The sequence below is a fragment of the Lutra lutra genome, chromosome 7 (assembly GCF_902655055.1).
Source record: "Lutra lutra chromosome 7, mLutLut1.2, whole genome shotgun sequence".
NCBI classification, from domain to species: Eukaryota; Metazoa; Chordata; class Mammalia; order Carnivora; family Mustelidae; genus Lutra; species Lutra lutra.
This window is the reverse complement of record NC_062284.1, coordinates 117,061,371-117,306,541: the sequence shown is the minus strand read 5'-3', so window position 1 is coordinate 117,306,541 and position 245,171 is coordinate 117,061,371. Positions and strand designations below refer to the sequence as shown.

Below are 245,171 nucleotides of genomic sequence, written 5' to 3'. Positions count from 1 at the left end.
ATGACTTAATCCCTGAAATCACATGAGTCCCTAATGCCTCACCTCCCACTACCCCCACCACATATTGTTGACCTTCAGGATTAATTGTTATTCCCTAAATTGCCGTATTTGCACTACTGTTCCCCTTACCTATTTTATGAGTCATCAGTTGACAAATGCATGTTCATTCAGCTGAAGTATCACCTCTTCTGGAAGGTGAACCTTCATAACACCCATCCCAGAGTGAATTAGGTACCCTACCTCAGCTCTCCCACCACCCCCCATCCATATCTCTGTCATGACTCCTACACACTCATTTCAATTGTCAGCTTCTTTTCCCTCTTCCTACTAACCTCATCCTATGTGAGTTACCAATGACAGGAATTATGACAACCTGAGCACCTAGCATAGCACCTGCCACATAGAAGGCCCTCAAATATCTGTGGAATGAATGAGAAAAAAAATTTTTTAAAGAATATGAACTCTTAGACCACTCATAAAAAAATTTCACAATATAGGGATGCCTGGGTGGCTCAGTTGGTTAAGCAGCTGCCTTCAGCTCAGGTCATGATCCCAGCGTCCTGGGATCGAGTCCCACATCGGGCTCCTTGCTTGGCAGGGAGCCTGCTTCTCCCTCTGCTTCTGCCTGCCACTCTTCCTGTGCTCCCTCTAGCTCCTCTCTCTCTGACAAATAAATAAATAAAATCTTTAAAAAAAATTTTTTTTCACAATATAAATAGTCATATGGATCGAAAGGGGTAACAGATTTCTGCTTCCCCCAAAATCTCTTCCTTCTCATTTTCTGCCTTAAAAAACAGAAGACTATGGGGCGCGTGGGTGGCTCACTTGGTTAAGCAACTGCCTTCAGCTCAGGTCATGATCCTAGAGTCCTAGGATCAAGTCCTGCATTGGACTCCCTGCTCAGCAGGGAGTCTGTTCTCCCACTGACCTCTCTTCTCTCATGCTCTCTCTGTCTCAGATAAATAAATAAAATCTTTAAAAAAAAGCCTATATGTAGGTATTCATTCATTCATTCATGTGCGTGTGCAACTCACATTCTTGAGTTCCCATGGTGTACCAGGAACAACCCTGAGCACTTGCCTCAGGGGAGAAGTGACATTTCAGCAGAGCCATGAAGGATCACCATTCATTCCTTTTCCAGAACATAAAGCTAAATTACTTTTCCATCCCCCTTATACATGTGGCCAGTTCTCACTGATGGAATTTGAGCAGAGGTAAAATTTCACCTCTGGGTCTAGGCAATTAAGAACTGATAAGCTTCTTCTCCACTCTCTCCTTCTTCCCATTCCTTGGCTACCTGAGACCATTGCTAAAGCTGAAAAAGCAACCAGATGGAAGACCAGGTCCCTGACTGACTTCAAAGAGCAAGGCTCACCCCACCACCCACTACTCTTGACTGGATTATAATGTATATGAAAAATAAAATTTATGGTATGAACTACTAACATTTGGGGAATCCCCCCCCCCCCAGCGGGTAGCTTTACATACCCTGATTAACACTGTCATAAATGGTGGCATATAGATTAAGACACTAGAAAATTGTTGTCTTTTGCTCTAGACTTTGCATAGGAGACTTGGAACATGAAACTTTATCATAAGTGTTAAGGTCATAGAGACATTAAGTTTGTCCCAAGTGGACAAATATCTCTATGGCTACACAGCTCTATGTGCTCTCTCTCAGGTGGCCACCAGATCAGAATGTTGACATCTGGGGGCACCTGGGTGGTTCAGTTGGTTAAGCATCTGCCTTCAGCTCAGGTCATGATCTCAGGGTCCTGGGATTGAAACCTGCATTAGGCTCCTTACTCAGCAGGGAGTCTGCTTCTGCCTCTCCCTCTGACCCTCCCTCTGTTCATGTGCACACTATCTCAAATAAATAAATAAAATCTTAAAAAAAAGAAAGAATGCTGACATCTTGACCTGAAAGCTAGTATAGAATCAGATTCATGATATCATCTTCATCATCTTTATCAGCCCTTGTGAATCTCTTACATGCACTTTGAAGAATTTCCCTAAGTGAGCTGCAGGAGGTCCAGCATCCCTCAAAGTGGAGTACAGAGCTGACTCTTGGACAACATGGGTTTGAATTGCACGGATCCACTTATACATGAATTTTTTATAGTGCAGTGTTGTAAATGTGTTCTCTCTTCTTTGTGATTTTTAGTAACACTTTTTTTCTCCAGCTTACTTTATTATAAGAATAGAGCATATAATACATGTAACATACAAAATATGTGTTAATTGACTATTTATGTTATTAGTAAAGCTTCCAGTCAACAGTAGGCTATTAGTAGTTAAGTTCTGGGGGTGTCAAAAGTTATACCCAGCTCTATGCTCAAGGGGTCAGCATCCCTAACCTTGCCTTGTTCAAGGGTCAACTGTTTGTTGAGAAATATAAGATAGGAGTGAGAAGATAAGCTCTGAAGGCTCTTGAATATCTCATTAGGGAGGTCGTATACTAATCTGGACACATACTGAATAAACGGGACTCTAGCAGTGGGGTGAATTTCTTCCTTTTTCTTTTCCTCCTCCTGTCATCTTTTCTCCTGGGTAACCAGGACCCACTAAAGCTAAGGTGTCAGTGGGAAAATGGCTGATCATAGATGCTCCACCAAGATATCCAGCATGATGGAGGCCTCTTTTCTCAGTGTCCTTGCCCCAGAACCCTTCCCCAACACATTGCCATCCTCCTCCTCCAGACCCCATTAATCAATGAAACTTCTTAGCATTAAAAGGCTGACAAGTTTCATGGAAGCCTAAATGAAAAATATTCAGCCCCTAGGACAAAGGAAGGTTATAAAGGTTATAAAAGAGGAAAGGAAAAAAGAGAGGGTTTAGAAAAAAAGAGGATTTTCTATCAACTACAGCATCAACTCACCTCAATGGGAAGCTGGGCCAAAAAGGATGAAAGACAGGTTGGGCACATCATGTGGACTTGCCTCAGGATTTCAGAGCAAATGTCCCCAGACTCACTGAATAAAGCAGAGAGACATTTAAATCCCTTCCTGTGAACCCTGCATGGGTTGGAAGCAATGATTCACACCTGAAATAAATGGCTTTGCATTCTTCTGGACTCCAAGTACAATGGCTTAAACTGTGTCAGTTTGCTTAAGCTGGAACTACATTTTCCAAAATCTCTTTCTCTCTGTGGTTCTATGTTAGACTGACCAAAAGAGGAATTTGGACAAGATTTGGAAGGTTCAAATGAAAGAGAGACTTTATTCACTGTAGGTGGGAATGCAAGTTGGTGCAGCCACTTTGGAAAAGAGTGTGGAGATTCCTTAAGAAATTAAAAATAGGGGCGCCTGGGTGGCTCAGTAGGTTAAGCCGCTGCCTTCGGCTCAGGTCATGATCTCAGGGTCCTGGGATCGAGTCCTGCGTCGGTCTCTCTGCTCAGCGGGGAGCCTGCTTCCCTCTCTCTCTCTGCCTGCCTCTCCGTCTACTTGTGATCTCTCTCTGTCAAATAAATAAATAAAATCTTTAAAAAAAAAAAAAGAAAGAAATTAAAAATAGAGCTACCCTATGACCCTGCAATTGCACTATTGGGTATTTGCCCCAAAGATACACATGTAGTGAAAGGAAGGGCTGTATGTACCCCAATGTTCATGGCAGTAATGGCCATAGTCGCCAAACTGTGGAAAGAGCCAGCATGACCTTCAACAGACCAATGGATAAAGAAGATACGGTCCATACATACAATGGAGTATTATGCCTCCATCAGAAAGGATGAAACCAACTTTTGTATCAACATGGATGGGACTGGAGGAGATTATGCTGAGTGAAATGAATCAAGCAGAGTCAGTTATCATGTGGCTTTACCTACTTGTGGAACATAAGGAATAACATGGAGGACATTAGGAGAAGGAAAGGAAAAGTGAATTGGGGGAAATCAGAGGGGGAGATGAACCACAAGAGACTGTGGACTCTGAGAAACAAACTGAGGGTTTTGGAGGGGAAGGGGGTAGGGGGATGGGTGAGCCTGGCAGTGGGTATTAAGGAGGGCACGTATTACATGGAGCACTGGGTGTGGTGCATAATCAATGAATCTTGGAACACTGAAAAAATAAAATTAAATTTAAAAGATAAAAATTAAAAAATAAAAATCCATAGTATTTATCAAAATTTACATCTACTATATGAGTATCATTCAGGAAATCTGATATTTAAAGAAAGTTAGAGGCAGTTATGCTTATTAAAAAGAATAACAATTGGCACTTCAAAAAAAAAAGGAAAGATTCACATGATTAAATGGCAAAAAAATAGAGATGCTGTCAGGTTCTAGATTGTCCTTGCTGCCCATGTCTCTCTCTTCTTCCTAACCACTGGCCCTGCTCATTACCTAGTCCCAGGCCCACATCCAAAGCTTGGCTGAGGACCTACAGAGCTGACAGCTGTCTGAAGGCTTTTCCACAGCTCTTCTGTGGATTCTACTTAAGTGGCCAGGTGTACCCAGCTTTCTAGATGCATTGCGAGTTCTGACCCTCTTAGTTCACCTACACTAGGGCCTCTTGGGGGCAGTTTAGACTTTGATCCTTCAATCTCACTTCCAGACCTTTATATCCCCCATTTCTCCCACAGTTCTCTAAGATCTTACTCTTATATTCGTAATACTCTAATGGTTCTGCTTCCCTGATGAAGTCTTCTGGTTCGCCATGCACGTGCTTAGCTGCCCAACAGGAAGATTACATGGATTGTACCTTTCTTCCCTTCCCCTATGAAAGACAAAGTGCTGGTGTTTTATATATATATGACTATAAATATTTGGGTAAAATTACACACCAGTAGATGTCTCCCCAAGAAAGGGTAGTTATTTAGTTGCCCCCTGGCTTCATAGGATGACTCTACCATAGTATGGAAACTGCCTCTTCACTTCTCAAGCTTAGAAACTTGCTCTTTTCGCCTTTAGCGTTCTAAGTTAAACTCTGTTGAAGAAGAAGTCTCAGTAAAGCTCACTAGGGATTGAGCTAGACAATAGGGTCTATTAATATTTATAGGGCCTGTCTCTGCATATAACATGGGGAATAAAATTGTTGTAGGTTGTGACATTTCTATCTTATAGTCCAAACACTACATCCTGCAGAAATAACCACATGGGATGCTGAGTGATCATCAGAAGGTTGTCTAGGGTGGAAAGTGGAACCAAAATTAAAGGAGTTAGGAGAAATAGTGAGTGATTCATAGCACCAAGTTATGATAGCCATCATCAATACTACAGAACAGACTGGCCTGTCACAGTTGTAGACAAGCTGTGTGGTTTCACTCACCAAGGGTACAGTCCTACTCCTAGATCTCTCTGTGGTAGATTAGAGTCTTGGGCCCCAGTTCTTCACCCCTTACTGTACCCATCCTCTTTGCCATGACTTTGAATTTCCTTCCACTCAAGGAGTAGAATGTATTTCCTTACCCTTTGATTATGGGTTCAGTCATTTGACTTGCTTCAGCCAATAAGGTGATACAGAACTAAGAGTGTGAAAGTTCTGAGCTTAGCTGAAGAGGCCTCACATGATTCTGCCTGTCCTTTTGTGCTTCTGCCAATGCCATGAGAAGATTTTTGTCTGAGCCAGCCAGCTTATCCAAAGAGGATGAGAGACATGGAGCAGTCATTCCAGATAAGCCAGACTGGATGAGGTAATCCCCAGCTGACCAGCAGACACATGAGAAATAATAGATTATCATCATTTTATGTCATGGCATATGGGGACTGTTACCCAGTAATAGTTTCCTGACATACCCTCCAACTGTGATTTTCTGTGGTGAGGTGGACAAAGAGCTCCTACCCCATTGTGGTCCCTGAGTTCCAGACCAGCATGCCCAGGACCCCCTCTCAAGTCACTTGCAGGCACTAATTGGGCCAATGGTAAGTAAGAGGATTTAGCCTCACACCCTCAGTAAAATTCTGTTTGACATTTTCTATCCTTTTGGTCAGACATAAAATCTGAATATTTTTCACAGCAGAAAAAAAGAAAGATTTAAAAACTCTTCAGAAGAGTATGTCTGAATATGAGTGGTTGTTTACAAATGCAACTCAAACTCACTATCTGAAATAAAATTTGAAGGCTATCATTTGTGATTTTTGTTTTCATCAGAGTTTTAGGAAAAGTCATCCGCCCAGCAAAATCCCCAGGCAGTTTAGGATGCCAAGACTTTCTTTCCTTCTCTTTAAAATTGCTCCAAGTCCATAAGGAAAATTCATGAATAAATGTGGTTGGCAGATGAACCACATAGCCAAAGATGTATTCTTAATGACAATTGCATCTTAATTTGTTAGTTTGACGTATGCATTGATCTTTATATAAATTAGAGGCATTGGTTGGAAGGGGAGAGGTCTTCAAAATATTTTGGAGTAGTTTTTTTTAAGACATTCTTTCTTTCCCCATGATTCCCTGCTTTTCGCTAGCTTCCCCCGCCCCTTTAGTTTATGAGGGGATGGATGAAGTTGGGATATTTTTTGAGGAAATATGGGAGGTCTGCAATCCATTTCCTACTCGATGTGAGCTTCATTTACCAGAAGGAAAAAGAAAAACAACAAGGCAAACACACTTCCAGCAAAACTGGACAGCAGCTCCATGGACTGGCTTTTAAAGAGCTATTGTATCACTCTGTGAGGTGACAACACTCCAGGGACAGGACGGGGTCTGTGAGGGCCAGTGAAGCATACTCTTCCATTCCTAAAAAACATCCCCTCAGGAAACAATTTGGCGTTTCCTGCAAAACATGAACTTGCTTGGCAGTCTGACCAACTCATCACCCCTGTTCATCTCATACTGCATGCCTGATTAATAACAGTAAATAGTCTGAGAACACAGTGAATAGAACTTCAATAGGAAAAGGGGGAAAGGGGAGAAAATACCACCACCTGGGTGGCTCAGTGGGTTAAGCCTCTGCCTTCAGCTCAGGTCATGATCTCAGGATCCTGGGATTGAGCCCCCTCATCGGGCTCTCTGCTCGGCGGGGAGCCTGCTTCCCCCCTCCCTGCCTCTCTGCCTACTTGTGATCTTTCTTTGTCAAATAAATAAATAAAATTTAAAAAATAAAAAAACACTTGGCATTACTGAGAACAGGGTTAAAAATTACTTCCCTCCTCCCATCCAAATACATTTGGAGTGATAACAGCAGCCATTCTCTGCAGACCTATCATACACCAAGCACTGTGTAATGGTATATATACATATTTATTTCTAATTCTTGCAACAACCCTGCAGAGTGGGGATTATTGTCTAAACCTTATAAATAAGTGACTTTTCCAAGATCACAAGGAAATGATGAAGAAATCAGGATTTGACCCCAAGGCTATGTGTGACTCTAAAGGTCCTTTTATTAAATCACAGTCTTGGTCAGCAAACTGGGAAGTCCAGACATAGGAGTTGCATTTACATAAATTCAATTCATTACTTAAGGTTCATTGAAATCGCCATGTCCTCTATGAATTCTTGACTTGTTCTAGATGGAGCTCCAATGATTACAAGAAATAGAAACCCAATCAAATAAATTCAAGTAAAAGGCAGAGCATGGTATTTTGGTCAAGGAGACAAAAGGAACACAGTTTGTCAGGAATCTCAACCAATGAGCCCCAGGAAGAAGAGGACCCAAGGTAGACCAGATACCCCTCGGTCCCTAATCTTCTGGAAACTGCTTCTTTCTGCATACCTGTACATCCCAAACCTCCTCTTGGAGTCTCTAATCTCTCAGAGCAAGAGTCTGCATCCAGTTCCACAATGGCTGCCTTGAGGCCAGCTCTGCTAGAACTTTGAGCTCAGGGCCCACAACCCAAAGGAAGTAACTGCATGTCCCTTTCCAGATTCCAGCCATATGTAGCCTCAGCTCGGATTTTCCACCCACAAGGCCCAGGTTGCTGGCCCATCTTCCTCAGCTTGCAGCTGGGCACCCCTGGGTCAGATGTTGATCTTGGCCCAGTCAGAGGCAGGGGGGGGGGGTAAGGGAGGATCACATGATTTGCTACTGCACTGTCTAGGGTGGGAAGCACCCTGAAATCCAGGAAGTGCACTCCCTGTTTCTTTACGGCTGGTTTATGCACCTGCTTTAACACTCAACTTTAACTTGCCTCCTCTTGCTCCCCAAATGCCTTTATCTTCTAGGCTCCTAGAGAACCACACCTTATCTTTATGTTGCAATACCTAGGGGAGTACTAAGAACACAGTGGACACTTAAACATTGTTTGCTGTGTTAGAGTTCATCATGGGGTAGGACAGATGACCAAGAAGAATGTCTTTATTCTTTTCCTTGCCCACAGAAAGACCAACAGAACTAGAAAGAGAATATACAACATGATCACAAGTCTTTAACCTCACTATCTTAGCTTCAGGCTAGCAGAGAAGAAGAGGAATTTGACCCTGAGCACACAGACTATCTAGAAGTCCTTCTAATACTCACTTAAAGCAGCATCCAGGCCAATAGCTCTCAACCTAGAATAATGCTTCCATGTACTATATCCTTGCTCTGATTCCATCCCTTTATCACCCATTCAGAGAAATCTACTACAATTAAAATAAATGACTCTTCTGCTACTAGAGTGGTAAGTTTGATTCTGCACCAATTTGCAAAAAGAGAAAGAACAAAAAGTAAATACTTTCAAAACCTTGGTATTCAATTACTAGTAACAAATTATTGGAAGCCAGGCTACAATTGGCATTGTAATTGAAAGCTGTTAATGTGGGACATTCTGCTGCCAGTCACTGAGATGACACTAACTGTATCATTGAGGATATTGTGGCCACAAGTAACCAAGAAACCCAACTGAAAGGGTCATAAAAATAAAGAAATGTATTAACTTGTGTGGTAGCTTAAATCACGTACATAATTCTTGGACATTCCTTTCATCAAAGGTTGGGCTCTACATCCTCTCTCTTTTTTGTAGGCCAACCATAGTGACTGGTTGACCAAGAGAGCACTATGGAAATTACAGAATGTGGAAATAAGGAAATAGGACCTAACAAGCCATACAATTTCTATGTGGCTGTCTTTGGGCGCTTGCTCTTGGAATCCAGCCACCATGCTCTGAGGAAGCTGCCGCAGTTTGTGGGGAGACCCACAGGGAGAGGCCCACACAAAAAGAACCAAGGGCCAAGACCCTCAGATCCGAAGAAGCCATCTTGGAATTGGGTCCTTCAGTCCCTAGTCAAGCAGTCCTAGCTAACGCATTGTGGAGCAAAGACAAGCCTTCCCCACTGACCACTGCCCCCATAGCATTCAGAAGCTAAATAATGATCAAATGCTATTGATTTAAGCCTCTACATCTTGGAAGGGCTAAACTGAAAGGAAGTGCAAAGGAAGGTGGGTCTCCAGAGTCATCACTTTAGCAACCCCATTGTGTATTGTTGAATGTTTCCCTTCCTTTTGCTCTGTTCTAGATTGCATAAGCTTTATTCTAAATCCAGTTCTCCTGTTTGTAGAAGGGCTTCCAGGGACAATCAGACCTTCTTTCTTCAATTGAGGTGAGGTGAGGGGGATGGAATGAATTCCCCCAAACTTCTCTTAAGAGATCAACTTTTCCAGATGCTGGCAAATGCCTCTTCCTATCTCTTTGGCCAGAACTGGGTCACATTCTCATTCTTGAACCAGTGACTGGCATAGAGGATGAGATAACATTTTGACTAAACAGGCTGACCCCTTAAGTTAAGATCAACTCCCCAAACCATACTGTTGCTACTTATGGGATAGAATGGATGTTGAGAAAATCACTTTGCTGATCTAAGACTTCTGAAAAGAGGGTGTGGTGCATGGGAAAACCCTTGGTTGTGGCCAACCCCAGATATGATAACTAAGAAAAGATTGACAGGATTGGGACTATCCTGAGGAAGCTACACAAGACCTAGCTTTGTATAGATCATGAAGGACTTGAAGTCTACTTTCTAAATCCATTGACTCAGAACCTTTCCTTTGTCTCCTTTCCTGGCATCTCCCATTTTTTATCACCTATCTCCCCTTTATCAGCCATATGCATATTTATACCTACTCTCTGGCAAAGAATGGCTCAGCAGAAAAAAAAAATGCACTATTCAATTTCTGGTAACTTTATTCCAATTTCCCTCAGAAGAATAGCCCCCCCTGAATAGGCAGGGGTTGGTTTCACTGTTTTTCCTATTTTTCCTGATATAATAATTAGGGCTTTGTGGCTTAGGCAGATTATTTCTCCCTGCATCTATCTATTCAAGTGAAAAGTGAAAAGAGTAGTCAGAAGATTGATAACCTTTCTAGTTCCAAGAGTTTCTGCATTCTCAAAAGAATGAAACTGGACCATTTCCTTACACCATACACAAAATTAGACTCAAAATGGATGAAAGACCTCAATGTGAGACAGAAATCCATCAAAAGGAGAACACAGGCAGCAACCTCTTCGACCTTGGTCACAGCAACTTCTTCCTAGAAACATCTCCAAAGACAAGGGAAGCAAGGGCAAAAATGAACTATTGGGACTTCATCAAGATCAAAGGCTTTTGCACAGCAAAGGAAACAGTCAACAAAACCAAAAGACAACCAACAGAATGGGAGAAGATATTTGCAAATGACATATCAGAAAAAGGGCTAGTATCCAAAATACAAAGAACATATCCAACTCAACACCCAAAGAACAAATAATCCAATCAAGAAGTGGGTAGAAGGCATGAACAGACATTTCTGCAAAGAAGACATCCAGATGGCCAACAGACACATGACAAAGTGCTCCACGTCACTTGGCTTCAGGGAAATACAAATCAAAACCACAATGAGATACCACCTCACAACAGTCAGAATGGCTAAAATTAACAAGTCAGGAAATGACAGATGCTGGCAAGGATGTGGAGAAAGGGGAACCCTCCTACACTGTTGGTGGGAATGCAAACTGGTGCAGCCACTCTGGAAAACAGCATGGAGATTCCTCTAAAAGTTGAAAATAGAGACACCCTATGACCCAGTGATCACACTACTGGGTATTTACCCTAAAGATATAAATGTAGTGATCTGAAGGGGCACGTGCACCCGAATGTTTATAGCAGCAATGTCCACAATAGCCAAACTATGGAAAGAACCCAGATGTCCCTAAACAGATCAATGAATAAAGAAGATGTGGTATATATATACAATGGAATACTATGTGGCCATCGAAAAAAAAGAAATCCTGCCATTTGCAACAATGTGGATGGAACTAGAGAAACTACGCTAAGCAAAATAAGTCAATTAGAGAAAGAAAATTATCATATGATCTCTTTGATATGAGGAATTTGAGAGGCAGGGAGGGGGGCCATGGGGGGTAGGGAGGGAAAAAATGAAACAAGATGGGATTGGGGAGGGAGACAAACCATAAGAGACAGACTCTTTTTTTTTTTTTAAAGATTTTATTTTTATTTATTTATTTGACAGAGAGAGATCACAAGTAGAGAGGCAGGCAGAGAGAGAGAGAGAGAGAGAGGAGGAAGCAGGCTTCCTGCCGAGCAGAGAGCCCGATGCGGGACTCGATCCCAGGACCCCGAGATCATGACCTGAGCCGAAGGCAGCGGCTTAACCCACTGAGCCACCCAGGCGCCCCCATAAGAGACTCTTAATCTCAGGAAACAAACTGAGAGTTGCTAGAGGGTGTGGGGGGAGGGATGGGGTGGCTGGGCGATGGACATTGGGGAGGGTATATGCTATGGTGAGTGCTGTGAAGTGTGTAAGACTGATGATTCACAGACCTGTACCCCTGAAACAATAAATTATATATTAATTAAAAAAATAATAATCAAAAACTAAAAAAAAATTTCTGCGTTCTGCCTCCTATCTTCTCCAAGATGGCCATCGTCATGCCTGAAAATCAAATGTTATTTTGTGGCAGTCATGCTCTATGTTCTTCTTTAGAGTCACCATCACCCTGTCTTTAGTTTGCTTTCACCGATCTGGGCCATCTCCAAATTCTGCCTTCCTTCTTCACGTCCAGGACTGATAAAATGTAATGAAGATTCCTTAACTATTCTACATGGAGTATTTCCTGCTCATTCCTGTTGGCGTTGTGCTGACTCCATTAAACACAGTACAATGTTGGGATGGTGTTCAGAAAATATTTAATTTCCCAAAATTGAACAGGGTATTTCTTGGGGAAAAAATACATGTGTGAGTTAAATTTCAGGTGCTCAAAATAGACATCTATTTATAGTCTGATCATAAGAACCACACTGTCCTCTACTTCAAATGTGTACTTCTAGAAGTGGCTGCTAGATTTTCCCAGGATGTCACCCTCCAATCAGAGTTCACTGGCTCATGAGAAGGCACCTGACCCAAGGAATGTCCATCAAAATCTTTCTCTAGAACTGTTTTTTCCAAACTATAACCAGGAAAGAACAGTCAGCTCTCTTTTTAGTGATGGAAGAACTTTTGGTGGACATATCTCCAAGGGAGAAGTCAACATACAGTAAAAGACAATAAAGTAGATATTCCAAGAGAAATAAAGATGGTGTAAGAGGTTCCAAAGGCACTAGATTTTTTTTTTTTTTTTTGCTCCATTCAGTCCAAACAAGATGCATCCTGTTTTTTCCACTGTTCTGGTACATAAGCCACACTGGTTATAAACCCACAAATTATATATTTTGTCTAAGTTAACACATGTTTAGTTTCTGTCACTCGAACACAAGACAGTGTGAATTCTCAAAAAAACTAGGTCCTTACAAGATTCTTTAGAGCTGGGTCATTGGCTTTTTCATTTGATAATGATTTGCATACATTTTCATTTGCTTTGCATGCTCCCCCTCAGTATTGGTTTAAGGCATAGGGTACTGGAAAAAAGCATGGGATTTAGAGACAGAAGACCTGACTTTAAATTATGGCTTTCATACTTTTTTGTGGCAGTGCGAGGACCTCCCTGAGCCTCAATCTCTTTCCTGCAAAATGGAAATAAAAATAGTCTTTGCCAGGGGCGCCTGGGTGGCTCAGTGGGTTAAAGCGTCTGCCTTTGGCTTAGGTCATGATCCCAGGGTCCTGGGAGCGAACCCCTCAACAGGAAGCCTGCTTCCTCCTCTCCCTCTGCCTGCCTCTCTGCCTACTTGTGATCTCTGTCTGTCAAATAAATAAATAAAATCTTTTTGAAAAAAAAAAACCACACTTTAAAAAAAATAGTCTTTGCCTTAGCAATCTCTCAGGGTCATTATTATGATCAAAATAAGAAAATGGGAAGGGACCGGCCATATTCATCTTTGCATTCCTAATGTCTTCCATAAAGCATGGAACAGGGGCATAGATACTGAACAAATCTTCAATGAGTGAAAGAAAAAACATTAAAGCATTCTGTACATTAAAGCACTATTTAGGTGTGAATTAAAATGATTAAGACCATTTCACAATAGCGGAGTATATGTATAAAGATTTCTGTTGGCAGGTTAAGTTGATCTTTGGGCTGAATGACAAATTTGTAACTTCCTATAAGCTTTCTATAAACCAGATGTAAAGTGAATGGAATTTGTGTCCAGTATCCCTCTATTCTCTTTGGTTGTTCTCCCTCTGTTTGGTCCAGACAGTGTGTGTCAAAGAGTCTATGGCCCCAAGTTCTAAAAGCGGTCAGTGCTTGGGAGCTGCTAGATGCTGTTGCAGAAACATCAAGATGCCGATGATGGCAAAGAAAGTGATTATTAAAATGATCCAAGGTCCTTTCACTTATGATTAGCACATGAACTGAACTCTTCCTTTGAAGCATCAACACAGCTAAGGCTCCTACAAAACTCTCAGGATGGAAATTGCCCATTTGTGTCTCTTTTTTCCCTTCCTAAATGCCTACTGTAAAATTATATAAGGAAGACCTGAGGATGTAAGAAGCACCATTGCTGGGGTGCCTGGGTGGCTCAGTGGGTTAAGCCTCTGCGTTCGGCTTGGGTCATGATCTCAGGGTCCAGGGATTGAGCCCCGCATCGGGCTCTCTGCTCAGCAGGGAGCCTGCTTCTCCTTCTCTCTCTCTGCCTGCCTCTCTGCCTACTTGTGATCTCTCTCTGTCAAATAAATAAATAAAATCTTAAAAAAAAAAAAAGAAGAAGAAGCACCATTGCCTGGGGCCATTCAATGTAGGGCAAAGAGATCTTAGTTTTCGGGTCTCATTGAACACTCAATGGTTCAATAAGTTAGTTGCAGGTACTAGGTGCCTGTAACTGAAAGCTCCCAACCCTTAACATTGTACAGTAGGTGAACAACCTCTGGATACAATAGTAAGTGTATCCTGTTGGGATAAAAATGTTTTGTCCTGGGGCACCAGGGTGGCTCAGTGGGTTAAGCCTCTGCCTTCGGCTCAGATCATGATCTCAGCGTCCTGGGATCGAGCCCCACATTGGGCTCTCTGCTCAGCAGGGAGCCTACTTCCCTCCCCCCTCTCTCTGCCTGCCTCTCTGCTTACTCGTGATCTCTCTCTCTCTCTCTCTCTGTGAAATAAATAATTACAATCTTTTAAAAAAAATGTTTTATCCCACTAACTTTGACTTCTTCCATTTATAAGGGAAAATTTATCTTTGGCCAAATTTCCTCCAGCAAAGATTGTTAAAAAAAAAAATACATTCCTGTGGGTTTTAGATATTTTTTTTAAATCCCCACCAATAAATCACTAACTTAATGTTAATCATTTGAAATAAGTTATCTCCCACTTTTCTTACATTAATAGACATAATGTTACAAGTGTCCTTTAACCTCTGTTGTACTAATGAGAAGTACAGAAGAAACTTGCTTGACATATTTAAGGAGCAGTGAGAGGTCCAGTGCAACTGGAGTAAGAGAAAGAGAGGGAGAAGGGGGAACCAGGGACAGAGAAGCATAAGGTAGGGTTCAGGGTAAAAGAGATAGCATGGGCCATCGTAAAGACTCTTGCCTTTATTCTGAATAGGCTGAGAAGTCATTGGAAGGTTTGGAGTAGAGGAATGGCATGAACAGTTTTAACTTTTATTTAGGTACTCCAGCTATTGGGTTGAAAGGGGATGGCAAGGAGCAAGGGCAAAGCTGGAGGCAGAGAGACTGGCTAGCCACCCGGCTATAATGGAGGCAAGGGAGGAGGGTGGCTGTGAAGGTGATGGTTGTGAGAGTTGCAGGATACAACACGAGCAAAGACACAGCATAGTGATGGGCACAGTCAGTCCCCAGTGGATGAGGAATATTATCAGTATGATGGCATTCTGAACCCCAAGACTCATCAATAAATGGTTGGCTGATCAAATGGCAGACCTAGCTGTGTGATTGTAAGGCAGAGTTGAGGTCAGGATTAGAAAAGGAACTTCTTGAACATTCCTACATAGATCAGCCAAAATGAACTGAAATTGAGTCAAAACTAAAGAGTTTATGCTTCTCCTCCTTGAACTGTCTGCTTGGATCATGTGAAGAATGATACACACACACACACACACACACACACACAGGTACATACATACATGCACACACATTGAAAACCCTGTGATCAAAAAGGTTGTTGAAATGTTACAGTTGCCCAGAATCCAGCCTGGCCTAGCAGCACTGATAGATATTAAAAATCACTTCTACACTCTTACATTTTTTGGTTTAACAAGCACAAGAGGCCATGAACTCCAATATCTGAAGCAAACGTGTTAAACATCTGGGATCTGGCGTAAGTTTCTCCTGTGGGATGCATTGTTTGTGCAAACTTTTATTGAATAAAAAAAAAAGTAAGGACTGAGTTTCAAAATATTCGTGTAACCTAGTAAGAATATTTCTCTGCAACCAAAGTCAAAACACAGAGCTCTTCAAACCATTGAATAAACTTAATTTAAAATCAGGCTAGAAATCAGTTCTTAAAACAGAGAGTGTCTAACTGGAATCAAGCTTACAATCCTGTGCTCTCACGCTAACAAGAAAATGGCTTGTCTAAATTAAGTGGATTTTTCCAGGCTAATGGCTGAGGCTCACAACCACTCTCAAAAAGGCATGGCAAGTCTGTCACTTAAACACAGTTGATCTTGGGCAATTTACTTCACCCCTGGCTTCGGTTCTCCTTATTTCCTATTTTTAAAAAAATTGGTAAAAACAATACTGCCCCACAGGTCTTAGAAATTTGTAGGCATGAAAAAAATAGAATACTAAGGGTGACACAACTTTTAAAGCTCTCTAAAAATAGACACATAGAAGAGGACATATATAGAGGGAGGATGAAGAAGTAGAATTAAGAAATTGTTATTAGAATATGGGAGAGATCAAACCAGCTGAACAAAACTCTGAAAGAAGAAAAGCTAAGGGAAGCCTTCTGGAATGTTCCTCAAGGATGGGATAACCTCTCATATTCTCTGTCTCCTCAAATTGCCCAAGGCAGCATTTCCTCACTGACAGATGGACAAGTCCCTCTGATTTCTACTGCCCATACTGAGCATTCTAAGGATGAGTGCAGGTAAAGAAGCCTACCCTCAAAGTGCCTGGCAGGCTGAAGAAGAGGAAGTAGAAAAGAAGTAGTTCTCCCAACAGGGGACTAGGGGTGACTCTTGCAATCTACATCTCCCTTCTGAGAGGGGCTGCCAGGCCTTACAAAGTATTTTCATGCAGCTGGGCATCAGAAGGCGTTTGGCCTGAGTGGTGGGCTAGGGGCTGAGTTTAAGAGTTGGAGTTTTGCATCATAGGGTGAGATGGATTTGGAGTTTGAGGACTTCAGGGGCAGAAAGGATGCAGAGACAGGTTGAGCATGGAAGAGGAAGGCAGTGAAACAGCAGGAACAGAGATCTAAAATATGTATTCCTCTCTGTCTCATCTTCCTTCTCAAATCCTCAGTAAAGCTGACTACACACCCAAATGAAAATGGTGTTGTGTTAGCTTCCCATGGGTGCTGTAGCAAAGGACCACAAACTTGGCTGAAAACAACAGAAATTTATTCTCTCACATTTCTGGAGGCTCGAAGTCCAAAATCAATGTGTCAGCAGAGCCAAGCTCCCTCCAACGGCTCTAGAGAAGAGCCCTTTCTTGCCCCTTCCAGTTTCTGGCTCCTAGAAATCCTCAGTGCTTTTTGGCCTGGTGGCCACATCATTCAAGCTCTGCTTCACCTTCGCATGCTCTTCCTTCTCTCTCTGTATCTTTATAACTTTTTTTCCTGTAAGAACATCAGTCATTGGCTCTAGGGCTCACCTTATTCCATTATGACCTCATCTTAACTTGATTAATTACATATCCAAAGACCTTATCTGAAAATTAAGTTTACATTTTGATGTTCCAGGTGGGCATGAATGGTGGGGGAAGGGATACACTGTTCAATCCACCAAAGTGTTGTTTCATCTTGTTTTTGTGGAAATCAAGCAAGAGGCAGAGTTTTATGTCAGGGTCAACTTGGCAAGGGACTGGGTTGGTAGTGAAAGGGCCTGTGAACCAAGAGATTTCAAGAGAAGTTCAGTGTTTGAGTCAGAATTGATCATGAAAATAAAAGCCCCTCAGCCTCCCATGGGAATTTCAGAAATCAGGAATGGATGTGGAATTCCATAGGGCATGGAAAGAGGAGTTCAAGGCAATATTATCTACATCTTGTAGACCAAGGAGACCACAGCTGTCTTTTGGTTTACCAATAAAACAAACACACCTGTGAAAGGAGAAAACAGAGAGGTAGAAAAGAAGGAAGAACAAAAGCAAAAAAAGGTAGGGAGATGAGTAAGAAAAACAGATGGGTCTTTGAAGGACAACCAAGGAGAAAGAAGCATAAGCTCCTTAGAGTCAGGGTTAAGGATCCAGCACAAGACCTGGTATATAAAAAATGCTCAAGATATGTTTGAGGAAGAAAGAAAAGGAGAGAGGGTAGAAGGAGGGAAGGAGAGAGAATGAGGGAGGAGGGTGGGATGGATGCAGAGAAAGAGGGAGAAGTAGGGGAGAGGACTCATGGCAGGCTTCATGCACCATCACCAAACATTGCCTCTGCCATCACCCAGAGCTGTCCATACAGTAGCTGCCTAGTCATGATCCTACATTAACTCTGAAGACCAGAGTGCCACATAGGAAGACTTTCTACCTCTTTCTTCTTCTTCTCTACTTCCATATTCCACCCAAGGCTTCTGAACTCTTTCCTATCCTGGTGATGCATATTCTATCTCAGCTCTAGTCAGAGCTGCACACTTCTGGCCTCCATGTGGTCTCTGCAGTCCCTCCCAGTGTCAGAATTTACCTTATTGACTCTCACGAAAGGACATGAAAGTATCCTCAATTAGTGAATGTCCTTCAACACAAAAAGACAAGGAGAGCCTTGTGGATTAAACAAACAGCTTTCAGATTACTTGAGATACTAGCAGTGAAGATGGTTTTAGGAAGGAGAAAAGAGCTAGAGCAGGAATCAAGGAACCAACATGCCCATCTACCACCACATCAAAGGGGCTAGTCCATCCCCTAGCCCCACCTCAGATCCTTCATTGTAAAGACAGTAATTGGACCTAGTGACATAATTTCTAAATTATTTCAGACCTATACAGTCTCTATGGGGCATTATCAATAAAATTCAATAAAACTACCTCCCTGGTACATCCAGCAGGTTTTGGAAGAGTGGAAATGTTGCTAGAAATCATATTCCTAGTTTGTAGAAAGTGAAGATGATTTTGGGGTTCCAGGGTGGCTCAGTGGATTAAGTGTCTGACTCTTGATTTTGGCTCAGGTCATGATCTCAGGTCCTGGGATCCAGCCCTGTGTCAGGCTCCTCCCTCAATGAGGGGGTCTGCTTGAAATTCTCTCTCTCCTTTCTCTCCTGTCAACCCCACCCTCCACCACCCTCTCGTGTGTGCATGCTCTCTCTCAAATACATAAATAAATCTTTTTTAAAAAGTGAAGATGATTTCAAGTCTGAAATGAAATGGAAATTGCTAAGGGTGTGCTGAAACAAATGGGGCCAGTCCAGTCCTCCAAATTCCAGGAACTGTTTATAAACTGAGTCGCGGCTCAGGCAAATGGCTTAGATACTTAGAATATTTGAGGTGAAGAAAGGCATGAGCAATTGCTGCTTGTTGGATGATAGAGAAGAGAAGCACCAAGCATTTCCACATGCGTCATCTTATTTCTCAAAACAAAGAGGAGGCAGCATTATTTCCATTTAACAGATGAGGAAAGTGAAGTTCCTAAACCTGAGCAACTTACTCCAGGTCACAGGCTGGTAAGTGGCAGAATCGGAACCCAAATCCAGCTCTGTTCTGCTCCAGTCCCAGTGGATCTCCTGCCTCACCAGACTGACACAATTACCCCCAGGTGTCTGAATTTTAAAGAGCAAAATTCTTATAAAGGACCTGAGTCATGTCCAGCTCACTGTTCTGTCCTCTGTCATAAAGAATGCAGACATGCTTTGAATTGAAAGTGATGGTTACCTGGCCAGGGGCCAGAGCAAAGGGGTGTGAGAGCAGGGATTTTTTTGTCGTTGTTAAGATTTTATTTATTTGAGAGAGAGAGTGAGAAAGCAGGAGAGGGGGAAAGTTAGGGGGAGAAGCAGACTCCCTGCTGAGCAGGGAGCCTGATGCAGGACTCAATTCCAGGACTCTGGGATCATGACCTGAGCCGAAGGCATTGGCTCAACCAGCTGAGCCACCCGGGCATTGGAGCAGGGATTCTTAACCAGGTCAAAGCCAGGAGCAGAGTAGAAGCTGGATAAAAATTTGTTGAGAAGTTGAGTTGGAGCACCTCGGTGGCTCAGTCAGTTAAGCATCTGCCTTCGGCTCAGGTCATGATCTCAGGGTCCTGGGATCAAGCCCTGCACCAGGCTCCCCATTCAGCAGTGTGTCTACTTGTTCCTCTGCCCCTCACCCTGTTCATGTTTGCATCCTCTCTCTCTCTCTCAAATAATTAAAATCCTTTTTAAAAAAGGAGTTGAGTAAATACAGGATTCAGGTTTAAAATTTCCCATAGGTCACAAAAGAAGGATTTCAGTCTCCCAGAAGCCACGTAACTTGCCCTAAGTCAAGAGAACCTAGAAGAGTTCTCTCTTTTTTCCAGAAAGAGCTTGGAAAAAAACAAGGATGTCTAGACTTCCAGACGAGAGCTCTTCCCACCACATTACCAGAACTCCTTAGGCCAAAGGGAATTTTTCCTATACATCTAATTTAATGCAGTATATTTTAGGGAAAAATGAAAGCTAACCTCCAGCCAAGAACATTTATTTGCCTAATGGGTTAACTAGAAAATGACTCTGCGGCTTCAGGAAGCTACTAGGTGGCATGGTTAGTGTAATTTTCAGTTTTCATATTGGGTTATGAGTCACTTGTTTATCTTCACATTCTTTCCTCATATGTGCTATGTGCAGACCACAGTCACTGAGGATAGGCACCCCATCACTCACTCAAGGAAGTGACAGGCTCTCTGTGAGTGGATGACTGAACCTATTTGATCATCGAGGTCAAAGACTATATCCTCGGGTTTCTTGTCCCCAAGGGACCACCCACTCCACGTCCCAAGGGCTCCTTCTCAGAAGGACCCCCAGAGCTCAGTTCCCCGGCACCAACTTCTCTCTTTCCACACACACACTTCTGACCATCTTCAGAATACCTCCAGCTAGAAGTCTTAACGTCATCTCAAGTTCTGTCCAAGGTATCCATGTCATTGAGACCTGTGCATTTATTCTACTGTATGTAAATTGTACTTCAACAAAAAAAAAAAGAAAGAAAAGAAAAGAAAAGAAAAGAAAAGAAAAGAAAGAAAGAAAGAAAGAAAGAAAGAAAGAAAGAAAGAAAGAAAGAAAGAAAGAAAATAAAGAAGCAGGCTTAAAATGGAATTCATCCTCCCCCACTACCAACACTACTCCTCCTGAAGTATCCTTTAACCTGATTCCAGGGTTCCCTTAGCCTCCACGCCCAGTACGTCACCAAGACCTATGGATTCCATCTACTTTAATTCTCTTGAATTTTCCCCCCTTTCCCCCTTTTCCTCCATTTTCTCTTGCCAGTTTCCAGGCTCACGTTCACTCACATGACACTGACTACCCACTTTGTGCCAGGCACCGTGCCAGCCCTTCAGTCTATAATAATGAACAGTGTGTCATGTCCTGAAGGAGTTTGCAGTTTAGATCTCAGTGTGGTAATCACAACCTTGGAGAGGCAGGTCATGCAGAAGGGGTGATTCGGGGTCCACAGGAGGAGGGGGCAGGAGGGCAGGGCAGCTGGAGTGTCAGGCGTAGGACTGGGAAGCTCCTAGAGGAACTGACCACTGAGGGGAATGTTGATAGATGAACAGGTATCTGCCCGGTAGGTAAAGAGAAGAAATGTCAAAGCGGACAGCTCTAGCAAGGACATCTGGAGAGAATATATAAGCCTTTCAGTTTGGGGGTGGGCGGGAATTTGTTTCTGAATTGGTTATAGAAGAGGGGCAAGCAGTAGGAGTTGGAGCTGGAGAAGCAGGCAGGGACCAGACCATGGAAGGCTGGGTCAACCACAGTTGCATGTTCAACCTTAACCCCTGGGCAGAGTGGAAGTCAGTAAAGAGTTTCAAACAAGAAATTAGTCAGCTTCACTCTTTAGGAAGATCAGGGTAGAGTTAATGATCTCCCGTGTGAACAACTGCCACAATTTTCTTGGCTTCTGTCTCTCCCATCTCCATACGCCATTTCCAAAATGATCTTCCGACAAACGAGACCAGGTGCCTTCCCTAATTAAAGAGCAAAACCAAGGGAAACAAAGCCCTACCACAGCTCCCCACTGCAAACCACAGCAATGCCCAAACTCTAAAGAAAATTGTTCCAGGAGATGGTGACAGTTGTTCTAGCAGGGGAAACATAGCCCTTGCAAATAGGTTTAATGAACTTTGATACAAAATTAAACGTGCTTCCTTTTTATTGCAGGACTTCTCAGAGTCTCTAATTTTCTAATGTCAATTATGAATCTTTAAAGAGGAGATTCAGATTCCCCAGTTTATGAAGCAAGTGAACTCTTCCGTCTGAGAGCCTTGCTCAGCACCTCCCCAGACTAATGTTCTCTGAGGTGCTGGCCTTTACACCAAAGTGCAGACTCAATTAGATGACAAGGGACATAAATAAACTGGCCTCAACTTCCATCACCCCCTGCCATACACACGTCCTTTCATCCTCTGCTCTGACCACACAGGTCTGCTCAGAGTCCTTCCCTTCCTATGCTTGAGGAATTCTTGGTCATTCCTTAAGGCATAGCCAAATATCAACTCCACTGTGAAAAACTGGTATATGGATGACAGTTGCCGGGACATACAAAAGACTCCAAAGACTAAAGGACCTGGGGCAAATAATACATTATATGTTAATAAAATAATTAATTTTAAAAAAAGACTAAAGGCCACTGCCCATAAAACCACACTATGTTTCTTAAATTCCACATGTGAGTGAAGAGGCAAAATAGATGAGCATAGGGGAAGGGAAGGAAAAATAAGATGAAAAGAGAGAGGGAAGCAAACCATAAGAGACTCTTTAAAAAAATTTTTTTTTAATTTATTTTATTTGAGAAAGAGAGAGGGGGAGAACATGAGCCAAGGGGAGAGGCAGAGGGACAAAGAGAAGCAGAATCCCCACTGAGCAGGGAGACTGACCTGGGGCTCCATCCCAGGACCCTGGGATCATTACCTGAACCGAAGGCAGACGCTTAACCGACTGAGCCACCCAGGCGCCCCTAAGAGACTTTTAACTCTAGGGGACAAACAGGATTGCTGGAGGGGAGGGGGTGGAGGGATGGGGTAACTGGGTGATGGACCTAAGGAGGGCACGTGATGTCATGAACACTGGGTATTATGTGCAACTGGGTGAATCATTAAAGTTTACCTCTGAAAATTTTAAAAAATAATAAAATAAAAATATAGAAACAAACAAAAAAAGCCACGCTATGTGCCATTTTGGGATAGATTACATTCCGTAATCTATGAATCTGTGAGGAGTGCTAGACTACATTTTACAAAGAAAGGGGAGGGCAGTTGCCTGGAAACTGTGCTCTATTCTGTATTTAAAGGAAGTCTGGTTTTTCCCAGGCTCTCTGCTCCAGATTACATGAAGAATCTAGGCACCATGTCCAGCCACTAGATGCCAAAGAGACAAAGAGAGGGCTAGAAAGATTTTTTTTTTTTTAATGTATTTGTGGGAGTGAGTGGGAGATAGCCTAGCTCCTGGACAGGGGATGTTGGAATGAAGGAAACTGATCCTAGAAGGCACAGCCTGGAGATCAGAAGGAACCCTGAGAAGGTATTGTCATGAAGAACAACCACAGGAAGCCCAGGTTGGATCACCAGATGAAGATACTTTCTTTTTTGTGCAGCGACAGCAGGAGAAGAAGGAGAAGAAGAAGGAAGAAGAAGAAGAAAGAAGAAGAAGAAGAAAAAGAAAGGAGGAGGAGGAGAAGAAGAAAACACCAAGTCCTGGCTCTATTCAGGAAGGGGTGTTCTGGAGCCTGGGGAGAAGCTCTGGGTGCTGGGAAGAGAAGACAAGAGGAGCTGAGAGAGCTGTACTTTGCCCCTCAGGCCCCGATGGGCTATCACTGGATGGGACCTAGCCTTGACCCCCCCCCCTTTCCGACTTTGAGATGGAGATCCGAGGATGGGGGTGGAGGGACGAGTCAGAGAAGGGAAAAGGAGAAAGAAGAGAGGACAGGGAACAAGTGGGAAGAGAGCGGAAGGGTAAAGAACTCCTGCCCCTGAGCCCATGACATCGCTCAGAAGAACAGCAAGGAAGTGGGATTGAACCTCCGGAGCAAGAAGGAAGCCACCAGCTCCATGTCCACACTCCCACCCTTTCCCTCCCACCTCAGCCTTCAGCAGGTTGCTAAAGAGCTGAGTGAAACCCAGTGAAAATTAAGAAGGAGAGCAGCCTTGAAGCAGTTTCCCAAGATGCAGGGAATGCCTTGAAGAATACAGTATTTATTAGGTGAGTATCAGCAGAGCATTGGCTTAGAATTAGCTGGAAGGAGCGACCGCCTCTTCTCTGTGGCCTGCCCCAATAGAGATGGTGCTCCAAATGAGGCAACCCACTCCTTTTTGTGCGCCTTATTGCCCCCAAATCCTTACAGTATCCCTGGGAGCTCTTCACCACCCACTTGTGAGAAGTCCTGACTTGTATGAAGAGAAATGATGCCGTGGAATTTTTAAAAACCCTTATGGAGGGGCCCTAAGAAGATAATCCATTCCAAAGCCCCAACAGGGAAAAAAGCAGGAAGGGGGTCTAGCTCTCCCCAAATATGCATAAATTCTCAGCTGAAAAGATCCTCAGGATGAACCACGCTTTTCCTGGAAGAAGCAGATAATGATTTTAAGAGTGTCTCTGCACACTGAAATTCAGCAGTGTTATTGGAGCGGGCGTGGGTCTGCTTTTCAGAAAGACTAGCAAGATGCTGTGTGGCAATGCCAGGCTTGGGGTGGAGATCTCCGTGGGGTATTTTTCAGTGTGGAGCCAGACAAAAAATAAAACAAACCCAAACGTAAGACTACAGGTTAAAGAGCTGAGTTATTTGCCAATGCCCCTGCCTGGCATCACAATCATGATAGCTTTTTGGGTAACATTTTTAAGAGCAGAGGATGTTCTGTTTCACAAGCATGATGGCAAGCCATGCTCCTCTTTACAGATAAGTTACAAATGGTTCATGATGTGGGAAACACAGGCAGAAGAAAAATTATTAAACTTCCTTACCACCTACAGCCCATTGATAAGCCCTTGAAACAGGCAAAATGACCTTCCTTGTGGGACTCAACCGCCTTGATGTTAGTTAATACTTTGCTAAGGGCAAAAGGCAATCCTAGCCCGACCCCGGCCCCCAATCCTGTAAGTCAACTTTCACCTATAAAAATTCCTTTGGAAATTTCCTTTCTCTCTAACCCCCCCCCCCAAGCATAAGGCTCACCGATAAACATCTGAAGGATCTCATGACCAAGGTTTTATTAGATGGTAATAAACGAAACCTTGCTTCCAAAATTCCTTAGAGACTTAAGTCCTCCCTAACTCCCTCCCAGCTTGAAAGTATATAATGGGCCACTCCTCATGACCCCGGGGCAGCTCTTTCTGCCCAGGGGTTCTGTCCCAAGACTTTAATAAAATCACCTTTTTGCATCACAGACATCTCAAGGATTCTTTCTTGGCCATCAGTGTGGAACCCTAACGTCTTTCCTCCATCAGTTTGTACACTGAGACAGAGAAGAACTCAAGGCACTTGTTTTAGAGTTTTTAAAGCAGAGTTATTACCTTGTGGCACAAGGCAGTTCTGCAACATCAGATGCATTCTGTAGAAGGGTGGACAGCAAGAATTAGAAAAAAGTCTAGGTTGAAACAAAAACAATCCTCTCCAAACAAAAACTACTTTTTAAAAAAGATTTTATTTATTTATTCAACAGAGAGAGATCATAAGTAGGCAGAGTGGCAGGCAGAGAGAGGGGGAAGCAGGTTCCCCGCCAAGCAGAGAGCCTGATTTGGGGCTCAATCCCAGGACCCTAAGATCATGACCTGAGCCGAAGGCAGAGGCTTAACCCCCTGAGCCACCCAGGCGCCCCAACAAAAACTACTTTTACATGATATCAAGCTATCCGATGACTCTCTGGCCCTAAATCAGGCATAATTAATGAATTATTCTGAATAAATTGGCATCATGATGACCTTGGTGTTTGCATCTATGTACAATTTACCCCAAACTTTATTGTACATTATTGCTCAAGAATATCCCAAATTCTGGGGCTCCTGGGTGGTTCAGTAGGTTGGGCGTCTGCCTTCAGCTCTGGTCATGATCCCAGGGTCCTGGGTTGGGATCCTCTCTCTCTCTTTCTCTGCCCCTCCCCACTGCCTGTTTTCTCCACCTCTCTCTAATAAATACATAAAATCTTTCACAAAAAAAAAAAAAAAAGAATATCCCAAATTCCTGAAAAAAAAAAAAAAAAGTTCTGTTAGTCAATGCCTATGAACATATAATTCCCCTCTATGAGAAGACACCAATAATGGCAACTTAGTAGATCATTCCCAGGTTGAAACCTGTTATCTCACCCCTATGGTTTATTACACTCATGGCTGTCGGCAAAGATTCACCATGAGGAAGCATTAGCAAATCAAAGATTCTGTGATAAATCTTGCCTCTCTGTGCCTTTGCCCTGAGGACTCTAGGGTTTTTGTTTTTCCTTCAACCTTTCCATTGCACACAGATTCAAATTGGTCATGTTAAATAAAGGCACTAGGAAATCTGAAAACAAAAATATCAATAAGAAGGAAAACTCTATTTGTTTGTGGTTGATGAGTTTCAGCCTGCTGCAAAATAATGATGAGCTTTAACAAATGTTTGCACTTTTTTTCCTTGTCTAGAAAAGAAAACATTGCATTTCAAAGTACTAAGTGTGCTGGGGCACCTGGATGGCTCAGTAGTGTAAGCATCTACCTTCGGCTAAGGTCCTGATCCCAGGAGTCCTGGCCTGGGGTCCCAGGACTGAGCCCCTGCATTGGGCTCCCCGCTCAGCACAGAGTCTGCTTCTCCCTCTGCCACTCACCTTGCTTGTGCTCACTCTCTCTCTCAAATAAGTAAATAAAATCTCAAAAAACAAAAACAAAGTACAAAGTGTCTCGAGGCGCCTGGGTGGCTTAGTCATTTGTCTGACACTTGATTTCGGCTCAGATTGTGATCTCAGGGTCTTGAGAGCAAGACTTGGGTCACGCTGCAGGCTCAGCCCCTGAGTCTGCCTAAGATTCTCTTTCTTCCTCTCCCCCCACCCCATGCTCTAAGTCAGCAAGTAAATAAATAAATAAAATCTTTTAAAAAAAAGTTCTCAAAGTATGAAGTGTACCAAAAAGAAAGAAAATGTTCACCTAACATTGACTTTGTTTTCTTTCAATGCATTTCATAATTGTAAGCAGAGGCATCTTATACTAAATTTCAAATAGGTATCTCTAGATGTTCGTAAGAGTTTCTGTTGTATGAAATAGATAGGTCTTAATAATGATGACAATGTGACCAAAATCACTTTGTTCACAATGCTAAAAGGCACTTATCGCATGGTATTTCAGTTTGGTCTCACCGGCTACGTAAACCATTTGGAAAACGGTCTTATCCATAGACTGTATCTCTCTTGTTCATCTCTATGAGGCCAGAAACTGGCTGAACCAAAGTTGGGTGGTGGTTGCTCAGCCAGAGCACGTCCCCCTTGAAAGACAAAACCCTTCTGCAAACAGGGCTTCACGCATTGAGAGTGGGGTAGAGGATGGATACCTGCCCCTTTGTCATGCTGTCTCTCTCTGGGCTCATGGCTCGCCCGCTGAAGAATGTATGCACATTACAGTAAACAATCAGGCCACAAAACAATGTTTATACCACTGAAAATGAAGTAATCAGACCTACTTAAATGTTCTCACCATCTGTAAAAATAACACCCTAAGGGCCAAGACAGTTACCTAAAAAAATTTCTAAGTCCATTACCCTGGCCTGAGAGGCAACAGGTAGGCGGATTCCATGCCAATTAGAAAATGTTATGATTGGCACACCCCTGTGAAACTCTAAAATTGCAGTGTAATGGGAATGCTGGCTGCCATCCCCCAAGTACATTTCAAGGAATCACAAAGCTTTAGCCTGAGAGGCAGCTGAATGAAAGTTTTCATCCATGGAGAACCCAGAAGATTAGGAGGTAACACAAGGACTTTGGAGGTGTCCCAGCTCTTAATCCAGTGCCCCTTCTACCAGAGAACCCTTCATTCTTCAGGACCTGATGGAGCAGTCGGGTTTATATGACGGGCTTTCAGCCCAGCTTGGGGAGGAGGCAAAGCTGCCAAGCCCCGGCTCCAAGAGCCCAGGTATCTGAGCCCAAAGGAACCGCCAGCCCCAGACTCCGGGGAGGCTCGAGGCTGGGACTCAGAGAGCAAGCTTAGCCCCAGTCTTGTGAAAATACGATTTCCCAAGGAGTCCTGGGAGCCTCTATACCTGTTTCCCAAATGTTCTGGGTTTGGCCTTACGATATACGCTTTGTCCCAGGGCGTTTTTCCCTTAATTTTTTTAGGCCCCAGAGTATTTTAAGGTAAATTGATCCCACATGCTTCTGATTCATTTACACTGAACTCATCAGACCATGTTTGGAAAGAGCGATCTGAGGTCCAAGAAACCCTTTGAGCCTGCGTTTATGAGTCTCTCCGTGCGTTTTTTCCCTTAGAAGCAGGAAGCCACATTTTGACATGGGCAAATAAAAAGCGAGCCCGAGAGACTCAGGTCTGGTTCCAAATGTGGCACCTCTGAAACCGATGGGTCCTCAAATCACCAAGACACAGCCTCCCTTCCTTCCATTCCTGACATTAAAGGAAACCTTACCCTTGTGCGGGGTTGAACTGAAGTCAGAAATTCAGAGCTGCCCGGTGCCAAGCTCACATAAACCATCACCATTCCAGAACTGCACACCGATCCCTGACGCCCAAGCCTTCCACGCGAAGGGAGCCCCAGGCTCACAGCCACTTCCTGCTCTTCACTCTGCGGAGAGCTGGGCTGGGGCCCCCGGAGCTGCCAAGCTTATAGGAAACTGTCCTTACCCTTCCAAGCTACGAAGCCGAGGCATTCTGAGCCATTTGTTGTTGATGTTGTTAATAACATCCCTTGAAACTTGACCGCCCGATGGGAAGTGGCTTGGATGTGCTTCACTGTAGTTAGAGAAAAAAGAATCACAGCCGACAACAAAGTCAGGTGTGTGGTACGGGTGCGAGAAATGCCGTCTGGGCGCAAGGGAGCCAAGATGCTCTTCCCCGCCCTTGAAGACCCAGCCGTGGTGGGTCCAGGTGAAGTCAACTTGCACTGTTGACTCTTGTTGCTCCTGCCTGGGGTTCTGAGTAGTGAAGGAAATCCAGAGTCCCTGGTCAGAAAAAGGATGACGAACCCTGCATATAACTGAAAAGATGCTGAGGGCAAGGTGACCACGTCGGGGTCACATTTGTCCCCCCCCCAACCTTGCGTTACAGGGTTTATAACCATGTACTCTGAACTCTAGCTATTTACCAGAATTTGTAAAAGTCCCAAGGCCTGGGCCCAACCAAAAACCAACTAATTTAGAATCTCCGGGGGCAAAGCCCAAGAAATCGGTTTTTTTTTTTTTTTTTTTTTTTTTTTTTCCTTAGAAGCTCCACGAGTTATCCTTCTATGCTGTCAGGGTTGAGGACCACTGATTCAAAGTAACATGAATACACTTGTGTTCTGGAAAGGTACCTGGAAATAATCTACACGCCCAGAGGGATCGTTAGTTGTTTTCTATTGGGATGAAAGAGGATTCAGGTTGATGCTAGCTCCTACCCTCCCCCACTGCCATTCCCCTGCCCCGCCCCCAACTCGCCTTCACAGGCCTGGATCAACCTCTCCAGTGAGTGTTCGAGCCAGTGCACAATAAACAGGTTTCAAGAGAACTAGAACCAATCCCAAATGCTTAATCATCCACGATAGTCAAAGTGAACCAAACACAAGATCTCTTCAAATATTTAATCAGTTTAGAGACCTTTGCTTTCCAACCCAGTTGGGTAAAAATTCTAGAGACAAGATCAAGATCAAGATCAAGACTAGATCAAGGGGTCCTCGAAGAAAACACCAGGGTAAAATGGAAAGGAGACTGGGTTTGGGAAGTCAGAACATTACATGTGTCTTAAGGCCTTTTTAAGGAATCCTACCACTTTTTTTTAAAGTACTCAAAATGCACAGGAAGGGATTAAACAGTTATACAAATTTAAGGACAACGAAAACTTCTTTGATGGCTGAAAATGCCACACATGATTTTGAAATAGACTCTTTAAAACCCTTAGATCCTGCTGGGGTTTCTTTCCGTAGCCTTCTCTGTGGATACAAGAAGCAAACTAGCTACAGCCAGGGGCCCGGTGAGCTCTGGGGGCCTTGGCAAAGAAGCGATCAGCGAGGGACAGAAAGAAGGCTTGGAAGAGGTGACAGGAAGCTGTTCACAGTCTTTGAACATGGACTCAGACCCCAGCGAGCCTAATCTATTTCCTTCAAAAAATATGGAAAGAAACTGAAGGCCTTGGAAAATCACCGTCGATCTCAGGTCAGCGTGCCAATAATACTTTCCAATAACTGCGTCGTAAGAACTGGGGGAAGCATGTCCTTCAGAGTGATGGGTCTACCGTGATACGGGCGGCATCAGGACATCGGGGCCGACTCCTCGGAGACGGTCAGCAAGAAAAGCATAACATCTGTCCCACTTGACTCTCCCTCTCGTTTCTTCTCTTCTCCTGTCCCTTGGTGCTACTGAGAGGCAGTGTCAGCGGCCCCACAGCCTGGGGCTCAGAACGGATACTGGGACACGTATATCCGCAGTCGGATCACGGAGCTGCCCCTGAAGTTGATGACGGTGTTGACAGTGATCATTTCCAAGTCCAGTTGTATGTCCCGGGGCCCTTTGATGGGGCGTGTCATCACCAGGGTGGCACTGATGGGACCCGTTTGCTGTGGAGGACAGAACCAGGGTAATAGTTAGATAAGGCCTGGCTGACGTAAGGGGGCAGGTGAGCGGGACCCCAGAAGCGGTCAAACAACATGGGAGAAGGTTGGGGAAAGCTGTCGGTTTGGCAGTGGGACTGGGGGGCTCTCGTGCAATCACCAAAGCAGAGGGCCAGGTGGTCCGGCAGCAGCTCACCTCTGCAGGCCCACCCAGGGCTCTCCCTGTACAGCACTGGGTCAAACTGGAGCCCCTTGGTGCTGCCCTCTTCCCTTGGCTTTGCCCACGTCCCACCTGGCTTTTTCCTGCTAACCCTCCAGGACCCCTCCAAACTGTCACTCCCTCAGAGGACCCTTCTCCATGTCCCCCAGCCTAATTCAGGTCATCCTGGGACCCTCTGCCACTGTGCCCAGTCCACCCTAGGGTGGAAAGTGCTCAGCACCGTGCATCACCGTCTGCACTAACTGGTCTACGTCGCAGGTCTAAGTCCCTACCGGACCGTGAGCTGTGTAAGAGCTAGGACTAGGATCAGATATTTCAACGCTGTCCTCCCCCAGAACCCCACCTGGTGCCCGGCACACAGTAGGAGCTCATTAAATATTCTCTTGAATGAAATAATCAGGAATTGACAGAACTAACTGCGCGGTGCCATAGGGCTGTCACTCCCTTGCTCTGGGGCTCAGCTCTCCAGTGAGGGTTTGTTACCAGATCAGGAATTCTCAAGCAAATAGCCTCCAAAGCACCTAGGACATTTTTTCCTAAACTAACAATTCCAGGGACCCATTCCAAGATTTTCTGCTCAGTGGACGTTTGGAAGATGCCGGGGAGAGAATAAATTGTTTACAGGCCTCCGGGTGGTTCTGACAAGCAGCCTCTGCGGGAGCTCCCATTAGACACCCTGTGGGACCCTCCAGCCTCACCACCCTGTGACCCTAGTGCTAGGACCCTAATGATTTCATGTGAGCTCTTCTCTTCCACTGAATCTTGCTCTAAGACTTTTGAGAAGCTCAGCAGGGAGCCTGCTTCTCCCTCTGCCTGCCGTTCCCCCTGCTTGTATGTGCGCTCTCTCTGACAAATAAACACACAAAACCTTAAAAAAAAAAAAAAAAATGAGAGGTGTTGATCTAGAAGCACAAGACCCAATCTGGGGATGCTGGCTGTCGTACTAAAGGTACGTCTCATTATTTCCCCGTTTTCTGAATAAGCAAACCAGGGCACAGTGAGGTTAAGCCTCTACCTAGGAACACCTGCCTAGTAGGTGCAGAGCTGCTGTCTGACCCCCAATCCCAGGCCTTTCCCACTGCACAGCAATTATCAGAAGAGATTGCTGTGTGTTTTACTTCTTCTCCCTAGCACTGTCCTTCAGGAGAGATGCTCATGGTCTGTGCCGTGGCCAGAGAGTGGGCTCCTGAAGAGGACATAGTATGAGAGAATAAGGAGATGTTGCATGACTATCACTTTCTAGAAGCTGCAGAGCCCAGCACAGGGCCCAGAAACTGAAAGCACCAGGCTTGCAAAATCAAGAAACCTGGCTTGCTGAAAGCCACAGCAAGTGTTTTATCTGTCTCCATAAAGGGAGGACTCCCCATAAAGATCCAACATCCCCAAGAGCTGCCACCAATATGACAAGGGCGGGGCAGACAGGTAGGTGCTGGCCAGGCACTGGGACCTCCCCCGTTCCCTGGGCTATCAATGGTCTGACACCCATGCAATTTCCTCTTGGCATCCGCACCCTCTGCTCCCGTCAGCACCGGCGCAATTGGCACCTCCTTACATAGGCTCACTCGGACTTCCTTGTCAACTCTTGCAAAACCTCAGAGTACCAGGCCAGCCTTTCAGAAAGGACAGCCACACAGGGAAATGCCCACGGCATTTACATATACAAATACCTCCCCAGTGTTCACTGTTTGCATGAACAAAGGCCACAGGTTGAGGACCTAGAGCTGTGGGCAGCCCTCGGGAGGGAGAACTGCAGAACCCAAGGTCTAGGAGGGGACTGGGCTCTGGAACGACTGGGAACTTCCAAGTCGTTCACTTGGGCTTTCCTGGTAGAGGGGTCAGAGGGTCACTGCCTCTCCCACTTGGAAGGAACCCTGGGGTCACCGGGTCTGAGGTCCACCAGGGCCAGTTCTGCAGCAGCCTGAGAAAGGCCTGCCCACAAGCCCACGGGAGGACTCAAGCAGCTGTCAGGGAAGCTGAGGACAGCCATCTCCACTACTCATTAGGCTTCCAGGGCTTAGTCAGGGCATTGACGAAGGAAGCCTCCTGAAACCCCAGGTCTTTGGCAGCCTTCACAGTCACTAGTGCAAAGTGATGCTGATGAAGGCAGGGGCAGTTCTGATCCCCGGCATTTGGCTATGACCTTTCCTACATCTCTTATTTAATCCTCATGACCCTACAATATAAGTAGGTTAAGTACACTATAGAAGGTCACCAAAGTAGCCTATGACACTGCAGTGTCTGACCGCGCCCCACCCCCCCTCCAATCCTGGTGTAAATACTACCCTCTGTGATAAGGTCTCAGGACCTCCCCATCTCCTGACCTTTCCACCGCACCGGCTTTACGGAGGAATCCCCACTTCACACTGTAAATGTTTGCCTGGTTGTGCGTCCCCACCGGAGTGGCTCCTCAGGGGCAGAGGCCACATCCTGTTTGTTCCTGGATTCTCAGTGCGTGACTCAAAGTCACATAGGACATGCTGCTGAATTTATGTTCGTGCCGGAAGAAGGGACGAGTGTGGCCGACCGCAGCGACAGCAGGTGGCCAATGCCCACCGGATGTGCGTCTTCTCGGCCTCACTCTCACGCACGCTCGGGTCGTTCTGAATCAACCTGCGGGACGGCCCTGTCTGACTCAAGCAAGCAAGTCAGCCTCCCGTGCACCTGCCACCCCATTCACACGTGTCACGGAGGAAACGTGCTCTGGCCCAGTCTGAACTTCATGGCCATGCTCCTTCTTCTGGCCCTAACTGTGTCCCCCAGGCACCTGGCCAAGGCCAGTCACCAGTCCTCTGTCGAGGGCTCCGAGTGAGACTGGCTGCCCACAGTGTTCGAGAAAGGGGCAGGTGGGTGTGCACGCATGTACACGTGCCTATATGTGCCCGTGGGCATGTGTGGTTTGCCTGCCATGTGCTTGTAACACACTCAGCGAATCTTGGGGCGGGGGGAAGCCTGAATGGCCCTCAAGCCCCCCCACCCCCCATGATGCTCCAGTCCCGTGGGCAGTGCTGCCAACAGCTCCACGGCCCAGGAACTCATGGCCTCCTGACAACAGAAGCAGCATCTGCCACACCCAATACAACACTATAGGGGTGGGGGGAGCGGGGGACACCTGGGTGGCTGTGGGTTCAGCATCTGACTCTTGGTTTCAGCTCAGGTCATAATCTCAGAGTCATGAGCTCGAGCCCCACATTGGTCTCCGTGCTCAATGGGGAGTCTGCTTGAGATTCTCTCTCCCTCTGCCCCTCCCCCACTTGCGCTCACACACGTTCTCTAAATAAATAAGTCAATGAATACAATATTAATAAAAAGAAACATTATCAATACAAACTAACACTTATTGAACACTTTCTACTATTACTAGATGTTAAAGTAGACTTTTCTGGTTATCTCAACTTCTGATGAATCCCAAAGATAGAAGAGGAGGGGGAAATACCCCCACATCCTAAAGGGAAATGTAAGAGCACGTGTGGATTTTGATACCCACCCGCCTGGTTGCGAATCCCGCTCTGGTGCTCCCTAACTATGAGACTGTGGGCAAGTTCCTCAGCCTCTCTGGGCATTGATGCTCACATCTGTAAGTTGGGATGGTTGCACAGGCCCTATGTCCTAGGATGTTGGAAGGATGAAAGGTGTGATATATGGGAAGGAGTTGGTGCCATGCAGGGCGTGTGTCGAGCTCTAGATAGGATTTGCTGCTGCTGCTGTTTGGAAAGTTCCTGTAGCCATTATCCATGGCTGGCAAAGCAGCCACCAGCCCAATCTGTTTCTCCCGTTCTCACCACCATGCTGCCTTAACCTACTGGCCTGCACCTCAAGCCGGAGGGGGTTTCAAGAGAACCGTTCTGGGATGTGGGTTCTCTGGTATTTAAGAGTGCGGACAGCAGAGCCTGACTCTCTCCTGGAGAGGTCGACATGTGACAGCCCAGATACCTGGAACCATGGTGGGGTGAGGGGCTGCTGGGGGCTGCCTGTTGGTGTACCTGCCTGCTGAGGCATTACCGTCCCATAGAAAGTCTGGGGGAGGCATGGCACCAGAGAGAGGGTGGGAAGGTGTGGGGTGGCAAGTGGCCATCGAGGACCCCGATTGCCAACACCACAGAAGGCAAAGTGCAAAGTGTTCAGGGAACTCTCCAGAGAATCCACAAAGTATCCCTAGAAAGAAGAGGCTGCCGTGTGTTTTATCTCTCCCTAGCACAGCCCTTTAGGACACACGCTCACGGGTCTCTGTTCCAGGGACCACACTAAGGTCTGCTTACAATGGCAACGAGCCAGCAAGACACCGTCCCCCTAATGCTCCCCTCCCATCATCTGCAACACCCCCTGCACCCTCAGCCCTGGAGAAGGAGCCAGAGGCAGCACTGTCAGTGGGGGGAGGGGAAGAGGAAGCTGGCACAGAGGCCTACCACCCCTCCACCCCTGCCCCACTCCTGAGCAGGGGAAGGGGGGAAACTTTACACTGAGTGAGAGACAGGTTTCCACTGAAACTAGCTCGGACTTGATATGGGAGAAAGAGACGATTCAGCAGTAACTCAAAACACCTGCCAGTCTCGCTGGATTAATCTAGATGGCGCCCAGGTGTGCACAGGTTTGGAGCCAGAAAGTGAGAAAAAGATCGCTGATGTTTCACCTCTGCCGAATCCTACAGGCCTAATAGAAACAGCCGCCCTGTATTCCAGGTACTGGGCTGAGTAGATGATCCCATCTAATCCTGAAGTAAGTACTATCCCCTCTTTGCAGATGTGGAAACTGAGGCCCAAAGAGGTTAGATAATGTGCCTGAGGTCACAGAGCTGGTGAGTTGTGGAAGGCTAGTGAAGCGGGTCAGCCTGGTTTCGGCACCCACAGAAAACAACTATGGGTGTCCCCTGACGATGGAACTGCAGCTTGGACAGACGGGAGTGTGGAATGCCTCCTTGTCCAGCATATTTCTCCCTGTCTTCCTGCCCCCACAGCCATGGCTGCACAGGGCCCCCCCTGCAGAGCCTGTTTTCTCTTCCCGGGCATAGCCAGAAAGAGAAACCAGGAGCCACCTCCCTGTCCTCAAGTTCCTTCAGCCTTGGAGTCCTGACCGCCTCTTCTGAATAAATACTAAAGAATGAGGGCCCTTCCCAATGTCCTGAGAAGAGGGCACAAGCATACAGCTCAGCTTTGTGAGTTTCAAGGGTCCCCCAGGGACTGGGACTATGTGAGTCTGAGAGGAAGCCTCCAGGAAGGGTCCTCCCTCCTGCCCCCTCCACCTGTAGGACAATCTGCTTCCCCCGAATCACTGAGTACCTCTTACAAGTCAGCTACATGCTAGGGTTTTAGCAGGTGCTATTCTAGTGAGTAAATTCTTGTCCTGGCAAGGTCACCTTCTAAGGATCTTTTTTTCTGCTTGGGGAAAAAAGGTAAGAGGCAAGAGGTCTCACTGATGGTATTTTAAATCCCCCAAACGGGCATCTTTGTGCCCTATGGTTGGGATCTGCTGTGTCTATAGAAACGGGAGAGGCCAAACTGGAGAATGCCAGAGGGCTAGGCTTATGCTCCCAAGGGCAGCAAGGCTGCCTCGGCTCACGGGATATGGGTTCCTGCTGGACAGAGGAGAAAAGACAGACATAAATACAGCTCTATCCTTCTCCTATTACAGAAGCTCCTCTACCTTTAACTCCCTCCATCTTCCCCCAAAGCCTTTGGCCCTACTGCACTGGTCTACAGAAGTTGGGTCTCATGGACCAGGTTATTACATGGGACAAGGTCCTGTTAGGGTCTTGCCATAGTACGCATACAGGCAAGTTGCCAGCCCCTGGGACCTTTTCTAATCTGTCCTAACGGCTGCTTCTGAGACTTCTCTACTTTTAGACCATCCCAGGCCCAGAGGGAAGGACTGGAAGATTTTGCCAGCAGGCAGGGAGAGAGAGGTGGAGACCTGAGACATGCCCACTTCAAAGTGGAGAAGCTTCCATGAGTCTATAGATTCCCAAAATGCCCCTGGAGGACCGCATGCTGTATTTGTTAGAAATGCAGATTCCTGGGTAGAGGGGGCTGAAACGTGGCCCCCAGAGATCTCAGGCCCTGTAAATAGATCCCCAGAACCCCTAAATATTACTTTATAAGAAAAAGGGATCTCAGCCTGGGATTAAGCGAAGGATCTTGGCTCAGGGAGATTACTCTGGATTCTCTGTGCAGGCCCTCAATCCAGTCACACAGGAGACAGGGAGAGACTGGGAGGCTTGACACACACAGAACCGGGGGCAGTGGAACCGCTGAGGCAGACACTAAAGGGACACGGCCCCTAGTCAAGAAATGCAGGCCAGGCCGCCGCCAAGAACAGAAGGAAGTGAGGAACGGCCTCTCCCCTAGAGCTCTGGAGGGAACAGGACTCTGGGACGTCTCGGTTTCAGCTCAGTGAATGTGAGTCCAGGCTCTTGGCTCCTAGAACCGTGCGAAAATAAGTGTCTGTTGTCTTAAGCCACGAAGTTGTGGTAACTTGTCACAGCAACCACAGGAAACCGATACACTAGGCCTCAACCACCGTCTTCTGTAAGAGCTTCTCCAGAGAGGAGGCTCTGGAATCTGGTCTTTGGAGAAGTGCCCCGATTCACACTGAAACGTGAAAAACCTCGCTCGGAAGAGGTGCGTCCCCCCTAGGGTGGCAGGAGGGAAGCTCTGTAACGTAGGGGCACAGGGTCCGTGTGTGGAATTTACAAAGAGGTGAACGTATTTGAGGACATGTGTTCTAATGTGTGTTCCTGATACAGATAAGGCAGTGTGATCCAGTCAAACTTCTACGATAACAGAAATGTTCTTTATCTGAGCTAATACAGCAGCCACAGGCGACTACCCAGCCCTTGAAATGTGGCTAGTGCCACGGAAGAACCTAATTTTTCATTTCATTTCATTTTAATTCATTTAAATTTAAAAGAGCCACCATGTCCGACTTTGTTGGACAGCTTCTGTGAGGCAAGCCTTTACATTTGCTGCGATGAAGTGGCACAAGGGCAGTGTTTTGTTCACTAACCCTAGTCTCGGTTTCTGGAAGCGTGCAGTAGGCAATAAATATTTGTCAAATGAGCAGATGGATAACAGGATGTGGGAGTGCCTCCTCCAGGCAGGACAGAGGATTGTACCTCAGCCTAACTTCTCATGATGCAGACAATGAGGATCCAGAGGCTCATAAAAGAGAAGCAGTTTTCACAAGGCTGCCCAGAAAGTCACAGGAATCAGAACCTCGAAGTCCTGACTCCCACCCGCTTCCCTCTTCTCCCTTCACACTCACCCCTCCCAGCTGCTCTCAGACCTGTTTCCAGAAGCCCAGTGGGGGGTTAACAACATGAGCCTTGTTAAAGACGGTGACCAGCCCCTCTTACCCGCATATAGAATTCTCTGCCCTCGTTCCCAGACTTGATCTGGAAAATGTAATAAGCCCCAGGGTAGCGGGTCGTGGCTTGCATTTGGAAGATGTCAGCAGGAACGGAGCGTCCTGACACCACATCCATATCCCGGTACAGGATGGTAAAGGGCTGGTCTCTGCAGCCAGGATTCTCAGCGGGACACATGCAGCGGCTGTTGGGAAGGGAAATCATGCGAGAATGCGATAAGTCTTTTCCAGATGTTCTTTGTACCTACCTCCTCCCTTAAAACACTGAAAAGGAGGCCCCCTGAATATAATATCTGAATAATATAACATCTGAATGTTATAACTGTAGGTCCTCTCTGTACCTGGGTCTCGTCTACAAACTCACCAGGAGGCAGGTGAGCTCTCTGTTTCCTAGATAATGGCCTATTCTGACCACTCAGATATTCCTGCTACTAGAGGGTAAGCCTCAGATGTCTGGTCTGAAGAATGCCGGCACCTTCTCTGATGCCCTTTATATTTTAATGTATTTATTTGGCAAAAGGCATTGCTGGTCATGTCACCCTTTACTTCCCCAGATGTACATACTCATGAAGAAATTCTAAAAGTGAGAAATCACATGAGATGGACAGGAACTCGGTGGCCCGTGGACATTCTGTGGAGAGCATCCCTTCATCTTTTTGTTTGATAAACGAGAGCTTAGAACTCACTAAACTCACTATAAGACACAATGTTAGACCCTTGGAATTACAAGGATCAATAAGATCCTGACCTCAAATAGTTCCTGTTCTCATGGGAGAAATAAATAATGGACACAAATATCTTTACTAGTAACAGCATTTCATAACATGAAACCATTGACTCCCTTTTCCAAGAAAGCCCTGTTGTAGAGGCCACTTGATGTCTCCCTAACCACCTCAATCTCTCACGTCATCCCTGAGACTCCCCCTAGGGGTCAGAGTTCACAACAGGACTAGGACGACTGTAGGTGCGTTGCCTTGATGGGCAGAACTGGGCGTCGGCCTTGTCTTGTTTCTGGGGCTTTCCAGAAACTTCTGCTCTCTCTTCAAAACATTGGTTGGTTCTATCTCCAGAATACAGTCCAGGTCCAACCACCCTTCACCATCCCCTTTATCACAACGTTGTTGTTCAGGCCACCGTCAGGTCTCTCCTGGACCTCTAGGATGGCCTTCCAATAGGTCCCTCCCCGTTCAAGCCATTACATGGCAGCCAGAGCGCCCGTCGTCAAAAAAGCAGACTCTGCCTCCATCCTGCTTTAAGATTCTTCAATGGCCAACCCTTGCAATGTGAGTAAAAACTAAACACCACTTCAGCCTCTAAGACCCAGGGGACTTGGCTTCCGTCAGTTTCCCTCCGATCACTGCCCTCTTCACTCACTAGGCGGCAGCAATTGGACTCCCTCCATTCCCTAAAGATACCCAGCCTTCCACCACCTTGTAACCTTGGCCCACGCTTTTTCCTCTCCTCTCCCACTCTGCCACCATTGACTCATTTTCCCGTCCCAGCCCAAATGCCATTTCCTCAGAGGAGCTTCTGGACTCCCCAGTCTATACCAAGTCCAACCTACATTTTCCTTCTATAAATTCCCATTCCTCTGGCTCATAGCCCCTATGCCAATCTAGGATTATCTTTTCATTCACAGGCCAATTTGCTTAACCTCTTTCTCCTCCTCTATCATGAGGGAAAAAAAAAAAAAAAAAAAAAAAAAACCATGGTGCCCGGCACAGGCGTCTGCCACGTACCAGGAGCTGGATGAACACTTGATCAAGGAACCATTAAAATAATTTTGAAAGTTTTGTTTTTTTCAGGGCTGATCAAAATAGCCAAGCCAAAATGTCCCTGGTGCCCAAATGGCCCCTTGGAATGTCACGTGTCCCACAGACAAGACTTGCTTCCTAAATTAAGAAGCCTGGAGGCGGGCCTGATGATGGAGGGCAGCTGAAGAGACTCACAAACAGCTAGGGGCGGGGGCACCGCAGCTAAGATCTGAAAGACAGGCCGATCTGTCTACGCGGCGGCGGGAGGGATGCCTTCCATATGGCAGAAGCGGGTGCGCGAAAGTCGGGAGGCTGGATGCTCCAGGGCGTGGGTAAAGGTGAGGGTAAGTCCCGTTTGGGTTGGCAAGAGCACAGGACACATGGACAAGGGCACAGGCTGGAAGGGGGTGGCTGGAGTCAGGAGGAATGGGTCCTGGAGGCAGGCAGCTTTCAGCAGTATGCCACCAATGTCGCCAGCCACACTAGCTCAGTGCCTTGAACCGGGTCAGTCCCTGGCCACAGACAAGGGCGGTCCTGAGGCTCCCAGGGAGAACTGGCAATGGGAGCAGGGAGAGCGGCTGACTCTGCGCTCTGCCCCAAAGGGCCCTGGAACCAGAAGCCGAAGGGTTGCTCGAAGCACAGCTCATAGCACCAAGGGAAGCTGTCTGCAATGATGGACCCTCCGCCTGCCTCGGCTTCATCCTTTTACCAGATTTTGTTCAGAGCAGGAAGCACCCTGGTAGGCCACAAACGGCTCTTAGATGCTGCATTCCTTTCTAGAGGACAAGACGGATGGGTCTGATTCATCCCTTTATCTCCAGGGCAAGGAATGGGTGTTGCTCAGAGAGGTAAAGGTGGCATTACAAGAAGGGAGGGCAGATGTACCTCTGCGTGTGGGGGCGAGGGGTAGCCAACAGGCCAGGCTGGGCACTGTCCTCTCCGCCACCCCGGCAGCCTCCTGAACCAGACCCCTCCCTCATGTGCCCATTTCTCAAATGACTTACTTATCGCTGATCCGAAGATAAGGCTCCTCGCAGCGGATGGGGTCAATGCACTTGAAGCCCCCCTGCAAATTGTAGCAAGTCTGCTGCAGATTACACGTGTGGTTTCCGTGCTCACACTCATTGATATCTGAAATGCAGGGTAGGTAAGAGGCTGAACCAGGACGGTGCTTCCCAGGTGCTGGCCCCGGGCCAGGTATGTGTGTGTGGTGGGGAGGCATGGGGAGGGGGGTGCAGCTGGGTCTTTACTACACAACTACACTTCCACTGTGACAGCTACCGGCCACAGATGGCTACTGAGCATGGGAAATGTGGCCAGTGCAAGGTGAGATGTGCTGTGCATGGAAAAGACACACAGACCTTGCCCATGTGGTACAAAACAAGAATGCCGCATCTTATCAACAGTTTTTACATGGAGTACAAGTTGGAATGATAATATTGCAGAAGTATTACATGAAAAAAAATTCTGAAAATTAATTTCACCTCTTTCTTTTTTACTTCTATAGGGTTCCTATTTAGCAGCTAACTTTATATTTCTATTGTCCAGCACTCCCACAGAGAATTCTTGCTTGGTGTTCAGGTAAGGTAGGTTCAAGGAGCTGGAATAGGTCAGTGGCTCAGTTCCCAGCCTCTCCACTGGCACCGGTGGGTAGACCATGGGAGTGGGAATCAGCCCAAGCTGCCGATCTGGAGGAGACGTACCCCCTTCACAGCCTGGGGTCCTGATTCTCTGAGGCACACAGCAGTCAGACGTGTGAGTCTCTCTGGCATCTGCTCTCTGGGGAGTCAGTAGAGAAACACTAACTAGACTACCTTCCCAGAGCCCTGAGAAAGCCTGGCGCAAGGTCCATGAGTGGGGCTAGGCCATAGGAAGCCTTGGTTGAGTCTGGAGCATTCCTCTGAGAGGTCAGGGAAGCTGGACAGATCACCTCTACCTGGGGAACTCAGGACAGAAGAGAGAGTAGCCATGTCCTTGCTGAGGCCAAAGTATGGGTCACAAGACAGGAAGGCCAAACATCATGGCCAGAGCCTGCCCCTCTGGGAGCCACTGGAACCCACTTCTGCCTTCATCCCTGCCACTTTCCCCAGGTGAAGACGTCCAGGTGACCCCCTGAGCCAGCCCACACCTCACACGTTCCCCAGCCAGGCTCCCCTGGACAGCCTTACCCTGGCAGCTTCGGTTGTCGTCCAGCAGAATGTAGCCAGGGGGACAGGAGCAGAAGTATGTGCCGGGCTGATTCACACACTCATGTTGGCAGAGGAACTCAGAGAAGCTGCACTCATCCATGTCTGGGGGAGACAAGTCACACCTGCTGCTTATAATCAGACCACCCGGGGGCTTAGTGTTTTTCTCCTCCAACTCCCACACCCTCCTGACACATATGATGGTACATTTGTGGCTACAAAGTTGCCGTCTTACTTCTCGCACACTCGGGTGACAGGGAGCTCACTACCTAATGAGGACACCTACTGACTTTTGGACAGCTCTCATTGCTGGAGCTGAAATCTGTCTCCACCAAACTTCCCACATGACTACCTTCGGCTCAGCTACATCATCCGCTCATTACAGACTCATTTTGCCCAGCAGGTGAATGTACCTTCCACTTCCAGGGGCAGGATTCGTTTGCCCACTGGAGTTTTCTGGGTGCAGAGCGCTTCTCCAAAACCCAAAAAAACATTCCCTGGCCCCAGTCTTCTGAAAGGGCAACTCTACCAGTGCCAGTGCCCCTCTAATCACCCGAAAGTTGAGAAACAATGTTATTTCTAAAGTCACAACTGAAAGGGACATATCCAGGAGGCCAGGGGACGTCCATTAGATTAAAATGTCTTTGTGTCCAAAAATCTCCCTAAAAGAGAAAATTCTGGAGCGGCCCCGGGTGAGCGAGCATAATATCCCTGGGTGGCCCACCAGCCTCAGGAGGCCACTGGGACCTGGGAAACTGGAGCTGGGCCACCCTCCGACTGCAGAGGTGGGGACGTGAAGGCAGAGCCACTGACCACGTTGGCTGTGACAGCTGATGCAGAGGCCGGCTCGGAAGAGCCAACTCTTCGTCGCACACAGAGTTTGGCAACCGAGCCCCTGTTTGAGCCTCATTTGAGAGGCGCGCCAAAGAAAACATGTTTTTCTTTCATTTATTGTTTCCCGAAAACTTGCTTTCACTAGTTTCCCCATGTGACATGTCCTCGGGTTGTTCTCTCGCTCACAGACCATGGGGGGCTGGGAGCACCCGGGGAGAGTGTCAGCACAAATAAGGCGGCTTTGCCACCACTGGCTCATTCTGCATGTGACACGCCCAACGCCTCTCCCATCAGGGAAGGAGAAACTCCTTCCCATCTCTCCCACGGGTCTCCAGGCAAGGGGTTCGGGGCCAGCAGAACCGGGATGCTGATGCGAAAAGTCAAAGCATACTCAGTGAGGCAAGATCTGCTTCTGACAGCTCCCCTCCCCCTCCCCCAGGACCTTGTAGGGTCCCAGGGCTCTGGCCCCAGCCCATCAACAGAGAGTGTCCCCCTGGATCGCTGTTATGTTTGTAGATTCTGGTCCATGCCTCTGGTACAAGCAATAATAAAAACCTGTAGCTCCCGAGCGTTTGTAATGTATCAAGGGCTGGGTTAAATGTTTCATATGCCTCACTGCATTTTTTTTTTAAGATCTTATTTTTAAGTTTTTTTAAGTAATCTCTACACCCAGTATAGGGCTCAAACACATAACCCCAAGATCAAGAGTCGCACGCTCCACCGACTGAGCCAGCCGGGCGCCCCAGGCCTCATCTGACTTAATCCTTGCCTCAGCCCTCTGAAGGAAGCACTATTACTAGCTATGCTTTACAGAGGAAAAATTGAGGCTTACAGAGGTTAGGTAACCCAACTAAGTTCACAGATAACGAGTAAGCAGGAAAGCTGGGATTTGAAGCCAGCCAGCCAGCCAGCCTCCAGATCCTATGACCCATCAACCCGATGCTGTAATGTCTCCCAGAGCAATTATGCTCAGGACTTAAAGGGCTCTGAGTTTGGGGGGCATCCCCTGAGCAGGACTGGCCCTGGGGAGATGGCAGGACCCATCTCCACCCTCCACCCACCTCCCCCTCCTATTAGGGAGGGTCCCTAATAGGCCAGGGGTCACTCTATGTCTTAGAAAAGTGGGCACCATGGCGAACGTGGAGAAGATGGCGATTTCGGATAAAGTGAGTCAACTGGAAAGCATTGCCAAACCACCAAAGATGTAAAATCTCTGAAAAGCCAAAAGTCTTTTGCACTCACACCTAGAGAAAGTCAACTAACATGGAACGGCACCTAGGTACACCAGCTTTTTTCTTCTTTATGACCACCCTGTTGACTTGGCCAAGGAAAGAGCTAGAATCTGAACCTGGCTCTATCTGGTTCTAGTCACCCTCCTATCCTACCTCTGCAAATGGTCAGTAAACACCCATGGATGTGCACGGACCTCTGCAGAAACAAACGATCCCATCTCATAATGCTCAACGTTCCCCCTCTTGGTCCCTTGGCCCAGATTTCCCAAGGAGTGCCATGGGAGGACCTGAAATCTAGGAATAAAGTAGCTTTTCATGCCTGAAGGTATTTTATTAGCTTCTGGGACTGACATTTAATCCATCTAAACTCTCTACAACGGCCTACTTGGGCCTCTGGCTCTCTGGGCCCCAGGGAGAGGTGCTCAATTGTTCAGAGAACTCTGTCCCCAGAACACCCCCGTTCTCCGTGAAGCTACCAGACAAGTCTCATTCATGACCTGGGTCAGTTCCTGTCACAGTGAAACCCAGGATTAAGAAACTTTCCATTCAGCAGGATAAAAAGATTTTCATGCTCTAGGGTATGGTTCGCTTATTTTGAAAAATACAGTGAAGCATCATTAATTTGGACCGTGCTAACTCACAACCACTCAGGATGCCAAAAGTGGATGGAATGGAGTTTCCTTTAATCCAGTATTTACAAAAAAAAAAAACAAGGAAAGAAGGGAAAGAAGGAAGAATGGAAGAAAGAATGAGCTGTACATGGCTCTGTGAAGGATTCTATAGGGATTTATAGGAGTAAAATGCCATCCCTGTTCTCAAGAGTTTGTGTTTACAAGTTCCCTGTAACAGGGTTTAATAAGAAAATTATAATAGAGTTCTCAAGAAATTACTGGCAGAGAATCATAGCTTCTCAGTCTTGGAAGGAATTTATAAAAGGCCAACAAAGCCACCATGTTACGTTCTCACAAATTATTAAGAGTTAATTCAACGTTCAATCATTCACTCACTGCTTTGAGAACTATTGATGGTGTGCGCGCTACGTGCCAGTCCTGGAACCAGGAACTGATTATTTGTAGAGATTTTAGAAGTTCACAAAGTATTTTCACTTACCCATATGATCTCACTCATTCAGTACCCCCGCCAACACTGCCCTGTGAGATATGCTATTATACCAAAGTCACTTCTCTCTACAAGTACTGTCAGTGCTGGGCAAGGACAGATAATTCAAACCAACACACAGAATTGGGCAACTCCTTTCCCTCTTCAAGCCCCTGTCAGACCCTAAAGGCAGCTCTGTTGGTTTTTGCATTAGGCATCAAATGACAAGGGAGGGGACTCTACTCCACCTTTCGGGAAATGACTCATCTCTGCTTTGTGTGGCTGTGACCCCACCATGAGGGGAAATGTCCCAAACTGGGGATGTCTGGGAAAGCAGAGGAAACACCTGTGAAGGAAGCCCTTGTCCTCCACACCATCCCCCCAACCCTTCCACCCCCTAGGACTGATAGAAGTCTCCAAATGCCAAAGCCCATTACCACTGCAACGAACACCATCATCCTCAAGTTCATATCCTGGGTCACAGCGGCAGATGAAGGAGCCGTAGGTGTTGACACAGGTTTGCACGCAGGGGTTCTCAGTGGCACACTCATTCACGTCTAGGGAAAGCGAAAGCGCATCATTGACCATTCTCACAACAGAACATCCCCACTGATGAGGCAGAAAATGCACTGCAACAAAATCTACAGGTACCAGACCAGATTCACAGGCGCCAACGACCTCCACCCAGGACTTCCCAGATCTAGAGCTCAGACCCCAGAGTCCTCCATTCACATGTCCTTCCTTGCTCACAAGTTGGGCAAGGAAGAAACAACACACATCATATCCATGTGGACACAGGTACACACATACCCTCCTAGCACTGGTCCCCAAGGCTCACCCCACAGAAACTTCCAGGCAACATCTGCTCATTCCCACCATCTCACGCATTCTATCACTGATTACCTCTTCCCTCACCGCTGCTGGCTTTGAAGTTTCAGGTAAACAACTAAATAACCATGACTATTCTAATAATAACTCTCTTCATTATTGCTATGGACTGAATTGTGTCCTTCCCCCAAAATTCCTATGTTGGAGCCCTAACCGCCAACGTGACTGGATTTGGAGATGGGGCCTTTGGGAGGTAATTAAGGTTAAATGAGGTCATACAGGTGGGGCCCTCATGATGGGATTAGTGCCCTTATAAGAATGGACAGCAGAGAGGTTGCTCCCTCTGTCTTATGAGCAAATGCTGAGAAGGTGGCCATCTGCAGGCCAGGAAGGGAGCCCTCACAAGCACCCCACCTTGCCAGCATCTTGATCTCAGATTTCTTGCCTCAAGAACTAGGAGAAAATAACTTTCTGTGGTTTAAGGCCCTTAATGTGGTATTTTGTCACAGCCGCCTGAACTAAGACAATTACTCATAAATATCACCACCCATTATTCCAGAAGGATCTCATAGTTACTGAATCCTTACAAGGACCACTGCCCTGTGTTACAAGTTCAGTGGGTTAAGGAGAGGACCACAAAGGGGCACAGGGAAACTTTTAGATAGTGGAATATTTCATCATCTTGAGTATGGTGATGGCTACACGGGGGTATCCAGATGGCAAAGTTTATGAAATAATGTGCCTTTAATAGTGCAGTTTATTAGGGTGCCTGGGTGGCTCAGTGGGTTAAAGCCTCTGCCTTCAGCTCAGGTCATGATCTCAGGGTCCTGGGATTGAGCCCCGCATCGGGCTCTCTGCTCAGCAGGGAGCCTGCTTCCCTTCCTCTCTCTCTCTGCCTGCCTCTCTGCCTACTTGGGATCTCTGTCAAATAAATAAATAATATTGTACATCAATGATACATTGATAATTTTAAGGCTGTTTGAACGTTGGGAGATGTGCCCAAGTCCCCAAGCTAACAAGAGCACAGTTGGAACTGAAACATGAGTCAGGGGTCTTTCCATAATACCCGTGAATTATTTACTCTGCCCAGTTCATCAGGATGAGGGAAGGGGAAGGAAGGAGCCCCTTTCTCCTCTGACATTGGCTGACGAATTGTAAGCACACCCTCTCCTGAGCCCCATGTGCCAATGACCAAAGTTTCAGCTGAGAGAATTCCCCTTCAAAGTCCAGGTAAACCTCTTAAGGCTCTGAATAGAGATTTGAGTGTTTTCCAAGTGAAAAGCCTTCCCAAGGAACAGCTTGAGAAGCTTTTCTTTACAGAGAGGGCTAATCCCATGCCTACACACCTCCTGCTGCCTTAGAGCTGTGGGGGAGGGGGCCAGGGGGGAACAGGACTCTGCAGGGAAGGTGCAGCGAGGCACAAATCCCCCCAACAGAGCTTGGAGGCTCTACACCCCAGAAGCCAGGAAACGCCATGGCAGGGGGCCTCTGAGTCAAGTGCAGGCAGGACAGGACAGCACCACTGGGGATTAGGGCTGGTGCCCTTGACTTCCGGCCACATGTTGACCACACGGGGATGAGGGAGCTCCGGTCCTGCTGTCTTGCAGCTCTCAGCTATCACTGCAGAGCAACACTTCTCCCTGGGGCCTCTGCCCCCTGGGATCCATACAGCCCAGGTGCCCTTCTGAATCTAGTGGTTGCAGGCCAAGCCCTGCTCCAACCTGCCCACCAGGAAGGCTGGAGCCTTGGCTCTCTCAGCTCTGCCACCCCCTGGCTGTGTGACTCTGGCCATGTTGCTTAACACCTCTGAGCTTTGATTTCCTCCTCTGCAGAGCCAGGCGACAGCCCTACCTATCTCCTCCGGCTATCGCTCAGGGTTCAGTGAGGTTAACAGATGGGGCAATGCTTCCAAGAGCACAAAACACCCTTCCTTGCATGAGGCGTGAGGATTACCAAAGCTCAGTGGAGATTGTAGCCCTTGCTACACCCATGGACCCGGCTAAGGCAGTCTCCTCGTGGCTGGGTGCCCGTGTCTGGGCCTTAGCGTGCTGCTGGACTTGGCACTGCCCCTTGGCTCACTTGCTCCCCGTCACAGGTCTGTCCCCAAGAGGCCTGAAGGACACCGGGGCCTTTGGGCCCCGCTGTGCACAACTATTTCCCAAGAGGTGCTGGAGGCGCCCTGCCAGTCTCTGGGTGGAAGCCCGGGCTGGCACTTCCAACCCCTGGCCTACGCCCCGAGAAGCCTGCCTCTGCCCTACGTCACTTCTCCCAACAAGCAGCAAGGGAGCCAGGGTCCTGCTGCCTGCTCCATGGAGACGGAAGGGCCCCTGTTCTAGCAGCTCCCTCAACCCCCAGGCCCAGCCTCCGCTCTCCAAAGAAAATTACCTCTCCAGGCAAGAGGAACGCAGTTGAGACTTCTTGGAACAATTAGCAGAGCCAGCTTTGGAGGAAAGACTTACAAAGAATCCAGGATCAGACCCTTTCACTGATGCCTTCCTGTTTACCCAATGATTTAGATCCGATTAAGCTAATGGAAACATAATATCCTCCAACCAGCTGGCTCGCAGCCGGCCCGCCAGACCTCAAATGGTGTGACAAGGAAATGGGCCTTGCAGAACCTGGTGGCCGACTCCAAACAAAGACCTCATTCTGAGTCTCGGGCGCCCTACCTCCACCCAGGACGGAGCAGCTGCCAGGGCTGGAGGCCTGGGTGGGGGCCGGGGATGGGCAGGCCTTGCATGAATTCCTTGAGCCTTGAGCCCCCATGCACTTCCCGAGCAGAAGAAACCCTCGGGTGGAGACTGCAGGAGGGATATAGCTTGCTTTACTCACGTAAAATTATTTGAAGTGATCACGTAAAACTCAGAAAATGCCTTTGTTTCGGGGCACTGGGGGTCTGGGGCTCAGTCAGTTAGTTGAGCATCCAACTCTTGGTTTTAGCTCAGAGCATGATCTCAGGGTGGTGAGATCGAGCCCCACGTCAGGCTCTGAGTCAGGCTCTACGCTGGGTGTGGAGCCTGCTTGAGATTCTCTCCTCTCCATCTGCCCCTCTTCCCTCTGCTCACTTCCTCTCTCAAAAAAGGGGGGGTGTCTTTATTTCACTCTGCTTTTGTGGGGAATGCTGACCACCCCCCTCAAGCATCAGACACTGAACTCAGACTATAGGAAATGCATGAACATTTCCGATTAGCCCACAAAGCTGGCAAGGCTACTTATGGAAAGTAGACACACAGAGAGAAGCAAATCCATGAAACCATAAGCCCTAGCTGATGCATGACTGTGGTTCTCCTCTCAGCGGTACTCAGAGCACTTTCTGAGATGTTTCCCATAACCTTCGGTTTGGACTTCAGGTTTCTGTAAGCAGCGGGGATGGGCACACGGTGACAGGGAGCAGGACGCTATAACCACGTCAACCATCAGACTCCAGAGAAGACAGCATCTAGTGCTTCTCAACAGGTTCAAGGGATCGTTGGCATCACATACCTTGGCAAGACCTTCCATCCTCGTTGAGGGTAAAACCAGGGTTGCAGGTGCAAGAGTAGGATCCAGGAACATTCGCGCAAAGTTGCTGGCAATAGCCATAGCGACATTCATCAATGTCTGGAAAGAGAAACGCCAGCAAGGTGAGATATTTCTTCCCAATCACCAGGGCCGTGCCTAGCATCTAGACCACCCATCACTTTCGGAGCAGGACCAGGAAAGGAAGGGGAACTAAAGAGAAGACAGTACCGACTGAGCATCCGGCATGGGGATACCCCCCGGAGTCTAAGGTTCAATCCACCTACAACCCTTCCTGACCCACGTCAGTCCCATGAACACCTGCACCTGCCTGGAAAGTTCTAGAAGAAGTGTCTGCTTCAACTGGGACGTGGCACAGATAGCCTCCAAGATTTTATCCAACTTCAATACTCCATGCTAAGATTTATCCAACATCAAAAATCCATTCTAAGATTCTGTAGAAATGTCACACAGCCCTGGGAAGGGACAAGTTGGCTTAAAGTGTAAGAGGAATCCACAGCCTTGCTCCAACAGGCTCCTCGCCAGCTCCGTTAACTATGATCTGTCGAGCGCTCAGGAACAAGGGCAAGTGTAGGTCAGGACAAGCAGGGCAACACGGCAGTCTGGAGACCTATGATCCAGTAACACAAGGATGCCAGAGATCGCATCTGCACCAGAGCAGACATAAAACTCTGGATAAAATGCCTCCCCCAAGCCATGGCTGGCCCTTCCCGAGCAAGTGGCTCTGTGGCTGAATGAAGCCTTTCAGCAGAGCGGGCAGTATGCCCTCCCTGCTAACATGTACCCGTCAATGGGGAGCCTGATGTCATTGGGAAAGCACTTCCCAATACCCCCAAGTTAATGGGCTGATGGGCAAGAGAATTCACTCCTCTGGGACAGGGTGCCTTGAATGAAGCCTAGAGATAGAGACCCCAGACTTCCCCTCTATGACTGCCTGTTGTGACCAGTTGATCTCACTGTACCTGTAACTGGTCCTTATCTTATCCCCAAACTCCGCCAGATGTTCCCTCCCCAGTATCCCAGTTCCTTGGAACCAGCGCCCAGCCTGGGCTCTGGAGACTGGTTCCGAGTCTGTCTCTGTGCCTGGTTTCTACCACCCACTACCAGAAAGGACCCCACCTCCACCTTAGCTATGGTGGCTCAGAGGTTGTGCCCTGCCCCTGTGAGTCTGTCTTCTCTCTGAGCAGCAGCTCCTTCTAACCCGGCCCATCCCACTGCCCACTGAGCGTTCTGCAGTTCCCTCTGGGAAAGCACAGTGGCTTGTGCGGTTGCTGATCCTGACCTTTCCCAGGGTGCCGCTGGGCCCGTCACCGAGGCCAGGGAGGCAGCGCTGGGAGTGGGGGTAGGAGGGCCTCCTCCACCTAGGGGGGTCCTTGAGGGAAAGGCAGCCCCCCGGCCCTCATTTTTCTGCAAAAGCAATGCCTCCCAAGGTGTACCAAAGGGGTGGAAGATGGTGATGGGATTTGTGCTTTGAAAGGGAAAGAAGAATTCGGTCAGGAGAAGGCATGAGTTCAGCCACAATTAGGAAAGGTCTCCACTTTGGGTGTGAAGTGGGAGCGGGCTGAGCATGTGGCACCAGGTCAGGCTTCCAGGAGGATCCCTCCCAAAGCGTCAAGCCCTGTGGTAGAGACCAGCCCTCCCAAGGAGAGAAATGTCCCCGTTGCTGGCCCCCCTCAGATCGGGAAGTGTTGCCCAGCCCCAAAGTCTTTACAATGGAGCCTGTGTCCCTCTCACCTGATCCTCTCTAGCGCCCCCTGGTGGTGGGAAAAACCTGGACTGACCTAGAGGAGCCAGATTTTAGACCCCACTCACTCTTTGTTCAAAATGTTCCCCTCTTTGAGTCTCAGTTTCCAACTCTATAAAAGTTGGATGACATAGTATCTAACATCCCTTCCAGCTCTGAGAGCCGACATATTAAGTTGCCGTACAAATAACTCACTCACACTGATCTGCTTATGTTCAAATCAGTGGCATCAAATTTTCCACAATAGCTGAGGTTCGTTAAAATGCACAGCGACCATCGTATTCACAAATGTCCCCATGTGCAGCCAGCTCCCCGGTGCACGCCTGGAAAGGAGAACCAAGCCAAGTCTAGTCTGGCTTATCAGGCCCTAAAGATGCTTCAGACAGGGCTCTAGAGCGGACTGGCACTCAAGTCTTAATCAAGGGAGTCTTAGAAAAAAGAACGTTTTTTCCTTCTTCTTTTTCTTTCTTTCCTTTTTTTTTTTTTTTTGTTTCCATGATGTTGTTTGGGTTTGTTTCTCCGCTCCTCCAGGACTGATTTTCAGGCACAAGAACAGGGTCTTAGAGAACTTGAGCTGGTAAGGCTTTTCCAAGAAAACACAGCATAGAAATCACACCCTAGAAATAGAATTCAAGTGACAGCTAGAGATTGCTATGAATTCATTTACTTGGCAAAACCAAAACCAGAGGGGAAGAAAGGCAAATAACCCTCCAGTAAAAATAAACAGAGAGATCATATAGCGAATGCCAACTGCAAGGGTGAAATTCTCAATTGGTGATGACTGACTCCTTTGGAATAAAAAGACCACAGCTAGTGGGGTGGGTAATGGGAGGAGGCGTTAGAATCTACTGACCCACAGTTGAGACTTGGGACATTTCTGTGACTAAGAAAGTGGTCCCTTTTCTTAACATGATTTCTCACCAAGACGGAATAATCCTCACCTCTATCACTTTCCGCCTTGGATATAAACTTCCCAGAGGCAGGAAGTAGGTCTAGGTGAAATCAAATACAAGCCCTTAAAACTTATATTCAAACACTCTAACCAGGACATTGACGGTGATGGTCTCGACTGATTTAAAGGAACAGTGCAGGCTCCACTGCCTTCTACATCTCTCCCCCGACAAAGAAAAGCCCAAAGCCCTGAAGCCACCCCTTATGCCCCCATTTCACAATACCCCTGGCAACTATGAACTTCCAAGAGTCTCTGCAAGCCCAGCAAGCTGTTACCTAAGCACTGGCCTTCCAGAAGCCAGTAGCCATCGGTGCAGGAGCAGGTATACCCTCCTTCCGTGTTGATGCAAATCTGGGTCGGGTTGCACTGGTGAGAATCCGTTCCACACTCGTCCACATCTGTAACACAGACATAGTCCAGAGACTGTCACCTGTATTAATCCAGAGCCCTGGAGCCACCAAGGGTGCCAGCTTCTTGCTTGTCCTGGGAAGGAGGTGATAATGTCTCCAGGCTACATCCAAGGAGATGGATGCATCTCCCTGATGGATACCCCTAGGAGACACTGACCTTTTTGGAGACCTGGTCTTCTCCCCCAGAAATCCACAAAAGAAAATCCACAAAAGAAGAGAACACACATCCTGGGGGAGTCTACTGACATCCCATCCACCACTTTCTAAAAGCAGGTCACCTTGATAATAACCAGGACTTGATTTAGAAACAATACGTCTTTGGCGTATTCATGCACGTGTTAAACTGGGGTTTATTGTGTACCTGTCGAAGAAACACCTCTGAGAACATAACAGAAGAAAAATAAACATCTCCTGCCAAAGGGAGCTAGGAGTGAAGCCGCTTGATTGTAGCCATCCATGAGAACCCTTCAGTCTGGGGTGCCTGCACCTTCCCGAAGCTCCACGGAGCCCTGCAGCCTTCCCCCCGCTCCACTCTGGAGCTCCTGGGACTGATCTCTTCCTGCCCTCTGCTCAGCACTGGGGCTCTCGGCATGGCTGCCTGCGCATGGCTGGCTGTCTGGCAGTGTGCAGCTTCCTATGTCCAAGTCGATCCCCTCCCCCTAATCAAGATCTTCGGAGCATAGAGACCAAGCTATACGCGTGGCCACATTCGCCAAGACATCTGGTTTGCACCCTCAGCACTCAGAATTGTTTCAAGGGAAGCAAATTCTTCTGCCCTTTCTCCCCACGCTGCATCCTATAACAACCTCCCGACACCACGCCCTCACTTCCACCTGGAGGAGGGGACTTTCCCTAAACATTCATCTATTAACTCGCCGCATGGGATCCATCAAACATCCCGGATCCCATGCCAGTGCCTCTCCTCGTCAGCCTCCCCTTCCTGTCTTTACCTTAGCAGAGCACCTGCCTTTTGCTCCTCTCACTCCTGCACTGGGGGCTCCCTTAGCTACATCTTCTCCCTGCCTCCTCCAAAGGACCACACGCAACTGGAAGTAACACTGAAAGCCCCTCACCCAGCACGTGGAGCGTGCATGCGCGGTACACACAAGTCACGTGTACAAGCCGCGTGCATACATACCTGCAAACGTAGTCTGCGCATCGTGTGTGTATGTGGTCTGCACGTATTGTGTGCACGGGTCGTGTGTATTTAGGACACGGCACAGATGTCACCATATTTATTCTCACAAAGCCTGCGAGGGGGACTCATAACCTCCATCTTACAGATGGGAGAACTGTGCTGATAGCGTGAATAGTACCGAGCCAAGAGCTGAGCCCAGACCTCCCTGCCCACCTGACTCCACGCCCCTCTGTGCAGGAATGGCAGAGGTCACATCACCAAGGCAGGTTCAGGTGATACCACCATGGTCACCACCCCCCTGAACACGTCAATACCAACGATACCCATCCATCCACAGCCCGACCCCAAATGATCAGATGTCTGGGCATCTCGGGAAACCAGTCTTCAGGCCTCTAACATGCAGCTTCCAAGAACCTAGCTCCCAGGTGGTGCAGCCTTCGATCTACCCTGACACGCTGACGATGTGCAGTCTTCGTGGCAGAAACCCAGCCTGTTCTTGGCTGCAAGAGCTCCTGCCCCTGCCCTTGGCCTCCCTTCCACCCTCAGTGCTGCCCACCCAGCAAAGCCTCCCAGGGGAACCAGTGAATAATGTTTGGCCACCAGCCACTCATGCTCCAATCCCTATCGAAGACTAGGATAATAAATACTGCCACTATCGGCCAGGGCATGGTTACATTTTTCCGGCCAGGAGTGATAGATGGCAACTATACCCTGGGAACAACAGCGCCTTTGGAATGTGTACACTTTTTCCTGCCTTGAGGGGTTTAAAGGGTGAGAGAGACCCCAGGGGAGAAGAGCCATTAGACTTGGTGATAGCAAGTTCCCAAGACTCTTGTGTTTGTATAACTTTTGACATACACAATGGGCTGGCGGACTCCTGTGGGGAGAAACCAACCCGAGCCAGTGGACCAGACGGGGCTCCCAGGGGCGTGCGGGGCCTGAGAGGGCACAGGCGTGCGTGCACACACATGGGCATGTGCAAAACAGCCAAGCCTAGAAACTACATCTGGAAAGTGCAGTTTTTAAAGGACTCCACCACCTTTACTGAATTAAAGAATTAACTTGATCCAATGGCATTTCTGTCGACAAATGGATTGTCATGATATACATATTTTTTTGAGAACCCTGTGAGTCCCTGGAATTTTGCCGAGGGTGTGTCTCACCTTCATATCCTGAAAACATACCTGGTGGGACTCTGTGTCCATAGCAAACGTTCAACAGTTTTTTATTGAATGAATGAAGGAACCCATGACCATCAGACATGAATGCCTTCAAGGCCCCCAGACAGGTTTCCCGAGCCCACGTGCTGGCAAAACCGTTTTGGTGTATGGACTTTAAAAGCAACCCATGACCAACCCCCCTGAAAACCACCATGAGCTTACAAACCTGGTGGAGCAGAAGCTAGAATGTTCTTCTCACCCTGGGGTTCCACCAGGGCTGGAAGACTCATCACACCTCCCAGCTCCCAGCTGAACTGCTTACATTAACTACATTTGACTTAAATAACAGAAAGAAAAATATATCGAACCACTCCAAGGACATTCTTTGGCAAAGGGTCCTTTTCTGCATCGGTGGAAAAGTACAAGTTACAGCAACCTGAGTAAGTGTCATTATCCTCGTGTGTAAACCGCCTCTGCTATTTCCTTTCCCAAGTGATACTTAGGAAGAGTCTCCCAAGAAAGAATGCTCAGTTCATTCAGTCCTTTATTTATGGCTTCAGTCATCCTTTAGGTTCTACTGTGGCTGTGTGTGTGTGTGTGTGTGTGTATGTGTATCCTCCCAAACTTCCAGGCCACTTGGGAGAGCTGGCCTCCAGCAGAGCCCTCCAGTCATGTCACTCCCAGACTGAGGATTTCCTTAGAGTCCTCTATTCCCCCCCCTGTCTCGCTCCTGGGAGCTGTTGCCTTGGTCAGTTGCCCTGGCCAGCTGCCCTGGCACCCAGACGATTCCACTAGGGCATCTGTGGCTCGTCTCTCACCAGGTGGGGCAACATTTGTCCACTCTTCACGTGGCCAGTGCCCCTGGCAACTGGAGAAGAGAGCTCGCTCCCATCTCCAGAACCTGCTGGCAGATGGAAGCCCAGGCCTGCACCTGTCCAGGAAGAGACTGTCCTCTGCGCTGAGTGGCACAGCCCTGCTGACCTTTGCGGCTTGGTCTGAGCCGTCACCTCTTCTGTTAGATGTCCCCAAAGCGACCCTCGATGGAAACGTTCTCAATCTGAAACAACTGCTCGCTCCAGGAAGTCATCAAGATCAGTCATGTCCCTGCCATCCTCTCAGGAGGCCACTGGCCAGACTGGGCTCCCAGGCCGCAGGACAGCAGCCCACGTATTAGGGATACTCGATTAGGATTTCATACCAATGGCTCTGTCTCACGTGCCCAGCCAGACGAAAGCTTCACGTGGGCAGGTGCTCTCAGACGGTGTGAATGAAGGATGTCCATCAAGACCAGCTGGGATCTCTCAGGGGCAGCAGATAGAGGAGGTGGGCTCACGACATGAGAAGGCAACTTCCCAACAACCCAACAAACACAACAACAACACAACAAATGGACCCTTTCAGGCTGACTCGAGAGACACCTTGGGGAGGGACCATAATCTTTGTGCTGGCTCGCAGGTTCTCCTATAAAGATCTCTATTGGCGGGCGCCTGGGTGGCTCAGTCGGTTAAGTGGCTGCCTTCAGCTCAGGTCATGATCCCAGGGTCCTGGGATCGAGTCCTGCACTGGGCTCCCTGCTCAGCGGGAAGCCTGCTTCTCCCTCTCCCTCTGCCTGCTGTTCTGCCTACTTGTGCTCTCTATCTCTCTGTCAAATAAATAAATAAAATCTTTAAAAAGATCTCTATTGGAAAACATAACAGACCAAAGGTACTGCCATAAATAGGCATAAATCAGTTTGAATATAAATAATATGCATATGTATGCCAGCTCTTTATCATATCTGAATTTACATATCACACCCAAAGATGGATTTACACATCCACATTTATTTCTGAAAGTTAAAGGGAAAATACTTAAACGGTTTTCATAGCACACGTTCCAGCTGAAATTAAAGACTCTTTAAAAGCTGTAAAACAAAGCAAAACAAAAACCAATGATCCGTCCATGCCCATGGGAAGAACATTGCCTAAGCCCTTCTGCCTGCACCAAAGCCTAAGAGGAAAAAAGACCAAAGGGTCAAGACCTCCCCAGAAAGGGTTAGTGGGTAAAATGAATGAATGAATGAATGAATGAATGAATGAATGAATAAATAACTTTGGGGGCAAGAAGAGATGGGTGTGAATCCAGGCTCCTGTACTTGGTAACTAAGTATTACTGAGCAAGTTCATTAAGGTTCCTGGACCCTCTCCAGGTGTTCAGCTAAAGAGAGCTACTAAATAGAGTTCCTAAGTTAACATGTACACAGGTCCTCTAGCCGCCACCCGGCACACCATAGGTGTCCCGAAAATTTTAGTTCCCTACCCCAAATGAGGTGCTATTTCTAACAGCTGTGAGAAGTAGGGGACCCATGGCCTCTGCCCCCGCTGGCTTTGTTCTGGGATTCACTAAAGACACCCAGAAGACACCACCGGGGCTCAGGGGGCCGTAAGCACGGTTAGCTCTTCCGGAGCCAGAGCCAGGAACTTCTCCCCTGGGAGTGGTAGACACGTGGCAAGAGATGGCAACAAGTCTCAGTTTCCGCCTCTTCACTTTGGCGTTCATGGGTCCATCTACGATTCCATAACTGCAGACGTCTGGTGACCTAGGAGTACGTGTGTCTGACCGAATTCCAGAGCCAAATACAATCAACCTTGACCCCACCTATGACTCTTCCCTCTTTCTGTGTCTTCTGCTCTCCAGCACTGTGAGCAAACAAGGGGTCATCCTCGTGTACCCGTGTGCACAAGCTCAGAGGAATGTCTCTGTTCTTGTGCGAGAATGGCCATCAGCCAAAGGGAAACATTCTCACTGGGTGACACTGGGAGAAAACGTCCAAAAGTATTTGGAAGGCGACACCTTTCCAAAGGCCTTTTTTGGAAATGGCAAAATCATTTCCTTGGTAGTAAATTTTTACCCAGTGAAACAATATGTTTTCCCAGCCCATTTTTGTTCCTTCCTTGCTCAAGCTAATGGGGCTTGATAAGAAAGAAGAAAGTAACAATGGCACATTCCTATGCCTCCAACTGAAGCCAGTTTCAGGCCTGCTGCTGGGCTGAGTCAGTGCCATTTTTCAGTGAGACAAGCCCAGCCAAGGCTGGAAGTTACACAGGACCTACTTCCCAAACACCTGCTTAATTAAAGACCTCAGCGTTTGAGAACTCACTTGTTGAAATCCCAGGACATCTGCACTCCATGTGTCTGGTGGGTCCTGGGCAATAGAAGCCAGATCTTTCTGTGTTTACAACGCTTTTCTCAATGCTTGATATTAAGCTTAGAATACAAAGCTTGTTCATACTGCGTCTCTAATTAGGCAACAAACATGTGGTCCATTTTTCCAAACAACAACAACAAGAAAAATCCTTTCCTCTTGGAGGAAACCAGCTGGAATGCAGGTTTCCACCTCTCTGTGGGTTCTATTTTTCTATCCGTAAAGTGAGAGTTTGGAGGAGAATTCTGGAAGGCCCCTTCTAGCTATGACCTTCTACAGAAACAAACTATGCAACTAATGGAGATCACATTGTTTGGTCTTGGGTAATTATTTTCATCAGAGTGCTTGGTAAACATCAGCTGACTTTAGCTGCTTTCAAAATGGGCAGAGAATTGGCCAAGCCCATTCAACTTCTGCCAACGTATGAACGGTCACTGCAGTTGTCGGGGGTGGGGGCAAGGAAGGGATGGCACATATCTTCCTTCTTGAGTGTCAGGCATCAAACTGTTCCAATAGCAAGGAGCCAAAGCTGCTCATGGCCAGTCTAGATATGGTATTTTTTTTTCTGAAGGGCACAAAGCATCAGTTATTACCATGATTGTAAACCAAGCAAATGTGGAGCTCAAATTAGATTTCCATTTACTGAGATTTGTGCCATTTGTCTATCAACAGAGAATGATTTTTGAACCTATACAAGCCAGTGGTTCCCAAACCTAGCTACCCAAGAGAATTGCCTGACTCAATCAGAATGTCTGGGGTTGAGGCTTGGAAAGCTGTTTAAAGTTAGCTGCATGATTCCAGTGCAAAACCATATCTGGAACTCGCTGTGCCAGACCAATACTTCTCACACTTAAATGTGCATATGCATCAGTGGGGAACTCGCTGAGGTCCAGGGTCCAGTTTGGTAGATTCTGCACTGCTGACAAGCTCCTGTGACCCAGGGGCCACACTCTGCATGGCAAGGGGCTAGATTATCGTGGTATTTGGTTCTGTATCCATGCAACCTGCTCAGAGTTTCAGAGGCTGTTCAAGGGAGACCAGGAGAGAATTGAAATTCAAATATCAAGCCAAAGATTCCTAACTGGATATTCCTCTACGATCCAATCCACGGGTTACTGTGTACTATTAGGATTTTTAGAGTCTTCTTAAACAAGTTTGCAGCTTAGTCTGAACCAGACGGAAGGCTCTCCTGGTCTATAGCAACAGCCTTGGGTGAGAGCATTGTGTGCCTTCAGAAGCCCTCCCCCACTTTAGTTGATTTCTACGAGTAAACTCAGTTCCCCAGACATTAACGAAGCTCTTAGAAATACTGCTCCAAAGGGATGACCAAAAGTGCAAAAGATTCCAATTAGAAGAAAGGACAGTGTCTTTCCTCTGATGCAGATGATCCCTTTTCCCCAAGCAAGGGCCTACAGCCCTTGAATCTTAAAATCTTCCCTGCATCTGCCCCACAGTCTCCTCTCCCTTGTCCCCTCTGAGCTTATTCCTGTCCCACATCTGACTTCCTTGTCACCCTCAGTGCCACAGTTCTGTGATCTCCTTGTCCCTGATCGTCTTCCAATGCCATGGTTAAGGGCTTCACTGTTTCCTAGTAGCCCGGGCTAGAAACCTTGTGCATTCTTCAGTCCTTTCCCCAATTCCTTATTCTCACACAGTTCTCCTTCTGGAAATCTTGCAAATTCCCCCTTTATTGTATCTCCCCCAGAGACTCCAAGGCTTCACAGTCTTTTCTCCAAATGATTGAAATAACCTTGTTACTGGTCTGCCAGCTGCCAGTCTCTCCCCCTCGCAGCAAACTAAACACAACTTCCAGAACCATCCAAGACATAAAAATGATCGTGTGGCTCTCCTCTTCCAAATATTACAGCCCCCTCCTTAGAAATGTCATAGCTTTCTTTTGGCACCTCAGCAACCTAGCACATCAAGCCTACCTTCCTACTCAAACATGTGCTAAGCACATCTAGCTTTATAGCCCTTCAGACTGGAATGACGTCATTGGCTGCGGATGACCCATCTCCCTCCCCCAAACTGAGAGTTTCTTGCAAGCCAGAAATGAGTCTTATTCACATCTGTATCTTAGGCTCCTAACACAGTGCCTGGCAGGATGGAGAGAGTATGGAAATAACTTATATTTGAATGAAGCTCCTTCATTCTTGGAATTTTCTGAAAGCAAGAGGGTACGTGTGTCAGGCCACAGGGTATCGGAGGAAACCAGTTCAATCATCCATTCCTTTTGAGGCCTGTATCTCTTTCCCATGGGTTCAAGGCTATCTGGCAGACAGCTCCAACTCCAGTAGAGTCTCAAGCCTCAGCCTGTCATGCCTGGGGCTTTATTCCCATCCCAGCCTTTGCCCAGGGTTGATTCAAGAGTGTCTTCAACCTCCAAAGGCTTTGATGCAAGATGTGCTTGGCCTGATGGAATAAGGTATATTTCCTCTCTTCTCCTAGATTGCTGAATGTCCAGTCAAGGACAAAGTGTATTTTCAACAGTCACTAGAAGGAGGAACATCAGAAGAGGGAAAAGCTACACCTTCGTTCTGGCCTGAAAATGGGCTCCAATGGGACCTCTGAGGGTACAACTAGGAAATCCAATCCATTTTTCATGCTCAGGACAAAACCCTCAGCCTGGTGCTGCCTGAGAGAATGCCCAGGTGTGCAAACTCACCCCAGGGAATCAGCCTTTCATCAGCAACACACACTCCCAGCCAGATCACTCCCAGAACCTGATAACAAAATCTGCATGTGTTTTGTTCCCCACACCTGAGCTCAAAAACCCTGCCACCACTTCTGACTCCATCCACTGTGCGTGTCACTGACCTTCTGCATTTGCTTTCTTATCTGTGAAACTGGGCCACTACACCTGTGCACCTAGTGCTTGCCAGCCAGTGGGGAAGACTGCCGTGGAAGAGAAACAAATGTGTGAAGGGCGTTGCAGAGAGCTATGAGAACAAAGGACTGGGAATGTCCCAAATCTGGGAGGGCAGGGCAGGTCTTGACATTGAACAATGATGTAGAGGAATTATTCCTTCACATACACCTAGTCTGGAACCCTAGAACAAGGGAGGAAAGTGACAGATGGCTTTTTCAACATAACAAGCTATAAGCGATTCACCAGCAGTTGATTAAGAACCTAGATATTTCATCCTGAGAGCAACCTACTATGTCTCCTCTCCTACCCCTAACCTGTTCCCATCTCTAGCAGACAACCCCAGCACACCAGAGGACAACTGTCAAGGCTACAACCCAAGAAGAAGTGAAACCTCAAGACATAGGAGGAAGAGGAGAGAAGAATGGAGAGACCAAAGGGGTTGGGGACAGGACACTAGGGATGTTGTCTCTTGGCAGAAGGGGGGCCACATGTCCTGAGAGCCTAGAATTGAAGGCCCCACCCCAAACAGCCCAGGGCTGAAATTGCCACAGCTGCTCTCCACCGCCCTTTGGCCTTGGTAAGAGTTGGATTCTATCACTTGAGCCTAAAACAAATATTTGAATGAATTCAGCACTTTTCCAAATTGCGTGTTTACCCAGTCCACAGAATAGAGGCTGTCCTCTTATATCCACCCTTCTGCAGTCCCTAGCAAATCCCCGGATTTCTCCAGTGTAGAAGGCAGGGAGAGGAAGGAGCTACACGTGGGGCCAACCAACAGACTGACCTGCCAGACCACTCTGGCACCCCCCCCCCAATAAAGAGCAAAGTGTCCAAGTCACAGTGGCAATAAAAAGCTAAACAGGATTCATGCATGCCACATCTATTCACCATGAACCCATCCTGCTGTAGGTACTAGGGATTCAAAGATAAATGACACCTGGGTCATGTCTGTTTATAGTGTGGTAGGATCCAGATAAGGGACCAGATAATTCCAATTAAGTATGGTAAGTGTCATGCTGGAGCAAAGAATGGGGTCACTTCCAAGAGGAACAGGCTCTCTGGGGCTGAAGATACTTGGGTGGATCTAGACAGATGATGTGGCAGAGACTGCCACAATTGGATACTGTCCTCCAATATCCATTCTTCCAACTAAAGACTGTATTTTTTTCAGCTTCCCTTATCGGGAAGTGGGACTATGTGACTAAAGTCTGGTCAACAAAACATAAATAAAAATAATGTATCCCAACATCTGAGTCATACTTTAAATAATGAGTGTGTGGTCCCCTTGTCACTTCTCTCCTCCCTCTGGCTGGAATGTAGGTTTGATGGTAAGAGCCAGACCAGCCATCTTGGATCCAGAAATAAGACAGAGCCACATGCTGAGTTTGGCCAAGCCACTCTACCAGCCCTGAACTACCTGCCTCTGGACTGTACTATAAGGGAAGATTTAAATTCTCTTTTATCTAAACTAGTGTGTGGAAGGTCTTTTTGCTATAGCAGCTTAGCTTGTACCCTAATACAAATGAAGAGGAGTTAGTCAGAAGAAGGTGGGCTCCCTGTGGCCTTGCCCTCCTAAACTTGAAGCGTGGATCCATACTGGCCCAGAGTTCCTCTGCAAGCCTTCCTAGATAAACCCAAAGGAACTATTAAAGGGGAAACAAACAATGTCCAAAGTGAGTAGGAGGAAAGAAATAATGAAGATCAGAGCAGAAAGAAATGGAGGCTAAAAAAAAAAAAATAGAAAATATCAATGAACTAAAAGCTTGATTCTTGGAAAAGATAAACAAAAGTGACAAACCTTTAGCTAGACTCACTAAGAAAAGAGAGAGGACTCAAATAAATAAAATCAGAAAAGAAAAAGGGGGAAGTTATAACTGATACCAAAGAAATACAAAAGGTCATAAGAGACTACTATGAAAAATTATACATCAACAAGTTGGACAACCTAGAAGAAATAGATAAAATCCTAGAAATATGAAATCTTCCAGGACTGAATCATGAAGAAATAGAAAATCTGGATAGACTGAAATTAACAAGGAGATTGAGTCAGTAATCTAAAACCTCCTGACAAACAAAAGTCCAAGACCAGATGACTTCACTGGTAAATTCTACCAAACATTCAAAGAAGATTTAATACCAACCCTTCTCTAACTCTTCTAAAAAACTGAAGAGGAGGGATCACTTCCAAACTCATTTTATGAGGCCAGCATTAACCTGATACCAAACCCAGACAAGAACACCGCACAAAAAGATTACAGGTCAATATCCCTGATGAACATACATGCAAAAATCCCAACAAAATATTAACAAATTGAATTCAACAATACATTAGAAGATCATAGTCCATGATCACATGGGATTTATTCCAGGGGTGCAAAGGTGTTCCAACATTTGCAGATTAATCAGTCAACATTATTAATGTGATATACCACATTAATAAAATGAAGAACAAAAGTCATATGGCCATAAAATTCAACATTCATTACGATAAAAACTCTCAACAAAGCAGGTATAGAAGGAATGTAACATAATAAACATAGTAAGTAAAAGCCATATATGATAAACCCACATAAAACACATCACATCCAATGGTAAAAATCTGAATGTTTTTCCTCTGAGATCAGGAATAAGAAAAGGATGCACTCTCACCACTTTTATTCAACAGAGTATTGGAAGTCCTAGCCAAAGCAATTAGGCAAGAAAAAGAAATAAAATGCACCCAAATGGCAAAAGAAAAAGTAAAATTGTCACTACTTGGAGACATGGTTTTATATATAGAAAACCTCAAAGGGGCACCTGGGTGGCTCAGTGGGTTAAGCCTCTGCTTCAGCTCAGGTCATGATCCCAGTGTCCTGGGATCAAGCCCCGCATTGGGCTCTCTGCTCCACAGGGGGCCTGCCTCCACCTCTCTCTCTGCCTGCCTCTTTGCCTACTTGTGATCTCTGTCTGTCAAATAAATAAATAAAATCTTTAAAAAAAAAAAAAGAAAAGAAAAAGAAAACCGCAAAGACTTCACCAAAAAATTGTTAGAACTAATAAACAGGGATGCCTGAGTGGCTCAGTCAGTTGGGGATCCAACTCTTGATTTCACCTCAGGTCATGATCTGGGGAATATGGGATCAAGCCCCACAATGGATTCCACACCCAGCATGGAGTCTGCTTGAGATTCTCTCTCTTCCTCTCCCTCTCCCCCACCTCATGTTCTCCATAAATACATACAAACATACATAAAATTTTTCTTAAAAAAAGAATAAACAAATTCAGTAAATTTGCAGAATGCATTATCAATATATAAAAATCTGTTGCATTTTTATACACTAACAATAAACTAGCTGAACAGGAAATTAAGAAAACAATCCCACTTTCAATTTCATCAAAAAGAATAAAATAATGGGGAATAAATTTAACCAAGGAGGTAAAAGACCTGTACCCTGAAATCTACAAGACACTAATGAAAGAGACTGAAGAAGGTACAAATAAATGGAAAGATATTCTATTTCATTGATTGGAAGAATTAATATAGTTCAAATTTCCATATCACCCAAAGCAATCTATAGGTTCATTGTAATCCCAATCAAAACCCTGACTGCACTTTTCACAGAAATAGAACAAACAATCCTAAAATTTGTGTGGAACCCCAAAGGATCCTGAATAACCAAAGCAATTTTGAGAAAGAAGAACAAAGCTAGAGGCATCACATCCCTGGTTTAACTATATTACAAAGTTAGAGTAATCAAAATGATGTGGTGCTGGGATAAAAATAAACATACAGATCAGAGGAACAGAACAGATACTCCAGAAATAAACTCATGCATATATGATCAACTAATTTATGACAAAGGAGGCAAAATATAGAATGGGGAAAGGACAGTCTCTTCAATAAATAGTACTGGAAAAACTAGACAGCCACATGCAAAAAAAAAAAAAAAAAAGAAGAAGGAAAGAAGGAAAGAAAGAAACTGGACCACAATGTTATGCCATACACAAAAATTAACTCAAAATGAGTTAAAGATTGAAAACTTGAATATAAGATGAGAAACTACAAAACATCTGCAAGAAAATATAGATGGTAAGCTTCTTGACATTGCTCCGGGTATTATTTTTTGGGGATCTGATTCTAAAGACAATGACAACAAGAGCAAGCATAAACAAATAAGTTATATCAAACAAAAAAGTTACTGCACACAGCAAGGGAAACCATCAACAATTTTTTTTTTTAATTAACAAAAAAAAGCCCAGTCTACTGGATAGGAGCAGATATTTGCAAATCATATCTCCAACAAGGAGTTAATATCTAAAATACACAAAGAGCTCAACAACTCAATAACAAAAATAAATAAGCAAATAATCTGGTTTTTAAACTGGGCAGAGGATCTGAAAGACATTTTTCCAAAGAAGATGGACAGATGGCCAATAGGCACGTGAAAAGATGCTCTGCATCACTCATTATTAGGGAAATGCAAATCAAAACCACAATAAGATATCATCTCACACCTGTCAGAAGGGTATTTATTAAAAAGACAAGAAATAACAAGTGTTGGTGAGGATGTGGAGAAAAGGGAACCCTGATGCCCTGCTTGGGGGGAATGCAAACTGGTGCAGTCACTGTGGAAAACAGTATGGAGGCTCCTCAAAAAAAAAATTAAAAATAGAACTGACATATGATCCATGTCTCCTTCTGGGTATTTGGCCAAAGAAAGTGGGAACACTAATTTGAAAGGATGTTTGCAACACCCTGTCCATGGCATCATTATTTACAATAGCCGAGATAGGGAAACAACCCAGTATCCATCAATGAATGAATGGATAAAGAAGTTACAGTAGGGGTTCTATTCAGTGTCTGACTCCTGGTTTCAGCTTGGGTCATGATCTCAGTGCCCTGGGATTGAACCCTGCCCTGGGCTCCCCACTCAGCAGGGAGTCTGCTTGGGATTCTTTCCCTCTGCCCTTCCTCCTGCTCACACACATGCTGTCTGTCTCTCTCTCTCTCTCTCTCAAATGAGTAAATACGTCTCTTAAAAAAAAAAAGAAGAAGTTATGGTATATGTGCACACAAAATGGAATACTATTCAATCATGAGGAAAGATGCAACCTTGCCATTTGTGACAATATGGTTAGACTCTGAGGATATTACGCTAAGTGAATAAAGTCAGACAGAGAAAGGCAAATATGAGGGGTGCCTGGGTGGCTCAGTCATTAAACATCTGTCTTTGGCTCAGGTCATGATCTCAGGGTCCTGGGATCAAGCCCCGCATCGGGCTCTCTGCTCAAGGGAAGCCTGCTTCCCTCTCTCTCTCTGCCTGCCTCTCTGCCTACTTGTGATCTCTGTCAAATAAGTAAATAAAATTTTTAAAATAATAATAAGAAGAAGAAGTCAGGGATGTAGGCAATGTGACTGTAGTCAATAATACTGCATTATACACTATGTAACCTTACATGGTGACAGAGGGTAACTAGATTAATTGTGATCATTTCACAGTGTCCCCAGATATTGAATCATTATGTTGTACACCTGAAACAAAAGTCAGAGAGGAACAGCATGTACAAAGGCACAGAGGCATGCGAGGTACAGCACGTTCAGAGAGCCATGAGCCATTACCGTGAGCGGACAGACACGGATGAGAACAGTGAGTGCAGTGGGGAAGGGGAGAGGAGTCCATTTGTAAAAGGGTCACGTGCCAGCCTAAGGATGCTGGAGGAGGAAGAAATGGGAGCAGAAAGAACTGGAAACGGGAAAAGAAAAGAAAAAAAAAATGAAAAGACAATGAGGAGGAAAAAAAAACACAGTCATCCTCTTCCACGTGTAGGTGCTTATATTGGTTCTCAGTGGACTCCCCCAAAAGCCCCAGCCCTTTGCAAGTCTGTAGAACCCAGCATTAAGTTTTATGTTTTGATGAGCTCTCTGAGTTTGCTTCAATCAGAACCATTTGACTTCCGTATATTTTTTAAAAACCACAATAGGCTGAGCCCGAAAAAATGTGGTCCTTGATTCTAAATGATTGAGTCAAGAGTCTGTTTGTAAGAGTCTGCCTAGCTGGGTTCATAATTAATGCTTTTTTTTTTTTTTTAAATAAGAGTTAGTAGCAGTCGAGAAGGAAATTCTCATACAGAACAATAAAAACATTGGGATGCCTGAGTGGCTCAGTGGGTTAAGCCACTGCCTTTGGCTCAGGTCATGATCCCAGGGTCCTGGGATCGAGTCCCACATCGGGCTCCTTGCTCAGCAGGGAGCCTGCCTCTCTCTCTGCCTCTGCCTGCCTCTCTGCCTGCTTGTGTGCTTTCTCTCTCTCTCTTTCTGACAAATAAATAAATAAAATCTTTAAAAAAAAAAAAAACAATAAAAACAATGGCCCCAGGTAACTCCCAGGTTCCACCACAAGTCTCTGAGCCCCTCTGCCCCAGACGTGCTTGAAGTTGCGGTTTGCAATCACTTCCACCTCTGCACCTCCCACTGTCTCTCTAACTCACTCCCATCAGACTTTCAGCTGTTCACTCCTACGAGAGCCTCTCTCCAAGGTCACGACTGACTTCCACAATGTCAAATCCAACGGTTTAGTCTTTATCCTTCCTACTTCTCAGTACTCTTTGGCACGGTCAACCTGCCCCTTCTTCTTTAAGATTTTCTTCTTTAGAATTCCATGATCCCACCTTCTCCTGGTTTGGGAAATTTCCTAAGGTTATCCTGGTGGTCAGTACGTATGGGGCAGGACACAATGCAAGCCTTCCTTTAGAGCCCCACCGTCACACCTTAGCTGACCCGCAGCCTTGCACAGACAAAACAAGTCAATAAGTATTTGCTGAACTAAACAATGCTGCCAATGGCAGAATATTACAGCTAGAAGGAATTTAGAAATCATCCAGTCCCATGTTGCTCTACCTTGACTATACATTTGTATCACCTGGGAAGCTCTAAAATATATTCTAGAAGCCCGCCCCAGACCAGATAAATCACAACCGCTGGAGAGGTTCAAGACAGATTTTTTTAAAGATTTTATTTATTTATTTGACAGACAGAGAACACAAGTAGGCAGAGCAGCAGGCAGAGAGCGAGGGGGAAGCAGGCTCCCCATTGTGCAGAGAGCCCGACGCAGGGCTCGATCCCAGGACTCTGAGATCATGAAAGCAGAGGCTTAACCCACTGAGCCACCCAGGCACCCCTCAAGAGAGATTTTAATGTCAGCGAGATTAACTACTGATCTAGCCCAATGGTATGCATTAGAATCAGCTTTGAGGCTTGCAATTAATACAGCTCTTGATTCAAGAGGTCTAGAGAGAGTCCCAGGAATCAGTAGTTGTAAGAGGCATCCCAGCCAATGCGGGAGCAGGTGTGCGTCTTTGCAGAAATACTGGGTTAGTCCAACCACAAGACCAAGCGACTGGAGAGCACGGTCTACACCATATTTATCTTTGTAGCCCTGTACTCTAAGCATAGTACCTGGCACAGAATATTCATTCAAAAACTAATTGCTCACCTCACACGCATTAGGATGGCTGCTCTAAAAAGGAAGGAAGGAAAAAAGAAAGGAGGGAAGGAGGAAAAGAAAGTATTGGCAAGAATGAAGAAATCTGGACGCCCCATGCACTGTTAGTGGGAAGGTAAAATGGTGCAGACACTGTGGAAAGCAGTCTGGTAGCTCCTCAAAAAAAATTAAACAGAATTACCCTATGATCCAATAATTACACGGTTGGATATATATATACACAAAAGAATTGAGGGGAGCCTGGATGGCCCAGTCAGTTAGGCACCTGACCCTCGATTTCAACTCAGGTCCTGATCTCAGGGTCATGGGTTCAAGCCTTGTGTTCGGCTCCATGCTGGTCACAGTGTCTACTTAAAAAAATAAAATAAAAAGAACTGAAAGCAGAGTCTTGAAGAGAAGTCTGTACACCCATGTTCACAGCAGCATTATTCACAGTAGCCAAGAGGTGAAAACAACCTAAATGTTCATTGTTGAACGGATAAACAAAATGTGGCGTATACATACAATGGACTATCATTCAGCATTAACAAGGAAACAAATTTTGACACACGCTAGAACCTGGATGAACCTTGAGGATATTACATGAAGTGAAAAGAGCTAGTTACAAAAAGACAAATTTTGTGTGATTTCACTGATATGGTATCTAGAGTAGTCAAATTCACAGAAACAGAAAGTAGAATGGTGGTTGCCAGAGGCTGAGATGAGAGGGGAATGGGCAGTCAGTGTTTAATGGGTACAGAGTCTCCCTTTTGCAAGATTTAAAAGTTCTGGGGATCTGTTTCATAGGACTGTGAATATACTTAACACTTGAACTGTGTTGAACGTGAACTTAAAACTGTTTCAGATGGTAAATTTCAGGTTTTTGCCACAATAGAAAAGTTAATACCTATAAATCAAAGTCTATTTCCTCATTTAATTTCATCTTAAATTGTATGAACTCTTTCTACCTAAAGACATAATCGACCTGCGATCTGAAATCAAGTCCCTGTGAAGAAGTGCATGGAAGGTTCCTGAAGAGCTTAACCCCCAGCCCAACAGCCCACATCTGCTTTGTAGCCCTCTTCTCCACAATGGACTGGACTCTTGAGTCTCCCTACATGGGAGCAGACAATCCTGAGGAAGGGGCTGGAGTGGAAGAAAGATGGAAGTGTAGAAGAGATAAGGAGGGAGGCAGGGAAGCAGAAACAAAGCTGTCTAGACTCTGACATGGTGTGTCTCATAGCTCAGTAACTCAGTTCAAAGGAAGGCACAGTTTGGTGGGAAGACAGGCTTTGGGAGTTAGAACCCTTTTAAATCCTGCTGTCCCATTATTATTATTATTATTATTATTATTATTATTATTATTATTTTGGTGTGTTATTTTAAGCAACTGTTTTTCTTGTTTTTCTGTTTGTTTTTTGCCTCTAAAAACCTTGGTTTTCTGGCTTTCCCCATGGAACATTAACTCCTGGGGTTTGGGGAGGATGCCTGTGCAACTAAAGCCTTTACATCAGTGCCTGGCATGGAAATGGCCCTCGGTCAAGGTTAATTGTTACAGCTTCATGTAAGAAATAGGAGGAGGAAGAAAGGGAAGAGAGGGAAAGAGGTTACCTCCTAAGAGAAAGGGAAAAGAAGGATCGAAAGCCAGGTTCTAGTCCAGAACGTTCCACCAGCTCAACAGTAGCCTTCAAACAAGTCTTCCTCAGCCTGTTTACTCCTCTGAAAACTGGAGTCTGAGGTCTCTTCTATTTGGAAAGGCTGATGAATCTGAATCCTCTAGGCTCCAGATGACATTCCTATCCTTATCACTGTCTACACCTCTTACCTATGCAGAGCTAAGGAGGCCCTCTGGAGGACACAAGAGGAAAAGATATAAACATGGCTAGGAGATGCCCACACTTGGCTCTGCATAAAAATGAGGACAGGACTTTGCAGACCAGACTATGGCAAAGTAGGGAGAAAACTCCAGGTAAGAGGGTGCCTGGATGAGGAAGGCTTCTGACCTAATGCCCTTTTTCCTTTAAAAAGTAAAGGGAGGGGCGCCTGGGTGGCTCAGTGGGTTAAGCCGCTGCCTTCGGCTCAGGTCATGATCTCAGGGTCCTGGGATCGAGTCCCACATCGGGCTCTCTGCTCAGCAAGAAGCCTGCTTCCCTCTCTCTCTCTCTCTCTGCCTTCCTCTCCGTCTACTTGTGATCTCTCTCTGTCAAATAAATAAATAAAATCTTTAAAAAAAAAACTTTCTAAAAAAATAAAAAATAAAAAAAAATAAAAAGTAAAGGGAGCACAACTGAGTTACCAGCTTTCTGATCAGCCCAGGTCAAGTGTCTATTACAATATATCAACATTATTACAAAGGATGGCCACTGTTACAGCCCATGAACATTGTTGTAATACATGAATATTGTTGCAATATATAAATCTTGTGATGACGTATGAACACTGCCATCTTTCCTGAGATTTACTCTGAAATAACAATGTTTGAATATTTCCCTCTATCTCCCTTTCAAGACCTGTTTAATAAGCATCTTTGAAAGGCTTCTCAAAAGCTTAGGAAGACAAAGAAGTTAATGATTCGCTGTTTTCTCCATCATATGCCAGAGTGGTATTGATGATTCAAAAGGGAGAAAAGGTACTCATCAAAATAAGGAAAGTTCATTCCTCCCTTTATTTAACCAATATTTGTTGACCAGTGCAGATATGCATTTTTCATTCTTTGTCTTCAAATAGCCTTTTAGAAACAGAATTCCGTGAAATGTTTTTATCTACCTATATTCTCTTAGACGAGTCCAAGGTACTACCCACCTGTTATTTTAAGGGATAAAAATGAAGAGGAGATGGTTAGCATATAGAAAAGTACACATCAGGAACTCAAACAGCCTCACTACTAACTACATTTATATCTGTTTTGCCATTTCTTAAACAGGGAATATCATGCTTATTTAGTTACAGGGATTCAATGAGATAAGGATTTCCGCTGGAGGTGATGTCACTTTACATGCATTTTTAGAGACTTACCATCAAAGAGGAAATACTTTCCTCCAGGTCACGGGAGAAACAAATGGGAAAGCAATTACCTAGTTTACATTTAAGACTCGCTCTGATGGGCTCATGCTACTGATTTTACAAGCATCCTTTCACCCACCCACTCAGGGTCCTCTTCCCAGGCCAAAGGAGGAAGGGAGTGAGTAAGATGGAAGACAATTTTGGAGGGCCATTAAATTTTGGGTGCTTATTTGCAAGGCTACTTTGGAATATGGAATGGACAAATTGAGCAGAAAGGGGTAATCCCTTGAATGGTCACTAGACATTTATTCATTTGTCATGCATCAGATCAGCAAACATTTACCCAGCAATTTCTACATTCTTGGCATTGTGCTAGATACTATGGATACCATAAATCATATTCCAAATAATTTTGCAGAATCAGTATCACACAAATCATATTCCCTCTTGACAATACAACTAAGTGTAAGTCAATAACAAAAAAAATAAATAAACCAACTCCCGTAAATGTGTAAAATTGAAAACTCATCACTAAACAAATTATGGACCACAAGAAGTAATCACAATAGACCAGAAAATTCTTAGAACTTAATGGCAATGAAAATGTTACATATTCAAACTTATAGGACACAGAGAGAAATAGATAGTCTTAAATGCTAATATTAGGAAAGAAGAAAGGTTTAAAATTAGTGGGCTAAGCATCCAGCTTAAGAAGTTTAGAAAGGAATAAAGAAATCCCAAAAATTAGAAAGAAGAAGGTAACAAACAAAAGGGCAGAAATTAATGATGAAATAAAAAGCAAAAAGTGATCAAAGAAATAGGGGAGATCAACAGAACCAAAAGTTGGTTTTCTGAAAATGGCTAATAAAATGAATATGGCTTGAACATTTTTTAAAAAAGAACACAATATTTGGAATGAAAATAGCAACAGAACTACCAGATTCACCAGAGATTTGAAGGATAATACAAAAAATGCTCCAAAAGATGCAAATTAATCTGAAAACTTCAAAGGGCAAATTCTTAGAAAAACATAATTTTGCAAAACTGACTTAAGAAGGAATAAAAAGTTCTAATAGCCCCATAACTGTTGAGGAAATAATACTAATAGCTAAAAATCTTCCCACAAAAAAAAACACAACCAAGCCAAAAAAACAAAACCAAGAGACCTTGATGATCTTTAGGCAAATTCCAACAAACTTTCCATTCATAGATCATTCCAGCCTTCTAGAGAACAGAAAGAGAAGAATATCTCACTCTACCAAGCTAATAATAATATATATATTATATGTAATATAATGTATAATATAATGTATTATAATATATAAATAATGTATTACAATATATAAATAATTATATATGTAATATAATATATATGTAATATGTAATATAATATAATATAAATAACTCGGCATCTGACTCCTGATTTCAGCTCAGGTCATGATCTTGGGGTTGTGGGATTGAGCGCCATGGTGGGCTCTGAGCTCAGCTAGGAGTCTCCTGGAGATTCTCTCTCTCCCTCTCTCCCTCTGCTCCTCCCCCACTTGCTCTCTCTGAATAAATAAATAAATAAATAAATAAATAAATAAATAAAATCTCTTTTTAAAAAAGGAATGTGATAGGCCATTTTAACATATAGACACCGAGGAAAATTTCCTAAGCAAAATATTAGCCAAACAAGCCCAGCAGTATGTTTTAAGCAAATTATACTATCACATGATTAAATTGGTTATTCTAGGCATGAGTGAAAGGTAGCTTAATAAAATCAGTGTAATTCCCAACATATGTAGGGAGCATAAAATTAAAGCATAAAATTAAAGCATAAAATTATCTTAACAGTTGTAGGGAAAAAATCATAAAATTTAACATCTACCAATGATTTTTTTTTTAAAGAAAACAGAAAACTCAACAAAGCTCATTCCTAATGAAGGGTCATTACTCACAGTTCTTACGCCATCAGGAAAAAGACAAGTATGCCCACTGCCACACCTATATTTAGCATTATTCTAAAGATACCAGCAGTGCAGTAACACATGAAAAATATATTAAAGGCATAAAAATTAGAGGAGAAATAAAGATAGATAGTGTGTTTGTCAAAATAACCCAAAAGATTCTGCAAAGATTTGGAAACAATAATAGAATTTCACAATCCATCTGGATAGAAGTTCAATATTCAAAAATAAATTGCATTTCTATATACGAGCAACAAAAGGGAACACTTAATTTTTTAAAAGATACCATTAATATAGCAACAAATAATATAAGATGGCTAGGAATGAATCTTGACAAATATGTGCAAGACTTGTTTGGAGAAAATTATAAAACCTTATTAAAAGATATTAAATACCTTACAAGGGGAAGAGATTTGATGTTCAAAGATATAAAGACTCAGAACAATATAGGTATCACTTCTTTTCAAATTTAGCTAAAGACCCAATAAATTACAACCAAAATCTCAACAGAGTGTTTTTGGTTTTGTTTTTGTTCTAAGACACTTCACCCACCCACCCTGGGTGTAGCCTACTTAAGATTCCCTCCCTCCCTCTCCCTTTGTCCTTCCCTCCCTAAAAAAATATAGCACAGGTGCGGACTTGATTGGTAAAACAGGGGGCATCACAAGGTAATGGGGAGAGAAGGGACTATCCAAAAAAAAGGTGTTAAGGTAACTCATTGTCCATTTAGAGAGACACGAAACCAGATCTGTACTTCTCACCATTTACACAAATGAAATCCAAATGGATCCAAGATTTCTATGTGAAAGGCGAAGCCTTAAAAGTTTCAAAAGACAATATAAGGAAACATATTTATAATCATAGGGTGGGGAAGGATATCCCAAACAAGCCCTCACAAAAACACTAACTACAAAAGAATAGATTAATAAATTCAACTACAGTAGAATTGGGAATGTCTGTTGCTCAAAAAACACCAACACCATAAAGATAATGAAAAGATAAGCCACAAATTGGGAGAAGATATTTGCAGCCTATACAACCGGAAAAGGATCAGTATCCTGGTATATAAAGAATTCACACAAATCACGAGTACAAAAAGAAAGAAAATTCTATAAAAAATGAGCAAATATAGGATCAGACAATTTCACAAAAGAGGAAACACAAATGGCCAATACTTATGTTAAAAGATGATTAACAGGGAGACAAATGATAAAAGACTCAACTCTAGGAAATAAACTGAGGGTTGCTGGAGGGGAGTGGGAAGGAGATGGGGTAATTGGGTGATGGGCATGAAGGAGGGATGTGATGGAATGAGCACTGGGTGTTATAAGCAATTGATGAATCCCTGACCTCTACCTCTGCAACTAATAATACCCTATATGTAAACTAATTGAATTTAAATTTAAAAATTTTTAAATAAAAATAAATAATAAAAATAAAAGATGATTAACCTCTCATTAGTAGCCTAGAAAAGCAATTAAGAGCATGACGAATAAAACATTTTACAACTACTAGTTGGGGAAAAAAATCAATAAGTCTATCAATGCCAAGTGTTGGTGAGACTGTAGATCAGAAGAAACTCTCATACTGCTCATCTGTGCATAAACTGGTGTAACTATTTCGAGAAACAATAAAGCATTATCTTGTAAAGTTGCAATTTCTATACCTTAGCACATAGCTGTGTGGCACCCAGACGCATATTCATAGCATTATTCTGTGCAATAGCAAAAAAACTAAAAACAACCCAAATGTCTTTTGACGAAAGAGGGAATCGATACATTGTGCTACAGCATGGCCTCACAGCAAAGCAGCAAAACAAAGCAAAAACTAAACTGCAGCTACACACAGTGGAGAGGAATCTTAGAAACCTAAGGGTCAAATGAAACAAACAAGCCTCTGAAGACCTAGTAAGGAAATGCAGGGGTGATGGTGAAGAAGCACACAGGTCCTTGGGTGGGTGCTGGTTTCTCCCAAGTGCATCGTTAATAAGCTTCTGGCTTACATATGTTATATAATTTTGTGTATACAGCAAAGAGTGCATAAATCCTTTCCACAATTCTGCTTGTGGTTTGCTAAGGCAGACTGACAACAGCGACGATACATTCTGATAAATGATGGACCAATTTTTTTAAATGCTCTGGAAACAATTAGTCCTGGAGAGTTTTTGTTCAGTTTTTAGGCAAATTCCAGTTACTGCCCTTACAGGATGATGTTAGTTGCAGGTTTACGATATAGTGATTCAACAACTCCAAACATCACCCAATGTTCATCACAAGTGCCCCCCCCACCCGGTTATCCCCATCACTTATTGTACCCTCCCCCGCCCACCTCCTTTCTGGGAACCATCAGTTTGTTCTCTGTGGTGAAGAGTCTTGGGGGCACCTGGTCAGTGAGCATGCAACTCTTGATCTCAGGGTTGTGAGCGCAAGCCCCACATACAGAGATTACTTAAAAATCAAATCTTAAAGAAAAAAAGTCTGTTTCTTGGTTCACCTCTCTAGTCCTATAGATTTTAGAAGAACTAAGGGCTCCATGGCATCACTAATAATATTGTGAGATAAGCAGGGCTGGAGATGTTATTCCCATTCCATAGAAGAGCAAACTGAGAATCAGAGAGTTTAAGATATTTGTCTAAGGTCACACAGCTAGTGACAGGCAGAGCTAGGGTCAGACCCAAATATCCTGGCCCTGGCCCTGAGCTGCTTCTGTGGATGCTTCTCCCTTAAACACTCATAGGGAAGATTCTAGTCTATTTCTGATACCTCAGTACTGCACTCCTAACACGATACCAGTCCATTTTCAGAAAAGTGTAATTCAATTGCTCTTAAGATTTTCTTTCTCCGTCATGAGGCAGCGGTGCCTTCCTGGGCCATCATTCCAGTTTCAAAAAAAGCTCTTGAAAGCTATGCTTCATTTTGTAAGTGACCGACGGGACTTCTGTTTCTTCTGTTTCCATTTGGAAGTCAGGATCCCAGGTACACTTCTTGCGCACTCAATACCCAAACCCCCTTCATGTGGTAACGGCCCCTCAATTTCCCTTTGAGGAACTCCCTTTCACTGCATGCATTCCAGGTAGATTTCGATCCACTGCTGGCTCCAGGGTGGGACTTCCTTGTGATGTGGGCTTGGTAAATCGAAGCCTCCCATGTCGCCTGCCACACTGATGAGCTCAGGGACGGGCACGTGAGCCAAGCTGACCACCAGAGCCTCACCACATCCTTTCGCTGGAATTCTAGGGGTCGAGGCATTCTCTCTGGGTTCCTAAATGGATAAAACAAAAGCCTACAGCTGCCCGGGACTATTTCTTGAAAAACCCTGCCCTGAAAATGAAGAAACCTTTGTATTTGAAGACAGGAAATAGAGGAAAAATCCAAGTTCATATGATAATCACTCGAATCCTTGGATCCCACCATATCTCTGACTAATTTTACTCGTGGACTTTTCAATTTTGAAAAAAAAATGATATGGGCATGTGCGGGGGGGTGTATGTGCATGTGTACGTGTTTTGCTCTTTTATTATTTTGCTTAAACCACTTTGAGTTGGGCCTCTGCTACTTGCAACCACAATGGAACACTTAGTGTAATCAAACTGCCCTACAGCAGAGTCCTGATACTGGCATTCGCTGTCAAAAGCCAGAGCATCAAGAGTAATATAAAGTGAATGGGTTTCCTAGAAATCTCTGCAGAACACATCAGTCTAAAGTAGCTCTTCCCAACATTTTCCATGTCAAGGCACACAGAAAATTCTGGAAGTGTGTAAGGTACAATGGGGAGAGCAAAGGTGATTGGTCCAAGGATTCAGGCATCCCAAGTCCCTGCCAACCATCCCAAAAGCTGAAGGGACCAATCCCCAGGCACACCTATCTCCCAGGAAACAGGTGGGAAGACTTCCTAGAGGAGAGTAAAAGTGGAAAGTGCAGGAACATGGTTCAGAACGAATCCTCAAGTGAATCTGCTTTTATCAAAACGAGTGACCTGCCTTATCTGACAGTACATTCTTCTTCCTCCATATACTATTCTGGAACAAAATGCTTTTAAATTATTAGCGTTGTTTTTCAAAATCCGCCTGCCAAAACCCAGCTGTTTCTGCACAGTCAGGCTTTCTGGGGTTGTGCGGCTGTGGATTCGTGGGAAGGACCCCTCGCTCTGCTGAAACTGCTTTGCTCTTTACAACAGACCCAGACTTGCAGCCAAGAAACAAGGGGACAGAAGGTCACCGGATTGGGGGTGGAGGGAGGAGTATCCATAGAGCTGGGCCAAAAGAATGCCATTATTCAAGAAATGATTGAAGAGTTTCTTCAAGACTGGCCAAACGAGTCATTCTCTTTGAACTCTGGGGGTTTAAGAATGCTGAGCGCCCAGTCTGCAGATTCCTCCGTTGACCCGTCGTGGCCAGATGAAGATAGAAGGGTAGAAAGAACTTCTTTTCTTTATAAATCCAGGAGCTTGACTTTGTCCCTGAGTGCACAGAATCCAAGGAGAGGCACGGTGCTGCTGCCGCCGTATTGACAGCAACATCTTTCTGTTTATCCAGCACTGATTACCCAACTGTCTGGGACAGCCGACCCATCGACAAGATCAACAAACATTACTGAACACGCTCCATATGCAAGACAGGAAGTGAGGAGTACGAGAGAGAGAGATAGAGACACCTCAGACATGGGACTTGAATGTGTAGGAGGCACAGACACATTTCTAATTAAGTCTATAGTAGATGACGACACAGGCCCCAACAGAGGTGCATACAAGCAGGGAACTCACGACAGGCTGGGGAGCAAATTGGGTCTGGGATGGATGGAGTGGTAGAAGAAGTCATGTATGGGCTGGCCAACAAGGACAAGAAAAAAGAATGGCTGGGGTGCTTGGATGGCTCAGTTGGTTGGGTACCTACCTTCAGCCTACGTTATGAACTCGGGGTCCTGGGATTGAGACCCACTTCAGGCTCCCTGGTCAGCAGGGAGCTTTCAAATAAATAAATAAAATATTTTAGAAAGAAACAAAAAGAGAGAGAGAGAGAGAGAGAAAAGATGGGAGGGAAAGGAAAGGAAAGGAAAGAAAAAGAAAAAAGAATGGCATTCCGGTGGTCTCTGCCCTCAGAGAGTCCTACTGAAGGAACAGGACTCTGCCATATTGTGTCCCTCAAGATTCATATACCAAAGTCATAACACTTAGTGCCTCGGCATGTGACTGGGTGTGGAGATAGAGTCTTTTAAAAGGTAACTAAGTAAAAATGAGGTCTTAATCCGCTGTGACTGGTATCCTCATATGAAAGGGGTATTCAGATCCAGAGATACACACAGAGGGAAGATGATGGGGAGACAGCCTTCTCTAAGCCCAGGAGAGAAGCCTGGCACAGATCCCTCCCTCACAGACCTCAGGAGGATCCCACCCTACCAATGCATCGATCAGACTTGATCTGTGTCTAACTTTCAGAACTGGGAGACAAGAAATGTCTGTTGTTTAAACTCCCCCACCCCACCCCCCACCCTGTCTGTGGTACCCACTATGGCCTCCCAAGAACACTACTACATTTTGTGTGCTTCCCCAGGTCCCTGAACATCTCCCACCCTGGAGACTGCTCCCCAGCCTCCCAAAGGGAAATGGACCACCTCACCCTCCTCCCTCCTCTCAGTGTTCTCAGGGATCTTGTTGATAAGACCCTATTAGTGTGCATGTGGCTCACTGTGCTTGATCCTAGAAGCCCACACACTCTTCATGGTCAGTAGGCTGCACTGGAATGTGGTCCTGGCAAGCCTCCCCTCCTTATGAGAGCTAAAAGCCAAGTTGTACTATCTACTGTTGTCTTAATAATTTCTATTATATTAACCCCATTGTGGCTTATCTGCCTGCCAAAGTACCAGGGTTTCCTGCCTTTTTGTCCCCCACCCCCCATCTTCAGAAAGAGATAATGCTAGCAGACGAGTCTGTTCTACTTACTCTTTATGGAGTCTCTTTATGGATCTTGAATGTGGAAAGAACAGAGATCTATGACTTACAAAGATGGTTAAGCATGGTACATCCGTGTAGCTGGGTTGGGGGCAAATTCTTGTGAAACCAGACTCTGGCTGAGGTTGCCAAGGCCTCTGCCATGAGCTTATTTTTAAAAGATAGTTTATGTTGTGCCCTCACTCACCTTATCCTGACAAGCACTAGCCAGATCAAATGGCTTAGAATATCAAAGTGAACACAGGCTACCGAATCAGAGAGCCTGCCTTCTTCGTTCGTTACCCCAGTACCTCAGCACACATGGCCACCTAAACGAGCCTCAGAGATCACCCAACTCTTAAAGGAGATGAAACCCACAGAGAAGTGACCTGCCCAAGGTCACCCAGCTTCCAAATCCAGCGTCTTCCTGCAGCTAAGCACTGTTGCCTGGGATGAGGAACCCAGAGAGCATGGGCTTTTTCCCAGCTCTGCAAATGACATAAGGGGTCTCCCGGTTTCCCAACTGAACTGTAAATGTCCCTTCTCTGTGTAGACATCCTTGACTTCCTTGGGCAGAATCAGTTACACCCATGATACACACAGTCCAGAGGGCCGTGGGTGATCTCCACAAGAGTTGGCAACCTGCTCCCCAAACATACCCACCCACCCCGACGTACACACTCCACTTCCTGTGGACCCTTGAAAGATCCCTGCCCCCAACCGGAGGATGAAGTGTCAGCCAGTTGGGTCCAAGCCCTCCCTCCCTACTCCCTGGGGCCCAGCAATACTTGCAGGGAATCCATAACCATCTCAGATCTCATCCCCAGCTCCCTTGCCAGGGGAGATCAAATTTTATAGTCAAAACTCAATTCCAATCTGGCAACCCCTCAACTTTGTTCTTTTAAAACTAAAGGGTAGGAGGAGGCCTCAGACCCTTGCGGGTTCTGGAAGTACCAATTTGGGAATTAGGAGAAGTGTTCTGTGCAAATCAGTCATAAAATTTTAATTCACTTACTCAAAAAGTTCCCAAGGGGCTCACAGATGTGGCGCCTTGGCTGGGGCCCATGGTTTGTAAGAACATGGCGCTGACAAGCCCAAGATCAAGGTTTCTTCCATTTGTGCCAGTGTGTTCGTCACAGAATAAGAAAGGCCCGAACCACAGTCAGAGCCTGCACTCCCTCACTCTGCCTCACCATGGCTTGTTCTCCCATGATTTGCCTCAAGACAGAAGAGGGAGGATATGTGGGCTCTTCCCCACCTGAAGACAGGTGAGCTGAGTGTCAAGGTTTAAGCACAGACCCAAGAGGGGGAGACTCAAACACCCACAACTAGCTGGATGTCCTGTGGCTTTTGGTTGGGCTTCTAACAACCCTCCTTGAGCCCAGTGAGCCCAACTCATTCACATGGGATTTAACGGTCTATGCAATTTATACCAAAATTCATATTGACCTTTAGAAAAACGTCAAGCATGAAAAAAAGGTTAAAGAAAAAGATAACAGAGAAGAAGCGATCAGACTGAGTCACTCCCAGGGTTTCTGTCAATGTTTAACATTCTTCCTTCTTAGGTGTGGGATGATTATAAAGCAAGTCCCAACCAGGTCTTCAGTCAACACTCATTTAACAGATACTCATCAAGCAGCAGTGACAGGCCAGGCACTGGGGGCACAGCAGAAACAAAATAAGAGGTCAGACAGATAATGGAACAATAAATACACCCAAAACACAGAAACAACCTACATGTCCATCAGCAGATGAATGGACAAAGAAGATGGGATATATATGTGTGTATGAATGTATATCTATATGTATATATTTATATATATGGGAATATCCTCAGCCATAAAAAAGAAAGAAATCTCGCCATTTACAACAACATGGATGGACCGTGAAGGCATCATGCCAAGCGAGATTAGTCGGAGAAAGACGCATATCACGTGATCTCACTTATAGGTGGAATCGAAAACCAACAAACAAATAAACAAACCAAACAGACTTAAGCCCATAGTTACAGAGAACTGACAGGTGATTGCCAGCGGCAGGGGATAGGCAAAATGCGTTAAAGAGGTCAAAAGGTGCAAAGTTCCAGGTATATAATAAGTAAGTATTGGGGAGGTCATGGCAGCGTGGTGACTACAGATAACACTGTATTATATGAAAGTTGCTGAGAGAGTAGATCTTAAAAATTCCTATGACCAGAAAAATAGTTTCGTGACTGTGTTGCGATGGATATTAACTACACATGGGAGATACAATACACACAAATGTGGAACTGTTATGCTACTTGTCTAAAATTCATATCATGTCAATTACACCTCAATAAAAATAAATTAATTTGTTAATTAATTAATTAAAAGATATTTATCAATCAGTGGTCCTGAAAGTGTGGTCCCCAGACCAGGAGGATTAGCACTACTTGAAAGCCCAGGCCCTCACTCAAACCTACTAAATCAGTAGGGTAAGGACCCAGCAATTTGAAGTCCTCCAGATGTTTTTGCACACAGTCAGGTCTAGGACAGATAACAATGACGAGGGCTGTGATGAAGAGTAAACACAGGGTTGCTTTGGACACAGCAAAGAAAGGCTCTTTAAGAAGGTGACCTATAAACTAAGCTGAAACCTGTAAAGAGGAGAATGAGTAGCAATGTGAAGAGCCAGAAGAGAGTTCCATCACAGGACACAGCAAGTGCAAAGGCCCTGAGGTAGGGAAGAGCCTGATATGTTTGAGGAAGAAAAAGGAGGCCAGCAAGGCCTGTAAATAACCAAGAGCAACCTGTCCAAAGAGGACGTCCAGATTGCCAACAGACATATGCAGAGATGCTCAATATCACTCATCATCCGGAAAATCCAAATCACCATTGTAATGAGATATCACCTCACACCAGTCAGAATGGCTAAAAGCAACAACACAGGAAACAACAGATGTTGGTGAGGATGTGGAGAAAGGGGAACCCTCTTGCACTGTTGGTGGGAATGCAAACTGGCGCAGCCATTCTGGAAAACAGAATTTTTTCTGTTTTCAAGGTTCCTCAAAAAGTTGAAAATAGAATTATCCTATGATCCAGTAATCACGCTACTAGATATTTACTCCAAGAATACAAAAATACAGATTCAAAGGGATGCATGTACCCAGATGTTCATGGCAGCATGATCTACAATAGCCGAGTTATGGAAACAGCCCAAGTGTCCATCTACTGATGAATGGATAAAACCAATGTGATCTATACACACCATGGAATATAACTCAGCCATAAAAAGGAATGAAACCTTGCAATTTGCAACAGCATGGATAGGTCTAGAGAGTACAATGCTAAACAAAATAAGCCAGTCAAAGGCAAATACCATATGATTCTACTCCTATGTAGAATTTAAGAAACAAAACAAAGCGGGGAGATAAAAGGGACGGGAGGAAGAGAGGAGGAGGCAAACCAAGAAATAGCCTCTTAACTCTAGAGAACAAACTGGTGGTCCCCAGAGTGGACGGGGCTGCGGGGACAGGGGAGATAGGTGATGGGGACTAAGGCATGCACTTGGCTGCGAGGAGCCCCGAGTGATGGATGGAAGTGCTGAGTTCCTATCTGTACACCTGGAACGAATTTTACACTGGATGTTAAGTAACTGGAATTTAAATTTAAAACAAACGAACAAAACCAGGAGCATCCGGGGCGTCTTAGGGAGGAGCAGGGTCTAAAAGTCAGCAAGCCTGTGCTCTGGTCTGCCTCTCCCACGGACTAAGGGAGGGATACTGGGGGCAGTCACAGAGCCTTTCCAAGTATTCTGTGAAACGGGGAAAACAACCCTGAGCCTGCCTACTGGACTGTTGGAGAAATCAGTGAGTGAGTGGAAGGGAAAGCATTTGGGAAAGGGGGAGGCGGTGTTCAAGTGGGACTTACCACATTTAAGGGAGTCGATTAAGGGTATAACCTCAGGATCCAGCCTCCCTCAGCAAGGAGCCAACCGGGTGCCTGGCCAATACCTGCCCTCCCGAGCTAAGTAAGATGGAGATGGTTCTGGAACAAGGGTCTGTGTTGGAGGGCTGAGGTGAGGGGGATTTCCCAGAATGGCCTGATTGTGAAACTCTTCCCTCTCCACCCCACTGGTCAGTCTAAGAGGACGCCTGGCTTCATGAGGAACTTGGGTTTTACTCCAGCTGCTTGCAAACTGCCCCCAGGTGTTACAAAGACACTGCCAGATTTCCCACAGAACAGGGCCACAGGCTATCATCACGGTCAGAGCGGATTTCATCGCCATCCCTGGAGGCCCCTTTTCTGGAGGGACTCGGAGAAGGGCTCACTCTTCCCACTTACAGGAAGGCTCCAACCAGGACTCTGAGAAAAGGAAGTGATAGCATTAAGAGATGGCCCAGTAATGAGTCCCTCCCTGCCCCCAGAGCTTAGGTCAAATGCAAAATCACTGCCTCAAGGGGAAAGATACTCTCTCCAGAATCTACCTGCTTCCAGAAGCTACACTTCACCTGGTTGTGGTAAGTAAGCCCTTCGTCCTCCTGAGTGGTCAGGGCTGGACAGGGCCTGAGAGACTGTGGGCCAGGCCGTCCTGCACAGATGGGGAAATGGAGCCCAGAAGGAGGAGCGATGAAGCTACCATCACCCGCTGAACTGGTGGCAGGACTAAGATCAGACGTAGATCCCAGACCACCAGGCCCCTCAACCAGGAATCCTCTTCAAATAAGAGTCACACCCCTCCTCCACTCAAAAACCTATGTTCACTGAATAAAGCCCAAGCCCTTGGCTTGGCATTCAAAGCCCCCACCATCTAGTTCTTGCCAATTTTCTTGGTCTTATCTCTCCTTCCATGCCTGCCCCACCTCCCACCCACAGCCATGCTGCAGCCACACACTGGGTATCAAGAATGGGCAGGTGACCCCTGGGCTCATGACCAAGGCCAGCCCTCACCGGTATTCCTGCCTCTATGCCTGTACCTGGGCTGTTTCCTCAAACCAGAAGGTCCTTTCCCATCTCCCACATGAAAACCCTACTCAGTCCTCCAAAGATTCTCTTAAAGGACATCGCACCCATTCCCAGAGCAAAATTCCTATTCTTTGCAGGCACTCCACTAATGATAGTCCATTAATGATAAAACTAATCTATTGGACAACCGATTTCCCTGGCTCATTTCAATCCTATACATACAATTCACCACATAAGCTTTTTGGCTTGTTCAACAAATATTTATCAGGTGCTACAAATACGAGTTCCTGCTGGATAAAGAGCTACTAAAAAATAATCCCCAAAGTCTATGTATTGTAGTTACGGGGCATGAGCCAGAGGGCACGGGGTGGGATGCTGTGGTCACTGCTGTTTGCTCTGAGTTCATCACTCACCCCAGTGGCCCTGTCCCGTCCTGCTGTGTTGTGGTCACAGGGGCCCCGGCGGAGATGGCCACCCCTCACCCAGCTCAAATGCAGAAAACAGATGACTTGTCTTTCTCCCCGGTGGGAATGAAGCCGAGTCAGATTTTTTTGTGTCTTTGCATTGCTTAATATAATCTCCCCTCAAATTATTATCCCCTCCTTCCCATGGGAACAGTTGAAGATGCCAATTTCATACTGATTCCGGATGCAAAGTCTATTCTGTCTGACCTCATTGATTCCTGGGGGATGTGTTGAGACCTGTGAAATATGTGAAAACTCATAAATCAACTCTGGCTGGTGTTCTTCAAATGTCTTAGTTTGAGGGAAAGTCAGACAGCACTGACGAGTCCCCCGAGGCTCGCTGCTTCCCCAGCCCTGACCCGCCCACTGTCCCCTGGAGTCCATGGATGCTGGCTGCCTGGGGCAGGGCCCAGCACTGGCTGTCCCCATCTCCCCTCTGGCCCAGCTCCGACGAGCCAGAGGGGAATGGGAGGTCAGTCCTTGACATCCAGTCTGATGTCTGAGGCCCTCCGGAGGGAAGGAATCCTGTGAATGTCCTCTCCCTGCCAGCCCCCAAGGAGGTGGCCTCAAGACCCTTCCCCAAACACGCTCCTCTGCTTCCAAGACAAACAGGAGCCTTGGGCTCAGGGGGGTGTGCTGGAGTGAGTGATGAGAGGTTGAGTTAGGAAATGAGTGAGGGCTCCTCTCTCACTGCTCGGGTTTAACAGTGCTCACACTCCCTTTCCCTCCACTCGTTCATTCATTCATTCATTCACTCGATAGTCATTTGCTAAGAGCCCACTCTGCCAGATGCTGTGGATAAACAGTGCATGCTGGGGCCATGCCTGCAACCAAGAAACCTCCCAGCCCTCACCAGGCACCGCACCCACAGCCCCAAGCCCTGATACCCCCATCCCCAGGAGTGCACATGGACACCTGTCTGCCCTCTGCCGCACAACTGGGGGCTGCCCAGAAGCTGTGAGCTTTCTGCCACCAAGAAGGAGGGCAGCTGGCCTGCTGGGGAAGGTGGTCTGATGAGCCCACCAGTCCTGCCCCAGTCCCAGCCTGCCAACCAGTGCGGGTTGAAGTCGGCCTTTCTGTCTCTGTGTCTGTGTGTCCAGAGAAGCTGGCAGCCAAAGAGAGAGAAGAACACATGTACCCATGTCACTCCTCCTCGGTGCTCCCAGAGCTGAGAAAGGCCCCAGAGAAAGGATCAAAGGCAGCCTGTCTGGCTGAGTGGGGTCAGAGTGGAGAGGGGGAGACAGTATCAGCAGTCACAATCTGAAAGGCAGTCCCTCTCCGTCTCCCTCCCCTTCCACTCTCCCTCCCCAAATTTGGGAGGATAAGCAGCCCTGTGTCTGTGTACCCCGTTGTGACCCAGTAAGGACTGGTAAGATGTGAAGCCAACAGAGCCCTGTTCCTGTGGGGAGAGGAGACGTGAGGGAGTGACAGCAGTGACTACTGTTCTGGGACTGCACTCCTGACTTGGGGACACTCCGCATTCCTTCGCTAAACTTCCAAACAACCCCATAAGAAACATGTTATTATCCCATCTTGTAGACGGGACCCTCAAAGGTTTTAATACCCTGAGCCCGGCAACTGCGCAAGGATGGGATCTGAACCCCAAATGTCTGAATCTACAGCCCCTGCTCTTCCCTGCCCCCATCTTACTAACTCCCACTGCTCTTGGCCTGATGACGTCTCCCTCCAGGTCCTTCAAGAAAATAAAGATCTCCTTTCTTTTCCAAACAGCAGATGTCACGACTTGAGCCTTTCAGACGATATCTACATGAAGCTGTTGTCGACAAAATTAACGTGATTACTAATGTACTGCTTTAATCATTTTCTCATACTCATGCACACACTCTATAAAACTAATACTTTGCACTCCTATGCTATTTTTACTTCTTTATCTCATTTAATCCATTTCTGAGAGCACAAAGAGCTCCCAAATCACTCGGTCTCTTGCATCATGCTGGGGCGGGGGCAGGAGTGACAGATGCCCTTCCGACACCAGGCACACAAGCAGATAAGAGCCTGGGAGAATATCTGTGGAAACTGCCAACATAGATACAGAACCTGTGCGAGTGGGTCCATTCTCAATTCAGCCAGTGGTGTACTTGGTCTACTTCCATCAAAAGTACATTTGCAAAGAAATCTATCACTAGGCTTGATGACAAAAGAGAAGATACCATCACCTTCTTCCATCTCAACGCACTTGGAAGCATCACACCTTTATGGAAGCACCAAAGGACGCTCCTCCCACTCATTTAAAGCACACACGGCTACACGGTCTGATCAGCCCTGGCCCTGACAGGTAACAGGGTCCTCCTACCTTCCTGCAGACACTCTTCAGAGAGCCGGTCATACACCCACCTTAGCCACGACCGTCAAGGGCAGAATTGCCCCGCTGCTAAAAGTTCACACTTCCTCCATCCTCTTGGAACACCACTTGCTTGTCACACACAACTGGCTAATTCCTGAATGGAACATAATTGAAAGAAACAGGACCAGACCAAGGAACATAAGGTGAGAGCCAAGAAAAATTTGTAGGTCATTGAGAAAATTGGTATACTAGGCACTGGGGATGTGCCTACTCTCCAAAGGCACCGAGGGCTGGGTGGGTCTCCTCGTGGGTGCCCACTGGGTGCGGGGGGGTGGTCAGCTCACTGCACCTCTTCACCCCTACAGACCAGGGCTGGTTCTGGAAGGCAGCGGCAGCCGTGGGTAGGGAGGGACTTCCTCACACAGAGGACAGACTCAGTCCTGGCAGATGTCACTGAGCATGTGTGCTGGTTGAAACCCAGAAGTCAAGAAGGACCACGTCACAGAGCAATCTGGATGAGAACACATGAAGGGAAAATCCAGACTGTCTTCCTAAGGACTGGGAAGATTTAGAAAAGCAGAACATTCTTGAGTTGGAGGAGACCAAGAGATTATCTCCTCCAGGGAATTTAAGCCTTTGGTGTGTGTGCCACAAACCTGTTCTATAGGCGGAGGAAGCCAATGGACCCCTTCTCAGAAGAATGCTTTGAATTGCATGGAATTAAATCCACAGGGAGACCAATTATATTGAAAGGCAGTTAACAAAATAGTTTTAAAATAAATGTGCATTGTAGAAACATATATGCTTCCTTATCAGGGTGTTACATAACAAGACGGGACAGCAGCCTACTATCTTATACAATTCTGAAGTAGCAATTAGTGAAAATGGTATTTCAAGATACGCCAAATACGTCAAGACACTTCAGAGTCACTGTTACAGCTATAACGTGGTGTATGACTAGCTGTGCTTCTCATGTTAATACTGTCACAGGGACCACTAAGGCGTTACAGCCTACTGTCTCCATAATGGACAACAATGACAAATTTCACTAGACGTTAATGCGAAAAAACATGACAACAGATCCCTGAATTCTAGCCGCACACCCCACGTTAAGATCTTTACTATCCTCCTGTCCCTCCTTTTTTTTTTCTTTAAAGATTTTATTTATTTATTTGACAGAGATCACAAGTAGGCAGAGAGGCAGGCAGAGAGAGAGGAGGAAGCAGGCTCCCCACTGAGCAGAGATCCCGATGTGGGGCTCTATCCCAGGACCCTGGGATCATGACCTGAGCCGAAGGCAGAGGCTTTAACCCACTGAGCCACCCAGGCGCCCCCCTGTCCCTCCTTTTTACAGAAAGACCCAGTGACTTTCTTATGCCCCACAGCTAATAAATAGCAAATCTGTCCCATTCTTTTCAGTGTCCTCTCTGGTCCCTTTCCCACGCCATCTGCCTCATTTTAAGCTTTAAAAAAAATTGGTGGGGGGGGGTCGGTGGCGGGGGTCGGTGGTTTTGTTTTTAAAAAAATAATACATCCTTCTAACAGATTCAAACAATATGAGAATTACATTTTAAAAATTAAGTTTTAACGTTTATTTTTCTAAAGTTTTTATTTATTTATTGTAAACCCCTAAGCTGCTCACTCCCTATCCCCACCAGTGACCAGGAAAGACTTGAAGCAAGACGGGGTACGTGGACAAGTCAACCGAGGCCCAGTTGACAAGCAAACCCAACTGCGGAGCCCCTGACTCAAGTCTGGTCCCATTTCTTGCCAGACCTGCCTGGTCCCCGTGCCCTCAGCAGCCGAAGGAACCCAGTGGCCTTCGTTCCCTGCATTTTCCTTCCAGTCCCATCCCTGAGGACATAGTTTCAAGTTATAGCCCAAGCCTTTATTAAAAAATGGGAGAAAAGCCCGCAAGAGCCGCCACGTGGAGGGCTCAGTGAAGTTTCCAGTTCTCCTGTCCTTGCCTTATCTGCTGGGAACAAATGTCAGGTTGGAAAGACTTCTCACTGTTCCGTTTCAGTTTAAACAAACCCAGGCTTTGCTGGAATCTTGAAGCAGAACCTGACTGAAATTTCATGAGGGAAGGAACTGGGCCGTATCCTGCAAAGTCTGTGGGATGGGTGTGTACCAAGCTCAGTTTTTGGTCATTTTAAAGGTTCTAAAGAATGAGGCTTGCAGTGCATTTTCAGATTCTATGAATCTTTCTACAGGTTGTCATCGCCAGACCCTTGAGTCTTTCTTGATGAACGGTTTCCTTGTGATTCTACAGACAGACACTGGACAAGGTATTTCCTCACGTTCTCTGTGAGCCAGACTTGTCATGCCCATTTTACAGATGAGGAAACTGAGATCCAAGGCTCACAGCCAGGAAGTGGCCAAACCAGGATGGGAATCAAGGCCAGTCTGACGTCTAAGTTCTAGCCCTCTCTGTTCCAGAATGCACAGCCTTCCCATCTCTGTCTTCTCTTCACCATCTCAGGGACCTATTACAGGCCACCTAGTATTTTAGCCGCTTCTTTTGTGTCCAATCTCCCTTCCTGACGGTAACTTCTGGAGAGAGCCCACAGCCATGCCCAGACACCCTGCCCCCTCAGTGCCCAGAGCAGAGCCTGGCCCCAACAGGTGCTCTGTTATCATTGGTCACATTTATTGTCAGTTGAATAAAAACTGGCTGGCTTTCAGGAAGACTAACTCAACACAAAGCCTCAGGCTAGCACATCCGTCTTCTAGAAGGATCCCTATGAATGCCCACCTCGCTACTCAAACGCTTTGATCAATATAAATCCCTGGGCCAGGAAGGAGAATCATTTCACAAATGACCAGAAGATCCCCTTCAGTCCCTGGGCTCTAGTAAAAGACTGCTTGGTCAATCGCAGAACATTCCATGAGCATCTGTCACCAGTATAGTCCCTAAGTTTGCTGCTAAGCCAAGCTGACTGGCAAAGTCAGAACTAAGACTATCCACCCAGAGAGTTGACGAGTTGAACCCCAAAGGGGACAAGCACATATAAACAAGGGACATACACATGCAGGGACCTTGGCCGAAGGTGATGTTCTCAGAGGCAGTGTACTATGATAGGAAGGTTCCTGAGTCGGGGTTCAAACCATGGGAGCTCCAGCCCTCAGCTCAGCTTCCCTCTTCCTGAGCCTTCAGCACCCACACCATTAACCCCACAGCATCCTGCTTCTGCGAGGTCTTTTGGCCAGCTCAGACTCCTTGGTATGCCTTTGATTTTATCTTTTGTCTGTATCTTGGGTGCATCTAGGTAGGTAAGACTTCCCTGGAGCCGCCCTTACCTCCTTGACGACTAACCATGTCCATCCAGCTCTCCATCACCAGAGAAGCCGGCCTCCGATCTCCCAGGGGTCCAGGATCTGGAGGACACATCCTAACCAGCCATGAGTCACCATCCTTATGAAGGTGGCCATAGGGCTGAGCACCCACAAGCCAAGAGGTCAGTTTTCTAGATGACACAAAACTTGCTTGGTTCATGAGCTGTAACTCTCAGGTCACTGTTCACTCTGTAAGTGTCCCAGGTGACCCCGATTTACATCTACGGTAGAGGGGGACTCCAACCTAAGGCCGAATTTTGTTCCAGAAGGAGGAGCGTCTACTCGCCTCCAAGGCAGAACCCGAAACAGAGAACTCAAGAAGGAAACTCTGGGGCACCGGGAACATGTGCACAGAGCCTGGCCCTGCCTGGCCTGCAGAAACAGGCCACATTCTAATCCGGACACAAGGGAAGAAACTGCTTCTTTGAGACTGGGTCCAAAACTCAGAAAAAGGAAGTCATGGTGAAAAGGTACATTTGCTTCTTTAAGCAGATTGTCTCAGAGTTCATGAGGAGAAAGCAGGGCAGAAAGAGGACAAAGGAATAATGGTGTTACCTATGAAGCAGTCTGCCCAAAATATTTAATTTGAATTGGATCAGGTCTCTAGATCTATTGCCAGTGTACAGAAAAACAGAAGACATGAAGGAATATGCTAAAAATCACCCAAAATCGTGATCAGCAAAATCCCAAATGTAAGGAATTCTACAGGACAAAGAGCTCCGCCTCGTAGTTCTCTCGCCACAAGTACGTGGCAAGAGAAACAAAAAACATTAAGAGAAATTTAAAAGACTTGTCAACAAAATGCAATTTGTAGACCTCATTTGGATCCGATTCTAACAAACCAACAAGGGGGAAAAAAGACATTTATGACATGATCAGGGAAATTTGAACACCACCTGGACATTTAATGATAAATAGGAATTATTGTTGATTTTTGTAGGTTTGATAACAAACAGTGTTGGAGCTATTTTTTTTTTTTTAAGAATCTCTATCTCTAGATTGAGAATATATCTCTATCTGTGAGAGATACATTCTTAAGTATTTAAGGATAAAGTTATATGATGCCTGAGATTTGCTTTAATTAGTCCACTGGAGGAGGGTAAAGGACAAGCAAGGCTCGGTCTGTGCTGATAATTACAGCAACTCAGTGATAAGTAGGTAGTGTTCATTACGTTCTCTGCTTTTGTCTAGGTTCTTTACAGGAGAAAAATTTTAATTACAAAAAAAAAAAAAAAAAGGCAAGAGAAGGTCCTCTTGTTTAATCAGGGCTCCAACACAGACTCTCTCAGAGGCTTTGAACAAACCTTAACCAATCTGACCCTCAACCGGAGCTGAATGGGTTCAAACCCTGGTTCATCCCCATTCGATTTGGCTGGATTTCCTAACCTCTCCAAATGGCTCGGGCTCTTAATTCGCATGTAACTACTCCCGCACCCAGCCCTGGGGAAGAGTTTGCTCTCCTGACCACTGCTCTCATCACTTTGGCTTATCAGCTTCATCCTGATGGTGAGAAGAAGACTCCTTTGAAGAGGTTGTCCTCCCTCCTAGGACATCCAAATTTCAGAAATGTTTCCCAGTTCTTCCGGATCACACAGCACTGGTTCCATGCTTCCTCCACAAGCTCAGACCTACATCCTCCTCCTCCAGATGGTGAGAACCCCCCCCCCGCCCCCCGCACATCACCTCCTCCTCTATCAACAATGCCCTCTCCTGGCGCCTTCCCCCACTTCAGCCATCTCTGTGCCTGGCTTCCCTTTTGTCTGTTCTCAAGCCCACCTCCCGCATCCTGGAGGGAACAGTGGGTGGAAGCAGACTCCCTTCCTTGTCCCCTCTCTTGTCCCTCCCCTGTGACGCCACCTCTTACAATGCCCAGAAGGACCTGTGTACGTCAGGAAACAGTGGGGTGCAGGGAAGGGAAGTTAGAAAGAACTCAGGATTTATGAATGTATAATGCTGAACTTTTTGGAAATGGGTGGGCCCGGTGCCAGTCCTCGCTAGGGTTCCTTGACTCTATTCTTCTTACAAAAGGGCCATTATGAAGGCTCCACGTCTCCCGCGTGACAGGTTAGGAACCGTGAAACTACATGACGTCACGGGGACAAGGAGATGAATAGGTTTCCCAGCCCGTCCTTCTTAAGGGCTCTGAGTTCCTGGAAAGAAGTCTATGGGAGGGAGGGGACTGCTTCGGGGAGCGGTGCAGCAGTTCCCAGCTGTTCCCCAAAGGGGTCTGTGGGATGGCCCCAGACATCAGGCAGAGCACCCTGAGGCCCCCTCACAAAATCCTGGAGCACCTCGATGGATTATCACACCCCTTTCCTCACTTTCAATCCTGCGCTCGATGCATCCAGCCCTACAGGACATCCTGGAAGAGGAGCTCTACTCCAATCTCTCCTTTCTTTTTTTTTTTTTTTAAAGATTATTTATTTATTTGAGAGAGAGAGAAAGAGAGACTGAGAGCACAAGTGGGGAGGAGCGGCAGAGGCAGAGGGAAAAGCAGACTTCCCACTGAGCAGGGAGCCCAACATCGGGCTCCATCCCAGGACCCTGAGATCATGATCTGAGCCAAAGGCAGACCCTGAACCAACTGAGCCACCCAGACATCCCCCAACCTCTCCTTCTCTGCATTTCTTTCCGGTATCATTTCTTTACTACCCGACAAGAGAGGTCATGTGGCCAAGTTAGGAAGGTAAACACTGTAGCCCACCATCCTACCTCTGTCATGACTAACCTGCTGGAGTCCATGCTCCCTTTCCTAGAGGACGAGGAAGTGGAAGTTCAGTTGGTAAAGTCCCTTCCAGTTACAGCGCTCCAGCAGCTCCTTATAGGGAAGGGCACTACCTCCTTCTCCACCAAACCGTGTCTATGGCTTGGCTGGACCCCACACTCTTTGCCTCTGCCCACTCATCTCTATTTGGAGTGACCATCAACCCACTCTCCCCTCCCTCCCCACCCCTCCTCCTCTCTGCCTCTATTTATCTTTCCCCCCTCCCACCCCTCTCTCACACACATAGACCCCATGTCCTTCGCAACCATTAAGAATGGAGAAGTTTGGGCCCAGGTGCACCCAGTTTCCCCTTGTGGCTCTGAAGGACACTGGTTTGCATACAATTTCCATGTATCCAGATGGAAATGCACACTCATTTGCATGAACATCCAGAAGATATTACGAGATAGCCAACCCAGCCTCTCTAACAGCTTAATACTTCAGAGCCCTGAAAACGGACCAACAAAAATCTCACTAGGCACACCAGTGGTCTCCAGGACTTTGGGGAAGGGATGTATCAGAACTTCACTCACATTTATTTTTATCACATCTTCTAAAATGTTCTAGTCTTAAATGTATGCGTTTCACTCCTCAAACCATATTAGTATAACAGGATATGTATGTAATTTATAAATATGCATCTCATGGGGCTCCAAGCTCAAAAAGATCTTGGATATGAGGTGCGTGATCAAAAAAGTCTGGAGCCATCATCACTCTAGACCATCTGCCGAAGCTGGAAACAGTCACAGAGCTTTTGGTCCAACCATCAACGCAACCAAGGAAGGATCCCCAGTAGCCCTCCGCCAAGGCCACACTGGTCAACAGACACCAAAGCTCACCAGGGCACTGGTCAAACCACTTGCCAACCCCCTTGGGGACTCATGCCATGTGGTGTCGCCTTCCTCCCAGAGGTCTATTCTCGCCGTGAGTTCCCATCAGCAAGGCTCATTTTAGCCAAAAGAACATTGGCACCCACTCAAGGAACCCACTCTCTTTCCAGAACAGTTGGCCGTGGCCTTCAAGACTTCTTTTATTTCAAGAGTATACATTCCATTCAAGGGTTAGGAATGTTGAAGAGAAAGTGCTGGTCCTTTCTAGATCTTCTCTCTGGGATTCACTACATTAAACCAGATGCATTTATGATCAAACAGAGAGAATATAGGCTTAGTCTTTAGGTAGATAGATGATAGATAGACAGACAGATGAAAATAAAGAAAAAACAAATCGGCTTTCTGGATGAGAATTGGAATGTGACAACAATCTAAGCTACTCCTGAGTGGGGGGTTCCTGGAGACACAGGACACTCAGCAGGAAGGAACTCTGTAGAAAGTAAGTCATTGCTTCATTGGTTAGGACTTCACTGTTGCTGGATTAGGACCTTCCCAGAGCACAGGAGCCTGAGACCCTGGGCTACTCACCCACACACTGGTTGCTTTCATCCATCTGGTATCCAAAGCGGCAGATGAGAGGCCTCGAAATCGTGGGGTAGTTTGGAGCTGAGAGCGGTGGGGCTGCTGCTGGGTACGGACCCGAGTAGGGGTTGGAGTAGGGGTTGGAGTAGGGCCCCCGGTACACTGGGTTTGTTCGGGGGATGCACAAGTACCCGCCGTTTTGGTTAACACACATCATGTCTCCTCGGCAGGCCTCGGGGATGGTCCGGCATTCGTCAATATCTGGAAATGCCAAGGAAAGGATGAGGGTCAGGGGCTCCCCGGCCAGGCAGCGCATGGCACATAGTGCAGCCAAGGATCCCAAAGCCGTTCTTTAGCAGCATCTGCTCCCAAACACGGAGGGCCGCCCTGGCTCATCACTGCGGGGACCCTCAAACGTTGGTGTAACTGAATCACACTGACCAGCATCACCCAGACATCAGCCATCAGAGACCACATCACAATCTGCACCACAGCCACAAAACCTGTATCATCTCACCCACATGTGAAACCCAAGTAGACACTACCAATCAATGTAAGTAGAAGGTAACAGTAAAAATGAATGTATAAATACTAAAATGGAGCATTTATCTGTGAGCGTGCCATCTAAAAACATCCCAGGTGCTCCCATGTACCCATATGACCCCCAGGAAACCCTGGGATGGGCCTCATGATGATTTCCTCTTCTACTCCAAAAAGCAGCTGGGCGGGGGAGGGAATCCCTTGCATCAAGGAAGACAAGGTTTGGCTGAGAGCTAGTTCCTTGCAAAGAAAGTGGAAGCCTACTGGCAAGTCTACTTGCCTACTTGCCCTGTGCCAGCAAACAGGTCCGTGTTCAGGCTCGTGGGGGAGACATGCCCACCCCAGGGAGCTCAACCGAGACACGCGCACCAACTCCCACCTCGGGAAAGGGAAGTATGCTGAGGTTGATGCCCCGTTCTCTAGCAGTCCATGGATGGATGTCATGCTACACAAGATAAGTCACAGGAAAGTCATGTATGATCTCCCTTATATGTAGAATCAAAAAAGCCAAACTCATAAAAATCATGAGTGACATGGTGGCTGAGGACTGGGAGAGGCTGGTGAAGGGCACGAACTTGCATTTATAAGTTGAATTAAGTGCTGGGGAGTTCACAGCCCTCCCAGCAAGGACAGTTCGCCATATTGTATTGGGTACTCGAACACTGTTAAGAGAGACGGTCTTAAAAGTTCTTGCCAGAAGGAAAGAAATGTGACTATGTGATGTGATGGCGGTGTTAGCAAAGGTTCCGGTGGGGATCATCCTGGAATATATATGTGTTATCAAATCAACAAGTCGTACCCCTGAAACTCACAGGACATGATGTGTCAATCATATCCCAATTTTTCTAAAAAAGAAGAAAAGTGAATTCTGTCAACAATACCTAAGAGCCAGGACATGGATTCTCTGCTAGAGCTTCTAGAAAGAAACAAAAGCTTTGCTGACCCCTTGAAGTCGGGCTGGGAAATCCCTCTAAAATGTCAGACCTATAAATAATTACAGATAAATCTATGGATAACTTCTGAGCTGAGCTGTGAGATAGATTTTTGTTGTTTAAACCGCTAAGTCTGTGGCAGTCTGTTACAGCAGCCATCAGAAACCAATACAGATGGAGAGCCCCTTGGGGACACAGGTCAATCCACGCTCATTTTTGCCCCCTCCTGGGATGGGCCACAAAGCAGGTGATTGATAAACGGGCGTTACTGACGTTATTGACAGGCACTATTTTCTTCCATAATCCAGGCCAATACAGGTTTGATAATATCAAGCAGCAGCAGGGAAAGACACGGGCCCACCATCGGTCTGTCATCCAATGCCCCCACCCAGTGCGGGATCCTCGGTGTCCCTCATACCTAAGCACTGTCCTGACGAGCGGTCCAGATCGAAGCCGTTAGTGCATTGTTGCTTCGGGGAAGAAGAAAGGAGAAAGAGGTAAGGTCATGGTCCTCCCCACTTTTTTTTTTTTTTACTATAAAAGTATTACAAGGACATCACAGAAAGTTCGAGAAATGCAGTAAAGAAAAAAAAAAAAGCATCCGTAACACCAAACCTGAATTATAAGGCTTATTTGCCCCCCTTCTTTTTAGTATTTTCTTATAATCATTTAACACTTAGTGTTACACTTTAAAACCCCCACTACCAGCAGATTTAGGGGCTGTTTCCTACCCCAGTTATGAGACGCAGGAGTAATCACATCTGACCCACATGATAACGAGGCACATCCCGAGTTCATTTCTTTATGGGATCGGATGGGACTGCTTTTAAGGGCAATCACTCTCTTGCCCTGGGTGCTATTCGGCCTCCCCTCCTCGGGACCCCCCGTGACATTCCCTAACCTAACCCTCTCACCTGAAACTACACAGCGATGCAGCCCATTTTGTAAGAAAAGTAGAATAGGGGAAATCCCTCTTTTGCAGTCTCGCCAAGACAATTACATAAAGATGCTTCTAGAAATAGACAGGTCTCAGTGGTCTCCTAGGGTTGTGGTCTTCATGTGCAATTTGAGTTTACAACTTTAGGACTTAGAAAAATGTCACAGGGGCCAAAAGTCCGCGGGCCTCTAGGGAAGACCCTGGAGATGGACATTTTATAGGAACAGGCAGAGAAGGAATGTTTCTAACTATGGGAACCCCATCCTTGGCCTTCCCTATGCCTTCCAAGGTTTGAATTCCTGCACTGTGGGCTGGTTTTGAGAGACGACGGATTCAGCCTGCATTTGTGGGAGTGGGGGTCAGGAATCTTAGGGCCTTGGGGCAAAAGAAAGGGAGCAAATGACCCAGGAGGCTGTGCCATAAAGCTCGGGAAACCAGGAGACTGGAGTCCAGGCCTGGCTCACCAGCTAAGCACCAGCGAGGGTTCAAGCCCACCAGCCTCACTTCAATGCCTCAACTGTAGCCACTGCTCACAGCTTCCTCAGCCTCCACATCCTCACCTGTAAAATGAGGGCAACAATGCTTACTTCTGGGTGGCTACAAAGACTGGATATGTTAATGGATGCGGAGTGCCTAACACACAGTAACCACAGGACCCAGGACCCCTGTTCTCTCCGTGCCTGGATGTCACCATCTGTCGCCGTGAGGCTGGGTCAGAGGACTCCAAGGACCCCCAAGCTCCAAGTCTCTGTTACTCCTCCTAGGCTCCTTTCTATACCTAAGAGCCTGAATCTATTTTGAAATTCTTAATAGGAAGAGAAAAAGTCTTCCCCCATCAGCCTGTGGTCCCTCAGCCCTGCCCCGAGGTGAGGTCTCTCTCATTTGTGAGCCAGAAAGAGAGAGGCCGCTCTGAGTTTGCAGGAGGGACGTGCCCACATTCTCAAAGGCTGACACAAACTGGCTTCATAAAGTCTGGGCACTGCGGGCCTCTCCCAGACCCCCGCTGGAGCCTGACTTCCCCACCCCCTGTCCACACCCCTGCCCAGGGGGTCAGTCCAGGGCTGCATGTCTGCTGAGACACGCAGACCCACGTGGGCCACAAGCAGGCAGGGCACTACTGCCCAGAAGCCCTAGAGCGCCTCTGACTTTTTAACATTTACCATAAATCGAGCCTGGGAGGACGCAAATGACAGCAGCTCCCCGATTCAAAGTCTTGGATTGGGAATCAGAATCCTGGAGTCCCAGCCCCGCCTCTGGGGCGAGGGTCCACCTCTCTGAGCCCACCTTCATCTAGGAGCGGAGCTCAGCTTCGGTGAACTGTAAATTCTGGGGTTCTAAAATGCGTGGCTGGACCCTCTCACTCTGATTTTTAACACGCTTCTAGATCAGACACAACATTAAAATCCTACCTGTGCATTCCCAGGACTCGGAAGACAGAGAGCCAGAATGGTAACAGTAAGTATCCTGCAGAGAGAAACAGGTTGAGAGATAAATGCCCGAGTTACTTCCAGAATCCAGACCTGGGGACCAACAGGGACCACAGGCTGCCTGTGCATTTACAATGGGGACTCCAACTTGTGTATATATTTGGGGGGCTGGTGCTCCTGCTCCAGAGGTCAAAGCAGACTCCAGATACCCCCAACCATCCAACATAAACCATGCCTCTCTTACTAGTTTTATGTGTTGGGATCATGTGTTAGATGACATTTTTTTTTTTAATAAAAGTTTTGCTACTTAGAAGACAAAATCTAAAACCCACTGCTGTGGCATGACCCATGCACGGACCAGCTGCTTTGTCTTTACTTCTCGCAAAGTTTTCAGTGTCCTTACTCTGAAACAGTAAGAGTGAACGAGACCATAGCACCCTCAAAAGATGCAAGGAAAGTACCAACGTGCAGTGTTTGAGTTCTACGGAAGAGAGATGTCTCGAGAAAGTCTCCTAACCCCAGAGCACACATCACATAGGCCCCAATGGCAAAGAGGGGTTGGGGGACCTGGGCACCCTGGGAAAGAATGGACACAGAGGGAAAGCTTAGGAGGAGGAGTCTAGAAATTGTAGGTCAAGCTGGCTCTCCATTCAAAAGCCACCAAACCTCTCCTGAGCCTGTGACTTCCACCCTTCATCACCCACAAGCTTCTAGATAATAAAATCATGGCTGCCACAAGGCTTTAAAAATACAGTATAAAATTTTAAAAGTGAATAAATAAAGAAAAATACAGTACAGATACCACTTCACATCTCTCGGGATAGCTTTAATAAAAAAAAGCAAGAAAACTAGTGTTAGCCAGGATGTGGAGGAATCGGAGCCCTCATGCAGGGCTGGGGGGGCGGGTGCAATGGGGCGGCCGTGTGCCAGAGCCCCAGCACATTAAAAATGGATTTACCGTACAATCCAGCAATGCCACTCCTGGGGAAACCCCCAGAAGAGGGGAAAATAGGGACATAAAGAGATATTTGTATACCTGCGTTTACACCAGCAGTTTTACTCACAATAGCCCAAATCTGAAAGCAACCCAAGGGTCCCTCAGCAGATGAATGGATAAACCAAATGTGGATCGGAGTATTATTCAGCCTTGTCAAGGAAGGAAATTCTGGCATAAGCTACCACACGGATAAACCTTGTTGACATGATGCGAATTAAGCCAGTCACAAAGGGACAAATACTGTATGTGTCCGTCTACATGAGGGACGCAGAACAGTTAAAGTCCTAGAGACTTGGGGTGCCTGGGTGGCTCTGTGGGTTAAGCCTCTGCCTTCAGCTCAGGTCATGATCTCAGGGTCCTGGATCAAGCCCCGCATAGGGCTCTCTGCTCAGTGGGGAGCTTCCCGCTCTCTCTCTCTGCCTGCCTCTCTGCCTGCTGGTGATCTCTCTGTCAAATAAATAAATAAATAAAATATTTAACAAAATAATAATAAAATAAAAAATAAATAAAATAAAATAAAATCCTAGAGACAAAGAGGAGGATGGTGGGTGCCGGGGGCGGAGGGGAAGAAGGAATGGGGAGTTAGTGTTTCACAAGGACAGAGTTTCAGTTTTGTGAGATGAGAAGAGTTCTAGACACTGACCGCACAAGACCATGAAATGTACTTAACGCTACTGAACTGTACACTTAAAAATGACTACAATGGTTCAGGGGCGCCTGTGTGGCTCAGTCAGTTGAGTGTCTGCCTTCGGCTCAGGTCATGATCTTCAGGTCCTGGGATGGAGTCCCACATCCAGTTCCCTGCTCAGTGGGGAGTCTGCTTCTCCCTCTCCTTCGGCCCCTCCCTGCCCCCACCCCCGACTTGCTCATGCTTTTTCTCTCATTCTCTCTCAAAGAAATAAAATCTTTAAAAAAAGGATTTAATTAAAAAATCTTTTAAATGATTACAGTGGTTTAGGGGGAACTGGGTGGCACAGTTGGTTAAGCATCTGACTCTGGGGTTCAGCTCAGGTCATGATCCCAGGGTTGTGGGATCAAGCCCGGGGTTGGGCTCTATGCTCAGTGGGGAGTCTGCTTGAGATTCTCTCTCTCCCTCTGCCCCTCCTCCTTCTCTCTCTCTCTCCCTCTCAAATAAATAAATTTTTAAAAAAATTATTATGATGGTATAAAAAAACTATGTAAATGAAGAGCTATTTAGTGTTATTATTGTTCAGCTCAATAGTGATTTATCTGAGCAACTACTATTTATAAGCATGGACCCTAGACAGAAAAGCAACAAAACCATGACTCCATTGCCGCCCTGGGGAGCAGGCTGGAGAGGCACGGGAATTGATGACATCAATACACACTGGTAAGGGCATTGAGAGAAGTACCCAGTGAGCGCCATGAGAGCCAGGCTGGAGGCAGGGACAGGAAGATCAGAGAAGGCTTCCCGGAGGAGGTGAACTTGAAGAACTGCTATATCAACATATACCTCCACTTTATAATCCCTCCCTTCATAAAAAGAATGTTCAGTAGATGACAAAGCTGACTCAGTCCAAAACACAAGGCTCATCTGAATTAGCAACCCCAGGTAGCTGGAGGGCCGTGGACTTGAGCTGACCTCCAGGGAGAACAGAACCTTGACTTTGTTCTAAAAGACACAGGCCCACTTCCTTCATCCAGTGCCCAATCCAAAGATTAAAGACTCTGAGAGTCCACACATTTTCACTGCATCTAAGTGGCTGTGTGAGCCAGGTTCTAGAACGCCAGAGACAGCTCTGACCTTATAGTGCAGAGCCAAATCCCAGGGCTTTTTGATATTTGCGACGGCCAGATTTATATCTGGAAGGAATGAAAGAACAATAACAAATTTATTTTCCAAGCTGTATATTATGAATTTCAATGTTTTCCTGTTTCTTCACATGAAGTTTCCTTTTGCTTGGTTTTAAAACCCTGTTTCGTTTATGTTGGAGACAGAACAGCCTGACTGCAGTGGGCTCCAGGAGCTAGTGGAAAAGGCATGCTAACCCCATTTCTCCCCCGACTCTCCGACTCCCAGTTCCCTTTGGCCGGAGGGACAGGTCTCCTCGGAAAGGTCCAGCCTCAAGCCCGGCCTCCTGGACGAGCCACAGCTGAGTCCTGGGGGCCCAGTGAATTTCAGGCCAATCGACTGAGAGGTTTTTCCGAAAAAGAAGGAACCCACGCCCTGCTATTCTCACGGTCTCATGAACAGTTACACCTTGTCACGAAGAACTCCAGAAAGCTCTAAAGATATAGGAACTATAGAAACTATAGAAATTCTAGGGGAGACTTGGATGCTCATAACTGGTCCCCAGAACTTTCAAAAACAGGTGGGTCCACCCATTTTGTGCACCAGCCCAAAGCGTAAGCAAAGCCAGAGAGGCCAACTGAGTCTCAGCGCTATCTGTCATAGAAGTGCTAGTCCCCAGTACAGCATCAGCCCGCACCCCCCCAACACACCCACAGTTCATCTGTCTAAAGCAGTGACATTTTCAAGAGTTCACCAAACACCGTGCCGATATAATCTAGATAAAGTTCTTCAAGGTTTAAGGATTCCTTGACTGAAACTGCAATTTCCTTAAAGAACAGCAAAACATTTGCTTACATGTATTTCTGTCTGCAGTCCCCACTTTTCATTGGCTTGAAACTTCTGGGTCGCATGCCCTTTGTGAATCCCACACAGACATAGAGCAAATCCAATTTCGGGATGTTCGGCTAGCCCGTCCACTTGTCCAACAGTCAGCCAGTACAGCAAAATAATAGCTAGTGAACTAGTAATTGGTTTCCCAGCTTTAGATATATATAAGATATATATATCTGATATATATATGATATATATATCCTAAAACGCCACGCAAATTTGCTGCCCTTTCAGTAAAGAGAGTGAGCATCAAGCTCTGAGGTTTTTGCAGACTTCTCTTGGATGCAGACTTCTGAAGCTGTATTATAAAATACCCACTCCCAAAAGAAGGCTTCAAGATGGAAATTACAGAGGCGCAGCTTTTTGTAATTAACAATATCATTGCATCACTAGCTAATGCCTTTTCCAATATCCTGACACAGCCTGAATCCCAGCCATAGCCATTTTCCACCCATCAGGTTTTTAGTAAGGTTTCCAGACCCTGGAGGAAAAAAGTCCTGAGCGGGGGGAACCTACCTTTTGAATCCTGGCATGTCCAAGATGTGTGAGCAGGAGCAGCGAAGGGGAAAAGAAAAGGAGCTGGCAGCGCGGGACCTCGGAGCCGGCCCTGAACTTCGGCTCCCTCTGGGCCCTTGGGGCTCGCCCGTATTTTATTCCAGGGGGACGAGCCAGTCGTGGGGAGGACAAGCGGAGAGCCTAGGTCCTCCGAGCCACTGGAGAGCCCACAGAGAAAGCACCTGGTTTTGCTTAGCCCTTTTCAGTAATTCAGCATTAAACCAATTGGAGGAGGAATTTTAAAAATGAACACTTCATTTTCTAAGTATGTTAAACAATGCAAATGGGGCCTCAGTCTGGACACAGCTGGTTCAGATTACAGCGCTCACCAACTGGCTAGACTCCTCACAACAATCTTGGGGCGTCTGCCAGGACCCAGTGCTGGGCTGGGAGGAGAGCCCCGGCCCGCCGCCCCGCCGGAGCAGCCGCACTCGCGCTCCCCGCATCTCTACCGGAGGCGATTGGCGGGTAAGTGCGGGGGGGGGCGGGGGGCTGGGAGGGCCCGTTGACTCTTTACTTCCCACCCAGCGAGGACCGCGGTGCCTGGGCCGGCGGGGCAGCCCGGCCGAGGCGGGGGTGGGGGAGAAGGAGGATCCAGCACCCCAGACCTTGGGGAGCCCGGGGATGCCCGCGAAGGTCATCCTCCCGCAGACGGAGGACTCGAACTCGGGACAGACACAGCGACCGGGACCCGAATCTAAGGATTTACTGGGGAGCCAGACCCAATGAAGCAGAGGCCTGCGGGAAGCGACGGGAGACTCACGGTTTTCTAGAAGGGGTGGCGAGCACGAGGGGGTGGGGAAGAGGAGGAGGATGGAATCTGGCTGAGGCTAACGCAAGACATGGGCTTGTGCAATGCAAACCTTCCCGAGCCCACGCGCCCGCCCCGCCCTCGTCCCCTGATTCTCGGGGGCACGTTCCTCCTTTAATTAAACAGTGTCCAGGCACAATACACGCCGTCCACCTTACACGGATGCAATGTCGTCTTATATATCTCAATAAAGCTGAAAAAATTATAATTTATTTTAAGGTGTTCCTTGGCTCGAAGGGGATTTTAATAAGTGAAATGATTTGAAAAGACAAAAAAGGACCCTCGGGGAAAGCAGAATGATGGATAAGAACCTAAAAGCATAAGGTTCAGTGTTTCACATTCATTGTATTGGTGCGGGGAGGAGGGGAGTGTTAAATTATTTCTTTTTCTTGGGGCGCCTGGGTGGCTCAGTGGGTTAAGCCGCTGCCTTCGGCTCAGGTCATGATCCCAGGTCCTGGGTTCGAGCCCCACATCAGGCTTTCTGCTCAGCAGGGAGCCTGCTTCCTCCTCTCTCTCTGCCTGCCTCTCTGCCTACTTGTGATTTCTCTCTGTCAAATAAATAAATAAAATCTCTAAAAAAAAAAATTATTTCTTTTTCTTCCTTTCTTTGTTTTTGTTTTGTTTTGTTTTGTTTTGTTTTTTAAGCATTGGAAACTTCTCCTGAGATGAAGTCTTCCCAAAGACACCCTTCTAGAAAAAGACCAACGTGGGATTGGCAGTAGACCAAGCCCCTTCTTCCCCACCTGCATCTTCCCTTGGGCCCATCAGAAAGAACTACCTACAGCTGGAAAGGCCCTGATGCGGTCCTATCTCCTCACCAGGACTGTGTGCTGCGGGGATTAGGACTCCAAGTCACTAGAGTGGGATTAAGAGAGGTTAGTTAACTCCCCCACGGTCACACAGCTATTCATTGATACAACTGAGACTCCAAAGGCTACATAGTTAGCCTATTCATTGATACAATCAATTCATTGATTAATTTACATAGTTAAGCCTTCTCAAAGACCACCTTTTTAGTAAGTAAATGAAATCCTACCCTAAAAGTGCATTTGGGGCACCTGGCTGGCTCAGTCAGAAGAGCATGCCACTCTTAAACTCAGGGTCATGAGTCTGAGCCCCGTGTTGGGTGCAGAGATTAAATAAAAATAAAATCTTTTAAAAATATAAAAATAGGAATGCGTTCAACGAAAACGTCAGGATACTAATAGTTACCAAAACTGAGCGTCTACTATACTATTCTATTTACTCTATAGGCTAAAATCTCCCATGATAAAACATTTTTAAAAATACATTATATTTACAAGGTTGTTCACTTATCCCAACCGAGGAAGTTTATAAACAGCCTTAACATCCATCAGTTGGGCACCAATAGGGTTAAATAAAGGAGGGGACTTCCAAACCGGACTATTGTGCAACCAACAAAAAAAGCTAGACGAGTTAGAGTACACACTAGACAACTCCTTTTATCTAGAATTCTGAATGAGGTAGTGACTTTGAGGGGCACTTCTGGAAGCTGATAACATTCGAATCAGTAGTTTGGGTCCTGGTTACAAAGACGAGTATCCGCTTAGGATTCATGAAGTCTCATGTATGTTAACACTTTATTAACTTTTTTTTAAAAAAAGGATTGAACCATCTCCTTGTGTGCTTGGTATTAAAGGACTTCTGGCAAAGTCAAAATGGTAGAATATTGGTAATTTTTAATAGTTCCATAGGATATATTAATAAGTGTAAAAGCAAGTTGTAAAAGTGTTTAGTGCATGCCACCATTGGAGAAAAAATATATACACAACTTCTTGCTTGTGTATGTAAAGAAAAGACACTTCCTGAAGGATACATGGGACACTGTTAGTGTAGTTTGTCTCCTGGGAAGGAAATTGGGTAGGCTGCTGGGGAAGAGAAGTGGAAGAAAAATTTTCTTTTCAAGGCTCACCTTTTGGTATAATTTGATTTTGTACCATTAGCACATACTACCTATTCAAAATATTAGGTTACTTTAATTGAAACATATATTAGTGGCGCTTGAGAGGCTCAGTCTGTTAGACATCCAACTCTTGATTTCAGCTCAACTCATGATCTCAAGGTCATGAGATCGAGCCCCACATTGGGCCTCACACTGGGCATGGAGTCTGCTTAAGATTCTCTCTTTCCTCTCCCTCTGCCGGTCCCCCACCAATCTCTGTCTCTCTTTAAAGAAAAATAATAAAAATAAACATATATTCTATTTACATAGCACTATTTGGGGAGTAAAGGAGATTTTTAAATGACTTAGTCCAGATACCTTACTCAGAGTATCAACTTTCTTGAAGGAAAAGGAGGGAGAGGAAGTCAATATGTCTGTTTTATACAAATTAAGCGAACTGAGGATCTTGAAACCAAAACTGCCCAGGGATCCATCTTGGACCAGAGATTGTTTCTATTTTAAAACTCCAAGGTTGGAAGAGGGGAGAGAGGGTTGCTTGAAAGTCTTGGTCTTTGTCTTGGTTTCACCATCTACCTGCTGGGTGACCTTGGGGGAATCACTTAACCTCTTCACATCTCAGTTTCCTCATCTTCAAAAGGGAGGTAATATTTACCCCTCAGAGTTGTGAGAATAGAATAAAAGTTGGTTATCCTCATGACTGTCACTGCGTCCAGATCCTTACCCTATACAATCTCCTCCAAAATATCTTTAATAACCAGCGAATTATCCACTTCCACGGACAAAAGGGAATCATCACTTCACTAAACAGCCCGGGTCACCATTGTTAGAAAGTTCTGTCTTGGGTTGAGCCCAAATCTCTTTTCCTATGTGCTTTTCCCCTCTGCAGCCCTGGGCTACTCCCCCTTCTACATGGCTTCCAGCTTCCTTTTCGGGAAAACAGCTCCCCCTCCTGGCAGTGCTGGTGTCCTAGTCCCCAGGAGCCGCAGCCCGCTTTCTTTCAAGGGCTCCTCCTATGTCCCGTGACTCTGCGGCCACTGCCCAGTCTCCTCCTCCGCGGCTGCGTCAGCCTCTTGGTCCATACCGATTGGGCATGGACAAAAACAACCCGTGATACAGGCTAACACCCTCTCCTTCGTCCTGTGTTTGGACTACGGATCCTCCTTCATGGAGAGCGAGGTCTTCCATGTGTCCATCTTAAACTGTCATCCGTTGTCCAGGATCTTTTCCAATATGAACTTTACTATGTAAAATATAAAGTGTCACCCCCAGCTTCGATAACTAGGCATCTGCTGACCGTGACTTCTTTGACTTTGTCAGAGTTATCAATAAAACACTAAGACTAGCGCTGGAGTGATGTGCTCTGTCCAGGTTGGCCCGGATCTGAAGAAAGAGAACTTTCTTCAACATTTTGAGGCAACTGCTGATTATCTAACGGGGTACCACCACCAGCTTTTCCCACTCAGTGTACATGTCCCCATCCATGAAGACTTGGTAAGAGGCTTTGTCATCAAACACATCAAAACACATGTTATCTATAGCATTTCTCAATCTAGCAATTCTGTTTTTAAAAAAAGGGAATGAAGTTTGCTGAGCATGAACTACTAAGGGGAATCTTGCTGGCTACTTAGGGACCATCACTTCCCTAAGTGTTTTCCTTTTTTAGTTGCTACATCGGAATCCCAACATCTGCCCCTCCTGCCATCATCAGAATCAAATACAATCAAAGTTATGACACAACTTCACAAAATGTACATGGTAGTGAGCCTCTAAGAGTTTATCATCTACTGAATGGGACCTTCCTGGCTCAGGAAAGCTCAAGTCCTCACTGTGCCATGGGTTGGGACACAGATGGGCTGTTTTCTCTCTCTCTCTCTTTTTTTTTAAGATGCTATTCAAATGGGGGGCGGGAATTCACAAAATTATACATTTAATGATACATTTTGACTGTTAAGTTGTTTAATGTTTTACTGTCCAAAAATAATTACATCACAATGCCTTTCTGAATGCAAAGGCAAAACAGGGAAGACAATGTTACTGAATGTCTAGATCATGCTAGACTCCACCCAAATGCTCTTCTTTGACCACCATAGAAACCATAGGAAGCACCTATGGAAACCCTCCATTCTGCAGATGAAGACCCAAAGAGATTAGGGCCATGCAGACAATAACCCAAACAAACAAATTCCAGCCCAAACCAAGTCTGTTTGGCTTCAGTTTCCTCATGCTTTTCAGTTATCAAGATTTGCTTTCTCTGACTTGCTGGTTACATGGCTGGTTTGTTCTTAGCTCCCCGCAAACACTCCAGAACTCCATGGTCCTCCCATCATTACCTTCTCTTCTTATTTTCGTAACATGAACAAAGCCTTTCACTTCTTATATTATCCAAAGTTGGCCCCAAAAGGTCAGAAAACTTAAATAACTGACAGTGCCCAAGTAAGGCACTGGGTTGTGTGGCCTCATGGTGCAGGTCTTCCCAACCTGGGGATGGGGGGAACTTCTATTGTCCAGATGTTCTGTGGCTCCTGCTCTCCCCCTCCTCCTCTCTCTCTAGCTCGTCAGTGAGCCCATGTGTCAGCCACCTCCTCACCACCTACTCCCACCTTGGCTATCGGACCTCTGGCCATGCCCCACCATTCACTCAAAATGGTACTTCCTGAGTTTTCCAATGATCTCAGAGCCAAATGCAATGACTTTTCCTCCATTCCTAACTGTTCCTCTGTCCCTTTGAAAAATTTGACCATTAATGACCCATCTTCTCCTCTCTTGTGTTTCAAGTTATCCTGGTTTTCCCACTATGACCCTGACTGCATTTTCTCTCTCTCTCCACTAATCAAAGGGCCTCCCAAAGTTAGATCCAGACTCTGTAGTCTTTCCTACTACCCTCCTGGGCATAGTCATTTGTTCCAGAGCTGTTAATGGGACATAGGTCTCATAAACAGTCAGTTATGCTGATAACTCTTGAATAAAGTCCTCTCACCATCCCTAGCTTCTCTCTTACTCATGTTCAACTTCTTATGGTCTCTTTCCCCCAAATCCATTTCCCCTCTTGACTTATCACGCACCACATCAAGGAAATGAGTTCACTGTGAACTAATAAATAAGTCAAAAGGACTCTAGCCTAGAGGTAGTTTTTAGTTTGCGGTTGTTGGTGGTGGTGGTTTGTGTTGATTTTTTTTTTTTTTAATAGAGATACCTCAACATGTTCTCACATCACACTCTGTAGGACGGTGGTCTAGGGCTACTCTGGCAGCTGTATCCCTTTAAGGTATCAAAGATTCAGGCTCCATCTCTCTTGCTGCTTGGCAATCTCTAAAGTGATGACTTCCTTCGACTTGGTCCAAAATGGCGCACCACCACCACCAAACTCACATTTCAGGAAGTAGGATAGAAGCTGATAGTAGACCCAGCTGCAAGGGACACTGGGAGATATAGCCTGTGTCCTGAGAGATTATGAACTGACTTACCTAAGACTCTGGAGTTCTCTTGCTGTGACGGCAGAGAATGGACATCCGAGGACAAGCAGCTGCCTCAGCCAGAAACCCTAAGGAGCCTCAGTTGTGTCTCTACTTCCCTTGACTTGTTTCTATTTCTTTTTTTTTTTTTTTTAAGATTTTATTTATTTATTTGTCAGAGAGAGAGAGGGAGAGAGCGAGCACAGGCAGACAGAATGGCAGGCAGAGGCAGAGGGAGAAGCAGGCTCCCTGACGAGCAAGGAGCCCGATGCGGGACTCGATCCCAGGACGCTGGGATCATGACCTGAGCCGAAGGCAGCTGCTTAACCAACTGAGCCACCCAGGCGTCCCTGTTTCTATTTCTATAGTAAAGATAGTTCTGCATTGTCATTCATGTTACAGAGTTTCCTCAGTTTGTCTTTTGCCTTTTCATCTCACAAAATATTTGAAACATCTACCTTTTACATTTTTATGTATTTGGATGTCTTAATCCCATCCTTCATGGTTGCTGCCCTCTGCGTCATGCTTATGCTGAGCATAGAGTGAACTTTAGAAATATTGGTTCTGGGACGCCTGAGTTGCTCAGTGGGTTAAGGGTCTGCCTGTGGCTCAGGTCATGGTCCCAGGGTCCTGAGATTGAGTCCCGCATCTGACTCCTTCCTCACTCACTGGAGAGTCAGCTTCTCCCTCTGCCCACTGCTCCCCGTGCTTGTGTGTGCTCTCTCTCTCTGACAAATAGATAAATTCTTTAAAAAAATAAAGAAAGAAAAGAAAATATTGGTTCTGTTTCTCTGGAGAACCCTGAAAAATATAGGACCCTAAGTACATCTTTAACCTTGTTGAGCTTCAGGTTTTCAGTTATAAAATGGGGGCAAAAATAACCACATGATGCTGCAATAAAGATAGAATTCTGTTCATAAAGTACCTAGAAGGTGCCAACACACAGTAGGCCTTCAATAAAGGTTTGGAACTTCTCCCCCGACTCTATCTCTCAATAGGGCCAGTAAGTTTGCATTGACCATGGGAGGGCACAAAGAGTTCCCCCATCAGTCTTGAGGATATTAAAAAGGACACTGCCTGGAGGAGGGGACCGAGTCCTGAAACTCTTAAATCATTTACTGTAACCCCTTAATTTTACAAATGTGAAAACAAAAGCCCAGAGCAACTCATTTACCCAGGATTGGAGGATTAGGGGCATAACCAAAATTGAAACCCAGATTTTCAGGGTTTCTTCCCTGATGACCATGGGTCTCTAACTATACTTGTTCAAAGACGTTAGAATTTTCTGCACATGCTTGGAATTCTCAGGAAATTCAGCAAATTGTGAAAACACCTGGGCTTTTCTTATGGATTATTTTAACTGGCTGTGGTTTTAACATATAACCACATGTAAAATATGGGATCTCTGCTATAGAAGACTTCAGGCAAGCCACACCCTTTGTCATGGGGCCCCAGAGCTGCACTCAAAAAAATAGCTAATGGCACTTGTCTATTTGCCATCTATTTCGTTTTTGTGTCTGTTTTAGACACTTTATATGGATTGAGATTAGGGCAAACTTAATATGACTTTATGATGGCATGATGTACCAATTATCTCATTTCCTATTCACAATCCACGTAAGATTAGCAGTTCCCAAATTCCTCAATTAATCAGACCAATAAAATCAACACCCTCAAAAATTAGAGGGAATGATATCATCTGTCAACTTCGAATTTTGCCAAAGTAAAATTAAAAATTTACACTATTATATATGTCATCATATTGCACGAAAGAAAGGACTTTTAATAGCAAACATAGGACAGAATTTGCAAGTCTTTCTATACATCCAGATGGAATGGCAAATTTTTCTTAAGCTTATTTGAGAGAGAGGGAGAAGGAGACAGTGTGAGCAGGGGGAGCAGGAGAGGAAGAAGTGGGTTCCCGAGTGATCAGGGAGCCCGATGCCGGACTGGATCCCAGAACCTTGAGGTCATGACCTAAACTGAAGGCAGACAGACGCTTGACTGACTGAGCCACCCAGGCACCCCTGGAATGGCAAATTTTAACAATGCACCTTGGAGAATTCAAGAAGGGAAGTATCATGCATTATCATCTCTGTTATCCTCCAAAAAGCAACAAAATTGACTCCTTACTTGTTACAGTTTCAGGATGTACAACGTGAAAAAGCTTTCAAAATAAAGAACAAGGAAGAAGGGGCGCCTGGGTGACTCAGTGGGTTAAGCCTCTGCCTCTGGCTCAGGTCATGATCCTGGGGTCCTAGGATCGAGCCCCACATTGGCTTCCTGCTGAGCGGGGAGCCTGCTTCTCCCTCTCCTTCCACCTGCTGCTCCCGCTGCTTGTGCTGTCAAATAAACAAACAAATAAAATCTTGTACACTTTGAACATACTTTAAGTTCCGTCCTTGCCATCCTGACTTGGAAGCTTTTGTGGACTAATCCAACAATCGGGCCCACACAGTTTCTTCCGATGCCTTTTTTCCTGAAACTGGGTCACACTTTCTTCTTTGCCTCACAATTTTCTTCTTGAAATCTGGACAACCTGGATTATACTGGAGCAACTATGGTATTCCGATGTTTTTTTTTTTTTTTTTTTTTTTTTCTAAACCTGATTTGATTTAAACTGAGGAAACTGGTCTCCCCCATGGGAGAATGCAGCTGCTGGTGTCTCTGCTGTTTTTTTGTTTTTTGTTTCTTTTTAATCTTGTGCTCTGGCTTCCCAGAGGTTGCTCCTGCGTGACCTACGCGGCCTGGGCGCAGACTGGGAAATGCTCTGAGACCAGTCCTTTCATGGCTTTCTCGATTCTATTCTCCCCGCTACCTTCCCACGGGGGGCCCCCTCGCCCTATCCGGAACTGCGATCTCAAGACAAGCAGAGCTGACTTTTCTCCACGTTTGCTTCCAAGCTCAGCACTTTCAACGGAAGTCAAAGTCTGTGCAGAGTCCACACCCCCTACCAGCAGTCCGCCCCTTGGGCAACAAAGCTCCTGGTTTGCATGATTAGCTTTCGCAGCTTTCCTGATGAGCTTGGTGCTAGGAAAACTAGGAGGTTTGGGGAGCCCTGGGCAAGAAGGCCTACAGACTCCAGTGGTTCTTATCTGAAGCTCTAGATGTTTTTCAAAAATCAACAATTTTCAGTTTCTTGCCTGCCTCTGGTCAATTACCAGGACCTCAAATGGTTGTTTTTGACCATTTTGGCTTCCTACTTTTTTTTTTCTTTGCAGGGAATGGGCTGATCTTGTCCCACTGCTATACCAGATGTTTCTAAATATCCTTATTGTCTCTTCTTATGTGTTTGAAATATTTCACACACACACACATTAAATGATGACAGCAGAAAATTATTTTTCACCAAGGAAAACTAATGTCCTGGGGCAGGGGGGAGGTGGTGAGCGGGTGAATAGAAGTGAAAAGACTTCTAAAAACAGAAATGTTCATTTCTCAAGTAGCAGTTCTGTGGATAATTGATTTTTACCAACATCAATATTTTTCAGCACAGAAGCTAAAGTTGGCAAGGGCAAGCCTAGGGAGAGGGGCCCTGGTTGAACACGTGCATCTCGGCTGCCTCTAGTAATACAGCTACACGTGGGGTGGTAAATGCTTCAGAGGACTTTGAGGGGATTCCAAAAATTTCAAAAGACTGCACATTCCAAGTAAGTTTTCCAAAAATAAAAAATTACCTCATTAGTCTAGAACTTGTAACTCCATCACCCTCTTTATTCACGGAGAGTGCCTGCAAATCCCTTTTAAAGGGATTAATGTGTTAACTCACAGATGACAGCATGGGTTCCTTAGACACACCTCGATGGAAGGAGCTGCGCAGGAAACCTGAAGCAAATATTTATGACTTTGGCTTCCAAGTCTTTTCTTGAAAGGAAAGCATGTTTCCCTTCACTGTCTGGGATAGACTGTCCTTTGGTAAGTGTTTGCATTTGCCCGGGGTCAAGAAGGGCTTGAGGCTGATTCCCCATCGTTAGAGGAAAGCGTCTCACAACACAAGACCCTTCAGCATTATTTTTTAAGCATTTTATTTATTTTTTTTAAAGATTTTATTTATTTATTTGACAGAGATCACAAGTAGGCAGAGAGGCAGGCAGAGAGAGAGAGAGAGGAGGAAGCAGGCTCCCTGCAGAGCAGAGAGACCAATGTGGGGCTCGATCCCAGAACCCCGGGATCATGACCTGAGCCGAAGGCAGAGGCTTTAACCCACTGAGCCACCCAGGTGCCCCTAAGCATTTTATTTTTAAAGTCATCTTTCCACCCAGAGTGGAGCTCAAACGCATGACCCCGAGATCAAGAATCAAACGTTCCCCAGACTGAGGTGGCCAGGCATCCCCAAATGCCACGTTTTAGAAAAAAATCATGTTGCTTATATTTCTAACAGGCCAAAGATAACTAGGAAACAACCCCACCAAACTCTTACATTAAGTTCATAGTATTTTCAATAAAGATTTAATTTCTTTTTTTTAATTTTTTTATTTTTTTCAGCATAACAGTATTCATTATTTTTGCACCACACCCAGTGCTCCATGCAATCCGTGCCCTCTACAATACCCACCACCTGGTGCCCCCAACCTCCCACCCCCCACCCCTTCAAAATTCTCAGATCGTTTTTCAGAGTCCATAGTCTCTCATGGTTCACCTCCCCTTCCAATTTCCCTCAACTCCCTTCTCCTCTCCATCTCCCCTTGTCCTCCATGCTATTTGTTATGCTCCACAAATAAGTGAAACCATATGATAATTGACTCTCTCTGCTTGACTTATTTCACTCAGCATAATCTCTTCCAGTCCCGTCCATGTTGCTACAAAACTTGGGGATTCATCCTTTCTTTCTTTTTTTTTTTTTACAGCTTTATAAACATATATTTTTATCCCCAGGGGTACAGGTCTGCGAATCGCCAGGTTTACACACTTCACAACACTCACCATAGCACATACCCTCCCCGATATCCATAACCCCACCCCCTCTCCCAACCCCCTCCCCCCATCAACCCTCAGTTTGTTTTGTGAGATTAAGAGTCACTTATGGTTTGTCTCCCTCCCAATCCCATCTTGTTTCATTTACTCTTCTCCTACCCCCTCGACCCTCCATGTTGCATCTCCTCTCCCTCATATCAGGGAGATCATATGATAGTTGTCTTTCTCCGATTGACTTATTTCGCTAAGCATGATACCCTCTAGTTCCATCCACGTCGTCGCAAATGGCAAGATTTCATTTCTTTTGATGGCTGCATAGTATTCCATTGTGTATATATACCACATCTTCTTTATCCATTCGTCTGTAGATGGACATCTAGGTTCTTTCCATAGTTTGGCTATTGTAGACATTGCTGCTATAAACATTCGGGTGCATGTGCCCCTTCGGATCACTATGTTTGTATCTTTAGGGTAAATACCCAGCAGTGCAATTGCAGGGTCATAGGGTAGTTCTATTTTCAACATTTTGAGGAACCTCCATGCTGTTTTCCAGAGTGGTTGCACCAGCTTGCATTCCCACCAACAGTGTAGGAGGGTTCCCCTTTCTCCGCATCCTCGCCAGCATCTGTCATTTCCTGACTTGTTAATTTTAGCCATTCTGACTGGTGTGAGGTGATATCTCATGGTGGTTTTGATTTGTATTTCCCTGATGCCGAGTGATATGGAGCACTTTTTCATGTGTCTGTTGGCCATCTGGATGTCTTCTTTGCAGAAATGTCTGTTCATGTCCTCTGCCCATTTCTTGATTGGATTATTTGTTCTTTGGGTGTTGAGTTTGCTAAGTTCTTTATAGATTTTGGACACTAGCCCTTTATCTGATATGTCATTTGCAAATATCTTCTCCCATTCTGTCAGTTGTCTTTTGGTTTTGTTCACTGTTTCCTTTGCTGTGCAAAAGCTTTTGATCTTGATAAAATCCCAAAAGTTCATTTTTGCCCTTGCTTCCCTTGCCTTTGGTGATGTTCCTAGGAAGATGTTGCTGCGGCTGACGTCGAAGAGGTTGCTGCCTGTGTTCTCCTCGAGGATTTTGATGGATTCCTTTCTCACATTGAGATCCTTCATCCATTTTGAGTCTATTTTCGTGTGTGGTGTAAGGAAATGATCCAATTTCATTTTTCTGCATGTGGCTGTCCAATTTTCCCAACACCATTTATTGAAGAGGCTGTCTTTGTTCCATTGGACATTCTTTCCTGCTTTGTCGAAGATGAGTTGACCATAGAGTTGAGGGTCCATTTCTGGGCTCTCTATTCTGTTCCATTGATCTATGTGTCTGTTTTTGTGCCAGTACCCTGCTGTCTTGATGATGACAGCTTTGTAATAGAGCTTGAAGTCCGGAATTGTGATGCCACCAACTTTGGGTTTCTTTTTCAATATTCCTTTGGCTATTCAAGGTCTTTTCTGGTTCCATATAAATTTTAGGATTATTTGTTCCATTTCTTTGAAAAAAATGGATGGTACTTTTGATAGGAATTGCATTAAATGTGTAGATTGCTTTAGGTAGCATAGACAAGCATCAAAATCCAGGAGGTTCAGAGAACCCCCCTCAAAATCAATAAGAATAGGTCTACACCCCGTCACCTAATAGTAAAATTGACAAGTCTTAGTGACAAAGAAAAGATCCTGAAAGCAGCCTGGGAAAAGAAGTCTGTAACGTACAATGGTAAAAATATTAGATTGGCAGCAGACTTATCCACAGAGACCTGGCAGGCCAGAAAGAGCTGGCATGATATATTCAGAGTACTAAATGAGAAAAACATGCAGCCAAGAATACTATATCCAGCTAGGCTATCATTGAAAATAGGAGGAGAGATTAAAAGCTTCCAGGACAAACAAAAACTGAAAGAATTTGCAAATACCAAACCAGCTCTACAGGAAATATTGAAAGGGGTCCTCTAAGCAAAGAGAGATCCTCAAAGTAGTAGATCAGAAAGAAACAGAGACAATATACAATAACAGTCACCTTACAGGCAATACAATGGCACTAAATTCATATCTCTCAATACTTACCCTGAATGTTAATGGGCTAAATGCCCCAATCAAAAGACACAGGGTATCAGAATGGATAAAAAAACAAAAACCATCTATATGTTGCCTACAAGAAACTCATCTTACACCCGAAGACACCTCCAGGTTTAAAGTGAGGGGGTGGAAAAGAATTTACCATGCTAATGGACATCAGAAGAAAGCAGGAGTGGCAATCCTTATATCAGATCAATTAGATTTTAAGCCAAAGATTATAATAAGAGATGAGGAAGGACACTATATCATACTCAAAGGAACTGTCCAACAAGAAGATCTAACAATTTTAAATATCTATGCCCCTAACGTGGGAGCAGCCAACTATATAAACCAATTAATAACAAAATCAAAGAAACACATCGACAAGAATACAATAATAGTAGGGGATTTTAACACTCCCCTCACTGAAATGGACAGATCATCCAAGCAAAAGATCAACAAGGAAATCAAGGCCTTAAATGACACACTGGACCAGATGGACATCACAGATATATTCAGAACATTTCATCCCAAAGCAACAGAATACACATTCTTCTCTAGTGCACATGGAACATTCTCCAGAATAGATCACATTCTTGGTCCTAAATCAAGTCTCAACCGGTATCAAAAGATTGGGATCATTCCCTGCATATTTTCAGACCACAATGCTCTGAAGCTAGAACTCAATCACAAGAGGAAATTTGGAAAGAACCCAAATACATGGAGACTAAACAGCATCCTTCTAAAGAATGAATGGGTCAATCAGGAAATCAAAGAAGAATTGAAAAAATTTATGGAAACAAATGATAATGAAAACACAACAGTTCAGAATCTGTGGGACACAACAAAGGCAGTCCTGAGAGGAAAATATATAGCGGTACAAGCCTTTCTCAAGAAACAAGAAAGGTCTCAGGGACACAACCTAACCCTCCACCTAAAGGAGCTGGAGAAAGAACAAGAAAGAAACCCTAAACCCAGCAGGAGAAGAGAAATCATAAAGATCAGAGCAGAAATCAATGAAATAGAAACCAAAAAAACAATAGAACAAATCAACGAAACTAGGAGCTGGTTCTTTGAAAGAATTAATAAGATTGATAAACCCCTGGCCAGACTTATTCAAAAGAAAAGAGAAAGGACCCAGATAAATAAAATCATGAATGAAAGAGGAGAGATCACAACGAACACCAAAGAAATACAGACAATTATAAGAACATACTATGAGCAACTCTACGCCAACAAATTTGACAATCTGGAAGAAATGGATGCATTCCTAGAGACATATAAACTACCACAACTGAACCAGGAAGAAATAGAAAGCCTGAACAGACCCATAACCAGTAAGGAGATTGAAACAGTCATCAAAAATCTCCAAACAAACAAAAGCCCAGGGCCAGATGGCTTCCCGGGGGAATTCTACCAAACATTTAAAGAAGAACTAATTCCTATTCTCCTGAAACTGTTCCAAAAAATAGCAATAGAAGGAAAACTTCCAAACTCATTTTATGAGGCCAGCATCACCTTGATCCCAAAACCAGACAAGGATCCCAACAAAAAAGAGAACTACAGACCAATATCCTTGATGAACACAGATGCAAAAATTCTCACCAAAATACTAGCCAATAGGATTCAACAGTACGTTAAAAGGATTATTCACCACGACCAAGTGGGATTTATTCCAGGGCTGCAAGGCTGGTTCAACATCCGCAAATCAATCAATGTGATACAACACATTAATAAAAGAAAGAACAAGAACCATATGATACTCTCCATAGATGCTGAAAAAGCATTTGACAAAGTACAGCATCCCTTCCTGATCAAAACTCTTCAAAGTGTAGGGATAGACGGCACATACTTCAATATTATCAAAGCCATCTATGAAAAACCCACCGCAAATATCATTCTCAATGGAGAAAAACTGAAAGCTTTTCCGCTAAGGTCAGGAACACGGCAGGGATGTCCGTTATCACCACTGCTATTCAACATAGTACTAGAAGTCCTAGCCTCAGCAATCAGACAACAAAAGGAAATTAAAGGCATCCAAATCGGCAAAGAAGAAGTCAAACTATCACTCTTCGCAGATGATATGATACTCTATGTGGAAAACCCAAAAGACTCCACTCCAAAACTGCTAGAACTTGTACAGGAATTCAGTAAAGTGTCAGGATATAAAATCAATGCACAGAAATCAGTTGCATTTCTCTACACCAACAACAAGACAGAAGAAAGAGAAATTAAGGAGTCCATCCCATTTACAATTGCACCCAAAACTATAAGATACCTAGGAATAAACCTAACCAAAGAGACTAAGAATCTATACTCAGAAAACTATAAAGTACTCATGAGAGAAATTGAGGAAGACACAAAGAAATGGAAAAATGTTCCATGCTCCTGGATTGGAAGAATAAATATTGTGAGATTTAATTTCTGAGGGTCAAAGGATGCTGGAGCTGAACAGAAGAGGACTCTCGTGAAAACAGTCACAGATGAAAATGATCACAGTTACGGTATCAAGATAGAACAAATCATTCATTTCTTAACCCCAAGTGGCCTGAAATACCAATGCATAGGAAGAACCAAGGCAGAAAACCAATTAAGGGGTCAAATATTTGCCTTAAGTTTTTATTTATTTACATTCTGGCATTTTTATCTCCAAGACAAATACTGTTGTAATTATAATGGGTGATTAATTCACTGGATTTATTATGGCAAAGCTATGCTGTCAACCCTTCCGCTATATCCTATATTCACATGACCTGAGTCCTAAGGACGGGAAAACAAGGTTCAGGTTCATAACATTTTGTATCCCACGATTGCTGGTCAAGGGCAAGAACTGTTTGCTTCTTATCTGACATCCAATTTGCAAGCACGCCTCCTTCCCTCTCCCACGTGACTCGGTTTCTTCTGCCTCAGACCCTCCCCTCCCCATTTTTAGCAGATAAACTCCCTGCCAGTGTCATCGAATTAAGTTCCCACAACTTCCCTCCACCCCAATCCACCTGCCATCTGCCTTCTCTTTCCTCACTCCTGTCCCAAGAAAGGTAGCCTTCCTCTCTCAGGCTAACCCTCCGCGTTCCACTTCTATCAGTTCCCCCCTCCCAAGAACTCTCTCCATGGTCTTCAGCCTGCTGGTCTGGGCTAAGCTGCGTCCTCCCAGCAGTGCTCACACAGGCTTCAGCCTCCCAGTCCAACACGACTTTCCCTACACCCCACTCATCTACTCATGTTCCCTTTCTCCCTCGTAGTCTGACTTCTCAAAGAGTCGCCTACAAACACATCTTTACTTGCTCATCACTGACCCAACCCACTTGACAATACGGCTTCTGCTTCCACCATTCCATGAACTCGGCTCAAGCTCAAAGCAACAACTTACTGGCCCCTAAATCCAATGGATTCTTCTTAAAACTTACTTTGCCAGGACAACAAGCACTTCACACTTTTGACCTCTTCCTACCTTCTTGAAACAACTGTTGGCTTCAGTAACACCCTCACCCGACATTCTTACCCACTTTTTGGCAGTAATCATCACAACCTCTAAAATCTGTATAGAATTATTGGCTTTATAAGTAAAGCATTCCCACAAGTGATACATTTACTCACTTAATATTGTGAATAAATGTGTCATCTGACCATTTACTATGTGGGTGTTCAATTATGAAAATCAGTCCCATCGTCAAGACAATTTTGTTAAAAGTCACAGAGAAATGATCAGTCAAAATCAGTACTCCAACTCCCAGCTTTAAAAACCATGCTCCTTCCAATACTACCATCACATGCGCTGTTAAAAATATTCAAGTTCCACATCTCAGAAAAGATGAAGACATAACTGAGATTATCTTGCTGGAAAACCAAGAGCCCAATGATGCATGCTACCTCCAAAAGAAAATTAAAAGGCTGGATAAAATCTCTCAGATCCTCTTTTCATGCAAAATCTTCAGCATCCATTCAATTATTCATACTTAACATTTCCAAGGCTCACACAGCATCCTAAGGGCAACATCCGGTGAGCGCTTGAAGACATTAGCTTCCATAGTCCATCAACTGCTGCTACAAACATGTGTAAGTCATTTCTCCCCCTTCTAAAGAAAAAGTCAGCAGCTGTTTGCTAAAAAAATTTTTTATTGTGGATAAAGACATTGCCAACTTACATATATCATTTTTATTTAGAGTTTTTGTTGTTTTTTTTTTTTTGCTTTGCAGTGCTCCTGAGAAATTCAGAAATGCACTGACTTTAGCTCTATAAAACACAGCCCAGTATTAAGGTTGGGTTGTAAATTCCCCACATTTAGGTATTTCCCTAAAAACCAAAGGACAACTTATCAAGTTTAATTAGAGAAACCTTAATAAGTTAAAAAGTAAAGACTGGCAAATAATCACAAATGTCAGAACATTAAAATACCATTACTTTTTCCATAGGAATATATAAAATAAATTATCAGTTATACTTGATATTTACAATATTCAATTTTTGTGGATGGAAGACATTTTAAATACTGATATATGAAAAACTTCATTGGCTTGAAAAATCAGATTCAAATGCTTTAAGTCTGACACATACTGGCACTCCCCCACTAATTCTTATCACTCCCCTAACCTTGAAGATGAAGTTTGTTTTCTATCTACTGATGGGCTAAGTATTTTGAGTCTTTTTCCCCTTTGCAATTAACCATTCAAAGGTTACAATAAATGGGAGGCTTTATTTGCAGAGGATAGTTAATATTTTAATTGGCTGGTTTTAAGAAAGTCATTCCTTTTCCCCCACGTTTTTGTTATTTTGGTTTTGTTTCCTTTTTTTTTGTTTTCTTTGAAAAATTGATAATGCCAGGTACTAAAACTCAACCAACCATGATACAGGATTATATTAAAATCAAATTCAATGACTGGATGGCTTTGCTACTATATTATAGCAGTTGAAAACCATTAGGAATGTTGTGAAAAACTGGCAGCTAAAGCAAAATTCAACCACAAAGTTTAGAGAGAAGTAAACAGTAAAAGTACTGTAGTTAAAATATTGCAGTAAAAATACCGTTCGCCAGGTCCTATTGCTAACATAACAATTATATGCTTTATCACTGTATGGTTACTGAAGATTCCTTGAGCAGATGTCTCATCTCTGACACAACTTGGTTTCAGAAAAGTAGATGAGTTATGCCTGGTTTAGATCAACAAACACTTAGTGTGCATACCAGTGAGCTATAGTTTCAGCTATGATACAACTGAAACATTAGGTACCACAGCTTGAGGACAAGGTCACATACTTATTTAAATAGCAGCCATGAAAGGACAGGCTGTGATGTTTAGATATGCAATCCACGCATAACAGCTTTCAAACTTTCATGAAACTCTGGTGGGGGGAGCACGGGAAGGAAATGCTCAAAATGTCCTCAATGGCCTTTAAAATATGATGACATGCTACACTTAAATATGTAGCATGCATCTCCTTTTCAAATTAAAAGAGGAAACTTTTTTGCATGTTCTCTTCAAAGGATCATGTGTCTTTTTTTTTTTTTTTCCAACTTAGAAACTTTTATTTCAGATGCTCCACACTGAAATGAAACGTTAATGGCAAGCAGCACATAATTTAGGATGGCCAGTGAAAGCGTCTTTGGAAGGATCATATAAAACTTAAGGGTAATAATTTCATAGAGAAATAATAATGGGCAAAACAGACATGAGGCAGTTTGACAGTTCTAATATAGAACCTGTACAACAATTTCCTTTAAAGTGGACTGAACAAAGAACAGCGATATATATAAATACATTCGCTCGGGAGACAGGTGATGCTCTTGAGGCAGCGACATCTTGGCTACTGAACATTTCAGAAAAAACGAGCTTTACCAATCCATACATGAAGACTTCTAATCCTCCAATCTAAATACAGTAGACAGTTACAACAAAATTTACAAATAAACAAATTGAGCCCTGGTCCGGGCCAGGCCTATTTACATATTTGGATTAGTATTATTTTCACCTTTCCTTGTTATACAGATGTTTCTGTTTTCAAGGCATACTGAAATTTACAAAATTCGCATAAATGTACAACTCCCATCGACTAATAAAAACACGAACATCCTGATAAAATGAAGTTCCAGGTCAAGACTTTTTTAGGATGGGTTTGTGAAAAATTAAAAAGAACTACTCCCTTCTCTTGGGTTGCGAACACCCAGTGCTGGTGGGGCTGACGTCACTACCCTCAGTGACCATGAGGATGAGAATGGGGGATTCCGGATGGATGAACCTCTTCCATCCCACCCCAGACAGAGGCAGGAAGTCTCCCGTTCAGTGACATTGCTAACTGTAGGTACGTGAGCGCACCTGTTTTTGACTTAACACTTACGTGAAAGCTGGGCGCGCGTGTGTGAGCAAACGGTTTTGAGATGATACCTTTAAAAAGATACCTTGGCTCTTTAAACTCAATCACATCCCCACCGGATGTACTCAACATTGAAAAGGAACAAATGACTGATACACATAACAATGAGGATGGGTCTCCAGGGAATTATGTTGAGTGAAAAAAGCCCCTCCCAAAGGTTACATGCTGCCCGAGTCCTTTTACACAGCACTCTTGAGATGACCCAATCACGGAGCTAGAAAGCAGTCAGTGGTTGCCGGGGTCAGGCAGGTACGGGCGGGAAGGAGGAGCACGGCAACTCCGAGGCTTGACGAAACTGCTGGGTATCTGCATGGCACCGCAGCGCTGATCACATCAACCCACGCATGTGATACAACCGCAAAGAACCAAACACACGCACATTCCACCTCAGGACACCTGTGATCTCCCAGGGACAACCCTGCTGTTGGCCTGTCTATACCAAGTCCTCTCAGGAGGGCTTAAGGGGGGGAAAAAATGACCCATATATGCTTCAGATCAATTGTTTGCACTATACAGATAAGCCACTACTATTATTTTCTCCTTTTTGGAAATTTCTTGATTATCTTTAAAAGATAAACCACATGTCTCTAGCTTAAATGAGCTTGAAAATCAAAAAGATAAAGAGCTGATATATAGCTACTATAAATTTTTATCTTTATATTTTTCTTATTTTTTATAAATTAAGATGAAAGATCAAATGTTTCTAGCTTAAATTGGTCAAATCAGAGAAGGAAAAAAGCACGTAATATAGCAAACACTTCCTCCTGTGACACCTGCAATTTCTAAAAGCAAAAAGAATATTTTTATTAAGTTTAGAGAATGTACAACTGCAAACAAATACATGACTTTTTCTGAAAGGCCACTTCGTGAGAGAGTACATACATATAGTGTTTGCGGTTTCTTTAAAGTGCTACGTATGTTGTCTCTGGCTTGGGAATCACCTATTGCTTTAAAAGGTCTTTCAACACAACTCCGGCGCTGTTGTCAGGTGACACTGGCAAAGGTGTAAATGTGGGCAACACATCTGAGATGGGTTTCAAAAGAAGATGCCCGGGCCCGCCGGGTCCAAGTCCAGCTGGGTTAATGAGAGGCACAGCCGCAGAGCGGGGAGCCAAGAACGGATTCACATCTGTTCTTCTACCAGATCTGGACTCTGCGGTATCTAGACAAGAAAATGCAAGTTATTCAGTCTCCTGTATATTATCAGTTAACACTATACATGTGTTTTACGTTCCTAGATTTGGCCCCCAAATAAATTTAATTCCTATGCTGCTGGGTCTGGACCCAGGTTCTGCAGGTTCTGTAACATAAAAAGGGTAAAAAAAGACAAGACAGGAAGCAAGAGGAATGGAGAAAGCACAGGGGAGGGAGGAAGAGCTGTATGCACACTAACACTTTATTAAACACATTAATATTGTTTGATACTCAAATACCAGTTATATAACTGATGAACTTCACTTATTTTAATGAAGGCTTTTCAGGTGGTGTTTTCTACGTTACAATACAAATTTTCTAACTACTCACCTGAAAGACTGAAGGACTTGAAAACTCCTTTTCCCCCAATAATTATGAGGGCCATGAAAATAACTGGCACCAATTCCACAGTGATAAAAATCAAGTTTAGTATTAATTTAACTGAAGAAAAACCTGATCCTTTTTTAGACATACAAAGGTTTGAAACAATTCTCTGTTAGATTATTTCTCTATCAAGTTATGCTGAAACTCATTTTTTTATTGGAATAGGTATCTGTTAATGCTCTAATGTCCTGGTGGTTAGAATTCTGCCTTATTACCCAAGAAGACTAACTCCCTAAAACACAAGTACCACCAAAAAAAAAAAAAAGCAAAAGCTTCTAAAACAGAGAAAGTACTGAGACAAATTCATCCAATCAACTTAACGTTGAGCACCCTGGGTCCCCAAGCTTTCCTTCCCTCTAAATGGTAACTTTCCAAACTCTGGAAAAGCTTCCAGTGCTCCTTAGTAAGCTCTGACCCTTGCCACACACTTCCAAATCCAGGATTAAAGACTAAGCTTATTTGGTGCTGTTGTTTTTTTTTTGTTTTGTTTTGTTTTTTTTTTTTAAAGATTTTATTTATTTATTTGACAGAGAGAGATCACAAGTAGACGGAGAGGCAGGCAGAGAGAGAGAGAGAGAGGGAAGCAGGCTCCCTGCTGAGCAGAGAGCCCGATGCGGGCCTCGATCCCAGGACCCTGAGATCATGACCTGAGCCGAAGGCAGCGGCTTAACCCACTGAGCCACCCAGGCGCCCGGTGCTGTTGTTTTTTAATGTAAACCCTGTACCAGCTCTGAACATCACTGGCTTTTGTCTCTGATCATTCCAAACCAAGGTGGGCACATGTCTTGATAAGTGAAGAGGAAGAGAAAAGGAAAGAAGAGAGGGAAGAAGGGGAAGGGATGGATGGGGAAGAGAGGACAGGGAGTAGGAGACGTTACCATAATGAATTTTGGAATCCACCTGAAGATGCTATGACCTAGTGTAGCAAGAAAAAAGTGTGGTTTTGTTTGTTTTTAAAGACTTTATTTATTTATTTATCTGACAGAGAGAGAGAGAGAGTATAAGCAGGGGGAGTGGCAGAGGGAGAGGGAGAAGCAGGCTCCCCACTGAGCAAGGAACCTGATGTGGGGCTCAATCCCAGGACCCTGAGATCATGACCTGAGCAGAATGTAAACGCTTCACCAACTGAGCCACCCAGGCACCCCAAGAATAAAGTGTTTTTAGTATACAGTCTATAGCTGTTAGATAAAGTGAAGCCCTTTTAATGAATTTAGGAGCCAAACCTTTTATCAAAACAAATTTTGCCATTTTTCTTTATATAAAAGTTCAGGAAAATAGAAATATTCAGCTAAATTAGACTTTAAGAGAGTTTTTTAAAATTCTGAAATATAAATTCTTTAATATTTTATCCAAATTTAAGTACCTGATGTGAAATAAGCCTGAGAGTATATAACATACACCTTTACAGTCCAACTAGCAAAGATTTTAGTCTGTATTAAAATACAAAGATTTCAAATAAAAGAGAGAGTTTCTAATAATGTTTATTGTCTAATGGATTATACTTCAATTTTAACTCAAGAAAAGTCACTGCATGCCTATAATATAGGGGACATAAGTCCCTTGTAAGGCCCTTACAACCTAGTGAGATAGAAAACCATACATACAGATCCCAGAACAACCAAACCATTTGCTTCCAGGCAAGTATAAGGTATAAGAATGCGTCAATATATTCTTGGATGTCTAAGCCAGTTTACTAAACTGCTCTTGTAAATATTACTAACATACCAAGGTTTGGTTATTGAATGTAGCACTTATTTGTTCACAGGGAAAAAAAACTTTCTCTAACTATAAACTACACTTTTTTTTTTTTGAGGGTAATTTGCTGTTATATTTTAATTCTTAAGAAATGTCTACATGTAGGTATTATACTTTCAGAAATTTATCTTAAGGGAAACATTAATGATGTGTGCAAAAATTTATCAAGGATGTTCATCACAGCAATATTTTTAACAGAGAGGGGCGCCTGGGTGGCTCAGTGGGTTAAAGCCTCTGCCTTCGACTCAGGTCATGATCCCAGCATCCTGGGATCAAGCGCCGCATCGGGCTGTCTGCTCAGCAGGGAGGCTGCTTCCTCCTCTCTCTCTGCCTGCCTCTCTGCCTACTTGTGATCTCTGTCAAATAAATAAATAAAACCTTAAAAAAAGGATTTATAACAGAGAAACTGACACAATGTGAACATAAACTACACTTTCAACTCTAATTTAGCAATAAGCACCATTACTTAGTATGAGAGAAAAACAGGTGACCAAGCAAAGGTATACTGGTTCACCAGCACTTCCAAGAATAATTCCAAGTGGCTTATGTAGAGAGAAGAATTATTCCAATATACAAAGGAAAAATACTTCATATTGTTTAGGTTAATCTAAGCTAATTAAATATCAGATTGCTACAGAATATATGAAGCCAAAATCTAATGCTTTATTGGAATTTTGGAAGAAGTCACTGCACATTTTCAAAAATACTAAAAATTTAGTTAAGACCACTGTAAAACAATCATAAATTAAACATTCAACTTTTTTAAATTATAGAAAAAATAAGTATCTGGTCTTACCTTTAAAACTTTCTGGTACATTTGTAACTGCTTTTCTCCTTCCTGGTGAATCCAGAGGTTTCATATCATGAACAGAAAGTTTTGGTGGTGGAACAGATGGATGAGATTCTGTTTCTAGAAATTTAACAAAAAGTTCTGAAAAAGACTAAAGAAATATTTGGGTTATTTTAGGCAGATATTAAATTATACTCACTACAACCAAGAAAATGTAGCAACTCTAAATATAAAAAAAAGAATCATGCCTTCTGAATCATTTCTTTATTATTAAGCTTTATGAACCAAGAAAACTATTAGTGCTTTAATTAAGTTTATCCATTAAAACCTTCAGCAATATAATCAATATTGTTTGATGACAACATTTGTTACAGAACTTAGTCATAATTAGCTACCCAATGACACTGAAATTTCCTGCCATCAATGGCACTTAGGACATCCAAGTCTTAAATCATTTTACTGTTTACGTGGACATGAAACACAATATAGAAAACAAGTATTAAACAGTAATACTTGGTCAATGAATATAGCAAAAACTCACCAATTATCAGATTAAAATAATATAGTATAAAAGATTTTATTTTATTTTATTTTATTTATTTATTTATTTTTTTAAAAGATTTTATTGATTTATTTGACAGACAGAGATCACAAGTAGGCAGAGAGGCAGGCAGAGAGAGAGAGGAGAAAGCAGGCTCCTCGCTGAGCAGAGAGCCCGATGCGGGGCTCGATCCCAGGACCCTGAGATCATGACCTGAGCCGAAGGCAGAGGCTTTAACCCACTGAGCCACCCAGGCACCCCTAAAAGATTTTATTTTTAAGTAATCTCTACACCCAACATGGGGCACAAACCCACAACCCCTGCTCCACCGACTAAGCCAGCCAGATACCACTAGAACTTTCCTTTAAAGTAAGTTTCATGCCATCTGATTTAAAATAGGGTATATTTTTAATCTTCAAACAGCCCTGGGTATGTTACCTAGCCTCAATTTCTTCTTTATTAAAAAACAAAGTAGGGGCACCTGGGTGGCTCAGTCATTGAGTGTCTGCCTTCAGCTCGGGTCATGGTCCCAGGGTCCTGGGATCGAGCCCCACAACAGGCTCCACACTCCACGGGAGGCCTGCTTCTCCCTCTCACATTCCCCCTGCTTGTGTTCCCTCTCTCGCTATGTCTCTCTGTGTCAAATAAATAATAAAATCTTTAAAACAAAAACAAAAAACAAAGTAAAATAAAGAAGCAAACTCCATATTCTAATTCACAGAGCTACTCAATTTTAGTTTTTTAGTTTTTAAGTAATTTCTACACCCAACATGGGGCTTGAACTCACAACCCCGAGATCAAGAGTCACATGTCCTTCCGACTGAGCCACCCAGGTGCCCCCAAGCTTACTCAATGTATTACTGTTCATTCAGACTACCAGGCACTGTGTGTTCATGTTTATTAACTGCCTCCTCCTGCCAGGATCTAAGTTTGTTGAGGGCAGGCACTTTGTCTTCTGGTTTGCTGCTGTATCCCCAAAGTTGAGAACAGTCTGGTATACAGCAGGTGCTTAGTAAGTGCTCAATGACCAGACACACACATGCATAAAATAAAACCTCCGTTGTTAAGAATCTCATAATTTAATAGTAAGATAAATGACTCTGTGCCTGTAGCAGCATGATCAAATACAAAAGTACCGAATACTGTGAAAAACAAAAGTACTATATAAATAAAAAGCTAGAATAAAACATAAATGCAATAAAATATTTAAACTGGCTTATTGGGGGCACCTGGGAAGCTCAGTCAGTTAAGCATCTGCTTTTGGCTCAGGTCATGATCCCAGGGTCCTGGGATCAAGCCCTGCACTGGGGTCCCTGCTCAGTGGGGGACCTGCTCCTCCCTTTCCCTGCTCCTCCCCTTGCTTGTATTCTCTGTCAATACCTAAGTAAAATCCTTAAAAATAAATAAACAGGGGCACCTGAGTGCCTCAGTGGGTTGAGCCTCTGCCTTCAGCTCAGGTCATGATCTCAGGGTCCTGGGATCGAGCCCCGCATCGGGCTCTCTGCTCAGTGGGGAGCCTGCTTCCCCCTCTCTCTGCCTGCCCATCTGCCTACTTGTGATCTCTGTCAAATAAATAAATAAATAAATAATGTTAATAAATAAATAAATATATTACACTGTAATTAATAAACTGGCTTATTATCCTTAAGCTCTCTGGATCTCAGTTTCCACAACCCCAAAATAAAAGGGCTCTATAATAAAAAAAATCTAAAAAAGAAATCTGATTTTTGCAAATGCATGTGACGCACAACCATTTCACCACTCCTGTTCGGGGCAAGAATAAAACTGGCTCTTACATTATTAAGCACAGATTGTTGATTTGGTCTCAGAGGTGTGTTGGGGACACTTTTTGATCCTCCTCCAAGCCACCCAGTCATCCACCTGGTAACACCACCTTGACCTTCGTGAAGCAACTGAAAGATTATTTTAAAACAGAAAAATATTATCAATACAAGAAAAGAAAAAAATAAGAACTATTTTTACTTGATTTCAGTGGTAGCACACTATGCTTTTCAAGCCCAATTCCTAGTAAATGTCTCCTACTGAGAGAGGCTATAAATACAATAAAATGTCATCCCAAGCACTAAATCAGAGTTGAAGACTGTCATGTCTCCAAATGTCAGCATTTTGACAGGAGAGGTGGCTTATAAGTGACAAAGCTAGTATTACACAAGTTGAACAAATGCACCTCTTCACTATATGAAGATACATATCCATATATCCATATCCACAGTCACTATATCCATATTCCTCACCAGTATGAACTGGTCCATTTCCACTTTACTAAGAAAATGGAAAAGCTGTATAATATAGAGTAAAAGGAGACAATTTTATGGGATGCCACAGTTGAGTTATAAACACATTCAGGATGGCTTTCCATCGTTTGGTTACCTGCTCCATCTCCTCCCTCTTGATGCCCAGGATGCTTCCCATTAACCGCAGCACCTCGTGGCGCTGATGTTTGGGCGTGTGGAAATGTCCGATGAAGAGGTTTCTCATTAGGACTCTGTGAAAATAAAGAATAGCTCAGGCTAACTCAACAGTTATCCCAGTTATCCCCATATTCAGTGTAAACCACAATAAACATTAAACATATAGGTATTTAATTATACTTTAAAAAGTTACCAAAAAACACTAAACAACAAAATATTTTGGAATACTAAAAAGAAAACCTCTTGACAACTTTAAACAAAGACATTTCAAACAATCTAAAAATGCGTACCTTTTACAACATCAGTTATCGCCCACTCATTTTCTCCCATCGAATCGACCACCAGAGACAGTGCTCAGTGACAGTCAGTGTCTGTCTGGCTTCTGCCTTAAGACACTCCCGATGTCTCCCTCCTCGCCTCGAATGGTGAGGACAGCACTTGTGCTTCACCACAAGTATGCTCATAGTTCCCCACTCACACTTATTACAAATTTGCTAGTAATATCTAAATCTTTAAAATATTAATGATATGTTACATATACACCCAGGTTCCAGACCTAATACACTGAAGCAAGGTACGTTCATTGAAGGAGAGCAAGAGAGAGCTAGAAAGACTACTAAGAATAAAAGTTTTTATTTCAGGTACTTCCTAGCATGGTGATGTTTTAATTCTTCCGTATGGTTTTAAGAAAAAGAATTTGAGCTGGGATAAATCCATTTAAAAAATCAAGAGAAGTTATTCTACAGACTCCTCATGAAAACGACCTACATCTCATCACCATACAAAAAAAGGCTTTTAAAAACTTAATCGCATATAAACATCTACATGTAGTGGCTGTTTTTCCCATAAAGGTAGTCTCCATAAAATACATAAAAGTTAAAAAGAGCATACTTGTCCACTTTTCCTTCTGTGCTGTTTACTAAGTTCATCAATTTCTTTTGTACGTCATCCAGCATTTCTTGTCGGAGTTCATCTGTTTTAAAACATGTGAATAAAAATAATCATTAACTGATTAAAATAGCCTGGATGAATATACAATGAGATTTATAACATCTTCACTGCAAATTTTGAATATGTACACTTATTCTAATTAGTAATATTTAATGACTTCCATCTCTTTGGTTCAGAAACTGGGCTTTCTGGTATAGAAATTACCCAACAGCCAGAGTACGCTTTTATTCACACAGTTTATCCCCAATAAAGTATTCAATTGTTTAATAGAAAATTTAAACACCAAAAACAGGTTTTCATTCTCTTCAGAAACTTAAAAACAAAAAAGAGATTTTTCAACACTGCTTCCTTGCATAAAACATTTCCAGAGCCTCTCTTTAATGGGGGAGAAATGGAAAGGACAATTTTAGATTTTCCTTTTTCCATTTTCCTGGCTGGACTCTGGGTTTTGGTGAGCAAAGAAGAGTATTTAATATAACTAAGAGCATGGCTCCGGATGCAGCTCAGAGGACAGAGTATTCTGAGGTATACAGGTTGTAAAACCCAATTCAGATCACTGGTTCTAACATACTAATCAAGATATCTATAACTTTTATGATTAATTCAGAAGAATGTTGGACTGCTTCATTTTATAATTCTTACTTAAAGAAGCAGCAAAATCTGTACAATCTTGGTGGAACAGCTGGAATCCAAGCAGTGTTACAGGCACAGTCTAGAATTACAACAGGAGATACCCTGTTCATAAATCCGACCGTGCCACAGGGCCAACTATTCCCAGACAAAGGAACTCTCAGCCAGACCCATGGAGTTTTGGTACCTGTCACCTCAGAAATGGATAATTTGAGCTGAAGCAGATGCTTATCCAAGCTAGATTACAAGTTTGGTTCTGAAAGAAGAGAAGAGATTGCTCTGCAGCAGAGCTCTACTTTCAAATCAAGAAATACTCCAATCCAAACAACTAGACTCTGACCTCTTTCCACAAAACTAGACTTTGAATTATGCTGCATTTTACTGGTGGTAGCTGGATACAAGTCCCCTTGTCAGATACAGGACTCACATATATTTGCTCCCATTCCGTGGGTTGTCATTTTGCTTTCTTGATGTTATCCTTTGAAGTACAAGTTTTTAATTTCGATGAAGTTCAACTTTTTTCTTTTGTTACCTGTGCTTTCAGAGTCACATTCAACATCACAAAATCTATTCCTGTGTATTCTTCTAAGATTTTTTATAAATGTAACTCTAAATGCAGGCCCATGATACATTTTGAGTTAATTTACACACACGGTATAAGGCAAGGATCAGTTTCGCTCTCGGGCACGTAGACGCCCAGCTGCCGCAGCACCACGTTCTGAAAAACTATTCTTTCGGCACCTTTGTTGGAAACCAACTGATCAGACGTATATGGTTCATTTCCGGACTCTCAATTCCTACTACAAGGCTTCTGCATATGTTTTTTCTTCTACCTGAAAAGCTCTTTTCCATCGGGACACTTATTAACTCCTATTCACCTTCACATCTAAGTTCACAGGTCACTTCCTCAGTTTTCTCTGAACCCTACAGATTAGCCAGGTCCACTTGCTTTATGTTTTCAATCCCCCTTGCACGATGTTACTATTCTGTTAAAGTACTAAACGTATATACAAAAATGTCCAGTTTAACGGTTTGCAATGGCTTGTGGTTCTTCTAAGTTGCAAAAATCTAAATTGCAAAATGTAATTCATTTATAGGCTAACTTTACCAAAACAGAGATGGTTGCCATAACCATATTATAAAAGCAAGGTTTGTGTTTGGAAAATCTACTACAAACGTTTCCTTTCCTGTCTTTCCAGTAAGGAATTTAAGCTTGGACATTAAAAAGAGAGAGAGAGAGAGAGAGAAACAAGATGACTATAAAATCTGAGTCAGTAAAAGACATTTTAGATTCTTAACATGCATGTATATACTATGAACACGAGCTGCTATCTGGGCCCTTTCTATTACTACATTCTGAATGTAAGTAGAATTCTCAACTATTCGGAGGAAGAACAGCAAGTAAATTAATCTCTTGTCGATGTTCTCAATTAACCATCCCACTCATGGACTACAGTAAGGGCCAGAGTAACGAGGGGCAGAGTCTTCTGTTTCATCCTCCCCCACTATGGAAAGGTAGCAGAGAAACAGAGGTCAAATTTACCTCCACTTTCCCTTCCTCTCAGATCTCCATCTACTTTCTTCCCAAATTAATGATTTTTTATATTGATTATATATTAAAATAATAATATTCTGAGCTATATAAAATGTGACTAAGATTAACTTCAATTGCTTTAACATGGCTACTAAACATGTGGCTTGCATTATATTTTTATTGGATAGCACTGCTTTGGAGCATAACCAGAATGTAACCACTATAATATATTGTCTCTTATTTAAAAAAGAAAGATAAAACTGAATGATAGACGACATCTTCAGAGTAAAACTGACAGAGCAAAGAGTTGATTTTGCTCTGATTAAAACTTTAATAAAATAATCTAGAAAAACTTAATTTTGCTCTATAAACACAGATCAAGGAATCTATCTTAATGAAGTTCAAATCAAGGGGCACTTGGGTTGCTCAGTCAGTTAAGCATACAACTCGATTTTGGCTCAGGTCATGATCCTGGGATCGTGGGACAAAGTCCAGCATCAGGCTCTGTGCTCAGCAGGGGGTCTGCTTGAGATTCTCTCGCTCTGCCCCCACCCTCGCCATTCCCCTCTCGGCCCCCTCTTCTCTCTCTCACAAAATAAATAAATAAATCTTTAATAAAAATCAAGTTCGGGGCACCTGGATGGCTCAGTTGGTTAAGCATCTGCCTTTGGTTCAGGGTGCTACCCTAAGCTCCCGAGCCTTGCATCGGGCTCCCTGCTCAGCGAGGAGCCTGCTTCTCCCTCTCCCGCTCCCCCTGCCTGTGTTCTCTCTCTAACAAATAACAAAATCTTTAAAAATAAATAAAGTTCAAGTCAAAGATATTTTCTTGATGAAATTCATTAGTATCAGTATAATTTTGATTAAAATCTCTGTTCTGAAAGGTAAGATCAAAACATCCTAATGGGGGGCGCCTGGGTGGCTCAGTGGCTGGGGCCTCTGCCTTTGGCTCGGGTCATGATCTCAGGGTCCTGGGATGGAGTTCCGCATCGGGCTTTCTCCTCAGCGGGGAGCCTGACTCCTCCTCCTGTCTCTCTCTGCCTGCCTCTCTGCCTACTTGTGATCTGTCTGTCAAGTAAAAAAACAACAACAAAAAAAAAACCCCAAAACATCCTAATGGCCAAAGTAATAGGGTAAAAATTTCTTAAACTCATCAGAATACAAGTTAGTCCTAAACTAATGTGATAGAAAACTGATAACTTTGCATATCCCTGCAGGCATGCAGAGGGCTGTTTCAAATTCAAGTAGTAGTTTAAACATATTCTGATATTAAAGTCTACAAAAAACCCCTCAGAATTTGGAGGGAAGGCTCGGAAGAATGGTATTAACTAGGAAAGGCATAGAAAAGAAAGTCAAATACTGACTTCAAAGGTCCCTATGGACTTCTCTTTTTCTCTAGGCACCCTGATTTTCCTCCCATCAGAGATTCTGAGTATTTCTCCACAAAAACCGAACACTAATTCAAACCACAATTTGAAATCAGAACTGTATTTATATGGGCAGACAAAATAACGGTTATTCAGAAATGGGTTTTTAGCCAAATATAATATCCCTGTGAAATAATCTAACATGCCAAAATAATTCTCTGGAAGTTAAAAAAAGAAAATAAAAGGCAGGGGGATATGCTTTAAAGTTAAAGCGTATGAAGCAACTGAGATTTAGTCTAGTTTAGGGGAAGGGTTACCCTAAATATACGCCATCCCAAAGCCTGCCGGATGACAGCCTCTTCTCCATCATGCCTCGAGAGGACACTGCGGTCCTCACCACTTGATTTAAAATCAAAACTGAACATGAAACATACTGACTATAACAAATAAGTCCATCATAACTTTACATTTTATTTGTGATTAGTAACACTGCACTATAATACTGTCTTTAGAGCACATCGTAAAATTAAGTCACACTCCTTACAAAGTCATCTGGCTGTTGCATGACTTAGCTCCCTTGGACAAGACTCAAGTCAGATTTATTTAACAGTCATCTGACAGAGAAAAGAAAGGTGATTGGAACAGGACTTAAGGGTCAGAAGACCTGCATATGAATCACGGTCCTCTCACCAGGGCCAGATGCTATTGCCTATTTTGTAAAATATGCATGCTTAATCTCCAAGGATTTTGAATCTACTGATTAAATGTGACTTTTCTAAACAGTGAAGTGCTATATTAAGCGTTAGTACTCACTCATCTGATTTCTTAAAATAACTAAAAAGAATTCACTTTTTAACCTACCCCTGACCAATACAATTATGCTATCACTTGAGTTAATATTAACACTGATAATTCTGCCTCCATTTTGTCTTGTCCTCTTTATGAACCAAGAAGCCAAGAGAAGGAAGAAAAAAATGTTAGAAAGATGATTTCATTTATAGATATGTTAGTAAATTAACTGGGTCTAATGTCTTATCTGCACTAGCTACCTAAAAAATAAACGTGAATCTTAATACATTAATATAAAGAAACTTAGCCTCTTCATATAATTAATCAAAACAAAGGTTAGAAATTAGATGATCTTTTTATCACAGAATTTCAACTTCTACAAGATCAACTTCTTTATAAACACCAAATTTTTTTTTTTTTTTAAGATTCCACTTATTTATTTGACAGAGAAAGCAAGCACAAGTAGGCAGAGAGGCAGGCAGAGGGAGAGGGAGAAGCAGGCACCCCGCCGAGCAGAGAGCCCGATGCAGGGCTCAATCCCAGGACCCCGAGACCACGACCCGAGCCGAAGGCAGAGGCCCAACCCACTGAGCCACCCAGGTGCTCCCAAATAATACTCTTTAAAGGCATCTTATATTTAACACTTGAAGTTAATACTGGCATCTTCTTTGTCTTTTAATTCTTTTCAACCATATCATAGAATTTTAAGGTCTAGAGTACATGGTGAATGCTTTCTCATTCCATAACTGTAATTATTAATTGATGAACGAAAGTAATTTTTGAAATTCCACTTCCTAGTAATGACATCACACGAAAAGATCTTATTAATACAATATAAACTCATTAATTTGAACTTCACTAGGTCAGATCTGTGACTCCATGAAAAAAGCAACATTGGGGCACCTGGGTGGCTCAGGGGGTTAAAGCCTCTGCCTCCGGCTCAAGTCATGGTCCCAGGGTCCTGGGATCGAGCCCCGCATCAGGTTCTCTACTCGGAGGGGAAGCCTGCTTCCTCCTCTCTCTCTCTCTCTGCCTGCCTCTCTGCCTACCTGTGATCTCTCTGTCAAATAAATAAATAAAATCTTAAAAAAGAAAATAGCAACATTGAGGTCTCTTGGGTTATTTGTACAATATAAAATTAGAATGACTACGGGCATTTACAACAGGTCTTATTCAAATATCTTTAATGTAACCAGATCAAATTTATTTTTCCCTCTCTACCCGCCTCCCTCGATCCTTTAGTATGAATTCAGATAATCTGTACTGTGCTTTTCTATACTGAAACAAAAGTTTTTTAGAAGACTGAATACTGTGAATCAAATTATATATTTAATTTTAAAAGGTTCACACAGAACAGCCATATCCCAAAAGAAAGGGCTAGAATTTTTGTCAGAGAAAAGTAAAGCCATTATTATAATTCCGACGCTTACTGAATATCATCATCACTGTAGAAAATAATGACAAAAGGCTCTCTAAGCTTACGGGTGAACCTCAACTCATTTCTGAAAGCTCCCTGTTGCAAATAGCACAGGCTACCATGGCCCAAAGAAATGTTTTTTCAGCCCACGCAGGGTGTTTTAAATTTGGTATCACATTAAAAAATTGGAATATTTCACATAAAAGTCTACATTTCCAGTGTCTCTTGAAAGATCTGGAGATTTGGCAACATTGGGCCCACAGGCCCGCATTGAGACAGTCGGGTGGAGCCAAGAATTTGCTGCCTCCCTAAGAAAATCTCCAATTCACCACTCTCTCTACTTAGTCCTATTTGTTCTTTTATATTATTTCCTCAGCTCCAGTTTAATAATTTGTGTTTGCGATCCATCCTTATAGTTTCTTTTCTTCACATAATAACTCACTTCCATGACCGCCTCTCCTCTGGTTATGACCAGTCCACCAATCTTCAGCCAGTTTCAGATTAAGCTGCATAGATTCATATGAATTCCTCCCTAAATCTAGAATACTCTTCCCTACCTCTCCACCTGCTTAGCTGTACCTAATTCATAGCTCAAGTGAGGTCAAGTATACCATTCACTAGCCTTCTCTACCCTTCCATATCACCATAACCAAGGACAATGAATGGTCCCTTCCTTTTGAAACAACTGGTTGTACGTATGTGATTACATGTAATCTTCCCCTTCTAGTCGGACTCTAAACCTCCTGGAAGTACCAGTCCCCTATCTCTGTATCTTCAGTGCCTACTTCAGTGTTGCATACATAGCAGGAAACAATGCATTTTTGATAACTAAATGAAAAAATGATTTTTCTCTAGGAAGGGAGAGTATCTGGGGAAGAACAGAACACAAGACAAAAAGAATAAATGATTTATGTTCTGAATTACTCTGTCCATATGAGGGAAAATACACAAAACATATTAACTCAAAACATCTCTACATAATTTATTTTTTCCTTTGTATTTAGAAGAATTAATAGAACACACATTTAAAATATAACCAGTATATTTTTTTTAAAAGGGCTATTATTCACCTAATTGATACAAACTTTTTTCTTAACTAAAGTCCTGGCATTGTCTACTATACCCAGATGTTTATATCATCACAAATAATTTTTTAACCATTTATGGCAATTCAGAAAACTGCATCTGGTATTTCTTATATGTTTCCTCTAAAATCACCACTTCTGCCAAAAACATCTATAAAGAAATCCCTCAAAAGGTTTGGGTAACAAAGCGTCTGGGAATGTATTTGGCTTATGTTCAACAGGACATTATATGTTTTCTTGTATAAATCATGTCCTGGAGAACGGAATGTCTTTATTTAAAATAAAAACTCCATCATCTAGCAACCATAAAGGTAGTTCCATGAAAACAGTTTAAACCTCTTTTATATTTGTAGTTTTAAAACATATTTTTATGCTTCATATTATACCAGGTTTACTGGGGCTTATTTTTATACATTCTTCCAGATTTTCATCAACAAAACAAAACACTGTAAGGAAATTTTCCATTCTCAAACTTATAGACTTTTTAAAAAGTAGTCACACCAAAATGTCTTTAAAAACATTTTTTTAAAAAATGGGCCAAAAACCTTAACCTCACTAAAAAAGATATACGGATGGCAAATAAGAATATGAAAAGATGTTCTGCATGATATGTCATCAGGGAAATGCAAATTAAAACAAGCTATTACTACACACCTATGAGAATGCCGCACTGGAGCTCTGGCACCGGCAAATGCTGGTGGGGGTGAGTGCTCCTGCATCGTCGGTAGAAATACAAAATGGGACAGCCACTCTCGAAGACAGTTGGGTACTTTCCTGCAAAACTACCATACGTTCCAGCAATTGAACTCTTTGGTATTGACACCAAGGAGTTGAAAACTTATGTCCATACAAAAACCTGCACGCAGATGTTTACAGGAGCTTTCCTTATAACTGCCAAAACTTGGATGCCAACAAGAAGTCCTTCAGCAGATGAATGGATGAACTGTGGTCCATCCAGACAGGGGAATGTTACTCAGCACTACAAAGAACTAAGCTAACCATGAAAAGACAGAGTGGAACCTTAAATGCGTATTATGAAGGGAGAGAAACTACTCTGGAAAAACTCCATACTGTCTGATTCCAACTCTATGATGTTCTGGAAAAGGCAAACTATGGAGACGGTGAAAAGATCAGTAGTTTCCAGAGGTGAGGGTGGAGGTGGGTGGGGAAAAGATGAATAGAAGGAACACAGGATTTTTAGGGCAGTAAAAATACTCTGCATGAGGGGCACCTGAGTGGCTCAATCAGTTAAGCATCTGCCTTCGGCTCAGGTCATGATCCCGAGGTCCTGAGATCAAGCCCAGAATCAGGCTCCCTGCTCAGCAGGGGAGTCTGCTTCTCCCGCTCACCCTCCTCATGCTCTCTCTCTCACTCACACTCTCTCTTTCATATGAAAATAAAATCTTTAAAAAAACACAACTCTGCATGATAGTATAATAATGTTGTAGTTACTTATACATTTGCCCAAACCCACAAAATATATAACACTGAGAGTAAGCCCTAAGGTAAACCGTGGACTTTGGGCAAGATGATATATCACAGTGGGTTCAGCCTTGGTTTTTAAAAAAAAAAAAAAAAAAAAGCAAAGCACCATTCTGGTAAGTGATGTTAAAAATAAGAGGAAGGAGTTATATGGGAAATGTCTGTACCTCCCTCCCAACTTTGTTACAAACCTAAAACTGCTCTAAATGATAGTCTTAAAAAACTAACAACATAAACAAAACAAAACAAAAATCAGTTACAAGACCCTTCAAGGTGCAGCTCTATACTGGCATACATACCAAAAGATACTCCCAATGCTAGAATCTAATTTTGTATTTTTTATGTAAACATATTTTTGTGTATCACAAAATCAAAATGAGAACTATTTTGTGCCATTTCAATTTTATCTAATCATTTTCATTTAAGCAGGAATTCATCTCAAAGATGATGGTAGGGAACAAGAAGTCAAAGAAGTAAAATGTCAAATCTGGCCATAAATATAGCAAGATGATACATCTTTAAATGGTTCGGCAGTACTCTAGGATTCCACAGGTGTGTATTTTTCCATGTATGACAATTCCACGGAAATTTTGAACTCTGACCAATTCAAAATAGTGAAAGAAAGATTCCGTCCTCCTACCTGCTTCACAGTGGACTAGATTCTTAAGTCTGAAAATCAGTAATACAGGATGGTGTGTGAAGTGAGTCTTTGGAACCATATTGAACAAAAACGCTTTCGGGTAAAATGATGCAAGAGTAATTTCTAGAAGGAAGGAAAGCAATATATTTCTTCTACCAGACACATTACTAAAATATAGCACCTACAGGATCTTAGGGTTACCTTTCATTATTATTTTATGGGAAAAGGAGGTTATGGGGGGAAGGGAGATGGAAGTTCTTACATTTTAGGGGTGAAATCTTCTACTAGTATAGGGCTCTGCTCAAGTTCCTTTCTTCAATGGCATGCCCCTGACACTCAAGGAGATTCTTAGAGAGGTAAATATGCATGTCTCATGACCACGGCTGTGAGCCACTATCTTACACTGTGAACCTATGTGGGACCTATGCCACATGTTACTAGCTAGGGTCTCACACAGCATCTAGTATGAGGCCAACTAGTCGGTTCTCATTAATTACTTAATGCCTGATAAGGTATCTTCATGTTTTTCATACAAGGCCTATAGATACCTGAACCTAGAACTACAGTTCCAAGTACATACACAATTATGTACTCTAAGAATACCAAAATCATCAACGATCTACTGTTTTCATGTTGGTGTTATATGTAATGGCTCCCTTTTCATACGTTTGACCACAATGAATCATCTCATCTCCAGTAGCAAGAGCATAACAAGTATTTTGAATAAAATACCACTTTTAAGTAAGCTTGCCAATATTGTTTAAATGTTGAAACTGCATATCAACTAATCATCAGTCTGCAGATGCTTAGAAATAAAACAATACTTTGCTTCTACAATTTAAGTCTCTAGGTACTTTCTTGCAACAAAAGCCAATCTGTCTTTTTCAAAACTGTTTCTCCTGGCAAATACTCTTGCTGTCTGGCCAAGTTTTGTGTTAAAAATAAAGTACAGTGTTACAACATCAATCAGCATTTAAAGTACTTAATGATCTATGAAAGAAAATATACAGTGATTCTTTTGAAACAACCAAGCCAATCAAGGTTTATTTATATTATCAAATCAAGAGTGCAGCTTTGGGAAAATAAAATCACATTTGTGTTTACAGATATAAAAGCAATATTAAGTACTGAGGTAATAAAAGAAAACATCGTAAAGAGACAAGAATGTGAATGGCAAGAATGACTTAAAGACACAACAGAATGATCTCCTCACTCCCCTTCCTGTCTGTGAAACACTGGCCTCTTGCCTGTCCTCTCAAACACCAGTTGTGTAAGCATAATCAGAGCTCCCTGTAGCTAATATACACCCCACATAATGAGTCCGAAGTTTCCATACATTTACACTGAATGGCAATTGTCTTTTTTTTTTTTAAGATTTCCAATATATTTTGGATATACAATTTTTTTTGGTTTTGTTTTTTGTGTTTTTTTAATTTCATTTTTTATAAACATATATTTTTATCCCCAGGGGTACAGGTCTGTGAATCACCAGGTTTACACACTTCACAGCACTCACCATAGCACATACCCTCCCCAATGTCCATAATCCCACCCCCCCAACCCCCCTCCCCCCATCAACCCTCAGTTTGTTTTGTGAGATTAAGAGTCACTTATGGTTTGTCTCCCTCCCAATCCCATCTTGTCTCATTTACTCTTCTCCTACCCCCTTAACCCCCCATGTTGCATCTCCTCTCCCTCATATCAGGGAGATCATGTGATAGTTGTCTTTCTCTGATTGACTTATTTCGCTAAGCATGATACCCTCTAGTTCCATCCACGTTGTCGCAAATGGCAAGATGTCATTTTTTTTTTTTTTAAAGATTTTATTTATTTATTTGACAGAGAGAGATCACAAGTAGACAGAGAGGCAGGCAGAGAGAGAGAGAGGGAAGCAGGCTCCCTGCTGAGCAGAGAGCCCGATGCGGGACTCGATCCCAGGACCCTGAGATCATGACCTGAGCCGAAGGCAGCGGCTTAACCCACTGAGCCACCCAGGCGCCCAAGATGTCATTTCTTTTGATGGCTGCATAGTATTCCATTGCGTATATATACCACATCTTCTTTATCCATTCATCTGTTGATGGACATCTAGGTTCTTTCCATAGTTTGGCTATTGTAGACATTGCTGCTATAAACATTCGGGTGCACGTGCCCCTTCGGATCACTACGTTTCTATCTTTAGGGTAAATACCCAGCAGTGCAATTGCTGGGTCATAGGGTAGTTCTATTTTCAACATTTTGAGGAACCTCCATGCTGTTTTCCAGAGTGGTTGCGCAATTGTCATTTTTTATATCAATAGGGACCTAAGCCACCTAAGCCTTGTCAGATACAATCTAACTCTGAAACAGTCTACTCCTGGGGGTTTAAATGAGTGCCTGAACAAATCCTAAGGAGTGCAGGGAGTCTGAAAATAATTTACCAACTACAGTAAGTTACAGCATTTTTTATCTTAGCATCATCTACCGGAAATGACTCAGGTAGATACCTAAAAAGGGATGTGGCCTTAAACATTACATAGCAGCATGCCACAATGCATTGGGGTGTCACAGGACCAATGAGTTGGCTCACCAATACTGCCTGTTCACCTCCATTAGTGCAGCACTACCCTAAGCTGTCAATTCTCTTGCTACTTCTTGAGTAACCAGTGCATCCTCTCTGGGCTAGCCATGTGTCTGCAGATAATGCTATAGTATAATGCTCTGGCATTTTCCCAATAAATACGGCCTGCCCATAAGAGCAACCATATCAACATTGAGAGCACAATATAAATGATGCTGCCCTATCTTTAAAGGAGATGAAGATACACAAAACAAAATACAAGTCACACTATAAATAACCATTCTTCTGACAGGACGAAATAAAGTAATATGGAAACATCATGAGCTTTGGTCAAGGGTAAGAAGATCAGAGCTCAAATCTCAGTTTCATTGACTTATAAAGTGAAACTCTTATCACCTACTCTAGAAATGCTTGTAAAGAGTAAATAAGAGAAGACTAAATACAATGCAGTATATGTTACATAAAACGCCCACGATACTCAAGTATTTAACTGTTTCCTTGCTGCCCATTTCTGGCCTCCTCCGAGATTTAGAGTTCCAAAGCTGGCCAAGCCTGACAAAGTAAGAGCAGTAATCTGCTCAGAATCAAGCTAGCTTGAGGATACCTACCTCACATGACGAAGCTGTTTTTCATAGTCCTAAAATCTCTCATCTGCTATCTGCTGTTAGAGGTAGGACGACTTCCTCTGGCTCATCCGCTGGTACCCAGGCTTCAGTGAATCCTGCTTGTTTGCCTTCCTAGTGTCCAAGTCACTGTTTCTTTCATCTGACAGCATCTCTGCTGTGCCACCTCCTCATTTTGCCTATTTCTAATTTCTATTTTATGTTAAGTGGCACTTCTTAATTCCTTAATTACTGCCTGTGCCCAACCCAGATACCCAAAAGCATCATGATTCCATGATCACCTTAAATCATTACCTACTGAATGCAGCTCTAGAAAAGCTCAACTTCCACAGACCCTTAAATCAGAGATTAAACAGAGACATGCAATCTTAGCTGTTGGATTCAACAAAGCATTATGAATCACCTGATTACTTGAGACCCAACGGAAAATGCTACGCATAGCACTCACCTGAGGAAAGTGGCAAGGCTTATATCTTACAAGCACCACACAATTACAGAGTGAGTGCCTAGATATAAAGCACCATCTATAATCATAAAAAGCTAGTTATACTCAGACATTCATTCCATAAGAAGTTACTCTTTTTCTTGAGAATATTGTCCCAATACATCCCATGGATGAACATAATGATCAGAGAGAAGTCCTAACCATAAAAAGTTGGGTCAGTAAAATCGCTTCCCAGTGACGGTCAACAGAGTGACAACCAACACAACCGGCTTGCTTCCATATACAGGAAAACTAAGTGGACAGCCAGGGCCAACTTTCGACTCTGGTTTCACTAGGACCGTATTAAAATTGAAGCAAGCTTGTCATGGGACAAAGAAATGGAAGTCACACCCAGTGGAAGTTGGTCTCACTCAACCGCACGGACACAAGGGGGAAGACTACCTCTGATTCAACACGAGTGTTATACGGAAAAAATGATAAAGAAATACTTACTTTGTTTTTTAAGTTCTTCAATTTTTTCTTCTTTTAAATCTAACTGTTCTGTAAGTCTTGATGCTGAATCCAACGCAGCATTTGCTTCATCAAAACGCTCCTGAGGAAGAAAAGTCCATTAAAAAGTGCATACAAAAACCACCTCACAAACTACATAGCTGGAAGCCAAAGTCAGTCCACCTCCTCCATTCAGCTGATGAAGCTGTGCTTCTGTGACCTCGGGCAAGTTCACAGGGTAAGTATCCAAGACAGAGCCCATACTTCACAGCACAATACTGTCTTCCTCAGAACTAAATAAAAAAGAGGATGCTACTTAAGATATGGTGACAAAAGTTTTTTAAAAAGGACAATAATAAGAGCATAAACACTACAAAAAGCAGATTCAAGAGGTCAAGAAACACAACAAATGGTCTTTTTAATTTTTGTAAGTCTGATGGTATAAAATGACATTTCATTACTACTTGATTAATTTTTATTTCCCTCACTACTAATGAATTTGAGTATTCTTCCATGTTTACAGGACAGCTAGAGCTGCTTTTCTGTGAAAATTTGCCTACCTTGTCTTTCTAGTGAGCTTTCTCTTGTCTGTTTCTGAGCTTACCTTGTAGAGTAGACGTGAACCCTTTGTCATCAGTCTAGAAGTATTATTTGCCAGATCTGCCATTTGTCTATTGACTACATGATACCTACTGCCATGTAAAAGTATTTAAATTATATACAAACATGTCTTCCCTCTGTTTTCACAGTTTCTTGAGTTTCAGTCTTGGGTAGGCTCCTCCCTGCCCCCAGACTCTAAATGCACTCTTCCAGATTTTCTGGCAAGGCTTTTTGTTTTAACATTTAAATCTTTCTAACAGTGTTTCTCAATGGGTGTGATTTTGGCATTTTTGGCCCCTGCCCACTATATCCTGTCACTGTAGTGAGCAAAAATAGCCCCGTTTTCTAGCAACACTCCCAGGTGAGAATCTGAGCTTTAATACAATTGGAATTTATTGTTGCATATGGTATAAGGGATCCACTCTTATTTTCTCCCATATAGATAGCCAGCTGTGGCAACATCATTTATTAGATAATCTAACCTTTTTTCATTAAACTAAAATTAGTTTAGGATTTGATTTTAAATTCTCACATACATCTTACACTCTGTTTCTGGATTCTCCTGTTTGACCAATCTAGTCAATACACTGTTGATTAATGGCTCTCTTTTGATCTTTAGTAAGAAGACGCTCCTCACTATTGTTCTTTCTATCTTCTTGGCTATTTTTGTGTATTCACCCATGTAGGTCAAATTTTACCATCCTGAAGCAAAGTGACAGTTTTTTTGATGTGTCATCTTAGGCTACAGTCCCGAGTTACCTCATCAACCACTATCTAGATGTTGCTGTGAAGGTACTTTGCAAATGTAATCAAAGCACCTAATCAGCTGAATTTAAGGAAGGCATGAATAATCAGGGTTGGGGCTGAGCTACTTAAAGTCCTGGAAAGCAAGGATGAGCCTTCCCCAGAAAAAGAAAAAATTCCTGCCGGACTACAACTTCAGCCCCTCCCACGGAGTCATACATCCTGCTTCTGATTTTCTTTCCTGACCATCTGTGGAGAACCACTCTGGCCGATGCCTGTGATGGGATCTTCGGATTTTGACTACCAACTCCCATGATCGCATTGCCAATTCCTTATAATAAATCTCATAGATTTATCAATATGTGTGTGTGTGTACACACACAACACCCCCCCGCTATTGGTTTTGCTTCTCAGGTTGAACCCTAACTGATACACAAAGGGACTGAAACAAAACATTTTAAATAAAACTTTTAATATTCAAAGTCCACAAAACTAAATTTTGTATAAAGGAAATTTAAATAAATCTTCAAATAATTTTTTTAAACTTCACAGTATTTCTTTTTTTTTAAGATTTTATTTATTTATTTGACAGAGAAAGAGGGAGACAGTGAGAGAGTGAACACAAGCAGGGGGAATGGGAGAGGGAGAAGCAGGCCTCCTGCCGATCAGGGAGCCCGATGCGGGGCTTGATCCCAGCACCCTGGGATCGTGACCGGAGCCAAAGGCAGACGCCCAATGACTGAGTCACCCAGACACCCCCATCACAGGATTTCTATTTAAGAAATTATTAAATTTCAAAACTACACTAAGATTTTTTTCTAAAATTAACATTTAGACTTCATTATTCTTTCTACCATTTGTTTGGGTTTTATTTCACCAATTCCAGCTTTTATTTTTACTAATTCCCTCTTAGTTTCTTTTGTTTTCTAAGTATATGCTATATTTTAAATTAAAAATAAACCTAGTTTAAAAAGAAGATCTGGACTTCTAACAGTATGGCAGACGACATACTCTAGACCTACTGGAAACAACTAAAAGTGTTAGATAAAGTATCTTTTTAAACATATTAAAGAGCTGACCAGAAAGCAAGCATAAATGGTCAATAAATATATTAAAAGGTGCTTAATCTTGTTAGCAGTCAGACAAATGCAAATTAAAACCGTAAGATGATAGCCCTTCCCACTACAGTGGCAAAAACTTAAAAATTCTACTAAGGCCAAGTACTGCCAAGGATGTAGACCAAGAACTCTTATGCACCACTGGTAGGAGGACACTAGCACTACTGCTATAAAACAACTTGCCATCACTGAATAAAGTTGAAAGTGCCTATATATATCTCAGGACTCAGCAATTCCGATTAAGATACACGCCTGGGGGCGCCTGGGTGGCTCAGTGGGTTAAGGCCTCTGCCTTCAGCTCAGGTCATGATCCCAGGGTCCTGGGATCGAGCCCCACATCGGGCTCTCTGCTCAGCGGGGAGCCTGCTTCTTCCTCTCTCTCTCTCTGCCTGCCTCTCCACCTACTTGTGATCTCTCTCTCTGTCAAATAAATAAATAAATAAATAAATAAATAAGATACACGCCTGGAAGAAACTTCCAAACATGTGCACCTGGAGATGTAAACAAGGGAGCTCAGAACCACATTGTTTGTATAGCAAACAATGGCAAGGTCTTCTATCAGTAAAACAGGTAAATAAATTATACATTCATGCAATAAATACAGTGATGAAAGTAATAAGCCATGCACATATAACAACACACAGTAACACAGTTAAAACTCATGAATACTAGGTGAAAAAAAAAAGCAAGTTTCAGGAGAATTATTAAATTTATATTAATTTCAAAATTCCATTTACACAGAGCTCAAAATTATGTAAAACCATACAATGTATCTTTTGGAGATTCAAATACATGTGATAAAACCATAAAGAAAAACAAGGGGTGATAAATATAACATTCTAGACTCGATCTCTATGAAATGATAAGAAGGGGATGAGGGGGCGCCTGGGTGGCTCAGTGGGTTAAGCGTCTGCCTTCAGCTCAGGCCATGATTTCCAGGTCCTGGGATTGAGCCTCATGTTGGGCTGGCTCCGTGCTCAGTGGGAAGTTTGCTTCTCCCTCTGCCCCTCCCCCCAGCTCTCTCTCTCTCTCTCTCTCTCCCTCTCCCTCTTTGATAAATAAATAAAATCTTAAAAAACAAGAAGGGGATGAGATATGGAGGGCACGTCAGGACTTCTAAGGATGACAGTCTTCTTATACTGGGTGGGCAAGTACGAAAGTAGCTGCAGGACTGCTATTATTTTATATGTATTATCTAAATACTGTTTTGCAGCTACTCAATATTTAATAAAAATTTCACGACTTTAAAGGAAATATGTCTTCTTTTATTAGGAATATTAACACAGCTGAACAGCATATTCACAACTAATGACAACTAATGACAGGTAAACAAATTTTATTACTTTCTATCAGGCATCAACAAAGTCTACTTATAACTTAGAAAAGTTCATCCTAATTCTAAAAGCAAGTTACTTTCATGTCATATCTCTTCATGGGGATTCATTTTATTTATATTTGATATATTTATGTTTTCTATATTTTACATTATATATTATATAAATATATATTTTATATATAATATATATTTGTATATCTTTAAAATATATATTTATATTTTATAAAATTCTACATATGAACTATAACAAAGTTTTGGTTGTTTTTTTTTTTTTAAGATTTTATTTATTTATTTGTCAGAGAGAGAGAGCACAAGCAGGAGGAGCAGCAGGCAGGGAAGGCAGAGCAGGCAGAGGAAGATGTAGGGCTCAATCCCAGGTCTCTGGGATCGTGACCTGAGCTGAAGGCGGCCACTTAACCGACTGAGCCACCCAGGGAACATCCAAAGAAAGATACTTTAAAGGACTATGGTATTTAAAGGATTATACCACAAAAGAAAAAGAGATAAAGGATTATATACATTATTCTAATCCATGTGAAATAGAGTGCCTGATATATCTTGCTGAAAAGAGAAAAATACCCATCTGTGCTAAAGAATTAAAATTTCCCATCATCTCATATTTGTTGTGTCTAAACTATAAGCCACATGGGGAAAGTCCTGAAATCTTGTTCCCCGCTAGATCCCAGCATAGGATAAGTAACCAAACAGATTTTACTACAATTGTTTAGGAAATTATTTCAAGAAACAGATTCAACAAGTAATTGTTCATGAATAATAATATTTACAAGAGAAAATTATTCTGACCAACCTGTAATGACATTAGTTTTCCTTCCAGATTTTCTGCCTTTTTCTTCCATTCAGCTACAAGCTGTTTGTGCTTTTCTAGTTCAGCAGAATACATAGCTTTTTCCTCTAAAGAGAAAATAAAGTTACATTAGTATTCTGCAATTTTGTGATAAAATTAGAATTTTATACCTCTTGAAATTTTAATAATTCAAATCTCTCAGCAAGAAAATCATGCGATCATGTGAGCAGGAATTAAAGAGATTAGTTTCCTCTGCCTTAGATCATGTGAGCTAGAATTAAAGAGATTGGTTTCCTCTGCCTAAACCCTTCTCCACTTTGTTCATCATGCAAACTCTTCCCTCCCTTCAGAACTCCACTCAAGTAACTCCTCTTCGGTAAATTCTTCCCTATGGCCATACTACTTTGTACACCTGTCCATTCTAGAAAGTATTAGGTACAATGGACCTTGAGAATTCTTATCTTAAAATTCAAGATTTCAACCATGAGTAAGCCTGAAGATCAACATACATGCAAATTCAAAGTTTTGCTTCAGCACAAAACTAACCCCTGTTACTTCATGACCCTCATATCCCCCATCACCTGCCCCTACCAGCAGTAAATTCATTGCCAATCATTATAAACAGATGGGTGAAATGAATGATCTAAAGGAGGTAAATGTGAGGGTGGGAGGTAGATGTGAAAAAGCGTACTTGGTTATCAGAGGAATACTGCTCTCTGGTGATTGGTACTACGTCTCCAGAGAAATATTTTCCACCGGGACTAGAAATGTAGTTACCTCAAGGTATATGAACAGCTAAGAACAAGTCAGTCAATATTTCAAAGGACAGTAATTACTGATGATTAACTCTATGAAGTAGATTCAACCTTTGACCTATATCTCAAAACTTAAGTATTGCTTCTACCTGGGCCCCTCTTTATCACGTGACTATCCTTCCTATGTTATCCTTATCCTTCCCCAATTCTCACCTTCATTGGTCATAATATGATACTTAAACATATCTTTAATAATTCCTACATCACATTCTCTAGTCTTAACTGTAAAAGGAGTCTATGTTAACTTTTGGAGGGCAACTTATCTTTTCCTCCTACAAGTGGGGTAACCTTACAAAGACTTCCCTGTGCCTATTTCAAAATAGCACTGAAATAAGCCAGAATTCCCAATAACACAATAATTCTTCTTCCCTGGAAGGCCGACTGCACAACTCACCCTGCTGGAAATGCTCCAGCACCATCTGGAGGTTGGACAGTGACAGGGCGTACTGCTTTACTTGTTCCCGAGAGACAGAAAGCTGCAGGGTGGTTTCGTCCCTTTGCTTGGAGACCACATTCAATTGCTCCTGCAGTGACTCCACCTGCAAACTGGCCTGATGGCTTCCAACAAAAAGAATAAAAGTCAGGGGTGCCTGGATGGCTCAGTCAGTTAAGCTGTCCAACTTCTGCTTTCGGCTCAGGTAATATCTCAGGGTTGTGAGATCGTGCCCCGCGTCATGGAGCTTGCTTAAGATTCTCTCTCTCTCTGCCCCCGCTCACCAAAGAAAAAGAATAAAAGTCCAACTGTTTCTATTACTTTAACAAGATGAAATCTCCTCCCTACTTTTTAAAAAAATTGTGTAAATATATACATAACATTCACAATGTTGTACAAGCATCACCACCATCCATCTCCAGAACTTCATCCTCCCAAGGGGAAGCTCCATATCCAGTAAGCAGTACCCTCTCCCCCAGCAAGCACTATTCTACCTTCTGACTCTATGAATTTGACCTTCCTTACATTTCATTGCATTCACATTAGATTTCAAAGAAACTTGAAGAGTTCGATCTTCATTCTCCCTCTTTTGTTAATTCATTCTTCCCATAAAAATGACTTTGAAAAAATGGCAGTCATTTTAAAGATTAAAAGCTGAACTAAACAAGAAACGTCAGTATAATAAAAATTTACAACAAGCCTGCAACATTCATGTTTTCAGGCTAAAACTCTAAGATGTAATTTATCAAAAAACTATAAGTTGCAAGAACCTTGGAAGTCATTTTGTCCAGCTTCAACCCAATAAGCAATGGATTCTGAAACTTCCTTGGCTTTTGACACTCCCAAGTTCCAAAGGCTATCCATTGACAAAATGCTCTAATTACTAATTATTTTTCACTATCATCTTTCTTTCTCTTTACATTCAATATAATAACCCCTACACCTGCCCCAAATAATAAATCAGAGATAGGTTAGAGATTTACTGACCCAGGATTATATCATTGATATACCTCCTTAATGTATAATGATTACAAACAAAATATTGCAATAGTCTTTCCTGGGTTTTTAATATCCAGTTAATAAATTCTTATTCAGGAGCAGTCCATTAAAGCCCTTTAAGCACCATGCACTCTGAGGAAACTTTATCCAACAGCACCCTCTTGTGGGAAAAGCAGTAAATTGATAATCAGGAGACTCTGCCCTCAAGTGTTCCTGGATTTTATACAACTTTGCTGGTAGGCATACCATGGAAGGTCATTCATTGCAAGGATGAAATGAGCTATGATGTCACTCAAAAAGTTAATAAACACCAGGGATTACTACAGCTAACTAAGGGCTCAAAACACGATAATCTGACTTGTAGATCTGAGTCACTCATTCAAAAATATTACTGCACACCTATTAACTCTGTGTTAGAAGATATTCTGTGGGAAGGGTACAAAATAAATGGCATCAGAACACCTGGATGGCTCAGTCGGTTAAGTGTCTGCCTTTGGCTCACGTCATGATCCCAGGGTCCTGGGATCAAGCCCTGTGTCAGGCTCCCTGATACACAGGGAGTCTGTTTCTCTCTTTTCCTCTGCCTGTCATTTCCCTGCTTGTGCTCTCTGTCAAATAAATGACTAAAATGTTAAATAAGTAAATAAATAAATGGCATCATGCCCACTCCCAGTGGCCTTATATTTCACTGTATGGGAGAAGGTGTAAGATATAAGATGGGTCAACAATTACTTACGTACCCTAAAGTAAAATGTAAGTGCGCTACCAAAGACTCAAACAAAGGATTAAGCAGGTTCAAAAGAAAAACATCACACCAGGGTTTGGTTTTGAATTTGAGGAGCAGGATGCTAACTAAAGCATTCTTTATGAAGGAAATGCTATTTGAAGAAGGTGGGACTAATAGAAAAACTGTTAGGAATCAGGCCCACTCAAGGCAGAAGAATATGAAACGAAAAGTTAGAAGATGAGGCAACTCAGTGGTTGAGTCAGTGGTTAAGCATCCACCTCTAGATTTTGGCTCAAGTCATGAGATCAAGTCCCACATCAAGCTCTGTGGGGAGTCTCCTGTAGATGTTTCTCTCCCACCCTCCTCCCTGCTCACGTGTGTGCCCCCATAGGCATTCACTGCTAATAAGTAAATCTTAAAGAAAAGCATAGAAAAAGGAGAAGAAATAGGAAAAGAGTAGCTCTGTGAAAGGAATGAATAAGACGGTTTGGCTGGATGTAGGTGATAGTGCAAAATAAGGCTAATGAGGGTGCAAAGAGCCCAGAAACTATTTTAATTAGAGAAAATAAAAACCGAAAATTCGAAGAAAAGATTATAATTTTCCTGAAGTGCAAATAGGTTTTTATAATAAAAAGGGTAGAAAGAGAAGAAAATACCTTATTTTTAAAAGATTTTATTTATGTGAGAGAGAGAGAGAGAGCACAAACAGGGGAAGTAGAAGAGGGAGAGGGAGAAACAGGTTCCCTACTGAGCAGGAGCCTGATGTGGGGTTCAATTCCAGGACCCTGGCATCCCAAGAATACATATTTTATTGAGAGAAATAAAATTTTAAATTATGTAAGTAGGGAGTCAATCATGTCTCTATAATGAACTCTCCATAAAACCTCACAACGAGAGGGTCTGGAAAGCTTCTCGGCTCATGAGCACTGAGAGCTATGGGGACAGCTGCTTGCTGGGAGGGAGCTGGAAGCTGTGTACCCCTACCCCATGCCTTGCCCTACATATCTCCTCCATCTGCTGTTCCTGAGTTAAAGCCTTTTATAATAAACTATTCTAGTAAAAATAAAATAAAATAAAAATATGTAAGTAGGGATCTAATAATTCAAAAGTTTCAACAAACTAGGAGTTAATTCATGCTGACTTAGGTCTTCACTGTGCTACTTCCTTTACTCTCTCCCTTCTAATATTCAAACCTTATTCAATCTTAAATCATTTAATCAAGAGTAAAATCACATAAGTCAAATTAGTTCTTTGGGAGTGTGACAAAGCTAATTAAAATCTGTCAGGAAAAAAATCAGTCAGAATTTAAGTCTAAACTCTTAAAACAATGAGAGGCAATTATCTAGGGTAGCAGTTAAGATTCAGAGAGAGCTAGCACACTTAGGATAAAAAAATAATAAACACGTAAATAAAATTATTAAAAAAAAAAAAAGAAGAAGAAGAAGAAAGAAAGATTCAGAGAGAGCTATTTGAATGCCAGATCTGGTATCAAGAGTTACAGACCCAAATGTGAAACCCGCAAACATACTCTGGGTCTGACCTTGGGCAGCTTACTAACCCTTTCTACCTTCAGTATCTTCATCTATCATTTGGAGAGAATCAATTTCTTTTTTTTTTTTAAAGATTTTATTTATTAGAGAGAGAGAGAATGAGAGAGACAGAGAGAGCATGAGAAGGGGAGTAGGAGAGGGAGAAGCAGACTCCCTGCTGAGCAGAGAGCCCGATGTGGAACTCGATCCCAGGACTCCAGGATCATGACCTGAGCCGAAGGCAGTTGCTTAAACAACTGAGCCACCCAGGTGTCCGAGAATGAATTTCTTAAGAGTAAAACAAGGTAAGCCAGGAAAAACGTTTTCTGATTCTGACACTCAAGGAGGGTTCAACTAATGTGAGTGCTAAAAACAGGGAAAAGTTACCTTGCATTTTCCATTGCATTAGAAGATGAAACTAGCTTTTCCTCCAATACTGTAACTTTCTTTCTCAGTTTGGCCTCTCTATCTTCTGCAGCCAAAGCTTCTCGGGTGTAAGAATCCTCTGATTCTAAAAGATGGTTACGCAATCTCTCTAGCTCCTGGTTTAACCGTATTTCTTTGTCACGTAAATGTTGAACCTAGGCAAAGAACACCTCTTTATTTTTTTCTATAAAATGTTCCCCTTTCCCCTCTACGAGACACTCTGTTATCAAATCTTTTGCCCATTATTGAAGTATATTAATTACATACTAATTTCTCATATTGCAAGATGTATTTATATTAGAAAAAAGTCACCGAAAGTCAACTTGACGTTTCATCTGGAAGTTTTATTTTGTAAGAGCTCATTCCCTACGGCTTTTAATGAAAAATGGAATTGTACCAAGTATATGCCTCTTTTTGATACACCACTTTTTCAGTGAAAAATCTCATTTTTTCATATATCACAGGTGAGAATTTCTTTTTAAGCTGAAGACAAGGTTATACTAGTTTCAAGTATACAAAACAGTGATTCAGCAACTCTACATGTTACACTCTGCTTCCACAGTACATGCAGTTGTCATCTGTCATCAGACATTATTACAATATTACTGACTCTATTACTTATGACGTATTTTTCAGCCCTGTGACTTAATTTATAACTAGAAATTTTCACCTCTAAATCCCCTTGACCTTTTTTGCCCATCCTCCCTAAACCCAACCCCTCCAGCAATGACCAGTTTGTTCCCCATGTTTATGATTCTGTCTCTGTTTCACTGTTTTTTTAGATTCCATATAAGTGAAATCATACAGTATTTTCCTTTCTCTGTCTGACTTACTTCACTTAGCTTAATATACCCTCTAGGTCCATCCATGTTGTTGCAAACAGCAAGATCTCATTTCTTTTTATGGCTGAGTAATATTCCGTTTATACCCCCTTCTTTATCTGTTCGTCTATCAATGGACACTTGGGTTGCCTCCCTATCTTAGCTATTGTAAATAATGTGCAGTCAGCATAAGGATGCAGGTTACCTTTCTGATTTAGTGTTTTCATTTTTGGGGAGTAAATACTCAGTAATGGACTACTGGAGTATATGTTATTTCTATGGTTAATTTTTTGGGGGGAATCTGCATACCTATTTCTACAGTGATTGCATCAGTGGGAAATTTTTTTTAATACCCAAGATATGCTATAGTTTTTACCTTTGAAAACAAATAATATATACCCCTGGAGATCAAAATCCTACAATAACACATCAGAGGAAGACAGAAAAAAAAAATCACCTAATAGAGAAATTAATTTTGATAAATCGTTCTAGTTTTCTTAACGATTACTAAGCTTATTGCTTCCATCAATTTCTTTAGAGTAAAAGCATACCTCATTCTGTAAAGTACTGTTTTCCATTTGTTTCTGTTTCAGGGCCAACATGACCTGGTCTCTCTCCTGTTGAAACTTAACTGTCTTCTCCTGCATTGACTTAACTGCATTTAAAAGCTGATTTAACTCCCCAGTCTTGCCCTTTTGGAAAGAAATAAGTTTAGCTTTAAGAAAAATACATTTAAAAAAGACACATTTTCTTCACTAAATAATTAATTTTGAGATATAGTTAACCATATCAAGGTCATCAAAAACAGAGTATGAGAAACTGTCAGTCTAGGGAAGCCTAAGGAGAAATGACAACTAAATACAATGTGTTATCCTGAATGGCACCCTGAACAGAAAGAAGACATGTGGTCATTTTTTTTAATAAATAAAAAAAAAATTTTTCAAATAAAGTAGGAACTTCAGTTAATACATCAATATTGGTGAATTAGCTATTACAAATGCATCATAGTAATCTGAGATGTTAACAAACAAGGGAAACTGGGTGTGAGGCATAAGGGAACTCTATAATCTTTACAACTTTTTCAAAACAATCAAACCATTCTGGAAGAAAAAGTTATCAGAAAAGTTTTCAAAGGAATCCAAAAGACACAATCTCTTCAAATTTACTCTATACAACAAAATGTTCACAGATCCCAAAATCAATCAAAAGAGTATGAGAGAGAGCTATGTGTGTGTGCGTTCCTTCATCAGGCATGCACAACTGTTCCTCAGATAGTGCAAGTCGCTGGCAAAGAAAAGACAGTGAAGTCATTTCAACACTTCTGTTTTCTAAAGAAAACTATTGCTACTAAAGTCTTTTTTTTTTTTTTTCTATTTAAATTAACCTGCTGCTAAAAATGTTTAGAAAGATCTAGTAATTTAGGCGAGAAACCTCCAGGTACCTCTAAGGAAAATTTACTCAGAATGAAGTCACAAAAGCCTGAAAGGGGTATTTCTGAATGAACAACTCCACATTCCCCTTCAAACACAATTGCCTATAAAGTAATAAACCCATTGGAAAATCCTCCCCACCCCAACTTTCCTGTATAAAAATTCCATCCCCAACATACCTGCTCCTTTTCCTTCAGCAGCTGCTCAAACGCGAGAGCCTTTTCCTTCATTGAATGGCACTCAAACTCTTTTTCTCGAAGCATCATGGAAAACTTCGTATTCGTCTCCTGTAACGCTTGATACTCCGTTTCCTTTTCCCTGCTTGTTTCTACTATTCTTTCATTTTCTTCTTTCAGTTTACAGATGTCCATTTCTAAAATTAATATCCGCTCCTTCAGGTTGGTTACTGCCTGCCTCAAAAGTTCGTTTTCATTTACTTTGTTGGTGAAATTTTCATTTAAAGAAAGTAATTGATCACTTTTGGCTTTGATTAAGAGGTCTTTCTCCTTCAGTGACTTCTGTAAGACCTCTTGTTTCTCCCTGAGCTGCTTCATTTCTGAGTCTGTCTGTTCGTGTTCTTTTCTTTCTAGCTCTGAGGTAGCAGCAATGGAATCAGACAATCTGTGATTATTTTCCTGGAGTGTTTTAATTGTTGCATCTTTCTCCTGCAGTGACTTTCTTAGCTCTTCTAGCTCCTGTTTCGAAGACTCCCTCGATCTATCGGGTTTCACCATGCCAAGAGACTCTGCTGGCTGGGAAGGCGACGAAGATCCAGAGGAGAGTTGGGGCGAAATACTATCAAGTTTTCCTAGAAGCAGCTCCTTGGTGCTGCACAGCTGCCCGATGCTGTGCTGAACTTGTGCTAGCTCCTGCCCAAAATTTTTGAGTTTGGTTTCATTCTGCTCATAACTTTGGATCAGGCCAGTATAGTCCACTTGCAATTTAGAATTGTTATCGCTGTCAACCAGAACCTGTGCCTGAAGCTGATGGAGCTCCTCCTGAAGCTGGGCGGACTCGTGCTGCATATTCTGGACCGTGGTCATCACCTGCTGCTTCCACTCTTCCATCTTCTTCACTTGCTGCTTGAGTTTGTCGCGTTCCTGCAGAAGCTCCTCAAACTGATTGCTGTTAACGCCTCCGACCTCACTCCCAGTGCTGGATGTCTGTAAAACCGTCAATAAGGTCTGGCATTTCTGACTTAATGCATCTATCTCAATGTCTTTTTCTCGAATGATACGTGACAAATTCTGTACAGTTTCTCTAAACATATCCTGGCCACCACCCTCGGATCTAGTGGACAGTTTTTGATTGTCCTCCTGCAGCTTCACCAGAGCGGCCTCTCTGGCGGCAACGATATCCATCATTTTGTGGTACTCCGTTTTCAGATGGCTATTTTCCCTAGTCTTCTCACTCAAAACAGCCAATACCTGTTCTCTCTCCTTAGCGTATGCCTGCAGCTGCTGCTGAAGGTAGACAACATCCTGCGTGTAGGAAGCGGAAGAAATTCTAGCGTGAAGAGCTTGTATCTCCAAGTCTTTCTGCTGGATGATCTGAGTGAGTTTACCAACCTCATCTTTGGACAACTGATCAATCTGTTTTGTTAAAGATATATTCTTTTCATTTAGGAGCTTAATCTCCAATTCTCGTTCTTTTATTCCTTTTACTAATCTCTCAGTCTCGGCTTTAGATAAATCATGTTTTTCGCTGCCGTTTTCTATATTAAGGCTCTGTACTTTCGTTTCTTGAAAGATCTCAGAATTCTCCGTTGGAACGCCCTGTCTTTCTTCGTGCAACTGGGTTTTGATTTGTTCAACTGTTTTTTGCAAATTCTTAATTTCTTCATCCTTCTCTAAGAAGAGTTGGGTGTGTGTGACATTCATTTGCTCATGCTGGCTCTTAAACTCAGCCATTTCCTTCTTTTGCTCCTCCAAAGACTGAAGCAGCTGCATTTTACTCTGGTTTTGATCTTCAATTATCTTTTGATGACGTTTTATTTCCTCCTCAAGATTCCCCTTTATAATATTCAGCTGCAACACCTCAGACTCTAGCTCTGTAACGCTATCCAGGGGCTTAGGCTCCACCACAGGCGCAGCCCGACTGTGCTGTTCACGGAGCCGTTCCAGTTCTTCTTTGAGATGATTGTTTTCTTCTTTCATGGACCCAAGACTTCGGTCTTTTTCCTCCATGGTTTGCTTTAAAATTTCATTTTTTCTTAAGGCCTCAGTACATTTATCTAATTCCTCCTGAAGCACTGAATTTCTTTCTTTAAGTTTTTCAATAAAAACGTCCTTCTCACTTATAAGTTGGGACAAGTGCTTCTGCTCTTCTAAACTAGAGGACAAAATTTCCTTAGTTTCTTTATGGTGCGTATCCATTTGTTCAAGGTTCTTTTTGAGTTCCGCTATTTCAAAGTCTTTCTCTTGACTAAGTTTCATTAAACGCTGCTGTTCCAGCTGTAAAGCAGAAGTACTCAAATCACGTGCCTTAGATAGTTCTTCGATCATCTGCTCATACTTATTTGCTTCTTCTACCAGCCTCTGTTCGGCCCGACTCAATTCTGCTTCTAACTGACCTTTCTCCATTTTTAGAGCCTCCACAAAAGTGTTTCTTTCCAGAGAAATCTGATTGCTACCAGCAATGGATTCTTCTAACTCATGTCTTACATCCTCACACGCTAAAACCAACTTTTCATTTTCCATTTTCAGATCAAAGGCAACTTTGTTTAAATGGCCATTGAGCTGTTCTATTTCTGAAAGTTTCTGCTTTAAGTTTCTGACTTCAGCCTCCTTTTCTTTAAGTAAGTCATCCTTAAAATCACTGCCGGAGTCTCGATTCAGAGACCGAGTTAACTCATCCCTGACTCTAGAAAGCTCTTCCTCATTCTGTTTAATATGTTCCTTAAGTCCAAAGTTCTCCTTCTGCATGTTTAAGTTACTGTTCTGTGATTTATTTAGTTGATCTACTAAATCTTCCACTTTTTCCTCAAGCTTCTGCTTGGCTAAATGCAAATCATTTAGGACACGTTCACTTTGAACTAACTTTTCTTTCTGCACATCCAGCTCTTTAGTCATGTTCATATTGTCATCTTGAAGTTGATGGACTCTCCTGTTTTCATCAGTTAGCTCTTGTCTCAGTTTACTAATGATGCTGTCTCCCTCACTTTGTTGTTTTGATAGCTGATCTTTTATCAGAATCATATGCTGAAAGAAAAATAATTTGAATGATAACTTTAAGACAATCTCTCATTTTAGTACCTAACGAAAATTTGGTAAACTGTCATAAATAATAAAGAATACTCCTAGGGACGCCTGGGTGGCTCAGTTGGTTAAGCAGCTGCCTTCGGCTCAGGTCGTGATCCCAGCGTCCTGGGATCGAGTCCCACATCGGGCTCCTTCCTTGGCGGGGAGCCTGCTTCTCCCTCTGCCTCTGCCTGCCATTCTGTCTGCCTGTGCTCGCTCGCTCTCCTCTCTCTCTGACAAATAAATAAAATCTTTAAAAAAAAAAAAAAGAATACTCCTCAGATACTTCTAATCCTTCTTAAATTTTTTAAAAAATCCCAACATTTAGGAGCGCCTAGGTGGCGCAGTTGGTTAAGCGTCCGACTCTTGGTTTTAGCTCAGGTCATGATCTCAGGGTCGTGGGATTGAGCCCTACGTCAGGCTCCATGCTTAGTGTGGAGCCGGCTTGAGACTCTCCCTCCCCCTGCCCCTTGCCTTGTTTACATGCATGCACATTCTCTCTCTCTCTCTCTAAAATAAATAAATCTTTTTTTTTTAAATCAACAAAATTACTAACATCTTACAGCAAATCTATTTAATTATCCTAGAGACTACAATTTAAAACCAGAGAAGGTAAATGATATATATTGTTCAATTTCAACTCTTCATCACTGAAGCAGGAGTCATACAGCCAATGAACCAAAACAGGCCAGCCACCTGTTTTTATAGATCAAGTCTTACTGGGATATAGCCACCGTTCATTGTTTACGTATTACAAGAGCGGAATAAGTACAACTGAGACCACTATACGGCCTGCAGGGCCAAAAAATATTTACTATCTCACCCTTTACAAAAGAAGTTTGCCAGCCTCTGTGATTAGATTATCAATGAAGCAAAATATTGACGAGATCACAGGTTTAAATCACACCCATCATTTTCACTTGTTATTCTAATCTTCAATGTACTAAAAAGAATGTGTGCCACTCTGGTTTTCACATCGTGTTACCTTTGTAGCTTCCTGGTTCTGTCTGTCCAATTCCTCTAACTCAGCTACCAGTATTTCCTTTTCAGTGAGACTCTGATTGAGCTCCTGTTCCTTTGCTTCCAAAGTCAGTCTTAAGTCATGTAGTGTTGAATTCAAATCCGTGTCTCTCACAACTGTACTTTTAATTACTTCATATTCATTGTTCAATTTTAAAAGTGATACCTGAAGCTCTTCCTTAAATAATAAAAACGGGGAAAAACAACATATATTGTCAATTGGAAGAAGACACCAAAAAGTTTTATATATATACAGACACACACACACATACATACATAAACACACACACACACACACACACACACACACACACACACACGGGAATCTATTCTCAGATGCCTGTATCAGAAACAATACTGAGTAAGACTTCAGCAACGATACATAAAATTCAACAAATCACAGCCTTCACTCATGTGCGATTTTATGAGTAGCTTCAAGAAAAACATTTCTGGGGGTGCCTGGGTGGCTCAGTGGGTTAAAGCCTCTGCTTTCAGCTCGGGTCATGATCCCAGGGTCCCGGGATCGAGCCCCACATTGGGTTCTCTGCTCGGCGGGGAGCCTGCTTCCTCCTCTCTCTCTCTCCGCCTGCCTCTCTGCCTACTTGTGATCTCTGTCAAATAAATAAATAAAATCGTAAAAAAAAAAAAAAAAGAAAAAGAAAAACATTTCTGTAACACCAGACAAGATGGAATGACTGTTAAAGTTCATCCAGCTCCAGCTTCTTTATACAAAAACTTTCCCACGTGGGAGCCTTCCTAATCCCACTCGCACTCAGCTTCCCTTCTGTCGGCTGCTTCTCTCACCCCACACGGTCTCTTCACAATGTCCCAAGTGTCCTGGTTCTCTGCACTTCCATTCCCCTAATGTCCAGTCACCAACAACCACAAACTAAATAAATAAACATCTATAAAAATCAACATTCATTCATTCTCTAGTTAGAAAATAAAATGCTTCTTTTCTCTCATTAAAGGAATTTCCCTTATTACTGGCTCCTGTCAGCACATGAAACTCTCCTTTGACCCAAGAAAGTATACTCCTTCCTTCCTTTGCCATCCAACCCAAGACTAGGTTCCCCTCTCTCAACTCTTAACAGTCCTAAAGATTTATCTATCTATATATGTATGATTTTTAAACTATATTTTATATTCTGCTCTAGAGGTATTTAATGTTTTTCCCCTAAACTCCAGAAGTGGGACAGTTCTCTATGCTCCAACACTGTTTCAACCTCTCATTGTGATGCTTGTGGTACAACAAAAGTTTAAAGCCTTCTTTCACCAATAGAAAATATCAAATTTCTATGGACTCTACTTTAAAGCAAATAAGAATCCTAAACATCTACAAATAAAGCGACTATACATACCTTACAAAGAGACCAGGGAAAACTAGAACATCTCCCTCAAAATTCCCATTTTAGTTCCAATTCAAAAGTTTATTCTGAACTACAGTTAATGAAAACAGCATTTTCTAATGCCTTTCTAAAGTTACATGGGCAACGGGGGGGGATGGGGTAACTGGGTGATAGGCACTGATGAATTACTGAACTCTACATCTGAAACTAATGGCATACTATATACTATACTGTATGTTGACTAATTGAGTTTAAATTAAAAAAAAAAATAAAGTTATGTGTTCAATCAGGGGAACCGCAAGCTTTTCTCAGGTAGATGTTAAGAATATGCATGGCCTGGGGCACCTGGGTGGCTCAGTGGGTTAAAGCCTCTGCCTTCGGCTCAGGTCATGATCCCAGGGTCCTGGGATCGAGCCCCACATCAGACTCTCTGTTCAGCAGGGAGCCTGCTTCCTCCTCTCTCTCTCTCTGCCTGCCTCTCTGCCTACTTGTAATCTCTGTCTGTCAAATAAAATAAATAAAATCTTTAAAAAAAAAAAAAAAAGAATATACATGGCCTTGGGGCGCCTGGGTGGCTCACTGGGTTAAGCCTCTGCCTTTGGCTCAGGTCATGATCTCAAGATCCTGGGATCGAACCCCAAATCAGGCTCTCTGCTCAGCAGGGAGTCTGCTTCCACCCCTCTCTGCCTACTTGTGATCTCTGTCAAATAAATAAATAAAATCTTTTTAAAAAAAAACAAACAACAAAAAAAAAAACCCATGCATGGCCCTGCAGGTAGGTTCTTAAGCAGTGAGTAGACCCATATCAGAGAAACTTACAGGAAAAGTTAAGAAGGCTTATATAACATTGAAAGAAAGGACCAAGAGCTATCAGGAATGGCTACAGAATCCAAAAATATCTACAAATACTATCAGATATGTGCAGAGATCTGCAAACTATGAAGTATACCTAAGCCAGTTAGAGAAAGGAGGAACTGAAAAAGCGGAATGCAAAGAGAGCAGAAAACAGCAGAGAAAATAGAGATAATATAGGAATTAAGAAAGAGGAGGAGACACTGGTTTTTAGTAAACAGAAAGGGTGGAGGCAGGATCCCACCATGCATACGACAGTGCACAAAACTAAGAATTTTCCACGCTGACAGCATCCCTTGGAGACACACTGTGTATATGCTAATGTGGAAGGATGCTGAAAATATGTTAAGGTATATATGAATAGTATGTACAGGCGGCTAAAAGTTGTATTTTTTTAAAGCTATTTATATAATCATACACCATAAGTGTAGTCTAGGAGGATGGACTTACAAGAAACTGGTAAGAAAGACTGCCTTCAGGGGCAGCTGAGTGACTCAGTCAGTAAAGCATCTGCCTTCAGCTCAGGTCATGATCTCAGGGTCTTGGGATCAAGCCCCATGTCGGAGTTCCTGCTCAGCAGGGAGTATGCTTCTTCCTCTCCCTCTACCCCTACCCTGTATGTGTTCTCTCTCTCTCTCTCCTCTTTCAAATAAGTAAATAAAATCTTTAAAAAAAGAGGCCAACCAAAAGAGGTGCAAAGGATAGGCCATTTGTACCTTCTAAAGGTTTTCCATATGAATTACTGAATATGTACATCAGTGAATATATGTATTATTTTTTAAAAATCAATTTTTTCAACTGAGTTAAGACACTGGCCTATAACTTAATAATATCAGCTCACAGCCATACTATATTTAAGCACCTGTCTTAGCCAAAGAATTATCACCAAGTACATAATAAAAATACCTCTCCTCATTCCCAACACTGCATTATAGAATCTTATTCCAAACCTGCTACCAACATACACAAAGACTCTATCTCTGCCACTGAGAATGTATCCCTCTTCATCCCTCACCATTAAGAAATTCCACCACACTAGATAGGTTCCAGGACAGAGAAGCAGTTAACAGATTCTGTAGAATGCCACTACCACCACTCCAGACTCTAGAAACACCTGTGTGTGTTGCTGCTGTCAGGACTTCATCGGAAATCAAAGCAGAGTCTTTACCTATCTTTTCTGCTCATATATGTATGCCTACCGGCTCCCTTATCTGTAAATGTGAACTCTGGCCAGCCTCTCATTCTCGAACTTTGCCCTATAATACTTCATCCTGGTCTGACAAGCATCAGTGACATCAGTTTTACCCTCAGGACTCTCAAGACCTAAACGTTCCATTTTGATACAACGTGGCCCTTGGCTATGACCTATAGTCACACATTTTAATTCTGCCCCTACTTTTACTGTACCCACCTTTTCTTGACTCAATAAGGACTTCTGTTTTTCTAAAGTTTCAACATGCATTTTAAGTTTCAGATTGTCTTCAGTGAGACTGTTATCCTACAAAATGTTAAAACAGTGTGTTTTCAGATAAATTTCAAGTTTACAAAAAAGTACACAAGCTGTACTACTGTACATTTGTACTCAGCATTTCTGCAGTGATATATAAAAATTATAGGCAAGCAACACTGGACTGCCCAAAGCCAGTCACACATTTTATAAATATTCTTAGAATTTTATTACATTTCAAAAAATAAACACATTTACAAAGTAGCCTATAATCATTAGCAACAGAAGCAACTCTCTGAATTCCTTAAGGGAAATCAAAACGCATTCCTCACTGTGGTGGAAAATCTGCTTCCACTATCTATAAACATAATGTCTGCCAAATTAATCCTGAAAATGATATGCTTGCATTTTTAAAATTATGTAACTTTTAAAATTATGTCAATTTATGATCCAAGAAGTTTGTTATTAATCAGCAAACATAAAATTACTAAGATGCAAGTTCCCAGGATAAGTTCAAGTGAATTTGTAAAAAACACAAAATAAGCAACTACAATAATCAAAATAGTTTTTCTTGATAAATCAAAGCCAAAAGCTTTTCTCTTAAAATTAGTTTACCTGGTTTAAATTACTCAATCTCATAATTTCATTTTCAGCATCTGTAAAAACAATAATGAATGACATTAAAACTCTGCAACTTAATAATTACCTCTTATATTAAACTCAGGAATAAAACTCAATTAAAATAAAGTATATTTATAAGCACAATTGGCAAGCTCAAATGGCTTGTTGTTTTATACTTCTATTTGACATATAAAAGAAATCATAACATAAATGCCAGTTAGATGCTCCATTAAAATGCAGTCCAATGGAACAGAAGAAAGAATTATAATCGTATTCTGGATGAATCTGAAGTTATTGTTTTGATAAAAACATTAATAACAATGTTTCAAAATGAGCTGATTAGTTTGCGTAGCAGGAAATAGTAAAAGGACTGAGAGTGGGGGGAAATGGAACAAAAATGTGTATTTTTTATTCTTGTAATGGTATAATAATCTCTCAATTCTCTAAAGTGACTTAGATATAACAAGAGAAAAAAAGACCATTCAAGCTGGTATTACAGATAGATCCATATATAGAAGTGGTTCTAGAAGAACACAAAGACAGAATACCATTAGTTCAGCTGAAGTAATTCATTCAACTTTCATTCAGATAACACTAAGCATTTTCTATGAAATCAGTTAGTTGCTAGACAACAAGATGAAAACATTTAGTCCCTGCTGGCTCTCAAGCAGCTTTCAATTCAGAGAGAAAGGAAACACATGACTCCTGGACAGTATGATACAGGGAGCACAAGGTGCTACTAGAGCAGAAAGGGCCAACACCTACTCCAGACTGGGGGAATGGGGGCTAAGGCAGGCCAGGAAAGCAGCAGCAGAGGTACCTCTCCGCAGACACAATACCCACGATGAATCATAATATACTTAAGACTCAGCAGAGAGAAACAGACACTCTCCACACAAACAAAGCAGCAAGTGTAAAGACAACAGAGCTAATAGACAAAGTCACTGACTGTAGGAGCTAGGTACAAAGTTCAGTATGGCTAATGCTTAGCATGTTAGGTGAATGGGAAGAGGTGAAACTAAAGAGGGAAACAGACCAGACCGTGAAAGACTTTATCCTGAAGTCCACAGGGAGCCACAAAGTACTATGATCAGGGGAGTTAAACCTGTTGCGTGTTTCTGAAAAACCCTTTCTGGATACAGATAGAAAAAAAAAAAATTGAAGGAATCATGGAAACCAGAGAATAATAACAGCAAATACTTTTATAATACTTAAAATGGGATAGCCCCTGTTCTAAAGAGAACTCTGGATCTAGTAACTCATAGACTCCCCATTACTACTACTGCAACTATGAAGAAGATAGGAGTATTATCCTAACCATAGGGATGGAAAAACCAAAGCACAGAGATGTTAATTAACTTGTCCAAGATCAGCTAATAGTGATGGAGCTGGATTCCAATTCAGTCACATTCTTAACCACTCAGCTATTTCCCTACATTAAGAAATGGCCATAGGGCGCCTGGGTGGCTCAGTGGGTTAAGCCGCTGCCTTCGGCTCAGGTCATGATCTCAGGGTCCTGGGATCGAGGCCTGCATCGGGCTCTCTGCTCAGCAGGGAGCCTGCTTCCCTCTCTCTCTTTCTCTGCCTGCCTCTCCATCTGCTTGTGATCTCTCTCTGTCAAATAAATAAATAAAATCTTTAAAAAAAAAAAAAAAAAAAGAAATGGCCATAGACAGGACGCCTGGGTGGCTCAGTGGGTTAAAGGTCTGCCCCTGGCTCAAGTCATGATCCCAGGGTTCAGAGATGAGTCCTGCACAGGGCTCCTTGCTCAGCAGGGAATCTACTTCTCCTGCCTGCTGCTCCTCCTGCTTATGTTCTCTAACGAATAAATAAAGTCTTAAAAAAAAAAAAGAAAGAAAGAAAGGAAAGGAAAGGAAAGGAAATGAAACGAAACGAAACAGCTATAGATAACCAGGCAAAAGAATTTATGAGTGGCTGAAGTTATTCAGTGGCAATGGAAATGAGAAAAAGAGGAAGGACTAGGACAGCAGGTGTTTTTAAAGCAAATAAACCCATGAGTCATCCAATACGTATTTTGAAAGGAGCAGAGCTACTTGGAAGTCAAATGAGAGAGAAGTCTAGAACCCTAGTGACAACCTTCTCTTTGCCTTCATGGCAGCTCCCGACTGAGGCCCTTCTAAGAAACCGGTACAATCCTGAAATATTACTGAATCAGAGAAGCTAAGGAAATAGAACCTACAGGACACTAGGTGATGACTTCAAATTTTCTGTTTTGGTAAATCACCAAGACTGGTAAATCACCAAGGTAGGAAGAGGAAGAGGAGGAGGACATGGTGACTTCGAACCTAACTCTAATTGGAGTTTATAGAGTTGGCCATCTGGGTCAGAAGCTCACGATAAAGACCTAGCCAAGGGGGTTGGGGGAGGGGGTGGAGAACAGCACACAAGGGCTAGAAACCTCCAGAGGAGCAATGAACCAGTTCATAAAGTGAGAGTTTGTATTGTGAGAAGACAAAAGTGCAAAATAAAATACATCTTCACAGTAAAGAGCTCCCATTATGTTTTCCTGGCATGAACGAACACCGGTATTTGGCATATTTCGTTTACTAACTTACTGTTTCTTATAGAACACATGTAACTAAATATCATCTTGAGCAGGGAAAACGGTGAAGGACTGATGGCTCTTATCATTCTCATGTCTGCTTAGATAGAGGACATCATTTCAAAAAGTAATAAAGAACTCTGAACAAGGAAGATTGCATTCCCTAATTGGAGGGCCTGGAACTTTAGAGTTCCACGAAGTATCTGGTTCTATGCAGACTAACAGAAATAGGCCCATACCTCCTCCCAGTAAATAGCTACATATATATTTCTCAGAAATCTACATGGCTTCTGACATCAATGAGTTCCATGTAACTACTTAAAGGATGAGAAAGGGAGGTTGAGAGACATCCAGTCAACAACCAAGCCTTTTAGTAGAAAATTTTCCATTTGTGATCCATTAATTATGGCACTAAATCCAAAACCAAACAATTCAACTCAACTTCTACAGCCAATTTGCATGAATACTCCATTTCCATAAAGTACTCAGTTTATCTTTAAAAATTAGGATGCAGGGGTGCCTGGGTGGCTCAGTGGGTTGAGCCTCTGCCTTTGGCTCAGGTCATGGTCTCAGGGTCCTGGAATCGAGCCCCGCATTGGACTCTCTGCTCAGCAGGGAGCCTGCTTCCCCCGACCTCTCTGCCTGCCTCTCTGCTTACTTGTAATTTCTCTCTGTCAAACAAATAAAAACTAGTATGCAATAAACACCAATCATAGATAAGTTCCAAACGTTTTATACCAGACAGTGCTTGCTGCAGTTTGAGCACTTCCTCTTCCACCGATGGACTCTGTGGAAGGATTTTTTCTTTTTCTGTCACAGTATCACTTTGCTTCACAGCATCAGGCTGCAATTTACTACATTTCAGTTTTAAGCTTTCACATTCTTCTGTTATTTGTCTGTTTTCAACATTTAGGCGTTCTTGTTCCTTCCTCAAAATATCTCTGTCATTTTCTGTAGAAGATAATTTGTCATTTATGTCTTTAATTTTATCCTCAAGCTCTTCAATTTTTTTAATAGACGCTACTTTTTCATTTTGTAGATCCTGTATGGTTTTTTGCATTTCATGGATTTTTGAGTGATCAGTTATTACAATTCCTGAGCCATCTAGAACATAAACAGAAAATCAAGCACAGCCAGTGTCAATTACTGAGAGATAAGTAGCTTTCTATATACAAGTAGGAGATTTAACAGACTTGGGAACTTGAAAAAACTAAAAAAGTTAAGACAACAATGAGATATCATTACACCCGTATCAAAAGGGCCAAGATTCAGAACACTCACAACACTGAACGCTGGTGAGCATGTGAAGCAGAACGAATTCTCATTCATTCCTGGCAAAATGCAAGACTTTTGGAAGACAGTTCAGCAGTCTCTAACAAAACACACCCTTATGATATGATCAGCAATTGCACTCGCTGGTATTTATTCAAAGGAACTAAAAACTCTAATCCACATAAAAACCTAAACAATGATATTTATAGCAGCTTTATTCATAACTGCCAAAACTTGGGAGAGATGTCCTTCAGTGGGTGAATGGATAAACTCCAGTACATCCAGGCAATGGAATACTATTCAGCATTAAAAAGAACTGAGGTGAGGGACGCCTGGGTGGCTCAGTTGGTTAAGCAGCTGCCTTCGGCTCGGGTCGTGATTCCAGCGTCCTGGGATCGAGTCCCACATCGGGCTCCTTGCTCAGCAAGGGAGCCTGCTCCTCCCTCTGCCTTTGCCTGCCTGTGCTCGCTCTCTCACTCTCTCCCTCACAAATAAATAAATAAATAAATAAATAAATAAAATCTTTTAAAAAAAGAATTGAGGTGTAGGGGCGCCTGGGTGGCCCAGTGGGTTAAAGCCTCTGCCTTCAGCTCAGGTAATGATCTCAGGGTCCTGGAATCGAGCCCTGCATCTGCTCAGTGGGGAGCCTGCTTCCTCCTCTCTCTCTCTGCCTGCCTCTCTGCTTACTTGTGATCTCTGTCAAATAAATACATAAAATCTTTAAAAAAAAAAACTTAAAAAAAAAAAGAATTGAGGTGTCAAGCAATGAAAAAAACATGGAGAAAACACGAATGCAAATTACTAAGTGAAAGAAATCAATCTGAAAAGACTACATACTGTGTGATTCCAACTATGTGACATTCTGGAAAAGGCAAAACAATAGACACAATACAAAGACTGTGAGGGAGTGTGGGTGGGAAGTGAGGAGGCAGAGCATAGAGGATTTTAAGAGCACTGAAACAACTCTGTATATTATAATGATGAATATGTGTCATATATCTGTCCAACCCAGAGAATGTACACACCAAGAGTGAACCCTAAGGTAAAACACACATGCTGAGGGATCATGATCTGTCAATGCATGTTCATCTTGGTAAAAAATGTACCATTCTGATGATGTACCCATATCAGGGCATGGGTATATGGGAAATCTCTGTACTTCCTTCTCAATTTTGTTATGAAAAGAAAGTCTTTTAAGAAGTTAAATTATGGGTGGCTCAGTGGTTAAGCCTCTGCCTTCAGTTCAGGCCATGGTCTCAGGGTCCTGGCATCGAGCCCTGCATGGAGCTCTCTGCTCAGTGGGGAGCCTGCTTCCCCCTCTCTCTCTGCCTGGTTCTCTGCCTGGTTCTCTGCCTACTTATTGATCTCCCTCTGTGTCAAATAAATAAAATCTTTTTTAAAAATAAAATTAAAAATAAAAATAAATACACAAAAAGTTAAATTACCAAAATAAAAATCTGAATGAAAATGTTTTAGGTAATCTCTACCCTCAATGTGGGGCTCAAACTCATGACCCCAAGATCAGGAGTTATACATTCCACTTCCCGAGCCAGCCGGGCACCCCCATAATAAAGCATTTTTAAATAAATAGTTGAGGAAAACTATTTGAATCAACCACTAAAACACCTATTTATAGGAGTTTTAAAGAAAGGAAAAATATTTCTAATCATTTATTACCAAACTATCATCACCAAACAATGCAAAGAAATCCATGTAACTATTCGCCAAAAAAGCAAAAGGACCTTTCCATTTCTGCATAATCTTGCAACAGTGATGCCACTGCAAATTTCAGGCAGATGAACAGAACTAGTCATTCATTCATTCTTTAGAATGTAGTCCAAGTTTACACCAGTGTGTTGGTTTTATAGTACGAGGCTTGTCATCTAATTATGTCACCTAATCCATTAAGTTAATAAAACTAACAATCTTTGGGCGCCTGGGTGGCTCAACTGATCAAGCAGCTGCCTTTGGCTTGGGTCATGATCTTAGGTTCCTGGGATCGAGCACCGAATTGGGCTTTCTGCTCAGTGCGGAGCCAGCTTCTCCCTCGGCCCTTCCCCCTATTCGTGTTCTTTCGATCTCTCAAATAAATAAATAAAATCTTAAAAATACAAAAACAATGAACAACCTTGTTGTAACAGGTTTTCCAGTTCTTCAATTCGTTCTTCATAGTCACTTAATTCTTCTCGATGACGACGACTTATTTCTGTCAATTTCTGCTGATGTGCGTTCTGCAAAACTGACATTTCATGTTGATGGTCATCAATTTCCTGACTTCGAGTCTGTTTGAGTTCCTTAAAAAAATAAAAGCAAAGTAAACTACATTTATAGTCAACAATATACCTAAGCCATTTCATTGTTGTGCAAAAGCCTGTATTAAAAGTAATTCTCTCAACACGCTAAGATTGTAAAGACTTTAAATAAAGACCCCAAATCTGGACAATTCCCGAAAAATTCTACCCTTTCCTTTCTTGAGTCTTTTTTTTTTTAAGATTTTATTTATTTATTCAAGAGAGAGAGTGAGCATGAGCAGGAAGGGAAAGGCAGAGAGAAAGGGAGAAGCAGACTCCCCAGCAGGGAGCCAGACATGTGGCTCAATCCAAGGACCCTGAGATCATGACCTGAGCCGAAGGCAGACATTTAACCAACTGAGCCACCCGGGTCCCCCTTCTTTCTTGGGCCTTAAGAACAGTTTTTCTATTTAATGATGGAATGCCAGCAAGAAAAAAAAATGAAACAGAAGATGAGTAAAAATATCTTGCTACCCAAGTTGAGACCACCAGTCTCTCTCCTAGGAATCTGGATCTTGAGCTTAGTCCTTCAAAAGGGGAAATTGTTAGGACCACAAGCATTGTGATAGCTGCACCCAGAAAGGTCTGTCCACTGTGTCCCACTATCTAGATCCTGATGCTATTCCCATTCCTGTCCTGCCCAAGACCAGAATGCTCAATTCATCTTTTAATCCTGGGAACAGACTACCCTGGGTCCTTCCAGTAAAACCTCTTTTGCTTTCCTCTGCCAGAGATGGGTTTTGTTGCTTGTAACCAAGAATCCTAATCAATAAATTAGCTTCTATTTCCTCAGAAGACCAGTAAATTTACTCTTCAATCCTGTGCACTTATTTATGTGCCAGCACTTGGCAAGCAGCTTCATATTTAAACCTTAAAACAATCCTACAATGAAGGTATTATGAAATCTACTACACTGATGGTAAAATGGAAGCCTGGAAAGATTAAGTAACTTGCTCAAAGTATAACAGATGGTAAACAGGAGAGTCAGGATTCAAACACAGGTCTTTACAGTTTGGGAGCATACCCATATTAGTATTACTATAATAGTAAAACCAAAAACAAAAAATTCTATACCTGACAATAATTTTTTTTTTTTTTTTTAATTTTAAAGATTTTAGAGAGTGAGAGAACATGCATGCAAGAGAGTACAAGCGGGGTGTGTGGGGGGAGGAGCAAAGAGAGAAGGAGAAGCAGATTCTCCACTGAACAGGAATCCCAACATGGGGCTCAATCCGGGACCCTGGGATCATGACCTGAGCTGAAGGAAGACACTTAGACTGAGCCACCCAGATACCAATAATTTATACACTAAAAACAATTCACTGCCATATGATAAAAGTATGTAACTAACACTTAAAAGAAATAATAACTGAGGGGCGCCTGGGTGGCTCAGTGGGTTAAGCCGCTGCCTTCGGCTCAGGTCATGATCTCAGGGTCCTGGGATCGAGCCCCGCATCGGGGGGGGTCTCAGCTCAGCAGGGAGCCTGCTTCCTCCTCTCTCTCTGCCTGCCTCTCTGCCTGCTTGTGATCTCTCTCTGTCAAATAAATAAATAAAATCTTAAAAAAAAAAAAAAAAGAAATAATAACTGAGACAAAGTAGCAAAATTCCACCATTATGGGAAAATTATTTACAATGAACAGTATTAACATTTTATTTTGTCAATATCCTTTATAACCCTAAACCCTGAAACTTAAACAACCTCAGAAATGTTTAATAAAAATCATTTTGGGAAGCCTTGGTGGCTCATTTGGTTAATCATATGACTTGATTTCAGCTCAGGTCATGATCTTAGGGTCATGGGATCAAACACTGCATCAGGCTCTGTGCTCAGCGCAGCCTCTGCTTCAGATTATCTCTCTCACCCTCCCACTCACTCTCTGATGAACAAAATCTTAAAAAAAAAAAAAAAAAGACAATTTTACAAGATGCAATAGCAAGTAGACACTAATGAAATATAAACTACTTAAAAAAAACAAGTGTTCAAAACTAAATGATTTTGGAAGAGACATTTTTATATACCTTGCTGTCATTAAGTATGAAAACACAAAATCCTTCTTTAGACTTACACTTTTTTTTAGAGATTTTTATTCATTTATTAGAGTGAGCACAAGCAGAAGGGGTGGTAGGCAGAGGGAGAGGGAGAAGTAGACTCCCTGCTAAGCAGGGAGCCCCACGCAGGGCTGGATCCAAGGACCCCAAGATCATGACCCAAGCAGAAGGCAGACGCTTAACTGATTAAGCCATCCAGACACCCCAGACTTTTAATAAGCAAATTTTACTTTTACTTTTACTTTTACTAAGCAAATTTTGGATGTGTAATAGCCATTGTTGCAGGGCATGCGGGTGGCTTCGGCGCAAGTCCTGATCCCAGGGTCCTGAATCAAGCCCCAAACCGGGCTCCCTGCTCAGCAGGGCATCTGTTTCTCCCTCCCCCTTCCCCCCCCACCCCGCTCCTTCTCTCTCTTGCTCTCACTCAAATAAATAAATTAATTAAATCTTTAAAAAAGGCATTGTTCCAACAACCTCCTCACCTTAATGATATTTTGCAGTTTGCAGATTTCGTTTTGATCAGAGTTGTTTGATCCTTGTGCTTTAGAAGTCTAGATCAGAAAAACAAACAGAAAATTGTACTGGCTTTCTTATAAAAGAGAAAGTTACAAAATAATTTTACTAAAAAATATTTTTCAGGAGTGCCTAGGTGGCTCAGTCAGTTAAGCACCTGCCTTCAGGTCAGGTCATGATCCCAGGGTCCTGGGATGGAGCCCTGTGTCGGGCTTCCTGATCAGCTGGGAGTCCACTTCTCTCTCACCCTGTTCGTTCTCTCTCTCTCTCTCTCATAAATAAGTAAAATCATATATATATATGTATACACATATATACATATATATATAATTTTTTTTAAAGGAGCGTTTCCCAGGCAAATCCTGATTAAGAATACCAAGCACCTTTTAAAGAACCCAGTCCAATTGTGAGTAATACATAACAAAAGATAATTTTCAAAGGGCGTCCAGGCTCAGTCAATTAAGCATCCGACTCTTGATTTCGGCTCAAGTCACACATGATCTCAGGGTTGTGAGACTGAGCCCCAAATCAGGCTCCCCTTTGAACATGAAGCCTGCTTGATATTCTCGCTCTCCCCCTGCCTCTCCCCCAAGGCTCTCCTTCTAAAAAAAAGGAAACAAAACATAATTTTTAAGAGTTTGTTATCTGGGGCGCCTGAGTGGCTCAGTGGGTTAAGCCTCTGCCTTCGGCTCAGGTCATGATCTCAGGGTCCTGGGATCAAGCCCCACATCGGGCTCTCTGCTCAGCAGGGAGCCCGCTTCTCCCTCTCTGCCTGCCTCTCTGCCTACTTGTGATTTCTCTCTCTGTCAAATAAATAAAATAAAATCTTAAAAAAAAAAAAAAAAAAGAGTTTGTTATCTAATTAGGGGAACACCTTCACAAAATAACCAATGTTAAGAAAAACACCAGAGAATACTTTACTTAGCTTAACAAAATGTAAATTTGATGATAAACAAGCAGCCCTAAAATAAAATTTCTAAAATTCTAAATTTAAAAACTCTAAAATTCTAAAAAAATTTCTAAACCTCCAAAAAATTACCCAACCACATTAATTCTCCTAAAAACCCAGTTAAAATCTTTTTTAAATGATTTTATCCAGAGGATCCCTACCTCAATTCAAAACACCCTTTGGTCTGACAATTCAAAGAACTTTTGGATTCTTCTCTTCACATTCAAAGCCAAATGTTCTCCATTTATTTATTTATTTATTTATTTTTTAAGATTTTTATTTTATTTATTTGACAGAGAGAGATCACAAGTAGGCAGAGAGAGGCAGGCAGAGAGAGAGAGGGAAGCAGACTCCCTGCTGAGCAGAGAGCCCGATGCGGGGCTCGATCCCAGGACCCTGAGATCATGACCTGAGCCGAAGGCAGCGGCTTAACCCACTGAGCCACCCAGGCGCCCCATCCATTTATTTTTTATTTTTTATTTTTTTGTCGATTTATCTTTATTAACTATTTACTATATAGTGTGTTAAGGAACCAAAAGCTACTGTCTGGATTAAAAAAGGAACATAGTCCACCAGAAACACGGGATTTGAAGTCAAAAGATGCCTGTTTAAATTACAACTTAATTAGGGTGACAGTAAGTATATTAAACTTCTACTTTGCTTATCTGTAAAACAGAGATAATAAATGCTTCACACGGTTATGAAGATTAATATATATCAGGATAGCACCTATTGAAACATTTGTAAAATATAATACAAATAAGGTTTAGTATGGCTGGCTAAAGACTTGAGTCCCCTGAAAGATCCCAATTATGCCTTTTCCACCTTTATATCCTACTACGGTCTATAATACAGTAAATATTCAAGATATGCTTAAATATACATACCAAAAACACACCTCTTCCCTACTAAATCTTATCCTAGGCAATGTTTCCTAAAATGTGTATCAGAATCACCTGAGGAATTTACTAGTTTGAATACAATTCCCAAGGCTCTAAAATAGGCTATGAAATCCTCATCTCTAAAGGATGGACAGAGAATCTACAATTCTATGGTACTTTAAGAACTACTACATTTTTAGAGATAAGATGGACAAACTGATCATTCTAAGATTTATTTTGGATATTGGGAATGTCTAGCAACTTGGGAAGCAAAAAGGTAATTTTAATTGGTACAATTTCTCCTTTATATAACTAGATCACACTCACAAAAAGAAAATAATTTCTTTACTTATATACATTTTCTCTACACTGATGAAATGAAATCCAAATGTACAATGTTCCAGTTTCCTTTGGGTCTCATGTCGAGTGATGTCAATAGCACATACAATCGGATATGTAAGGTGAAAAGTGTTCCTTCAAAGTTTATGCCTCAAATAGCAAGGATTTAATTTCTCATGTACAAAAAACAACACAAAGGTTCTTTTAATGTATTTTACACCAATGATCAGATTTTCATTTTACACGTAACTGGTAAGAGGAACCTCAGAGAACATCTACACAAGTAGTTTCAAACCTGGGGTCTTGGAGCCCTGGAGTTGCCATCTAAGAAGCCTCAGGGACTCTAGGGGAAGACACTAGTTCAACCACAGCAACTCCATTTTTCTGTCTTGTAAGTACTGGACTTGTAACTCTTTATTTTAAGACATGGTTCTGTTGCTCTCAAAAAAAAAAAAATTTTTTTTTAAGATTTTATTTATTTGGCAGACTGAGAGTACAAGCAGGGGGAGTGGCAGGCAGAGGGAGAGGGAGAAGCAGGCTCCCCGCTGAGCAGGGAGCCTGATGTAGGACTCGATCCCAGGATCATGACCTGATCCAAAGGTGGATGCTTAACTGACAGAGCCATTCAGGCACCCCAGCTTTCAATTTTTTTGAAAATTTCTTCCAAATATTTCATAGAGGGGGAAATGGAGGCTGAGAAAAAAATGACCTGACCAAAATCACTCAGAAAATCACTGGCAGAATTAGAACACAAGTTTTCAATTTCCTAGTCAAAGGTTCTTTCTGATACTAAAAGCTCTACATATAAAACCACTATTTTTCCTCAGTAACAGTTTTCAAAGACTCATGATAATTTTACCTACCTGAGCAATATGCCTCCAATGACCAACTTCAGACTCAAGTCTTGAAACTTGGTTTGACAATCTATTTATTTCTTGTTGTGATGAAATTATGTCACCAAAGTCCATGTCGTCATCGTGGAAACCCGAAGCATGCTGGCTGACACGGTAGCCGAACGGAGAGGACGCAGGGGCTGCCGGTCCTCCGCCAGCTGACTGTGTGCACTGAGTAGCGGACTGCAGCTTCAGCAGCTGATCCTGCAGTGCAATCTGTCTTGCTTTAAGATGGCTGATTTCTACCTACACATTTATAATCTGTATTTTAGAGAAGGTACTTTAAAATAACCATACTGACATCTTTATAGACCCATAATATTAAAAGTTGTATTAATTTAAGATTATCCAATGATGGTAACTCCTTCAGCTGCATCCAAGTCTTCTATAACACCCCAACCAGAAAACCTTTATTTAAAAACCAAACGTGATTTACCAGTTAAAATATGGATAATGTTTCAAATAGTAAAAAGATCAGAATATCTCACTCGTGTGTTAACTGGAGCAACGAAATTCTCATTTGAACATGGGTTTACTATCTTCTGTGTATCCGGCAGTACAGACAATTCTCAGGGTTCTATCTGTATTATCAAACCATACGTGATGGGAAAGTGAAAGCTGTAGCAGTCTGTGTATTAGCAAGTTTCTTTGGAGCATCTGTTGGAGTAGTCTGATGTTACCAATTATGGCGGAATTTAGGCTTAAAATGCACCAGGAATCAGGAGTAGCTTTGTACTGGTCTGTTCAACAGCTGGAAGAATGCTTTATTAATCCATTCTTAGATAAAAGTTATTATTAGCTTTTGAGTCTTAGAAAGAAATCACACAATGAAAAAGGCCTTGGCTTTAGCCTTGGCAAAAAGGAGCCAGTGAAAATTTGACTTACTCAGGGAAAGAATAATATAAAAATTCTGAAACCTTTAGTGGAGTTTAAACTAAGGACTGGCAATACCAACTCATTGTCCAAAAGAAATTACAAATATATGGATTTACCACAACACCATATCATTACTCAGTGAGAGATTATTCAAAATACAAAAGTGAGTAAGCTAGGGAGAATTGAGATAAGCTTTCTGTTAAATACCTACCTCAGAAGACACCCTGCCACAACGGGGAATATGATACTGGGAGTTAGCTGACCAGTAACAGTATTTCTACACATGTACAACCAAGCAATTAGACAAATAAAAACCAAATACAATTACGTCAAGTGTCATAACAGGTTTCTTGTACCAGAACCCCTTCTCTAAAATGTATGGGTAGCATACACATTTCATTCATTTGCCCATAAATGACATGACGTAAATTGCATCTCTGGAATATGAGCATCATAATGAGGGCAGAAAACTGTAGACCTTAAGTATATTCATATATTATCTTTCATTCTAGTAAAAAATACTGAAATTTTGAAAAATGAAATTATTTTCAAGTGTAACTTTTTTTCTTTTAAAGATTGTATTTGTTTATTTGAGAGAGAGAAAGAGCATGAGAGGGGGTAGGGTCAGAGGGAGAAGCAGACTCCCTGCTGGGCAGGGAGCCTGATGTGGACTCAGTCCTGGCACTCTAGGATCATGACCTGACCTGAACCCAGTCACTTAACCAACTGAGCCACGCAGGTGCCCCCAAGAGTAATTTTAATATAAAGAAATTTCTCATTTTAAAACTGGTATTAATATCAAGTTATTGAGTTAAAAAATGCAAATTAGTAACAAAGAAAAGCATTTCTAAACTAAAATGCTTTATTTGCCCTCTAATAGCAATAGTTAAGTAGAAAATAAAATTACAGATTTTCCACAGTAGTGTTTCCAATTAGAATGTAAGCATCAGAATCACCTATGGAGTTTCTGAAAAATACCAATACCAGGGCCCCTTCACAGTAAACCAAAATCATAATGTCCTGGAGGGCATAATTTAAAGTATCATGGATGATTCAGCTGTAAACCCCTGGGTGAGAACTACTACACTACTGTAATATTTATAAGTCAGTGCTGATCAAAGTGTGGTCTATGGACTAAAGGCATGAATGTTTACTACCAATCTGTGATACGTACGTAAGTTTAAAAAATAAGGCTTAAAGTCTTTTAAAACAATTTGACACAGCAATTTTATAATCTGTTAAATCTTTCTTAAAAGTGGGCTTTTAGCTTTAACTAGAACTTGTAATTTTCCTTTTTTATACTCATTTTATTTTTGTAGTCATTTATTTTTATAATATTTTATGAAATCAATTCCCAACAGATTGGAAATTTAAGCTCTTCTTTAAATGTTTACCTGTAATGTGGCTTGCTTTTACTTTTCATCTCAGTATGTTACTGAAAGAACTAAAACTCAATACATCTAAATTTTAAAACCTCAAATATGGGGATGCCTGGGTGGCTCAGCTGATTGAGCATCTGACTCCTGGTCTCAGTTCAGGTCATGATTTCAGGGTCATGAGTCTGAGAATGGTGTCAGGCTCCATGCTCAGTGCAGAGTCTGCTTGAGATTCTGTCTCTTCCTCTCCATCTGCCCCTCCCCCTCTCACACATGCTCTCTCTCTCAAAAATAAGTAAATCTTACACTTGATCTTAGACAAAAGGCCAAGAAGTGAGAAAAATAAATAAACCTTTTAAAAAAACCTCATATATGAAGTTATGATAGAAACAAATATTTAATCAACAAACTAATGAAAACCCCAATGATTAATAAAACAAGAAATAGCTCAATTCAATAGAAGAACTAAATTCCATTTATGTACTAAACACTGAAGATATTTCAACAACAAAATGAAACATGGAGACATCATCTATATTTTAAGAATTCATTATAATGCTGTTTAAATTATATAATATCTATTATCAGCATGGCAAAGAAAAAAGCCAATTCAAAAATAAACATTTCTAATAAACTAAAGGGAAAAAATATTTATAGAACGATGTAATTCAACTTAATATACTTAATACTGTTTTTTCATGGAAAGTCAAATAAATGCCAACTCAATATATATGAACACTGGTAGTCAAAATCATTTTTAAAAACGAAATGCCATTAACAATTATCACACTGATTCACAATTTTAAGTGAACAGAGGAAAAATTAGGTTTCATAAAATCAGAAATTACAAGCAACAGATGCCTGAAGATACTTTATTGAAAGGGTTTTCCTCTTTTGGAAAGTAGGAAGTAAAGGTTAGTTTATAAAATACAAATTTAACAGAAAAGCTTAAAATTCTTAAAATAATGGTATCAAACTGAGTTGGGAATTACTAGCTTCATCCCCCTTTCAATATTTTTATGGATCTGTAGATAGCCTGATTTATAACTCTTAAAACCCTTCCTAAAAACATTACAAGGAAACAAATATGAAGTAACTTTAATAACTTTTACCTCCTTCTGTTGTAGTTGATTTCGATAACTTGTAGATTGCTGCTTTATTTGAAGCTCTGATGCTTCATGCTTCTCTTCTAAATCAGTACAAAGTTTTTTGAGTCTCTCATTCTAGAAACAAAGAAAAAAGTATTTTCAACAAAAAGACTAAAAGTAAAACATGTCAGTAACAGTTATGTGCATGGCACCATGAAAACCGTATCACTTTATACAGAAAAAGGTATAAAATACAGAAGTTCTCAGAATTCTGAGCTTTGAAATAGTTTTAATTAAAGCTACAAGTGCAATAAGCACGTTTATAGAGATTATGTAAAATTCTGAACCAGAGTTAAAAAAAAAAAAAAGTAAATCTTATCTAATGATCTGTATTTCCCCCATCTCTGTGTGTCCAGGGTCTAGCATGTAATAGGCAATCCATGTCTGGTTAATGGATAAACTAGATTACACATTTCAACTTTTGTTTTCTTCCCAAACATAACTTTTTAAAAGAAATCTTTTTAAAAAATACTTCTTGATGGAAGTATAAGTAGGAGGCCAAAGCTTCATATTACCTATCCTACCTTCATACTACCTACCTGCCAGGCTTCTGAGGTGCCTCTGAAAATTCCAATTTGAAAACCATACTAGAGCTCAGTTCAAAAACTAGTTAGAAGTACACAAAATATTCTAACTCAATGAATCAAGATATCATAGTCTTTTGTTCTAAGATTTTAGAAAATATGTTTTAAAAATTACTTAAATTTTGGGGCACCTGAGTGGCTCAGTCAGTTAATTATCTGACTTGGTTTTAACTCAAGTCATGATCTCGTGGGTCATGGGATGGAGGCCTGTGTTGAGGTCCCTGCTCAGTGGGGAGTCTGCTTGAAAGATTCTCTCCCTCTGTACCCCTCCCATGCTAGTATGCACACACACTCTCTCAAATAAATAAATCTTTTAAAAATTTACTTAAATTCTATGTACTCAAACATTAAATTACCTTAATGAATAAGGACATGGAGCAAGATAAATGGGCACTAAAGCTTTCTGCAAAAGAATTTACAAATTGTCACTGATAACTTACTAAGAATTCTACTAATATATCTACAAACATAGTTTAACAATGAAAACTGAGAGAAAGGTGACAGCTGTGGTGGGGAAAAAAGTTCCTGCTAAAAGATGAAGATTTTTTCACTTTCTTAGAGTCTAGGAATTTCTTACAACAACAGATGTGAAAGTATGATCCAGGGAGATTACATAAATATGCGGAAAAAAATCAAAGGAACAAACATAAACCCTAGTCTGGGGGTCTGTCTCCAGAAATCTAATGCAGACTCTGGTTATCTTGAAGAAATAGAAATAAGACAGAGGCCCACACAACTAATTACCTTCTATTCTACTGGTGGCTTTTGTGTGACTTTCTGTGAACTTTTAACATGAAAAGCACCAACACAACTGAAGCAACATGATATAGTGAAGTCAAAACCCAGTCAGAAAAGTCCACTCGAGACTTTTTCAGATAAAACTAACTAAAGCTATTTGTTGAACTCTGGTGAATAACTAGAACTTGAAAACTTCCTATTTGGCCAATATCTAATTGCTTGTCTGCCCTCATGTCCCTAGCCATGTGAGTCACAAAGGTTGACAAAGTACATGAAGAACAGATTCTCTTCATGTGGCTGATCTATATAACATTACATGTCAGTGGCCAGATTTCTTTTTTTTTTAAAAATTTTATTTATTTGACAGAGATCACAAGTAGGCAGAGAGGCAGGCAGAGAGAGGAGGAAGCAGGCTCCCCACCAAGCAGAGAGCTCAATGTGGGGCTTGATCCCAGGACCCTGGGATCATGACCTGAGCCGAAGGCAGAGGCTTTAACCCACTGAGCCACCCAGGCGCCCCCAGATTTCTTATTACATGGAATATGGAACCAGGAGGTGAAAGGAAAACGAATAGACACACAACAAGAACAGAGAGGGGTAAAAATGAGAGAGACAAATCCCTGGTGGTCTGAAGTTCTGCTTGCATCCCCTTTCTAAAATCTGGTTACGATTTCTGCCCTTGAAATCCATGAGATTCTCATATTCTTAAATTATTCCATCCTGGGGGCACCTGGGTGGCTCAACTGTTAAGCATCTGCCTTTGGCTCAGGTCATGATCCCAGGGTCCTGGGAGCCCGGCGCATCAGGCTCCCCACTCAGCAGGAAGCCTACTTCTCCCTCTCCTGCTCCCTCTGCTTGTGTTCCCTCTCTTGCTGCCTCTCTGTCAAATAAATAAATAAAATCTTTTAATATTTAAGAGATCATATTTTAATATTTTAATATTTAATATTTAAGAGATCATAAGTAGGCAGAAAGGCCTACTGAAAGGCCACTGAGCCACCCAGGCACCCCAAATAAATAAAATCTTTAAAAAAAAATTATTCCATCCTGGTCAACACTGTTATACCATCATAGTCTACTAGAACCAACATTACTTTCTGAGTTTCTTTTTGAGCAGTCCTAACTATCTGTAAGGACAGATATTTAAGACTTTTATTCTTTCTTAGATGTCCTTTAATGGAGAAAAATAAAAATTTTTTAAAGAATTTATTTATTTGACAGAGAAAGAGAGAGCAGGTGAGAGAGCACAAACAGGGAGAACGGGAGAGGGAGAAGCAAACTCTCTGGTGAGCAGGGAGCCTGACATGGAGCTCAATCCCAGAACCTTGGGATGGTGACCTGAGTCAAAGGCAGACAGTTAACCCACTGAGCCACCCAGGCACTCTGTAAAAGTACTTATTTTTAAAATAAAAATAAAACTCAGAGCGCCTGACTGGCCCAGTTGGTGGAGCGTGCAATTCTTGATCTCGAGGTTGTGAGTTTAAGCCCCCCATTGGGAGTAGAGATTACTTAAAAATAAAATCATGATTTTATTTTTAAGTAATCTCTACTCCCAATGGGGGGCTTAAACTTTAAGTAATCTTAAACTTTTAAGTAATCTCTACTCCCAGTGGGGGGCTTAAAATCATGATTTTATTTTTAAGTAATTTTAGGTAATATGTATATTACTTAAAAGTATATATGTAGGGGCGCCCGGGTGGCTCAGTGGGTTAAAGCCTCTGCCTTCGGCTCGGGTCATGATCCCAGGGTCCTGGGATCGAGCCCCGAGTCGGGCTCTCTGCTCCGCGGGGAGCCTGCTACCTCCTCTCTCTCTGCCTGCCTCTCTGCCTATTTGTGATTTCTCTCTCTCTGTCAGATAAATAAAATCTTTAAAAAAAAAAAAAAGTATATATGTAACTCATTCTATCGTGCAATTACCATAAAGGGACGTTGAACCCTTTAAAAATCTAAGAATTTTCATGAGATTATAATGACCTTGTTCTTCTGTCTTTGAAACATTTTGATATTTTGTCATTCTAAAAATTATATATTTTATCATTATTTACCAATTATTCTCAAGTAGGCTAAAAAAAATTCTTATATAGGGGCGCCTGGGTGGCTCAGTGGGTTAAAGCCTCTGCCTTCAGCTCTGGTCATGATCCCAGGGTCCTGGGATCCAGCCCCGCATCTGGCTCTCTGCTCAGCAGGGAGCCTTCTTCCCTTCCTCTCTCTCTGCCTGCCTCTCTGCCTACTTGTGATCTCTGTCAAATAAATAAATAAAATCTTTAAAAAAAAAAGTCTTATATAATAAGAAAACAGAAGACTGACAGACTCACCCAGAAGAATGATGCAAGACTGAAATAACCAGTTTTCAGACAGCAGTGCCCAAAGTACTGTAACACCTTTCAGAAAGGAAAAAGCTAGAGACACCCACTTTGTAGTGTCTTATTGGTTTTGTTGTTTTTCACTTTTATTGAACACATCTAAAAATTCAGAACTTTTGTTTCCACAAAGAAAAGAAAATGGACAGAGGAAAACACTTCAGTTATTAACACAACCCAGAAGACAAATATGAAGAGACAGAAAACAGCATTCTGGAGTCTGATGGTTGTGGTGAGCAGGCTGTAGAGGTAAAATCCCAGCCAAGTCTTCAAATAAAAGCATCCTAGAGGAATATTCTCAAACTCCAAAATTGATGAGTGAACAATGTATTTCTTTTTACTAATTTTCTTTACAAGATTTTTTATTTATTTGAGAGAGAGAAAGACTGCGCTTGACCACAGAGGGAGAAGCAGACTCCCTGCCGAGCAGAGAGCCAGACTTGGACTCGGGGCTTGATCCCAGGACCCTGAGATCATGACCTAAGCCAAAGACAGACACTTAACAGAATGAGCCACCCAGGTGCCCCCAATATATTTCTAAGAACAAAAAAGATATATGGTGTTCTCATCAAGTTAGTCATTCGATAGGAAAAGATTTTACTTCACAATATTTTGTGACAAGGACCTGAACCATCCCACTTCGCTAAAGGGCTATGTGATGGTATTCTTTCACTATGTATATATTTGTACACCAACATTTATTTGATATAGTCCATAGGTGGACAAATGCTGTAGGCAGGTGTGTATACAAAGGTGCCTGGTAAGAAAAAAATGATATAAAGTGAAAAAAATTCAGTGGACTGATCATTCTAACTGGTATTTATATATCTAATTGGTATTTATAAATCTAATTGATATTTATAAATTAGCTCTGTAATTATGGAGCAAAGATGACAGTCATCATCTCTTCAACAAAATGAGCCATCAAAGTTTGCAAAAATATTGGTTTTAAAGACACAAGAACCAGAAGTCATGATCAGCTGAAACCTACTAGAGATGTAAATGAAATCTGGAATCGGTATTTACAAAATAACAGGCATCTCGGTTCATGCATAAGAGTTAAAAAGCAGTTAACTGCATTCAGACACTGTCTATTTTGAGTATATATGTTTTCAAAACCAGAAACATATGGAATAAAAATATGGCCTTGCCATAAATAAGTTCTTACTAAAATTTCTGAAGAAGTTTTTCACTATCACTTTATTCCTACTTCTATAACTTTCTTACAAAATGATTTACTATAAAAAAATTTAAGAGTTCACTGGATCCAGATGGTAAATGTATATGAGATTTTTTTTTTTCTTGGCATAGAGGTTAAATTGAAGAAACCTAACTAATTCAGTCAGCTTGAAATATTAATGTCTGTAAACAAATCTAATCTCCTCTGGAAAACACAATGCCCTCTGTCTATACTAAAACTTTCTAAATAGGGCTGCCTGGGTGGCTCAGTTGGTTAAGCATCTAACTCTTGGTTCTGGCTAGGTCATGATGTCAGGGTTGAGCGATCAAGCTCCACATCTTGGAGCCTGTATGAGATTCTCCTTCCTTCTCCCTCTGCCCCTCCTCCACTCTCGCTTTCTTTCTCTAAAATAGATAAATAAATAAAATCTAAGACTTTCTAAATAGGATTTTACATTTTTTAGTTTCCTGATGGCTTTAATCACCTTATTCCCTTTTAACATAGTCATGTACAGGGTGAGGGTATGAAGTGCTTCTGTGCCAACACACAGCAAGAATCAAAGTCACCTTAGAAAACAAAGCCCTTGGGAAACCCAACAGTACCTTTTCTTCTAGCACATGAGTAGCTCAAGATACTGTGAATAAGCATCAAATGAGAAAGGTGGCTTTCATCTGGGGATGCATGATACCAAAAATATTTCTAAACACTAGAATCATGCTTACCTTAACCCCGTGAGATTAGAAATGAGATCAACAGAGGGACAGAAGAATTCTCTCTCCCTTCTCAAGCTCAACAGAGAGCAGTCAGTCACCAAGCAGATTCACCCTACTTACTTTTTTCCCCCAGATGGACACTGGAGAATTTACCTAAATTAATGCCACTACACACATCTCTGCCATTTACTTTTTCTGGGTGGGTCTGTACTAATTAATGAGTGCCTTCTCAAGAATTTCTTTAGGGATTACAGGAACAATTTTCTCAGCCGTACAAAGAAAGAAGTTACTAAGTTCATCTGTCACCGAAGCATCTACTTATTAGGTAATTATACCTAACGTCTCAAGTGTCCCCAAACAGCCATCTTGAATTGAGACAGAAAACCGAGACAGTCCCTCTTGAGAGGTCCCTCTACGTCCACCTTGGTAATCTGGGCCAGAATTCAATACTGCTCGTCAGTAAATATTTTCTAATATTTTAAATTCAATTTTCTCTGTTAATGGGCTTAGCAAAAGGAAAACATGCTTACCACAGTCCTCTAAAAATACCTTTTAATGAAATATTGTGTTCCCTCACTGTTCTTACCCATAAGCTAAATAGTTGAGTGTCTTTAGTACTTTATAATAGATCCGATTTTAAATCATTTCATTTTTTTTATGGCTTTCCTTTGAACCCTTCCCAAGTTTTCCTCATCTCCATTAAGTACAATGTCCAGAGGTAGTTACCACGAGGCACTAACAATGAGCAGAAAATGGTAAAATTAGATCTATATTTTAAACTTCTTTGTTTACAAATACCACACCTTTTTCTCATGTTAGCAGATTAAAAAGGTCTAGATTAAATAGAATTGCATTCTTCACATCATACTTCAATAAATGTACCACTGCAGTTGTGCACACTGTCAGAACATGGTAATTCCTAGATAAACTGCTAACACTAGCTCTTCTACCCCAGGCCATTTTCCAGCATGTAAAAGATGACGGGAATATTAAACAAGAAAGTGGAGTAACATGTAAATATGTTCTTCATTTGAAAGATGATACACTAAAAAGAACTGGGACAAAGGGGAAGAGATAAAAGTGGTAAGCAGTGTAGTAAAAACAGAGAGCTGAAAAAGAGTTACTGCCATGCCTTCAGAAAAGAAAAAAATCTAAGTTCAATAATAGTCTTTAATTTTCCTTACCTCTGATCTTAAGACTGAATGAATGGCTTCAATTTCCTTTCTTCTAGAATTAGGTAATTCTGCTACGAAAGAAACAGCATACACTGAATATATATATGATAAACACCATGTGAATAAACAGGCATTTTAAAGTACATATATCTCACTGAGCTTTCAACAGAACGGAATGCTGATCTGAGAACAAACTCAGAAGACAGGACCACTTGATTTTTATCACAATTTCCTATTGCCACATATGTGCTTTATTATCATGTAAATCGTTCTTTTTGCCTATATTCTGGACCTAGGTAAGACATCTACATTTCCCCCTTGGAAGTGTTCAATAAGATTTTATTATGGAAAACTGAGTTTTACAAATTAATTCTCTCTGTGGGTTAGTTTAATTTTAGATGAAACTTACACAACTGGGGTTGAGGCCTTATTTCTAACTTCTGCTCCCAATACTATCAAATAATAATGACCCCTAAATAAAGAAGAAAATGCACTAAAAGAACACTTAGGTCAAGTAACATGGGCACTATCTATTTAAAATGGGGATGAGCTCAGTCTGCTTTTGTACATTTTCATTTAAATGGAGAGTCGGGACAGGGCACCTGGCTGGCTCAGCCGGTGCAGCGTGAGACTCTTGATCTCAGGGTTGTGAGTTCAAGCCCCACGTTGGGGGCAGAGTTTACTTAAAAAATCATAATTAAAAATTAAAAAAAAAAAACACAGAAAACAAAAAACAGAATCAGAGGTCAGCTCCATCAAAATGGCACTGCTGATGCTACCAGAACATCATCATCAGTTAAGATTTTTTTCTAGTATTTTTCATTAGTCACAGAACTTTAATACTAAAGAAATAACTTCTCTGTTGGGGGAAAAAAAAGAAAGAACTTCTCTGATTTACAGTTTAAATCAAAAGGAAATACAAGTGACATCCAATAAAGAATAATGGCAAACCCACTCTTCTTGTTTTGAAAATCACCAGGTGCAGTTGCTTCTGTGGTTGCTCATACATCTTGCTTAAAACTCTGACAGAACTGTCTAATTGTTACTCAGAAGAGAACAAATTATAATCCAGTCTGTTTAGGAGGGTCATTGTTAGAAGCAGAAATGTTTTAAAGAGAAATAAAAATAGACTTATGCAGCCCTCCTCTCTTGCCTCCCTCCAAAACAAACAAACAAACAAACACCTGGTCTTCTTAAGGATAAAGGGGAGATGTTATGCAGACCCCAAAATTCTTTCTTGCTGAGGGAAAATAAAACAACAGGTACTCTTTATTAATGCTTACCATCTGCCAAGCATTGTACCTTCATGATTTCATTTAATCCTCCCAACCCCATGATAGGTATGACTACCTCTATTTGATAAGGAAACTCTGCTTTATAGAGGCTAAGTATTTAAGAATTTGCCAAAGACCCACAATCTATAATGCATGGAAGTGGGATTTCAACCCATGTCTAATTGAAAAGCCCAAGTTCCTAACCCTGAATAAATCAGTACAGTTTCTGGTACAAGAGCAACTTTCTGCTATTGCAAAGACAGATAATCTTTCAAGCTGTACCAACAGAGCTATGTTGGAACTGTTATCTTGTTCACTGCTGGCACAGGGTAGATGTCCAATAAATACTTGTTAAATGAATACATGAACTGTATTCTGACCCTTTAAATGATTTGCAAAATCAATAAATTAGGTGTTAAACAAGTCCTATTTTAATAGAAAGGGAAATAATAAAAGCATTAAGCAACTTTGCAGATTTTTAATACTCAGCAATTTTTTTTTTTTTTTACTGAGCATCTACAATGTATCACGGAAGGTGCCAAATACTGGTGATATAAGGATTATTTATATATATTTATACACACACACACACACAGAGTCCCCACCGTGGGCATCAAGAACAGAGGTAAATTATAACTCCACATGGTTAAGTGCTCTCACAGAGATCCTCAAGATCACATGCAATCGACTTCAGCCTGCCATGGAATGAGTATGGTTTCACCAAGTACCTGGCACATGAGCAAGGTCATACAGGAAAAAACTGTTTTCCAAGCAAAGAAGGACAGAGGCGGAAGTAGAAAAGGAAGAGCTTTCCACACAGAGGTTTGGAGTTGTGTAGGTACTTCACAAAGTTCCATGTGGCAAAACCTCTGGGTGCAAGCGCGTATGTGTGTGAACATGCATATGTATGGCAATTTGAAGAGAAGGGGAGGGGAAAAGATGGTTAAGACTAGAAAAGGGAGGTTGATCTCAGATAGGATAGGTTTCTGGTCTCCCAAAACTAAGCGGATTGGATTTCATCCAATGAATGTTCTGAAAGGAACAGAGCTAAAAGATTCTACAGCACCTATGTTTTAGAAAATTGGCAACACAGAGAAAATGGGAGTGGAGTCCAGAGAAACGTGTGACAGGATGGGAAGGAGAAAGTGCATGGGAGAGAGAACGGGGGTGTGAATCAAAGAACACAGGGGTAAAAAAGGAAGGGACAAATATAAGAAACAAATCTGGCATAGTCGATGAACAAGGTTTGGTGACCAACTAGAAACGAAATGGAAAAGATAGAGGCAAAACAAAGGTGACAAAGATTTCTAGTTTAGGAGATTGAGCAGATAATGAAACCAGTAAGAATGAGAATATAGGAGTAGATTTGGAAGGAAGAACAAATGCATTCCACCTTAAGCCTATAGGACAGTCAGGTTGGTGGGGGTGGGGGGGAATGCATATTTTCTAGGAATAGCCAACTGTTTTCCCCTAACTAGGATACAAGGAGAGACTAGTCATTTCCATGTCATCCAGCTCATCTCCTTTCTAAATTTCAAGGTCACACGACCCTCTACCAAACACAGGGGGGGAGAATCCCTTTCACTCTTACCCCCAACATGTCCCACCTGATGCAACTCCCACCCAAGGTATACTCCAAGCAGTAAAATGGGTTTCAGCAGCTCTCCAATGCTTCTGCTTTCTAAAAGACAAACATTCTAAATATACTTTTTCTCAAACTATCTTTCTCTACTTCAACCCAATAAACTGGAAGTTTCAATTACATCAGGATTAAAAAAATTAAACTATAATGCTGATTAACTTATAAGAAATAAAATTATCCAAGGAGGTGCTCTCATCCAAAAGACCAGCCCATCATCTCTGTGGAGGCAGACTTCCATTGGAATTAAAGTACTCTTTAATAAATAAATAAATAACCAAACAAACAAACAAAAACAAAGTATTCTTTAGATCTAAATACTACTTGTGGAAAGAAATATCAAGAAATCAAAATATTAACCTAACTACCGATTACTCTGTAACTCTGGGTCACTACTCATTAGTAAAACAAGGACTTCAAAAATGAGTGAAGGTTACTAAGAACAGGTAGTATATCTTCCTTGTTTTATTGTCGAAATAATGGGTAGATTGGGCAATTAGGCACAAAAATACATTTCAGCTGGAACGTTGTGTCACCAGAATAAGCAAAAATACAAGGTAACTAATAGGAAAAACTTAGAGCCATGTTTAACAATATGTCAAGTCAGAAAGGGCTTAAGATTCACTAAGTATTTTAATGAGTTGCTTCAATTGTTACAAAACTCGAAGGGAAAAGGTGACTATGTGCCATGCACAGATACTTTTTAACTGTGTCAGTATAAAGGAAAAGGATCAAAATCAGATCCGCCCCCAAGCTAAAGGCAAAGTAAGCGGTGGGCGTGGAAGAATCAAACAAAAATAAACCATTCGATGTAGAAGCAGTTTCACTCTGCTCTGAGATTCCCACAGTATTCAGTGGGAGAAGAGGCAGAACTCTTCCCCGGACTCCAGTGTCTTTCATCAGAGAAAATCCGTTAAGAAGAGGCAACAGAAGCGGAAAGAAAAAAAGGAGGAGTGACACTCCAGACGGATGGAAGTGGGAACCAAACCGGCGCTCCCGGGGTCCCATAAAAGCCCTCTCTCCCACCGCTCCAGCTGTTACCTTCCACTTCCTCCGTGCCCTCCATCAGCATATCCTTTGTAAAGTTTGAAATCTGGCCAGTGAGGGAAGCCAGGCTGCCTCCGACTTGACCCAGAGACTGGCCCAAGCCGGAGCCGAGGCCCCCAAGCCAGGACGACATCGCTGCGGTTTAGAGAACGACCTGGTCCGCTCCGAGAAAAGCGTCCGGCGTCGTCGGACGATCCCGCCAAATGTCCTCGAGCCGCCGCCTTCACCGAACCAGTCCAAATCAAAACACTCCAGATTCGATAACACAATGAAGGGTTCCTAGGCAACGCCGGCTTCGGGGGCTCCCATCAACCGCCGGACTCTGCCTAGAAACGCAGAGGCCTGACCTGGCACGTTACCGGGGGCCCGCCTCCGGTGCCACTGTCAACCCCGAGAAGCCTCTGCTCATTCCCAAGACTTCCCCGCGTCCGGGACAGGCCACTTCTTCCTCTGCTTTAGTGACTTTCCCCAGTTCCGAGAGCAACTCCTGCCAACTCGACGCCGGCCGCCATGACACCCACTCTGAACGCGGCAATGGATCATAGAGAGGCGCCGCGCTGGCGTAGAAGGGCTCTGCGGAGGTGCCGGACGTGTCCTTGGCGCAAGGGAGCGTGGGATCGCGGAGGACCGAGAGCGGCTGGCTGGGGCTGCCTACCTCCGGAGCCGGGCAAGGTCAGCCTCCACGTAGCGCGCGGGCTTTGGCCTCTGGGGGAGTGGTCTCAAGAGCCAAGGGTGACGCGGCTGTCCCCGCCCGCTGCACCTGCGCTTCAGGCCGAGCCGTTCGTGAGTGGGGGCGCCTGGAAGCCGACGTGCTCCGGGAAGCCGCTGAACCTTCGCGGTGTCGGTGAAACCTGAGTTTTAATTCTGACTACCGCGGTGCAAGGGCACTCAGGTGGCGGGGTCGCTGCACTGCGCAGCAAACGGTTTTACTTAGCACAGTTCCTCCGTTTATTCTGCATCAGGGTCTCGGGCTGCTCTGTGCCCTCCGCTGGGGTAGGGGCTCAGGACACACAGATAGAAGCGATGGGCAGCAAACTCATGTCCAGGCAAGAAACACACGTTGTTACTCTCCACAGTAGTCATTTTCCCTGGTACCTTTACAACGCGTCACTGAAATCCTGCCTTCTCTAATACACCAAGCGCTTTGTTCAGGAAGCCGATATAACTAACCCATGAAGTTAAAACACAGAACACCTTTAAAAAATAATAACTCAGTAAAGGACAGCGGGACAACTTATTATGAAGAAATGCTGTTCTAACAGAAACTCTTCTATGGTGTTGGTAGCACTAACTGTGCAAGTCCCCATCCCTCTCAGCCCTGTTACACGAGTGGGTGCACACAGCGGAGTGTCCCGCCTCGCTTGCTTTACTCCCCAGAGGAAGAAAAGTCACGTGACTTACAGGTACTTGACGCAATGGTACGGGACGCACATTACCTGGCCAGAGAGACGATGACGTTTTTTGCTTTAAAAAGAATAGGTCTGCAGTTCTTTTAAGCATACCACTAAATACTGGCATCTTTCTCTCTGATTTTATTTACAGAAGGAGTCACCACAGAGTACACTGTTTGTGACTGGAACATTGGGAATGCCTCCACTATTGAGAATCTGATGGCACCAGGCAATAGTAGTTCTCCCTGAAATCTGAATGCTTTTAAAAGAAAATTGCATCCTATTCTGGGTAAGACATCAGTGCCCAAGAGTTGCATATGCAGGCTCCAGGGCCTGACTGCCTGGAGCTGTTACTTACTAGCTGTACCTACGACCTTGGGTGGGTTACTTAACCTCTCTGCATCAGTTTCTCTTTTGTAAAATGGAAAATGATAATAATAGTGTCTACTGGGTAGGGTCATTAGGAGGATTAAATAGGGTGATATTTTTAAGAGCTCGGAACAGTGCCTGGTACCTGGTGAGTTCTATTTAAGTGTTTATAAAGTTTCAAAAATGTGGCATCCGGATGACCTTTTGATGTGTCTACAGTTATTCTGGGTACTGGGAGTATGGCAGGAGAAAAAAAAACATGTAGCTCCTGGTCTAATGGAGCTTGCATTCTACTGGGAAGGGATAAATGATAAATAAAATATAGTAAATACAGACAAGTAGTGATGACCACTTGGAGGAAAAAAACACAGGGTAAGGGTCATATGGAAAAGATTGGAGAGAGGGCACTTGTAATGTTATAGAAGGTAGTCGGGAAGGTCTCACTGATCTGGTGATATTTGAACAGATACTTGAAGGAATTAAGAGAATGAGAAATGTCAGGGCACCTTGATGGTTCAGTCAGTAGAGCATGTACCTCTTGATCTCAGGGTTGTGAGTTTAAGCTCCGCATAGGACCTAAGTAAGCTTACTTAGGAAAAGACAAATTTGAGATATGTGGATATATATGGAAAAGAGTGGTACAGGCAGGAAATAACAGCTAATGCAAAGGTCCTGAGGTAGGAGGGTCTTTGGCAGGTTAGAGGAATAGCAAAAAGGCAAGGATGGTTGGAGTAGAGTGGGGTGGGGAAGGCTGGTTAAGTGATAAGAACCAAGAAGTCAGAGTGGGAGGGCACAGATCACATAGGGCCTGGTAGGCCATATTGTAAGGACTCTGGCTTTTACTGAGTAGGATCAGGCAGTATTAGCAGAGTGGGAAACTGTTCTGAACAGAGGAGTCACATGAAGTTGTGAGTTTCTGGACCACAGTGAAAAGTTTAGCTAGTGTAAATCAAGCTTTATTGCCTACAGCTGTACATTCTCTGGAGCTCCATCCTGTAAATTCCTGTAAATTCATGTCATGCCACAAAGATGCTGCAATTAATGAAGAAAACAAGCACAATTATATGTATTTACATCATTTTAAAGTAATTAGCATAAAAAGCTATGTCCTATAAGTTCCTTATGGGGTATTCTTTTTCCTGTGGGATGAACTATGGCCCAAGAGACTTAAAGAGTGATTCTGATAAATACCATGATGTTTGGGATGTGCTGCAAAATAATGGGAGCAGAGTAGACAAAACAGTAATTGCCAGGGATTGATCGTTATTGAAGCTGGGTACGCAGAGGTTCGTTATAATAGTCTTTTACTTTTGCATGTATTTGAAATTTTTTAAAAGTTAGAAGTTAGAAGACAAAAGTTAGAAGACATCCAAGTTTAATGAAGTTTGGGCTGAAGGGCTGAAGATAACTTCTTTTCCTGCCAAATATCCCTGTAGCTAACATGGATGTTCATTATCACACAATAAGTAGCAAAACTACCACATAGGAGAGAGCCCATGAATCTGAGTGGCTCCAGGTGATGGGGACTAGGTTGATTACCTGAAATTCTGAACCTAGGATTTTTTTTTTTTTTTTTAAAGAGAGCACAAGCATGCTATTTGGGGGCTGGAGAGGGGGGTGGTGCAGAGGCAGAGAGAGACTCTTTTTTTTTTAATTTTTTTAAAGATTTTATTTATTTATCTGACAGATGGAGATTACAAGCAGGCAGAGAGGCAGGCAGAGAGAGAGGGAAGCAGGCTTCCTGCCGAGCAGAGAGCCCCATGTGGGGCTCGATCCCAGGACCCTGGGATCATGACCTGAGCCAAAGGCAGAGGCTTTAACCCACTGAGCCACCCAGGTGCCTCCAGAGAGAGACTCTTAAGCAAGCTCCATACCCATTGCAGAGCCCGATGCAGGGCTGACTCATGACCCTGAGATCATGATCTGGTCTGAAACCAAGAGTTGGACTTTTATTTTTTTTTAAAGATTTTATTTATTTATTTGACAGAGAGAGATCACAAGCAGACAGAGGCAGGCAGAGAGAGAGGAGGAAGCAGGCTCCCTGCTGAGCAGAGAGCCCGATGCGGGGCTCAATCCCAGGACCCTGAGATCATGACCTGAGCCGAAGGCAGCGGCTTAACCCACTGAGCCACCCAGGCGCCCCAAGAGTTGGACTTTTAAATGACTGAGCCAGCCGCCTAGGCACCCCCTGAACCTAGGAGTTTTAAAATCTCAATGGCTGGAAACAAAACAAAACAAAAAAAAAAGGAAACAACAATATTATCAGCTGGAACCTGGTTTCTCAAGTGGTGGGATCATCAATACACCTCCAAAAAAAAAAAAAATTTCCTTTCTTGTGAGAAAACTATCTAAATGGGTTTATTTATGCAAGTGTAAAGCAAAAAACCCACTTTATTTCACTTTAAATATTTAATTAATTAATTAATTTGTTTGTTTATTTATCAGAGAGAGAGCACAAGCAGGGGGAGTGGCAGGTAGAGCATGAAGCAGGCCCCCTGATGAGCAGGGAGCCCGGACAAGGGGCTTAATCCCAGGACCCTGGGATCATGACCTGAGCCGAAGGCAGAGGCTTAACCAACTGAGCCACCCAGGTGCCCCTGATGCTCTGAAATTAATAATGATGTGTTTTGCAATCGGTTGTTTGTAGTTTCATTCATTATGCTGGGCATTCAGCAAACACTTTAAAAAACTATGTCTTTTAGTTCAGCAAATTATTTAAAAGTGTTGTGTTTTGTTTTGTTGTTTTGTTTTAATTGGTTAGTGCCTCCTCTCTGGGGTCTCTGCTAGTTTTGGAGACTTTAAATCAATCCTCTTGATTTCAGTCCACATCTCACCCCCACCTTCCAAGATAGTTGTTGCTTTTGTCTCCTGTTTGCTATTGTGTGTACCTCTCTTCAACACAGTGTTCGGCCTCCTCAGTTCTGCTCAGTCCTGTACAGACTTTCCATCTTTGCCCAAAATGCCACACATCTCACTTCTGCGGTCGCCTCACCTAGCAGTGGCTAATCGTTTCCCAGAGTCTGTTCTCCACTTCACGGGCAGTTATTGAACCCTCCCTTGTTGCCTGGATGCGTGGTATAGCAGAAAATGCCGGTGCCCCCTCCTGACTCCTTCATCCTTTTACCTCTTTTGTGCACACCTTTTCTTGGGATGCTTTCACTCTCAACAGGTGTTCCTCTGCTGGAGGAACTGTGTGTGTTCCCAGAGATGCTGAGACAACCCCGTGTAGTAGTATTTAAAATGAGGGGTGCCTGGGTGGCTCAGTGGGTTAAGCCTCTGCCTTTGGCTCGGGTCATGATCTCAGGGTTCTGGGATCAAGCCCTGCATCGGGCTCTCTGCTCAGCAGGGAGCCTGCTACCCCCTACTCTCTCTCTGTCAAATAAATAAATAAAATCTTAAAAAAAAATAAAATAAAATGATGCAGCTCCCTGCCCACGATATAATAACTCCAAGATGTGAATATACTGTATCCGACCAGATCTGTCTGCAGGATTAAGCCTTTGCTTATTTTTATACCCTTGCTTGGCTTCCTTTCCTTATTCCACTTTCTTACCCCACTATGCCCCCTTCCCTTTCTTCCTGGAATTACTTTTTTTCTTTTTAAAGATTTTATTTATTTGAGAGAGTGCATGAGTAGGGGTAGGGCAGAGGGAAAGGGAGAACCAGACTCCCTGCTGAGCGGCGAGCCCAGTGCGGGGCTTGATACAGGGCTCAATAAGGGGATTCAATCCCAGGACCCTGAGATCATGACCTGAAATAAAGTCAGACGCTTAACTGACTGAGCCACCCAGGTGCCCCTGGAAACACTTAAAAAAAAAAAAATCACTTTCACAGGAATCCTCATCTCAGGGTCTGCCTCTAGGATGCCCAAGCTAAGACTCATGACCAACCCAAATAAAAACCATCTTATAGCTGGAAAGGGACATGGGGTTCAGTTCTGGCCCATGTAAACGTAAATGGAAATGGCGTTATGCAACTTCAAGGAAGTAACCTTAAGGAAAAGGCACATGGGGGCACTTGGCTGGCTCATTCAGAGCATGGGACACTTGATCTCAGAGTCGTGAATTCAAGTCCCACTTTAAGCATAGATATTATTTTTAAAAAAGGATGGGCACCTGGCCTTCTTCCATCCTCCTTTTGCTTTCTGTTTGCTGGGATGCAGATGTAATCATGGGCCCCGCCTGCAGCAGCTTTCTTGAACCATGAATCGATCTTAGCAATGAAGCCATCCATGTATGTAAAGCAAGAATACAGAAAGCAGATTCTTTTAAAGATTTTTAAAAAATTTATTTATTTGAGAGAGACACAGAGATATCGATAGAGAGCACGATCTGGGTATGAGAGGGAGATGCAGCTTCCCGCTGAGTAGGGAGCCTAACACGGGGCTCGATCCCAGGACCCTGAGATCATGACCTGAGCTAAAGGCAGAGGCTTAAGGACTAAGCCACCTAGGTGCCGCCAGAAAGCAGATTCTTTTTTTTTTTTTTAAGATTTTATTTATTTATTTGACAGAGAGATAGATCACAAGTAGGCAGAAAGGCAGTCAGAGAGAGAGGAGGAAGCAGGCTCTCCGCTGAGCAGAGAGCCCGATGTGGGCCTCGATCCCAGGACTCTGGGATCATGACCTGAGCCGAAGGCAGAGGCTTTAACCCACTGAGCCACCCAGGCGCCCCAGAAAGCAGATTCTTAAGAAAAAAAAAAAATTCTTTACACTGTGTAATGCCCAATCAGTTCTGGTTTTCTTAAGCTGAGAGGGAAAAAACTTAGAGCTAATAAAGTCACTGTTATATTGTTTTTCTCCGACGACCAAATCTAAAGGCTGAAGTCCAAGAGAAGAGCTATGATACTGTTGCTCATGCTTACCATAATATGATGGCGTCCTGGACGAAAGGCACAGAGTAACTGGGAGATATCTGGATATTAATCACTACAGTTGATGTGGATTACCAACCAAAACATGACGCTAAGATTTCAAAACGAACTATAGTTGTCTGATAGTGATGAAAACAATTGCATAGATATGAGAGGAAGAAAAACAAAATGCACAGGTGGGGAATGGGAGGCTTGCCTGAAATCCTAATCTCAGGTATGTTAAGCAGTATCTTTAATGCTAAAATACAGCCAGTTTCTGGGGTTGCTGAAGGTGAGCACTGGCATGATCTTTGGTAGATGTAGTTAATAAACCTTTTAAAAGATTATTTTTTCAGGGGTGCCTGGGTGGTTCAGTCAGTTAAGTGTCTGACTCTTGATTTTGGCTCAGGTCATGATCTCAGGGTCGGGGGACTGAACCCAAGTGAGGCTCTGTTCTCAGCTGGATGTCCGCCTGAGAGTCATTCTCTCTGTCTGCTCTTCCCCGCTGCTCATGCTTGCGCATGCGCTCTCTCTCTCTCTCTCTCTAATAAATCCTTAAAAAAAAGATTTTTTTTAAAAGATTTTATTCATTTATTTGACAGAGAGAGATCACAGAAGACAGAGGCAGGCAGAGAGAGAGAGAGAGAGAGGGAAGTAGGCTCCCCGCTGAGCAGAGAGCCCGATGCAGGACTCGATCCCAGGACCCTGAGATCATGACCCGAGCCTAAGGCAGCGGCTTAACCCACTGAGTCACCCAGGCATCCCCCAAAAAAAGATTTTTTAAAAAAGTCTTGGGACTATTCTAGAAAGAAGTGCAGAATATTTTAGAAAGTGGAAGCAGATGGCTTGGTATAATAGAACAATACAAACTTATCTGTATTTATAAAAGCTTACAGAAATTGTCTACATCCTAATTCCATCTCTCTTCACTACCTGCTAGCCTCTTCCAGCCTTCTCTCTGTTCCTCGGACACAACCAGCCCTTACCTCAGAGCTGCTGTGCTTGCCGTTTCCTCAGGCCGGTCCCACGCCCTTCACCTTTGCAGGGCGGCCTCAGGAGTTACCAGGTGTTTGTGTGAAGGTCACCTCTGCGCAGGCCTTTCCTTGCATCCAGAACGAGCGGTCCTCCCTCTCAATCACACTCCAGTGCATCACCCTGTTTGTCTTCGGAGTACACAGAACAAGCACAGTTCTTTACATGTTGTGAAGTTATGGTCATGAAACGTTTCCTCTGGGTAACAGCCAGCCAGAATGCAAGGACAAGAGCACAGTATCTGACTCATGACTCTATTTCCAAGGACCCAGAACCATGCCTGGCACACAGGGAGTGCTCAGATGTTTTGCTGAATGAGTGAATGAATGCCACAGTGATTGTTTCTTGCTAGCAGCCCGAGACAGAGGGTGGCTGCCGTTCCCAACACAGAAAGCACTGGAACGATGGTGGGGGAGAACAGGGCACAGCAAAGGGTGGTAGCCCCGTTGAAAGAGCCCTCCCAGCAAGGGGGTGGCCAACAGACTTCTGGGGCAGGGGTATCAAACAAGCAAAGGGAAGGGAGCGAGGAGAATGTTAGGGAGCACGCGGGGGGGGGGGGGGGCCACAAAGAGGCCTGCTAGGACCACAGTGTGTAAAGGGGAAACGTCAAGAGAGTAGGTCAGCCCAACCCAAATTAAAGAATGAACTTTTTTTTTTTTTTTTTTTTTTTTAGATTTTATTTATTTGACAGAGATCACAAGTAGGCAGAGAAGGAGGCAGAGACAGGGGAGGAAGCAGGCTCCCTGCTGATGCAGGGCTCAATTCCAGGACCCTGGGATCATGACCTGAGCCAAAGGAAGAGGCTTTAACCCACTGAGCCACCCAGGCACCCCTAAAGAATGAACTTTTGAGCATTTGGTGACAAAATGGTTAAAGAGTCCTCAAACATGCAAATCTTGGGGATAAAGACAACCCTCAAATTCCCTTTTATATCAACTAACATAAAATGGGTCTTCAACTTAAAATTCATGGGGCCCACAAGTAGGTATTGATGAGATCAGAGCCATTTGGTGGCATCCAAATTCAATGAAACGGTCCTTCTAAGCACTAAGCTATGAGGTTTTGCTAAGATTCATGTAATCAGTTTGAACATTTTTATATTTCAATATTCATGCCCAACCCTAATTAAGGATAAAATGGATATATAACCCTTATTATGGTTTGAGGATTCTAGAACCCTCGATCCGTCCAAGTGGATTCTAATTTCTACAGTTGGATTCTGGTGTCCAGAGTTGGATGAGGAAAAAACAGCACTCCTAAAAATTGTTACCAGCGTGCTTTGTTTGGGCCCTCAGGATTATAGCAGCAATGGAGCAACCATTTAAAAATCAGATTTCAAGTAAAACTTTGGACCTAGCATCTCTAAGAAACGATGAGAGGTTCTAGTAATAGTGGGCCCTTGGGCATCAGTGAGCTGGAATGGATTACCCGTGCCCCACCCCTTTCATTTGTCACAAACTCCCCATTAAACAAGCCTCTCATACTTGAATCTACATGGGATTCCTTGGGGGTCTTGTTAAAAACACAGGTCCTGAGTCAGTAGGTGTGGCCTAAACCTCTGCATTTCTGGAAAGCTCTCAGGTGGTGCAGAGGCAGCTGGTCTTCCCACCATCCTTTGCTTAATTAGCAAGGCTAGGAATTAACCCGTCAACACAAATAAAAACAGAAATAAAAAAAGCAAACATTATCTTTATTTAATAATCTTTGATATTTAAAATACAACTCATCGAACATCCACATTAACAATAGAATCCTCAGTGTTCAACAGTGCTTTGGAAGCCCGGCTTTTCTAAGGACCAGACAGGAAGACCTGTGTGTATAGTAACTGCGACAGAACTTGGAGGGAGGGCACACACAGAGAGGGCTACAGAGTTGGGTCCTGAGCAAATGGCACCGCCACAGTGCACTGGTGTCATGGCCAAAAGACAATGATTTCAGGTGTTTTCTTTGTACTTGAATTTCAAATAGTTTATACAGAACAGTAATTTTTACAAAGTTATTTCTAGTAGTCCAGTGTTATAGAAATTTTTCACATTCCAATGTACATCTTTCTCTTTTAAAAAAATTTTTAAAAGTTCCTGGAGACATTCACCTTTGAACTAAGCAAGAAGGTGAAGTGCTTCCTAAATGAATCAGGAATTTTTACATACATTTCACTATTGCTTCCCATTCCTTGTATATGAATCCACAGTCTTAATATATTTACTGATACACTATTGTTAAACATGCCAATTACTGTAAATTTAGAAATTATGTTACTAGTATTCTTAAAATGCCAGAACATTTTGCAAAAATAAAAGCAAAGATTTTCTTCAAATAAAAAAAAATCAAAATTCAAGAATTAAACAACTGTGTCAATAATCTTTTCATTCATGAAAGTAAAATGAAACATTTTTGCTAATGTAAGACTTTAAAAAATACAAGCCAGTTCATCTCTTTAGCAGAAGATGCTGGTTCATAAAGGGACCAGGAACAAAGGAAAGTTTTGTTTTTTTTTTGAAAATATGAAAAATTATTGACACTGCTGAAATGATTAGTTGATCCAATCTGTTTTTTCTTAATTAAGGTCACATATATAATATCTCCGTACTTGTTAGGGCCCAGATACAACAAACTATTTACTTTTAGAGTAGTAGTCATTGGGCTTTCCAGTTGCACATAAAGTTTTAAATAGGAAGGCATCAATATGATTGAGTTCTCTTGACATCGAGATTTATTTCAACTGGAGATATTTTAATTTCTATCACTATATTTTGCTTACGCACTGACTCAATCTTCTTTAAATTTGTGTGGGCCCAATAGGCCAATTTTAACACATTTAGTAAATCTTGGCACTGGCATGATACTATTTAAAAAGAGTATCAAACATGCAGACATTAAAAATGTGATTCAGGCTCTGACAGGAATAAAATTTACTTTATTCAACTTCGTATTACATGAAAAACCACAGACTATTGGTAGTTTTGCCTATAATGACCCTCAACCAGTGTTGAGCTTTTTTCATTAACTTTGGCATGAATAAAGTCTTAATTAAGAAAAATCAAGTTTTAAAGAAAAAAAAGCACCTCCTTAAATATTCTGTGAATTGTAAATTATTCGATCAGGATCTTAAAAGTTAAAATACAGTTTACCTGCAGCAATCTTTTCAATTTACGTTACTGAAATATCTGCATGTGAATTACTGTAAAAATGTTTATTGATGATTTTAGAGCAGAGGTTAATTACTGTTAATTTCTTTAAGCTACTGTGAATTTTTAAAACATAAATAACTACTTATTATATTTTTGACATCTCAAAATATGAAAGTGGTGTTTCCAAAACGTGTTTAAACACTAGCATAACCACTGTACGTATTTTATCCTGGTAACTCAATTTATACATTAGAAAAATGATACCAGTAGTTTAAATATTAAACATTAAGGTGTTCCCAATTGGTAAAACAGAACGGAAATCTTTATTTAGAGTTCTGAGCAGGAACTGCTATTGTGAGTTTCATTGTTTCTGACTTTCTTGCAGGTTACTTACAGTAAATAACAGTTCCTGATGTGTGAACTATACCTTTGTATAACTAAGTTTTCTGATACTGTAATTATGAGCATTGGCATCTTTTCATACTGGCCAATCAATTATGGGATGGAATCTAAATTAAGTTTAAGCCAATCCAAAAATTTGGCAGTTCTCTAGTCATTCTGGATCTGCCTGCCAAATGCAATATTCAAAATAAACTAAACACATTCAAATGTATTCAGTGTGTGCTCAACTCTGCTGCAGAGGAAAAAAAAAAAATCCCTAAATGAAGGTCAACATGCCATATTTCCTTAAGTGCTTTAAGAAGGGCATGTAATATAAGAACTTTATAAACTCTAAGGTTAAAACTTTCAAATGCATATTTCTTTTCTCATTTTTATATTAGGTAAGTCACCCATTCGTGTATGAAAAATTTAATGTATTTTTCCAATGGGATAAGGTAAAAACTAATATCCATGGAAAATAGGACAAGTATATTGGGGATTACTACAGAAATGTTCAATCTTAAAATATTTTGGTTTATAAATCTTGAGGGAGCAGTACTAACGCCAATGTCCCTTGCAATTCTAAAGTTTTATAACTCTTCTGAAACATTTTCAATTCTCAAAAGAAAACTTCAGATTTTAAAGTAAAACAGTCTACTTTTGCAAGGTAAACTTCAGAAAATGTTATTTGGCACAAAATAATGACTAAAAAAATCTGTCTCTATCCCCCCCCCCCCCCAAAAAAAAAAAAAGCTATTTCATAATCATAAAAGGCATTTTTTTCATCTCCTTTCAACTCAGCAATAAATCCTAGGTCAAAAAAATTTCCCTGATAAAATGTGTAGCCATACACTAGTCATGGCAACATATCATACTTTAATTTTCTATGTTGTTAGCTGAAATTTCCTAACCTTTAGCTTATGAATAATTCAGCATTTCAAAGGGCTTCAAAGGGGGTGGAGAATGAGGGATGGGGAGTAAATGACAGAATCCAAAATGTCCATTTCAGAGAGACATAGTTAATTTTCACCAAAATCATACCCCTGTACTGACACAGCAAGAAACTTTCTGTGCATCCCAATTAAAGAATGTTTATCAAAACTAAAGGCTTTCTTATTTACAGACCCATTAAGTACTGTGTGACTTTTGTAATTTAAACATGATGTCAGTGTCAAATCACAGTATAAATGTAAATGTACTTTTGTTAGTAGATTAATTTCATATTCCAGATCATCATCTCTGGCAAATAATACCTACTACAAGATATGCAGCAGAAGCAGACATCTATATTCCATGACTCCACCGTAAACAAGAGAGCTCCGGTCACAAGAGAGAATAAAATGAAGCTGCCGCTAAATTGAAAGAAAACTTTGTCTCTCATACATTCATGGTGGGTATTATTTGTGAAGTCTGACACAGAAGGAAACTTGCTTGCATACTGTGCTTCTCCTATTTTTTTCAACTGGAGAAAAGGAAATATCAAGGTGCAGGAGAAAAAGTCACAGCAGAGCTGTGACAGTCTAACATAATTGAGAAGGCATTCATAAAACATCTAGAAAAGGATGTGCTCACACATTAAAAAAAAAAATCTCATTTATTCTCAAATACTTGTTGATTTCAGCGTTTTGGAATGCACCAGAATCATGAACTAATGATCCCATCTTAGAGGGCTTAAAAAGCAAAACCTCCAGAAAGATTACCATCTTTCAAAAGAGCTGTAGAAAAGTAAGGAAAACCAAGTAGCAAAGAAACTGTGATTAGAGAAATAACATGAGAAAACATCCAAGGGCACGCTACATAATTGGAGGGAAAGCGGCGGATCTTTCTGGAACTGCTACTACTATCGACACAGAAAAGAGACACTGTCCTAAAAGGTTAACTTGGTTAATGAGAAAGAAAAGCAACTATGAGATGATGGAAAGTGAGTCAAACGACCTGAACAGAAAGGATGAGAAGAACATGTATGGAAAAAGTTCTGTGGCAAGAGCTAATTAGTTGGTCTGCAAAAAGATCCAAGAAAAATGCCCTAATTTTAGACATGAGAGATACTGCACACTCAGAAAGAAAAAGGAACATTTAGAAAACTATTTTAAATTTCTTTAATTGCTAAATGCCTCTTTGGCTAGTGTTTGGAAGATCACTATTTAGTCCCACAACTGGCGCATTTTTCCACTTTCTCATCTTTTTGTTGCAAACCACCTAACAGTCTTATCTCCTCTGTTGAACATTGTTTGACACATTACTAAAATGGACCCTCTATGCTCTAACCACACAGAATAATAATGTTGGAAAATATGAATATCTAAGTGATTTGTAAAAGGTATTATTTTTTCCCTTCTGTTTTGAAATTATTTCTAACAGTTTCTAAAGACATGGTCACGGCTGCCTGAAGCATGTCTTCTTCACTCATAGCATCTCCTGTTGGGAAAGAAAACAAGCATCTCTCTTAGACATTTCTGGAAAATTCTCAAAGTCATCAAAAGGTGAGCTCTTAGAAAATACATTTGACTACTATAGCTTCCTTTTTAAATTTCTAATACTTAAATAAAGTAACATGCACTCTCTTACAGTTTTATGTTTTGACAAATGCACAGAGCCATATAACTACCATCACCACCAGATCCGGACCTGCCCACTGCTCTCCCAAATTTGCACGTGCTGCCCCTTTGTGGTCAATCCCCATAATACATTTATTCTGTATGTCAAAACAAGTGCATTATGCTAAATGAAAAATTAACTTAGTTTGTGTGTGTGTGTGTGTGTATACATATACATAATTTGTTACCTAAATCTTGTTTTTAAACAATTTATTTGCAGCAAGTTACAAAGATTCAAAGGGTTCAAAGGGTTCCTGTGTACATTTTGGCTCAATTTCGCTCAATAGTTAAATCCCAGGGAACTACAGTTTAACCCCAAACTTGGATATTGACATTGGTACAAAGTTGTGTGTAGTTCTATGCTATGTTGTCACATGTGTAGATTTGTGTAACCACCAGCACCACAACCAGGACGGAGAACTGTTCAACTACCACAAAGATTTCTTTCCTGCTGTCCCTTCTGATTCACACCCACTTCTCTGCCCCCAACTTCCCTAACTGCAGGCAGCCACTAATTTGTTCTCCATCTCTACAAATTTATCATTTTTATTTTTTACTTATTTTTTTGGAGATTTTATTAATTTATTTGACAGAGAGAGAGAACACAAGTAGGGGGAGAGGCAGAGAGATAAGGAGACTCCCTGGATGAGCAGGGAGCCCTATGCATGACTCAATCCTAGGACCCTGGGATCATGACCTGAGCGGAAGGCGGATGCTTAACCGACTGAACCACCGAGGTGCCCCCAAATTTGTCATTTTTAGAATGTTACACAACCATAACCACACTGTAACAGATCTTTCCTGCACTTAGCATAGTGCCCTTGAGGCACAACCAAACTGCTCATGTATCAAGAGCTGGTTTCTTTTTAGTCCTGAGTAGTATTTCATAGATATACTACCACTTGTTTAAACTTCTCTGCCTTTCTGTAGAACATTTTGGTTGTCTCCAGATTTTGACTATGAGAAATAAAAGTGCTATGAACATTTGTGTACAGGTTTTTGCATGGACAGGTTAAGTGTTCATTTCTCTGAGATAAATGTCCAGGAGTGTAACTGCTGGGTTGTATGGTAGGTACAAGTTCAGTTTTTAAAGAAATTGACAAACTATTTTCCAGAATGACTGTAACAGTTGAAAAACAAAGAAATTTCACCTCCCTTTACTCTACCATTTATAATGTAATTGCCTTAAATATTTTCTACATATACACTAAAAACAAAATCAATGTTCTAATTCTTGCTTCAATCATCCAACATAATTTAGAAAACTCAAAAGGAGAGGAGTATCTATTGCTTACCCATATTTTTACTCTTACTACTATTCTTTTTTTCTTTCTAATGTTCCCAGATTAATTCTTATTTTTTTTTAAGATTTCATTTATTTATTTGACAGAGTGATACAGCGAGAGAGAGAACACAAGCAGGGAGAGTGGGAGAGGGAGAACCAGGCGCTGAGCAAGGAGCCCAACGTGGGGCGTGATCCCAGGACCCTGGGATCATGACCTGAGCTAAAGGCAGACTCCTAATGACTGAGCCACCCAGGCGCCCCATTATTTCTGTTTAGAAAGCTTCCTTTAGCCATTATTTTAGGATGGGTCTACCAATGAAAATTCTCTTAATTTTTCTCTTCATTCCTGAAGAAAATTTTCACTGGGAATTCTAGGGTTCCTTTTTTTTTCTTTTTTTTTAAGATCTTATTTATTTGAGAAAGGGAGGGAGAGAAACTACCAGTGAGGGGGAGGGGCGGAGGGAGAGAGAGAAGCAGACTCCTCACCAAGTAGGGAGCCTGACTCAGGACTCAATCCCAGAAGTCTGGGATCATGACCTGAGCCAAAGGCATATGCTTAACCGACTGAGCCACCCAGGTGCCCCTGGGTTGTTTTTTCTTTCCAACACTTGAAAAATGAAGTGTGCCTGGGTGGCTCAGTTGGTTAAGCATCTGACTCTTGATTTTGGCTCAGGTCAGGATCTCAGGGTCACGAGATCAGGCTCTGTGGTCAGTGGAGAATCTGCTTGAAGATTCTCTCTCTGCCTCTGCCTGCTCATGCATGCTTGAAGATTGTAAAATAAATAAATCTTAAAAAAAAAAAAAAAGTTGTGCCACTTTCTACTGATATCCGTGATTTCAGGTGAGAAATGTGCTATCATACAAATTGCTATAGGCAAGATGTTTCTAGTTGGTTTCAAGATTTTCCTCCTTTGTTCAGTTTTCAGAAGTTAGACTATGATTTGGCATAAATTTCTTTCGCTTAACTGTCAGAGCTTCACTTGGCTTCTTAATTCTGCAGTTTGTTTTATTTAATTTATTTATTTATTTATTTATTAGGCAAGGAGGGGCAGAGAGAGAAGGAGGGAGGGAGGGAGAATCTTAAGCAGGCTTCACAGTGTGGAGTCAAACATGGGGCTTGATCTTACATCCTGAGACCATGACCTGAGCCAAAATCAAGAGTTGGACGCTTAACCTAGTGAGCCACCCAAGTACCCTGATTCTGTAGTTTTAGATCTTTTGCCAAAGCGGGGGATTTTCAGCCATTATATCTTCAAATATTTTTCAGCCCCACCCTCCCTCCTCATCCCCTAGGGTTCCCATGGCACATTAGATCTTCTACTATAGTCCCACAGGTTTTGTTAATTTTTTCCAGTCTAATTCTCGCTGTTGCTCAGAATGGGCAACAGTCCTCAAGTTCATGGATTCTTTCCTCTGTCCTTCCATTCACCTGTTGAATCCAATCACTGCACTTTCAAATTTCAGGTATTACTATTTTTCAGCTCTAAAATTTCCATTTAGTTCATCTTCTATTTCTTTCTTGAAGCTTTCTGTTTCTTCATTTGTTTTAAGCATGTTCATAATTGCTTAGTGTAGCATTTTTATGATGGCTGCTTTAAAAAGCCTTGTGAGAATTTATTCTGATACCAGTGTCATTTTGGTGACACTATGAACTTTCTTTTCTCAATCAAGTTGAATTTTCCCTGGCTCTTGGTATGGTAACACTTCTGATCACATCCTAAACATCTGTGGTGTTGCATTTTATAAGACTGTAAGTCTTACTTAAATCTTTTCTTTTAGAAGGCTTCTTCTGACACAGCACCGAGTGGGGGAGAGGGGCACTGCCCTGCTGCGGCCCGAGACGGGGAGCGTGTGTGTGATCATTACTTCTGTGCCCATGTGGGGGTTCTGGCTCCTCACTGTTCTCCACTGCTAGCTCCTTGACCAGAAGGGGCAGGAATGCCTCCTTACCGCCTCTCACCGACATTCTGGGTATGGCCTCTTTAGTGCCTCAAATCGCTAACTCCAATTCTCCACTGGGCCTCTTTTGAAACCAGCCAGGCAGGAAGCCAGAGGGACGCCTCCACATTGTATTGGTGGGGGGGAAGTGTAGGCTCCCTACAACCATGGACACCATGGGAAAGAGCCCCTCGTTGTCTCCTGGAGGGACCTAAAGTCCCAGCTTCCCATGTGGCTTTCTCTGACACCACCCTGGCCAGGGGAAGCAGGAGGTACACCTTGTTCCTGGCAGCTGGGATACCAGTCTACCCTCCTACTTGGTCTGTGTCAATGGGGTGGGGTGACAGTAAGGCCAGTTTATTTACCTAATCCTGTTTGGCTGGAATAGAGTATTTATTATCTCAAAAGTTTTTACTTGCTAAGTAGTCCCTTTTGACCATACACAACAGGCTTTATTACTTCATCCTTACTGTGGCTTCTTCAGCAGCAAGTCCAGAATATGTGAGACAAAAAGAAAATCCAGGCTACACATTACTGTGTCATTCCTCTGGTCCTTGAGCCTCCTATACAGCCTGTCTTCTCTCTGCCTTTCAGAATTTTCTTACGTTTGTTATAAATGTCCATGGTTATTAGCTGTAAATAGCAGGAGAATAGGGAAAAGCCCCAGTTCATTTCTTTTTATTGTGAAATATTAGTCCACTGTTTGAAAGTACCACAGTTTGTGCATTCACTCACCACTGAAGGACCACAGTTAGGTAACTTCTAGATTCTGACAATTAAAAATTAAGCTGCTGTGAACATTCACCTTCAAGTTTTTCTGGGAACTTATGTTTTCTTTTTTTTCTTGGTTATATACCTAGGAGTGGGGCCTACTGAATCATATGGTTAAGTGTACATTTAAATTTATAAGAAAATACTAAACCGTTTTCCAAAGTTGCTGTACCATTTTATATTCCTACCAACAATGTACGGGTGTCTAGTTGCTCTGATCCTAGCCAGCATTTGGTACTCTCGATTTTGTTTTTTATTAAACCATTCTTATAGTAAGGTGTGTAATGGTATCTCTTTGTATTTTAATTTACATTTCCCTAATGATTATTAATAGTGACCATATTTTCATGGGTTTCTTTGTCAACCATATGTTTGGTGAAGGATCTGTTCAAATCTTTGCCCATCTGAATTTTCTTGGCCTTTGTCACATACAGTTGTTTTCTTACTCAACTTGTACTACCAATAATTGACCAAAGTTTAAGACCTATTAAACCAAGGCCTGATAAATAATTCTAGACTACACTTGGGCATTTTAGTTTTCTAGGGGGTAAAATGTATTCATCTTTCAACTACTAGTATCCATTATATCTGAGGAATTTTTGGAGAATTATTAATTACTCTAAATTGCAAGTATTGTTTATAATTTTTTTTTAAAGATTTTATTTATTTATTTGACAGAGAGACAGCGAGAGAGGGAACATGAGCAGGGGGAGCAGGAGAGGGAGAAGTAGGCTTCCCGCTGAGCAGGGAGCCCAACAGGATCCTGGGATTATCCAACCTAAAGGCAGACACCTAATGACTGAGCCACCCAGGTGCCCTGTTGTTTGTAATTCTAAAGAAACATATCCACTGAGTACTAGTCTGCCTGCTTCTTAATCTAAGGATTTAGTAGATTACGAAGTTATACAAGAGTTTCAGTATATTAAGGAGGGGAGAAAAAAAGCCTGTAAAGCCAAGATCACAGGGAGCCTGTGTCAGAGCATGGGCAGAGCTGCATACCTGGATCACTAACCGGTGCTCCTGAACTTGTGGTCGGTCTCTCACACGGCTGTGACAGCTGTCCGGGAGGACCCTGCTGCTGCTGCTGCCGCCTGAAACAAGTCAAAAGTGAATGTACATTAAAAAAACAAACCCTGAGAATAAATATGCCATGAGAAAAAGTATTCACATGGAAAATATAAAGTTCCACAAAACAAGAGTCATTGTCAAGAACTCCACAAAAGAATGCCAGAGCAACCAGTCCGATTTATGTTACTTGAAAGTATCACAGTGCCGATCCTAGGAAACCTAGATACAAAATCTGAATTATCAAATTAATAGGTAAAAATTTTCACCACAAAATAACACATCAACATAAGCATTTGCTGGTAGCTATTCTTATGCAAACATGTTGGTTTACAGATCCTTAATATTGTTGAAGTCACTAAAAATAAGCACCTTTGAGAATATAAAACATCCCAACTACCACGCAAGTTAACATGATCTTTCCATGGCCAGCTCCTCCTTGTCCTCCAGCTCTGAGGTTCAGCATGTCCTCTGAGAGACCTTTCCTGACCAGCCACCTGCAGCAGTCTCCAAGTACTCTCATTATCTCATCGCTGCTCCCTTTCAATTTCAGGCATCAACTTATCACCATCTGATACTCTGTGTCTCTTTCGAGCATCAGCTAACAAGAGCACATACTTTATCTTGTTTCCCAAGTGCCTAAAATAGTGCCTGTCACATTAGCAGGCATTCACCAAATACTTGATCAATGAAAGAATGTAACTTTAAGATGCATGATCAAGTTTCAGTACCATTTATTGCATTAAAATAAATTTTCCCCGTATTTTTTCAGACAGAAAAACAACGTCAGAAAAATCCACATTTTAAAACTTTTAACATGGTGGTTATGATCTAAATATGTAGGACAGGGGCGCCTGGGTGGCTCAGTGGGTTAAAGCCTCTGCCTTCGGCTCAGGTCATGATCCCAGGGTCCTGGGATAGAGCCCCACATCGGGCTCTCTGCTCGGCGGGGGGTGGGGAGGGCTGCTTCCTCCTCTCTCTCTGCCTGCCTCTCTGCCTACTTGTGATCTCTGTCAGTCAAATAAATAAATAAAATCTTTTAAAAATAAATAAATAAATAAATAAATAAATAAGTAGGACAGTGTCCTTGTATGTAAAAAAATACATACTGAAATATTGAGATGTAATGGGAGTTCAGGTCTGCAAGTTATGTTCAAACCCCTCAGAAATGTCAACAATTGGGGAATTTGGGCAAAAGGTATAAAGGAGTTCTGTTAACTATTTCTGCTTTTACATAAATTTCACATCATATGCAGATTATATATGTTGAAAATTAGATGAACCTTACAAAGAGCTGATACTCTGAGAAGCCATAGCTTTAAAGATAAATGTTCAGAAGGATTTTTAAAGGAACCAGTATTTTAAATTTACCAGTAACACTATTAATAGAATAGCATACTTTTTTCCCCTTAGAGTCTCAATCTTCTGTTTTAAATATGAGTAACAAAGAAAACCCAAGTATACAGACATTTGTCTCAGTTTATTCTCAGGCATGCGGGGCTAATGATGCCTAAGATGGCAGAACGCTCCCACCAGCATACCCTGAGTCTGGGATGTGCACAAGACAGGCTTGCGAGGCAGGAGGAACATCTTGGCCCATCAGCTCTCTCTCCATGCCCTTTCCCCCTTCAATCAAGATAGTATATCAGAACAAAGGAGCATGGTAGGTGAGGCAGTGACCTTAAGAGAGATAACCTTTATTCTACTTTAAATTTATGAAAAGTGAGAAGTAAATGAATTGCCAACCTTGAAACAATTTTGACACTTTTCATATTTGATGACACAGTAATATGCAACATGTTTGAACAGCAAAGCGGCACCATTTTCACTGTGGCTTTGAATGTGCCCTCGGAATCGGAGGCTAGAAAGCTAAAAACATCATCTTAGGTCTCTGTACAGCTAGGATTCTGGTTATCAATTAAGCACTCGCAGAAATGAGACACAAACATCCTCCTGCTGCTTTGGCTGTTCTCTGCTGGCAAGTCAAGTCAGGGAGCTGCCATGCCAGGATTCTGCTTCATGCCAGCTGCAGTGGGGGCCAGATTTTGTGTTCCCATGTCTAGGCAACTGTGGTGGCAGCTTCCTGATCCTAGGATGACAGCCATAGCAGTGTGTTCTTCAACCCCATATATCCCAATTCCCCATGATGACAACTGGGGCAGTGGACACAGCTCTTCGGAATTCTGGAAGCCTGGCCTAAAGACTGTACCTCCAGCTCTTCCTAAGACTGGGTAAGTGCTGAGTTTCTGTACTAAGTATTTTCCTGCTTAAAAAACCTCTACTAGCTTGTTTCTTAAACTGAATTCTGTTATGCCATGTCACTGGGCACTGAGTTCAAGGTTTAAACAATGAAAAAAATCACAGCAATCCATGACCATGAAGACAATGCCAGTAATTCCCTCTTTGTTGGGAAATGTTTTTTAGTAACAGAGGAAAGAATTTGTATCATTTCAGAGCTACACGTGGAGAAGAATTAAAAATTCTTGGGAACTAAGGTATTTGTGAAATACTTTACAGTTTACACAATAGTTTTACACGCTTTGTCTAATTTGACACTCAATTTGTGAGTTTTTAAGGTAGGTTTTATAGTGACATTGCTGATATATAGTAAGAGTTTTACCTGGGGTTTAGTAATAGGTAATGGGTTTAGAGATTACTACTGGAAAATATATCTTGGCTATGAACATATTACTTAATATTCATTAACAATGACTTTGTTGGTTTGTTTTTAAGATTTATTTCAGTGAGAGGGAGAGAGAATGCCCATATGTGCATATGGGGGCAAAGGGAGAGAGAGAGAAGCAGACTCCCTGCTGAGCGGGGAGCCCAATGCAGCGCTGGATCTCACAACCTTGAGATCATGACCTCAGCAGAAATCAAAAGAGTTGGACACTTAGCCAACTGACCCACCCAGGTGCCCCCATTGACTATGACTTTGTAACAAGTAGGTTTTTAAACAGTACTTTTATGCTTGGTGCATGAATACTGTGGTTACTACATTAGACATGAAGCTTCAAATACCGTATAGGGGGAAAAAAAAACTATTTGAATGAATAATAAACCCTTTGAATGGGGGAAAAAAAAACACCCTTATTTTGAATTCAAAATTTGTTTGAATAACAAGTTAGCACCAGGGCCCATTTAGAGAGGGTCAGCAGGAACGAAGAGTTAGCTCAATAACCTTAGAGCTCAGTTCCCAAAGACTGAAGCTTGTAGTCTAAGTAATCAGGAATTCTAGTGAAAGGCCTAATATTAGAGACTAATATTGTTTCTCAGCTCCTTTACTAACAAGTCTTACAAGATTCCGAATGCTAGACAATGCTGAAAAGAAACATCAGAAGTCAGCTCTTAACTCTTTTCAGCAACATGTGACTGTTAAACATTCTCTAGTTCTCCTTAAGTTCCCAGCAATATTTTCAAGATCAGACCAGGAGGCAGATGATGAAACTGAAGCTGGAAACCATCAATGCACATCTTCCTACCCAGTCAACTACCCTCCAACCTGGAAGGAGCTGCATTGACACTCAAACATTTTAAATCCTCTCTACGATAAAGATGAAATGTATTAAAGTTCCACATTTTCAACCCGCCCAACTGCCACAAAAAAAATAAAAAAAAAAAAATTTTTTTTAAAAATAAAAAAGGGATTTGTTTTTTAAAGTATAAAAAATTTTCTTTTTCTTAGGTCTACTTGTGAATTTTGTAGTTTTGCTATAAAGTATATCTGTTCGGGGCACCTGGGTGGCTCAGTGGGTTAAGCCTCTGCCTTCAGCTCAGGTCATAGTCTCAGGGTCCTGGGATCAAGCCCTGCATTGGGCTCTCTGCTCAGCAGGGAGCCTGCTTCCCTCTCCCTTTCTGCCTGCCTCTCTGCCTACTTGTGATCTCTCTGTCAAATAAATAAATAAAATATTAAAAAAAAATAAAGTATATCTGTTTGGACCAATTTAATCTGGCAAAAAATGGAATGTGAAATAAGCATGATAGAAGTATCATTTGGGAACGTTCTGAAAAGCAGTTTAGAAATCTGTACCAAGACCTTAAAAAAATGTTTCTGTCCTTTGACCCAAAAATCTCAGAATAACTGGAAGAAATGATGAGAGGTTTGAGCCACAGGGTTAGTACAAACATTATTCATTGCACTATTAATTGTAATAGTAAAAGTCAAAGGTTCACATATAAATTATGATATATACATTCATTTTATGAAATACCACACAGCCTATTATAAAGACTATTTACTATGATGGGAAAATGGATGTAACTAACATACAATATACATGTGTGTGACTAGAAGAGAATGTGTCAAAATACTAACATTAATTTTTAAAGGCTAGGATTGTTTTCCTTTAATTTTGATATGTCTTAAATTTTCTAGAATATTGGTTTTTATCTAATTAAACAGTTTGGAGTTGTTTTTTTTTTTTTTTTTTTAAGATTTTATACATAGGGGCGCATGGGTGGCTCTGTGGGTTAAAGCCTCTGCCTTCGGCTCCGATCATGATCTCGGGGTTTGGGATCAAGCCCCACATCGGGCTCTCTGCTCAGCAGGGAGACTGCTTCCCTCTCCCTTTCTGCCTGCCTCTCTGCCTACTTGTGATCTCTCTGTCAAATAAATAAATAAAATCTTAAAAAAAAAAAAAAAAAGACTTTATAAATAATATGCATACCCAATGTGGGGCTTAAACTTAACTCCAAGGTCAAGAGTCACCTGCTTCACTGACTAAGCCAGACAGGAGCCCCTTATTTTTAACACTAACTAGATGTTTGATGATACTGTAGAATTACCAACAATTATCATGTGGTAATTATTAATATTATAATGTGACAGTAACATTTCACTATATTCCCCAAAAATGGATGAAAGGATAAAATAATTTAGATGTCACAAAATAATCCCAGCTTGGTGGTAGGAGAGGGGAAAGCAGGGGAGATGGGGGCACAGAAAACTACACTGGCCATGTGCTGACATTGGTTAAAGCTGGGCAACGTTAAGTAAACAGGGGTTCATTTTGCTGGTTTCTCTACTTTTATAGATATCTGAAGTTTATCAAAATTAAAAAGTAAGAAAATTAAAAATTTGAAGGGAAGTGAAGCACTAATAAGCACTATTTTGAAATTTTATATAATTAAATCCATTAATCTATCACTGAATAAAGACTAGAAATATCTCACATTAAGAGGATGTCAGCTGATCAGAACTTTCCTTCATATACTTCTGAGCTGTGACTTAAAAAAAAAAACAAAACAGAAAACAAAGTAAATATTATCTTCATTACACCATCAAATGTAAAATGCACCAATATTTTAGATTCCTCTAATACTGCCAATTATGATTGTGAGATGCTTAATTGCGGAGATGTTGAAATGTGAAAATACGTACATCTCAGAATTGATGAAACACAGTGAATAGGCCAGATTCAGCCACTGGCCTTCTGGTTTCTGGTCTGGGATCAGAGGATCTGAGTATTTATCTATCTGTGTAACCTTTACTTTACTGTGTAACCTTTAAAATAAAGTTTTATCCTTCAAAGAAGAAAAAGGGAAGACAACTTGTGCATGGTTATTACTGGGAAGGATGACATTTTTATTTTCTGATTTGAGAGCACTTAAGCAGGTGGGCTTTGGGAGCTGATGATTCAGATTCATGGTTTGCCCCCATGTCCCTACGCCAACAGGCCTGCAATAACCCCTCAAGTGAGCATCAGAACAATGAACCACCACCTCTGTCTGAGGTGGGAGTGTGCTTCCCGACCGCAGTGCTGTTTGCCCTGCTAAGTGATAGAAGAACGTTGCAGGGCTGGTCAGATAACCAAGAAGCATATCCAGAGGATCACCAGGCATTGTTCTTGCTTTGGTCCATTTTCTTTTGATGACTGAAATTCAAATGGGTTTCCTTCACCTTATTTCATATAAACTTAATTGGTATCAAGGCAAAGGTTTTCCCTAAAACTACTTATCATTTCAGATCATTCATCATAAATTAAAAATAAAATACACTTAGATGTTCACAGGGTTCAGGGGGTAACCAATCTTTTGAAAGGCGAGAATCCTAAATAAAATAGTTTAAACCAAAGCTCTACACGTATAAACTGTAGACACAACAGACAAAGCACACATTAAATATGCAATTTTAATATTGTACCAACTACTTTACTTTTCAAAGTAGGCTTCTCTTCTCTTCCGGAGCTCTTCTGAAGTCAGATGTGTATCTGAGGTGTGTGGAGTATCTTGAGATATGCTTCTGGAACTACCTGAAAACAAAAGAAAACAGAATAAAAAACTAATTTTTTTAAAAAGATTAAAAACTAAAAATTTTTTTTAAAAGATTCTATTTATTTGAGAAAGAGAGAGAGAGAATGAGAGAGAAAGAGAGCATGAGAAGGGGGAGGGTCAGAGGGAGAAGCAGACTCCCTGCTAAGCAGGGAGCTGATGTGGGACTCGATCCCAGGACTCCAGGATCACGACCTGAGCCGAAGGCAGTCAGTTAAACAAATGAGCCACCCAGGCGCCCCCTTTATTTACCAATTTAAGCAACCCTATGTTTATACTTATTTGAACAAGTTTTTGAAAAGTTTTCCTCTTAAAAATATTGTGCTACTATTCTATAAATATAAGAAAGGCTCTGAAACTTTCAAGGACAAATCTGAATAAGGCAGTTCAAATATAATCCATGTCCACACCCATCTGTGACATAGCGGATGTGAGGATGTAACTCCCAACAGCCAACCTGGAAGGAAGAGCCATTAACATCACATGTGTGCGCCCTCTTTAACTTACTAGAAACAAATGGGTCCTTTCAACTAGAAACAACTTAAAGTGGTTGACTGGAAACCCATTCTCTGTATTCCTCTAACCTAAAATACTCGCACGCTATATATACCAAGTCAAGGAAATGTGTGTCCCTGTTCTCGCTTAATAACTGCACCAAGCAGAGATCCTGCTCAGATGGTGAAATAAAGCAGGAAGAAAAGTGAAGGTCCCCAAAATATCTAAAATTATAAAAGCTGCTATCTGTTCATTGTTGGGCTAATCGAGCAGGGCTCTACTAATCAAAAGTGGGATTGCACACATATGAAGCACTCCAAGATGTGCCAGGAGGCAGGAGAATTCAGGATAGAAAGGATAATCTTCATAGTAACATAACTTCAATTTTGTTTAGATATTTAAGAAATTCCATTGAGTAATCTCATTAAGCAGCAGGCAAATTCACATTAATTGGATGAAAACAAAACAGCCCAAAAAACCCACGCACACCTTTCAGGAAGCCTCGCTGAGCTATATCCCAGACACTTCCCTCTGCCTGGACTCCCTGGGGGATACATCTTCATTCTCCTTATGTCACTGTCAAGGTAGACCCATCCAAGTGGGCTTAGGTTGTTAAGTTGCACAGCCCCTAAATTAGGCCTTTTAAATATCTTCTGCCCAGGCCTTCCTTTGTGTCCAACAGCAGACATTTACAGAAGAGCTGGTCTGGGAAGGGCCTCCCTGCTTTTTGCCCAAGAAGGTCAAGCTCCATTTATTGTTTTGCTATTGTTGTGCTTCCATTTGTTATAACCAAACGGAAAAACCAGCATAAAACATAACCAGTCCTAACAAAATTTAGGTTGTAAAAAGTTATTTGTATTATAAGAAAGCTCAAAGAATAGCTGACTGTATGTACATAGTTACTGCTCTTGCAGTAACTGTCAAAGAACTTTTACCAACAGTACGTTTACTACCAGGGGAACAAAGAATGATCTGAATCAGCCCTTCGACAACAAATGAAGTACACATCCAAACATTGCGACCTTGCATACTGAGCTGAATAGCCCTGCGGAGATCTGCTTCTTCATCTTCCATGTCAATTTCTTGGCGACTTAGTGCCAAAGCCCTCTGCAAATCTTCCTCATCTTCGTCTAACGTGGCCGACCCATCGTTTGCTTCTAAAACTCGTTCCAGATCTGTTTTCTGGACTCTGAAGAACAAAAACAGATAGTAACTGCAGATCAGTCTTCCTGGTTTGGATGAACAATAGAGACACTTATAAATGAAAAACTTTTTTAAATAATTTTTTAAGATTTTATTTTTAAGTAATCTCTACATCCAATGTGGGGCTTGAACTCACAACCCCGAGATCGAGAGTTACATGATCCGCTGACTGAGCCAGCCAGTTTGCCCCCAAAGAGTCTATGTAAGTCAAGAATTACACGTTTTCTGGCAGAGCATCTCATAATATAAAGATCATGCTGGGGCGCCCGGGTGGCTCAGTGTGTTAAGCCTCTGCCTTCGGCTCAGGTCATGTTTCAGGGTCCTGGGATCGAGCCCCGCATTGGGCTCTCTGCTTGGCGGGGGGCCTGCTTCCCTTTCTCTCTCTCTCTGCCTGCCTCTCTGCCTGCTTGTGATCTCTCTCTGTCAAATAAATTAATTAATTAATTAAAAAATAAAAATAAAAAGATCATGCTGTGATTTGGATCTAAGCTAATTAATTCAAAGAATCGATTCAAGTTTGAACCAAAAAACTTCACTAAAAATATAACAAGTCTAAAAAGAAAAAAAATCACCAACAATAAAAGGACCACACACCCAAAGCAAGCATGAAAATGTAATTCTTGGGGCCCCTGGCTGACTCAGTCAGTAGAGCTTGCAGCTCTTGATCTCGGCCTTGTGAGTACAAGCCTCATACTGGATATAGAGATTACTTAAAAAAACAAAATCTTTAAAGAAAAAGAAAGAAAATGTAATTCTTGTGATGAAATACTATCATATACTCCATACTGCAGGCCTAATTTTACCTCTGTTCTTTCAGTTGTGCTAGTTCTTCTCCGATGAGTCTTGGTCTCTGCATCTGTTGGACCCTGATCATCTGTAGAAGTTGGTCGGCTTCACAATCTGGCAGGTCACCCTTAACAACAAATATAGAATAACCTAAAAAAAAGGCAAAAATACACTAAAACAGCTAGTAAGAGATTAAAAATAGGTTTAAAATGACAGCAGATGGAAAGGCAGCACAGCAGAGTGGAAAGAATACAAGCTGAAAGGTGGGAAAGACCTGGGTTCAAATAATGGTTCTTACACTTACTGGCAGGGTGATCTAGGACAAACTACTGAAAGTTTCGAAGCCCCACTTTCTTCATCTGCAAGATGGGAATAGCCATCTCATAGAGCGACTGTGAGGAATAAATGAAATAATGTCTGCAAAGGGCCCTACCAAGAGAACGTGTGACCAAGGAGACTACTCACTAAATGATAACAGGAAGGCAGGTAAAGGAGTGGGGAAGAGCAAGGAATTTGGAATCAGATGGCCAGGGTTTTGGTCCTAGCTCTTCCAATTCCAAGACTGAGCATGGTCTTTGGTCAATCAGTATAATCGGCTACATCTCAGTTTTTGCCACAGTTAAACTAATGATACTGGTACCTTCCTCAGAGGGCTGTTGTAAGGATACAGCCAGATAATGTGTGTAATAATGTGAAATATGGGTAAAATGAACCATCTGTAGAAAAAGCTGACCCCCTCCAACCTTATGCGCACGTATGCACGCACACACTCACGCGCGCACACACACACAACCCCCTCCTTGCTGAAAACAGGAGCTGGGAAACCAAGGCTCAAAACACAGTCAAGGTGTTGCTGATGTGGTTCCTATTTTGATGTAGAAATCACTTAAGAATGACAAAAGGAGTTCAAGTTGAGAGAAAACAGCGAGTCAGACTCTAAAAAATCTTCTGTGGGAAAGGAGGATCATAGATAAATGCAAAAGGAGGGAGAGTTTACTCGTGTCAGGTGTTTTATTTTAGCTTTTAAATTAATTAATTAATTAATTAATTTTTTAGGGTCAGGTATTTTAAAGGAGCTAGAGTTTTCAGCAAACGACAGTGGCCCAAGAGGGGCAAGGAGAAGCAGGAAGATTACCCACCCCCAACCCTTAGCCATGGGGGTCTGTGGGGTCTGGAAGGAAAAAAAGCTACACTTAGTGGGGCTGCTAAGGAGGCAGCATCCTCAGGTGAGCGCAAAGTATCAGTGAAAATTCTGCCTGGACGGTGTCATCCAAATCACAGATTAAAGTTCACCAAGATGATTTCACTGCCCTAAAGTTCTTTTTATACTTAAACCTAATAGAACTAGTTTTATTTAGCTACTTTGAAAGATAACATTATAAAAATTTAGGTCTTTATTTACCTTCCTGTTGTAATTGAGCCAAGAAAAGTGCAAGGTATGTGTCTGATATTAATTCTGGACCCGTCAAGAGAGAATTCAAGTTGAACCACTGGAAAAAAATTGTAAATATTTAAGTTAATGTACATTATAAGTAATAAGGAAGTTCCATGTGTTAAGAATATAACACATCTAAACATATTAAGACTATCTAAATACTGAAAACACTGTTAAACCAATATTTTTTAAAAGTAATAATGTGATTTTTAAGAACTGAGATAAGCATTGCAGATTTATCAATATTAAATGCCTTTAAAAAATGTTTAAAAATAGAATTGTGCTTTAAGTCATAAATTCTAAATCTCCCACTCCCAAAAAGAGTATAGAAACTAAATCAGTACTTTAAAGTATCTTTATTGATAGGTATAACTGAATCTTTTTTCAAAGTATTGGCCCAACAAAATCCTTATCACATTATACTGAAGAAAAATAAACTATACAAAATTTTCCCACTGCTGATAATTTTGGTCAAGAGATTTCAGGGGTGCCTGGGTGGCTCAGTCAGTTAAGTGTCTGACTCTTGGTCTCAGCTCAGGTAATGATCTCAGGGCTATGAGATGGAGCCCCATGTTCGGCTCCAGGTTCAATGCAGACTCCACTCAAGGATTCTCTCTCCCCCCGCCCCTCTTCTGCTCCTGCACATGCTCTCCCTCTTTCTCAAATAAATAAAATTTAAAAAGATTTCAGTTGTGAGAGAACTAGACATTCCAGAAAGAGAATTCATAATCACCAATTATCTTACAAACATCACTAAGCCCCTATCACATGTAATTAAGATCAGTTAGTCACTACTTCACAGGACTCCTAATTTAACCCACAAGATCCAGAAGTTTCAAAAATGACTCAGCATCATGACCTATTACGTTTCCTGGATTTTGACAGATACAATGCTTTTCCAGTCATTTATTTCGCCAAAGACAACATGCCGATGGCCAACAGACACATGAAAAGATGCTCAACATCACTCATCATCACAGAAATGCATATCAAAACTGCCATGAGATACCAGCTGTCAGAATGGCTAAAATCAAACACACAAGAAACAACAAGTGTTGACAAGGATGAGGTGAAAGAGGAACCCTTGTGCTCTGCTGGTGGGAATGCAAGCTGGTGCAGCCACTGTGGAAAACAGTATGGAGGTTCCTCAAAAAATTAAAAATAGAACTACCCTACAATCCAGTAATTCCACTACTGGATATTTACCCAAAGAATACCGAACACTACTTTGAAAAGATATATGCACCTCTATGTTTACTGAAGCATTATTTACAAGAGCCAAATTATGGAAGCAGCCCAAGTGTCCACTGACACATGAATGGCTGAAGATAGAAGATACACACACACACACACACACACACACACACACACACTTGGGATATTACTCAGTCATAAAAAAGAATGAAATCTTGGGGACCTGGGGGGCTCAGTTGGGTAAGCCTCCAACTGTTGATTTTGGCTCAGGTCATGATCTGGGGGTCCAGAGATCAAGCCCTAAGTCTAGCTCTGTGCTTAGATCAGAGTCTGCTTAAGACTCTCTCTCCTTCCCCCTCTGGCTCTCCCCCACAACTCATGCTCTCTCTCTCTAAATAAATAAATCTGAAAAAAAAAAAAAAAAAAAAAAAAAAGAACCCTTGCTACTTGCCACAACATGGATGGATCTAGAGAGTATAATAATAAGTGAAATCATTAAAAAAAAAAAAAAAGGGGTGCCTGGGTGACTCAGTGGGTTAAAGCCTCTGCCTTCGGCTCAGGTCATGATCTCAGGGTCCTGGGATCGAGCCCCGCACAGGCTCTCTGCTCAGCGGGGAGCCTGCTTCCCCCCCGACCCCCCGCCTGCCTCTCTGCCTACTTGTGATCTCTTGTCAAAAAAAAAAAAAGTGAAATCAGTCAGAGAAAGACAAATAATATAAAATTTCACTCATATGTGGAATTTAAGAAACAGAACAAAGGAACAAAGAAAAGAGAGACAAACCAAAAACAGACTTTTTTTTTTTTTTTAAAGATTTTATTTAATTGACAGAGAGAGATCACAAGTAGGCAGAGCAGCAGGTAGAGAGAGAGAGGAGGAAGCAGACTTCCGGCTGAGCAGAGAGCCCAATGTGGGGCTTGATCCCAGGACCCTGAGACCATGACCTGGGCTGAAGGCAGAGACTTAACCCACTAAGCCACCGAGGCACCCCAAAAACAGACTCTTAACTACAAAGAACAAACTGAAGGGATGGGTGAAACGGGTGAAGGTGATGAATACACTGACTGTGAGCTGCACTGGGTTACGTAGAGTCGCTGATTCACTATACTGCACACTGAGACTAATATAACGCTGCATGTTAACTACACCGGAATAAAAAACATACACAGGAACAAAAGAAGAAACTTTTCCAGTCTTTTTCGTAATACAAGAACCTCATACAAAAGACTATGTAATGAGAAATATAACTATAAACAAAAATAGAAATTAGAGCCAAGGATAAATCAAAATGATAGTATTTCTTATATTTATCAAAGATAAAGTAATTTAAAATGTGAAAACTCAGTTTTATTTACTTTTTTTTTTAAAGTTTTATTTATTTATTTGAGAAAGAAAGAGAGAGTGAGTGAGAGTGTGTGGGGAGGGCCAGAGGGAAAGAGAAAGCGTGCTCGAGCACGCTCCTTGCTCAGTGGGCTGGATTTCACGAATCATGAGATCAGACTTGAGCCAAAATCAAGACTTGGACAGTTAACTGACTGAGCCACCCAGGCACCCTAAAGTTCAATTTTAAAGAACTAAAATTTGGGGGATGGCTGTGTGGCTCAGTCAGTTAAGCGTCTACCCTCAGCTCAGGTCATGATCCCAAGGTCTTAGGCCTGAGCCCCACATTGGGTTCCTTGCTCAGTGGGGAGCCTGCTTCTCCTCCTGCTTGTGTGCTCTCTTGCACTCTTTCTCTCTCTGACAAATAGATAAATAAAATCTTAAAAAAATTAAGAACTAAAATTTTTACAACCTATCAAAATAATGATGTTAAGTTTATATGCAAATCAATATAAAGGAACTTCTGGGACCTAAGTTTTCAGATCTTAAAGACATCTAGTGATTACCTTATACAGAAAAAGTAAGGAATACTTAATTGCATTTTTAAAAAAATATAAATAAAAGCCAAAGGTTAAATAATCTTGGCAGCATCCTCCATTGTCTTTCCCTAGAGCTGATTCCCATTCAGTTCACCCCTAATGCGCCACAGCGCCTTCCCTGCTCTTTGTAACTTAAGAGGGACCTTTAGGGATAACCATGTCATATGAAGCTGCCTCTAGGTAGCTGACTTTAAAGGTAGCAGTACAGTTCCTGCTTTTGAATGATCTCATTGATTTAATTCAATGCACTCATTCTTGATTTCATTTTCTTTTTTGTTCTGTATTATTTTTTTAAAGATTTATTTATTTGACAGAGAGAGAGAGACAAATATCACAAGTAGGCAGAGCAGCAGGCAGAGAGAAAGGAGGAAGAAGGCTCCCCGCCAGGCAGAGAGCCCAATGCGGGGTTTGATTCCAGAACCCTGAGATCATGACCTGAGCCGAAGGCAGAGGTTTAACCCACTGAGCCACCCAGGTGCCCCTGCCCTGTATCATTTTTTTTTTTTTTTAAGTTTTATGGGGATGTAACTGACATGCAAGAAATCGCACACATTTAAAATGTCCAATTTGAAGTTTAACATATCTATACACCTAAGAAACCATCACCACAACCAAGTTTCTGGTGCCCCGTATAAACCTAATCTCTCACTACTCCTTGCCTTCCTCATCCCCAGGCAACCACTGGTCAATCTGTTTTCTGTCTCTATAGGTTAGCTTGAATCTTCTAGACCTTTATGTAATAGAAACATCCACTACGTAGTATTTTGTGTCTGGCTTCTTTCACTCAGCTTAATTATTTTTAGATCCATCCATGTTATTGAACATACCAATAGTTCATTTCTTTTTATATTTGATCATTTACAATAACCCTCTTTTGAAAATTCTAAATTCTAAAAAAAAAAGGACTTTAAATAATTGTTTCAAAAGTGGTATCATGTATATAAAGATCTTCGGTTATTGTTTACAAAAATGATATCTTAAGTACATTTCTTGATATTCTTTTTTGAAACTGCCCCCCACCCAAAACCAGAAATGACTTCATGTCGATATATGTATTACATGGCATTTTGGCATGTGAATGATCCTGATATGCTAAAGCTAACATAACTGAAAAAATTTTACTCACGTTGGACGTTGTTTTAGGCTTCATGACACTATTATACACTAAACACAAATCTATAAAAGTCACCATTAACTGGATTAACATCTTTATCACATAAAAACCCACTAAAAGCAACCACATCTGTATTAAATAGAAACTTTTTCTTATGATATAGGTTAAATTGTGCAGTTGACTCTGGCTCGGGGTGCTGACCCCTTCCACAGTTGAAAATCCACATGTAACTTTTGACTCCTCAAAAAACTCAACTACTAGGGCGCCTGGGTGGCTCAGTGGGTTAAGCCGCTGCCTTTGGCTCAGGTCATGATCTCAGGGTCCTGGGATCGAGTCCCACATCGGGCTCTCTGCTCAGCAAGAAGCCTGCTTCCCTCTCTCTCTCTCTCTCTCTGCCTGCCTCTCCGTCTGCTTGTGATCTCTCTCTGTCAAATAAATAAATAAAATCTTTAAAAAAAAAACAACTCAACTACTAATAGCCTACTGGTGACTAGATGCCTTACTGCTAACATGAACAATTTACACGTATTTTGTATAATGTATTATGTACCTTTTTTTTTTTAAGTAGTCTCCATCCACAACATGGGCCTTGAACTCGCAACTCTGAAACTAAGAGTTGCATGCTCTACGACCAGCCAAGTGCCCCTTATATACTTATTTTTACAATAAAGCTAGAGAAAAGAAAATGTTACTATGAAAACCATACAGAGAATACATTTACAGTAGTCTACTGTAAAAAAAAAAAATCCATGTGTAAGTGGACCCATGTAGTTCAAACTCATGCTGTTCAAGAGGCAACTCTGCATAGTTGTTATAAATAAATCTATAAGGGAAACGGATACTGTCTTTTTTTTTTTTTAAGATTTTATTTATTTATTTATTTAACAGAGAGAGAGAGAGAGAGAGAGAGACAGCAAGAGAGGGAACACAAGCAGGGGGAGTGGGAGAAGGAGAAGCAGGCTTCTCACAGAGCAGGGAGCCTGATGCGGGGCTCAATCCCAGAACCCTGGGATCATGACCTGAGCTGAAGGCAGAAGCTTAACAACTGAGCCACCCAGGTGCCCTAAGGAAACTGATACTGTCTTTTAAGATAGGAAATCTTGGGGCTCCTGAGTGGCTCAGTTGTTAAGCGTCCGCCTTTAGCTCAAGTCATGATCCCAGGGTCCTGGGATCGAGCCTCACATCAGGCTCTCTGTTAAGCAGGAAGCCTCTTTCTCCCTCTCCCACTCCCCCTGCTTATATTCCCTTTCTCACTGTCTCTTTCTGTCAAATAAGTAAAATTTCAATTAAAAAAAAAAAGAAATAGCAAATCTATCAAGATTGAAACCATACCATATACACACATTACTGGTAAGTTTCTTCACCTTTAAAGTACCAATCCTTTACATTATAGTTGCAAATGGAGTGCAAAATGAGAAAATGAGAAAAAAGAGAGGGAAGGGGAGAAACATTACCTGTTTCCCTAATTTTCTAACTGTAAACCAGTGTTCTTTGTAATTGCATATAAATGATCTTTCATTTCTAGAAAAAGAAAAAGATACATACACAAGTTGAAATAGTAGAGTTCATATTCATTTACTTTATCTACTGGCAAGTATTATAAAAAACATTAGGATTATGCTCACAGTTAGGGATCACTGGTTTTTAAGAAATTACAAAACCGTAAAAATCTCTCTACAGATTAGTGGTGCCAGGCACACACATTGGCCTCGCACAGCATTTAAGATCAGCTCCAACACTGAGGTGTGGGGAAGGCTCAGTGGGCAGATGTTCACGACATCCCCAAAAAATGTAATGGGAAACCGAGGGAATGAAACAGGGATCATCAAAACAAAAGCATTCAGAATAAACATTTCTTCTTTAAGAAATTTTAACTTTAAAAATCAAATTTAGGAAAAGCAAAATAAAATCTTACATGGGATCGATCCTGAGCCTCTGATACTCCGGACTATTGAAGAGAATTAGTTCTAAACCCCAAACTTTCAAGGCATTGCTTATAACCTGTTAAAAAAAAATAGCAACTTTCCGTAAGCTAAACCATCAATTACAAATTTAAGTAGTGTAGGCATGTTAGGGTATAAACAACTATATTTTATATATAATTTTCCCCAGAAGGTTATGGTTTTTTAAAAAGTGTGTGTATAGCTGCATCACTGAATCCACAGAAGAACAAACATAGCATTAAAAGAGTGCTATTTACACTAGGTTTCTGGAACGTTCCAGAGAAGCACACAATTCCTAGATAGAAGTGCCTCAAAAATCCAGATGTACATTCTATCCAGTGGATACTATTCTTTCTTAAAACTAGTCCAATATACACATGCAATAATTTGGGGGCTACGGGTCCTGTTTTAGAAAAGTTATATTCAACTCACTGTCTAGAGGTTTCAGTAGTGATAAAAATTCTATTAAAAAGAATTTTTTCTGGGAATTTCAACGGAAGCTTTCAGAATTTAAGCTTCTGTTATCATGGGTTTGTAATTCGTAGGGGGAAAAAACCCCAAAAAACATACCTGATTACTTCAAACTGAGAAAACAAAAAGCTTTCTGAGAATTCACCCTCTGCCCTCCAAGGCAGCCAACGGAGCGGGAAGTGAAGCACATACCTGCGTCGACACACAGTGAACGCAGTGCAGTGGGCACACGTGAGCAGGCACCAAGAGCAGCCCTGCACGCACAGGCAACGGCAGGTGCTGGGCCTGCCCCGGCCTCCTCCAGTTCTGCAGCAGCCACGAAGGGCTGCAGGCCACCATGGAGCGCTGGGCGGATAGGCCGCTGTCCAGCAGGACAGCACAGGGGAGTGCGACAGAGATATGTGTATAAATGGACTCCTCATGAGAGCTTCTGAAAGAACTCTGGACACACCTCTCAACCTCTCAGGGGTCAGAAACAGAATGAAAGACCCAAAGAGAAGATGAAAGATCTCACCAGGACATGTACAATCACCCACAGAATCAAGGGGAGACTTAAGTTGCAAAAAAGAAAACCAGCAGAAGCCATAGACCATAATAAAGGAATCCAATCCTGGTAGGTGGATTTAAATGGAAGGCAGTGAGGTGTTGCGTCTTCTCAAATTTACACAAGTAGGAAGCATGAAATACTGCAACTTATTGGAATTATAGTTATCAGCATCCAGATGTAAATTAAATAGTCTCCTTTCAAAAAGCCCTACTCTAAAAATGAAGGTTCTGGGGCACTTGGGTAGCTCAGTCGGTTAAGCGTCTGACTCTTGATTTCAACTCAGGTCTTGATCTCAGGGTTGTGAGTTCAAGCCTTACACTGGGATCCAGGCTGGGCATGGAGCCTACTTAAAAAAATAAAAAGTTGGGGCGCCTGGGTGGCTCAGTAGGTTAAGCCGCTGCCTTCGGCTCAGGTCATGATCCCAGGTCCTGGGTTCGAGCCCCACATCGGGCTTTCTGCTGAGCAGGGAGCCTGCTTCCTCCTCTCTCTGCCTGCCTCTCTGCTTACTTGTGATTTCTCTCTGTCAAATAAATAAATAAAATCTTAAAAAAAATAAAAATAAATAAAAAATAAAAAGTAATAAAATAAAATAAAATAAAGTGAAGCGTCTACGATCCTAATTTTCATGTTTATCTCTATAAAAATCTAGTACTCTAGAGTATAATCTTACACTTTTTTCCAATTTTTTTTTCTTGTGCTCTATAGCTCATTTTTACTTTTTATTTATTTTTTTAAAAAGATTTTATTTGTTTGACAGACAGAGATCACAAGTGGGGGGGGGGGCAAAATGCTGAGCAGAGAGCCCAATGCCAGGCTTGATCCCAGGACCCTGAGATCATGTCCTGAGCTGAATGAAGGCAGAGGCTTAACCCACTGAGCCACCCAGGTGTCCCTCATTTTTTTTTTTTTTAATAATCATATACTCTTAGACACCATCTACTGGAGGAATTTCTGAAGGTCATATCATTACACTGACCATGAAAGGCTGTGAAAAGATATTCACATCAACCCTATCCTTAGCTTGAACAGTCCCTGGGACATAAACAACCCTTAGAACACGCTTTGACTACTTACTTGAATAGAGAAAAAACCACTGTCATCCATATTTCCAGAAGGCTGCTGTTTAATTTGGATAGGTAGTTGAGGCGGAGGTTGAGGGTGGGGAGAGAAGGATAAAAACTGTCATTAGTGTGCATATTTAAAATAACATCTTGTACGTTCCCATTTACACAGTCAAGAGCACAATTATAATTAACAAGTCAGAGCCCCATAGTAAGAATGGCGCATCCTTTTCTAAACAGTACCCACATTAAAAAACAAAAAACTAAAAAACAAAAACATGATTTAGTGGGTTTAAAATCAGTACCTGTAAAAATGTGCGATAGTCTTCACTAGTAACACCTCCTTCTGCCATTCTCATCCTCTCTTCTTCATCTAGCTGATGTGCAATTGAAGATAATTCCACAGGGCTAAAATATTCTCCTTGCAATAGATTATTCAAGCAATGTTGAGCACAAAGTGAGCCTTCTTGCTAATATTTCCAAAAGAAAAAATTCAAATGTGACTGGTTTAACAGATTTGTACAGTAGCTTCCTCTAAAGAGGAATTTAATCATTAACTTAATGCAGCCAAATAGAACCCTCTGGCTTTAGATAAGTATGATTAACATAAATGCAGGAGTTTTCACTTGCTAACACTTATTTCATTATTTTACCACTAATAAAACTATAATTATTTAGCTATATGAACAAAAACTTGAGAATGATTTTTTTTAAGATTTTTTTTTTTAAATTTATTTGATTCAGATCATAAGCAGACAGAGAAGCAGGCAGAGAGAGAGAGAGAGAGAGGGGAGAGCAGGCTCCCTGCTGAGCAGAGAGCCCTATGTGGGGGATCAATCCCAGGAGATCATGACCTGAACAGAACGCAGAGGCTTAACCCACTGAGCCACCCAGGTGCCCCTTAAGAATGATTTATATTAAACAAATATCACTCTCTATCAGATATGTCCAATTTCATACTTTACTAGAAACTACTCTATAAAAAACATTAGCACCTCTCATTTTCAGTACCTAAAATACATACATCTTCGGAGGCTCCAACGCAAATTAAAAATGCTGAAAGGGAATTTTAATCCCTAGAACATTTATATTCTTTTATCAAGACATTTTACCCAATCTAAATGCTTATTCAAGGAGGGGTGCCTGGGTGGTTCAGTCATTAAGCATCTGCCTTCGGCTCAGGTCATGATCCAGCATCTGACTCCCTGCTTAGCTAGAAGCCAGCTTCTCCCTCTCCCACTCCCCCAGCTTGTGTTCCCTCTCTCGCTAGTCTCTGTCTGTCAAATAAATAAATAAAATCTTTTAAAAAAATGCTTATTCAAGGAATTTGAAATCAGTGAACAAAAGAATTTCAAGAACTGATATAGGTAAGAAAGATCCCATTTGATGTTAATGAAGACTGTAGCTAAGAGAGCCAAGGTTCTCTTTGGGGAACTCTGCACAAAACGTGTATATAGTACAGTACAATGGGCAAAACTTCCAAAAACCACCCCTGGAGCTCATTTCCAGACAAGCCAGCAAGGAGAGCTGCATCCACGAAACCACAGGATCTTCGAGATTACCACCTTCCTATGGTGCGGGGTGGAGGGAGTAACTTCCCGTGGGCCCAGGGTCTTCGGGTGCTGGGGGGCCGGCTCTCACACCGCTGGCTCCCCAAATCTAAATCCAAGCCGCCTGGCACTGTGCGGTCTGCCTATCACCCTGCTCCCCACAACAAGGCCACTCTCCCACACTTGCCTTGTAAGAAGGGAGACAGGCTGGTGAGTGAGATCCCTTCCTGTGAACACAGATCCCTCTGCGGGATGATGGAAGAAGATGATAACACTTTTCTTTTCCTGCTAACCCTGCCCTCTAGTTCTTTTTCCCCAGTAAAGTCTTCCCCAGCCTGTCTTACCTTGTACAATTTGTTCTGAGCTACATTACTCAAGAGATGGTGACCCCAGAGAGCAACACCTTGCAAGATACGTATTTTTCCTAATGAACTAATTTTCTAGGAACAAGATTCAGCTTCTGAAAATGATACAGGGTATATGTATACAACGGAACAGGATGGGAGCATTGAGACCATCTGAGTGTGAGACAGGGGACTGACATAAACTCATCTTCAAATTCTAGCACAGAATAGGTACTTCACCTGAAGGTAAAGACACAATCTTTCCCTCAAGTCACAGCTACATAGTGAGGGAGAACTTATCTTGACCTTGTTTCCCTCCTACCGTATTCCTATTGCCAAAAAGCAACTCCTTCTGAAAAATAAAATGTGAATTGAAGGGATACACAGACATCCTACTAATAATATTCTACTGTACTGAAAGATGGGCAAGACAAAGAAGTATTCACAAGATAGCCGAACGGCTAAAAAACACAAAAAGATGTTCCACTTCATTAACCATCAGGGAATGACATAGTAAAACCACAACGTTACTACTACAGACTCTCCAAAATGCCTAAAATGTTGGAGATTAGAAACATTAAAACTACTGTATACCGCTGGTGGACATTAAATTGCACATCCACTCGGGCAAACTATTTGGAATATCTACTAAAGCTTAACATATACCAACCCTATGATCTAGCAATTCCACAACTACGTGCATAATGCCAACATTAGAAATGTAAACATACATTTATCAAAAGACATTTATAAAAGAGCCACTATTCGTAACGTTCCCAACCCAAACCACCCAGATGCCATCACAGTAGAAGAGGTTAATTGTGTTATATTCACAAGGGAATACTGTATGACAATGACAATGAATTAACTACAGCCACCTGCAACAGTATGGATCAATCAATGTTAAAGAAGACAGATTCAAGGGGCACCTGGGTAGCTCAGTTGGTTAAGCATCCAACTTTTTTTTTTTTAAGATTTTATTTATTTGACAGATAGAGATCACAAGTAGGCAGAGAGAGAGAGAGGAGGAAACAGGCTCTCCGCAGAGCAGAGAGCCCGATGTGGGGCTCGATCCCTGGACCCTAAGACCATGACCTGAGCTGAAGGCAGAGGCTTAACCCACTGAGCCACCCAGGCGCCCCAGCATCCGACTTTTAACTTCAGCTCAGGTCATGATCTCAGGGTCATGGGATTGAGCCCTACATCGGGCTCCGCTCTCAGCACAGTGCGCTTGAGATTCTCTCTCCTACTCCCTCTGCCCCTCCCCGTGCTCAAACTTTCTCTCTAAATAAAATCTTAAAAAAAAAAAAAGAAGAAGAAGACAGACTCAAAAGAACACACACTATATGATTCTATTTACAAAGCTCAAAAACAGGCAAAACTCATCTATGACATTAGAATTCAGCATAGCAATTAACCTTGCAGGGGTAAAGGTGGGGCAGAGGGAGAGTATCTGGAAGATGGCCTAAGGGGAGCTTATAGAATGCAGATAAATGTTCTGTTACCCAATCTAAGAATTATTTACATTTATGTGTTCACTTGGTGAGACCTCACTGAGCTGTACACTGATGATCTGTGTGCCCCTAACCTGTTTTTGTTACACTTAAAAAAATTCAAGTAACAACAAAAAGACCTCTGCTAAGATACAGCTATTTTCACATATCGAGAGCTCCCTACTACGGTGACCAGACACTGGATTTTCTGGGAACAGTTCTAATGCAAATTTTCTGTCCAGCTGACAGGCTACATGCCTCAGCTTGGTACTCTCAAACCACAGTCATCACATTGAATACATACATTGAAATTGTGAATCCAACTATTAGTTTAAAAATTCTCTCTATAAAAAACTAAAGAAAGTCTCTATTAAAAAGCCTTGAAATAAAAAAAAGTAAGCATTTAATATCAAACCTTGTCTAAGTAAAACTGTACTGCTGTAGGAAACATCAAGTTCTGTACTTCTAATATGATTTAATGGAAGCAAAGAACTGTTCTGTACAAATTTAAAATCATTTTTTAAAGTCACAAGATGAATCAAATTCTGTATAAGCCAAAAAAATTTACACAATGGCCCCACCTAAGATTATGCATCCCTGCGCCCAACTTATCCCCACCCACCTCTTTCTCATGGAACTTCAACCAAAGTTAGATAGAAATTTATCTGTGCCATAGTCAAAATTCAGTAGTACTGAAATTCCATGATTTCAGGCCCAGACTTATTGTGCTGGGATCAGAGGATAAACAAATTAAGATATTTTATTTTACTTTTAAAATTTTATTTATTTATTTTATGGGGCGCCTTGGTGGCTCAGTGGGTTAAGCCTCTGCCTTCAGCTCAGGTCATGATCTCAGGGTCCTGGGATTGAGCCCCGCATCGGGCTCTCTGCTCAGCAGGGAGCCTGCTTCCTCCCCCTCTCTCTGCCTGCCTCTCTGCCTACTTGTGATCTCTATCTGTCAAATAAATAAATAAAATCTTAAAAAAAAAAGACTTTATTTATTTATTTGAGAGAGAGAGAGAGAAAGCACAGGGAGAGGAAGAGGGAAAAGAAGACTCCCCACTGAACAAGGAGACCCATGCAGGGCTCAATCCCAGGACCCTGAGATCAGGACCTGAGCTGAAGGCAGATGCTTAACCCACTGAGCCCACTAGATGTCCCTTTCAAGGTGTTTTATAAAACTATAATGAGGCGCCTGGGTGGCTCAGTGGGTTAAAGCCTCTGCCTTCGGCTCAGGTCCTAATCCCAGGGTCCTGGGATTGAGCCCCACATCGGGCTCTCTGCTCAGCAGGAAGCCTGCTTCCCCCTCTCTGTTTGCCTCTCTGCCTACTTGTGATCTTTGTCAAATAAATAAATAAAATCTTCAAAAAAAAAAAAAAACCCCAAAACCATAAATAGTAACTGGAACCACATCACTCCCTTACTGTCCCCAAAGTCTTCAGGACCAACCTGCCACTAGTTCAAATTCCCAGAGATACTACTGTTTACAACAGATTACAATAGAAACCAGGCATAAACCTAAGAGTGTGTGCTCAGAAATGGCCTAACCTAGAGGGCCACACCATCAACCTAGCAGATCTTCATCCCATCTCAGGGATGATAAGGTCTCACTCCCTATTATGAGGTTCAGCAAACACATGCATCTGAATAACAACAACAGCCAGTATGTCTATACTGCTGGCTAGGAAGCCTTCCAAGGGCTTATAACCAAGGTGGACACTTTACTATCCTCGCACCACAGAGGAGGAAACTGGGGCAGAGAGACATAACAAATGACTTGCCCAAGATCGTATGGGTAGTAAATGGCAGAGGTGGGATTCAAATGCAGGCAGAAGTTTCATGTCTATGATTTTATTACTTCCTCAAACCACTCATTTGGAATTTGGTTATTCCCGAACCCAAACTATCCTAAATACAATTATGAACCAACAAGCACCGAAGGGCAAAATGAATATCATAGTCAAAGCTCAGCCTCTTTTAAGTATTTTCAAATACAATCCCCAAAACTTTGATTATCATTCTCAGTTTTCATTACATTAAAAGTACCAATTGAGATGGCACAGTGACTGCACCAAGAGCAGGCAGCAACAGAAGTAGTAACAAAAATGACAGCAGACACCAGAACCAAAACACCCAGTGGTTAGTGGCCATTTAGAATTAGGATTTAAGCTAGGGGTTGGCAAACTCTAGCCTATAGATAAATACAACCTGCTCCAGTAGCTAAGAATGGTTTTTACGATTTTATTTAAAAAAATTTTTTAAAGATGTTTTTACTTATTTTAGAGAGAGGGAGCGTGCATCTAAGGAGGGAGGAGGATGAGGGAGAGGGAGAAAGAATCTGAAGCAGACTCTGTGCTCAGTACGGAGCCCCACACGGTCCTGGACCACATAACCCCTGAGATCATGACCTGAGCTAAGACCAAGAACCAGCTATGCAAATGACCAAGCTACCCAGGTGCGCCAGGTTTTATGATCTTAGATGGCTGGGTAACACACCCATACACACATCAAACAAGGATATGTGAGATACCATAGATAGCCTAGAAAGCCTAAAATATCTAAAAAGAAATTATTTACTTTAGATAAATAGCACCACGCACATCTTAAAAGCTCAAGAAATTCTCGATTCAGTCAAATATTTATTGAGCAATTACTATGTGCCAGGCACTGTCTTAGGCACTGGGAACAAATCACCAAGCAACTGTTAAGCTTAGATTCTATCTTTATAAAGGACACTCAAAATGGTAACTCTGAAAATGGGGAAACCAACATCCCAGAGAAAGCAATTGCAAGGCCTGTTGTAGGCAGGTGTATCTACATACATAGCTTCATTAGAGTCAAAGCTGGTTCTCTGACTCTAGCAAAGGTTAAATGTGTGTGGCATAGGGGAAGGGAGTGTGCTAGAAAATGGCATATTAAGCTAAAACATTCCCAGAAAGGGCTGTGTACAAGATTAACAATGGGCCCTATGGTTACAGGTGCTTTCCATTCTTGAAATATGCCCCCCAAACCTTACCAGCCTCATCTATTAAGTACATTTAAGTTGATGACCAAGATAAATTGTACGTTTTAAGTATCTTTAAGCCTACACAGATGCTTATTGTGACTTTTTTTTTTTTAAGATTTTATTTATTTATTTGTCAAAAAGGGATTGCACAAGCAGGAGGAGTGGCAGGCAGAATGAGAAGCAGGATCCCGGCTGAACAAGGAGCCTGATGCAGGACTGGATCCCAGGACCCAAGGATCATGACTCCAGCCAAAGGCAGAGGCTCAACAGACTGAGCCACCCAGGCATCCCTGGATAGTGAGTTCTTTCAGGAAAGGACACCTTTATGAGGGTAGTACCCAGCTTCTTCTGATCTGTTGGTTCAGTTGTTACCTTCACTGAAATCTATCCAAATAGCGCCCCATACCCACCAATCAGTATTTGTAAAAACATATTATATGAATCTCAAGAGGTTGTGTGGAAATGTTTAAAGTCTTCCATTTGAAACATCTGGTCCTACACTAAACTTCTGAAAATCAATAATAAAAATATGTATATGTAGGGTTCTCATCACCCAATCTCCTTAAGCAACTAAATTTCTCTTGTGCAAGATTCATAAATCATGTCAATTAAGTCAAAAGATTAGTGATAACTATAACTATACCACTGAGCCCTTACCCACACATAAAAACTGCTCTACTCCAGTGTTAAAATGTGCTAAAATGTTTTCTACAAAGAAAAGCATTCTACTTAACCACTCGTTTAGATTTATTCTGTGCTTCTTTCATCTTTGATGGCTCTGAATTGTGTGACTTTTTATTTTTTTTTTTAAAGATTTTATTTATTTATTTGACAGAGAGAAATCACAAGTAGGCAGAGAGGCAGGCAGAGAGAGAGAGGAGGAAGCAGGCTTCCCGCTGAGCAGAAAGCCCGATGTGGGGCTCGAACCCAGGACCTGGGATCATGACCTGAGCCGAAGGCAGCGGCTTAACCCACTGAGCCACCCAGGCGCCCCTTGTGTGACTTTTTAAATGGATAAATTAAAGTTTACAAGTACTTAACAAAACTCCTTTGCTCTTACTACATAATAACCTCACTAGCAACCCTTTCCAAACATTAAACTATTATGAAACAACATATCATGTGCCAAAGTTGTCCTGAGGAAGGTTTCACTCACACCCAAATAGCTTGTTTACTGTATGAGATGTGAGATGGACTCCACATGCCACAAACAGCATCTTCAAGTGCGTGGTCATCCAAGAATAAAACGAAAACACTAGGCGGACCACAACACAATTATTCCAGTCCACTCCTAATACCTAATAAGAGAGCTGGCCTCCTGATTCGGAAAGATGCAACTACCAAAAGAAACGAAACCTAAACATCCCGTAACAAAAACTCTTGTAACGACTTCCCTATTTAGGGGCGCGGAGGATTTCCTACCTCACTTCCCTAAGTGTCAGCCCCTACAGGGGACAAGCCAAGGACCCCGCCCTCGGGAGGCTCCTGGACCTAGTGCAGGCGAACAAGAACACAACCCCAGAGATCTAAGTGTATGGGAGGTTCCAACAAAGAATTGAGGAGCCCAGAGAAGGAAAAGTTAATTCTGCCAGGAGCAGGACTGGAGGAGTGGGGTGGAGTTGGCAAGGATCGAGGGACTTGTCGAAGAGGTGAACAGCTAGAAACCTAGGAGAGTGAAGGAGAAGGGACTGGAGAACGAATCCCACGGAAGTGGAGGGGAAGCGCGGAAGCTAACCCATTCGGTGCCACCCCCCTCCCGTGCCCCATGGCGCCCCCGGCCCTGCTTCATTCCCTCGAAGCTCCCCGGCGCTCCCTGCCCGGGACTCCACAGGCACCCGCCTCTGGGGCATAGGGTGCGGTGGGGGCGTCGGTGAAGCTCCCCGCCCTATGAAGCTCCTCCGCCCGGCGAGACTGGGACGGGGGCGACGGGGGCCCTCGCCAGCGCTCCGAGAGGAGGAGGTACCGCGCCCCACCGCAGCCCCCGCACCGCAGACAGCTCCCCACCGAACGCGGACACTCACTTTCTCGTGGAAGATGGACTCCATGTTTATTTGTCTGGAGCCAACGGCCCCCGCACTGAACCACCCCCCTCCAGCCCCGCCCCTCGGCCCCACCCCTCCTCCCACCCCGCCCCGCCCCGCCTCGAGCCGCCCCCGCCCACGTGCCTTGCACAGACCAATCATCCCCGAGGATATGAATCACGTGGAACGAAGAGCAAGTGAACGCCGGGGCGGTAAATGCAAGCGCACGTGACCTTTGTAGCGCGTCCTCCCTTATCCCTCTATCGGGCCGGCTGGGGGTGTTGCAGCGCCACCTACGGTCTGGAGGAATTTCTCTGCTTCCCACCCATTGCTATGGATTTTTAGGCTATTAAGGGGTCTGGGTGAGGAACACTTGGGTTCTATGTTCTTTTATGTTTTCCACTTTGTACTTTCCGCTTGTATCTGCGTTAAATTATTTAATATCTTTCTCCTCCTCCCCCACTGAAAGCCTCATTAAGCAAAAGACATCATTGCATTCCCCAACACTAGCGCTTGTGTAAAAATACAATATTTATAGAGAGCTTACTGTAAGGTAGGCATTCTAACTACTTTGCATATATTAACGAATTTAATACAACAACCTTTGACATAGGTGTTGTTGTGATCCCTGTTTTACACGAGGGCACTGATGCACAGGGAGGTTAAGAAAAGAAGGGACTCCAAGGTCAGCTAGTGAGTTGCCCTTGCTGGGGTCCAAATCCAGACACCTTGTTACTAAGTGTCTGCGTTCTGACCCTGAAAAGGTATCATGAATAGGGGGAACTGAAAGTTCAGTGAAGTGGAGGAAGGGGTTTGATGAAGGTGAAGGAGAAGGAAAATAGTAGATTTTGCACCTTGAAATTAGATTAAGGAAGTTATGTTTTTAAAGACAGTTGGGGAGTTATATAAAATTTTTAACGAAGAGATGCTCAGATTTGCATTTTATAAAGATCACTCTAGCTGCAGAAAAGAGCTGATGCTGTGGAAGGAGTCTTGGGAGAGATGGTGGTGTTTGGGCTAGAGTAATGACCTGCAGTGGAGAGGAAACCATTTTGAGAGGTGATTAGGAAGTGGGGAGACTCAACAGAACTTGGTGAGAGTGGAGAGTGAAGGACACATACGTTAGGGATGATGTCTGGGTTTCTGCCCTAGGCAGCCACTGTGGCAGGAATAGTATTCAGTGAGATGGGAATACTGGAGGAAGGGGCAAGGTTTGGGGGTATACCTATGATCTGTAAGACAAATAATGAGTGGAGGTTATCTATCTTTCTTTCTATATAAATGGTCTGGATTCAGGGGCTTGGTTTTGCTGTAGAACGGGGAGTTATTCACAGGAGTGAATAAAATCATCTAGGGGAAAAGGAAGAGATTGAAAAGAGGATTTAGAGTAGAACCCTGAGGGTAGAGAAGGAATAACCAAGGAGAAGGGAGGAAAAGCAGGAGACTGTGACATTACCAAAGCCCCAAGAAAGGAATGTTTCAAGAATCAGTGTCAGTTGCTGCTAAGGGGTCCAGCAACATAAGGACTTAGAAGAGTCCACTAAATTGTTGCTATGGAGACCACTGGGGACATCAGTGAGTGTAGGCTCAGAGGAACAGAATGGGCAGTGGGAGGTAAGGAAATAGAGAGTACTAGTGAGGACCAGGTGCTCAAGGTTACCTAGTTAACCTTTACTGAATGCTCCTGGGTGCACAGTCCACATTTCCTTATTGGGGGAACAGTATATGCATGTTCTTAAGGAACTGTGGCCTAACTGGGGAAACAAATCAGGGTCTCAAGAAGAGAAAAAATATGCAAAACATTTTTTTCTCATTTATTATTTTTATTTATTTAATTTTAAAAAGATCTTGTTTAACAGAAAGACCGCATGCACAAGCAGGGGGAGCAGCAGACAGAGGAAGCAGGTTCCCCCCCTGAACAAGAAGCGAGATGCTAGATTCAATTCCAGGACCCTGGGATCATGACCCAAGCCAAAGGCAGATGCCTAATTAATGGAGCCACCCAGGTGTCCCTCCTGATTTATTTTTAAAGAAAGTGAGTGTGTACAGAAACACATATCTTTTTGTTGTTGTTGTTGTTGATATACACTACAAATCTGTGGAAGAATATTCAAGAAATCTTGAGGTTATGCATGTGTTTGAGATGGGAAGAGAACTAGGCAATAGGAGACAGGGGTGGGAACGAGACTTTTCACAGTATACAGTTTTATTCTTGATTTTTCAAATATTTAATGTATTAGATTCTCAGAAAAAAAATTGAATTCATTTGCTATGGCTGCTGCACCAAATCATCACAAACTTGGTGGCTAAAAACAGAAATTTATTCTCTCACTGTTCTTGCGGCCACAAGTCTGAAACCAAGGTGTTAGCAGGGTCATGCTCCATGGTGACAGGAAGAATTCTTTCCTCACTTCTTCCAACTTCCAGCGGTGCCTGGCATTAGCTGGCTTGTGGTTGCAGAACTCCAACCTTGGCTTTGGTTTTCATGTGGCCTTTTTCCTTTTGTGTCTCTGTCCTCTCCTAAGTACCAATGATTGGATTTATATCCTACCCTAATCCAGGGTGATTTCATACTGAGATCTTTAATTATACTGTCAAAGACCCTATTAGTGATAATTAGGGACTATCATTTTATTGTAATTTTACTTCTCCTAAATTCAATATTACCTAAAACAAAATGTTTTCTGAGAAGAGGTAGTTGAATACAACAGTAACATGTATGCATACATGGAACCATCACAGGCAAGAAAATGAACAACATATACTCCGAAGTTTCCTTGTGCCCCCTTATAATTCTTTTAAGATTTTTAAAAAATTTATTATTTATTGAGAGTGAGTGAGCACGAGCAGGGTGAGAGGCAGAGGGAGAAGCAGACTCCCCACTGAGCAGGGAGCCCCATGTGGGGCTCAATCCCAAGACTCTGGGATCATGAAGGCCTAAGCTGAAGGTAGCTGATCAACCAACTGAGCCACCCAGGTGTCCTCCCCCTTCTAATTCTTACTTCTAACCCTTTTCTAGACCATGTTCCTCCATGCAACCACTAGTCTGCTTTGTTACTATAGTTTACAGTGTCAACATTATTTATATAAATGGAACCATGAAGTGTGTACTTTCTGTCTGGCCTCTTTCATCCAGTATAATTAATTTGAAATTCATCAATGTCATAGCAATAGATATTCCTTTTTTAATGCTGAGTAATATTCCATTATAAGGATTTAACAGTTCAGCTATTTGATGTACATTTGGGCTAGCTCTAATTTTTGGCTATTACAAATGAAGCTGCTATGAACACTCATGTAAGCCTTTGTGTGAACATACACCTTCCTTTATCTTGGATGAATACCTCAGAGTGGGATGGCTGGGTCATAGGGGAGGTGTTATTTTCACTTGAAACTGCTAAACTGATTCCCAAAGGGGTACAACTCCTGGCAGCTACATTTTACATTCCTGACAGCACTGTGAGGTCCACTTACTCTGCACCCTAGCCAATACCAGGAATAGCATCAGTCTTTTAACTATTCTAATAGGTGTGTGCTGGTATCTCATTGTGGCTTAAATTTGCATTTCCCTAATTACTATTGATACTAGGAATCTTTTCATATGCTTTAGTTACCATCCTATCTTTTTTTGCAAAGTGTCTCTTAAAATCTTTTGCTCGTGAGTACCTGGGTGGCTCAGTTGGTTAACCTTAGGCTTAGGTCATGATCCCTGGGTCCTGGGATCAGGCCTGCCCCACATTGGGAGAGCAGGGAGCCTGCTTCTCTGTCTGCCACTGCCTCTACTTGTGTTCTCTCTCTCAAATAAATAAAATCTATTAAAAAAAATTCTTTTCCTCATTTAAAAAAATTGGACTGGGCGCCCAGTTGGCTCAGTTGGCTGAACACTTGACTCTTAAACTCAGGGTTGAGTTTGAGCCCCATGTTGGGTGTAGAGATTAAGTAAAGGAATAATTTTTAAAAACTGGGTTGTCTTTTTTTTTTTTTGAAGATTTTATTTATTTATTTGACAGATCACAAGTAGGCAGAGAGAGAGAGCCTGATGCGGGGCTCGATCCCAGGACCCCAAGACCATGACCTGAGCCGAAGGCAGAGGCTTTAACCCACTGAGCCACCCAGGTGCCCAAAACTGGGTTGTCTTACTAAGCTATAAGGATTCTTTACATATTCTAGATATAAGTTCTTTGCTATATATTACATTTTGCAAATACTTTCTCCCAGTTTATGGCTGCATTTTCATTTTCATAAGTGTCTTTTGAAGAGCAAAAAATTTTAAAACTAGTTCATGCTTTATGTGTTGCATTTAAGAGATCTTTGCCAAACTGAAGGTCACTAAAATTTTCTGCTAGTATAATCCTTCTAAAGCACACAGCTCGAAAAAAAAAAAATTCTGAAAAATATCTGAGGAAAAAATTGGCTATATGATTTAATAGTACTATGGTTTAAAATGAGGAAAAGAAAATGAAACACTGACTGTAAATTTAATATCAATATCCTCAAATACTCAATAATGATTTATTTTTAAGCTAAGTGTGCCTATTACTTAAAACATGGACTGCTATAGCAAAGAAAGACTCATACTTCAAATTAAATAATGAATGTGTTTTTATTTCTCTCCTAATTTTTAAAATGTGAACATTCTGTAATTCAGTCACAACCTTTACTTCCAGGTGACTTCTTCATTGGGTCTCAATTCCCTGTGTGGAAATTAAAAAGGAAGGAAAGGAAAAAGTATAAATTAAATTTTTATGGGGGGGTAAAAGAGTCAAAGGAGTAAGAATTCAATATTTTATATTCTATTAAATTGACCCATTAAAATTTTTATATAGACTCAACATACTCATGCTAGTCTCTCATGATTTTGGAACTTTTACCATCCCTTCAATTTCATTTTTCCCCATTAAGGAACTGCAATTTCTTAGGCTGTATGAAAGCTATTATCCTCTCAATGAGTTCATCTGAGGTTTTCTAAACCTTTTCTAATTCATTTTCTCTTTCTGGAAATCCTTAACTGTAAACCTCCTTTTCACATCGACTGTGAATGTTGCTCAAGCCTTGGTTCCTCGAGCTTCTTCCCACTTAGCTGCATACCCAGTGGCAGACATGTTCACTCACTCTGCTGCCAAAAGAGCCGTCTCCAGAGACACAGCGTGGTACCAGGAGCTGCCAGCTGCCTTCTGATCACTCAGCCACCACACCTAAAGCTCTCCAGCAGTATTGCTGGGAACATGGCACCAAGCCGCTATTAGTACCATAGATTTCAGCTACATTCTGGCTTAAGTAAGATAATATATGAAAGCTTTATTAAAGGCTTTGGTGAGCTGGTTTATAACATTGTTTCTAGATTACAGTGCATCCTGAATGCCAAAAAAAAAATTTTCAAACATTTGAAATAGCCTGTTCATAAACTGAAGACTTTCTGGCCATCCAAAGGTAATCATACAGTTTTGTAAAAGGATTAAACAGTAACTAATGCTATAAAATAATGTAACGTTAATATTACTTCCGGGGGCGGGGGAGCGACAACTCACCCCTTCTATTTATTTTTGGCATATCTGATATTAAAAAATTATTTCCAAGAGCTCATTAATTGTTAATTTAAAAGATGCGTACAAACTAACCTTTTAAACAACAAACTCTTGTTCCGGAAGGCGGTCAGCGTTTCATCCTTCCTTCTGTCTAGATAACATCCAAATACAAACCCCACAGGCACAAGCATATGTACCCAGTGGTCACGAACAATCTGAATTATATTCATCCTGAGTGCTAGGGGGAAAAAATTATCAGAAATATAACTGCCTTTGTAATATCTTGAAAAACTGCGTCTGAAACAGAAAGATAGCCCTGAATATAGGAGATCGATGTTAAAACATAATAAGCCTCTTCAAATTTGCTTGGGATCAGGATGTAGTACACAACTTAAAATCTACTTGATGACAATTATACAGGTGACAATGATTTGTATAAAAATTGCGCTGCATTAAAAATCAATTTATTAACTTTTTTCCTAGCTCTACTAGTGAACTGATATGGTACAGTGCAGAGAAATGGAGAGTATAAAAAAATTCTACCTGTAAAAGTTGGGTATTTGCACCCTCCTACAATTAATTTAAAGCTTTTACACGTGTGTAAAATATTTTTAGAATGTCTTACGATGCTAAAACAAATATAACTACACTATTATGCCAAAAGCAGACTTCTTTAGTTAAGCTATCATTATTGAAAACTAATTTCTCAATTAGCAGTAATTGTGACTCAGATAAACCCCATTAGCTACAATACTGCTAGTGCACAAAGCTGAAAACTAATTTTTGAAAGGAAATGAAATTTTAAAAAACTTCACTCAATAACATTATGGTAGATTTCAGTATCAATTCGAAGATTTAACAAATAAGGACAGAAGGGAATTTACTTTTAAAGAATGACTACTAGGTACCAGAGCCATCATATCATCTTATGTATAACATGAAAAAACTATTATTATCCCCATTTTATAGACTAGAAAACAGCTTCACCTAAACAGGTATTAAATACAGAGCTGAAATTCAAGCTTAGGTTTGCTCCAAAGCTCTTTTTCTATTAGATCTCAATACCTCTCTAAAAGACCTCTTCTTGAATTAAAATTTATGGTAGGGGCTTTTAAGTTCTAAGAGTTTCTGAAAGGTACAAGAGGAAGAATAGAACTAGAAGTCACCATATGGAAAATAAATTTGCCTTAATTAAAAAAAAAAGTTTCTGCAAAAATTTGTACCTAAAGATGAAATCAAAATACATCTGCCTATGCATGAATCTAAGACGAATTCATCATATACAATGGCTGAGAAGGTGTATGACAACATGGTGAGAGAATACAGGCCTGCCAACAAAAGTGCTCAGCACTCAACTGTGCTAGGGTTAGGGAGACCGGATTCCTGCCTCTCCTAAGACACTGGTTCTCACACTTACACATTCCAAATCTGTATTTCTCAAACTTCGTCACTATCTAAAGACACCGGGTTGGAAAATGGCCATAAAGTTAAAAGTTGCACAATTACCCCATACTCTATTGATAAAGCGTATTACACACAGCAGGAAAATTATGTAAAGTTAACAAGTTATTTAAAATATAGAATTTACAGTTTAGTCATTAGTTTTAGTCTACCTCCTATAGCTGGAATTTTCAAACCTAACTGCACATCAAAAGCGTCTGGGGAGCCTTTATCAAAATAAGGACTTATTTTGGGGTGGGGGAGACTGGGTGGCTCAGTCAGTTAAGCTCTTGGTTTCAGCTCCGGTCGTGATCTCATGTGTTGTGGGATTGGGTCCCGGTTCGGGCTCCCCACTCAGCAGTCAGTCTGTATCAAGATTCTCTCCCTCTGCCACCACACGCCCAACCCCCTGCTGTGATCCAGCGCTCTAGTAAATAAATCTTTAAAACAAACAAAATAGGTACTTTTGGTGCTCCTTCCTTGTGGGTCTGGAAAAATCTAGTTGAAAGAATTTGTTATTTGATTTCATGCAAACAGTTCTTGGGCAAACTTATTTCCTAGAAGATGGTGGCTCTCTCAGCACTATGCCTTAAGTAACATTATTTGCATTTAGATACTGAAGCTCTCTTCGTGAATCTGACCAGGTGCCCGCCAGATTAGCCATTTAACTTGTTTAACAAATTTGAGCCAGTCAAGGATAAGAATAACAAAACACGCCTTAATCAACTAATGTAACTTTGAAAGCACAAAACTGCAAAATACTAGACAGTACTGGTCTCTGTAGAACTCAAGCGATCATGTATTCGGTCACCTGTCCTCATAGGTTCCTCAAATTTCTTAATAGGGGTGTTGTGGGGGTCAAGTCTAACCCTCAGCACAGGTGAGTCAGATACTGTATGTACTTTAACCAATGACAAAAGTGCTTGTTGACTTAGCCTAAGACTGTTCTAAATAAGCCCATGGCCACCTGTGGGTATTAAGCCATTATTATTGTTGGCATTCTTCCAACAGGGCAAGTAGCTACTTTTGTCTGGCTCTACTCTGAGAATCTAAGAGGGGAAGACAAACCCCGGAGACTGGCTGCACATAAGCTCTTATATACACTCTACAGGTGAAGACTGATAAAAGGATTCTGTGTATTCAAAATCCGGAGTTGGGTTCAGCTACCATGATTCCATCGCTAACAGGTAAATGACAAATCTTAGTCCCAGAGACATTTCGTATTACACTTGTATAATCTAACGGACTTTGGGAGCCGTGGCATTTAACATAATTTGTCCTCTGTATTTCACTGAGTGAATGACTAGGGAGGACAAATATTTATGGACCTAAGAAGTGAGCTAGAATGATTTCTTGGAGAATGGATAGGAGGGAGAGTATAGACAGGCTCTGGTCATGAGCCCAAGACCATAAGGGACTTTATCTGTTAGGCAAAGATCAGTGAGGTCCTCGAACAAGCTCCAATGAAACAAGCCCTGAAGTGTGGATGAACAGTGACATCCACATGGGTGCCCATGAGGCCACTGTACATATTAGTTTTTTGTTTTTTTTTTTTTTTTTGAGGGGGCAGGGAGCAAAGGGGGAGAGTGAGGCTCTTAAGCAGGCTCCATGCTCAGCAAACATGGGGCACCAGCGTATGCCCCTGAGATCATGACCTGAGCGATAATCAAGACTCAGATGCTTAATCAACTGGGCCACCTAGGTGCTCCAGTAGTGTCTGCTTTATAAGACTCATGAAAAATCCTTTTACATCACAACTGGGACTTGCTATGGTATTCCTAATTAAAACTAATTAGTTTTTGTCTTATGGACTCAAGGAATCACGTAACTGATCACCCATCCTTTGTTACCAATGTTTAAAATGTTTTGCCATAGCTCTAGAAAGAGCTCTTATAGCACTATCAGGTACAGTTCTTACTGCTTTTCATAATCGCTAACTCACGTAATCTTCCCAATTCTATACCATGTATTCACTAATGTCCCCAATTTAGTAGGCATATTTTTTTCAGATGAGGAAATTCAGGGCAATGGACTTGCCTAAGATCACAGATGCAGTTAAGTAGCACAGTCGGGGGCGCCTGGGTGGCTCAGTGGGTTAAAGCCTCTGCCTTCGGCTCAGGTCATGATCTCAGGGTCTTGGGATCGAGCCCCGCATCAGGCTCTCTGCTCGCAGGAACCTGCTTTCCCTCTCTCTCTTCCTGCCTGCCTCTCTGCCCACTTCTGGTCTCTGTCAAATAAATAAATAAAATCTTTAAAAAAAAAAAAGTAGCACAGTCAGTATTAACATTCAGGCAGTCTGGCTTCTTGGTTCAAGCTATTTGTGTTTTATCGATTGCTAGAGTAACAGAGGTGAACATTTAGACTGACCTCACTCAGTGTTATCTTATTTTTCCTAACATTACTTTTTTTTTTTTTAAGGTTTTATCCACTTATTTGACAGAGAGAGATCACAAGTAGGCAGAGAGGCAGGCAGAGAGAGAGGGGGAAGCAGGCTCCCCGCTGAGCAGAGAGCCCGATGTGGGGCTCGATTCCAGGACCCTGAAACCATGACCTGAGCCGAAGGCAGAGGCTTAACCCACTGAGCCACCCAGGCGCCCCCTAACATTACTTTTTCTTCAACCAATTTTTCCAGCCTAACTAAAAAAAAATAAAAAATAAAAAATAAAAGAAAAAGAAAAATGTATCCGGAGTGTATTTTTATAAGTCAATTCATGTTGTAAAACGTAGATGAACAGATATTTCAAAAATTAAGTCCTAATCTCTAATTGGTCTCCACAGCATTTTAGATCGACTTTTTTTGAACAATACATACAATCTATGAAAAGCAGTGCTGGATGCACGGAGAAACTGAACTCCTTGAGGTCTGGAACCGTGTCTTAACCTAGTACAAATTAAACATTATGTTTTTAAAAAGTGATTATTGTGTGTGGAATGGTCGGCTCAAGAAGACTTGCGATTTGGAAGAGACTGAGGTTAGTTTCCAATCCTGAGCAACCAGGGGACAGAACGCTGAAAACTTCGACCCATCTGTGATGCTCCCGCCTTCCCTCCAGCCTAGGGACGTGATCCCGGCCTATCTTCTCTTCAGGCCGGTCAGGGACGGTCACCTGATGATCCCTAAGGACGTTTTCCAATAACGACAACCTCCCACTCCCCTTCCCAAAAGCCATCAGGTGCGAAACAGGAGCCCAGCTGTCTACGTGAAGAAAGCCCTATTTCCCTTCCCGTCTCCACCGCTCGCAAGCCCCGGGGGGAACCTCCAGACCACCCCTCGCCTAAACACACCGCCGCCGAGGGCTTCCCTAGAGGTGGACCCTCCCCGTCTACACAACGCGGACCCGCAGCGCCTCGGGCCATCCTGGACCCCGGACCCACCTGCGCCCTTGGTGCCAAAAACGACCCCACAACCAAGGGCAGCG

At 42.4% G+C, this 245,171-nt stretch overlaps 3 protein-coding genes, 1 long non-coding RNA gene and 1 pseudogene across 18 annotated transcripts; 1 reads left to right on the top strand and 4 right to left on the bottom strand.

Annotated features, from left to right (window-relative positions):
• Window positions 1-29,280: 29,280 nt before the first annotated feature.
• FBLN5 (fibulin 5) lies at window positions 29,281-103,101 on the bottom strand. Of its 3 annotated transcripts, XM_047738531.1 has the most exons (12): window positions 103,083-103,101; window positions 102,281-102,477; window positions 98,106-98,160; window positions 96,178-96,229; window positions 94,294-94,548; window positions 52,259-52,381; window positions 49,252-49,368; window positions 45,378-45,497; window positions 41,759-41,881; window positions 40,595-40,721; window positions 37,826-38,021; window positions 29,281-30,266 (listed from the first exon to the last, which is right to left on the bottom strand). In XM_047738531.1, the coding sequence occupies exons 2-12, from the start codon at window positions 102,295-102,297 to the stop codon at window positions 30,105-30,107; spliced, it is 1,347 nt and encodes a 448-aa protein (XP_047594487.1). In that variant the 5' UTR covers window positions 102,298-102,477; window positions 103,083-103,101; the 3' UTR covers window positions 29,281-30,104. The 3 variants fall into 3 exon arrangements, with proteins under 3 accessions (XP_047594487.1, XP_047594486.1, XP_047594485.1); XM_047738530.1 differs by lacking the exon at window positions 103,083-103,101 and having other exon boundaries at window positions 102,281-102,755; XM_047738529.1 differs by lacking the exons at window positions 102,281-102,477; window positions 103,083-103,101 and adding an exon at window positions 101,729-101,961.
• Window positions 103,102-119,576: 16,475 nt separating this feature from the next.
• TRIP11 (thyroid hormone receptor interactor 11) lies at window positions 119,577-189,646 on the bottom strand. 3 transcript variants are annotated; one of them, XM_047738368.1, is made up of 21 exons: window positions 189,120-189,646; window positions 185,175-185,236; window positions 178,380-178,490; window positions 174,986-175,261; window positions 171,923-171,991; window positions 169,228-169,393; window positions 166,566-166,931; window positions 163,259-163,299; window positions 162,608-162,694; window positions 158,961-159,173; window positions 154,916-157,936; window positions 153,858-153,998; window positions 152,447-152,640; window positions 148,766-148,929; window positions 147,560-147,663; window positions 142,957-143,056; window positions 129,836-129,917; window positions 128,904-129,018; window positions 128,309-128,425; window positions 125,978-126,122; window positions 119,577-123,010 (listed from the first exon to the last, which is right to left on the bottom strand). In XM_047738368.1, exons 1-21 carry the CDS (start codon window positions 189,256-189,258, stop codon window positions 122,790-122,792), a joined length of 5,934 nt encoding a protein of 1,977 aa, XP_047594324.1. In that variant the 5' UTR covers window positions 189,259-189,646; the 3' UTR covers window positions 119,577-122,789. The 3 variants fall into 3 exon arrangements, with proteins under 3 accessions (XP_047594324.1, XP_047594325.1, XP_047594326.1); XM_047738369.1 differs by having other exon boundaries at window positions 185,175-185,233; XM_047738370.1 differs by lacking the exon at window positions 158,961-159,173.
• A 45-nt stretch (window positions 189,647-189,691) lies between these two features.
• Window positions 189,692-211,928, top strand: LOC125105184 (uncharacterized). 2 transcript variants are annotated; one of them, XR_007128829.1, is made up of 5 exons: window positions 189,692-189,797; window positions 190,668-190,805; window positions 201,510-201,670; window positions 202,642-202,763; window positions 209,416-211,928. It is a non-coding gene; the product is annotated as an uncharacterized LOC125105184 (long non-coding RNA). The 2 variants fall into 2 exon arrangements; XR_007128830.1 differs by lacking the exons at window positions 189,692-189,797; window positions 190,668-190,805 and having other exon boundaries at window positions 201,539-201,670; window positions 210,000-211,928.
• Window positions 198,715-234,886, bottom strand: ATXN3 (ataxin 3). Of its 10 annotated transcripts, none has more exons than XM_047738372.1 (11): window positions 234,788-234,886; window positions 226,678-226,842; window positions 226,386-226,430; window positions 224,266-224,351; window positions 223,805-223,871; window positions 218,093-218,180; window positions 216,708-216,840; window positions 215,724-215,890; window positions 214,091-214,187; window positions 207,871-207,962; window positions 198,715-202,698 (listed from the first exon to the last, which is right to left on the bottom strand). In XM_047738372.1, exons 1-11 carry the CDS (start codon window positions 234,809-234,811, stop codon window positions 202,604-202,606), a joined length of 1,059 nt encoding a protein of 352 aa, XP_047594328.1. In that variant the 5' UTR covers window positions 234,812-234,886; the 3' UTR covers window positions 198,715-202,603. The 10 variants fall into 10 exon arrangements, 8 of the variants coding, with proteins under 8 accessions (XP_047594328.1, XP_047594329.1, XP_047594327.1 ...); XM_047738373.1 differs by lacking the exon at window positions 234,788-234,886 and adding an exon at window positions 234,598-234,761 and having other exon boundaries at window positions 226,678-226,844; XM_047738371.1 differs by lacking the exon at window positions 234,788-234,886 and adding an exon at window positions 233,925-234,098.
• A 6,042-nt stretch (window positions 234,887-240,928) lies between these two features.
• On the bottom strand, window positions 240,929-241,083 carry LOC125105732 (uncharacterized; annotated as a pseudogene).
• Between the last annotated feature and the right edge of the window lie 4,088 nt (window positions 241,084-245,171).

Excerpts from the sequence above, each read along its gene's own strand:
- TRIP11 (XM_047738368.1), bottom strand. The coding sequence starts at position 189,258 with ATGTCGTCCTGGCTTGGGGGCCTCGGCTCCGGCTTGGGCCAGTCTCTG. Across the intron at positions 169,394-171,922 it reads AACTGCAAAATATCATTAAG|GAACTCAAACAGACTCGAAG; the intron begins GTGAGGAGGTTG and ends TATTTTTTTAAG. Across the intron at positions 159,174-162,607 it reads CCTTATTGAGTCAAGAAAAG|GAAGAGCTTCAGGTATCACT; the intron begins GTGGGTACAGTA and ends TTATTATTTAAG.
- ATXN3 (XM_047738371.1), bottom strand. The coding sequence starts at position 233,969 with ATGTGGAGTCCATCTCACATCTCATACAGTAAACAAGCTATTTGG. Across the intron at positions 224,352-226,385 it reads GTGGTTTTTTCTCTATTCAA|GTTATAAGCAATGCCTTGAA; the intron begins GTAAGTAGTCAA and ends TTTTTTTAACAG. Across the intron at positions 202,699-207,870 it reads AGCACCGGTTAGTGATCCAG|GAGATGCTATGAGTGAAGAA; the intron begins GTATGCAGCTCT and ends CTTTCCCAACAG.
- FBLN5 (XM_047738529.1), bottom strand. The coding sequence starts at position 101,784 with ATGCGACCCAGAAGTTTCAAGCCAATGAAAAGTGGGGACTGCAGACAG. Across the intron at positions 45,498-49,251 it reads GGATGGAAGGTCTTGCCAAG|ACGTGAATGAGTGTGCCACT; the intron begins GTATGTGATGCC and ends CGCTTTCCCTAG. Across the intron at positions 38,022-40,594 it reads TATCTTCGGATCAGCGATAA|CCGCTGCATGTGTCCCGCTG; the intron begins GTAAGTCATTTG and ends CCTTCCCAACAG.